The 287,058-nt window shown below is 40.1% G+C and overlaps 7 protein-coding genes across 16 annotated transcripts; 2 read left to right on the top strand and 5 right to left on the bottom strand.

The window, feature by feature from the left end:
* Window positions 1-14,572: 14,572 nt before the first annotated feature.
* MCIDAS (multiciliate differentiation and DNA synthesis associated cell cycle protein) lies at window positions 14,573-15,890 on the bottom strand. The gene is made up of 3 exons (XM_054811007.1): window positions 15,690-15,890; window positions 15,445-15,555; window positions 14,573-15,046 (listed from the first exon to the last, which is right to left on the bottom strand). Exons 1-3 carry the CDS (start codon window positions 15,888-15,890, stop codon window positions 14,573-14,575), a joined length of 786 nt encoding a protein of 261 aa, XP_054666982.1.
* Window positions 15,891-18,542: 2,652 nt separating this feature from the next.
* CCNO (cyclin O) lies at window positions 18,543-20,860 on the bottom strand. Its single transcript, XM_054808807.1, has 3 exons — window positions 19,773-20,860; window positions 19,504-19,689; window positions 18,543-19,330 (listed from the first exon to the last, which is right to left on the bottom strand). Exons 1-3 carry the CDS (start codon window positions 20,025-20,027, stop codon window positions 18,845-18,847), a joined length of 927 nt encoding a protein of 308 aa, XP_054664782.1. The 5' UTR covers window positions 20,028-20,860; the 3' UTR covers window positions 18,543-18,844.
* Window positions 20,861-21,050: 190 nt separating this feature from the next.
* Window positions 21,051-48,476, bottom strand: DHX29 (DExH-box helicase 29). Of its 3 annotated transcripts, none has more exons than XM_054808802.1 (27): window positions 48,267-48,476; window positions 46,258-46,331; window positions 45,384-45,497; window positions 44,690-44,783; window positions 44,139-44,281; window positions 43,392-43,517; window positions 42,812-42,938; window positions 42,370-42,531; window positions 41,601-41,766; window positions 40,391-40,514; window positions 39,369-39,965; window positions 38,503-38,646; window positions 38,236-38,412; window positions 37,485-37,625; window positions 34,541-34,685; window positions 34,206-34,326; window positions 33,166-33,250; window positions 32,452-32,540; window positions 31,733-31,861; window positions 30,972-31,047; window positions 30,140-30,364; window positions 29,018-29,154; window positions 28,274-28,367; window positions 27,247-27,549; window positions 25,690-25,821; window positions 24,071-24,167; window positions 21,051-23,306 (listed from the first exon to the last, which is right to left on the bottom strand). In XM_054808802.1, the coding sequence occupies exons 1-27, from the start codon at window positions 48,445-48,447 to the stop codon at window positions 23,251-23,253; spliced, it is 4,059 nt and encodes a 1,352-aa protein (XP_054664777.1). In that variant the 5' UTR covers window positions 48,448-48,476; the 3' UTR covers window positions 21,051-23,250. The 3 variants fall into 3 exon arrangements, with proteins under 3 accessions (XP_054664777.1, XP_054664776.1, XP_054664778.1); XM_054808801.1 differs by having other exon boundaries at window positions 44,690-44,819; XM_054808803.1 differs by lacking the exons at window positions 42,370-42,531; window positions 42,812-42,938; window positions 43,392-43,517; ... (3 more) ...; window positions 46,258-46,331; window positions 48,267-48,476 and having other exon boundaries at window positions 41,605-41,739.
* Window positions 48,477-48,643: 167 nt separating this feature from the next.
* On the top strand, window positions 48,644-98,968 carry MTREX (Mtr4 exosome RNA helicase). 2 transcript variants are annotated; one of them, XM_054808805.1, is made up of 27 exons: window positions 48,644-48,999; window positions 49,365-49,496; window positions 51,123-51,189; window positions 53,365-53,427; window positions 53,970-54,082; window positions 54,919-55,093; window positions 56,291-56,381; window positions 59,438-59,562; window positions 60,694-60,792; window positions 61,579-61,681; window positions 61,817-61,948; window positions 63,158-63,237; window positions 65,359-65,469; window positions 66,560-66,661; window positions 68,113-68,238; window positions 80,703-80,853; window positions 82,673-82,845; window positions 83,139-83,207; window positions 87,500-87,628; window positions 88,662-88,772; window positions 89,085-89,273; window positions 90,378-90,541; window positions 91,925-92,030; window positions 93,433-93,489; window positions 93,893-94,055; window positions 98,271-98,375; window positions 98,725-98,968. In XM_054808805.1, the coding sequence occupies exons 1-27, from the start codon at window positions 48,905-48,907 to the stop codon at window positions 98,775-98,777; spliced, it is 3,084 nt and encodes a 1,027-aa protein (XP_054664780.1). In that variant the 5' UTR covers window positions 48,644-48,904; the 3' UTR covers window positions 98,778-98,968. The 2 variants fall into 2 exon arrangements, with proteins under 2 accessions (XP_054664780.1, XP_054664779.1); XM_054808804.1 differs by lacking the exon at window positions 48,644-48,999 and having other exon boundaries at window positions 49,234-49,496.
* Window positions 98,851-166,199, bottom strand: PLPP1 (phospholipid phosphatase 1). Of its 2 annotated transcripts, none has more exons than XM_054808809.1 (6): window positions 165,789-166,199; window positions 135,748-135,899; window positions 132,148-132,428; window positions 114,599-114,656; window positions 101,531-101,707; window positions 98,851-99,315 (listed from the first exon to the last, which is right to left on the bottom strand). In XM_054808809.1, exons 1-6 carry the CDS (start codon window positions 165,844-165,846, stop codon window positions 99,190-99,192), a joined length of 852 nt encoding a protein of 283 aa, XP_054664784.1. In that variant the 5' UTR covers window positions 165,847-166,199; the 3' UTR covers window positions 98,851-99,189. The 2 variants fall into 2 exon arrangements, with proteins under 2 accessions (XP_054664784.1, XP_054664783.1); XM_054808808.1 differs by lacking the exon at window positions 135,748-135,899 and adding an exon at window positions 148,441-148,595.
* Window positions 166,200-188,077: 21,878 nt separating this feature from the next.
* Window positions 188,078-238,185, bottom strand: SLC38A9 (solute carrier family 38 member 9). Of its 6 annotated transcripts, none has more exons than XM_054810370.1 (15): window positions 238,101-238,185; window positions 229,367-229,518; window positions 221,283-221,415; window positions 220,587-220,708; window positions 220,375-220,438; window positions 220,170-220,263; window positions 219,036-219,206; window positions 216,392-216,451; window positions 213,995-214,192; window positions 211,271-211,378; window positions 207,241-207,347; window positions 199,595-199,708; window positions 198,127-198,275; window positions 190,551-190,640; window positions 188,078-188,858 (listed from the first exon to the last, which is right to left on the bottom strand). In XM_054810370.1, exons 2-15 carry the CDS (start codon window positions 229,468-229,470, stop codon window positions 188,693-188,695), a joined length of 1,680 nt encoding a protein of 559 aa, XP_054666345.1. In that variant the 5' UTR covers window positions 229,471-229,518; window positions 238,101-238,185; the 3' UTR covers window positions 188,078-188,692. The 6 variants fall into 6 exon arrangements, with proteins under 6 accessions (XP_054666345.1, XP_054666346.1, XP_054666347.1 ...); XM_054810371.1 differs by lacking the exon at window positions 238,101-238,185 and adding an exon at window positions 222,875-222,957 and having other exon boundaries at window positions 229,367-229,506; XM_054810372.1 differs by lacking the exons at window positions 220,587-220,708; window positions 221,283-221,415.
* Window positions 238,186-243,408: 5,223 nt separating this feature from the next.
* DDX4 (DEAD-box helicase 4) lies at window positions 243,409-273,712 on the top strand. The gene is made up of 18 exons (XM_054809648.1): window positions 243,409-243,559; window positions 244,091-244,176; window positions 247,962-248,025; window positions 251,349-251,417; window positions 251,860-251,934; window positions 253,751-253,837; window positions 254,166-254,249; window positions 257,124-257,165; window positions 258,417-258,559; window positions 259,806-259,958; window positions 261,482-261,636; window positions 263,222-263,351; window positions 264,394-264,560; window positions 267,688-267,833; window positions 268,576-268,675; window positions 270,486-270,756; window positions 271,181-271,267; window positions 273,357-273,712. The coding sequence occupies exons 1-18, from the start codon at window positions 243,409-243,411 to the stop codon at window positions 273,435-273,437; spliced, it is 2,091 nt and encodes a 696-aa protein (XP_054665623.1). The 3' UTR covers window positions 273,438-273,712.
* Window positions 273,713-287,058: the final 13,346 nt, after the last annotated feature.

The raw sequence follows: 287,058 nt of genomic DNA on the forward strand, positions 1-287,058 counted from the left end.
TGCAGTTGTTTTAATATATAACTGTTCACAAATTAATTTATTCTGAAAAGCAAAGGGAGAAGAAAAACTCTAAAGTTGACTTCTCTTTTTTTTTATAGAATGGAAAGGCAATTATTTTTCAGATATAGAAATCAGGCAGTTAGTGAAAGTGATTTTAACCTTTCTAGCATGTAATTAACCCATTAAAAAACCCAACTCCCCCCCTCCAAAAAAAAGACAGCTAACTTGCACTTGCCAGATATCATTGTAAAAAAATTTAAAATCAAACTTTAAAACTCATGTGAAGTTTTTAACTGTGCTTCTTTCACTTTAAGAAAACTCCCAGAGCTTAAAATTGTTTGAAATGTTTGAATTATTTACCTGTTTCAAGTATTTATAAACTTCCTGTCACCTTGGTATCTAAAGGCAGATGAAAACCACAGTCTAAATCAACCAAAAATTCTCACAACTCTTTGGATAATGGTGGATAATGGAAATACAAGATACTGCTATAATACCAAAAATGAGCCTGACAGTCAAAAAAGCAATAATCAGGTGGACCTAAAAGATTTGTCATACAAAAGTAGCAGCTCTCAATTTTGATGATCAAGGTATGTGGGAAAAGATAGCAACTGCATGTTAGCTGATGTCAGAATTTCAACCAGCTAACATACACTGCCATCCCATCACACACAGATGCACCACCTGCATTCCTGGAAATTAGAACCCTAGCACTTTGCAAAGGAACGGCCTTGACACAGTGATGAGCTGGCCCTGCAGCAGGTGACAGTGCAGTAGTGACTGCTACATTCAGATACAGCAGGCAGCTAGCAGTACACTGCCTACCAGACACAGCGTCCATGCAGAGTGAAACGTCTCATGAAATAACATGCCTGGAAACATCTTCTATTTTCTACCTAAATTCAGTATTGCTCACCTGTTTTGAGGTTCATGTTTCATATATGTATATATACAAGTTCAAGCAGAAAATACTGTCATGAAATAAATGGCAGATAAGTTTCTGATTCAGCAAGATCTGAATTAAAGTAATAGTGTAAAACCCATGTGGAGTATGACTAGAATCAGATCCCAGACCATCCAAAAGGAACTTATTAGTGCTGCAAACAGTTTCTTGCTTTAGCTATATGAGCACCAGTATAGTATGTTATCTCCACAATTAGTATCATACTCAATTCAGTCCTTTCCTCCCTTGGGCATCCATTTACAGTCACTGTTGGAACCTGGTCCTCAGTCTAGATGCGCCCTGAGTCCCACTCTATGTAGTCAATTTTAGGTTATTTTGAAATTAGAGTTGTCACTGGTTACTCCATAGTGCAACTTAACTTCAGGTGATGAGCCACACTGTACCTCCATTTACAGCCACGTAATGGAGGATGCATAAAGATCCCAAGATTCAAGCTTACAGATTTAGGCTGGATGGAGGTAAAATTTTACCTACAACATCCACTTTGATGGAAAGCCCTTTGAAGTCACTCTAGAAAGGGGCCACTGAGTTAGACACTTCATATAAACACCAGTGAAGACCAAGTTTGAAGCCCTCCTTTTGCTTCTTAAAAACTCGTCTTAAATCGCTCAAAATAAACATACACTCAATACAAAACAAAACAAAACACTAACACATTTACTTGCCTGAGTGCTGCTGTTAGTGGCCATAGAAAAGCATTGGGTGATTGACTTCTGCTTATTTCACAGCAAGAGGAAGCCACCTCTGAGTTTTCCACGATGCTTTTGAATGAAACAATATGGAGTGCAGCTAGCAGCTGTTGACACATCAGAGACAACAGCCAGCTAACACACACTGCCAGACTGTTAACATTCTGTTGAGTTTGGGCCAGTAGCTCCCCCTCACCCCCAACCAAATTTTCTTCTCCCAGAGCCCACCATTACTCATTTTAACAACATGGCTTTTCCCATGGGGTAACTTACATAAAATATTTATGTTGGAGGGACATTCTCAGCATGCCAGTGGCTACATTTCTGTACTGTCATTGTGTGTAAGGGCACACTGCTCATCTCCTGCTTCAGTATTTTCAGTATGGTCCATTCCTTTTACGCCTCCACCTCCCGCTCCACCAGTTTACATATGGCAGTCTCACAAGGTTTTGTGATCTCTGTCAACTCCTTAAGTCACAAGCTGCCTGTATTTTGCCTCTTGCTTACTGTCAAGCATATTGTTGGTGATTAATAGGTTTTCCACCTACGTTCCTACTGTATATGTGAGTTCTTTGTTGTCCCTTTTATCTTCAGCACCCTCTAAATGTGGAAAAGTCAGCCTGCAGTGCAATAAAAAGACAGCTCTGTAAATCCATACAACTCCTTCAATCAGGTCAAGTAGCTTTTGCTTTTAAACAGCAAGCAGTCCTAGTGCCAGGTGTTTTGGATTCCTCCTCTCAACAGATGTCACTACCACAGCTTGTGTTTTTCTGACATTTCAGATGTTACAGTTAAGAAAGTGTGATAAGGATTAATAGGAAAGGGGGGAAATAATGTAATTTGTTTTTTCAAAACCACTTCAACAGTTTCTGCCTCTCCCGCCCCCAGAAATGTAAAGATGGGAACTCTTTAGTGCAGTGCATACAGAGGAGCATGAATGTCTGTGCCTGGCTTACCTTGGCTGCTTTCTGTAGGCTTTGGTCTCTGCTCCGCTTCAAGTCTTTTCCAAGTGTTCTCATCACTTTCTCCTTGAAAACAAACACAGAGGCACAACACTTAAGAAACATGGGGCTCACCGTTTCTTCACCCTAAATCACCATCTGCCCAGCCTTGCTGCCTGCAAGGCTTTGCTGGCAGCCAAGGCGCTCGGACGGGACAAGCAGGTGTCTGCCTGCCCATCGGCTGCAATACCCCCTACAAAGCAGCGACACCGCCCCATCCCCTCAGGGCACTGTTACCCATAGCAAATCCTCATCCCTCCTGCTCATCCTCCGGGAATTTTTTTCCAATTTCTACTCCATCTCCGCCGGGGCAGACCGAACCCGCAGCCGCCTCAGCCGAGGTGACCTGACCTCGAGGTGAGTCCCTGCGGGAGAGGTGACCGAAAACGGATGGGCAGGGCAGGTGCGTGGAAGGCAGCCAGTACGCACAGCAACCTATAGGGACAGCAACTTATAGCCCAGCCAGCCTTCGGGGCTCCGGTTCCTGCCGCAAGGGAGGCGGTACCAGCGCCTCCGCCGCACACGCTGCACCGCTTCCCGGCGGCCGCCGCCTCCCTTTAAGCAACTTGCAGGCGCGGCCGGCGAGGCGGGAACCCGCGGGCGGAGACGCGGCTCGCCCCGGCCTGGCCCGCCGGCGGGACACAGCGCGCCTGGGCTGCGCGGCGGCGCCAAGGAGTAGCGGCGGGCCGCGACTGGCGGCAAAGGAGCGCGGCGCGGCGGGCCCCGCAGCCCCTGCGGGGAGGGGGAGACGGGGAGAAGCGGCAGAGGGCTGCGGCGGCCGGTGCCAAACGGCCCTGGCTGGTCGCCGGGGTCGGGCAGGCCGCGAGGCCGTCACCCTGGGCAGCCACTGTCTCACGCAGGTGGGTCACCTCCACAGGGCCGTGGCTTGTGGGGCTGCCACGCTCTCGGGGTGCCACCGCCTCAGCCCCTGCCCGGGGAACAGATCGAGGGCAGCTTCAGCACGCTCCACACGCAAAAACCCTCACGTCGGTTTGTTTCTCACTGTGGGGTGGGGCACAACCATGCAGGAGCAGCCTCGGACTGAGGCCTGGGGGGCAACACCTCGCTGAGATGTGCGGGTCTGGCTGTCCAAAACTGGGCACTGAGGCAGAGACCTAACATATGGCACTGCATCTCTCTGCACCCTGGGGTGGCCTGTCCTCCAGCTAATGTCCTCAGACCCAAAAGTGAGCAAAACCTCACCACAACCATGAACAAATAGACTCATAGAATCATAGAATGGTTTGGGTTGGAAGGGACCTTAAAGATCATCTAGTTCCACCCCCCCTGCCATGGGCAGGGACACCCTCCACTTGACCACATTGCCCAAAGCCTCATCCAGCCTGGTCTTGAACATTTCCAGGGATGGGGCATCCACAACCTCTCTGGGCAACCTGTTCCAGTGCCTCACCACCCTCACAGTAAAGAATTTCTTTCTAACATCTAATCTAAATCTACTGTCTTTTAGTTTAAACCCATTACCCCTTGTCCTGTCACTACACTCCCTGATAAACAGCCCCTCACCAGCTTTCCTGTGGGCCCCTTCAGGTACTGGAAGGCTGCAATTAGATCTCCCTGGAGCCTTCTTTTCTCCAGGCTGAACAAGCCCAACTCTCTCAGCCTGTCCTCACAGGAGAGGTGCTCCAGCCCTCCAGTCAGCTTCGTGGCCTCCTCTGGACTCACTCCAACAGCTCCATGTCTCTCCTGTACTGGGGCCCCCAGAGCTGGACGCGGTACTCCAGGTGGGGTCTCACCAGAGCGGAGTAGAGGGGCAGGATCACCTCCCTCGACCTGCTGGTCACGCTGCTTTTGATGCAGCCCAGGACACGGTTGGCTTTCGGGGCTGCAAGCGCACACTGCCAGCTCATGTTGAGCTTCTCATCAATCAACACCCCCAAGTCCTTCTCCTCAGGGCTGCTTTCAATCCATTCCTCGCCCAGCCTATAGTAGTGCTTGGGATTGCAAGAAACACCTGCAATCATTTGCTTTAATGTGACAGGCAGAGGCAGAAGTTGTAGGAGAAAGCGTGAAGAATAGTTTTATCCTAGCAGATGAGTTGCTTATGCAGGCGTTTCATGGAGTGCAGGTGACAGGGGTATTGAACGTGCCCTCAGGCACTCACTTCACTTGAGAAAATTTTAGTGCAGATTTGGTAAGGAAGAAGTCAAACTTCTTTGTTGGAAAATAAGTTTTAGTTAAATCCAAAGAGATAGGAATGGAAAAGAAGTGCTACCACTACATATGCCTTATGTATTTTTTTCAAAATTAGTTCAGAACAGTCCTTTTTCAGCCCTTGTTTAAAAATTTGGAGTGACGCCACTTGGGTTTTCAAGCAACAAAAGCTGAGAGACACATAGCATGTAAAAGAGCATTTTTGTAGCTTTTGACTCTAAGAATCAACATTAAAGTGTCATTTTCTAAGAGTAAGAAACAGAGTGGCACTTTTAAAAATGTGCTAAAAGTTTTCTTCACTTTCTTGTGGTTTCACTTTCTCCCCCCAGGAAAACAGGAGAGATTTTTCTAAATCTTCAGTTGGAAAACTGCATTTTTTGGGACCAAAAAAAATTCTCTTGCAAAAATCTTCTCATGTAAAGTCCCATTTCCTGCTTAGTTCTATTTCTGTAGCTGCACGTCACATCTGCAAAAGGACATCATGTAAGCAAGATGATGGAGAATATTTTTATTGATGCCTGAGTTGTAGGTAATACTTAAATATCAGGTGATAGAGCTGTTTTGCCAAATCAAAATAAAACTATTTCAAAAGTGCCATTTTATTATCTTACTTTTTTATTGGTAAAGACAAGCCTGGGATACAAAGTGGTTGAGTCACTGTCAACGCCTTCTGTAAAACAAACAACACACAAGGCATTGCTAGAGTAGCATCACAAAGGATTGTTTGCAACACTTCAGTTGTTCATTTAACTGAATATGAGCTCTTCCTACAAGACTAACATTCAGCAAGCATGGCCAGCTAATGTTACCCTGCCTAACAGCAGCTGCTGGCATGCACCATAAAGCCAACTCACTTTAATACTCAATGAATCAGCAACACTGAACTGTATTGAACTGTTACCTATCGGACCAGTATTTGGGCCTCTAATGAAGCTTTTGCTTGCACAGTAAAGTTTCAGATGAGCAAACCTGTAACCATGCAGTTTGTTTGATAGTGGGAGGAAAGAGGTCACAGTGTGAGAGTTGTATGGTTGAAACTGGAATAAAAGCCAGAAGTCTTTCAAAATCAAGAAGGTTTTGTTTGAGTGAATTAGAATTAGGATTAATTAATGCAGAGCAAGGCATCAAAGAATAAATAATATGTCCCACTGCAGTTGGTGTTACAAGCAGTGATTCCTGCCCGTGAACCTTCAACTCTTGCTTGCACGCACCACAAACTAGTTATGAGAAAAGATTTGGAGGTTTTTCTGTAAAAGTTCCTTTCAAACATTGATTAGCAAGTGGAAAACATGCCAAGATACTATGTTTGCTAGTAGCCTTAAAATAAGTAGATCCTGAAATGAAGTCAGTGGTAAATAAAATCTAAAAATAAGCAGAAGTGCCATGGGGAAGTGTGAATTGCTTTGTGTGTGTAAAGAAGGATGCATAGGAGTGTTAGGCAGGTATTATCAAGGATATCCTTAAAACTCACTTCTTCACTTGAAGCACCTGGTATTTTGGAAATGATATGGTAGGTAAAAGTTCTGTTGTCACTTAGAAATTGTAACTGAATTTTAAACAAAAGTGTTTTGTTTTAGAAAAGCTGTCCACAGCTAAGCATATCACTTCTGAAATGCTTCCAGCATCTCACTGACATGTCTTCAAAGTGAAATGAAAAGGTCATCTCGGTTGTCTTCATTTCTTTCTCACTCTGGACTCATTTTAGGCTCCTCGTTATGGAACCTATGCAGCCAATTGCTCTATTATTTCACTTACGTACTAGAAACATGCGTGAATTTTTGTAGCTCATTGTAAAAATATTCCCAGGCCACTATGTAGAAACCATGTAGTTTGTCCCTGCTGGCAGCAGATGGTGCTGATATGTTGTTGCTTAGTACATTCTTGAAAGCTGCTATGCAGGTACTCAATCCCCTAGTAACATTTTTTCTTTCTCATCCATTATTCTTAAAGTCTTTTCATTCTAATTTGTCATCAGCAGCAGCTTTGGAATTTATCGAGATAAAATATGAGTTTGTAGTTTGACAGTGAGATTTGGACATCAATAGCAAGCCTCACAACGTTATCAGAAAATTAAGCACTCACTGAAATAACAAATTTAAGGAAAAGTTGGATTCATCACATCCAGGCTGCTGAACATGAGCCACTAATACTTCTAGGGCCCAGGTACCTCAGGACATGATAATGAGAGTGCTCTTTGCCAAATGATTGCTGACAAGAGATGATGCTAGCTTACACCAAATTCTGGCAAGCAGAAAGATCACAAGAACTGGTCATAGAAAATTGTCTTAAAAGCAATAGATCACAGGTTGTCTCCATTTCAGCAAAAGAGAGAGGTAAGAAAAACTGCTCTTTATATAAAATTTCTAGATTGCCAACAAGAAACTCTTGCTTAAACCGAAGGCCTAGTTAGAGAAACCTTCCTGGCTAAGGAGCACAGGACCCTAACATCGAGGGCATACTGGACTGACTAGTTTTCCAGAAAGGATGTAGTCACTGTCTGTGATACCCAGTTGGATAAACTAAGAAAGGTGTAATAAATTATGTTAATTTAAAAAAATGACCCTTTTGGAAGTGTGAGGGATCTGAATAAGATTTACCGCAGTTTTGAGCTGCTATTTGAAACAGATGGGGAAAAAATTGTTGAACAAATGTTTACAAAAATTTGTTTCCTTTTTGCAGTTGCAAAGTGATGAGAGGTTTCTGGGAATTGGGGCCTCTAACCTCCAGCCAGAGAGAAAATGATGTCCCAGCTTTGTTAGGTGAGATCTTGAGGTACGGAAACATCTTAATTTTTCTTCCTGCACTTCTTCACTGTTCTCTCTAGCTTTTCAGCCAGTATCCTAGAAAGATCCCAATCTTGTTGGCTGCTCAGTCGTATCAGTACTCAGGTCCTTGTGGATGGATTAGAGGAACGGTTCTCACAGTGGTACAGGACAAACCATGGGGCCCCTCTAAGTGACCAACAATAGTAGTAGATAGCGGTTCCCATTTGTAAAAGGGATCTTTGACCCTCAAGTGTTTCTAACTACAATGGAAAGCAGAGAACGATGGGGAAGGAAGGCATCAGGAAAGCGGAGGGACTCAGTTTACGTGGCTGTTCTCTTCACATCATTTCACACTGCAGCGAGCAACCGTTGTTTAGATTCCAGTATGAAATACTGTTGACCAGGCAACTGGAATATTCTGGCAGTGAACCCACAGCTTCATTTTAGCTGTACAAAGCACAGTTTATTAAGATGTAATTCAGAGGACAAGGGAGGAAAAAAGTTCCTGCTTCTTTGCTGGGGTGTATCTTAAGCCATGCACTTAACATCTCAGTCCAGTTATCTGCTCATCAGACATCTCCCATTTCATTTATCTTTGCCAACACAATAAAAGTAGTTGTGAACATGTTGGGAGCGAGCTCTGGAAATGGCTGTCCACCATTCCTGCTCAGATGAACCTCAACACCTCAGACATTAAGGAAAGTTACATCTCCTATGCAAACAAGCAAGAAAATAAAAAGCCATATGAACCTGTTCCTTATGTTGCCATGTTCTGTTGCCGCAAGTATGCTGCATTATGAGGACAGACTGACACATGAAAGATGGAGTACCATCTTTATCTTTTTTCTGGTTTTTGTCCATTTTTACCACACCTTCCGCAGTAATTACATTTATTTTATTTCCAATGTTAAACTTAGCAATAATGACAAGCCTGGTTGGCAACTGTGCATAAGTAGACTAAGGATCTCTAGCTCGGGGAGGAATTAGTGTCAGCTGGCAGTTTCTGGCTTGTAAAAGATTTTTATTGGTTTAAAAACAGGACAAAACCCAAGAAAACAAATGCATCAAGAGGTTAGTGCATTTTAATAAATTATATGACTTTTCATGTAACATATTGTTGACTCCCAGGATTGTTAGCTTTAATGTGAGCTTTAGATTTCATAAAACAATACAATTCACAATCGATTTCTTCAGCAGCACACTAATTGCCTGGTTTTGCTGTTCAATGGGCAGATCAAGAGCTGTCCTGTGAGGTCACCCATCCTGGCCCTTTCTGCTAAGTTTCTCTTCAGTATGTGCTCCCTTTTTCTGTGCACATTAAGAATCCTTTATGGCACGCCACTGCTACAAAGACTGTCTCAGTTAAGGCTTCCAACAGACTGGAATCCCGTGCTGGCTGTGGGGACTGCAGACAACATACAGCTACATTTTGTTTACATTGGCTGAACTTCAACTCAACAACAGAACCTCTGGGTTCATTGCCAGCTACCAACTGTGTGCCTAAATAATATTTCATCCTAGAATCCTGCGAGTCAGGATTAACAAACTGCCAAAATGCCACTCAGATATGGTTCTTTCCAAAGCTTGTCTAGCAACTTCTATTGTTAGCATGGTGCTTATTACTGCATTACTAGTACCAAACTGCTATATCTTACTGTAAAATTAAGTTATGCAAAAAGTAATTATGGCTTTGATTAATTATGAATTGTAACTATATCCACGGCTTTAGGCACATCATAGATGATTCCTCTCAGGTGGTATCAGAGACAGGGCAAGGTTTCTAACATTCTTTCCTGGATAAGGGCAATTAAATATTCAGCTTAAAAAGCACCTGTCATCTCTGTTTGCAAACAAGTTTCAGTCAAGTAATTGTTGACAGGTTCAGCTCCATCAGCTGTGAGTTCCTGAAATTCTGTTGCATCTCCATACCATTTCCCATGGAAACAAGTCGCTGGCTTTACTTCAAAAAATAATATTCAGGGAATCAGGTTAGACTGTATCTTCAATATAGTTGAACCTGTAAGTTAAGTTTTCAATTAAAATGTATTTTTGGTTTGTTGGGTTTTTTCTGTTGGGTAGTACACTCTTTGATAACAGGTTGGTAGTTACAATCCGATAATACCACTCACTATTGAGATACCAACTTCAGCAAAGCAGTGGTTTAGTTATGCAGTTTCTGGATGACATAGGTTAATTCATATCCTAAGACTGTGTTCTTACAGCTAAGCACTTTAAATAATTAATGTGTTGAAGATATGCAGTTTGTACCTAACTCCATAGTAGATGTTCATCTATTTCAACTCTTCCACCTTTTCAAGCTTCTAAACCCCTTTCTTGATATTCAGGGTATAGGTATAGGTCAAATCATCTCTATCCACCCACAATATGTGAAATTCTCTGCCTCACAGCAGATACAAGTCCATACCAGGTCTTCTCAGAGGCAGTGTGAGTCTCCAGTCCTGCAAAGATCTTGGAACCACTGGATTCCTGAGTTCAGTCAAAGGCCCACTGAGACAAAGGGGACTCTGAAATTTCACCAGGAGATACAAACTTGATAATGAAAGAAAAGAGAGAAACGCAATACGAACATACGTACAAATGAAGCTATGTTGGGGACCATCAGACAAAGCAAGAATAAAATGATAGAAAACACTTATCCGTAAATATATCTGTAGCTGTTTTATTAGTAACACTTTTCATACAAAGAACACAGTGTAGGAGATTCACCTTTTATTTTTAGCCTGATCCCTTCCTTTCCTCTTCATTTTGTTGAAATGCACTTGCTCTGCATTGCAGACCCCAGAACATCCTGGAGTACGTTGCCCATTGCTATGATAATATGATTGCATATTTGATAGGTATAATTAGATTTCTGAAGAATACAGAGATGCTGAGTACCGTACCTCTTATCACCTATGCAGTCATCTCAAAAAAACCAACTAATTGTGAGGGAAATAACAGGTAGGAGTTTCCTAAGAGAGAAAAGAACTTAATCAGTGCTTTTAGAAAGATGAGCAGTGATGCCTCACAAGTTACATAGTGACTTTGTAGCACTCTTTACCTCTCACCACAAAAAATGGTGCAAGATGTCCCAAGGATGCAAACAACTGTAGGAATCCAAATTGAAATGTGTTAGGAAACCTCCTTCATCTCTTTATTTCCACCTGAGATCCAGCTGAGTTAGGGAATTACAAAGCAGCTACTTTGTTGATGGACAGTGAAGGTCCATTAGAGCATAACAATACAGACTGCCTTCAAAAGAAAACTCTTTGCAGTCATGTAAACTTTTCAGATGTGTTGACCTTGGCTGGAGGCCAGGTGCTCACCAAGTCGCTTTATCACTCCCCTCTTCAGCAGGACAGGGAGGGGAGAAAAATAAGATGGAGAAAAAGTCATGGGTCAAGGTAAAGGCAGTTTAATAAAGCAAAAGCAAAGGTCATACATGGAAGCAAAGGAAAAACAAAATATTTATCCTCTACTTCCCATCAGCAGGCTATGTCCAGCCACTTCCTGGGAAGCAGGGCTTTAGTATGCGTAGTGATTGCTCCAGAAGACAAATGTCATAAATAACAAATGCCCTGCCCCCTTCCTCCCCCTTTCTCTTAGCTTTTATTCCTGAGCAGAGGTCATACAGCATGGAATATCCCTTTGGTCAGTTGGGGTCAGCTGTCCTGGCTGTGTCCCCTCCCACGATCTTGCCCACCCCCAGCCTAGTGGTGAGGTGAGGGGGATGCTGGAGAGACAGCCTTGGTGCAGTGCCAGCACTGCTCTGCAGGAGCCAAAACCCTGGTGTGTTACCAGCACCTTGCTGGCTACCGGTGCACAGCACTATGGGGGCTGCTGTGGGGAAATTAACTCCGTCTCAGCCAAACCCAATACAGCAGGCATTCAGCATCAGAGAAAAGAATCTGAAGCCTGGAGAGAAGAGGTGCCTCCATACACGGGCAGTGATGTGCTGTTCTACCTACACCTGGAGCACGAACTCTTTCACCACCTGACCCACGATGCTGTCGGGAGGACATGCCAGTACTGAACAGCTGTACACCAACACATCTCAACAGCTACAGACCACTCCTGCCAGCCCCGAGCACAGGTAGAGCCAGTGCTTGACTTTCTGCCCCTTTCCGAGTACATGCAGCGTTATACATTTAGATTGCCTATATAGCGCCAGAGCAGGGAGAAAGAAGGGCATCTCAGAGTAGATACAATGCCAAGAAAACCTCCACACTAAGCTGCCAGAGGGGTGCATTAAGCACGGGGGGCTGCCCCAGCACCACAGCTCCCAGCTTGAAGTGGCCACCCCTAAATACACGGGACAAAGGATCAAGACCTTTCCCTGACATCTCTTGCAGCTGTTCCTCACAAAAGCTGAGAAAGACTTATTATGTCCTGTTTTAGCAAAGCCAAAGCTGGTGCTGCTTTCCGCTACCTGCCTTTTAGGCAGGGGCCTCATGGTTAAAGCACCTCCCCGCAAAGTGGTAGGTCCAGCAGTCCTGCATCTCAAACTGAGGTACTGCAGTGCCTCGGCCCCCACTGGGCTGTTACCTCCCCATGTAATGCTGACACTTGAGCACTGTCAGGTGTGCGGTCATGTTTTGAAGCATGGACTGCTATGGTCAGATCTCTTTCCCAGTGGATTTGTGAAAGCAGTTGTGAGCAGTTACTGCCTCTATTATTTACAAAGAAATGCAATCTTGTGTGCTACTGATTGCCTTCTCATTTGCCTGTAACTTCTGCCTTCACCTTTTTTGCCTACTGTAAATACTACTGCTATATTTCTTGCTTGTGTGTCATCTTTTTTTGCTATTTTTTTTGTTCCAGAATTTTAATATTATTGAAAAATCTTGAATATGAGCATTAAAGGCCAGTGCTAATCCCTCAGTATCTTTCTCCACATCCTAGTTTGTTTCACTCCTGATTCTCACGAAAGAACTTTTCCTTGCTGTCAATATCACTTCTAAATCTACCCTTTGTGTATTTACTGAAATATATGTTGCATACCAAATACCTTTTCCTTTTACCAGTTATGTCTCTATGTGTCTGATGATGCTCCTGTGATTCTCAGTGAGAAGCATCTTGGTCTGATTAGCCAATTTTAAGTCTTTCCAATTGACAGGGATTAAAATTAAATAAATTTTAAAAATACATCTATTATCAATTTCTATTACTTTTAGATCACAACTCAAAATTAATGAAGGAGACTTTTAACATAGAAATACTATGAGTAAAAGTAGTCAGTGGAAACTCTATAGCAGATTAACTGCAAAATTAAGTCAATAATTTGTAATTCTGAAAAGTGGATTATTTGTAATTCTCAAAAGACTTGAAGTAGCAGCAAGAACAACACTAGTGACAACCCAACAGGGTGATTATGTTATTGTTGCATCCTGCAAGAAGTCTGCAGTTTTCATGTGTCTCCTTATTTCCGAGGAATATGCTTATGAGTATTACAAAGTTGTATATACTATACATCTTGTGTTTAACTTCATAAAACAGGTGGAGAGGAACTGTAGATATCTGTACAAGCTGCCGTATGTTATCAGTTTGTTCCCTGCTGAATTCAGTGCAGCCAGGCAGGTTTTGTCTCTCCTGGCCACTGCAGAACCAGAACTTTCACACAGCATTTTGGGCAAGGTGGCAGTGGTCTTCTCCTGAAATATGAACTGCTCTGGAGTCATCCCAGTGCTGAGCCCTCAGCATCCCAGGCAGAGATTCAGCACCTCCCTTGCCAGAAAGTGTCAGTGCCACAGACACAAAGGACCACAGATATTGAAGGACCACCTTTGCAGTCTCCTAGGAGCCACATAACTACACGTCATGCTGGTGACAAGAACCACTCTCCTTCCTAATACAGTCTCGGCTTGCAAAAGGACAACACTATGTGCAGGGTTGCAGCTCCTCTAAGAAACCTGCCACTGAGATTATGATGATGATAGTGTGCTGTCACCTTAACCATCACACGAGGCTCTTACAGTTGGATTGCTTTTAATGTGCATGGACCCATGCAGGAATACTGGAAAATCTGAGTATTGAAAAGCAGAAAAACTGATAACTTCACAGGCAGAAAACCTCTATCCTGAGTGGGGAACAGTGCCTTCATTCACTTATGTGCCACAGAAAAAGAAACTTCAGTTACCATTTCATGTGTGCTCTGAGTGTTTCAGCTTTCAAACCAGTGGGTGTAAGGGAAATATATCCATTCAGAACAATTTAATGTTTTTCATGCTTCTCTCTATTTGAGATAACATCACTCAATGTTAATAGCAGCATGTTTTATTCTAAAATTTTCTGCTTGAGCACATCAAGCAAAGTAAACTTTGTGTCGATGCTCAGTTTTCTGTCATCTTTGCTCCAATGAAAGCAAATACGCGTACCTGATGCAAAACGCTGAGTTTACATTAAATCAGTACAAGTAAATGGTATTTTTAAGCACTATTTAATCATCACACCGAGTGTGAATATACATCTACACCTGCACACATGAACAACACAAGACCAATTTGTAAGCATTGTGGATGTAAAATTCTGTGAAGGTGAAGGTGTGTCGTGTTCAAACCACTTGGGATGGTCTGTCCATTTTCACATAGGCCAACTGCAGCCACTATCCTCTAAGTTACATTTTTCTGCTCAAATGAGTAACAATTCCGGATAAAACCGGCAGATCTTCATTTAATCTCTACATTCATTAGCGAACTACTGAGGGTGAGTGGCCGACTCGAAAACCCCAGCTCTGTAAAGCCCGGCCACCGCTGCCGCGGCAGTGCCCGGGGCTCGCTGCTCTCGTTGCGGTGCGGTCGCCTCCGCCGCGCTTGTCCCTTCTCTTCTCCAGCTTCCAGGGGAAAAAGCGCAAATACCCGTTTTCAAACAGAAGAGGGGGAGCGTGCTGCCGGGCAGGGGTACCCTGCCAGCCTTAGGCTGCGGCAGGCCCCCTCCGCTTTGCCCGGGACACGCGTGGCCGGGGTCGCGGCGATCCGTGGAGCCTCAGCGCGGCACCCAGCGGAAGCGGTACCCGCCGGCGGCGGTGCGGAGGGTGAAGGCGTTGCCCTGCGGGAAGGCCAGGGTGCGGATGCCGCCCGCCTCCCCCAGGGCCGCCCGCAGGCTGCCGCCCCCCTCCAGCCCCCCGTCGCCCGGGTGCGGGGCGGCGCGGCCGGTGCGCAGCCCGCGGAAGGCGCCGTGCAGGCGCGGGACCGGGCGCGGGCGCTTGGCGGTGGGGCTGCCCCCCGGGCTGCCCCCCAGGCTCCGCAGGGCGGCACGGCACTTCTCTGACACCTCCCGCAGCATGGTGTCCACGCCCGCCGCTTCCTCCCACGGCCCCGGCCGCCCGCGCCCGCTCCAGATCCCGGACGGGGCAGCGGCGGGAGGAGGAGGTGGAGGATGAAGAAGAGGAGGAGGAGGAGGAAGAGCAGGAGGAGGAGGAAGGGCCGCCCCGTCGGCGCACTGCGGGAGCATCAGCGTCTGCCGGGGGGAGAGAGTGGACTTCCACAGGCTGCGCTGCACCGCACATCCCCGCACCGCTCTGCCCTGCACCACCCCATCCCGCACCACCCTGCCCTGAACTGCATTACGCTGTCCCCCACTGCCCTGCTCCATCCCGCCCTGCTCCACCTCACCTCCGCCCACCACACACTGCCCTGCCCCACACCACCCCATCCTGCACCATCCGGACCCACATTACACCACCCCATCCTTCCCCACATCCCCTCACTCCCCCCACCCCCTCATGGCCCTGTCCCATCCCTGCACTGTTCAACCTCACCCCGCACCCTGTCTCCCACTGCACCCCCCACCACACAGCCCCCCAGGGACCAGCTGGGCTGTGGGGCAGCCAGGCCTGGTGGGGCAGCAGCACTCACATCAAGGATGGTGGCCAGCTGCCTGGCCTGGCTCGCCAGCTCCTTGAGCTGCACGTTGTTCTCCTGCAGCGTCGCCAGCTCTTCCTGCCTCTGCGTGAGAGTCTCCTGCAGCTGCGAACGACAAGTGGGGACAGGGCAGTCAGGACAGCCCCACTGCCCAGGAGGATGCTGCACACCAAGGCCATGCAGGATGTGAGGGAGAGAAACCCAGTACAGGCCCTTGGGGAGGCCTTGGGTGTCCCTACCTGGCTGTTTGCCTCCAGCGCATCTCCCAACGCTTTCTGGTGCTGGTCCGCCAGGTCCCTCCAGCACGGCTCGGGGGAAGGCAGGGGCTGCGGGGGCATCTGTGCCAGCACACTGCTGTCCAGCTGTGGGGTGCAGGGGCCAAAGGCCACCTCTTCACCAAGTGAGAAATCAAAGCTGGTGCAGTCTAGTGGCGGTGGCATTGAGGCAGATGCGTCTGGAGGGAACAGCTACATTCAGAGAAGGTTTTCACATCCCCTCTCCCCCCCCGACCCCTGCACACCATGCAGGTTCTGAGCATCCCTCCAGTATTTCCTGACATACTTTTACTCTACTGCAGCAGCTGTGCACCCTAAGCCTGTTTGGATTTAATTTCTGTCTCCCTTGGGGGAAAGCTCAGTGCCAGGCCCAGGTCCCTCTAATGGGGTGTAGAGTGATGCACTGCCTTATAGACTGTCTTGGGATGGGACAAGCGTGCAGTGAGTGGGCATCCAAAAACCCAGAAACAAAACAAAAAAAGAGGATACCAAACACAGTGTGACTGCTGATGTATATATGCAGGCATGTTTGGCTCAGGTAAGGAAAAATATCTACTTGCCAGATATAAAATCATCGACCGCATCTCTGAACTCCTGAAAGTCAAACTCTGGTCCATCCTGGAAGCAGGGACCCTGGGAGGAGTGAAGGAAACGTGCCAGTGAGCAGGACCCAAAGGTCAGACCTGCCCGTGCTGCCCACTGCTGCCCACACTGTTCTGACACCGACTACTGCCTGCGCTCAGCACCTTCCCACAGCCCCAGCACCCCCAGACACCTGTCCCTTGCCCTTGCCACTAGCCTGCCTAATGCGTGGGACAAGAGGCTGTCTTCCACTACGCCCATTTCACAGGTGGGAAGCCCAAGGCTGGGGAGCTGCAACACCCATAGGTGCCCTGTACCGAGGGCAGCCAAGCTTGCCCCAGCCAGGGCGTTACCTGCTGCAGGGTCACAGGGCCGGCCGGGATGGTGGGAAGGATGGGGGCACAGGCTGCCAGTTCCTGCCAGTCAGTGGTGGTGAGGGCTGAGGACAGTGAGAGACAGCAGTGAGGAGCCCCGGCAGGGCTGGGCACGTCCGGGGGAGTGTGGTGGCAAAGCGGAAAGCATGGCTGGTGGGTATCATCGAGGGGCATGGCCAGGGGATGCAGGTCTGGGGAGCGTGGTGAGGGGCACGGCAGGGGCGGGGGGGAGAGGGCACAGTGAGGGGCATGGAGAGGGGGACATGGCCGAGGGGGACACAGTGGGGGGCATGGTGGGGGTGTCACGGCCGGGAGATGCAAGGCTGAGGAGCACGGTGGGGGGCACCAGGGGGGCCCAGTGGGAGGGGGAAACGGCCTGGGGGGTCAGGGCTCTCCGCCGCGGACAGACTCACCGAGAGCGGGTACGGCGGGGGATGGCGGGGCGCCGCTGCGGCGCGGACGGGGCGGGGGCGCTCGGGGGCTCCGTGCGGCCGGGGGGATCCCCGCCGCCCCCCCGCTGGGCCGGGCCGGCTTCTTGGCGAGGCGGGCGGGCGGACCCTGGACCCTGTTGGGGCAGATGCTGTCGAAAGCCCGGCGGCGACCGCCCTGCTCCATGCTGCCGCCGCGGCACCGGCACCTGCCCCGGCTCCGGCCGGCGCCCGCCGCCCCGCGCCCCGCTCGGCACCGCCCCGCGGGCAGGAGTGCGGGCAGGGCCGCGGGCAGGGCCGCGGGGGGCCGGGGCCATGCCGGGCACTGCCCGCCCGCCTTCCCTCCGCCGGGGCGCGGAAACCTCCCGCCGCCTTCCCGGGCCGCGCCGGCGGCTCCCGCGCCCGCGGAGCCCTTCCCCGCGCCCGCGGAGCCGGGGCGGGCCGAGGGGGCTGTCCCGGAGGGAAACCCGAGGAGAGGCGCTGCCGGCCGCGCTGCCGAGGCCCCTCCGCCCCGGCCGCGCCCCCCGCCAGCACCTCGGTCCCCCGGCCGCCCCCCCCAGGTCCCTGCCGGGCCGCGTGTGGGGGTCAGCTTGCGGGCTGGGCTGGTTTTTGTAAGGATGTTTATTAAATGCTAGGGGGCCGCCGGTGTTGAAAGCGTAAGGTGCGAGCAGGCAAAAAAAAAGAAACCAGCCCACGGCGTCTTGACTTTACTGAGCCTCGCACCGGGAGAGGGTCCCCCCCGGGAAAGGGTCCCCCACCGCTGCCGCGCTGAGCCCAGCTGAAATCACCGGCGGGGCTGGGGGAAGATAACTGACCCTTAGCCTCTTGTGATGGGCTCGCAGATATTTTCTGCCCCAGCAGTTTGGACAAGCGTTGCTCGTCCTGCCTGAAAACCTGAGGCCGGGCGGGGCTCGCAGCACAGCCCAGCGTGCGGTTCACCCGTTCCCTGCTGCCCCGAAGGGCGAGCACCTCCGAGGGCAACTTTAGATGCGCATATATGCTCTTTTAACATCGTTTCTGGGCACAGATACAAAGGCAATAAAATTAAGAAAATAAAATACTTTACAACGTAATGACTGTTTTCTTCCCTTGAGTGTTTCCCATGCTACAGTGACAACTTGGTTAGGAGTACACACCTGGATTACAGACCTGCTGGAAAAATAATAACCAGCTGGTTTGTTATTTAAGATTCTGTTTTCCTACACTTAGGCCAGTGCATCTAATCGTTTTCCCCCCGAGCCATGACCATGCCAGCGTGTGGAATGACACCATCGGGCATAATTATTTTGGGGGGGCTGGAAACTGTTGGGGTGAGCTCGTTCTGTGCCAATGCATTTCCTCTCCCAGCTATGGACACACACCGCCAGCAAATAAACGAGTACAGGTGACAAGTAGAAAAGGGTTTATTCAACGTTCACTTGGTCCTTCCACCGTTATCTTTACAGACCAACCTCCAAATAAATAATACAGTACTTGAGATTCTGTATATTATTTACATGCTGGATTTAAAAAAACAGCAAAGGGACAGTGCAACTGACATACAGTAACATCGTGTGCAAAACGTAATCTAATTTTTTAAAACTCCAATAACACTAACGCTTATTTGATTAGACTCTGCATCGACTGCACGGAGCACAAACGACAAGCCGGCACGGAGCCGGCTCAGCTCAAATACTGCGGTCGCAGGAGGCGCAAGTGATGGGTGATGGGTGGCCTCGCCGTTAGCACCCCGCGGTCAGCGGCCGCCCCGCAGCCAGGGGCACTTCTGGACCAGCTCCGGGGGCAGGAGGAGCGGCAGGGACTGCCCGTTCAGAGACACCAGGAGTTGCAGCTGGTCCATGCAGTCCCGCAGGAGCCCCTCCGGGTAGCCGCTGACCCGCAGGTCCAGGGGGCTGCGGTGGCGCAGCAGCCGGTCCGCCAGCCCCAGGCTGCCGGCGGCCAGCAGGGAGGGGGCGTATTTGGTGAAAGCGTAGTCGGCCAGGCTGAGCTCCGCTACGCCCCCCGCCAGGCTCCGGGCGTCCGCCACCTCCCCCGCGTCGGCCCCCTGCGCCTCCAGCCGCACCTGGCTGAAGTGCTCCAGGAAGAAGCTGACGGTGGGCGCCGCCAGGTCGAAGCCCAGGCGGTGCAGGACGATGCACTCCAGGTTGCGGAGCTGCTGGCGGGTGAAGGCGTCGCAGCAGAGGGCGAGGAGCTCCTTCACGCTGGGGGGGTGCACCTCCACCTGCGAGGGGGGGACAGGAGGTGGAGATGCTGCAGCCGATGGAGCAGCGCGGGGGGAAAGGGTGCGGAGCCCGGCCCGGCTGCGGCTGGGTTGCCGCCGGAACCGCTCGGGGTGGCCGAGGAGGTCTGCAGAGACCCCGGCGGCGGGGCAGCCGGGCTCCGGGGCCGCCCTACCTGCTTGCAGGCGATAAGCAGCGCCGTCACGCCCAGGAGCTGGAAGCAGTCGGCGGCTACAGGGGTGGTGGCGAGGAAGCGGTCGAGGATGTTGACGGCCAGGCAAAGTGCCTCGAAGGAGAGGCCGAAGTGCCGGTGCACGGGGATAAGCCAGCTGACCAGCTTGCAGCGCGCCTCCGCCGTCACCTGCGGCACCGGGAACGGGGGTCAGGCGGGGCCGGCCACGGGGCTTCCCCCGCCGCCGTCGCTGACGTCCGCGCTGTCCCCACCTGCGGCTGCCGGGCGAGCGGCTCCCGCGGCTGGAAGCGGCTCTCCAGCCCCTTGCGGGAGCGGTACCAGCTCTCCCCGTAGTCGCGGAAAGCCTGCAGCTCCTGCGGGCTCTCCCCCGCCGCCGCCGCTGTCCCCGGCCGCCGCCGCCGCCGCTCCGGGCGCCGCGGGCAGCGGCCGGGGAATCGGCCGGGGAATCCGCCGGGGCTCCGCCGCTGCGGGGTGCCGCTGCGCCGCCCGCTCGCCGCAGTCACCATGGGGGAGGACGGCTGCGTCGGCTCCGCTGCCAGGCGCGGCGGCGGCGACGGCTATTTGAGCGGCGGGACAGCCCCGAGCACCCCCCCGCCCCGCCCGCCGCGGGAAGGCCGGCTGGGCGCTGCCGGCGGCGTCGTCTCCAAAACAAAATCCGCAGCAGGGCCAAAAAGGAACCGAGCGGCCAAAACGTCTGGCTCTTCTTTAACGCTTTCCACCGGTGGGACTGCCGTAGGACAGCGACCTCCAGAGAACGGGGCCGACCACGGCCCCTGCTCTCTGGAAGGGCGTGGAGAGCACACTCGGCAGAAGTGCCGTTAAAACCATGGCAGAGCCTGAACCAAACCAGCTGAAGATGTCTTCCATTTTGCCACCACTAAAAGAAATGTATCTCCAGCTCCTAGCATTTTAACTCGGAACCCAGGAGCTTTAACAGCTACAGATTGCTCCACATAAGTAATACTTTCATTTGAGGTCACCGGGAAATATAGCACAAATAAACCAGGGGAGATGCTGGGAACACTGGCGTTCTCTTAGCAGTTTGGGTCTCGGTTCCATCCATGGACTATTTACACAACAGAAGACCATTTTAAACAGCCGAATGGAGGGAAATCAAAGTGCTCCTGCAGCACAACAACTGGTTTACAGAGGCACAATTAAGGCCAGATACGACTATTTTATCAGGTATGATTTGGTTATATGATCTGTTGATCAAGTCTGCTATATGTGATGAAAGACTTGTAGAAGGAAAAAGAAAACCTCTCCTGGGTTGAGTGATGGGGAAGATGTCAATGGGAAAAGGCAAAGGGAGGTTCAGGCAGTCTGTGACCCCAGCAGTAAAAGAGAGGAGGAGGTGGGAATGCTGCAACTTGAATGAGAGGAGCAGGAAATCCTCTCCAAGGAGGGGACATGCTGCCTTTAAAAAGCACACCCCAAAGAGTCCTGTTGTGACTATGGTGAGAAAGATCTGTTGATACTGGTCTTGTGTCTGACAAACGCTTTGAGAAAAGTAACACAAAGGTGTTAACAGAAGTATTTATTAAATAAATGGAACAGAAAATTCATCCACCCAAAGAGCACAGGCACAAAAGTACACTGCAGAAGCAGAAAGCCACTGTAGTCTTTTTTGTTTGTTTTTACTTTTAAGGTAACTGTGCTGATCTGTACACCACAGTGTGACCTATTTCATCTGTTTTGCAGAAGACTTGCTCACTCAGGAGAGTGCAATTTCCTAGTTATTACAATATATCCCCTTAATAACAACTGAAAGAAGATATTTCTTTAAAAGATTACAAAGCATGGCATGCTAGAGGAACATAAGGAATGCCTCTGACTTTCAACATTACCATACATAAACAGAACAAAACCTCTCTATTCATCACAGTTAAGTAAGGGAGAAGAACTCAAGGACAATTAACACTTTCACTAGGATTTAGCAATTTAAATTTAATATGCAAAATTTAAATGCAAAAGAAACAAGACCTTATTAGTTGTTGAATTACTGAAATATATTTCTAATTCCTGTTTCCAAAGGATACAAGTAAGAAACCTCAACTAGAACAAAATCTAGAAAATTGTTCAGCGTGCAGTTTAATTTTTATCTTCAAGGAATGTAGTTTGCAGGTTTTTATTTCTATGCCTCTGACATGAAAGAATAACACATCTGAGAATACAGAGTGCAAAACTGACATCTTAAGATCAAAATTTAACTGCTTAAATGCTTCCTTTTGTAAATGTTGTATACTTTGGAATTTAAAAAAAAAAAAAAAGCACTTCCTGGATCTTCTAGGAAACCAAGACTACCACTGGTTTATCACAATTCCTAGAAGGATAACAGATGTGATCACTTTTCCCTTGGAGTTATTAGCAAACTACTATTAGAAAAACACCTCTTCCAGAATTGAGTCTACTGTAACATGCACAAGCTCGTTTACTTTCAGCTTATGTTTCTCTCTCAATGCAGCAGTACGAGTTCTACTACGATAATCTAACTGGATAGCTCCATGTATTTTGCATTTTTGTGCATTTTCCTCAGTGCCCTTTCTGTACACTATTATCTGCTGTATGAAATCTCTATTTTTCAGATTAAAAAAGAATTTCTGCACTATCCTCTGCCTGTACAGAGTTCCTACTTGACTGCAATCGTTTAATGGCAATCCCCTCACCCCCTCAATATTCCTCATTCTTGAAAGCTTGGTGATCTAAAATTTTACCTCATAATTGTAAATACTATGGATAGGAGGAATGTAAAAATATCTGGTTCATTAAGTTATCTGGTTAAGGAATATTCAGTATAAGAGAAACAAGAAACAAAGGAACACACAGACACACAAACATTGTGAGCAAGTGGTAAGAGAGAATAATGAAGACTAGAAGGCTTCAGCCACTGATGGATGAGCCATTAAAGGAACCCCCCTGGAGAGGGTCAACCTGAACTTTGATCAATAAAGGGGGAAAAACATGATCATCATTTGATGGGGCTTGCAGTACTGTGCAAAATTTAACATATGAAAGGCACAGCAAAAGTTACTACAGTAGCAGGGAGAGACAAGGATCGGGGTTAATGGGGAAGAGTAAGTGTGAGAAGAGGATGAGGAGGGGCTGCTGCTCAATACACTTGTCTAGCTGAGCACCTGTTCACAGCAGTCCATACTATCTTCTTATAAAGCATCTTCTTAATGTAAACCATACAGAAAAATGAAGACATCTATAAGATGTATTGCTTTAATACTATAAATTCATAGATCAAAAAAAAATTACCACTTAGGAAAGCCACATAAGAACCACTTGTCTTCGGTTTGCACGCATCTAATGGAATTTTACTCAACTGAGATTCAGGACCCAGTCTAATCATTACTACAGTCTGCACCAGCAGTGTGATGGTATGGTTAGGACATGAAACAAAAAAAACAAAACAAAAAGAAAACCAAACAAAACAAAGAAAAACAAAACAAAAAAGAATTGGCCATTTTGATATTGAAAAGAAACTGCTTCCCTCCATCATTCATGCAGTCAGACAAATGGCACCAAATGTAAAGGCTAAAAACATATTCAATGTTCATCTCTAAGAATGATATACAGAAAGGTAAATTCTATGCAAAAATCATGCAGGCTTTCCACATCATGGCTGGTATCAGTCACACAAACATTTAAATACTTTCAATTAATGCTGGAGTGCATATTTCCCCTGCCATTACTGAAGCTCTGGTTTGTTACCGATTTCTGGTTTCAGTTACCATTCTCTGTTTTTATCAGTTCTTTGATAATGTGTAAGACCTTGTCATCTAGGAAAGAAAACAAAGAGTGAGTGGAAAAGAGCCAGCTTAAAAATTGATTCCCAAAATCCAAGAAAAATCAGAAGACAAGTCTAGCTCTCAGCAATTTAAAATCTTCATGTTTTACACTATGCCATACTCTAAAGCAAGACAAGCAATACCCATTTGTGAAGCAAAAAGGGGAAACAGTATGTCCATAACACATCATTAGAAAGTTTATAGAATTACTCAATGAGCTGGTTGTGGCCATTTCAGTATGTCACAAAACAGACTACAAAAGTGATGTACAGATACATTAGTATACAGGAATCCCTCTCTTCCTCCCCACCTACAATATTCTTCTGAACGTCCAGTGTTCAAATCTTAAATTGTGCTTCTCTGTCCCTTACTTTGGGGGCCAAAATGCAGTTCCCCATCATTAACCTAAATTGCAAGACAACTTGCATAACACTTAAGATTCATCCATGCCTGAGGTTCATCACACACAATCTTACTTCTGTTTTGAGATGCATACCTCACCATTACTACCTACCACTACCCTGAATGTTTTTATCAGGGATATCTTTAGAACAGAAGTTGTGCAGATCTTCATACCTTTAGAGTGAGCCACATAATATATATAGGATTAGTAATGACTTTTTGGATGTCTCTCAAGATAATGGAATCATATTCAAGTCATACTCACCCTACGGGTGAGGATGCAGTGTATTAATGCTTCCTTAGATTTGCCACAAGGTCCATTCAATAAATAGCAATGTCAGCAATATAGTTACCTTCTAGTGACATTTTGGGATTCTCAAGCTTCTTCTTCAAAACAGACTCAATGAGAACTCTCAGTTGTTTGAAAATTACCGCTATCTTTACAGGAGCCTAAAAACAGAGAAGAAAACATTTGCATTACTCAGACTTTTTACAGAACAATATAGATTAAAAGATTATCTTACATATAAACAGAAATTTGTAACAAGATCTCTGCAAAGATGATGCATATACGTAATTTTAAGTATATGGATAGTGTACTCATTAAATGACTGGGCTTACAGTATGCCCTCTTATCTTTAAAGATCCTGTTGTTTGTAGCTTCACAGACTAAAGACCAGCAGCTCTGGAGGGTAACTCAGTATGTTCCCACACATATCATGAACAACCAGCATATGGTGAAATTATTATTTTACCAATATCCTACTTACTCTAATTGCTTTTTTCCCCAAGGTATAAAAGTACAAATTAATTTACACTTGAATTAAAATATCCACACATTTCCATCTCAGGAGGTCTCTGGAGAAAGCAATTACAAACCTCTCCTAAATCTTGCTAGGAATTTGGATATCGAAAGCTGAAGCCTTTTCCAGCAATCTTTCGTTTAATCCCTCCCTATTCCAGTCTTTCTTTCATTTATATACCACCTGTGGTACAACAAGTAGCTATTATGGAAAAAGTACAAAATGCAACATATTCTGCTTAGCATCTCAGTATAAAAATAGAAAATCTGAAATGCACTACAAGATGTAATTGGCCTAGCGATCACACAACCTGTAGCCATCCAGAGACAAAAAAAAAGATCTCAAAAAAGCCCACAAAGGAGCTGCTTTTTAAAATTCCATATTCATGATAACCAGTGAACTCAATCAGATGGTTGCTTGCTTGCATAAGCAGATTGCAAAAAACCTAAAATATTTGGTAGCTTATAGTCTTCCTTGAGTGTAACACAAGGCCCACAGGAGCACAGAAAATGGTAGCCAAGTAGTTGGCAGGCTAGCAAAAGCCAATGTTTGCCATTTAAGAGAATTTACAGACGATTCTGGCATGTTACTTGTTTTAATTTTGTCTGCAAAAATATGCTAAGAAAATGCACTCAGTTTTCTCATTCCCAAATGTAACTTTTTCACCTGGAAAGAAAAAAAGCCAAACAAAAACCCCCAAACATCCCAAGCAAACAAGTAATTTTCCATTTGTATTTTTTCCTTTCCCAAATAATTCTGTTTGGGCTATAAAGCAAAATAAATGGTATTTTAAAGATATATGTGTACTGCCATGATTATAAGATTGTAGGAAAGGTTAATATAAAATAGCACACTCATCTGCTTTCAGTACCAGCTCTATAAAACAAGGTTTAGTTTATATCCAATACTTTTTCTGAAAGAACAGCAACTTTCTTCATGAAGAGAGAAGGAACTGATTTGTTACAAGCTGCATATTAGAAGCCTATTCTTTTAAGTGCAATTTACTAAGATTTTATTACATGTATATAAATTTACCCATCTCTCCTTTAATTTGCTCCTTCCTTCTTCCCTCTTGTCTTCATCCCACACATTCTGAATTAAGCTTGTATATCAACTGTGTAATACAAGAGCCCATGGAACCACAAAAGGTAGTTATCACTCCAACACACCTGAAAATGGATCCAGCTATCAACTGTCAGGAGACGCTCCCGATGCTGGACTTCTATATCCCCACCAAAAAGCAAAATGGGAAAGGGGGATATTAAAGTAGTCTCTCTCAAATACACCTTAGTGTACCTCACCTGCACATAAACAAACACAATCATTTAAAACACTAACAAAAAAACCCAAACCACAAAAAATTTGTAACACCAAATTTGATTGCTACTTTTAAAAGCAAAAAAATACTTTTTTCCTTTTAAGATCCAATCAACACAAGTCATTGTACACAGAACAACCAATGGCAATTTGTCTGCCCTAGACCACATAAAATACATCACCTCTAAGTAACAGGTTTATACGCTACCAGGAAGTTAGCTAAAGCCACAATTTTCTTGTTAAAATTCAAACAGAAAGATGTTAGCCTAGTGCTGTTCAGAGAAGAGACATCAAAATTAATAATCTACTGAAATAAAAGGCAAATAAAACTCTTCCGTTACACATTCTTCTTAAGAGCATGTGGTTTGTCAATCTATCTATATCCACATATGCACATGCATACATGTGGGCACATGTGTAGACACATCCACAGAGTAAACTAAGGGACTCAGCATGTATTACTTCTGGCTTTGGAGCCTCACAAATATAGAATGAGATGGGAAGCAGTTGTCATGGGAGGAAAGGAAACAAAAAGAGTGCCTCTCCACACAGCAGTGCAGGCTTTGTTTGTTCCACTGTTCACAGAATCACTTACATACCTTAGCTGCTGTCTTGCCCTTCAGCTACAAGGTAGGAAATACTTTAAGCTCAAAAAAACCCTATCACTTCATAGGCATTAAGAAGTCTAATGTAATTTCCTCCTTGTCTACAGTAAAGTTGGCCATTAAGCAACTACTGTCAAGGTTTTTTTGTACCAGAAGTGTAACTAAATACAAACACTTGAATTTAGCAAACAGCTGGCAAAATTTTCAGTTGTGAGGGGGAAGAAAGAGACAGGTCAAAAAAGAAAAAAAAAAGCAATTCACTTAGGAAGTTCAGTAGTCAATTATAGAACTAGCTATTTCATTTTAAGTTATTACTGGGAATAGGCAAGGCCTGTATGAAGTTTCAAAACCTTACAGTCTGCTTAGAATAGTAAAAAAGAAAAGCATACTTTGAAGTGTTACTAGCACATATTACTGCTTGAAGTGATCACATTAAAATCAACAGCACTGTATTAAAAAAGTCAATAATACTATTAAGTTAAATGACAGTACTTTCATTTATAGCTACTTTTTATAGTAGTAAAATACAGTATAGTACATTTATAGTACTTTCATTTAAGGTACTTTCATTTATAGCTACCAGTTTCACCACGTACAGATTTGTTCATGATGTTCAGCCTTAACTTCTTTATCTTCAGCACTCAATTGACTCATTTTTATGGACTTTAGGATCACTAGATACTAAAGACTCTTAAGATGAACACGACATTCAGATACACTTTACTCTGGTCTATGTTATTTAGTATTAGAGGCATAACCCCACCTTTACACAAACTATCAGCTACATTCACTATTTTCACTTACCTTCTCCTGGTAAAGGAGCCAGCCATATGTCTGTAAGTCTCTATTTACCGAAGAGGGATGCACTTGCGCTTTACCCTGGGCAGTTTCTACCACACAAGCCAGTTTCTCTGTAATATCGACAGACTTTGTATATATTATTTTTCCTACGTTGTCATACAGCCCTGCAGTCAACACAGCTTTAAGAAGAGCTATTTCATGGAGAGAAAGGGATTGTATGGCTCCATTTCCATCCCATCCACATTGCATTGCAGGTGCTGTGAACCCTGCTGCTCTGACCACCCTTATGAGTTCCTGCTTCACATCCTGAAATTGGCAAGATAATAGTAAAACTGAATTAAAAGAGGTACATACTCCACCACATCAGCAAGCAATGACACTCCATGCCAAATATTCATGCTCTCCAGAGGAAGATCTTTTACTAGAAAAACACTTGTATTTTCTGCAACCACTTTTGAATACTGGCTGTTTCTATGAGAAAAACATTATCTGGAATATAGGATTAGATATATGGTGCACTACATACAGTGCAAACACAAAATCTCTCACCTAAATAAAAAGATACATTTGCATCAAAGATCCACTTCTGCTTAGGAGAGCTCAGTCACCCAATCTTAAATAGGAAAGACCAATTAAAACATTTTTTCACTGAGAAAAAAAAGCCATTTATGTAAGTTTGTGGCTCATCTCTCAAACTAACTAGTAACAGACCTGTTCTTCAATATCAAGAATAACACAATCTTAGTATTTTGATTCATATGTTTTGATTCTCTGTTGGAAGTAAGGACTAGCTTCTCCAGTGGCAGTGACTGCAAAGATGTATACCAGCAAAGTGTGCATATCAAAACTCGAATGCAGACACAGTTACCCTGACTGAGGGTGTGCGTTTCATCAGTTCTTAGCATTCCACTTGTTTTTGTCTGGTCTAAATAGTAACTGTGATATATCACCTCTTTAAAAGCACATGACATTTTGAGAGGGAAATTTTAACAAAACACTTTTGAGTGCAGAACATAATTATTTGGCTTACCTCTAGAGTTAACAGTGAAGTTCTGTTAAGGAAATTTCTTCTGCAGTAAGTCATTTCAGCACGATACCCCCCTTCTTGTCGAGCCCTTTTCCACCTAAGGAAAAAATCCTGTCTTACTACAGCAAAAAGAATCACATCAAGAATATAACAATACAAAAGTGGTAAGTTAAAAGGCAATACTGTGTTTTGGTCAGCATTCTCCACTTGAAACTAAAAATAAGTGGCATTAATAATGATGAATGCTGCTGGTCTAAGAGCACTCCAGAGAACATGCCTGTAACATAAATTTAACAGATATTAACAAAAATATAAGCTAATTTTCTCTCAAAAATTACACATTTCTGTCTGTCTTGACAATTGAACCAAGATTCAGGTGTGTTTTTTGAGACTTAGTGATAATATCCTATAAAGAAAAAAATTATGTATGTAATTTTATAATATATACATTTGTACTTCTTCACATACAAAATATTCAGGTCAGCATACCACAAACAGCAAACAAAATACTTTAAATACTAGGATAAACAGACACAGTACATCTCTGTTTGTGTGTGCGCATAGTGAAAAGGAGTACTAAGCAAGCTATCCTTTTGTGTTACAGCGTTTGGCAATCTATTGTTATTATGAAGAGAAAAACTTCAGATGCAAGCAAATCACAAGAAGATGCTTACTAAGGATTCTTTACAGAACTACATTACTTAAGTTTTATCTGCATCTAGCTGTAAGCATAGGAGAATTATTTACCCCAGATAAGCATTGTAGATTGTCATATGGTCTGAAACTGCCATTGCTAGAGATGATTTTGCAAGATCTGCTTCATCTTTTCGACCAATTGGTGTAGTAAATGGGGATTTTTCTGTCATAACAGCAGCCAGAGTTGCCTGCAATTAGTGAAGTACACACCATTTAGGAGTATTTTATTATAAGTTTACAGGTTTATCATACAAGTAGATTTAAATTTTCTTTTACAGTAATATTTAATGATACTTTATCTTCCACTAAATCTCAAGGAAAACTTACCACCATAAGAATTTCCTGCATAAAATTCAGAACTCACTTATATTAAAGACATTGCTTACATAGTGCCTTATATAGACTGATTAAAAAAAATTAACCTCACATGAAATGGTTTGTCAAATGACAGACTAATACCCGATACAACACAGTGAACGTCAGATTAAACAACTCCTTTAGATTATACCACATTAACAGGAGATACTGAGAGAACAAAGAATTTTAACTTTCCATTTTCAGCAACTAACATACCCATGCTTCATCCTAATTTGAAGTAAATTAAATGGATTACGTGAAAGTGTAAACTACGCCGCACTCTTCATATAGTAAGTTACCACATCAATTAATTTGCAATAATTTTATAACAGCATGTTCTTAGCCCACAGACTGTGGGGTACTCCAGAATGGTCTAACCCACATGTAAGAGGGTTTTTTCTGTAAGTGTCATACTCCCTGGGATCGTGACAGAACTGAGGACCAAGTCTGATTATCCCCTTGTGAACAGTACCTAGAAGTTTAGAATCATAGTATCATTAAGGTTGGAAAAGACCTTTAAGATCATGGAGTCCAACTGTAAAGAACACTTACATTGTTCCCCTCCCTGATGTCCAGATGCCCTCACCTTAAAATAACATTTCAATTTCTTGCATCATCCTTTCAAAATACCATGTTGCAAGAAATTAGATAGACATGGGCTCTATTGGACATAGGGGAAGCTTATAGCAGTTCTTCACAGAAGCCACTTCTGTAGCCCCCCTGCTACCAAAATCTTGCCATGCAAACCCAACACAATTGTAAAGAGTTGACCATTTCTATACTTTTGTTTTTTAACTTAATTTTTTTTTAACTCACCACGGAATCCAAGCAGCCAAATATAGCACCAAATATAAGCATTTTGCCAATCTTTACATTGACAGGAAGGGCTGCAAGGTGCTGGCCCAATGGAGTCAGCTTGGGCTCATTTAACAGACAAGCCCCAATCTTCCTCAAGAGGTTCATTGCATTACCAATTACTTGCTGCTGTGGCGGGTCTAATGCTCTGGAAAGGAAATCTTCAGGAGAGCCAAGACTGCATTTCTGTGGAGTAAATGTGCATATATTTCAATATAAAAAAATTTTATAACAACCTTTTATAGTAGTTACAAAGGAAACTGAAAAGCTGTTCTTGCAATCAAAAGCCCACATTCCCTGCCCTCTAAACCCGCCTCTTGGTTCCCAGAATACAGATGTGTCCCACATTAGGTTAATGAAACTTTACTGTTTAGAAGCACCACGTATGGAAAAACCACTGATGAGAGAAGCTTGTTAACAATAGCGACAGATGAGCAGCAGACTCTCAGACCTGATAAGATACAGTTCAACCTGGCACTAATTTGCCAGGTTGCTAGTTTTCCCGTGCATATCCTACTCACTTAGGATGGGGAGAAAGGGAATGGAATTGCTTCCTTAAGCAGAAATCAGTTTGAAGGCTATTTGACTAAGTTTGAATTGTCACTCTGAGGTAGACTGGAATAGTATAGTACACTATTCTCACTCAGCAGCATGCTCTGGATTTTCCAACACACAGGTACTGGGTTCCCCCCTGCCCTGGTGGGAGAAGCCCCACTAACTACGCTGGATTAGGGCTGTCCTAACAAACCTTTTTAAGCTAACAAGGTCAGTAATTCTAAACCCAAAACCATACCATAATATGAAGGCATAATTCCTCCAAAGGCACACGCAATATTTCTGGAACAGAATATTCCATGAAACTTTCAAACCTGCAACACCATAAAAACATAGAATCACAGATATTCAATTTGATCTTTGAATTCAACTTATAAACTCACATTTCACACGCTCATTCTTTGCAGATGTTCTTTAGAGGGACAAGGAGCGGGGAGTGGCATGTGCTTTAATGCATGGGTAAACTGTTCATCCTTTGAATTAAGGCGTGTGGGGTAGCTTGGAAAGCAAGAGTTTTAGTGAAACAGAGGGAAAGGCAGTAAGACTCCAATTTTCAAAACAAATTCTTAAAATACATAGCTCTCAAACTGAAAGTCTTGCACGTGGTTAAAATGCACACTTCTTTGGTTATTTCAAAATACTTTTACCATAACTGTTTCTCAGCTGAAAGTTGCTTCAGACTTTCAGACAAACAGGAAAAAGGTTATTCCACTGCAGTAACAGAAATTAATTCTGCAGTGCTGTAGAATTTTTATTTTCCCCATCTCTTATCCATAAAGATACCACTTCAGAAACCTACAGATTTGTCTGACAAAAAAATTCAGAGTTCAGGAGGTAAGGTTTGTGTATATTTGATGCGGGGCAGTAGACGTTGTTAAAAACTGATCCATAATTCCTTGGTGCTGTACTTTTCCTTTAATTATGAATCTTTTTCAAAACATATTTATTTCAAAGACATTTATGCAATTCACAAAATCTCGTTAACGAAGTTTACAGTACCTGTCTCTTGTGTACATTCGGAAGCAGAATCCATCCCTAACACGCCCAGCTCTTCCTTGTCGCTGCAGAGCACTAGCTTTACTAACAAAGGTCTCCTCCAGCGAGCTCATCTGACTACTTTCGTGATACCTTAAAAATTGTAAAGCAAGTGCCCATTCAGATTTCAGAATTAAAATTTTGGTGTATACTTAAATACCAGCATATTGGTAACATATCTCAATAGTATTTCTTTGAAAATGTTATATTTAGTTTGGAAAATTAAGCATACCTGGGGGAAATTGTTTATCCTAGAACCTTGGACACAAGTCACTAATGAAAGTGTAAAAATTGGAAAATGAAGGAGCTATTGTATTTATTTAATCTCCCTGGCAATTCAGAATTGTTCTTTCCAACATGTTCTGTAGCGCTCCTCACATTTACAACAGACAAACTAACTTCTAAAAACTGAGATAGTATAAAAAGGATCTACTTCATTTTTAAACCAGTACTTAATCATGATTCTCCATATCTATGAACAACTCCCTTTGTTATGCTTCACACCATTTGAAAATCCAAAGATTCATCCCAAACTTGTACCTAAACTGCAAGCTGTTCAATAACCTCAGCATTTTTTTTTGTCCAGAACTGTAGTGTAATAAGGATACCACAAAATTCTTGCAGTAGTAACCTCCAAATATTTACAGTGATCACAGTATGATCAATCAAAATGGAGCTCTCACCTATTTTCTTTTGTTCTCCCAGTATCAATTACAAAGACAACATCTGGTATTGTAATACCCGTCTCTGCTATATTGGTTGCCAAAACAATCTGAAAAGAAGGAACATAACAAAAATAAAAGAGTTATGGAATGCCTGTTTAACAGTTTTCATCTTTTTAATCCATGTTATAGAATAAGTTTGGTTAAAGTTTTTCATCCAGAAAGGTCTCCTTAAATAATCTGACAAAACATTAAAAGCTACATGACTTGGAAAATGGTTTAGTCTTCCCCAATTACCAAGGAATCAAAAGTTAAGTGAGAATTTTGTATTCACTTTTTGTTTTATAATCTATCAAAATTACTAGCTAATACCTACCAAAATTGGTCAATTTTTAATTACTTGCTGCCCAACTATTTAAAATACTATTTTCCTAGATAAAAGCTATAGTTACTGGTTAACAATAGTCAAAATACAGGAAAGTAACAATTAAAGAAGCTCTCGGAAAAATACTAGATATAAAAATTTGTCTGATTACTGGCACGGTTTTCACAGCATGCTAGCTTCTATCTGTTAGAGGTCACCAAATTAGAATTGTTTGTTTGCAGTGAGAAAATGCCAGAAACAACTGGTTTTTGTATAATTCTGTATGATTTGATTTTAAAACAATTCAGAGTTCAACCCACAGAAAGTTTCTCCTTTCAGTGGTGAACTTTGCCTTTCTAAATATATCATACCTTTCTAATACCAAGTGGAGGTATTGTAAATGCAGCTGCTTGATCTTGCGTTGAAAGAACAGAATGCAAAGCTATCAACCTGTGCCTAGAACAAGAAATTACACTAATTAATGTACACATCAAATTAACATACAGTAAAAAAAATGAGACCAGAACAATGACAACAGTTTGGAGAATGCAGGTAGAATGGACACTTGAAAGAGTAAAACTTTGTATGATTAGATATGAAAGTCTGCTTCAGTGTTTTATTACAAGACCAAGAAAGGATAACACCACTTAGTTCATAGGGCTGTTCTCCTATTTGATAATAATGCAGGGAAAATACTACTAATGTAGAACTCTAGGTTAACTTACATCAATACCCTAGCAAAAACGGGAACTAGGTGTCCGTGAACCCGAGTTCTTTACGTCGTGCTTCCAAGACAAGGACCGTTATTGAAAATTTGCACAGAACTATAATCACATGCAACTTTCAGCCTGAGTGATAAAGGCCTTCAGAGATGAGACAGCCACAGAGATTTGTACTTTCCTTCTCTTCTAGACTTTGACATCTCAGTCCATCTATAAATCTTTAGAATTTTACTACAAATACTCTTTTTATGCCCTCCTGTTGCTAACTTTTAGTCATCCACAAAATAAATTTCAAAACTATCTGGCACTACAACACTATGCCATTTCTCTTGGTAGATTACTGTCTCTGGATATCTTCTCAGGAAGTAGTCACTTCCATGCAAACAGTAAGCCACAGAAAGCTATATCCCAGACATGGCAACTACCACACCCCAAAAAGTGGAAAAGTAGTAGTCAAGTGCTTTGTGAATTTGTTGAAAAATAAAATCAAAAGTAAAAGAGTTATGACTGTACCATTCCTAAGCACCTATCATTTTTGCTTGTATCATTTTCACACAGAAGTACATCGTAGCACAAACAGTTCAGAGGTGTAACTCTGAATCTCCCTTTTCAAGAACAGGAGACCTTAAAACCCACCAAACATATTCACTCAGTTCAACTACTAACTTTATAGAAAATATCTGCGTTACCTGTCACGCAAGTTAAATCTTCTGTCAGTTGAAATGAGATCATACAGCTGTTGGATATGGGCGAGCCCCGGTAGAAAGATCAGCACAGCACCCTCAATGTTCTTGAACTGGGGACTTCTGTCTGGAAAGTTACAGTACAGGCACATCGTTAAAACAAACATGCATTTGCAAACAGTTTCACTTGAGAACAGAAACTAATTCTGGGCCCTGCAGCAAATGCTTTTTAGGATGTTTCATATAAGAATGAAGTCAAGTACTTCATTATCAGTAGAAAGCACTGGAAAATAAGTCCAAAGGACAGCCCCAAGTACATAAATTTCTTAAGTAGACCGTACCTAAGTATGCAAGCAACTCCAAAATAAGTTCAAGGTTGATCTTGTAAGGGTTCATATAGAAGATAGCCTGCTGTGTACGACTGCTATACTTCGCATAGTAAGGAGCCAAATCAATACCAGATCCAGACTGGACTGGGACATACTCCTAAAACAGAACAGGAGAAAAAATCATATTCTCAGTGTTTCAGAAGAAGGTAAGAAAGCAGAAGGTCAATTTGTCATCCACTTAATTTAGGTTTACCTGTCCTAGTTTCAGCTGAGATAGCACTAATTTTCTTCATAGTAGCTGGTATGGGGCTACGTTTTGGATTTGTGCTGAAAACAGTGTTGATAACACAGAGGTGTTTTCATTACTGCTAAGCAGTGCTTACACAGAGCCAAGGCCTCTTCTGCCTCTCACTACCCCACCAGCAAGTGGGCTGGGGGTGCACAAGGAGTTGGAAGGGGACACAGCCGGGACAGCTGACCCCAACTGACCAAAGGGATATTCCATACCATGACATCATGCTCAGCTTATAAGGGGCTTGGGGAAGAGGAAGGAAGAGAGGGCATTCGGAGCGATGGTGTTTGTCTTCCCAAGTCACCATTACACGTGATGGAGCCCTGCTTTCCTGGAGATGCCCAAACACCTGCCTGCCCACGCGAAGTGGTGAATGAATTCCTTGTTTTGGTTAGCTTGCACATGCAGCTGTTGCTTTACCTATTAAACTGTCTTTATCTCTTTTCTCACTTTCACTCTTCTGATTCTCTCCCCCATCCCATCATGGGGGGAAATGAGTGAGCGGCTGTGTAGGGCTCAGCTGCCAGCTGGGGCAAAACCATGACAGCCTTTTTTAGCACCCAGTGTGGGGCACAAAGTATTCGAGGTAATGACAGATTTGATTGGAATGTGCTAGATTGAATTTATAGCTGTTATTGCTGTCTAGCCATTAATTGGCAGGCTCCTGTGCTTGCCAAGGGGCTTGCTTGCCTTACTGTATAGTAGAGTCTAGTGCTCACTAGTGGCCACTTTTTGCTTCTGCTGCTCACTGTACCACTGATCATCTTACTGTGCTGTGCTTGGGAACATTTTGGTAACAGCAATGGCAATGTGCCTGGGCTGGCAGATGGCCAGGGCACTGCTGCTGTTTCTGTGCTGCTGTACTGGATGGGTTGGAACTCCTGTGTGCACTTGAGTCGAAGGGACTGTGACCTGTGGATGAGCCCACGCAGGAGCGAGACATCCCGAAACATCTGTGGCCAGGAATAAGTCCATATCAGAGCAGCTATATTTCAGAGTGTCTGTGGTCATGGTTATGTCTGTGCAGCAGCAGGTATACCTCTGGAGGGATTCTGAGCCAAAGATAAGTCCACGCTGGAGAAGGTACACCTCGAAGCATCTGTAGCTGTGGATAAGTCCATGCTGCAGCAGGTACACCCTGAAGCATCAGTGGCTGTGCACGGGGTCATGCTGGAGCACCTCAAAGTGTGTGGCCATGGATGAGCCCACAACAGGGCAGGTTTATTTCTGAAGTGAGTGTGGGTGAGGACACACTGGAGCAGGTATATCTCTGAAGGCACTGTGGCCCATGGAGAAGGCCACGCTGGAACAGGTGCACCTCAAAGTGACTGTGGCTGTGGATAAGTCTATGCCGCAGCAGGTATACCCCTGGAGACACTGTGGCTCATAGATAAGGCTCCACTGGAAGCAGGTACACCCCTATGGGACTGCAGTCTGTGGATAAGTCCAAGCCGGAGCAGGGGCAAGGGGAAGAGCTCATTGCAATGTTAAACCTGAAGGTCTGGCCCAAAGGGACCAGGAATGGAGATTGCAATGGATATACCTTTAAGTTGTTGTAACCCATGATTTGAGTTGCATGTTACTGGAATGAAAGTTAAGAGTGAATTAGGTTGCAACTCCTGTAGTGTTTTAGAGCATGAGGAAAGGGGAAGGAAGGGAGAATTATCAGAACATAGACATCTAAATGGTTTTTAAGCATTGGACAGATAAATACTTGGCATAAGGCTTCTATGTTAAGTGGCACTACTGTAAATTATTTCATCATTAATCAATGCACTTAAAGAAGCTTGCCACCACATATCTTTCCACACTGAAAGCTCAACAGAAATAAACCACAGCGATGGAGGAACACTTGGGAAAGCACTCAAGATTCAACTAATAGATGCTGTTGTGATATACGGTGTAACTACCACTCTATTAAAAAAACCAAACCAACAAACAATCAGCAGAGCACATTTTTAACATATGCATCGGTGTTTGATCACACCAAGCTAAATGGTCCTGCAGACATTTTGAGAGAGCAAGTCAGAGCAGACAGGTATCTGCCTAAAATATATACAGTCTAGATGAACAGCCTAATTTGCCTAAAGTCAGATGGCATTCACATATTCTTCCCTTCAAGAATTTTTATCCAAAAGACATCTGCAGATGTCTTTTGTAATCCTGTCACTGCAGAGTACCGACAGGATTAACCACAGCCTGTTAAATCTAAAAGTTCTATACAATAATCTCATGCAAATCATCTCATTAGGCAAGCCAAGTTGCAGGATCTTGGGAGTTTTTCAGCTAAGAAGGATATGGCCTTGCCTCTTCTGTTCTTAGGTTAACTACTGAGAAGAATTCTTTGGGAGAAAAAAAAAAAACTTAAATGCTTTCCTCTGCTGCTGCTTACAGATCTAGAGCTAGAAATCTGTACAAGATACCTCACTGTCAAATACAGCAAAATCAGACAAGCTATAAAGGAGTAGCAGAGAGAAACATAAGTGTGTGGCATTAATAAATATCTGGTTTCCACTGTAAGAGTGCCATTGTGTCTATCTTTTATGAACTGAAAGAATATTTGATATTATATAATCCAATCACATATAAGAAAAACTAGAATGACAAAATAAAAAAAAGAAGAAATCAAAATTTCCAAGTCAAAACTAGAAATGCCTATTTTACCTGATACTTTGTAATGCCTCCTCCTTTGCTAGTAACATTTATTGTTACTTCCTCCTCCTCCTCCAAGAACTTCTGACAATATTCTGAGTCTTTCTCCAGAACATAGCCAGTTGCTTCAATTACATCTTCAACATGGAAAATCTTTAGTGGAAATTCACAGAAGAAATACAAGGTATGTCAAAAACTAATCAGCACCTTTTTTGGTTTTTAAAGCTTAAATACAAAGCTGAGCAGGGCACGCCCTTCTCTTTTAATGCTGCAATAGATCTTGCAAATTTCAACATAACCTTTCTCATGATTTTTGAAAACCTAAACTTAGAGCTGCTGTGAGATTGTTAATGGGCCTCTCCACATGACGTCAAACATTACTTTTACCACAACCCATACAACATGCATGAGAAATGTACATAAGAGTGTAATGACAAATTTGCATGGGATGGGGGAATTCTTCAATGCTTTCCTTTCTACCTAGGTTGAATAGAGAAAAAAAAAATTGAAATGTCACTGATGGACTGATTTTAATCAATAATAAATCCATCAGAAAAAAAATAGTACAACCCTGTACTTGAAAGCACTGAAGCTATTTTGTATTTTCAAATGGAAAAGGGTTACAAGTCCTTGAAACACATATTTAAGATGTGTATTTTTGTACAAAAAGTGATATAAGTGTTTTTCCTATAGATACTAACCAGGCAAACACTGTATACGTGCATACAAAGTGTCTTGCATAATAAAACAAACATTTACCTACCTCAACAGGGTAACTCCTCCCTGAGATCCTTAAAATGGGACAGTGTGAAAAATAGCTGGAAAACTTCTCACTGTCCACAGTAGCACTCATTAAAATCAGATGCAGATCTGAACGCTTATGCAAGATCTCCTTCAGAATAACTAGCAAGAAGTCAGACTGGACACTTCTTTCATGTACCTAGAATTAGAAAAACATCTGTAGTAAGGCTTTAGTACAAGTCAAGGCCAGAATAACTATAGTTTCTGCAGAATAGTAAGAGCTGATAACCTCATCTACAATAACATGAGATATACTTGAAAGAAGACCATCTTCTTGAAGTTTCCGAAGCAGGACACCTGTTGTACAGTACAGTAGCCTGGTGGCTTCTCCTGTTCTTGATTCCATACGAATCTGATATCCACACAGGGAATTCTTTAAAAAAGATATTAAAAATGTAGGAATAAGTTAAAATAGTACACAAGCTATAGATATTCAAAATGAAGTGAGATTTAAGTACTGTTAGATTCAGACACTGCACAAGTTGCTAATTAAATAGTAAGGTGAATGACTACCACACTATTTTTTCATACACACACTTTCTTTTGTAAAAAAAGGGAAAATACACTGAAATCTACAACTAAGTTTCTACAGAGGAGCAAAGAGCTGGTAAACTCAGGTGTTCTTTTCAGGGTTCTTCACAGTCCTCATAAAAAATATTTTTGCACAAATAGATTATGATAAAACATACATAACTCTGGTTTTCTTCAAATAACAAAACTTATGTTGGAAGGGGCTTCTCTCAAAGCATGGCCTCACTCAAGGCCAGATTGGATTCCCCAGAGGAGTTTTCTCCATTCCTAATGACAGAGATGCCACAGTCTCTGGGCAATCTTCTCCAATGTTTGACCATCCCCATTATGAGACATTCTTGCTCTTAATCACCCACTTAAGATCTTTAGAAATTGTATATGGATACCCAGAGGTTCACAGGTGATGATTTGGAAAGAAACAGCTGACATAGCAAGAATCCCTTTTTAAGAGAAAATGACATCCAATTATTTGGTTGTGTAATAAATAATATTTTCACTTTGTACCAACAATCCAGCCCGCTGTATTTGATCAAGACTAGAAAAATGAATTGAGACACATCTTACCTTTCCTCCTGGTCCTGATTCGCAGCCTAGCTCTTCACAAACCCTGGTTGCTAGACTCACTGCTGAGATTCTTCGGGGTTGCGTGCAAACAATATTACATTTATTTGATCCTTCATCTAGCAACAGGTCTTCTAACAAGAAATGGGGCACCTGGGTACTTTTCCCACTGCCTGTTTCACCAGCCACAACAACTACTCGATGTTTTTTAAGAGTTTCCACAATTGAGTATCTATGCTTAAACACAGGTAACTCCTGTCTCTCTTTTAGAAGCCTCTGGTATCTGGAGGAGCTTTGCAGCTTTTTGAACAAAAGCCTTGATGGTTCCAAATTATCTGTGTCTGAGGTCTCAAGGGAGAGACTGCTGAAGTCATCATCAGAAACTAAGTTTTCCCAGGAATCTTCAGGACCCTCAGATGCTTTTGGTTGGTTTTCTGATTGTAGCTGTTGTTGTTGTTTGAGTTTGTTTAATAATCTAGCAATAAAGTTATCACGAGGTTTGTTGGTTTCTATCTTGTTTTCTTCTTCCTTTTTCTTTTCAATATCCCTCCACTCTAGCCAGACATCTCGGTAAGTAGGAGGCAGTAACTGATGAACTGACTTCAGGTGGAAAAAGCAGAAAAAAAAAATTATTTTAGATACTCCTTAGTAGTACCTCTAACATTTTATGTGTAAGTGAACTTGAGTGGCAAGAAATATGACAAAACATGAAGTAGGGAGCTATTTCTAAATATAGAAACTATGAAAACAGTAATATAAATGTCAACAATACACTTTTTATTTTCAACTGGCTCATATTCTTCACAACACTGAAAGAACAGTTTTACTACAAAAAATTTCCTCCCTGTATGCTGCAACACATATGCATGACTGCAGATAAAAGCAAATGAAAATATAATACATGCAAAGAATTTAATGGGAAACACTTCATTAAACTGTATTTAGAATTTAACTACAGATATTATAACAAACCAGTGCAGAGGCAGATTCCAGGTTAAGAACAGTAATAATGTTGAAAATCTTACTTGTCCTTTGGTTAAATGATAGAGTGCCAAAGTAGCAGCTAGATGTTGTGCTTGCATACTATCTTCTGTTACGATTGTAGGACACATTGCCATTACATCATCTGACGATTTGGTAATCCTGACCCTTAAAGACAAATTCATACAAGCATTTCTCTTAATTTTTGTTACCTATATAAATAGCATACCTGTTAATATTTTTGTTTAAAATAGAAGAGTGAAATTCAAATAGAGAAACTAAGCTAAATAAACTTAATGTTACTCAATAATATTTTGTGAACAGAAACAGTCAATAAAGTTTGATTAAATAGCAGAAAGATTCTAGGAGTGAATTTGTGATAATTTTTCATGTTAACAAATGTCTTAATTTTCTTCAAAGCAGAAGTATTTACATACATACAGATTACCATTAAAGTTAGTTGCTTTGCAGAAGGACTAAATATTTGTTTGTGTGCTTGTAAGTACTTAGCATAGATTGAGACAACAGTTAATGACCTGTTGAGATGCAAACATCTCTAACAATATATGTCAGTCAGATCAGCAAATTTCTCATATTCTTACGGAGACAGTAACTTAGTAGCTTTTAACTTGAACAAGAAGATAGGTTCTATTACTTGGTTCCTTCAAGAAGCACTACCCATTTGTAATGCCATGTCTACTTTACTTGTATGGGGTAATATTCTACTTTATATCCCTATGTTATAGATTCATTTTCTAAAAGAAATTTTAAAATCACTGTTTTGGTTCCAAACTTATTGTAGCTTTCATGCAAATTTCTAACCTCTGCTTTATTTTAAATAATCCCCATAGGTTTTTTGGTATTCATATGCTTAAAACCCATGTTTTAATATATTACTTTGAATGAGTACACCAGAAGTTAATTGTACAAACTTCTCACAGGTTTGCTTCAGAATCTTTCATTCAGCAGTACAGAATTAAAAACTAATCCCTCCTTTATGGGATCATTCACTAGAATCTTATTTTTGCAATAGTGTCCAGTCTAAGCATTACTTTTGCAGAGCTATCCAGAGTGAAATACCTCCCTGGTGGCCAAAAAAAACCAAACAAAAAAATCCCCACCAAAAAAACAGGGAGTCTGGGGAAAATGCACTATATTCATATAAATATGGATCAACAGGACAAGACAGAAGTAGCCAGCATTTTTATTTTTAAATGAACCAAAAGGAAAACATAGTTTATATTAAATACATACCTACATTTCCAATATTTTCCAACTGGAACCTTTTCAAAAGCAGGATTTGGGCTCTTGGGAAAATTCTTCCTGCACCAGTCAATCAAAAATTGTTTTGGAGATTTACCAGTCCAGCTTCGAGCACTATAATCAAAGTTTCTTACATCTAGTGGTTCTTTCTTTTTCGCTACAAGAGCAGAAAGACACATTTTAAGTCTCCTAAAATTTATTTTACATTCCTTTGATAGCCAAGAATGTTTTAACCTTTCCTTCAAATGTATTGTTACTAGAAAGCAGTATTTTCTCAAATATTTTTCAGAAATTCTGGTACTGATACCTGACAGAAATTCCTGCTTTTCCTGTTAGATGCTCTTGTGGGAAATTAATTACAGAATTGTTTGCCATCTTTAATCACCCAATAATTTAAGAACTTTCACTAAATTTTGGTTATTAGAAAAGAACATAACAGTTTGAAGGTTTACAATGAAACTAGTTTAAAAAGAGGAGAGAGTGACAATGGAAGTAGTAAGTAGCCCTACAATTAAAAAAAAATTTAAAAAAATCAAAGTTTTAGACACAACAGCATGGCAAAAATAGCTTTCAATGTAATCCCTTAAAACAAATACAGATCCTTTTAAGTCAGCTTGGTCAGTGAGGTAGTCCACCTGCCTTTCCCACAATCACAGCTTAATGACTCAGCACTGCAATGCAATATAGCCTAGAAAAACAAGAACTAATATTGGAAATTTGTGATACACTTCAAGCTTGTGCTGAACCATTTCCAACACACCTTTGTCTTCCTTTGCAGCACCATCGGGTTTTTCCAGCAAGCTCAAATTCAAAGTGGTTTCTTGAGGTTGAGGTGAGGGAGTTTTTTTCTTTTCATTTTGTTGTTGGTTTGAAATCTTTACAGTCGGATTAAATACTGGATGTTCTTCAAGTATTGCCATTTCTGTCACAGAGAGAATATAACTTACACCCACCAACTGCTGAGCATTTATTCTTTAAAAAGAAAAGATCAATTCATATTGAGCACCCAAAACCAGAAGCAGTGAAGTGTTACTGACTTTCTAGAATTTGACCCACATGGAATGGACAGATTCAGGAAAGCCTGCAATTCACACAGTGGCATAAAAAAAACGATGAAATCAATTCACTCTGACTCAGAGACTTACTTGCCTAACAAATACGTAGGCCATATAATAAAATACAGGTAATTTGCATAGTTCTACCTTGCTGAATTCTTCTTATTTTCTCCTGTGCTACCTTCTGGCCTTGCTTGTCTTTGTCCTGCTTGGAGATGCTTGCTTGCTCTTTTGCTTCTGAAAGCTTGGCAGCCAGATGTACATACCTCTCATTCTATTTCAAACAGAATTATTAGTTATAAGTTGAATATTGTATGCTTGTCACTTTTAATGAACTTCATAATAAAAAAGCGGGGTTTTTTTGTCTTTTATATCAATCTTACACAAAGGAGGAAAAAGTTCTTTTTACGTAACTAACAGTCAAAACCTCTCAGAATTTGATAGTCATTTTCCTAATCTCATTGAAACGCGTTTCAAGAATTTTTCCCTTCCACCACAATGGATTCAGTATTCTGAGCCCAGTAGAAAAAGAAGAACAAGAAAGCAAAAACAACTTAGGAAAAAAGAAGTTTCAACACATTCCCCCACCAGTAGCCTGCAAATGTAAAAATAGATCATGTAAAAAAAGTATTCAATCGCCAGTTTTCAACAAATAGATCAACGACCGGCAAATATACTAGACATATCAGTTTTTGAAAGACTTCCATGAAGTGTTATTTTATCTTACTGGGTCAAACTTTTCTTCATCTGTCTCTTTCACGGACTCATTCTTCTCTTCATCACTCTGTTGCTCAGCGTATCGCAAAATCCATTCTTTCATACTCACTTCTTTCTCTCTCCCCACATTTGTCTCCTAGGAAGGGCGACGAAAATTAGAAGTCATGATAACAGTGACTAAAAATACCAATGCTTTTCTCTGTCAGTATTTAGGAACTATTGGTTAAGATTATATATATAAACTAAGTTATATAACATAAATAACATGAAAAACCACAGAGCAAACTTCTCCAACCAGGGTAAACATCTTACGATATACTTACATAGATCTTAACACTTGAATGATTTTAACTGCTGTAAGACAGAAAACACTTTTGCAAGAAATCTTTTAAATTTCTAAGTTTAAGATTCAATAGCCACAGAAATCAGAACATTGCAAATACACAGGCAAACATAATCCCACACAAGTACGTAAAGAGTGACATCAGTAAATAATCAGAATGAACCAATTGCAGGAGAAAATTAAGCTATGCTATACCACAAAAGTGAACTGTGAAAAGCCTTCTAGACCTCACATGAAAAAAATACCTTCAAACGACCATTCCACTGAAGTTAAAATAATGTGGGTGACAATTATTAAGCATACCACATTTTCAGAGGTTTTTCACATTAGTGTTAGAAGTCAATGCAAATTTTGTATTTTAGAAAACTTCATCCTCTCTTCTCCCCACTAAATACAAATTAATTTCTCGATTACCTTAGTTTCAGGGCCATTTTCTTTCTTTTTGTTATCTACTAAGCGAGGTGCAGGTTCACGTTGTGACACAGGAGAACAGAATTTTGCTCTAGGCTTCTGTTGCTGTTCTTCAAACTGCTGGCTAAAACCTTCAGGCAAGGCATCTTCAAAATGAAAAAAAAAAACAAAACACCAAACCCACAAACGTGTCACAGAATATGTTAATAACAATTACTGAAAATCTTTTAAAGTGTGTTAGAAGCCAACTAGAAAAACATAAAACAAAACCAGCGTGCCTGAAATAAAATTAGGCTTTAGTGTTTAGACAAGGCAGCATTCATTTGCTGCACTTCCATAAACTCTGAGTAGGGACAAAAGGTCTACAAGACTTTCTACACTAAAAAACTACCACAGAACCAGTGAGCAGCGCATCTAGGAAAGAAACACTGTGATGACTGCTGGTCTTAGTGAAACAATATATTTAACTACTGCTATGAAGCATTCCCATACCAAAGCAGGTCCTACTACTCTTCTGTTAAAAACTGTAGTCAATTCTCTGTCACCATACTCACCATCAGGAAGGTTTAAACAAAGCCAATCAAGAGCAGAGTGAAGATCACCACCATATAAAAGTGTATTCTTCATTGCTTCTTCAATGTGCTCAGTCTTAAAAGAGAATCTTTGTAAAGCCATGTACACATCCTACAAATAAGTCAGACAATATTAGGATTTGATCTAGCAATCTAATATAGGCTTGTAAACTCCTATTTCCCACATAGCAGATAACTGGCATTAAATGGAGGTAAACAGCATAAACTTTAATATCAGAAGGCTGAGTAGAAAATCCTGGTTTGCATACAGAGCTTATAATATTGTTATTGTAAATATGCATGCATATGTATAAATAATTCTGCATTCCAGCCTTTGTACAGAACGTATTTTCTAGTTAGAAAGATAAACCTACAGTTTTCCAGCTATATGGAATGAGAAAAAATGTACAAAACATAAAACATCCCAATTAAGTTCTATTCCTCTATCCTGTCTGAAGACTCCAATTTTAGTTACTGAAAGCATGAAGATGTATCTTTCCTATCAAGCATACTTGTGGATTCCACTGACTGATCTTTAATGTAACTCCTGCAAAGTACACTACGCTCGCTTGTACTGCATGTGGAAGTACATAGTATGACACGTGACACGAATGACAAAAAAGAAACTGTTTATTCTAAACAGCCAATGGTTGGAGAATAACAATTTAAACTCTACCTGTAGTTTCTTAGCAGTAAGTCTTCTTGAAATCATTCCTTTGTCATCATTTTGTTTTTTATGGTCATTGATTACATCAATAATCCTTTTCTCCAAATTACCATTTATCATTACCTGCACAGAGAAAATTAGTTGATACAAAGCATAACATTACAAATTTTTTTAACATATCAATACTTTTCATGGCTAAGCAAATAAGGATGCAGAACTGCGATTCAAATCCCAACTTCTTCAGCTTTCCAGAACCACAGTAAACATTTCTTATGAAAGGGATACTTTTTTTTTATTTTTGCAAGCTGTATGCTTTTACTTGAAATATAAGAGTTAATTCCTTATTACAAATAAGGCCCATTTCCTCTTCGAGGAAATTTAGTATGTCAAGGGAAATACTGTAAGGAAATAAAAAAACTTCTATGTGAAAGAAGAAGGACTTTCTCCTCTGTTTATGAGAACTGGTATAATATCATTTGATCATCAAGATACAATCTGTGACACTCCCCTTCCTATCTGGCTTTAAATAATAATTCCAGCAAAATAATAATTTCAAAACATGAACCACAGTCTGGTTGCTACTGAGGTTCTTATACAAAAATCTGTATTCTTCCTCTGACAGGAAGAAGCTCTTAGCAGTCCTGCATGCAATGTATCATTTGTTACTTAAAAAATATAAACATTCTCCTGCCCTATCAGTTTACCCTTATTTCTTAAAGCACACTCAAAATCCCAAACATATCAAGCTCAAGACAATCAATGTCCAATACATGAGTGTAGTTCATCTGCATAACATAATACTGAAAAAGAGCTTAAGAAAGATTTACTCATGTAAAAGAATACTATGAAAACCAAAGTTGTTTTACCTGAAGAAAATACTCACCTTAAGAATAGATTTATCTAGATTTGCAGCAGCACTGGAATCTGGTGTTGAACTAAAACTGTAAGTTTTTGGACCTGCAAATTGCAAATAACCATCAATTACATAAACAGAACATAGAAAACATTGTTTACAGTAGCTAAAGCAGACCCAACATAACACAGGTTAGTGCAAGCAAATACTACACTAATTTGCTAGAAACATGCAGATACATAACAATAATAATCAACAGTACAGAAAGACCCTTGAATAAGGAATAGTGAAGGGTATGACTCTTAGCAGGCAAAATATAAAATCCCAAACGGCACAGTGAGAGGAAATGGAATTGACTGCTCTCTCTTGACACTGGAACAAGGAGTGCCAAGTAGGGAAGCTAACGGCAGGTTCAAAACAAGCAAAACTGTTGAGGGGTTTTTTTTATTACAAAGTGCGTAGCGGTGCAACCCAACTCTTTGCCACTAAAGCTGAGGATGCTGGATGTTAACTCAAGTCCAAGGGCAGATAGGATAGCTTTGTAGTAAGGAAATCAATCAGTTTAGGAGGGCATTGAAAAACCATTGCACTCCGAAGACCCTAAGTCACAACTGGTGGATGATGTAAGAGTGAGTACCCTACAGCAGTATCACTGCATGTCCCACCAATTCCTACCTAGGTACCTGCTTTTGGCCTCTATCTAGGAGAGGGTAGTGGGTCACAAAGGCCTTTGGTCTGATCTGCTATGGTCATTCTTAAATACTTCTAATTTAGCAGCTGTTAGAAAAATACTAATTCACACAGCTATTTATTGCCATTAGAATGACAACACACAGCTTGCTGTTGTATTCCACTGCTTTCAGAACACACATACTGTTTTTGGTACTGCACACATATAAAGAAACTGAGCAATCTCACAGCTTTCAGCACCCCAGAGGGAGCAGCACTGTGCTCCAGGCAGCACAGCTGCCTCCCAGCTCTGCGGACTGCCATAGGGCAGCTCAGACAGTTCATTGGTGCTGGGCTGCATGCAGAAACGCTCTCGGAGAGCCCATTTTTTAATCAGTACTGGGTGTAGGTAGCTGCATTTCAGAAAAAAAAAGATCACCTCTGGTCAGGAGTGACAAAGAGCAGTTTGCACTCATGAGCTAATCACTGGCACTTACTGGTAGGCTGTGCAACTACACAGCATTTAGACTACACTAACTTACTTTTCACTTACACTGACTTATTTTTCACCCCAACAGAAAATCTAGGAGAGAAGCAGCATAGTTTCTGAAGAGGACTGAGCACCATGGCATTGGAGGAGTGGGAGACACAAGAAATACGCTTAGCAGAGCCCAAATTTGTAAAAGCAGAGTACACAAAAAGGTTCAGGAAGTTTAAGTTAATGGATGGCAAGCCTTTGCATCAATAAGTTGGAATCTCAAATGGCCTGGCTATTGCATGATTTGCTTATAGTCTGAAACACAAGCTGTCACTGATGTTATGAGGTATCTAAACAACTTCTAGCAAAGCTAGTTTATTGAAAACACATCTCACAGTGCTGCAGAATACTAGTTTTTTATCCCAAATCCACATTGCATTGGTTTTGAGCACATATAGAAGAAACCTCTAGAAAAGAGGCTCATTACTGGGAAAGTGCCACGCCAACGCTTGCTCCACAAGAACTGCCAATTACCTAATGACAGAGTTTTTGTAACTAACTCAACACATCAACGCCAACACAGCTTATCTGCTCAGGGACATCCCGGAGAGTGAGAGGGGCTAAAGCCAGGCCTAACCAATCCTTTGTCGGACGAATTTAAGGTGCCTTTTTCAGCGTTCAATAACGTCAAGCCCTTTTCCCGTAAGGCCGAGGCCCCCGGGCACAGGCAGGCCGCGCCCGCGAGGGGTCCCTGACAAAGCTGTCCCTCACGTACGCTCCCGGACAGCCGCGACATCCCTCAGCCAGCTGGACCTCGCACCCCTCCTCCCCACGGCACAGCCGCCCTCGGGGCTCCCTGGCCGGAGCCGCCTCACGCCGCGGGGCCCGGTACCTTGCTTGACACGCGGCTCCTTGGAGGCGGGCGACGGCCGCGGTACCGCTCGGCTGCCTGCCTCCGCAACAGCGGCGGCAGCGCCAGCCTCAGCAGCAGCTCGAGCCCGGGCAGCAGCGGTGGCAGCAGAAGCGGTATGAGCCGCGCTGCCCGCCCGCTGCTTCTTGTTGCGGCCACCCATAACAGCCCCTGCCCGCACCGAAACCGGCCCGCCCCTTCATCCGGGCACAGCGCTCGGCACCGCCCGCCGCTTCCCATTGGCCGGGGCCGCCCACTTAGCACCGCCCTCTGCCTGCCATTAGCTAGCCTTTGAGGGAATGCACCTCGTGGCCGCCAGGCCTCGTGGAAATCAGGTTCCGGGGCAAGGGTCACTGCCGGCCGCGGGGGGTTGTGGGAAGGGCTTGCGCGGGGCGATTGCTGGCTGAGGGGAGGCTTACGGTGTCGCACGGTGCCCTAATGGGGTGGAGTGGGATCAGGACCAGGGCCGGGACCGGGATCAGGCCGTGAATGGGGCTCCCGGTGCCCAGGGGCGGTGGGGGACTCTGTTTCTCGTCAGGGTGCAGCGCCGGGATAGGGGCGGAAAGGATTCGGGGGGGGGAGACCGTCCCACGCGAGGCATTGTGGGACTCGTGAGGAAGATGGCGGACGCGTTTGGGGACGAGCTCTTCAGCGTGTTTGAGGAGAACTCGTCATCCGGCGCTAAGAAGAGCAAAGTGGGCGTCACCGACGAGGGGTGAGGGCGCGGTGGGGGGCCGGCGGTGCTGTGGCGGCTGAGGCTCGGACCGCACTGCTAGCTTGTTTGAGCTACTGAAGCCACTGAGGACCGGGTGGGTCTAAAGGGACACGCTTTCCTGGGATTCCTGAACCCAAAGCTGTAGCCGGCCCGGGCGCAGTGGGCGATTAGGGAGCGCGGGGACCTGGGGGCATGCTCATCCGGGAAGTGATTTGAAAACCCACGGTGGTTTTCATGGGTGGAGTTCCTGGGTTGTGCCCTGAATGCAGTGTGACCAGTGCTGCCCATAGGAGACGTGATTTCTTTTCTGAAAATGCATACATAAAAGGGACAAACTTTAAATTAGTTGTCTGTTTATGTTGCAGAAAACGATTGGAGGAAAAATCTTCGGTAACTGTGACAGGGAAGCCTAAAAGGGAAGTTGAGGTCAATAGTACTGAAGGTGCAGTTTTGGGAAAGAAGCCAAAATTGGAAGATGTTTTATCAGAAGATGTTAAGTAAGTGCACAGCTTAATGTGTAAGGAAATCGTAGCAAGACATACTGGTTAGCTATATGCCAGTTGTGAATAGTCAATGTAAGTAGCTTTGCAGTGTTTCCAGATAAAGATGAATTTGCGTAAGTGGATTTTCCATTATCTATATTGGTGAGGATGTGCTGGTAGTACAGTTTCAGCAGTGATGAGCACTACGTATGTTTAAAATAATACTGTGGACAGATAGGCAACTGCAGTATGAAATGTTCATGTATTTGTGGTTACTGCATAGGGGTTGGTGGTTCTTGGACAAAGCCATCGTGTTGATTTCAGGCATATAGCAAGAGATAAGCAATGAGGCACATGGGAGGAGGCAGGCTTGCTATGTACCATGCCACTGAAAGACATACTGGCTTGGAATACAGGAAGGTGAATTTGACCAAGCAGACAGAAACAAGGCTTTTGAGACATGTAAGATTATAATTGCAGCAAATGCTTGGACTCTTTAAGTACAAACATGTTTTTAAATTTGAGCACAAATGGCAGTATTTGATGTAGAGAGGCAGATATACTTGGATGTGTCGACAGCTGGGGAGGTAAGGCAGCTGAAGGGAAGCCAGAATATCATTTCTGTGCTTTAGGATCTGTGTGTCTCTCCCTCTTTCCAGAACTTCATGACAGGTATTATGAGGGATTTTGGAAAAAAGATTGAAAGGATAGTGTGGAGACTCTTTCAGCTAAGTAGTCTTAAGAGCTTCTTGGGAATTTGGAATTTTATGTTGATTCAGTAAATTATTAGGAGTAAAAACTCATACAGAGCTGCCATGTGCAGGTGTGTATCTCCTAGCTCAAGATACAGAAAACTCTACTATAGGAGTAAGAATCATATGCTTGCTATATTGTTAAACTTTTCTCTGCGTGATGTATTATTGACCTCTGTCAGACAGAATTCTGGTCTGGATTGTCATTTTGTCTTACGTGGTAATTTTTCTTTAGTTTAAGGTAAGTTTTTCTGTCAGAAAGTCATGAGAAGATTTCTCAGACAAGAAAGGGTACCTGTAAAGAAGCAAAACAGTCAACATTTTAAGTCTGTGTCTGTCCGTAGAACATACACTTGCCCACAGTAGCTTACTAAGTATGTTAAAACTATTGGAAAAAACCACTGTTTTATGTAATGAGACACAAGCCCCTTCTTGTGGCCGTGAGAGAAGGGAGTGGTAAGGAAAAGAGGGGTCTCATCTTCAGGCAGCTGCTTTGGAATGTTTCAGGCTGCAGTTATTCAGTGTCATGATTAGTAGCAGGAATACAGGTCTTGAATTTTGCTTTGCTGTATGTTGAAAAAAAGTCCCCATTTAATCAGAAAACTTCATGTGAACAAATGTGAGCCAAGCACTGTTTTGTGGTGCAAGTTTTTAAGGTGTTAAAAATTCCAAAGCAGTAGCTAAAGTAGATTTATATAGTAGCAAAATTTTCATACTTGCAGATATTCTTAGTTGTGGTAGTAGTGTCTCCCAACTATTCGTTTCAAGTTTTTGTGTCCTTTTTTTAATGTTGCAGTTAAAGTAGAAATGAAATTCAACATTTTTGCATTTATAAAGGAAACAGGATTTCTGAATACCTTTTAGGCAATTCTAACTCATATGTTTTTAGTCTGACAGACCTGATGCCTCAAGTAAAGGTGCAAACTGTGGAAACTGTTGAAGGTTGTACACATGAGGTGAGTGCAGTGAAAATGCACGTGAAAAGTATAGGCTTGTTTCATCAAATTATATATATTACTGCCAGTATAATAATATTATTGTGCTTGTACTTATTATATCATAGAATCATACAGTCATGGAATCATTTAGGTTGGAAAAGACCTTTAAGATCATCGAGTCTAACCATTAACCTAACACTTCCAAGTCCACCACTAAACCACGTCCTGAAGTGCCACATTTAAATACCTCCAGGGATGGTGACTCTACCACTTCTCTGGGCAGCCTGTTCCAATGCTTTGACAATCCTTCTGGTGAAGAAATTTTTCATGATATCCAACCTAAACCTCCCCTGGCGCAACTTGAGGCCATTTCCTCTTGTCTTATCACTTGTTACTTGGGAGAAGAGACTGACACCCACCTGGCTACAACCTCCTTTCAGAGAGAGAGATGAGGTCTCCTTTCAGTCTCCTTTTCTCCAGGCTAAACAACCCCAGTTCCCTCAGCCATTCCTCATAAGACTTGTGCTCTAGACCCTTCACCAGCTTCGTTGCCCTTCTCTGGACACGCTCCAGCACCCCAATGTCTTTCTTGTAGCGAGGGGCCCAACACTGAACACAGGACTCGAGATGCGGCCTCACCAGTGCCAAGTACAGGGGGATGATCACTTCCCTGGTCCTGCTGGCCACGCTAGTGCTGACACAAGCCAGGATGCTGTTGGCCTTCTTGGCCACCTGGGCACACTGCTGGCTCATATTCAGCCAGTTGTCAACCAGCACCCCCCAGGTCCTTTTCCGCCAGGCAGCTTTCCAGCCGCTCTTCCCCAAGCCTGTAGCGTTGCCTGGGGTTGTCATGACCCAAGTGCAGGACCTGGCACTCAGCCTTGTTGAACCTCATACAGCTGACCTTGGCCCATTGATCCAGCTTATCCAGATCCCTCTGTAGAGCCTTCCTACCCTCAAGAAGACAGAGTATATTAGATACAGCAGGCTTGTAAAGCGTTTGAGGTCTGTATCTGCCATTGAGCATGCACAGAATGCACTTGAAAAATTAATAGGATGTTTTAAGAAGTAGTTGAATGATCCTTGTAATAAAATGAGTGATTGTGAAAGACTAGATGATAATGTTGGTAAGTTTCCATATTTGAAAGGTACTAAGCACATTTTAGATACCGTTGTTGAGGAGGAGAACCTGCTGGTTCTTAAAATAGATCTGTGTTCATCATGTGATGTAAGTGTGCAGTAGTGCATTGAAATATTTTGGTATTCTGGTTCAGGAAGGAAAGGCTTTCTTGTAAGACTGATTACTGTTGAAAATTACATTTTGGTAAAAAGGGAAAAATTTTTTTCAATGTAAAACCAAAATAATGAAAACTTTCCACTTTCAAATTGTGTTAATAAACATAAATACAACTTAAAATAATAAAAAATCAGAAGTATTAATGCTGATTTATTTTTTAATGATCCTTCACTCAAAGATGATTGTCCGAAACAGTTTGCAAATTAAATACATCAATTTTAACTTCCTTGTACTTTTATGCTCATTTTCTTTTCTGTGCTGTCTTCTAGAACTAGCTCAAGTGAATTAGGGTCACATTCATGGACTGTGTATGATTAGACCTTTGTCATGAAGGAACTGTATATGCAATTAATGATACAGGTTTTAAAGTCAATGCTTCTGTACAGTCTTTGTTATCTTGAGATGTCTGGTAGAGATTTGCCACCACTTAGTAACTGAAAGGAGCTTAAATATTTAGTATGAACGATTGTTAGATACTGACCAGGACCAGGAACTCAACCTTTACAAAACCATTGTCCTTGCAAGAGAAGTGTTATCAGTTGGAGACGAGTAATTGTTTGTAATGTCCGTTGATCAGAAGCCGTGACTATCTTAGCCTGAAGAGCTAATATTCCAAGGTGGGTGAAGCAGAACTATTTCACACAAGACGGTAGGGAGTATTGAAGTGAGAGAAGGACTGTTGTTGGGGCAGGAGCATAGAGATATTGGTTGAAAAACTCTGAGTGGAAAGAAGGAAGCCAGCCTTGACATGTGAGCTCATGAAAACAGGATAGTAGAAATTCAAATTAGTGTTCATGCAGTTTACATCTCCTGCCCCAGCTCTTCATAGCTTGCCATGTCACTGGAGTGGACACCAAGAATTCTGCAACTGTTTTTATTTAAAATGTATTTTATAGGTTGCGCTTCCAGCAGATGAAGACTTTACAGACCTAAAGCCAAGAACTGGAAAAGCTGCAAAAGTAAGTGATTGCATTTATTTTTCTTTTTGCATATGCTTTAGGCAGTAGATGAGATTAGAGGGGAAAATCATGTACTTTGTCAGTAAAGCTTGGAATAGAGTATCTTGAAAAGATGACCTGTCTTAAGTGAGATTGGTGTTTCTATATTTTAAGTTTGGTACAGTAAAATGATGTGGTTGAATGGGATGGATAGCCTGTTGTGATTTCAATTCTATTCTTCAGCATCAGGTGGTGGCTTCACTTGTACACTGTAGTTTCTCTTCCTAAGTTAGTAAGTTACAGAAAATTCAGTCATTGGGCAAGATTTTCATTTGATACAAGAAGAAGACATAAGCAAAGATCCTAGGTGTGGTATTAGATAAAATTATTTAAATGTACAAAGTAATTGTGAAATACTGGATTAAGATCAGTTGATGTTACAAATACCTACAGGATTTCATTTTTGCTTGTAATTTGCACACTAGATCAGTCACAAAAATAATTAGATGTAAGTAACGGTCTGTGTTAAAAATATGTAATGTTTTTGCTTGCTTTCTTTTTAGGAATATCCATTTATTCTTGATGCATTTCAGAGAGAAGCTATTCTTTGTGTAGATAATAACCAGTCTGTGTTAGTGTCGGCTCATACATCAGCTGGTAAAACTGTTTGTGCAGAGTAAGTAATTTTCTGACAGGCTCTAAAAAGAGAATGGTCTGATGTTTGTCATGTCATTTTGTTGAACCATCAGTACCTGTTGTGTCTCAGTTTATTGATATAAAATGTGGACCATCAGTGTTAGAATTGAATTGATGGCTGGCTCTTGAATATAAAAATGACTTCTTTCATCCTGTTTAGTGGGTAGTGAAAAGCTTAATTTGTGTTGAAGCTTACCTTTTGTTTATAAACAATCTGGTTTAGTTGAGATGTTACTGTATAGAGGGAAAGGAAAGTTTCTGCAATACAGATTTGCATGAATTTAGAAAAAATACCTTGGTTTTTTCTAGACCCTACCTATAACGAGTAAGAAGTTTCTTGTGTGTTTTCTTTGCTTTGTCAGAAGCATTGGTTTGATTTAACTTGCAGCTTGGTGTTTATCTGCAAGAAATGTTTAAAAGAGATAGTGTATGTTTTTTGTTAGGGATTTGATCTGACAGTGGAGTGGCTTTGCTGACCTGAGATGAGAAGTGAGATGTATATGTAGATAGAGCATAGGTTCAAATAATAATAGTTTGTCATCAGATGGTGACAACGGATTTTTAGATTAAACTAGATGTGCTCTGCTGTCCATAAAAATCAGTTAGCTTTGTTGTCAATGATTTGTCACTCTCCAAAGAGGCATACATAGTTGAATTAAGATTGCACTGAACTTAATCTAGATGTGAAACGCTTCCTTATCATTCTACTCTTGTTCTGAATTGCAAATTTTATTTTTTTAAACAGAAGATTAGAGGAAAGTAATATGCTCTGAATGTCTTCCTGACAACGTTAATATGTACAATGTTTGAATACAGGTATGCAATTGCCCTGGCTTTGAGGGAGAAACAGCGTGTGATATTTACAAGTCCAATTAAAGCTTTGAGTAATCAGAAATACCGTGAGATGTATGAAGAATTTCAGGATGTTGGCTTGATGACTGGGGATGTCACCATTAATCCTACAGCTTCTTGTCTCGTAATGACAACAGAGGTAAGATCAAACATTAATTCCCTATCTGTCTGTGTTTTCTTCTGCCCTTTTTTTTGACTGAGAAGGTCTGATATTAAAAGATTAAAGTTACCATAATAAGCTCAATTAGAGTAGAAAATGTTATAATGTTCATTATATTTCATTATAATAGTTCATTTCCCAGAGAAACTGTGGCTGTCCCCTCCCTGGAAGTGTTGAAGGCCGGGTTGGATGGGGCTTTGGGCAACGTGGTCTCGTGGAGGGTGTCCCTGCCCACAGCAGGGGGGTTAGAACTAGATGATCTTTGAGGTACCTTCCAACCCAAACCATTCTATGATTTTATGGTTATGCTTCCTTTTAATGTTTTAATTTTGGTTATTGAATAAGTTAGATAAATATCTGTAAATTCATACTTTTGGACTATCAGTCAGGAACTTCCATTTTCACATGGAGAAAGGTAGAACTTAATTTCCTGAATGCTCAATACACTGAGTTTTCATTGGACAGATGTGAAGTACTGTAAGTCAGTCAGACTTACTGAATCCTGTAGGGTCAGTATTTTGTTCTAGGGAAATAAAATGGGAGAGGAAAATCATTGGGTGGTAGCTGAGTGGTTCACGCTGAATGCTAGTACTCTAGGAATATACAGCTTTTCACCTTTGGTAACAAAGTACTGTTGGCACAGTTTTGTTATATTTCTGTCATAGAAATCTGTCCAGCCATGATTTGGAATTTTCCTCTTTCTGTCTTCACCTTAAAGGAGTGAAGAGCATTACAGAGAAAACTTTGTTAGCAAAAAATTGGGGTGGGGAGAGAGGATGACTTGATTTCTGGCAAAAGATTTCCTCTTAATCCCAGAAAGGTCATCTGTTAGGATGAGGGAAGAAGGAGGCTTGGCAGAAATAGATCAGCAGACCTGTAACATATGCTGCCACATAGAGGCTGGGGGAAAAATAATGTTTTTTCTTTCATGTGCCTTCACTGTTCTTGCGAAGAAACCACTTCATCTTGTGTCAGGAGGTTTGTTAGAATGGAATCAATTTGGAAAGCATCCTACAGCCAATCTTTAAATGCTCTTAAGTTTTGTGCAAAATAAGATTTCATATTGCCATGTAAATGTGAACCAAAAATTCCAGTAGCTTCTTAATGACATCTCTGTAACATGTGACACACATTATTTCACGTGATTGATCTCTTTTTTTTTTTTCCCTTTTCTAGATTTTGAGAAGTATGCTCTACAGAGGTTCTGAGGTTATGCGAGAAGTTGCATGGGTTATTTTTGATGAAATCCACTACATGAGAGATTCAGGTAACCTATATGTACAATTTTTCTTTAAATGGTTTTTTTTTCCCCAGAATTTTTTTCTTTTGAAGAATTAGATCTTTATTCTCTCTCTTAAAATCAGTCATCTTTGTACATAAATCATTCAGAATTTGTTTGCTATTGAATCATAGAATAATAGAATTGTTTAGGTTGGAAGGGACCTCAAAGACCATCTAGTTCCAACCCCCATGCCATGGGCATGGACACTCTCCACTAGACCAGGGCCTTGAACACTTCCCGGGAGGGGGCATCCACAACCTCTCTGGGCAACCTGTTCCACTACCTCACCACTGTAAGAGTAAAGAATTTCTTCCTAACATCTAATTAAATCTACACTCTTGTAGTATAAACCCTTCCCCCTTGTCCTATCACTACAATCCTTTATAAACAGTCACTCTCCAGCTTTCCTGTAGGCCCCTTTAGGTACTGGAAGGCCACGAGTAGGTCTCCCCAGAGCATTCTCTTCTCCAGGCTGAACAACCCCAACTCTCTCAGCCTGTCCTCATAGGAGAGGTGCTCCAGCCCTCTCATCATCTTTGTGGCTCTCTTCTGGACTCACTCCAGCTGCTCCACGTCTTCCTTACGTTGGAGGCCCCAGAGCTGGACGCAGTACTCCAGGTGGGGTCTCGCAAGAGCAGAGTAGAGGGGCAGAATCACCTCCCTTGACCTGCTGGTCATGCTTCTTTCATGCACCATAGGACAGGGTTGGCCTTCTGGGCTGCTGCGCACTGCTGGCTCATGTTGAGCTTCTCATCAACCAACGTTCTCAAGTCTTCCTCCTCAGGGCTGCTCTCAATCCATTCTCTGCCCAGCCTATAGCTGTGCTTGGGATTGCCCTGACCCACATGCAGGACCTTTCACTTGGCCTTGCTGAACTTCATGCATTTCACACAGGCTCACCTGTCAAGCCTGTGGAGGTCCCTCTGGGTGGCATCCCTTCCCTCCGGTGTGTTGACCGCACCTCACAGCTTGGTATTGTTGACAAACTTGCTGAGGGTGCACTCAATCCCATTGTCCGTGTCGCCAGCAAAGATGTCAAACAGTGCTGGTCCCAATACTGACCTGAGGAACACCACTCATCACTGGTCTCCACTTTGGACATTGAGTCATTGACCACAACTTGTTGAGTGTGACTGTCCAGCCAATTCCTTATCCACCGTGTGGTCCATCCATCGAATCCATGTCTCTCCAATTTAGAGACAAGGATGCCATGTGGGACAGTGTCAAATGCTTTGCAGAAGTCCAGGTAGGTGACATCTGTCGCTGTTCCGTTATCCACCAACGCTGTAACCCCATCATAGAAGGCCACCAAGTTTGTCAGGCATGATTTGCCCTTAGTGAAGCCATGTTGGCTGTCACCAGTCATCTCCTTATTTTCCATGTGCCTGAGCATAGTCTCCAGGAGGGTCTGCTCAGAGGTGAGCCTGACTGACCTGTAGTTCCCTCGGTCTTCCTTTTTTCCCTTCTTAAAAATGGGGGTTATGTTTCCCCTTTTCCAGTCAGTGAGAACTTCCCTGGACTGCCAGGACTTCTCAAATATGTTGGAGAGTGGCCTGGCCACTTCATCCGCCAGTTCCCTCAAGACCCGTGGATGCATCTCCTCAGGTCCCATGGACTTGTGCACCTTCAGGTTCCTTAGATATTCTCGAACCTGATCTTCTCCTACAGTGGGCGGTTCTTCTTTCTGCCAGTCCCTGCCTTTGCCTTCTATGACCTGGGTCATGTGGCTCAAGCCCTTGCTGGTGAAGACAAAGGCAAAGAAGTCCTTGAGTACCTCAGCCTTCTCCATATCCTGGGTAACGAGGTCATCTGTTTCATTCTGGAGGGGGCCCACATTTTCCCTCATCTTCCTTTTATTGCTGACATACCTATAGAAACTTTTCTTGTTCTTAACATCCCTGGCCAGACTAATTTCTATCAGGGCTTTGGCTTTCCTAACCTGATCCCTGGCTGCTTGGACAGTTTCTCTGTATTCCTCCCAGGCTACCTGCCCTTGCTTCCACCCTCTGTAGGCTTCCTTTTTTTGTTTGAGTTTTCCCAGGAGCTCCTTGTTCATCCATGGGGGCCTCTTGGCGTTTCTGCCTGACTTCCTCTTTGTTGGGATGCATCACTCCTGAGCTTGGAAGAGGTGACCCTTGAATGCTGACCAGCTGGCTTGGGCCCCTCTTCCCTCCAGGGCTTTGTCCCATGGCATTCTACCAAGCAGATCCCTGAAGAGGCCAAAGTCTGCTCTCCTTCAGTCCAGGGTAGTGAGCTTGCTGTGCACCCTCCTTGCTGTCCTGAGGATTTTGAACTCCACCATTTGGTGGTCACTGCAGCCAAGGCTGCCCTTGAGCTTCACCTTCCCCTCCAGCCCCTCCTTGTTGGTGAGAACAAGGTCCAGCAAGGCACCTCTCCTCACTGGCTCCCCTGGAGGAGGAAGTTATCATCAACACATTCCAGGAACCTCCTGGATTTCTTGTGCCCTGCCGTGTTGTCCCTTCAACAGATACGGGGGTGGTTGAAGTTCCCCATGAGGACCAGGGCTTGTGAACATGAGGCTGCTCCTATCTGCCTATAGAGGGCCTCATCCACTCAGTCTCCCTGGTCAGGTGGCCTGTAGCAGACCCCTGCTGTGATGTCCCCTGTCCCTGTGCTCCCTTTAATCCTGAGCCATAGGCTCTTGGTCGGTTCCTCATCCATCCCCAGGTGGAGCTCCATGCACTCCAGCTGGTCATTGACATAGAGGGCAACACTCCCTCCTCGTCTGCCCTGCCTGTCCTTCCTAAACAGTTTGTATCCTTCCATCCCAACACTCCAGTCATAGGAGCTGTCCCACTACATCTCCATAATGTATGTGAGATAGTTATTGCATGTCACAGTTTGCATTTTCTTTGCCAGGGCAAAAGCCAATTTGAGGGCATTCGATATACCCCATTTGTGTAGGTGAGGCTCTTCTTAGTTTTTATCTTATTTTGTCCTTGTCATGCTCTTCTTTGGCTTCAGAGCTGAAAAATAGACTTTAATCACATAAATTGCCCATGTGACTTTTTCATTTTCAGAACGTGGTGTGGTTTGGGAAGAGACAATTATTTTGCTTCCTGACAATGTTCACTATGTCTTCCTTTCTGCAACTATTCCAAATGCCCGTCAGTTTGCTGAATGGATCTGCCACCTTCACAAACAGGTAATGTTTCTAATCTGCTATACCTCCATCCTTGTTGTCTTGGGGCATAATACTGTCTCTTTGATTGATGAGAACTGAGCCTTTGAGCATCTTTTTAGTCATCTTCTTACTGCTTGTAAGTGATGGTATAGATCACTCCTGGCTTCTCTGGTTGTACTAGCTTTTGCAGCTATACTGGATGTTGGTTCTACATAGTAACATTGAAGCTGTTTCTTTAAAGTTTGTTTTCCATACTTACTTAGACACAAACATTCTGAGTTATGAAACATGATGAATGTACTCTGATTTTCAGAGGGCTGGTAGACAGGAGATTATTTGGAGAATTTGTTTGAAAAGCTCTGTAAAAATGCCATGCACAAGTTAAAACTAAATCATAAATCCATAGAAAATACTATATGTGTGTGCAAACAAAGTGAGAAGGAGGAATGTAAGAAATCTATCCTGTCATGTAACCATTAGGTTTAATTTATTTTGGTTTTTGGAGCAAAGAATATAGGAATTAGGGAAGTTAATATCCACAGGAGGTTTAAAAATACCCCAAAGACTGATTCTTATGTTGTTTGTGATGAAAGGAATGTAGTATAACAGATGTCTGTTTAAGATTGGCACAAAACCTTTGCTTTGTTTTGCAGAACTGTGGGGTGTTTTTTTTAAAGCAGATTTGCTTTGTTTATTTTTTCTAAACATACTTTCTCCATATATTAAAACCTTAAATGTTTTTAAAATTCTACCGTTTGCCTTTTTTAGGTGATGTAAGAAATGCTGCAGGCTTTTTTACAAAGCGGAAATCAACAGTTTTTCCTTTGGTTTTAAAAGCTGTTAGGATTTTGAGCCTGTGTAATAATACAGAAGGAAATATTACCTGTCCTTACATGTTGTGTTCATGAGAAAACATTTTTGTAGTCAATTTGTGTTCATCTAAAGGATTTGAAAACACTCATTTTCTAAAGCAATGTCATTAGTAAAAAATCCATATTCAGGAAAGGCAATTTGTTATCTTAGTTTCTGTGAGTTGTGCTTTCTGGCTTTTAGGGACATGCATTTTAATAGTAATTGGATTTTCCATCAAGCGTTTTTATAATGTAATTAGAAACATTAAATATTTATATGTATGCTGTTTTTTCTTTATAGCCTTGCCATGTGATTTACACAGACTATCGACCCACTCCACTGCAGCATTATATATTCCCAGCAGGAGGAGATGGGCTCCATCTGGTTGTTGATGAAAATGTAAGGAATATTCAGTTTGTTTGAAATACCTTTTTCCTCCCATATCAGTCACAAGCTTGATCTCTTGCAAACTTTGGATTACCCGTACAAAGGATGTTTGTGTTTAAGATGAAGTACAAATGGGTAACAGTGATCTCTGAATTGCTGTTTAGATTTTTGGAGTCTTATAGAAGAGATTTGTTTTATTATCTGATGTCATATAGTCAGCTGAGTAATAATTTGCTAAAATGTCTGAAGTGCCCTCATCCTTGCTTTGTTCTGTAAAGTGCATGCTGCTTTCTCTAAATCTGAGAAGTAGCTGATGTTTCTTGTACTGTTTCTCACTCAAAAGAAAATGTAGTAGCATTTAAATTTTACTTTGGTTGAGGGGGCAAAATATTTTTGCGTCTTTAGGTGATTTTGAAGTAACAACTTGTTAAAAATTCATTATTGGCTTGCACAGCAGTAGGTAATTCCATAAATAATAGTAATGCACTTGAAGCTAGGTCTTCATTGGGCAGTGCAGTTTCATGTAGACATTCCTAAAAGTCAGTTTTGGTATTGTGTCATTCAGCAGGTCTAGCATGGTTGATGATTTGGTGGGTAGAACAATGAGCAATAATTTCAGAGACACCAGTGTAATTCTGAACTGTGCCACTGACCTAGTAAACTCACTTGCTAGCTTATGCATTGTTTTTGTCCTTCTGCCTGTAAATATGGTGTAATGGTACTGGCTATGCACTAAGTATTTTTAAGTGGGCTATATGTAAGAAGTAATTGCTTACAATGGTTGTGTTTTATATCTAGGGAGATTTCAGAGATGATAATTTTAATACAGCCATGCAAGTGCTTAGAGATGCAGGAGACTTAGCAAAAGGGGACCAGAAAGGCAGGAAAGGAGGAACGAAAGGTGAGTTTGAATCCCATTCTAAAGTAACTTTTTGTATAATACAACAAAGTTGCATGCAAGTTGTGCTTGTGTCTCAATTATTCCAGAAGATACTTCTGCTAAAACTACATTTAAATTAATGTAATCTCTCTGCAGGTCCCTCAAATGTTTTTAAGATTGTGAAGATGATCATGGAAAGGAATTTCCAACCTGTGATTATTTTCAGCTTCAGTAAGAAAGACTGTGAAGCCTATGCACTTCAAATGACAAAGTTAGATTTCAATACAGGTACAGATAAATAAAATACAGTTATATTCACAATTGTAGTTTGATGTAAAATGTTACTCTGGTTAGATATTTCTATTTCCTTTGGAACTTTCTGTGTAAAAGCAAATTAAAAATGTGTATTTCTTTTTCACTCGCTATGCCAGTACCTCATGCTGTTTTCAGTAGGAAACTGTTCATGCACAAAGAGTATTTGTTCATCACAATGTTGAATTGTTCCTCTATTTTAAACTTTGTTTCTTTCTGCAAAATCCAATTCACTGTAATGATAGCATAAGAGTTCCTAGAAACTTCTATCTGTAATGGGAGAAGACTGATCATAAACAAATGTATTTCCCAAAATTTTCATGTTATATCCATTAGAAAAGAGTATTCTTTCAAAGTCAGAAGAACCGTAACAAACCACTAGACTCTTCTTTCTCAACTATGCAGTCCAGTTTTCTTTTCTTCCTACCCTTCTCAAAGAAAAACCGAAAAGGTAAACAAAGAAGATTTTTTCATTTTGGATTAAGACCAAGCTGGGAAAACAAGTTTAAGTTCATCACTTCTCGGAAATGTTAAGAGTTGTAACAAAAATAAGGAATTTGTTGTAAATCGGTGTATCATTTCATGTTTGTGAACTGTTCAGAGTTCTTGCCTGCTTACTTGCTCCAATCTTTGCATGTTCTTCTGGTTCAGCGTTGCAAACTAATGCAACGCAATTTCTGTCAGAAAATGTAAAGATATGCACAAGTGCCGAGATGCATTTTTGTATGTTTTCTTCAGCCATGCCTTTTAATATATGTTCTTGATATTTGTACTATGTAAGTAAAAAGGGTGTATGCTTTGAGAATTAATGGGGAGAAGGAAGAGCCTCTGTGTCGATGCAGACAGGGACCAGTAAGTAGCAGAGAAATGGGGAGTTTTATGACATAGACAGAAAGTACATAAAACTGAGAAATCCCAAGCTTGGAAATAGCTGAAATTTGCATTATTCTGCCAGGTTTGTTCTGTTTTGCTTTTCCCTGAGCATCGACTTCTGGTTACTGTTATGCCTCTTCAGGCTCACATTGAAGTGCTGACGGTCTGACCCAATGTGGGTGGTTTTGTTTTTCACAGTCTTCTTATTTTTATTGTAAATTTTTGTAAATATTACAATGTGGTAATGCTTTATTTACGTATGGTATTATTAGCCTTCTAGATTTTGTAATAACTTAAAAATTCTCTCCTTAGATGAAGAAAAAAAGATGGTTGAAGAAGTGTTCAATAATGCCATTGATTGTCTGTCAGATGAAGACAAAAAGCTTCCTCAGGTGAGTGGAGACTGAGCAGGGGTAGCTGCTAGTCTCCTGTTTTCTGCGACTTTTGAGGCTGTGTGTCTTTTGTAGCGGGTACAGAAATCATAAACTGGATATTCTCATTCATCTCCCTGGGTTTTAATATCTCTTGCATTGTTCCTTGGCATTGTGAAACAGGACTCGGTGATTAGGATTCCTTCCAGTTATGATTCCAGCAAATGATATATGCCAAAATGTTATATGCCTGTGTTTTGGTTTTTCTTAATTAGGTTTCTAAGTAAACCTAAGGGCTTATAAAGAGAGATCTAGGTTAAAATTGTCTGGAAATAGCTCAAATGAGAGTGCAGTATGCATGTTATCAGGTATTTGCTGCTTTTCAAAAAGTTGAATTGATGCATCTGCATTCTCGTTTATTGTATAATGACTAAGCATAGTGATTATCTTTACTGAATCCTGTAATATTCTAGCTATTTAGAAGCTTGTATTTTTCCACTGTACTTTTGTAACAAATACTAAAACTATAATTTCTTTCTACCCCCTCTTTCCTTTATTTATATGTGTCCATAATTTCCTTAATGTAGTGATCTTTATTGTGAGCATGGCAATTTCTCCTTGAAAAAAACAACCATTTAGTTTTTGGCCATGCCCACATGCTTCAGATTCAACATACCTGTTTTTCCTAGAATCATAGAATGGTTTGGATTGAAACGGACCTCAAAGATCATCTAGTTCCAAGCCCCCTGCCATGGACAGGGACACCCTCCACTAGACCACATTGCCCAAAGCCCCATCCAACCTGGCCTTCAACATATCCTGGGATAGGGCATGCACAACTTCTCTGGGCAACCTGTTCCAGTGCCTCACAACCCTCACAGTAAAAAATTTCTTCCTAATATCTAATCTAAATCGACCCTCCTTCAGCTTAAACCCATGACCCCTTGTCCTATCACTACACTCCCTGATAAACAGTCCCTCACCATCTTTCCTGTAGGCCCCTTCAGGTACTGGAAGGCCACAATTAGATCTCCCCGGAGCCTTCTCTTCTCCAGGCTGAACCACCCCAACTCTCTTAGCCTGTCCTCATAGGAGAGGTGTTCCAGCCCTCCCATCATCTTTGTGGCTCTCCTCTGGACTCACTCCAGCTGCTCCACATCTTTCTTACGTTGGAGGCCCCAGAGCTGGACGCAGTACTCCAGGTGGGGTCTCACAAGAGCAGAGTAGAGGGGCAGAATCACCTCCCTTGACCTGCTGGTCGTACTTCTTTTGATACAGCCCAGGACAGGGCTGGCTTTCTGGGCTGCAAGCGCACATTGCTGGGTCGTGTTGAGCTTTTTATCAAACAGCACCCCCAAGTTCTTCTCCTCAGGGCTGCTCTCAATCCATTATTTTGTTTGTGAACTCGACAAAAATAGAAAATGGGAATCCAGTATATAAGGTGGTGTGTGCTGGGGTTTTTTTGGTAAGCTTCTAGCAGTGGCATTATATCCAAATAATCTCTTTTGGTCACTACAGACAATGATATCACGAAAGCATAGTCTCAGAATTAGATTTGTGGTGGTTAATAGATTGTTAATAAGAATCTGTTTTCAAAGAAAAAACGGAGGCAAAGCTAAGTTTATGTACATATTTGTTTCAAGTTTAATGTTTTTAGTGTTTAAGAGATTAATTCAGTCATTTACAGCCTGAATTTCTTTGTATGGCTCTCATAGGTGCTGACTTCACTGTTTTACAGGGTGTATCAATGAGTGAAATTACTGCAACTAAAATTGAAACAAAATATCTTATATGTAACAGGATCACCATTTCTAAAAATTATTTTAAATGAGGCATTATTATTTTTTTATAGAGGCAAATTCAAATACTAACTGCATGTGTAAATCAGGGCATAACTTCGCAGTTGGCCTAACCCAATTTAAGACTAGTCTGCTACTGAAGAGATTGGCCTCTGGCTTTACCCTTCATATCATTCCCAGTTCTAACTGGAAAACAGTATTGAAGAGGTATTTATTGTGTTTAAAATCAGAAAATAGTCAGTTACTTGAACACTAAGGGCGTTGTTGATGTTTTCAAGAAGTCTTTATTTTTTAGTAATGAATATTAAAATTTGTTTACTGGTGTTTATATGTTTCTTCCCAGGTTGAACATGTACTTCCTCTTCTGAAGCGAGGAATTGGTATCCATCATGGCGGTCTGCTTCCTATCTTAAAAGAAACCATAGAAATTCTTTTCTCTGAGGGCCTAATAAAGGTATATATTTCACGTCCGTATTTAGGTTTTTCTCTTTTTTGTTTATACACAGTTGGTAAACGTGAAAAACAGAAGTATGGCTTAGCTCAGAATGTACTCTAGTATTACAGTGGAGATCTGCTCCTTGACTGGCAAAGGTGAAAGACTCATTGCACATGCCAAACGGAAAAATGCTTTGTGTTTTGAATGTACTTCTATGCAGAAAGCATAGGCCTTGGTACTTACCAGAAACCTTTTTTGAAGATTGTGTGGACCAGTAAGTACATAATTTTAAAAAGAGCTACATGCATATGAAAGGAAAGGCTTTGTTCTATGGATCTACATACTGGGTTCTCCAAGTATACACAGCACCTCTGGAAGCCTATAGCTGTTCCAGTGGCACAGGTTAATTCCTGTAGTTGGTTGCAGCTCCCTTCCCTTGAGAAATGCAAATATTTGCATAAGCGCCTCCATCTTTATCTGAAATAAACGATTCTTGAAGCTGGTTTTCTTTTTTTCCTCTATAAGGAAAAGTTTGTAGTCTTTAATACTTTGCCTTATGTGTCTAATATTAGTGCACAATTACAGCTCTAGTTTTAAGTGTTCCAGATTTTATTCTGAAGTATTTAAAATTACAATGTCTAACATTTTCTTCAACTGTTTTATGATGATTTTATTCCTATAAATAACTGTGGACATTTACCAAGCTGTTTGTTGGTTGCCCTAAGGGACATATATTCAGAAAAATCTAACTTTAGATGAAAGTTGTGGGGGTTTTTTGCGTAGCTAAATACTATTTCCTTTTTGCAAACTTTGAATGTGGAAATTAACCATTATTTTTCATTACTGTAATTTGCACCCCCTCGTGTTTTCTTTTGGCATCTTTCACATGGTCCCATCTCCTAGTTCTCATGTTTTCCCAGAAGAAATAAGGGAAGGGGGAAAGAATGTTTTTGGTCCGGTTTTTAACTATTGAATGCACCAATGTTCTTATATTGACTGTACATAAATAGTAAAATCTGGAGACATTTTGTGTAGCAATCTCTGACTATTTACACATTTGTTTAAGAGCCTTACTTTTCACTTGCTCAACTTTAGTCTGTTTATTTAGGCTTTATTCGCAACAGAGACTTTTGCAATGGGAATTAATATGCCAGCCAGGACTGTGTTATTTACAAGTGCAAGCAAATTTGATGGAAAAGATTTCCGATGGGTAAGTGAAAAACAGGTTCTGTAGAATGACTGAATTGCATTATTTAAACCTCATTAGGATTACATTTATGCTTGACATATCCACTTCAAGGTAGTACAAATTTTTTTCTTTCAAAAAATCTATCTTTCTTCACTAATCTATTTATAGTGAGTGTACATATTCCTGAAGACAAGATTCCTCAGCTTATGCATGAGATTATTTATTTTAATAGATACAGCAAAAGGGCATCAAACATAGGTTAGCAATGGACATTGGATTAGATTAAGACTTCTTCACAACTTCTCCAAAACTGTGAGACCTAAATATTTTTTCTGTGTCAGAGGAATGTGGAGGATAAGTGGGCTCAGTATCATATCATAATGATCACTAAAGTTAGGTCTTTACAGACCAAAGAAAAGAGAGTATTCACCTCAGGAGAGTATTGAGTTCTGTTATAGCAGAATATTTTGGGTAGCCCATAGAAAGACAGAAAAGTGGAGAGGGATGGACGCATTCTTAAACAGCTGGAAAACAAATAATTTAGGTTTTAAACATTAAAACCAGGTTTGTGATTCACATGTAAATAATAAGGGTGTACGAGTCATCACAGCAAAGCTTTATAAATGTCATCTTCCATAGATGGGAAAATTGCAGCAAACAGGATAAGTCACTTCTTTGTGTGTGCATTATGAAGTAAACATCTCTTCAGTCTTAGTTTGGGCTGTTCAGTTTCACGATTCATTCAGTCTGAGTGCATGTCCTTAAGATATATGCGAGAATTAGCTACCTTTGAGGTATCAGCTATGTGGAACTCCTGCTCTTAAAATGATTTTGCACAGTTTCCTGAAGTAGTTTTTGAGATCTGACTTAAAGTGAAACTCAGGAAGTTGTTCGGAATAAAAGTTCCACAGATGACAAAAAAAATGTTTTATAACTTACTGAGACTTAAGGAACCACTTATAGCTGGCTCTTGTCCATGTCCCAGTTCTTTACAACCTCTTCAGTTTCACAGTTAGTAGGCATAGAAATACTGCTCTTGCTAGGTATCAGTATTTTAACGTTACATTTGAATGAAGCAATACTTTATTTGAAGATGGTGAAGATGCATTATTAGTATGTTGAAAATGTATTACATTTTAATAACCTCCAGTATGCCCAGCAACTTTCCGTCACATAAGACCTTAGAATGTTTTTTGTGCTTATTAAAATGATGCAGTGTTATGGAAATCACTGTAGCATTAGTTAATTCATGTTGCTGACATACATTATTCATAGTCATGGATTTATATCTTAGTAGCTTAGTGATCAATTATAAGTAATGAATTCAATCTGTGAAAAGTTTGTGTCTTAGATAACTCTGCTATTTTTATACATGATGGTCATTTCCTGTATAATTATAAATAGCACTTTATGTGTTCTTGCTATTTTTCTAATGCTTGTTAATTTTTTTTCTTTTTCTCATTTTATCCTAGATCTCCTCAGGTGAATACATTCAAATGTCAGGTCGTGCAGGACGCCGAGGTATGGATGACAGAGGAATAGTAATTCTTATGGTGGATGAAAAAATGAGTCCAACAATTGGCAAGCAGCTTTTGAAGGTAGGAGAGAAATTAGCTCTTTTTCTATTTTTTTTTTTCCTCCCCACTAAGATTATTGTCATTTAAGTAATGTTTAAAATCATACACATACAACAAAAAGTATATAGGTCATTCAGGTAGGAGATTACAACTCTTAAAAGAAGTATGGGCTTTCACTGAATTCTCACTAGAGCAAGAGTTTCTGTCGTGAAACAAAATTAGACGACTAGTATCATCCTTCTCTGTATAAAAGAGATCTCAGGCAGAAGAGGTAGAATTATACCATGTTTTCTAGTGATATCACTGCTACTGTAGCATTCTGTTAATTTCTTGCTGACCATAGTCAGTTTAAGGATATTGCTGAACAGCATAACAGACAAACTGGACAAAGTCATGCAAAACATTAGGTACATAAGATAAATAAGAGTGAGATAGCTATAAGTTAGCTAAAATTAACTATGGAGAAATTGATAGTGCTTGTAGGAAACTTTGAGGTTTGGAAAGCAACAGATTGTAAAAAACACTCTTGTGGTTGAGAGGGGCATTAGATTACAGGGCTTCCCCAAACTGTAATGTTAAGTTGTTACAGGTTATTGCAATTTGCCCTCTTGCTTTATAATTTGAATGTGAAACATTGCACTCATTACGCTTCTATTTAAATCCCATGGCAAAAATCACCATAACGAAGCATAATATTCCGTTGTGTGTGTTGCCTGTCTTAGACCGCTTATGTTAATTGTGCGCGCATGTTAAAATTGAAAACTTGGGGAGTTACTCTGCACGCTGTTCAGGAGCTTGTAGCCTTGGTACAAATAGCAGGTCATTTGTGTTAAAACAGCACTTAAAGTATTATTAAAGTTTGTATAAATTGCGGGAATCATCTTAAGTCCACCTGTTAATAAAAAGCATGTATTTGTTGCTCCCAAAAAATCAGTTGCCAATTTTTTCCTATTTTGTTCAGACAAATGAAGAACAAAGGGAAAAAGTGTGTACATGGCTGCTGTTAGTTATGCAGATGTGGATTCTTTGTTGTATATCTTGCTCTGTCAGGGCTACCTGTTGATTCGTAATAAATGTGTATATTAGATCAGTGTTATACACAGGCAGTGTTTACCTTCTTAAAATCGGAATTTGTGTGAGTACCACATTATAGCTAACTAACCAGAAATTAGTAAATTTCAAAAATATTGGAACCCATTAATGTATGGTAGCATTAGGTTTTGAATTTATTTCTTAGTCTTGATTTGATTTGTGTCTTCTTAGTGGAGTGTACATACATTAAGTGTGCCTGTAAACAAATAATTATATGTGTACATCTCTAAGATGTATGAAGACTATTTTAACTGTCTTTATATGAGTTTTTTAAACTGTTTTAAAAATAGATGGAATTTTGTGGCATACTTATTTAAGTAAAGGCTTTATACCTTTGTACTTCCACAGCTGAAAAACTAAACAGCAGGAGATGCAAAATGAGAGAAGAAAAAAATCACTCCTTATAAATAGCATTAATTTTGTATACATGTCACTTTATAAAGAATATCCCCCAAAAGTTAATTTATATGAAATGGTTGTAAATAGCTTAAGAAAAATTGATATTACAATTATTTATCTTCAGACTTTATGCGGTTACTCTACAAGCTCGACCATTCAGAAGATTGTTTTTCAAGTTTCTAAGTTCAGTAGTTTGAGAAAGATAGAACTCAATCTGCATGAATTAAGACAAAAAAAGGAAATAGTAGATCACTTACATTTTTTGATACTACTTCTACTTTTTGTCTAGATTTTAACAAAATGATAAAAAGTGTTTCCTTCACTGAAATTATAAGCCCTTTGATTTTTTTTTCCTTTTGAATTATAAGAAAAAAAAAGGGAAAAATAATGGCAACTTTGCTTTCTATATTATCTCTTGGTTCTTCTCCACTGATCTAAATGAATTAATGTATTTCATTCATTTTTCACACTACTTCACTTGTGAGAAAGCTCTGAATTTAAGATTTCTTTGAAAAAAGATTGGAAGGGGCTGTAATGAAGGTATTGATGCTTCTGTGGCTTCTGTAACTATGCAGCCAATTGCTGACAAGGCAGTAAAAGTAATCTTTTATGAGATGAAGAGTACAACACAAAAAATACTTATTTTCCTTTTTAAATGCAAAACACTTGGAAGAAATTTCATGTGAAAACATGCCAAGAATGTATACGGACCAACATTTCTTCAGTATTCACATTTTGTATTCACCGTTAGGTGTGTCTGAATTAAGTTTTACTTACTGTCTGTCTGTAGTAAGATCATGATCATGTCTTGTGGTAGTATTTTGCTGCCACATCAAGTATTGTGGCTTTGCTCCAGGATAAGCTAAAGATTTATAGGGAAAACCACTGACATATTGAGAATAAGACATTTACATAGGACATTTTAATCATAGCTCTTCAACCGTAATGCATGTCTGATCCAAACCATTTCCTGACTACTGGGGCAAAATGTCTGGGAGTAATGTTATCACGGAATGGTGGAGGTTGGAAGGGACCTCTGGAGATCATCTAGTTCAACCCCCCTGCTAGAGCAGGATCACCTGGAGCAGGTTGCACAGGATCGCATCCAGGTGGGTTTTGAATATCTCCAGAGAAGGAGACTCCACAACCTCTCTGGGCAGCCTGTTCCAGTGCTCAGTCACCCTCAGAGTGAAGTTTTTCCTCATGTTCAGATGGAACTTCCTGTGTTCCAGTTTGTGCCTGCTGCCCCTTGTCCTGTCGCTGGGCACCACTGAAAAGAGTCTGGCCCCATCTTCTAGACATCCACCCTTTAGATATTTATAAACATTGATAAGGTCCCCTCTCAGTCTTCTCCAGACTAAACAGACCCAGCTCTCTCAGCCTTTCCTCATATGAGAGATGCTCCAGTCCCCTCATCATCTTTGTAAATTGTTATCAGCTGCCTAACACTGGGGGTCAGTGAAGTCAGAGCTTTGAGTATATTTCAGTACCAGCAGTGTTGCTGCAGCTGTGCTGTTGACTGTGGCCCTGTTACTTCAAACTTAAATTCAAAGTTCAAATCTTAGATGCAGTTCTTAAGAGGGATATTTATAAATATTTCTTAAACTCAATAACATACATTTGTCTTCCGTGGTGTAACTAGGTTTTTTTGTTTATCCTTTGCATTTGTTTGACCACTGAATATTTAGTAAACCAGTGACTTGCACAAATTTATAAAACTAAATGCTTACCATTCTGTTGGATAGCTTTCCAAAGACAGTAAATTATAGTTTTACATTAGCATAATACTAAAATATTTTACATGAAATTTTTTTGCTTCCTTAATTAAAATCTTTAGCTACATTGTATTAGTTGAGGTAGGGAGTAGAAAGCTTCTCTTTGGCGCTAGATGGCCTTTGAAACCAGAGAAGAATATCTCTAGTTGGAATCAAGCCATGTTACAAACGTGTATTCTTTCAGAGACAATTGAGTTACTGAACAGTGGTAATCTGTTATGTCTCTAAAACACAAAAATCTTAAGCGAATTACGTTATGCAAAGGAATGATTGTATAATGAAAGAAAATTTGCTAATATAAGTAGGTTTTTGAGCCTTGAATTTGAGTGTATCAGTTCTTTGCATTTACTTATTCCTTCACAGGAGAAGTTAGATGGACTGAAAAATCGAAAGAAAACACTCATCTAGCCAGATAAAATATAGAGTATTATGTTTTCCTTGTTATTTGCGTATGGAACATAAAGTGCCCCAATGCCAAGCTGTAGGAGAGATTCCACTAGCTACATCTGGCTCCTTGGCAGTGCCTTCATTTATAGAGTTGGCAGTACTGTGCTTATTTGGCCTGTATGCTGCTATTAGAAATCCATCTGGTCTTCTGTATTTTATTTTGACTCTTAGGTTGTTCTATTGTATTAGGCAAATGAACAGGATGGCAATTTAATTGCAGCACGAGATTCTTTGGCAAGAGGATATCTTGATAGAATGTCTATGAATAATGTTTTCTTGCACAAAATGTGGTGGTCTGTATTGAAATTGGTGTGGAATGGTACAACTTACCGCTTCACTTGTATGATAAAGACTCTGCAGAATCTTTAGTACTGCTGGTTGTCCACACCTTTTAAAACTGTACTGTGTGTAGATTTTCCATTTACTTTTTCCCCAAATGCTTTAAAGATGTTTCTAGAGAAGAAAACTGGTGTTTCAGTTCATTTCCCATAACTTCTGAGAAGTAACAGCTTTCCAGTTAATGTTGTTGTTTGGGACTATGTACAAGACAGCAGATGAAGCCTTCTAGTGAGACTGTCTTCCATCAGCATTCAGTTCCTCTGCAAACATCAGCTTAACAAGCTAGCTTAATCATACTATTGTCCTTTGGTTTGACTTAAAGCTTACTCACATGGAGAAAACCCCAAATGTCTCAGGATTTGAGAAATTTACCAAAGCCTAGTTTGAGAGAGAAATAGGTTTCTGCTGGGGGTTGTCACTAACACTTGTTGCAAAAGCCATTGCAAAATATAAAGAAATAAATTGTCACTAGGGTTATGAGGACGGTATAATGTTCTTCCTAATCTAAAGCTGTGACATAGATGAGAATCTCAATGAAACAAACATTTTGGATACTTTATCGAAGTTCAGAAAAAAATAGTTTTAATGTGAAATTTTTATTTTTACTTTTATTGTAAACTGCCAAACTTTCCTTGTTCTTGTGAAGCTTGCACTGCAGAAATTTTCCAGGCTTCAATTTGGGAATGTACTTAATTTTTAACCTTAATTTAAAATCTGCTTAAAGTCAACAAGATTTTAGCGTGAAATCATGGAGAGAATTCAGCTGTTTTAAGGGAGACAGATACTCAGATACCATCATGAACAGGGTCATAGTTTTGTAGATAATTATGCAAGCCAGCAGGTAGGAGAGAACAGCAAATATTTCTTCTTCCTGACGTTTGCAACCAAAATGTGGGAAGGTGGGGCGCATCAGATAGCGTGTAAAAATGATTAGTCAGTCTTGAACTTCACCTCAGGCTTTTCCAGAGCCAATAGGACTAAGCTAGCTAGTATTATTTATTAATTGTGGTTTCTGCTTGTTAATACCACAAGTTACTTGAAGTTTTATTAGGTCAGTCTGTGGAAAGCAGTTTCCCCCAGCTGACAGATTTTTGGGAAATTTTCTTTTATTCTGGTAAACTCATCACTGCGAATGTAAACGGGTTTTTTTTCTTTGACTTTTTATGCTTAAAAGAAGAAAGGTAAGTGTGAGATGAACAGAAGGTAAAGTTCCTTTTTAAAATTTATTTTTACATTAACTTTTTGTAGAAGTATATAGTCTTTGCTAGGGCACACATTTTCTTTGAGTTAAAACATACTGCATATTTACTGAAATAGTAAATTGTCACATCACAGGTAGCAAATCTGAAACCAATGTGTGTTGAGGATCTCAGCTAGCTTCTGAGTGCAGATATGGATACCATTGGGGTCTTTTTCCTTTTCAGCTTTCTTTGAATTCATCTGATTTAGGAGGAGAAAAAGTACTCTCTCAAATGTATTATACAAATACAGTTATAGTGTTACCAGAGCAGCTCAGATCCAAAAGAATTGCTTTTGGTGGGCAATTACATTCCCGGTCCCCGTCCCCCCCATCCATTTGTGCAGAGAAATTCACGTAGCAATGCTATGATCCTGGTTTAGAGCAGGCTAATTTTTAAATTTTTAAGTATGATATTTGTGTTACTTAAAACTACAAGTATTTTATACATTTGCTTGAGAGTTTAAATATTGCTCTGTTAAATTGGGATGCCTTGGTACAAGTGTGTAGGGGTTTTTATAGATTTTTCTGTGTTCAGTTCAGAAAGAAGACGAAAGGCTTAGGGGAAGAACAGAATTTGGAGTTACCAGCCTGAAGTAAAACTAAGGATAGTTACGATGGTAGGAGCTACTGTATTAGACAGGGTAAATGACTGAAAAGTTCAGTTGTTCAGAACTAACTTCAGATGATGGTAGTTGCACGCAAGAGAAACTAAGATACATTTTTTTTCCTTTTAAGTCTCTTATTACATCTGGAGCATTTGTGGAACCCAAGCCTGAGGTATTTTCATCAGCAAAGCCTGCTAAAGCAGTATTTTGCCACCCACAGTGGCTTCTGTTTGTGTTGGTGCAACTGTTTTTGGGGCAAAGCAGTGAGCCAGATTGGTAATAATTTGTGCTAAAAATAACACCATTGTCGGTTATAAATAACCTTGCAGAAGGGGGTCTTACTGGTTTTGCAGTCATGCTAATATAGCTCAGGATAATCCTGTTATCAGTGTAACTATACAGGGTTTTTTTAATATTTCTGAGAGAGATCTGATTATTGATGTGGTAACTATATCGTTGATATGTGGAAAAAATGTGTGCTGTTAATATTTCTCTAAAGGTATTTCTGTGTCGTACAGATGTATCAAGCAGTCACTTGCCTTTTTATTTAATGATTTTTTTCATAGACATTCCTAATGACAACTGTCACAGACAGCTAAGTGTACTTATTTCCCCCTTATGAGGAAAAAAGTGAGAGACCTTTTAATCATCAATCTGTTCTGTTCTTTGCTCTTTTTGTAAAGCAGTTCTTTGTTTTCTTTTTGGAAACTCATTCAGCTTATTTCTGGAAACACTGATAAGCAAGTGAAACTGTCAGTGGACCAAATGATGGAAAATATATCCTGTAGTGTATCTGATTTGTGTCACTATGAAAGATACTTTATTGCTGCTTCGTAAGTTGCCTCTTTCATCTTTGTTAGCTCATAAGGTACCTGTGAGTTAGTTTCAGACAGTATTTGCTATCTTATGTTCCCTGTGAAAGCTTTATACGCGTTTTCTGTGAGCAGCTGGAGAACAGGATACTTATGTGCAAAATTTGTTCCTCTCTCCGCATGGGAACAGTTCTGAAAATGTAAATATTTTTCTCCCACTATAAGAAGACAGAGAGAGTAACCCTTACCAAATGTACATCTTACTCAACACTATGTGTCATAATGCAGCAATGACAGGTCTTACATCTCTGGTTAGACAAGGCTTCCAAGTCTTAACAGTAATTAAAAAAAAGTGAAAAAACCCTGTGAATATCAATTCCAGACACTAATCTTCCCCCTCCCTTAGTCTTTATATCTTTCTAGTTATGTGGGCAAGAAATGGTAGGAATAGTAAATGCCAAATGCCCTGTTGGATGATTTGATTGTGTTGAGAAGAGACTCTGTTCTGAAACTGTTGGCAGTTAAACAGGGCACAGTGTATAGCAGCTATAAGTTTCAGATAGTTCTTGACTATATTATTTCTGTAGTGAATTGTTTATGGTCATGTTCTTGATTTTTAACATTATCAGCTTAAACCAGTCATTCTTTTGCAACCCAAATCTTGGAAAACTTGAGAAGGTGCTACTGGTAAGTTGGCTTAAAATTTCTCAAGAAGTGAAGTGGTTGCAAGCGTATGAAGTAGGTCATTAATTTGAGAACTTTAGTTGATATATCTGGGCTGTTCTCATGTATCCAGGCAGCTCTCATTCAGAGGGATACAAAAGATTGCAAAATCATTCTGTTTGTGGTTTGTTTGGTTTTTTTAATATTCAGAAATAAATCTATTGCTACTGTCTGTTGAAGATTTGGGATGAGGGAGACTGCCCTCTTTGAAGAGGTGAGGAGGAGGGTTACTTGCAGAAGGGAGATTGGAGAACTGGGATGGTAGTTCTCCATCAGCAATAAAGTCATGGACATAGCGTGTGTTTGAGAGTGACTTCTTGGAATGCCTTGAACAGGCATCTTCTCATCAACTTCTCTTCCAGTTCTATCAGTTACGCTTTTGCCTGATCTTCTGCATGAATGGTTGGTGGTTCTTCCTTTCTATAATACTGAACTTTTTTCTCTGGAGACAAGGGAGAGGCTGCCTCAGAGACTGAGAGAACTTGAGGCAGATTACTGCATACCCTAGCTTGTCAAAGAGAAGGTTGATGAATTGTGACAGGAGGATCTATGGTAGAGGGTGAGCTAAATGTCATGCACATGCTTCATAATATTTTTAAGAAAGTAAGAAAGAAAAGTAATCAAGATGGGAGCTGGTGGTACAGAGCTTGAGCAGAGAAAGGGATTACAAGAGGAGCAAACCATCATTTAGAAAGTGTAAGTTAAACTGATTTGCCTCTTATTATATCTTAGCAGCAAGCAAAATCCAGAATAGTTGAACACTTTATACTGTGTAGGCTCTTTGAGAGCAAGTTAGGAGAGGAAGGCCCACCTTTTCCATTTTCCTGTCAGTAGTATACCCCATCTTCCCTCCCCTCCTGTTCTTCCCTTCCCTCCACCGTATGTATCGGACAGGTGTATTTACATAACCCCTAACTGCCTTTTCAATAATCCTGCCGGTTTTCATAATTTGCTAGAAGAGGCTGATTGTCTACGCATGTTTTGTGTGTACTTAGTATAGAAGAACAACTGTATTTTACTATAGTATTTCCTAATGTAGCTGCACAATCCATATGTTGTTACTGGGTAAATGAAGCAAGGGCATCCAGGTGATTTGCTGTCTGTTAGATGCAAGTCTGTTGATAGCCCAGGGTAGTCAGCAGAGACTAGTGCACACTGCAGAATTCACTGGCTGTGCTGAAGGTGTAATACAGTAAAGCTACTATAGTTATATTTAATTTGGAGAACTAACAGTTCCAGTTTTCAGAACAAGTAAGCTTCTCAGAGCTCTTGATTGTGAATGTAGTATTGCTGAGAGAACAACACGGAGAAAACAGGAATTTCTGAAACTTGGGTAAAGACGTGTTTATGAGATGAAGGAACAGGAACAATTCAAAATTTTTGCCAAAACAGGATTCGTATTTTTACTGCTTTCTCTTAATAGAATGATCTTATTTTCAAATTGTAAAACGCTGATCATGTGTTTAAAATAAAAATTGCCACATCAGCAATTGGCTCAAATAAGTCTGCTTTATATAATCTTTGAAATAGCTGGGGTTTTTAGCTTGTTTTTAAATCACTCCTTCACAGTTGAATTGTGCTGATTTTAAAAAAGCATTTAAAGTGGATCTGCAGGAATTGTTTGGTCTTTCTTGGCAAGTTCTGTGCATATATTATAGTTGTATAAAGTTCATTGTTTTCTCACTTCATGATAGCATTCAAGTGAAAGTGTGACACAGGATTTTTTTTTTTTTTTTTCAAATAGTTGGTAATCTTGCAAGCGTACAGCTAAATTGTGCCTTAAAGCTATGTAACATTGTCAGGAATGGAAAGAAGGGTTCATAGCGTGGTTGGAGCAGTCACAGCAGCATTTTGCCACATCTCTGCTGGTCTGTAGATATGCTGGTGGCTGTAGCCAGCTGGTGGGTGTATTACATCTGCTTTAGTTAATGCCTGGCTATAGCTCTGGATGTTGCTGTAGGAAAGAATCCGACCCACTGTTAGCTGACACTGGCATAATTGCTGTGCCATGCTTTAGTAAATGCTATTCTTTAAATGGTATTCCCTGTTGTAAAGAAGCAAGCTTTTTAGGGAGTGGTAATTTCTCTTTCCTAGAATAACAGATATATTTAGCAAAATAGAGAAGAGCTTGGGTACATAATCCTATTACCAGGTCTAAGGAGAAAAAGCTGTGTTATATGTTGGTTAGCATCAGCAAGAGAAGTTCTCTCGTCTTTCTTTGGTGTATCAGACCAGAGACAGCTGTAGAAACTTCAGCTTTCCTCCACACACCACACCTCAACTGTTGATGTACTTATTGACACATTTCTATTAGTAGAAGCTCATTTGTGGTAATTTCAGAACTGATGGTGTTATTTTAAATGCACAGTTTGTGATCTAATTTAAGAGGTATTTCTGTTCTACGGTGCATCACTTGAGGTGAAAGTGTATTTATGATCTGCTCACAGATGTAAGCTAGAATGACTGAATGAGTCACTGGCTGTGGAAAGCAAAACATCAGGCTATATGATTTATCTTAAACTTGTTTTACATGTATTTGTGTTGGTACTTTCTTATTATAAACATATGCTGAAGGCTTCTCTGTGACAACTGAGGTTTTTTCTGAGATTAAATAATCATGCAGTGAGTAAGATTCTGGTGTTTGTAAGGTAATCTCATAAGGCTCCGTATCTCACATAAAGCAAATTAGACTACAGTATTCTTAAATCTCCTACATGTGAAGAAGTCTTAGATTCAAAGTATCTCATAAATCTGACATCAATGCCTCAATGGATGTAGTATCAGAATTCCCAACTGTACATTTAAAATTGAAAGAAAAATGTCTATATTGTGGTAATGTCACTTAAAATCCATTAGACTTAGCTTGATTTAGGAGAATTTCAGCATTTGCATATATAAACTGATCATTAGTTGTTTTTTTTTTTTAATAGCCTGTGGTTTTTATTATGTATGATGAGGGAATATCTCTGCTAGATACCTTACTGCATAGGAAAAGGCGAAGAAATGAGTTGCAAGAGAAAAGAGTACAGTTGGGTTTAGGTAAAGCAAATCTTGAGCTTAAAAGAAGTTGCAGAGTAGCCTGTTTCCCAGTGTCAGCCATCTCTGAACTTCTGAAATGGCTGATAGGATGTGTTGAACTTTCAGCAAGCGTGAAAAAATACGTCTTGAAATATCCTCATTTTCTTGTGATCAGTTTTAGTTGTTGTTCACTTAAAATGTTTGAACATAACTGAATTTACTCACAGACTTTGTTGAAATGACAACACTTATTTACTGAATGTATTTTATTTCATGTATAGGCCACTCTTTCATGAGCAGTACATACTAAATCGATACAAACTGTTCATCTTCTTATACTTTCAGATTAGATTTCACTTGCCATTTTATTCCTCATCATGCAACTCTGGGTATTGCTGGTGTCTTAAGTGTTCTAGTAGCATTTTTAGCAGACTTTGCTATTTTTCTGTCTATGCCCTTTATAGATTTCTTATAAATCCAGAACTCTTTGAGTCTCCACTGGGAAATTTTGTTTTGAAAAAATACTAAATTATGCTGGTTTACTGTTTAGTAAATTCACAAGAGTTTGGTTTTTTTTAAAATCCCGTAAAGACTTAATTATATTAGTTTGGTGGCGGTAGGGAGTGTGTTGTCATAAGCTTTTCAGGAATCGAGATATGATCATCCACATACTTGTTAACACCTTCAAAGAATGATAAAAGATTTGTGAGATCTAAATTGGTTTTCTAAAAAGTCTATTTATGCTGCCATTCTGCTATATTCTATCCAGCTGTCTGTTGCTTCTGGTTTCCAATTCTTTTGTTGCACAGAAAATGTAATTTTCTGCTTCATAACACCTGGATTTCCCTTGGATCCTTTCTGAACAACTGTCAGGCACCTGTTCCTTTGATACCAGTGCTACTTCAGACGAAAGATTATGCATCGCAGTTCAGCAATTTTATACTTAAGAAATTTTGAGTCCCTGTCATCTGGTTGCAGCGACTTCTCATCTGGTTTATCAGGATGGCCATCTGTGCTGACAAATTAGAGACAATTTCTCAAGTTTGCCCTTTGCATGGAGAGGCTGTAGCGTTGAGGTCTTCTAGATCTCCCTTGGACATGGTTTAACTGTTCCTTGTGTTCTTTGGATAGCTGGTTGTTTTAATGTCTATAAATTAAATGTTTGCTCTTCTTACGATAATGAGGTCTTCCTCTTGGGTAAGAACATAACAACAACCATGGTGAATCAGGCCAAACATGCATCTACTTAGTCCAGTACCCCTTTTTGACAGAGGACAGTAGTAGATATTCTTAGAAAATGAGAATGGGGAAAGAATGTAGTGATGGCATATTTCTCCACAATACTTTCTCAGCATCCTTTCTTCTTAGATTATGCAAAATACCTGTAAATATCACCCTGTAAAAAAATCAAACTTTACAGAATCCCAGAATGGTTGAGGTTGTAAGGGACATCTGGAGGTCATCTTGTCTAAGCCCCCTGCTTAAGCAGGGTCATTCAGAGTAGGCTGCCCAGGACCATGTCCAGATGGCTTTTATGTATCCCCACAAGCTGAGAGTCCACAACCTCTCTCCAGCAACCTGCAAAGTAAATTAATTTTATAATGAGACATTGCTCAAATTAAAGAAGTTGTAGAATACCTGTTTTTGAACAGACTACCCCAAACACCAATGTGATCAGTAAGTCTTAAGAGAAAAAGTTGTGCAAATAAGTTTTTCCAGAGTGTTAAAATAATCGATTGCTTTAAATAGTTAAATAACTATTATTTTAAAGTTAAAATAATGTAATCCAAATAATAAACTATAAGAAACATCTAAGGTTTTCATCAGAACTTTTCATTTAGATCTGATTTATAATACTGTTTAGCATAATAAAATTGCTTAGAATTTGATGAGACGTAATTTAAATTCAAGACAAGTTGTACTACCCAGCAAAGCAGCTCCTCATATAAAACTGCACCATGATTTATTTGATATGCTCTTATATGCTGCCTTTAATATTTTTTTTAACTGGACAATGTTCTTGGATCTTTTTCAGGGTTCAGCTGATCCTTTAAACAGTGCATTCCACCTGACGTACAACATGGTATTGAACTTGCTTCGAGTAGAGGAAATTAACCCTGAATACATGTTAGAAAAATCCTTCTATCAGTTTCAACATTACAGAGCTATTCCAGAATTAGTAGAAAGTAAGTATTAATGTATGTTGTACTTACGAGAGTCAGTATAAAAGATGCTGCACTGTGAGATTGGGTAGTTATACTTCATTACGTGTATGAGTTTATACCTGTGCAGTTCTTGTCTTCCCTGCCAACAATTGCCACTGCACCGTTTGCTCTTATGTTATAGTTTCAGGAAGAGTAATTTCCTCTTGTTCTTAGTACCTATATCAATATGTCAATCTATGAAGAAAACTTTCCTGTCTGAGTCAGACAAGAATGGTTGTCACATTGCTAAACTGTAGGACAGGAAGAAGAAAAAACAATTTAAAAATTCTTGCAGCTTGTTAAAGATGCACAGAAGAAAAGTCTTATTCCTTTTTGATATGCAGAACTTAGCTAAAAGTAACATAATTTTAATATCTCATTACAGTCTCTAAAAAGAACTCGGGCACACTGCATTAAGTGTAGTATAGGAAAAAATGTTTGATTAAAATATGAAGCAAAATTCAGAGAGGACTAAGACATTATTTGCACTCCACTGAGTAACTAAATTTTGAGCCATGATCTTTAAATAGTGTGTTTTCATGAGCCAAAGTCAGTTTCCAAAGATCACAGTCAGTGTTTGAGTGAGGCCTCTTGCAAAACTTAACCCATAAGAATCTTAAGAACACTCCCACTGATGAATGAGCAGTTCATCTGTTCATTCCTTAATTTAATATTAAGAGAGACAGTGTGTGTGTGTGTGCGTACGTAGCTTTGATAGACATGGGGGAGTGTTCAATTCTCTCTGCAGAGTTTCTGTTAAGTTGCAGGTGCAGTATTTAAGACAGTAGTAGCCAACTATAACGTATATTTCCTGATAACCTCCTTGTTCCAATTGCCATGCCTAGATCTTCATTCTGGCATTCCAGCATTGCTATTTAAACAGAGAAATGGAGCTGGAGAACATTTTTTCATATTTCTTGGATATTTTTTTGTTTAGGCACCATACTGGGCGTTAGGACTTTATAATCGCTTTGTCTGCAATTAAAAACAGAAAGGAGAGAAACGGTTGTTTAGATCAAGGAAGAATTAATGCCATGAGTATGGATTGCGAAGTTTTACTTTAAAAAGTTGGCAGCTAAATCTACGGAGCACTTCCCTGAGCTCTCTCTCAAGTCCCATTGAAGTGGGATTTCTGAGTCACCCATATGCATTCAAATAGCATGCAAGAGGATGAGTTGGTACAGAGGAAAAACAGATCTTCATAATGTGTCCTTTGCTTATGTTTACTAGTGGTATTACCAGTTTGAGAGAATGAAACATGTTGCTTATTTAGGCAAATCAGTTTTGTTATAAGGTATAAAAATGTTGAAGGAAGAAAATATTGATTTTTCAACTGATGAAATCAGAGCCTAAAACAGATTGGGAAGAATATCTTCTAACAACTTCCTCCTGTTGGAAGACAGCTTGTTAGAAGATGTCTTTGAGCAATGTTATTTTCATAGAAGGAGGTAGAAGAGCGCTTGTAGGGAGTGAATACCTTCCTACAAATCATTGCAAGTTTTTGTGGGACTTCAGTGCAACCCTAAATCAGTGATTCCTGGGCAATTAGGGTCTAGCCTTCTAATAGTTTTCTCACACTTTTTTATTTAAAAAAAATTAGTATTAATATTTAATTTCCTATAAATAAAATTTAATGGACCCATTTACAGATTTCCAGCTTTCCAGAGACTGGATTATTGTAAATAGAAAATGAATGCCAAAAGCGGTGGCAAAATACTAGTTACGTAGATCCGAAAGTGAAACATTGGTTTCTAAATCTGTGAAGTTACTGATTTCCATGAGATTTTACTTTTTATTATAGGAGTGAATAATTTGGAAGGACAATACAACAAAATAGCAATTCCCAATGAAGAAAATGTGGTGATATACTACAAAATCCGACAGCAGCTTGCAAAACTGGCTAAAGAGATTGAAGAATATATTCACAAACCAAAATATTGCTTGCCCTTTCTACAGCCAGGAAGACTGGTAAAGGTAATTTGATTTTTCGTTTGTTTTGTTTTTATTTCAAATCTCTACCAATCTGTGAAATTTCAGGGCTCATTTGTGTCTGCCAGTTTACCATCTTGAAAAATTACATGCCTTGCACTAAGCAACAATTTTTGACTTATGTTTCTTTGTTAAACATTCAACAATGAATTAAATACTGTTTTCATGATGAGTAATAGTCCATGTCTGCTGTTGTAAATGTCAGAAATACAAGGAGATATGATTGCTATGATGTGATTATACATGGGTTATGTTATAATATCTTGTAATATTTTCAGGTGAAGAACGAAGGTGATGACTTTGGATGGGGAGTGGTTATTAATTTCTGTAAGAAATCGAATGTTAAGGTAAAAGTATACATTGTCTCCATTTGGAAAATACATACTTTACTACTTTTTCTGAAAATGAGATAAAACTCCCGATTTTCTTTGTAGTTTACAAAGGAAAAAAAATTTCCCTTCGCCCCAAATTTACAAAAAGCTCAGGCTTGCCTGAAGTGAAAGTATAAAGAAAAAAACTATGGAAGGTGGGACAAACCCGAAGTCCTGCGTTCATTTTTTAGCTTTTGGCATGTTTATGGAGGAAATGCTTGCTTGTGTCTGGAATAAGTAGATCAAAAGTTTACTTGACACTACAAACATTTCAAACTATTTAGTGTGTTTCTGAGATATTCCCAACAGCGCTACGTTCATGGGAAAGATACTATGTTATCTACTGTCAGAAAATCTATAGAAGCTGGTGAGGGTTGACAGAGTGTAGGGAGACTGACATTTGACTCTGCGTAGGTTATCTTGAACTGGGGAATTGTGCCTTAAGTCCTAAGCTAGTGCATGAGACATGGGATTGCTTGTCCTCTGAGATGTTGCTGTAGAGTTGGGAAGTTAAAATACAAAGAGAGCAAAACAATAGAAATGGATTCAGGGAAATGTGGAAGAAAATACAGAGGGCAGTGATGCAATTGAAGCCAGATTTGTTTTTCCTTCCAAAAATCCATTTTTATAGTTGATCTCCACATAACCCCAGAGATGATGTTTTAGTCTCCCTTTCAGAAATGTTTTGACAGGCTGCTCTGCTGGCTAAATTAAAACCTAAGTTTAAAGTGTTTTTTGGTTTTGTGGGGTTTTTTTGGTTTGTTTTTGTTTGTTTGGGGTTTTTTTGTGGCAGCATTTTTTCTGTAATTTTGGCAGGAGAACATTGGCATTAATTACTAGGTCTAAATGAGAAGTTGTCTTTGTCAAATTCTGGTGGCGCCTGTACATTGTGGCACCTTTTGGTGCTTCTTTAATGCATAATCATTAAAGAGGAAATGAGAAAAATGTGTGCATACAGAACTTATTAAAAGAGATTTTGGTTTTCCATCTTCCTTTTGAAAGTCATATTTCTTTCAAGTTGGAAAACTGGACTGACTGTTACTGCTATTGCTTCTAGACTGTTTTTTTTAATGGAGCCACATGAGCAGTAAAACACGATTCCCTCTCACCTCAGCCTTCTATGTAAAATTGCGAACTTCTGTGTCAAGGGAGGCATTTCTAATATCTCTGTCATATTTTATCCACAAATATATTTGCCTTCCCTATCTGACCTGTCTCACTGTTGTATAAAACCTTTAGGTTTGAATGTTAGCTTTGAAATTACAGTCTGTTCTGCAGGACATGGCTCTGGCTCCAGCAGCATTTTTTCATTGAGTACTTCTAGCAGCTGGGTTGAATTTTTCCTTCTGAGTTCCATGGAAAGAATGACAATAGGTGCTGAAAATTATGGAACAGACTTAAAGCTATGTAACTCTTTAAAATCAGTATAGAAAGACTAGTTTTTATGAGCAGAGGCAAAACAAATGACTTGAACAAGCTGTTATTTACCCATTTTAATGTGTCTGTTCAATGCATTTTTGTCCTGGGATACAGATGCATTTCCCCATTACTCTTTAATGTAGTAGGATACTTACTTAGTATTGGAAATATATCACTAGTATGCTATGTCTTTAAACCTTCATCCACTTCTAAGCTGTGACAGTTCTTTGGATTTGCTTTTAGAAATTATGTTGAATACAATCTATATTACTAGTTTTACTTTAGTTGTAAATTCTACATGACTATCATAGTTTCTAATTAAGTCCTTTTTCTAAGGAATATATGTAATTGTGATTGATATATAGGGTACAGTACCTCTGTATTTCACTGAGTAATTCTCTTTGCTTGTTGCAATGTGGCAGCAAAAACATGAGTCATTGTCAGTTATGTTCATTGTTAATTACGGTTCCATGTTTTTCCAGCATAATTTCATGATGTAGTGTTCCACAAAATTGTGAATGCAAATAGCACTTTATCCTGAATTACAGTAGACAGAAGAATTTATTTCAAGCAGTGGTGCTTGCTATATATTGTACAGTATAGCAGGCAGCAAAGTAACTATTTGCTTTGGAATTCATAAAAAAAAAAAATATTTTTGAGTAAGAAATTTTCTTTCTACTAGATTGTGCCAGCAGTATGCTAGTTTTATTGTTGTACTGTTTATAGTCCAATAGCAGATGTTGTGGTCTGATCCCTGATTCTAGACATCAGATTTTTGTCCGTTAAGAGGTATTGATATTAAAATTTGAGATGCTGCAATTTGGTCTTCCTTATTTAGATTAAGTTTAATAGACAAGGGTTATTATAAATTTATGTACTTATCTGTCATGTTTGTTTATAATGTTTACTCCATAAACATTTTCAGTGCTGCGTCATGGTCATTGAATTTTCAGTGAGTTTGGTGTTACTAATCTGGGAATCTGAATTTGTTATCTGTGCCATATTTCTTGATTTGCAGATATGATCAGCTGTCTTACCTTGTTTTTTTCCAGGCACATGAAGTAATAGATGTTTCAGGGCAAATCTAAAATCCTTGGAATACACCTAATCATGTAATATTATGCCAAAGAGGGCAGAATTTTATCCTTGAAACATGTAAAATGATGCAGCATGAATCAAAGGATCATTCAAACTTGATACAACAGAGATGTCTGTGACTAACAATTTTTTACAGACTGTTCTAGTCTCCTTTTACTCTTGCATATAAAAACATGGCTGTTCCTGTTCAACAGTTTAGTACCTAAAATGTTGTAGGAAACCTATTGAAGGAAACAGTACACATTCAAGAACCAGTTCTAGATTAAGTCACCTCTGGTCAGCATTGTCTAAAAGCTATTGGTATATGTAAACTTACAGACAGTAATATTAACAGCACATGTTAATGACTTTTGTACTCTTGCTTTATTAATAGGTTTACAATACAGTTACTGATAGAAATATTTTTTCCTCTTATAATTTTCTAGACATTTCCAGTTCTAGCATTTTCTGTAGCATATATGTGCAGCTATGAGTTTAATCTCTTCTTCATTCACGTCATCATTGTGCATTCCATGGCTTTGGCTGGATACTGATTTGGCATATATGGATATTATTTTAAAATTCTAATTCAGAGAACAGCAGTGGTATGGATCTTACACATTGCTGTGAGTCCTTTCTGCAAATGTAGGGTAGAATTCAGAGGAACAGTTTCTTCCCAGCAAGTAGTTGCATTTCTTGAAGAAATTATGTATCTTGTAGAACAGGATAACTCTGTTTTTCTGTTTAGTTTACTATGGCAGTTTCTCGTAGTACTTGCAAGAATCTCATAGAAATGCTAGCTGGCTCCACCCTGCTTTGCATGCAGTCAAAAAAAATTGCATGTTGTGGATGTGTAATGAAAAATATTGCCCAGTAAAACCGAACTGAGTTAACACTCAGATTTTAAAAAGACTGTTCTCTCTTTCTCTCTCTCTTCTATTTGGAAGCAGAGAAGCTTGCACATAGTGTTTTAAAAGATGATGTCTGCCTTCAGCATTAGGCCTATAACATAGTTCTATTCAAAGTCATAAAAATATTTGCTTATAGTAGGAGTGTATTTAAGCAACCTTAGTGTGTATTGATCCAGTCAAATAGCTAACATCAGGGGTTTTTTAAATCAGTGTGTAATAAAGGTTATGGCTTTGTGAACAATAGTCTTTAACCACCATATCTGCAAGTTTGTGTTCTTTAAAAGAATGTCAGATGTTACATGTGCAGTTTGGGGTGTATAAAGATGTGGCCCACAAGATGCAGCTTCCTGTTTGTTGCAGATAAAAGCTGTTATAACTGAAAGATTTTTCTGTGGTCTTTATTGTGGGGGAAAGACTTGGACTTGCAAACCTGCAAATGAAAGAGATCCCCCTAATTTTTTCTCTTTTTTTTTTTTTTTTTTTAAAGGCAGAGTTCAGTACTGCTAGCATGATGCAAATATTTTCGCATTACAGTTACAAAAGATGTTGGCTTGTTTTGAAAGAGCTATGTCTAGAAGAAAAGGCAGAAGCACCTAAGATGCAAGTAGACTTTAGGCTACACTGGCAAGGGATGATGGGGAAGGGGTAGTCTTTTCAAGTGTGTTTTTCTGTGTGAGAGATCTTTCAGTCAATACTGATTCAATAGTTTTTATAATATGCTGTATCACTGAGCTGATAAGCTGTGAAGACCACTAGCTCATTTCATACCTTTAATATTGAATAAAATCATGCTTTTTCCTTCTTCTCTTGCTGCTATTTTAAAATAACTGTTATGGTCTTTTTTTCCTGTGCCCTCAACAGCCAAATTCTGGTGACTTGGACCCATTATATATAGCTGAAGTGCTACTGCACTGCAGCAGAGAGAGTTTGAAAAATTCTGCTACGGAGTCTGCAAAGCCAGCCAGACCTAATGAGAAAGGAGAGATGCAGGTTTGTTACATATGATTATTGTCAATAATTTCTTATAAATGTTCTCAAAGATTCTGTTTACAAAGCATTTGCAAACTGTGGTAAAAGAGGCTTGATACAATAAAGACGAGAAAGGAGCTGTGCACCTAACTCTGCTTTCTTAAAGAGTTGCTGATTTCACTGTAGAGGAAACTTTCAAGTGTGAACAAAATACTTGAGTGAATTTGACACATATAAGAAGTGCTTTGAAACTTAGTAACTATTGTGTTATATATTTCAAATCAGTTGATGAAAGACAATAGCAGTAATGTAAATGATGTTATGAAAATTACCTATATCTTTGATAAAATCTGCAGATAAACAAGTGTCTATAAGCTGGGGTTTTTTCCTTGGATACTAGTGCAGGATTTTTTGGGTAATGTGCATTTGTTCTACTAGATTTGAGAGTTTAGTTAGACTTTTTGTAATACATTCTATAAATTATAGCAATGTTGTTTGACAGATACTTTTCTTAGCAGTATCTTCTGTCTTTGGGAACAGAATTTGGTTTTTTTATTTCTTTTTCAGACCCCTTCAGCTTTGCGAGGCTATCTCATTCTAAAATTATATTGAAATTTTTAGTGAAAGCATTTGCATTATTTAAAATTTTCAGATTGAAACCCTATATCAAGACAATTATAACTTTCAAATCAGAGACAGTTGTTTAATTTGTCTGCATGTGGTGGTTTTTTTGTTTTGGCTTTGTTGAGTTTTTTCCCACAAAGTCCATTTAAAGCTTGAGATACAGTATTGATTCTTCATAGTGTCTTCATGGTTTTGATACTTGTGAATATATATTTGTTGATTTGTTCTCTGTTGGTAACATTCCTAGTTAAGTATATGACAATAATTTGTCTGGTTTGGATCATAAGAGGTATTCTAGCAAATAAGAAGCAAGGTAGCTTGTAGCTCCCACTTGTAGCCTCTTTCCAGATTTAACTGAATACAGAATTTTCCCATTTAGACAAAATTTATTTATTTACTGATTTATCAGTTGCTGCACTCTCTTTGATAGGTTGTTCCTGTTTTGGTACATCTTATCTCAGCTATCAGCAGTGTCCGACTTTACATACCAAAAGACCTGAGGCCTATTGACAACAGGCAAAGTGTGTTAAAATCTATACAGGTAAGTTTCATTAGGCTGTGTAAGGTCTCTGCTCTGAATAGTGAGGTACTCTTGAACTCAAGACAACTTGTTCTAAAGAAATTTGTCTAAAGCTTGTGTCACATCTTCAGCCTTACCCATAAAAGGGGTTGGAAGCCACGATGTATGTCAATTGTTTCTCCTTTAAACCGATTTTGAAAACTGCTGAAACATCACTTAACAAACTTACAGTACTGCCTTCTGTGTCCTTATAATTGTGCCAGCTGATTTGTAAAAGTATAGTTTATTTTACTGTTACTAATCTTAAAAAAAATTTTTTTTTTTTCCTTTTAGGAAGTACAGAAGCGATTTCCTGATGGAGTACCGTTACTAGATCCTATTGATGACATGGGCATCAAAGATCAAGGACTGAAAAAAGTAATCCAAAAAGTGGAGGCATTTGAGCATAGGATGTATTCACATCCTCTTCACAATGATCCCAACTTGGAAACCGTATATAAACTTTGTGAAAAAAAAGCACAGGTAAAAATACAAAACAAAACCCTATAGTTAGGGGAAGAGAGAGACAGTAAAAGTTCCCTTCTTATTTGCTTTTCTTTTCATTTGCAAAGCCCAAATAATACTTTTTAAATACAGTAAAATTACTGACTCTCACTAACAAACTGGCTGAGTTTGTGGTATGCCCTGGATTGATACAGATGGGAAGTACATGTGAAAAGAAAACTCTTTGGAAAAAGCCATCAGGGATTAGAAGATTACAGAGGTGACACTAGAGTCTCTTTCACTGAATAAGCATAGCACAATACAGTGTAGCTACAGTCTTCACAGATAATTGAAACTGGTCATTTTTAATATGCTTGTGCAGAGCTAAGTTGAATTGATGGGGCTTTTAGCTTGGGAAGTGTATCATACAAATCATTGTGCCTCCTGCTTCCTGAGCTGACTCCCAGCCTGGAAGCAATACACTTATTTTCTTTGTATGTATGCATGTATTGTACCCTGCTAGACTGAAACTGGTTGTGCACAAAACCAGCTCTTGTGTTTCTATGCTGCTCCAGAAAACAGGTTCTCCAGGAGTCGCTTCACAGAAGTGAGGTAGTTCTGGTATGGGCAGCACAAAGTTGCATGTGGTAAGACCTGATGCAGCAAGCAGACTTCTGTGAGGGTGTCTGCACTGTACACCCCACTGTCAGGATGTTGACAGTAACTGTGATAAACCACAAGACAATGGAGAAGCTCTAAGAGCAGGAAGTAATGCCTTTGGGTTACATTTGATTGAATAGTTGGGTACCTGAGGCTTAGTACAGGTCTCTGAGTGCTCATTTCTCAACCAAAGATTTCTTCTGTGTTTTTTGGTGTGGGCTGGTTGGAATTTTTCCCTGCTCTGGGGTAAATAGCTTAACTTCCCAAACTTGCCAGTTTCCTATGGGTAAATGGTGCTGAGGGTTTTTTTTTCTTTTTTAATTTGTTTTAAACCTTCCTCGTAGTAGAATTAGATGAGTCAGTGACAACTAGTATGTCCGTATACCATTATTCTGAGGCCTTTATGTAAATTAAACAATGTCTTTAAAACAGTTGCATCTATTAAACGAGCAACATGTAATATCTCTCCTTCTGACACCTCAGATTGCTATAGATATTAAAGCAGCAAAGCGAGAACTGAAAAAAGCCAGAACTGTCTTACAAATGGATGAACTCAAATGCCGCAAGCGTGTTTTGAGAAGACTGGGGTTTGCCACGTCTTCAGATGTTATTGAGATGAAAGGACGGGTCGCTTGTGAAATCAGCAGGTAATTGGTTTCTGTGCAAAGTGATTATTGCCATGAATACTAATTTCAGCGAGGACAGTAAAGTGTGTATGTCATGTTTATATTTTAAAGATCTGAGACCATTAGAGTAAAGATTCTTCAGAGACTACATGATCTATGTCACAAAGGGAATATACTGCTTGAAGCAATAAAGATAGCAACTTAAGGACAACATACAATAGATTTTAAAACTAAAAACATGGACATGAAAATGCCAAAACAATGGCTTTTCTAAGACAGCGTAGGCAATAGTGTGTGTTTTCATTTAATATTGTACATTATGTGAGAGGATGGTCTCAGTTTCTATGGTTCCACTTTCCAGGACTCTTAGTAGAGAGTTGCTTGCAAACAAGGGTGTAACGGTGATTGTCAGCAATTACCAAGCCACTGACAAGTTTGGAATACAGCTTAATTGCTTACATAGGGCTGTAAGAACAAATCTATGGAAGTGATGCATTGTACTGTAATACATTTAGCAGGTACATAGATACTGAAACATATTGTAAAGATTCCATGGAAACTCATGAATCAGACTTTAATACTTCAGAGTGTGACTCAGATTTTTGGTAGAATTGTGTATTTTTAAAAGTTACAGTGACCGCTGTACTTCTTGCCTTATAGGTTGAAAGATGCTACCTCTATTTGTTTGATATCTAATAACCATTTTTCCCTGCAAAATTTGATAGCAAATGGGGAAGCTGAATCAGAATTTTATCAACTTCCTGACTTTCAGGAGTTGTTTGCTGAGAAGTTACACTTCTCTCTGAAAAAAAACCCTACTTTTTTCCGCTATCCTATGCATTTATCTGAAACTCCAAAAATAAAGGTGTAGTCTTGTAAAAAATTTGATGTTTTATCCAAATAGTGTGTTTGGATTTTGTATCCACATCATGCACTTCCTTTTATAATTCTTGATTAAGTCTTTATTCTACAAGCAAATTGAAGCAAGTTTGTTCCTCTTTTCAGTATCTTGGAAATATCCAGTTGAATCTTCTTTGAGCAACAGCAGTACCCAATTTTAGTCCTTTTCATAAGTTGCCTAATTCTCTGTTTGTTTTCAATTTGTTGATGTCGTGTGTGATTTAAAAACTAAAACACCTGTTAATTCTAGCTTTTATGGTCTATCAGGAGAGATTATTTGTAGTTCAGGAAGAGCTTTTATTTTCTTTAAAATACTGTCTCACTCTCTTATTAGTTAGCATCCCCCTTAAAAAGCTAATATATTAGTATTTGGTGTTCCTGTAAGAAAAGTTAAGGTGTTGTTTCTTATCTATCCAGTTGCTTCACAAAACAGGTTAATAGGACTTCATTTAAAAATTATATTTCAGTAACACTTTTCCCTAAGCTTCCTTCTCTTTCTTTTAGTGCTGATGAACTACTCCTGACAGAAATGATGTTCAATGGTCTCTTCAATGACTTATCCGCAGAACAGGCAACTGCACTTCTAAGCTGTTTTGTATTTCAAGAGAACGTGAGTTACTTCAATTCATGAATTTTAGACCTACCAGCAGTATTGTTTATAATTCAGTTCCAGAAATTGGTCATAACAGTATGACCCATTGCATAGTTTTTAACCTTTCCTAAGGTGTTTGACATGAACTCCCATTGAACTTACCAAAAGCATTGCAGCTTCAGTGCTAAAATATCTTTCATCATGAGTGACATGCTGAAGGCTGTGTAAAATTGCAGTCCTTGTAATGAATCTACAACTGTTTCCTCCTCATGCAATGAAGCAACGTTAATAAATTCTCGGCATACATGCTTCTATTTATGCACATATACACACACACATCCTTATAACTTGAAATGTAGAGTGATGCCTATGTTATGTTATTTGAACAGTATCCTTGACCTGTTGATGGAAATGGCAGTACCACATGGAATTGATACCAAAAGAGATGTTAAAAACAGACCATATGTCATTAAAAGCAAAACCATGGGCATTTAATACCAGATGCTGTTGTTTTCCCGCCTACAAGCTGTATAGAAGTTTAGCATCATCAGGAAAATATAGTAAAAATAAACTTCCACATGAAATATTACTGCAGATAGCTAGCAAGATGTATCACTCAGGTTGATTCTAAATGTGGAAAGCACATAAGCAGCAGATGGTGATTAATTACTTTTGTTACTAGAAGGGATGCCAAGGTAACTTATTGTTTGTTAGAATATTGTGGTTCGCTCAACAATAGTATGTGGGTCTAAACACGTAAGACATAAAAATGTTGCTGTATTTGAATAGCCATATTTTCATATATAACCACTGATGTTTAAGTTATTAAAAGCATTTGCTTTTTATATTTGTAAAGACAAGTCTCTAAGAGTTAAAGTAGTAAATGATCAGCATTTTGGCAGTTCAAAACTATGGAACAGCTAAATGGAATGTTGGAAGTATTCAGAAAGCAGGTGCTTTTTTTTTTTCATACTGTTGGCATACTGTACAGAAAGATTTTGTTTTCTGATTTAGTTTGAGGAACAAGTACTTGGGGAATTCAGTAAATTTTCATTTGATAACAGGTTTAAGTCGTCATCGGAATAATTTAGAATGGATAATTTTGGAACACAGGAAGTTCCATCTGAACATGAGGAAAAAATTCTTCACTGTGAGGGTGACTGAGCACTGGAACAGGCTGCCCAGAGAGGTTGTGGAGTCTCCTTCTCTGGAGATATTCAGAACCTGCCTGGATGTGATCCTGTGCCACCTGCTCCAGGTGATCCTGCTCTAGCAGGGGGGTTGGACTAGATGATCTCCAGAGGTGCCTTCCAACACCTACTGTTCTGTGATGGCACTAGCACACACTGAACTTCTATTTTTGCATTTAATTTGGTGTAGAGCAAAAGCACATGAGATTATTTCACCTCTTCTTTTTCAGTCCAGTGAAATGCCAAAATTGACAGAGCAGTTGGCTGGACCGCTTCGGCAAATGCAGGTAATCTGTCTGAGCTCAGGGTTAACGTTAACATGAGTAAAGTGCATGAGTAAAGCATAATAAGCACAAAGTGAAGACTCGGGTTTGGATCATTAGTGAATTTGACTGGCACTGCATCTGTTTTTGCAGTGTGTAATAATGGGTTATCTTGTTTGCAAGAAATCTTTATGCTAATTTAGAACATGCCTTGAAAAACTTTTATAAGTTTGTTTACTACACTGTAAGTTGTTATTGCAGGCAGACTTAATGTAAGGAGTGGTTTACTTTCTGATTCTGAGTAATTTCACACTAAAAAAGGGAACCTCATCCTGTATGCAGTACCTAATAATATGCAAGCCTTTCTGTTGGTTAAACACTTAATCTGTTTAAGCATATTATAAATTTAAAATATCTTATTTTAAAGGAGTGTGCAAAAAGAATCGCGAAGGTGTCAGCAGAAGCAAAACTGGAAATGGATGAAGAAAATTACCTAAATTCTTTCAGACCCAACCTAATGGATGTTGTGTATACATGGGCAAATGGAGCTAACTTTGCTCACATCTGCAAAATGACTGATGTCTTTGAAGGTATGTTAATCAGCTCTTCTTTAGGAGGTGTGAGATGGTAATTCCATAATATGAAATGGTAATTCTGAATAACCTTATAATAGATCACAAAATTTATTAACTCAGATGCATTCAAGTATCTGCATGGCTGAAGCTAAGTGGAGAAAAAATTTATTGTTAAATAAAATTTATTTTTATATGTTAATTTATAGTTACACTGTTGATAACTTAGAATCTACAGAAGACATTTTAAAATATAGAGATATCCCTTATAAAAACTTTCTGTAAAGCTCAGAAATCCTAAGTATTGCAACAAAAAGTAACGCTTATCTTTGTTAGTTAAAGGGAAAAAAACCATGTTCCAAATGCTTGCCATTAAGTAGTACAGTTCTTGTGCTTGTCCTCTTTACAGGTAAGTGTTTTATTGACTTGGTAAATTGAAGGTTCCTCCTCCTGTCTTAATGATGGCAGAAGTGAGAGGTGGTAACCAAGTCTGGTTTGCATAATTCATCACAGCAGTGCAATGCAGATATTTGAAAAGCCTAGATGTAACCTACCACCTGGGTTAATTTGGTAGCTAAAGCTAGAGTGCTAGAAACTGCCCCTTGAGGAAGGATACTTAGTTTTCATTATTTTAAAAGTAGGATGACTTAAAGCCCAGACACATTGTAAAAAGACAAACCATCCACCTGAAGGTCAAACCAGAATGAAAAACCTAAATTCATCTTTTACCAGCTATGTTGAAAGTTGTGAAGAACAGTAGGATGGGTGCACCAGTCTTACAAGTCTGTGTGTAATGGCTGATATTTGAAAATCCTTTTTGAAGTTGTAACTGTCACCATTGTCTTGCCTCTCTCAAATGCTGTTTTCTTGTTTGTACGTACACAGATGCAAATGGGAGCCCTTAAAACAAAGGAATTCGTGCACTTCTGTAATCCAGTGCATAGACCCAGGAACTCTCTGAAGCAGGTTGCCTGCGAGCAACGGGAATCCTGGCAGTCTTTGATTGTGCCTTCAGCAGATTCCCCCTATTGCAATGAATGCCTGAGCCTCGCATCTGCTGTAGAGGCACCCTGCGTAAGGGGAACACAGGAGGAGAAGCAGTAGCTGGCTTGTGTTCTTATGTTGGCACTTGACTGTTCAGAATACACAGGGCAGTAACGTTTTCCATTTACCATATTTGGGCTAAGGCTAGTTGGTCAGCTTCGTCCCAGTCAACAGTGCTAGCTCCCTCAAAATTAGCTCTTACAGGCCTATTTTAAGAAGTTCAGATCTTGTGGCAGGGGTTGACGCATGATTCTTCCCTTAACTTTTAATAAGCTGGTTTTCTGTGCATTGTCCAAAAGGAAGGAAAGCACTTCAGACATCCACTGTCAGTTATGCTTACCTTAAATGCAGTGTAGTGTTGCTAAATCCCGGGGGAGTTTGCCCTGGTTAGCCAAGTTGCTGTAGTGATTTCAAAGAAATTAAAAACAAGAATACAAAAAAACCCAAACAACAAAACACAAACCAAACTCCAGTGTCCTTATTTTGATCTGAAGTACAAATATGTATTTTAAGTATTAGTGCTTCCTGTCTTAATTTCAATAGAGGTTGTTACCATGAGGTACAGCATGATGGCTTACTAAAACTCTAAAAGGAGGTGTATTTTCCTCCAATTAGAAATAATGAGTTGCTGCTACTACAGGGAGTCAAACTTCACTGTCATGCACCAGTTTTAGTAAGGAGGCAGAAATCTGTCCAGCAATTAGAGAGTGCATTGGAAGCCACCACTGCTTGTAAACTGTTTTTTCATGACACACACCACCACCCCCCAACTTCTTAAAAGCGCTTTCTGAACGATTGTGCTCTACATGAGTGAGAGACTGATGTTCAGCTTTGTGCTGCCATCCAGGCTAACAGGCACTAGCAGAATTTTTCTAGACAGAAATCTTGAGTCGATGGCATGCTTCCACTCTCACAAGCCTAAAGATATTCTGCTATTTTATTAGTATTGATGGTCAAGTGTCTGAAAGCCCTTTTGGGTGCAGTTATGAGTAGTGTGAAAGTTTGTAGTTGTGGTAAGTAAGTGGCTGCCTTTTCAGGTTGCAGCATAAGCCTGACTGCTCCAGGGGCAAGCGTGCTTGCCACGGATTAGAGCAGTGTTGATTGCCTAATGAAAATGAGTTGTCGTTAAGCTGAAATGTGTGTTGGGAAGAAATAGAAATTAGAGAAGCTTTTTAAAGCTGTAAGGAAGAATGCTAAACTGAGCTAAGTAGCCTATATTAATCAATTGCAGATTGACTGTTTTGTTTTGTGGAAGTATAGACAATAGTCATTTATTCCAAAAATGCTGTTTTTCATGCACAAAACAAGTACATCTGCAACAACCCCAGGTATGCTACCTGTAAATGAGTACACCTTGGAATGGTTGTCAGGGTTGGTCTTGTAAATGGGGAGGAGCAGGATCTTTGAGACCTGAGCGAGGGCCCGCCACAGTGCAGCGTGGCCATGCTCAGGGGAGCTGCCTATAGTTCACTTGGTTTGGCTCTGGGCTGTGTCCAATAGACTACATACGGGTTTTTTACCTTGTCATTGCAATAGTTTTTACAGTCTGCTGCCCTCACATTCTTAATGTAGAAAATGACATTGCCTACTGGCATCATGGTTTTTAGAAGAGAAGTGTTATTTTACTGAACTTCTCACTTTCCTAACAGCTTTGTAGAATGTTCTTTTAATATTGACAGTTTTTCTCCAGATACTGTGCCTTGTCAAGAGCTAGTATTTCATTGAACCATAAAAAGGCCCAACCCTTCCCTGCAATGGGCAGGGACATCTTCAACTAGATCAGGTTGCTCAGAGCCCCATCCAGCCTGACCTTGAATGTTTCTACAGATGGGCCTTCTACAGCCTCTCTAGACAACCTGTTCCAGTGCCTCACCACCCTCACAGTAAAAAATTTCTTCCTAATATCTAATCTAAATCAACCCTCCTTCAGCTTAAACCCATTACCCCTTGTCCTGTCACTACACTCCCTGATAAACAGTCCCTCTCCAGCTTTCCTGTAGGCCCCTTCAGGTACTGGTAAGCTGCAATTAGATCTCCCCGGAGCCTTCTCTTCTCCAGGCTGAACAATCCCAACTCTCTCAGCCTGTCCTCACAGGAGAGGTGCTCCAGCCCTCCCATCAGCTTCGCAGCCCTCCTCTGGACTCGCTCCAACAGCTCCATGTCTTTCTTGTACTGGGGCCCCCAGAGCTGGACGCGGTACTCCAGGTGGGGTCTCACAAGAGTGGAGTAGAGGGGCAGGATCACCTCCCTCGACCTGCTGGTCACGCTGCTTTTGATGCAGCCCAGGATATGGTTGGCTTTCTGGGCTGCAAGCGCACACTGCTGGCTCATGTTGAGCTTTTCATAAATCAACACCCCCAAGTCCTTCTCCTCAGGGCTGTTCTCAATCCCTTCCTCCCCTATTTACCCTATGACAGTTATTTTGTATACAGTAATTTTGACTGTAGGTGTGAGATGGTGCTGGAAGAAATGACCAAACAGCATGCTGTTTGCATAAGCATTAGGGTCATTTTGTGAAACTTGTTACAGTGACTTGGGTCAAGCAGAGAAGCAAGTTAAAAGAGCAGACAAACATCTAACAAACTACAGTGGGTATTATGTTGCAGTGTAGGAGCCATGTCAAGACTGAGCTTGTATGCATTACTGTAAGCATGCATTTGAGAGGTAGAGTGGCCCATAGACTCTTGAGTATCACAAAGTAATAAGGTAGACCATGTACTGGCTCTGCCAACTGAAGAACTAAGGGCTATCTAACAATAAAAAAAAAAAAACCCCCCACACCCCAAAACCTGTGTGTGGTGGTTCCTGAAGCAGCAAACTTGTAAATCCCCCAAACCTGCATGTTTTTGAAATAAGTCTTAACAAGTACTTGAAAGAAAAATCCCCTAGGAATTACTAAACTTCCCAGAAATATGAGATACTAGTTAGAGGCTGTGAAGATCAGATGAAAACAGTAACAGGACAAGCATTTGAAGATAGCTTCAAGGAAATGCCTGATGGAGAAATTTACTGTTAAATAGAAACCAAGCCCAAGACATATAGCTGTTCTAACCCTTGGCTTCTAGATAAATTGAACAGGGTTGGAGAAGGAACTATTGCTATGGTGCACAGTAGGCTCAAGCAGCTGAATTATTCAGTGACATGATGTGGCAGGGGATAGAAAGTTTTCCCTTACTCTTTTTAATACAGGTAGTATAATCCGTTGCATGAGAAGGCTAGAAGAATTGCTTCGGCAGATGTGCCAGGCTGCAAAAGCCATTGGAAACACAGAGTTGGAAAATAAGTTTGCGGAGGGTATGTATTTCACTTCCACCATGGAAGTAATTCTAGAAAGAAATGAAAGTTGGGGGGTGAGTGATTTGGTAATATAAGCTTCTGGTATTGACTTCATGGTAAACAGCATCATTGCTGTCTTTCTAGATAACATCTGTGTTTTAAAGTTTGGCTTAGAGGTAGTGTTTTGATGTATACTGACAGTTTAACCAAGTTTGTGACTGAAAATGGATGTACAGATACTTCTATTTAACACTTATAACACTATCTTTCTCTACTGCAAAGTATTACATGCCTGGAAATGTACTTAAAATAGTGATTGTGTCAAGTTATGACTGAGGGATATTAATATGATTTTCCTTTTTAATAGGGATTACAAAAATCAAGAGAGATATTGTGTTTGCTGCAAGCCTTTACCTGTAACAGAAGATATCTTCCAAAACTAGTATTAGAGCCACGTTATGGAACAAGTTTATCAGCATCACACAGTACTTCCAGCTCATCATTATTTCTTTTAATGGTGTGTATTTAAACCACAGTTGTTTCAACAAGGCAGGTACAAACAGCAGTAGGTAATATAACTGTTACCATGTTTTCAATAAAAATTTACAATTTGAATAGCTTTTTTCTTTTAAGCAAAAGCTTGAACCAACAGAAGTTTAAAGTTTAGATATACAGTAACTGTGGCAGATGTTTCTATATACAGGTAAAGTGAGTATCCAAGAGCAGCAGCAGTCCCTTAAAGGCTTACTTATAGGCTTTACTTATATTACATAGTTAGAGTTGGGAAAGTGTTTTCCTTTCAGCGAGCAGGACAGGTGAGGTGGGTCATTCTTCATGGTTGATGATTGCTGCCAAAGTGATTTCCATTTGTTGGAGTCTCATGTAGGGTTGTATGAGAATCTTCTTTTGGTTGAAATGTACATCCTCTCACTTTGAAGAAGTCAGACACATACACAACCTAAGTGAACAAATTAGTGTTAAGGTCCTGCACTTGTACCTCTTTGAAACAATGAGTAAATGCTTTTGCAGAAGGTAAACTCCATGATCAAAACTAATAAAAAGTTTTAAGAGATTAAAACATTTCTAGGAAGTCTCATATAAAATTCTTTCAATAGTTTTTTTTCCCAGCTGTTACCCCCCTTCCCCTTGACCCCCTTGAGCCATGGATGATTTAAGCCAAATTCAAGGCTTGTGTGCTAACTGCTTGTTCTAGCTTCCTTACCAGGCACTGCTTCATTACAGTAGCCATAGTTTGAACAGCTCTGTCTGAAGGAGCCAGATATGCTTGATGAGGGCCCTCATCACATGTATGGTTAAATTTATTCTCTAATATAGTTAGAACAGGACAGGAGAGCTTGTGCTTTACCTGAGGACAAGGTTTCAACAGTTAGTAGCTGTTATTCTCTGGAGTGTCACTTGCTTGCATTTCTTTAAAAGCTGGTTAAACCAAACTTGAATTCCTCTCCTTGGCAAGGTTCACAGTGGTTCCCTCCTCAATACGTGTGTCTCACCCACAGCTCCAGCAGCTATAAGGCCAACTCTACCTACGTTAGCCTTTCCTGCATTCCTTTGAACATACCACCTCACTTCCTTCAAGACAGGTGCCTTGATTCAATTCTGCAGCTTGCTGTCTTCCTGCTGTCCACTTCCAAGTCATACTAGTAGACACACTGGGTACAGTGCTGTATGAAGTGCAGTAAGTGAGAAGCTGTCTCTCACCATCCCTTCCCTTCCTACATCACCTCTTCCCCTCCCACTGCAAACCTGAGAACTGCAGAACACAGTTTAGGGCAGAAGAAGAAACGGGCTGGCTGATGACCCAGCATGCTCCTTCAGCTGTATGCCAGATGAGTTTCAGTTTCCACTTAATGCTGAATTTGCCTGACTCAATTTAGTGCTATTTGCAGTTGCTGCTCCAGCATGCTCTTACCTCAGTCGTCTGTTTCTGGAGGTGAACTCTTCAGTTCTTTCAGATAAGGGTTTGGGGGTGGGGGGGGGTGTATTTTTAAAAGTAATTTCCTCACCTTTCAACTCTGTTCACTTAATGTCACCTTCTACTCATTCTTGTATTACTAAGCATCTCTAAGATGTTCAAGGATATCTTAAGATATCCTCTTTGGTCATCCAATACCCTTCACTAAACTTGTTTTCCTAATAAAAGTGCCCTCAGCTTTTAAATCCTTCATGTTTCTTATTCCCTGTCTTCCTTTTCTAAGAAAGTGAGATTGCACAAAACTGATTATGCTTTAGTCAATATGCAGCCATTTAATAACAGCTAATGCAATATGGAGGGTTTTCCAGAACTGCTCCAAGATTTGTTTTGATGATTGATTGCAACAAGTAAATGAATGTCTTGAAATGAACCATACCCTTCTGACTTTCAGCTGAGAAAGCTTTTGTCTTGGAGGTGGTTCTTCCAGGTAAGCCTCAGTTCTTGGTAACTGAGTTCTTCAGTATGACCTCAATTAGCTCACATCTCTGGACAAGCCTCTGATCTGTCCCTTCCCATGGATGAATCAACCATGGTGCTCTGGTGACAGCCAGCACAACTGCTGGCACTGAGTCAGCCAGGCCTGCAGCTCCAAGTGTAGCTGGTGGTCTGTTCCTTGGGACAGCTTTTCACTTATCAGCACAGCTAAGCGTCACACACTGGCTGTTGTGAACACCCTTTTAGCACTCAAAATGCACACAAGAAATGGTGAAGAGGTCTAGTTTCCCATCAGACTGAAAACACAGGTTGTATGTGCTGGCAGATGTGGACACTTTCATGCTGTCCTTAAAGGCCTTTTTTGCCCTGCTTACCTCATGCAGTTCTCTGCTATTGTACTTGAGGTTCAGAATTTGGCTAGAAACAAGATTTGGTTATATAGAGGTCCATTCATTTTGCAGTTGACGGTTTCCATCTTGGTTGTTTGAAAAGCTCTCGGGTAGGGACAATTTCATGTTGGCTAACAGCTAAAACAGCCACTTATGTCATCGTTGGCCCAGAGTCCACCTCACTCCCCAAGGTATTATTGTTACACCCAGTTCAAGGAGTTGTTTCCCCTCTCCAGCAATTTTCAGAGCACTAGGAAGACAGGTCTGCTTTCTTCTGAACACAGCCTGCCGTTCTAAGGTGCCATTTATAAAAGCAGCATTTGCACACCCACCCCTTTACCCCCAGAATTACTTACAATGAGCACAGCTACCACTGCTCCCTGAATGAGTCCTGTTAAAACATCGCTCCAATGATGCTTGTAATCAGAAACACGTGAGAGACCCACATAGATAGATGTAGCAATAAGACCAAATTGTAGAGTAGGACGTACAAGTCTTGCCCAGTCTCCTTTCATTCTGGCTTGAAGGTAAAGCTAAAAGGAAAAGAAAAATCATTACAAAACACAGTAAGTACAGAAGCAGTAATCACATAAAATTCTTTTGGGTCTGTTCAAAGAGTTTAGTTGAATTTTGTGTTTAGAGACATGATAATGTCCACAGATGTTCCAAGTGCTGTACTCCCACAAGTATGCCAAGGTAGATTTTGATAGTCAGTGTTGGCCTTTATGTTTTATATAAAGCTACGTAACACCATCATATAGGTACTTGCTGTATTCATACCAATGTGACAGGATAAAGGTGCTGGTAATACCAGAGCCACTTAAGGCTTAGAGAGAATCCAATGGAAGTCAAACCAGTATTTTACTCCTGCCGTTAACTACAGGTAAGTCTGATACAAAAGAAATAGCTGGCAACCATCTATGTTTACAGTCCTTCAAATATAGGGAGCCCCATCTTGCTCTGAGCAGAAAGACCATTAACATCTTTAGTAAAGATTACATGTACTATACATAGAGCTGACAAGTTTTTAACTTTATTTTCAATTCCAGTCGCTTTTAGTATTATTAACTTTTAGCATAATACTCCAGCTGTAATTAAGGGTCAGAACTAACTTGACAGAATGATTGATAGCATCTAGGATCACATTCCTCGGTTGTCACTGGTGTAGTTCACTGAGCTCTGTCTGTTCTTAGTCCTTTGCAGCTGTGTATTAACCATGGTACCACTCTGGTAAACTAGTGGGTATGTGCAGTTCCCATGCTTTTTCTTTCCTCGCAGCTCTATTTATGTTGTGTATATCTATGCTTTTGATGTGTTACCTCAAATTCACAGTATTTAACTTTTACTTTCCTGTCTAATCTAAGACCCTGCTTTTTTCTCCTCTGGTCTGTCTAGGACAGAGACCTCTTATTTCAGCTATAAGAGGAACTTCTCCAAATCCACTCTGCAAACATCACTGAATTTATTCTGGAACTTGATGCCGTCATCAAAAAAAGGCACCATAGTTACCATATTTATGGAGAAGAACAATACTGTTGGAAGTTATATTTAACATTTCAAGTATATCTTTTTAGTACCACCTAGGAACTTCAGGTCAAGTACAAAACCTTAACTGACAGTCCTGTGAAGTCATAGAAGCTAACACACACAGGCTTCAGGTAAATCTCTGGTAAATCTCTCCATTGCCAACTTTGAAAGCCATGGATACCTTTTAGAAGCATTACATTGTAAATGTAAATACAGGCATAGAGCATGCACTGTAGAAGCAAAGGTGCTACTTTCCGAAGTTAATGTCATTTGGGGAATGTTTGATTGGTTTCTCTGAATAACTTATATCATAGTTTTAGCACGCTGACTTTTTCAGCTGTAAATGGACCATCAAAAAGATCAACCCTATCCATAGCTGGTTTTCTTTAATAGCAAGGTCAGGGTGAAAGCGGACTCTGAAGTAGCTACAGCTAAGCCTGAACTGGAAAATACTTTTTTTGCCCTCAGGTGGTGGACACTGCATATTTCTGGGGCCTTAATTTCACCACTAGGGAAAATACTGCTTAGCCACTTCAAAAATTAGCTGTTGCACAATTCGTTAAAAGGTTTTTTAATGTTCTTATATTAATGCTACTTCTGCATTTACCAACAGTAGACCAGAACACTACGTGAGTGCCAAATGGAGCAGAGATGGGTCCAAGGAGCACATATTGGTAGCCTAAAGAGAGCTGGCTGATGATTTGATACTGGCTGTTCTTTCCTCTTTCCCACTAAATTCTGCTTAAAACAGCTAAAAATACCTTACTGTAATAAGTTTTTTCCATGTAAGCATTTCTGGTAGTTAGCAAAGATCTATAGTCGTATTAGAAAGAAAGAGTTATGTGACTGCAGATAGGTGGGAAATCAGGTTTACTTCTGAACAGGAAAAAAATGAGGCAAGCCACACAAAAAGCAAACTTGGAAAGACGCTAGCCCACAACACCGAATGACCAGTAAAATAATCTGAACCTCCCTTACACAGCACGTATTCAGATTTTCTTTCTGGTTGACAAAGCATCAAACAAGAAACTTGAATTTAACATCTATGTGAAGACTTAATTTCTGTAATCTCAGTCATAGAGAAGATCTGGAGCTGATTTATCACCTGCAGAAGACATGGAGTTGGCTACAGGCTTCATCAGTTCTAGGTGCTTCTTCACACCGCCAGCTCCAGTAGCTGTACAGGAAACACCCAGAGCCCTTCTTGCACCTTCTACCAGCAGATGGATTTATACTGTGCTAAAACTAAGTGTGAGAAGGGTGAGAAACCATACCACAGATAAGTGTCAGTGTGACTGATCACTGCTGTGTTTTATTTCAGAAGTAGCAGCTGTTCTTCTGGTGCCAGTTGTTATTTTTGTTGAGAGTAATTGCTTATTAACCAGCTGCTGCAATGGCAAATTCCATGTTATTTTTAAGCAGGTAGCTTCAAACTGACACTGCTTTTAATAGGCTCAGGCAGTCACGTTCCCCCTGCAAAGATTCTTCCTGCTACCACTGCTCCCTCTCAGAAAGACAACAGCAACAGATTTGGGCTGCAACAGGCCAGCAGGGCTGCACAGGAAAATAAAGCAGCCAAAGAGAGGAAGGAGCTTTTGCCTTAGAATTCCATAAAATACAAACCAAGGTTTGGGTTGATACCCAAGCATACCCAAGAGTCATTTATGTAGTATTAGTCCTTATATAGCATTATATGCACAATATAGAGCTGTCCTAGTTTTAATACTGCATTAACACTTGCTACAATTTTGACCCTGTTGACTAACAGAGAGCAATGACTTCAGCTGTTTACAGAACCGCTCCCAATAGACACAGCATGCCTCAGGTTCTTTTGCTCCTCTGAAGTCATTTACAGCACAGGCTTAATGAAGGGAAATAGAAGCAAATCCTTGCCTGTCTCCCCACCCAAGTCTCTTTGCTAGAAAGGAATAAGCTTTGCAAGTAAAACTTGTCATCTACAGAAGCACCAGGAACTTTGTCATCTGGTTAATACTACTATAATGCCCCTTACCAGCATTTCACTTACTGCTGAAAAATTTATGAGCCTATGAACACAGTAGGAGCATCCAGAGCTATTCTGGGAGCAACATGCTCTTATCGGTGACAGCTATTTGACTACACGAGCTTCCCTGCTGTCCTGTTTCTGAGCATCCATCTGATTGTTCAGTAATACCATTCAGTTATGATCTATTTCTCTTCACTCCTCCATCCTGCTGTTTCTCATGTTTGCTTTGTTCCTTCTTTTTAAAGTCCACAAATAGATTTTGTAGAAACTTTCTTGTAATGGGATTAAATAATCTTAAGCTTTTTTCCCCTACTAGCTAAGGCTTACTCTATAATAAAAATATGTTCTCTACACCACACACATCCTGAACACAAGTTTCTTCTTAATCTATGGTCTAGTACTTCATTTCTAAAAATACACACAGGAATGAAGAGAAACTTAGAGCCACTTTGTGGCTTCTTGCAAGAAGCCACAGACATGAATGGAAGAGTCTCTGCAACTGCAGAATTACTTGCTACTCTTAATGTTTCTAGCATAGCTTTCAAGTATTTGCCTTTCCACCAAAGCAGTATTAATATACACATGCCTGTGTACCTAATTTTAAAGTACAGTGACTTTTATTCCATAGATGCGGCTTTTGGAGGTGTAACCATGCGGCTTCACAAGAAAATTTCCTAAAACTTAGTATCTATGATTCTGTGACCTCACATCCCCACCTTAAGGGCACAAAATTCTTTTAAACCTACCGAAACCTACACACGCAATTAACCAAGGTCATATTTCAGATGTTTAGTTTCTATACTTAAAATTCCTCAGTCACTTTTCATTCAATACTTTCTCAGCTTTTTTCCAAAAATCCTATTACACAAAAATTCTGTGCTGCAAAATGTTTTGCCTATTAAGGTATGGGAAATCAGCTTGCATTTTGATCCCTCCTTCAAGAACGGAAGTCGAAATTTTTGCGGGTTTTTTTTCTCTCCCACCCAGGATTTGTACCAATTGATCTGTTCTGTCACTTTTCAAAACTGGATTTTCTTCAATAGGATTTTATATTTCCTGATACCAAAAGGCCATGCTAATCTCATTTCCTACAGGTGTCCTGTTCTGTCTTAAGGAATAAAAGCAAACTTTCCCTTTAGAGCTGTACCTATCCTCCCCTCTTATTTTTGTCTTCTCAATCCTAATATGCTCACAGCATCATGAACTTAATAGCAAAACAGAGAGAGAATACAGTTTTCCTAGAGAGAAAATTCCCTTGTGATACAGGGAAATGAGAACACTCACACTCCTCAATTTGAGTACAAATAGTAAGAGTCTGGAGGAGAAACAAAGGTGCAGAAAGTCAGCTTCCTTATGAAATAAGCTCTACTTTGAGAGACCATAGTAGTTGATGCGTATTTGGGGAGAGAGCAAGTAAATCACATTTACTTAGCTTAGTGTTTTTATCATTAGTCTTGTCTAACTTTGGTTTCATGGTATCTGCCTGAGCATTAAGAAAAGAGCAAAGCAGTACTGCCACAGGGCTTTAACAGGCACAAGGTCCTACTGCAGTTATAATTAGTATTTGGATCCATTATTGACTACAGTTAGAAAAGCTCATACTTCAAAACAACTCCCCTGACACAAAAAGTCCCAAGAGCCACAAACAGTAATCGGTGCTGTGGAAATCCACCATAAGGATTCTTCCCAAATCGAGCAGCTCTGAAGCAGTAATGCATAAGCCACCTCAAGTGTGTGTCTATACATGTACGTGGTTGGCTTTGGGATTTCTGGGGTGGAGGCAGGGGTATGAAGGTACTATGTTTTGGTGGTTTTGTTAAAGAGGCAGGGGGTAGAAGGAAGATGGAGGCACCAGTGTTTGAAAGTCTTCAGAAAAAAAACAGCTTCAGAGTAATAGGATAAAAGCTGAGGCAAAATACTCCAGGAGACCTGAGGTTAGGAATAAAGGCTGAGAATCCAGACACAGTTGTAGGCTAGGAAAATTCCATTTCTATGGATATCCCAAGGACATCTTTACAGGACACAACCTCCCCCACTCCTAGGGTTGTGAAGTCTTCCATTTTGAAGTTGAGTAGATGCACAAAGTGCCAAAGTAACTGTCCACCCTCCATCAGTAAATAAGCATCACTGCCTTCCTGTGAGGAGAGGGGACTCCAGTAACCACAGTACTACGCACTTCTGCAAGACACAGTTTACACCTGAGTATGTTTGATACAACCAGTTAATTAAACAGGATCTTCCAAGAGAATCAAAGAGCTGAGACGTTTGCCCTGGACTCTTGCACAATGCTATAAAGCAACAGGAAACGAACATTTAGATGGATTTACCGCCATCTCCCTGTTCCGGTCCTGCTCAATAATCCAGCAGTACAGGCCAAGACACCTCTGCCCTGCTCAAACTAGGCAACGGGAGAAAAAAGTCCCCTTCAAAGATCTTCCAAGCTGTCTACTTCTGTGAAGGTGCGGAAAATAGCTTTTGCCTTTCTGCATGTTAGAGGAAACTTCAGAGACTTGTTTGTATAAAAGCTGTTATTCAGATAACTTTGTATAAAAGCTATTCATCATATTTCAGCTAGCACAAATTCTGGAATTCACAAAGTGTAAGAAATCCAGGAAATGGTTTTAAAATTGCAGTTCTGAGCACAAAACAATGGCCATGAGCCACAAGCTGTGCTGAGAAATACTCTGTCATATAGAATCTTGTATTTATGGAAATATTACATATAAATGCCATCAGCTTGTTTTATACCTGTAAGTACTGTATCCATGAATAAACACAGAGCTCTAGGCAGCAACCAACAAGACACTGCCTGCAAACCAGAAATCAATGTGCAGTTTGTTTCATGTGAAGCTTGATGTTAATCTGCATAATGCCTAGTCCATGTAATTTTAAACACAACAGGCTCACATCCAAAAAGAAAACTGTATTATAAAAGCACTACAGAGATGTAGCAGAATTCGTGAGTTAGTTACTCATGAGCTGGGGTTCTTAAACAAAAAAAAAAAAGCAACTCAAGACTTCGAAGTTTATTTTGTCTTTTTAATGAGATCTCTGCTTTTTCTTAATAAATACATATTTATGATCCCTGGTATATCTGCAATTATTATCTGTTCTTAAATTTTATTTTGATTGGGTAGAAAACAAAGGAAAAAGAAACAACATTTCAGAATTAATTTTTCCTCTTCCAGTGAAGGAAAAGGATACAGGTTTGCCATTACTTCAAGGTGGAGGTGTATCTGGGCTGCTGTTCAGAGGGATGGTCTGTCCCTTTTACTCTAACCATGTATTCCTGCTGACTCCCCTGTGCCAGCTCTGATGTCTGAATAACCCTACAGTGATCTGGTACACAGAACTGATCCATTGGACACCTGAATTAACAGGAAAAAATGACCAGACTAGTGAGAAAAGGCAGAATATATACTACTCTGGCCTCTAAGATATCTGCATGCTGCTGTCAAAAGGCAATTGATGTGCAAGAGCTGTCCCCGATGCAATGGGAAAAAATCCTGTCTGCCACTAGTAATATCCCAACTCTTAATTCAATATCAGAAGTACAATCATTCTATTCTGTACAGACATTTCCCACTGGACAAGTAATGGGGTTTGGGGTTTTAATCCTACAGCCTCAACTTGGCTGTACATTGCAGAAATAATTATTTATTGACATCATTTTACCATAAAGCAGGATAAACAATAACATTTTATTCCATTGCAAATGCTAACACTTGGCTCTTTTCTGATGAGAAAAAAACCCTAAATGTGTTCCTTCTACTTGGAGAAAGTATTATTCTGTTGTGGCTATCTAGTTACAGAAACCTTCACTAAAAAATCTAAGGACTGCGAGGTGTTGCTTTCAGGTCAGTTCTACAGGAGCCAGTTCACAATAATCTCATCACTACTGACAGCTGTAACTCCCAGGCAAACTATGGAAAAGTTGTTTTGCTTTGTTTGCTTAGTGTTAAAAATTCTAAATCCCAATATTAAAAGAATACTAGGAACACATACAAGTAGAAGCACAAGCGCCTCCATACTTGAGCCTCACAGCATGACCAGTTACCCTTTATTTTTCATCTCTGCTATAAGTAAGGTGCTTGGGTACTACCGACATCTACAGCCAAACAAAACATTTTCAGTGACAAATGTCTTTTCATTAGTTTTTGAAGACTAGTTAGTCCTCAACATAAAATAACTAAGAGATTTCAGGAACAAAGGTTAATCGGCACATTTAGGCCGACGAGAACAAAAACTGGCCTAAACCTCGCTTTCAGTTGTGTTTAGCCTCCAATCTCTCTGCAAAAGAAGGATGTGAGCCCAAGTCACTGAAACACCAGTCGCCTTCCCATTCTCATCTGTAATTCCCTGCGTCCTTGGACACACAAGATGTTCTTTCCTGATGAACTGTGGGAGAGCTTGAGAGCCACTTATGTTGTGCAAAGATTCATCATCCCCTTTCATACCAAGCCTGAGCAACACAAACACGTTGCCATCCCCAGAATAGCAGGGCAGCCTGGCTGAGTTTCTGCAGCCCTGTTCCTCATCCTGGGTTAGGCGCAGGCAAGGAAGTGCCCAGGCCAGCTACAGCCAAGACCGACTCCATTACAGCAACCTGATCCTCAGGGCCCCACTCATTTCTGCCAACTGCAACAGTTGCAGTGGGATCATTCTCACTCCTGAAGACAGCATGCATTTAGTATTTTAATTTAGAATAGCTTTCAGCCATAAGTTTAAAAAAAAAAAAGTTGAAGCAAAAACTTATGATTAACTGCAGCACCTCCCCCTCTATGGGAGGGGTGCTATTTGGTCACGCTGACATTACTAGAAGAGGTGTTCAACTACACTTGCCCTCCCATTCTCCAATCCAAGATGAAATAGTTTTGTTAATACAGGAGACATCGTGCCATCTGTTTAACTGTGAAAAGGAAGGAGCAGCAGGGGGAAGGGATGACGGAGACAATTTGGGATCCAGCATCTGTTATTAGGTCACTGGGTTCCCACATACTGTTGCAGCTCAAACTCCCTCTGGTTTCCACGAAGCTGCTGTTGGCAAAAGCATCCCAGAGATAACGGCCCCATCTGGACCCAAACTGACCCACCTAGCTCTGCCAAATGAATCTCAAAGTACATTCACCACAACTTCCTGGCATGTCAGTCTGCAAGCAGATTTTTTTCTGCTGTTTCACTCATTCCATATATCAATGAGTTGGAAACTAGAAGAAACTGTAAATCTAACCTGGAAGTAAGCTGAAAACCCAGGCCTTAAACAGGTCTAGCTAGACACACCACCTTTTTTTTACAGGTTCATGGCAACATAACATCCAGTTAAAAATGTAGCAGTGATCTCTATGCTGTAAGAATAAGTGATATACATTACTGCTTATTTAAATAGGTAGATTATATAAACTATTTAACATTCCCTAAAGTTACTCAACACCCACACACTTCTATCTTATCGTTCTTTTAGAACTTGTTAGATAAGTGTTTCATGAAACAGAATTAATACATTCTTCTCCTTACTCTGCAGATGAGCAAACCTCCTTTCTCAAAGGCAGGTGCCACGGGGATTTGCAGTAGGCACTGCCCTTGCTTCTGTTCTGATGCCAGATAGTCACGTACAACAAGCTACATGAGACCAGTTCAAGTACAGATTTTGCACATGAGCACACTGACAATTCAAACATGGCGAAAAAATAAAAAAGTAGATTAATTATTGTTTGCCATAAAAGGCTTTAAACTGGGGCTACCTTAATGAAGCAGCTATCAATTATGGATATAAGTTGATATGGTATCACAAACTCATTCCTTTTATTTAGATAACCTTTAAAAACTTGACTGCCACGTGCATGGAAGGTGAATGCTGCTCCTGCAAGGAACTTAAGACAATATTATGTAACTGTAAATGTTGGGGAACAAAGGTTATTTGTGTCCTCCCAGAAAGACATGAGTACAAATTACATACCAAGTATTTCCATTCCTTGAGTTAAAAGTCAAGTTCTGCTCTCCAGTGCTGTTCCACAAACCAAAAGACAAACTAAGGAGAAATGCTTCAAATTCCCAGATATGTGCTTGCATAGACTATTCATTTTTAACAGTTCATGGGGCATGATATTCTTTCATGAATTTAAAAAGAGGTAAAGAAACAAGTTATGTACTTTCAAATTTGTAATTTTAAGCTTTTCAGCTTCTATCCTTCCTTCTGAACCAAATCACACATTTTCTTCTATATGGTCCTGAAGCAAGAAAATGAGAGACCACCTAGATAAAATCTCTGCTTCCAGGGTAATGAGGCCCCCAGAATATGAAGACACTAAAGTGACAACATCCCTAAAAAACACCCACCCAGCAGCACCTACAGATTACAGGTTTTGTCAACAACAACATTGTTCACATTAAATATAAAGCCTGAGCTGTCAGGTGTTTCCATGTACTGTCCTTATATGAAGTGGCACATGCAGTACAGGATTATGTTCAAAATTGCAGGGGTTTTTTTCTCCCAATACCAGTGAAGCCATGCAGTCAGAAGTCAGGTACCACAGTTCCCCCTGAGACCTGTGGAATTTCTCCTGTCACCAAAGGTTTAACACATCTAAAGCATTTGAAAATGCTGCTGAACTACCTTGCATTCATTTTTAATACATCATGTGCAAGCACACAGAACAGAAAAAAGCTACAGTTCACCTTGTTTCTATTTTGCAATTCTGCTTTAAGTAACTGAAGCCGCAGAAATTTTTTCACTGTTTCACCTAGTATTTTGCAGGGTGGCTTTAATAAAGCCACACACTTCAAGCATCTCATTTCACGGTTGCAGTGTTGGTGCTGCTTGTGGCAGAGATCATTTCCTCTTTGATTCCCCTAAAATGTTCCCTCATTTTTGAGATGCATAACCTGACACAGAACACGTGTTCAGCAAGTAACACTTAAGAGTGTGCCATCTGTGCATACTGCAGAAAGCAGACTCCTCCAGTCTCTCCAGAAACCAGCATGCTAGTGTCTGGTTATGATTAATACTGCCTATGAGTAATGCCACATGCTAACAATTCTGTCCTGCTCATGACTCAGTCTGCAGCTGGAGTAAGTGTGCAAAGAGCAGATAAAGCCAGCATCAGAGTTCAGCTAATGAACAGGTTATCAAGTGCCTTGGGTTTGGTTTCGAGCCAGTTGGCAGCACTGTGCCTTGCCACATGGGCAAGGGGGAGGGTTAGAAAGGTGTTTTCCTCACCTTCCTGCAGTAGCTGTCTGCTTGAAGACATCTGTATTTTTTCTTAAATTTGTTTTTTTTTTAATAAAAAGACCTCATTCAATGCAAAGGTTGGTATGCAGTAATGCTGTGTTAGCAAGGTAAAAACATCCTGCACAGGAGTCATTAGCCTTCTTCAGATGTCCTTACGAAGGGCTCCCAACAGTTTCTGGGTGAATAATCTTATTACAGGACAGAAGAAAGTAGAAGTCTAATCTCCACAAAGCCTCTTATTTGTACTGGGCAACAGCTCAGACAGAGACAAGAAACTGGGGTGCAGGAATGGATGAAGAATGCCTTCTCCAGCCAGGGCTCTGGCTACATATTGACAAGTTTACTGAATGACAAACTCATCTCCAATACAACACCTACTGTTTAACTCTTTTAACATAACATTTGTTAAAGACATTCCTGCCTTTCTAGTTTAAGGGAGCTAAGTAAAGCCATGTCATCTTGCAGTTACTACAGATCCGAATGAACACAAAGACAGTTTCTGTAGCAGCATGCCGAGCCACAGCAAGTTTTATCTCATTGCTGAATCAGAACTGACACAAGCTCTGGCTTTACAGCATTTCAATGTGGCATTCAGAGGATGGATCTGACTTCCACTTCTCCCCCATGCAGAGGGCTGCTAAGAGTGAAGCTCACACAGAAAGCCCTGAGACAGATAAGGTTCACAGTTGCCTGTTCAGGAACTCTCCGCACAAGCTCCTTTGAATAGTTGCAAAAAACCATGCCACAGGCAACTACAGAAAGCATTATTCAACCCACATGATGTTAGTATCTTCAAAATAAAGAATTCTTGACTTTCTTGCCAAATGCTGCATTTTTTCAAATCCTAGTAGGTTAAACAAACAAGGTCTGCTGTCCAAGCTGTTCAGCACATCTTCTATTATATTGTATTCAATTACAGATGGCCTCAGTATTATGGGGGGTGGGGGAGTGGTGCAGCAGGGGTAGGAGGGGTGGTTGGGGGACAGGTAGCTGGGGCACACACAGGTTTTAATTAACAGATGCAAGGTTTGAAACTAGCAACTCCTTCCTCTCAGTCTGTACCAGCTGAGAAGTCTTCCTGACCACCACCATCGCCCCAGGCTGCAGCAAGCAGAACTTTCCTAACACATACATGTGACAGAGGTAAAAGTTCAGACAGATTCAGATCCCTGCCAAATGACTGTAATCTAGTCAGTATAAATTATAAACCATACATATTGCCACACACCTAGCAAGTTTTTTCTTGTCTCTAAGTTTGTGCTTCTGAGAGGTTGCAGTATCACAGTCTCTCGTTGCTCAACAAAACCACGCATGGTGAAGTCGGATCCGAAGGGTACGGCTGAACCCAATGGAGCAAATCAGTATTAGGTTGCTACATAGCAGTAATTGCTCCACTGTACTATGGAAATAGTGGTTTTGTTTTTGGACTCGTATCACAAGTGCACGTATATCGTTTTGCAGACTGTTTTTAAAGAAAACCTGACAGACAGGAAGTTGCACTATATTCTAGTCAAACCCAGGACAGAATACTCTTATGAACTCTTTGTATTTACATTACATAAAGACAGATAAGAGAGGGGAGAGGAATTGAACAGGTTTAGCCATAAACAAACTGCAATGATAGATCCAAACTGAACACTGGACTTCCAAAAAAGCTTTATTTGAAAATAAAGTTTGAAAATACTTATGTCATACTGAAGATCCACCCCTTTCTGTATGTGGTTGTAGAGTTTTTTGTTCAGTTTGAATAATTTGTCCAGTCCTGTGAATGTTATACTATTACCAAGAGACAGTGAAAAAATTAAAAATGCAATCAAGATGAGAAGGCAAATTGAATTTGAGCTCTGTGAAGATCCTGGCATGTATGTATTATGTTAGCAATATTACATCCAAGACTAGAGCTTAATTTTACAACTACATTATAACAAAAAATTGTACAAAGTTGGTTAATATCTTCTGTGTTACAAATTAGCCGGGAGAGAACAACTGAATCAATCTTTCAGTATTACAAAGCTTATCCTAGGAGTGAAGATAATTTGCCCTAGCTCGCTTGGAACAATTTGAACTGAAATATATTAGGCTCCAATTAAATCATTAGTGAATTGATCTTATTAGTATTTACTTCCACAGACAGATCTGTCTCCTTGCTTCCCTCATTCTCCCTCCCCGTCCCTAAAAGATAGGAGAAAATTACAAGTAATTTAAAAAAATCAATTTTATCTGCTGTTTTGTGCTTATGGGCCCAGCCATGTTTCATCAGGACTTAAGTTTAGGTTTTTTGGTTTTTAAACAGGCTTTACATATTTCATTAAGTCAGCCTTATCTTATGATATATTTTTATATGGCTTGCAATACTTCCAATATAACTAAATTTAAGTAGAGGCATATTTTCCAAACCCACTTGTCACCAGGTTCATTTCAGACAAGACACACAAGCCAACCATCATATTATTTTTATGCATATTAAACATAATTCTATTTCTTGTCCCAGTATCAGTGGTGTTCTCTTACAACTTCTTCTGAGAAATCTTCACTTATTTCAGACAAGCATCCTACAAAAGCAATGATGTTCCTTGCGCAAAGCCACCGAGTAAGTTATTAAATTTTTGTACCAGGTAACTAACATACTTTTTGTTGCCATTTAGATGAAAAGAGCATACTTACTGCTAGGAAGAGCATGCAGTACATTGAGAATGAAGAATGGCCAGAGTAAAATGATAGTCTGGAAGAGAAAAGAGCAGACATCTCATTATTTTTCTTTTGCAACACTCAGTCTACAGTGATACTAATTTATCTTATACAAGTGAACGGTAAAATGCAAACATCTCCATGCTTTTTCTTTTGACAAACAGCAGGCTTCACTACTCAGCAGCTATCTTATTCCAGCATCAAGTGATCTCCACATCAGGTAGTAACTACAAACCCTTTGACTGTGAAGTTTGAACAGCAAGTGAACGTATGCTCAAAGCTAGAAATCAAGTGTCCTGTAAAGCATTGTATTTGTTTCATCTTCTTGATAAATATCATAATCCTGTAAATATTATAAGAACAAATGACACATTAATCACCCCAAAACAACTAGTTGCATTTGGTCACATCAACAGGCAGCAGTTAACAACTCACATCTAGATGTTTATACCACGTATACATATGTATACCTTTGTTAAAGGTACTGATTCATACAGTGATCATCTGTCATTGAAGGGCAGGGGGAAAGGCAGGAGGGCAGTTCATTAGCCAGCCAACAGCAAGAGATGACATGTCCTCTAATATTTGTAGAAATAGCTTCATACTTGGCTCTCTCAAAGAGTGACAGCACTGCCTACAACTCATAAAGGCTTCTAGCTGGTGCAGAGTGAAGGGACTCAACAATTGATGCCGAGCCCAGGGTGCCTTTCAGCAGGGTGCTCCCCTGCATGGGTGGGTTCTGCGAGGAGCGGAGTATCACAGCTGTAAAACAAATCCCACCCACCTCTTTGTCAAGAGAGGCAAAATGGAAAGATATTTCTAACTTAGTCGTAAGCAGAGGGATGAAAGAAACTGTACTTAAACTATTCTTTTCTACTTTACGTGCAGAACTTTGTAACAGTGCTGCTTCACAGGCTATCAGCCAGGTGTCAGGCAGGCTTCTGTGCTATTTAGCCACCTTAACACAGTGCTCCTCACTTAAGTTTGGCATATACAAACAAGGCCAACTTAAGAAAAAGTTTCATAGCTCTCCAGACTGCCCTCCACCATATCCAGCAGGTTCCTGTTTTGGTGCCTCAGCCAGGCAGACAGCCTCAGGGCAGGGAAATTCCTGGTCAAGGGAAACTTTGCTACTCTTGGGATCCAGAGTAATGAAGGCAGCTCTGATGTGCAGTAAGACAATTGGGTTAAACATTCACTACTCAAATACCACAAAGGCAGCAATAAAACAATATCTTGTGCACAAGTGAAACTGCAAAACTTCCTGCATTAATTTGCACGTATCCCATTACAAAACCGCATCAGATATCAGAAAAAAAGCCACGTAAGTTTCCTCTGTAGGTTTTAGTTCTAAGTTTATAGTTGATTCAAAACACTGCCAATAGCTTTCCATTTCAGAGGTACTAAATAAACAATCTTGAAAAGAATAAGATGGCTTTTGTGTATACCCCCACAGATGTATTGATTGTGTGTTATCTTCAGATGTTTAAAATTCAAAACCATTAAGATTACATTTTAGCTAGACATCCCTTATCTACTTCAGTACTCTAACTCTTCACCCGTTAAAAATCTCTAGGCAAGAGTCCACTATGAAAGCCAACAGAATAGGCATTTTGAAGAGCTCTATCTTTCAGACTAACATGTCATCTGAGCCACGAAAGCAAAGCATGCTGTTCTACAGAGCAGAAATACAGGATAAGGAATTCCTGGCTCCTATGCCAATATTTTATCCGCTGACTTTGGGGCTATTCCTGTTGTCCGTAAGATGACGTTTCCTACACTTCCTGAAGGCAACCTGTTGCCAACTGAAGGAATTCAGAAGGCTAATAAGTGAGAGAAGGAATAAGTACAATTCTTTATTTTTGAATTCCTATACCATTTTAAAGGTGGTGTTGACTACTGGCATTCTTTAAGGAATGTGTTCGTCCAATGTAACATTAAGAATGCTTTGTTCCAAGTTGAAGATTACAAAATTTGAATGCATTCTCATCAGATGTAGATAAGTGTGCTGTACATGATTGAAAATGTTGTGTTTAGCACATGAAGTATTGCCAGAAATACAACTGGGACAAAGTATTGATCCAACTTGTACATTGTGCAATCCCAGTCAAATTTCTTTGGCAATACTGCTGTCTCTAGACTTCTTTAAAAAACAGACATATTAAAAAAAAAAATCTTAAACTCCTTTGAAACACTAAGTTTGACAATGGAAAAGTTTCCCAACGATTCCTCAGCATGCAAACAATGTCTTCCCAAAGCCAGGAGAACATCCTGTCTATCAAACCAGCCAAGCGGCTGCATAGCCCAGGCTTCTTTGCAATCATACTGCAAGTGCTGGCTTGCCATGAGCCAGCATTTAAAAATTAAATGCATTTTGAATTTAAAAAATCAACCAGTATTTACTAGTCCCAAGAATACAGGGTATTAGAAGAAAATATATTTATCAATAAAATGGTAGACAACTCTCAAACTCCCTACCATTTGCTAATGAAAGAAAGGCTAAATTATCCCAGTAGGAGTTTAGACATTAGATTTCAGGACATCTTTTTCAAATGAATATTCAAACACTATCCAGTGAAATTGTAGTGTCATGAAATACAGTTGGTAAGTGCAAAGTCTTGTTTTGATTCTTTCCAAAATGGCAGAGTCTGACATCAAAAGAACAGCTTTGCAGAGATGGATGCCTTTTTCTCCATCAATACCTACCTCATGGATCACTTCTGATATGAGGAACAAGGCTTCATTTTAACAGAAAAAAGCACAAGCTTTAATTATTTCCATTTGAGCAATATATTACTACCAAGTTAGAAGAATGCCTTTAGTAATATGAAACCAGTTTCAGGTCTCCGTTGAGGTCTAAAGTATACTCTCAGTTTCCAAAGTATACAGTACAGCTTGCCATCTCAAAAAGGTCTTAAACCAAGGTAATTTAAGGGCTGTTTAGCTTTCTGAAAACTTAGTTTTGCGACAAATTTCACATGGTTTATGGTAAAGACACTATATTTTCTTAAAAAGGTTGCCGTAAGACTGATTACAATTAATCACTACAGTTTGTTATTGTAAGTCTGAATTTTTAAAGATTACCTGGAAAAATAATCAAAGTACAAACACTTCCTACAAGAAATAATTGAAGCACTCAGTACTTTTAGTCAGGATTTCTAATTCCAGATAAGCATGTCTAAGAGAGATTACCTAGCAGAACTTGACACTGACAACCATTTCATTCCATTCTATTCCCTTCCATGCACAAAGGCAACTTAGCACTGGGAGCAGAGCCTACCTGATAGAAGGTACCATTTCTTCAATTAGTAGAAAAACAGAACATAACACAGCAAATAGAAGGATCATGTGTCTTACACTGTCACTTGCAAGAAAGCATATTTTAAGGAGTAAGTTCTGCTTGGCAGTATTTTGTAAAGTGCATTATTTCATAAGTGAATAACTGAACACTTGGAGCTCAGTAAACAAGCTTGAATTCTTGTCTCCATATGATGTCTTTGTAAGGACACCTGAATGTACAGAAACATTTAAGCAATGTGCAGGAGTCTGACAGGGAAAATGAATAGCTGTGGTGAAACACAAGACTAGGAAATAGCTAAATACATATAGCACAGTGGGGCATTAAATGGTGAGAAATAGTGTTAGAATTGACAGTAGAAAGGGATAAACCAGAAGAAAGTGTATTTTGTGGTGCCACAATAAACCTGGCAGAGGCTGAATGATAAGGTAATCTTCCCAATATAACTACTGAATTATGGAGTGATCCCTTAGAGGAAAAACAGGAGGCCCAGCAAAACATTATGCACGCTGCCACATCAAATAAAACCACCCACTGGATTAGCCAGCAAGTCCTTTCTATCCTCAGTTCTCTGGATTCTCCAAGTCTGACTCAAAGCTTCCACTGACATTTTTGTTACCCGTTCCATTGATCTGGAGGGGAATAAGTGCCAGACAGAGCTGCAGCTCAGCACGTCTGTGTTGAGTAATCCAGAGAGCTGCACATGCTTGTCAGGGAAATATTCCTAGAATTTCAGTGCCATGAGGACGTGGTTTAAAGTGCTAGTCCTATGCTTAAGCTGAAGCATGTATTCTTTAATGTCAATTTTCTCTACATTCATCAATCAACATTTTTTCACAGGACCCACTCTTTTCTCAAGGGCTAGACTTGCATGAGCACAACTTTCAAGATCAATGGGAGTTGAAAGGTTTGAAGCGTTTCTGTGTTTATTGCAAAGAAATGTTTAAGTAAATGCGCAAGCAGTTCATCTATTTGACTATATCAGCAACTACTCAGAAACCCATTTTCAAAAGATAATATTCCCAATTTCTGCACCAGTAGTTAAACCCACATTTCAGTACAAAGCCTTACACTTATAGAAAGGAAAAAAGGTGCCAGTCTTTCCAATTCAGTAATCCTCACCTGGGCAACTGTATTGACAGAGGTGTTCTGACGTGAGACTTAACTAATAATAACTATCTGCACAATTCCCTAATCATATTTGGGGTGAAGGGTACATCCACTCATCCACATTTAAGTAGTGGTAGATAGTGAGAAAACTTTGCCAATGCTGACACAATATATGAGACTATGCCCATTTTTTTGCAGACAGTTACACATTTTTCCTTTACAGGCTTAATCTTACCTTACCTTACATTTATCTTACACAAATGAAAGTTCCCTGCTTATCCTATTGACATAAAACAGATCTAGCAGGTCCTAGGAAGGAACAGGCAATCTTTTTCTAATTATTTCTAACCACCCTTCTCCCTGCCATCTTCTGAAACAAGCCCTGCAGACAGTGTAAGAAACATGGGTATAAACTAACATTTTCCTAAGCTCAGGGATCAATATGAAGAGTTGTTACTCAGTTATGAGTGCTACAACGCTTGTCTTCACTGCTAGGTTGACCAGATTTGAAGTCTGAAAAATTCTGCTGGCATAGTTTGTTGTTGGTTTTTTCCTTCTTCTCTGGGAACTGAAGAAATATCTCACAATGCATCCAAATATGCAGATATCATGTAAATTTTTATTTAAACAGAAGTATTACACACTGATGGAACAATCTAATTGGGCAATGACTAATTAGCTAGCTATTCTGTATCTGTCAGCAGTGGTTTGTACCAGCAGCTACTAGAAGAATAAACTTCACTGTAAGATAAACGTACAGAAAAATCTCATGCCTCTACTATTTTTTCCCTTTCAAATGAGCAGCAGTCAACCTGCATCTTGAACTTCCAAATATTCCAAAGTTTCATCAAGGGACCAAGAACTTATCAACTCCTGGCATTTACATCATGCACAAACATGTATGTTCTGAGATCTCAATATTACAAAGTCCAATGAACTGGCACACTGCAATGACATTCCACATGCACATTGCAAAACTACTACAAAACAAGTTCTCTTCTGCCAGTTTTGACTTTGTCACTCAGTTTAACTCAGCACAGAAATGTTAAACGCTTTCCACTACATTTCTAGTTAGCCTCCTCCAACAGAAAAAAAAAAAAAAATCAGGACTTTTTGTTTTACTTCTCTTTCCTTGTAATCCTCTCTCAGGAAAGAGTAAAAGTGAAAATAGCAGCAAGAGGCACTCAAATCAGCATTTCTAAGGACTAATAGTTTGTTCTCACATGCATGAGATTACAGGCTTCTGTTCCATTAACCGCATCTGCACAAGTTATCCACATAATACTATTCAGACTCACAGAAGTGTTATTATCATTTTACATAAAGGGAATGAAATCAAACAAACAAAAAAAAGATAATGCCTGTTAAATCAGGGATTTGATTGTTATTCCCTCTTTAAGAAACCACTTCGGGCATGAAGCACTTGGGAAGTGTGCAGAACCCTCCCCCCAACAGGTTTTTGTAGTCTTCAAAGGGGGAAAAAGGGAAGGGAGGCAGCAGGAGAACAGTCAGCATTAAGGGGATTTCAGTTCCTATGATATTGTTTGAGCAATACACAGTTATACACGTGTGTAAAGTTTTATCTTAAGAGACTTCTCCCTTCTATTAACTTGACAATAAGCTTTGCACATCAGTGAAATTCTGCAAAGAATGAGAAGATGCATCTACCTGCTTGATTAGCCACAGCTAGCTTCCAAATAATTTTCAGGTTAGGCTGAACACGAGTTACAAATTTTGGTTTCTAATGAACTTAAGCATGATACACTACTGAAATAGCAGACAGACTGCAAGCACAATTTTTTCTGAAAGCCACTAAAGGCTGAATAGTTTTATTTTCAGTTACAAAAGTGAATGTTATCCATCACCACTGAGAAGGGCCAATTCACATTAGGGCAAAGGAGATGTAAGATCAGAAACGTCATCCAGATTGCAGAACTGCATCTCAATTGGTTACAGCATATTCACCTTTCAGATTTTATTCTTCCTACTGCCAGTTAATTTCTATTGCAAAGGCAGCTCTTTTTGCTTCTAGATCAAGTACAGCACCATTTCATCATCTACTGTAGCCCAGAAGCTTCCAAAGTTTAAATATTTAAAGACTCTCATTCACTACCATATTTCAGCTTTTTCCTTCCAAGTAAAATTAAGTGTAGGTCCCCTGACTAAGCTCCAGTTCTCAGAAGTGGTGAATAATTTCGTTAGGACTGGAAGTGTTCCCGAATCAGCCATGTTACATTTTGAATAACAGTAATGACAGAAGGATGAGAAGCAGTGTTTAAGGAAAAAGCTGCACCATCTGAATAATGGTACACAGATGTGACCTTCCATTCATCCCTTTCACTTGCTTTGGTATTCAAGCTCCTTGAGATTTTTTGCATATATCTTTTCAAAAGTGAAAACCACTAAATTAGCCAGTGATGAAAACTCCTGAACATATAAATTGCAATACTATATAGCACTTCACAGGTTAAAAGCTCCGTAACAGAAATAATCAGAATGCTATATACAACATACCAGTATGCCCCTAGCAAACAGTTAATAAATCTGTAGCAGCTTTAAAGAAATTTCTGATTCATGATGCTGTTAAAAACTGCCAGATTAGATAAGTAATTCATTTAGTTATGCTTGAATGACTAAGTGCAGTTTAATTTTTGACAAAGTTTTAAGAAGTTTCAAAACAAAATATTGGAACATTTCATACAAGCTAAGTTATTTTAATGCAAAATAATGCTTCATCATAGAAACAGTCCCAGTACTGAGAAACAAGCAGAGGGGTGGTGAGAGGAGGAAGGAGAGGGAGAGACAGGAATTATTTTTTAATAGAAGTGGATTAACTTGAAGCAAATGTCCAGTCTTTTGGCTTAGGTTTAAAATTTCCAAAGCAAACCAAATGCAAAGGCTATCTAATGAAATAGGGTAAAACACAAGTATTCATTGAAATGGAAGTAATGTATGAAGTTTGGTGGCTTTTTTTGCTTTGGCTGTTTTTTTTCCAACACAGTTACAGTTTTGAAGGTGTACATAGGACAGACAACATTAGAGTTTCAAAAGTCTGGTTGAACTTCAAACCAAATTTATGCAGGTCAGCCCCAAACCAGCCACCTGGAATGGGTGCCTCACTACTGGGAACTGCTCCAACTGATTTAACTGCACTCACCAGCATGCAGGAGTACAACCTGCAAAAGAGCTCTAAACAAAGCTGAAATAAAATTGTGGCAAATGATTGGCAAAGGGCACCACCTTGGCAATTGTGCTGAAATACATTATCAAGTTCAAAACAGTCAGCTGTAATTTCCTAAAGACTTCTTTGAAGATTACACTTTCAGTTTGCAGTGGCAGACTACACACAGCTTGTTTTGAGTGCAGCCAGCATGGGAGCAACTGAAGTAGGGAACTGTTTTTTCCTTTCGACATCTGAGTTGTATTATGAATCTGTACATTAGTAATACAATTTTAATTATGAACCTTAACAGTTGTGTTACATGTTACCACAAACAGAACAAAGTGACAGACCGAAATGAGAGAACTTCAACTATCCAGAGTTAAACTCGACTTCAGAGAAAGTGTTTCACACATGCATACACATCCCCGGCTTTGGAGCCTAACGGAGTTCAGACTGCACAGAGTACCTCTGACGTAGCTAGACTTGTACAACACGGCTTAATATTTACCACGTCAGGTTCAAAGGTTTCACTTTTGTTTATGATGTGCTCAGTGAGCTGATGAATAAATCAGGAAGGACAGCTTCTTGGATCTCCCTGGTCACCAGGTTTTCAGCGTTACTCCAAACCCAGAACTCTGAACTTTCAGGTCTCACCCCAACATCCATACTCAGTAAACAAAGTTAAAAAGTAGTGTCTAACAAAAACATTTAGAGTCAGTGACTGCATTATTGTGACAAACTTGCACTGCTCAGCTGAAAAGCAATAAATACTGCATCCAAGGAAAAACAAAATTTAGTAAACTCAGGAAGCCTGAGCAGGTAGATTAAGAGTCCTTTAGCACATACCCAAGACTATTACACATGGAAAAAAAATAGCATTTCACACTGTACAAGAAAGTGTGCTGATGGGAATTAGTTTAACCAGTGTTAAAGCAATAGGATAAATCAGGAAACTGTACCACACATTGCAACCAAATTTAGCATGACTACAAGAGGAGGACATTAGCAGCCTAAATGAACATGCTGGTATCCAGTTCATGTTCTGAATACCTATACCACTGTTCTGTTCCTCCTCCTTTATATTCAACCATCATGTTAAGGGAGAACATGGATTTTGGGAACAATTAATAAAAAAATTATTTTGTTCTAATTTGATTCTAAAGCTCTGAAAAATTAAAGCATGTCCTCAGAACCGATTTACAATGTGACTCAAGCTTCAGCTACAAAAAGTTTTAACAGCAAATGCCTTTTAATATAGACTATAGAAGAGAATTAAGGCAATGACTTTAAGTACATCCACTGTTAGTACTCATTTGCAGATCACCTGCACCACCTTCTATTGGCTCAGAAGCAGAGGTTATGCAAGACATGGTAAGTATGCACATGCATAATACATACAATCTTACTTGGTTAGTTAGAAACCTGCTATCATAATTAAAATTGTTTGCTTAAAGGGCTAATCTGTCAAAAGACTGTTTAGACTTATATTCTCACATTCTTCTCTGGAAAAGATGTGAACTTCTAACTTTCTACTCCCAAAGTTGCACTGTGTTAATCAAGGAAGAACATGTTATGCTTATGCCTTCCATCTGCAACTGTTCCATGTCTCAACAGCATAGAAATTAAACACTTTACATCCCTGGAATGAAAAAAGCTGCTTGGTTTACCTGAAAATTATAGAATGTTGCTACATGCATGTTAATACCTCTACTTTCTTCATTTTAGAGAACGTGAAAAAAGTGGGGGGTGAGATGTTTGCTATATGCTTTTTTTTTTTTCTAATGAACACTGCCCCCTCTACTTTCAGGAGTAGAAACCTGAGCTGTCTCCTTGTACAACACCGAAACCCCTTTGTTACGGAACTAGTGGCAGTATATCAGTTTCAAAATGTGAAAGAAAGTTTTGAACTGCGTTCATGAAGACTTGTAAAGCAAGACCCAGAAATTATACAGATTTAAAATTCAATCCAGATTTTTTCAGTTGCAGTCGAAAAGGACAATAAAATTCCATCACAAAGGGACACATCTGGCATTTATGAAATCCAGTTTGGAACAGATATTATATAAGAACAAGACAAAAAGCCCTCATGTCTATATCTCAACAGAAGAACAGAAACAAGCCAACAATACTTCAATGGAGGATGGTTTAAGAGACAGGAAGATTGGAACACCTCCAGATCTGCACCTTAAATGAAAGCTCGACAAATAAGCTTGAGAGTAAAAGTCAGTGAATTGAAGGGTTCAAGAAATTAAACCATATGTTGACCCTTCTCCTTTTAACTTATCATAAGGTACAGCTGGAGATGCATAAAAAGGAAATGCAAAGTCATTAGCAAAGCTCAGCAAGGAAGAAGCTCGCTTAGATGTTAGGAAGCCAAGGTTCAAGTCTTGCCCAAGGCTGAAGAATATGAAGAATTGCTAAGTCTTCCTTTCAGGCTTAGTAAGTAATTGTTGTACAGAAAAGGGGGACAGACAGGATGAGAGGATGACAACCCCAAGATATGTTATAATCCAGTAGTTAGATTGCGCATCTCCAATACTGACGTACAGATGACAATTTCTAGAGACTGGAGGCATAGAAACTCAGGCATCTCCTATCCAGAAAGGACTCTCCCAGGGAAATTCAGCAGCCTCAAAATCTGCTGGAAGGGCAACGTGACAGGGTGCGAACAATTAAACAGCTTTTTGACACTGCTGTTGGACAGGCCTAACAGGAAAAGTGCTCTCTGCTAATCTGTTGCTCAGGAGCAAAGATGAACTAGTTGGACATGTCAGCAACAGCCCTGGTTGCAGTAACCATTAGATGGTAGGATTTCAGGGACAACCTCCTCAGAGCACAAAGACATTCCATCCCCTCCTGGAAGAAAACAAGCAGGAATAACCAGAGGCCATCTTGATTCAGTGAGCAATACCTGACTGAGTTTATACACAAAAAATCATGAGAGGTAGAAATAGACTGCCTACCGAGGACAAGTACTGAAGCATCACACAAGCATGCACAGAAGGAATTAGAAAGGCCAAGGCTGGAGCTAGTGAGGGATACAAATGGCAATGTGAAGGTGTTCAACTGGTATGTCAGCAGCAAAACAAAGGATAATGCGTGCCCACCACTGAACAGGGTGAGCTATGCCATGCCAAAGGGAACAGAAAAGGCAAAGGTACTTGATACCTCCTTCTTTGCCTCAAGTTTTTAAGTCTTTTCCAACAAGATCTTTTCAGCCTCTCAGGTCTTCATGCCTAGTAGTGAAGTTTAGAGGAGAGACGTACTATCTAGTCAAGGAAGATCTAACCAGGATTACTTGCATCCAGTGGTGCTGAAGAAGGTAGATGATGCCATGATGAGGCTGTTTAGATATCTTCAAGAAGCCATGCTAAGGAAGCAGGAGATCCCTCTGATGATTAGAAAAAGGGCAAGAAGGACTGAAAGAACAGACTTTCCCAACAGGCTGCGGAATTTCCATCTCCAGAGCTCTTGAACAAAGTCAGGATGCACAGGGCTTTGTCAAAACTCTACAGTACCTCTGCTTTAAAGTGGAGGTCCAACTAGATGACCTCCAGAGGTTCCTTCCTGTATATACACAAAGGCTTCCTAAGCATCCAGCCACATATAAGCCATTCTTGGTAGACTTTATAAACAAGGTCTCCACAGTCTTCAAGATGATGTGGCCATTAACAATACGGGGGGGGGGGGGGGGGCAGCGGGGGGAAGAAATCTATCCCGCAGTAAGAAAAGGTTCAATTAAAATTTCAGAGACAAAGATTCAAAGTTTTATAAGATATAAGGTATACTCAAAAGGGCAGAAAACATTAGCTTTTGAGAACCCAGCAATTTTCTGAAAAGTTCTAATATTTGTTTAAAAAAAAAAAAAATGTTCTACAACATCACCAGAAAAGTGTTCACCATGATCTGCAGGTAACACTCATCCTGAAATACAGTATTAAAAATACAGATTTACGTTAATCCAAAACTATGAAGAATAACTTCATAAGCCAATTGCCAGGTATCTGAAACTGATTCTTAAACTTTTATCCACTAAATTGACTGGTCCCACTTAGTTTCTGTTTCAGAGATTTTTGTGACCACTGTGGCACAACGAGCAAATTAAGTATGCTGAACATGTGATAAAAGGAACAAACTAATTAAAAGCCTTTTGCTTTCAAAGGTTATAAGTTCAACACGGCGTTACCAACAGTTGCGTTTCACATTCCTTATTGAGTACTGATATTACAAACCTACTTTTTTCCTACATTATTACCACAGGAAGTGTTCTAAAACCAGAAAATGTAAGGAAGTACGCTTTATAGAGTTTTGAGGGAGGCATCACTTGCACCAGCGGCAACTAGAACTTACTTATTTCCACCCTAGTATATTATTGTCCCTGTGAAACTATTCAACGGACACTGAGTAACAGTACTGCATACTTCATGCTACAACATTCATTCTTAACAATTTGTTGGTAAAAATGTAAGTTTAAGTAGTATCAGATTCTATATACCTGACCTTTACACAAGGCTTTAATGTGCTGTTTGTGTTGCCAAGTTTGTAACATGATATATATATGAAAGTGACAGCACAATCCTAAATTAAGTTCTAAAAATACTTTAAGCTGTATATAGCACCTGCTACAATGTTTGAGAATTAAAAAAGCCCTCTCATTCAAATGTTCTTTCAATTACACACAACTCTTCAATACCAGAAGCTTGGTTTCTGGGAGTTCTTTATTGTTGTTTTGGGGGTGTTTTTGTTCAGTTGGAGGGGTGGGAGCTTGGGGTTTTTTGTTTGTTTTTTAGTTTTTACCTACTTGTAGAAAGAATTTTATAAAACTGGAGAGAAAAGCGTATTGCCATTCCTAAGTTCCCATCTTTCTCAGAAAAATATCAACTGAACCTTTATTTAAGCCACGGTTATGGTCCTTTGAGAGTGGATTTTATAAGCAATAAGAAATACTTATTCTTTCCTTAAGATGACACTCCAAGTTTACAGACACACTTAAGACTGACCTTTCCCAGGTTCAGGATGGTCTGGTCAAGCATGTTTCCTGGATTCCAGATCCTGCTACCTAGGGATTACCAATCCTTATCTGCACAGAGGTGATCAAGGTAGAATTAGCAACTCCTGACTGCCAAAATGAGTTGGGAGCAACCAGTTAACATTGCCACACAATATATCAGTACAGTCTAACAATACCGTTAGAAGGCACCCCCATCACCATGTTGAAGTAGTGAAGTACAATACATTTAAGTGTAACTAAACAAATAGCTTTTAAATTTGCCTTTTTTCCCCACTACCAGAAGACTAAAAATTTTTTCCAGACCAATCAGGTTTTAAGATACACTAACAACAAAGGCTTTTTTGAGAGTGTCAAACACTTATCCCACAATTCATATACTAGAGGAAAACAGAAGCTCTTTATGTTCCACTGTGTTACTCTACCAGACATTCAAGCTTCACTGTTTACAAACTCATTTCAGACAACCAGCAACCACAGCAAAGTATACTCACCACAGGAAGAGTGAAATATTAATTCACAGCTCCTGCTGCTGAACATCTGTGGTTTCTATTAACTCTTTTGGATGCAAGAAAGCTAACAAACAGGATGCACAAGCAATCTGCCATGGACTGGCTAGAGCAGATAGGTTTGGGAAGTACGCCTTAGCTACCAATAAGGAATGGAGAAGTCATCATCTGTCTTTTCAGTGTCCTCTCTGCCTACTCCTCTAAGAAATTTGGGTATCTTGCCAACCAGCTCAAATCCAGGCAAAGGTAAGCAGTAGCAAGCCAAAAGAGAAGGAAAAAATTGAACAAGAATGGGTGCTGCAAAAGCTGAAGAGATCAGAGATTAGTAGAGACTGCTCACTCAACACCCCTGCTTGATCAGGGTTATAGCCTAGCACACCTACCTATTTTACTGAGCCCTACTTTGCTGATTTGAAAAGGATACAGCCATTTGGCAAGTCATTATCTTTATAGGTACTAAAGAAAAGTACTTTAAAGGCAATCCAGTAGCATTAAAGTATACACTGCTATATTAAGAGTGACATGCTAATTGCTAGCACTGGTGACAGGAGGATCCCTTGGATTTGGTCTCCATTCATAGATACTAAAACTTGTGCTTGTATACAAAACTTACTTTTCTAAAACACTAAAACAAGCTACTGTCTCCCAGTAACAAAACTACATGATATGAAGTTCTGTACCTTTCTGCCCAGTGCAACTACACTTTAAAAATATGCATCTTACTCAACTGTGCTTTAAGGAGAAATTTGCTATTTTGATACTCAAAAGAAAAATCACCTTCACAGGCCAAGCACCTTTGAATTACTACTCTTAATATTTATTTTAATGTAATATTACAAAGGTCTACACACAACTAGCTGGCATCAAATCTAGCTACACCTTCATAAAAGCTTGAGAATGCAGTTCTGTGAAAGTCATTCACCCACAGAAAACTGCTGTGAAGTAGCTCATACCAAGCTGCTGTGTCTAGCTTAAATTAAATGACAAAGACTGCCTGAAGAAAGGGTTGTCTTACAAAGACACAGAAGCACACAGTTCCTAATGCTAATACTTCAATTTACTAGCAGTTTTTAATATATCTAGTGATTTCCATGCATATTTCAGAGATCTGCAAGTGCTACATACTTTCTAGTAATATTTGCCAAATCTTACATACATCTTTCAACAAATATGAAAGAGATTTACTAAGCACACAACTGTGATTGCAATCCTCAGCTTAGTTTAAACACCAGTAGTACTGAAACTGCAAACACACTATAAAAGTTGTCCAGGAGAACCTAAGCTACTGAAAATTGAAGAGGACTGTTTTCAACATGATGCAGAGCAAACAAGACACTTAAGTCAGCAACAATTAGCTTATCAAGCTCAGGTTAGAAAGTAAAACCTTACTGAAACAACTCAAAAGCCACAGACATTTTATTAATTTAGACAACCAAGCATAAGTCTTACTCTATTCCAGACTAAGATCTGCTCAGGGATGCTGCATACCAAAGCTATTTATACTTTTGATAAGTATAAAGTGATGAGAAGGGAGAAGAGAACAAGACAGAAGAGTACAAAATGCATAGTGGAAGTACACAATGGATTTTTACACTGGAAGCATTGTTTTCTTGCTATGAATTAAGAAATAGTATACAAAGATTAGATTTGTCTTTTTAACTGTATAACTGAGCATGAATCTCTAGAAATATTCAAAACCAACCTCAAGTTCTACTACTACACAGAAATAATAGGTTCAATTCAGAACACACTATTTTGTATGCAACACTATGATTGTCTTGTTTTCATTCTTTCTTGTTATTTCTATCTGCATATTTATTTTATGGAAATAAGGGTAGATGGTAATAAGTTGGCCACTAATAATTTTGTCCAATTGATCCAAAAATTCATCTCTGGGTTACAGTTTGAGAGCCCACTGGCCTCCTCCAACTTGCTGCAGAACTCACTGCAATCAAACTCCCTCCTCTTAGTAGCTTATTAACTGTAAGGTATGTAGGCATATGACCTAAGATCATTGATACCACCCCTTCAGAGGTAGGGCCCAATTTCCATAAGAAACCTAGAATGATTTACTGGGTCATTGTATCCATGATGTCCACCTGTACAGGACAACGTCCCACTTTAATCTACTCATCTATGACCACTCATTAACTTTGTTTACAGTTTCCTGTGCATGGAAAAGCTTCAGTTGAGAGACAAAACAACACTGGTGATCTCACACTGAAGTCATCACTTCAAGGCAACCTTTGACCAAAAAGGAGAGCCCTCTTACATCATTTTCTAGGGAGCAACAGGGACAACGGAAAAAGGGGAACAAAACAGTAGCTGGGAATACAGCCTAACAGCTCATCAGTTAAGAGATGACAGACAAATCTTGCTTCCAGTATGGAAGTCTGAGATTTCAAAGCACTAGTTGCACAGGGAAGAACAAAAGCTAAGTCATCACTATGCCATTGTTCCCCCATGTTATTCTCATACAACAGGAATCTGTTTCCTTGTGTGAGGATAAGCTAACTCTGTTTTTCAGCATCCCCCAAAACCATATCATGACCATTTTAGTCATGACAACTCAAAATTTTCTCTTTCCCTCTTTACATTTGAGAAGCATTTTTAGATTCATGCAGCAAGTTCAGCTGAAGACTCAGAGCTATGCCAAAGCTGAATTTTGACGCCACAGTTTCACAAAGCAACTGAGGACGGGCAATAAAGACTCATTCAATTTGCAACTTTGACAAGTATATTTTCACATAGTAGCAGAATAATAAAAAATGCCGCTTCAAGTGTGCAGAAGCAAAAAAAGTAAAAACATTTTACTCCTGCCACAATGTAATATACAATAAAAATCTGTATTTCCCTTGTCTTGTGTTAGAAGTTACCATTTTATCTTCTTAGAAACTAACTCTTCAGAGTTTAAGTCAATTACTTCTGCTAACTCACCACACAAAAATTTGCAAAGCTGACAAGATAGCAAGACAATTTGTTATCTTGGAGGAGGTATCATTTCCTTTATTTCATTTATTTTATTAATGTTGCTCTACTGCAAGTCAGATCTTTGACAAGTCAGTAACATTTAAAAGTCTGACAGACGTGCTATTTAGAAATGCTTTGTTTTCTACATTTCATGAAAATCCTCCCTTGTTTACTCTGCCTTTTTCCCAACTGAAGTTGACAGTCATATAGAAAGTGACCATTACAAGTCTTCAGAAGTACATCACAATTTTCCCGGAACAGAGATAAAAATTATACTTTACTAGTGGATATTCTGACTCTACAGGGCTACTCACAGGCAAGGAAAGTCTATCCAATAATCAGTGTCCAGAATAGTTTAAGTAAATAAAAGATTCTAAGCACAATTATGGGCATTATTAATACAAAAAAAGCTGCACATGAAGCACACTCTACTTAAATAATCTCTCAAAGAACAAACTCCAATTTGTCTCTTTACAACCAGCATGAAGTTCTGCTCATTTTAGGAGTATCTGCTACACAGCAGATCATCATGTACTTGCTCCTCTACTAGCAATGGCCATTAAAAATACAAACTGCTCCTGGCACCTTTGAACAGCTTCTGGGCATAACTTGGAGCTGGACCTGGTCCCCCACCAAATCAATATGCAGTATTCTCCTGTGGCTGCTGAGGAATACCATTGATGCTACTGGAAGATCCACAGGGGACACATGCTATAAGAGCAAATGAGCAGAGGACAGTGAGCAAAACCTACACACATGTATTTAAAAACCACACAGAGAGAGAAAAGTTCTAACTAAGAGGGTATATAGGTCTTTTGAAAAAAGAATGGCAAGGAGCTTCTCTAAAGCTAAGCTTCCAAGCAACTCTAATATTAGAAATTATTCTGAACATACTTTAACATTTCCAACAGCATTCAATGTTGTTTATAACAAAACTCCAATATGTCAGATGCTTCATTTTTGTTTCCTTGTTATCTTGCTGCAACTGAACTGGCAGGTAAGCATGCCTAATACTGAGAAAACTGACTAGAGTTATTCTCTTAACAGTCCTCCATAATTTTTATATGGATACACACAGGTTTTATTTGCTTTCATTCTAAATCTGAAGTGTTTTCCTTGCTCTTCCACATCCAATTTTGAAGTCAGATTTCAAATTCTTTTCTTCATTGGGATGTGCAGACATTTTAGAAACAGAAGTAGAAGTGAATCAAAACTGAACATCACCCACATTTTGTAAAAACGTAGAAATGAATAGACAATTTATGCATTCTTCTGTATATTAATAAAACAAGCTTCCACAAATTAGAAAAAAATCCCAGTGTCTAGACAGGGCTCAAAGTTTAAAACCCATTACAAGGAATTTATTCTAGGAGAAAGCACAAAAAATGCAGTAGCAATACCGAACTCATTGTCCAAAGTTAGAAAACAGGTCTTAACAACCAAGTATACAAGGTTAGTCAGACTCACCTTCCCTCGTCGATTTTTGCTTTGTCTCCTTGACAAGAGAAGTTCTCAATGTAACCTAGACTGCAGTTGATTCGTGCCCAGTCAGGCTGGCACACAGCGAGGAAGTGAGGACGCAGTCTACCTATGGAGTACTTGGCAATGTCTGTCAACGACTGGCTAGCAGCTGCTCCAAAAATGAAGGTCCCAATGGCTTTGTAAATAGTGGCTATGTAGTTATTTCTGACAAATGAATTTGAGTGCAAATGATTATAAAAGACCGAGAGAGTCTCTCCTAGGATTATCTGAAAGAGAAATAAGGACAACAGTTAAAGATAGATCATCACTTAAAAAAAAAGAAAGATATTACTCTATTGTTGTTAATACTCAGACATGTAGTTTCAGAAATTAATTATTTTATAAACATTAAGCGGCAAATTTAAGTTTTCCAAGAGTCAGCAGTAACCATGCCTAAACTTTAAACACTTATGTAGAAGAAAAAACTTTTACCTTATCCTGCTTCACGTTGAACTTAATATTATTCATTTTCAGAATATTTATTAAAAACGAAGCCTTCTCGGAGTTAACATTTATCTGTATTACTTGAAATGGCCCTTTTTGTGAAGCCTGAGACTATTCTGAAGGGTCTAGACTTTATTTCTGGATGTGAAAGGCCATTTATTTAAACACAGAAATTTTCTATTCCTCAGGAAAATTAAATCTTTAGAGGAGAGAAGAAAACAAATGAGTGGGGAAAGACAGGCATTACTGAGGTCTTTCCAAGGACTTTTCACCCTGCATGTCCCAGGTACATGCATCAAATGTGTATCAAGTGTTGATAGGGAAGCAGGTTTAATTTTGTTTTCCTGCAACTTTATCTTTTCCAGAAAGTGTTGCGTTAAATCAAGTACAAAAATTCACCTAGACAAGTTGGATATTGAACCAGATGGTCCCATTTTGTACAGAAAGGCTCAACTGATACAAATGATCAGATGGGTGGGGGACTGTATGCATATATGTGAAGTGATATTTAAAAATCCTGTAGAGATTAAGTGACTGCTCCATCTGTCACTTGAGAGTGACAAGTCCAGGATCCCAGCATTTGGTGAATGAAGCTGTTATTAGATACTCCGACACCTGGGCAGACAAAGTAGCTGTCAGCAGCTTTGTACATTAAGGCAAACAGACAATCCCATCAGATGTGTGACACTGAAGTTTTACACTCTGCACCATACCGAAACATGGACTGAAGCAGAGAAACACCGGAACATGGACTAAAGCTGAGAAAGTTTTCAGTAAAGTAGATGTTGGTAAGCTCTTATACAGAATCCACCTGCCCCAGAAAGTAACCTCTTAATAAAGATAGTTGAGCAGAAATCTCACAGCCATGACTGGTAAATACTGAATCCCTTTTAAAGAACGCTGCTCCAAAACCTGCAAGAAGGTCACTTATCTCAGTTGAGGGTGACAAAAAGTTAGGTGATGCCAATGCAGCTACTTCACTGAATGCAGACATCAAAGAGTATTCATCTTCAGTAATCTGATTGAGCATTGAGTAAAGGACACCAACATTTGCTTTTACCATCTGACTTCAAAGCAATCTTGACAGAAAATTTCACAACTAAAAGATAGTCCCTGATGTTACAAAGGTAATATTGTTAGTTAGATGTTAATACTGGCTCATATGGAGATTGTATAAATTCAAAGTAAATACAGCCATTAAAAATTACTACATTCACTGAAGCCTTTTCTGACTCAGGAGGCCCCTGAGCTGCAAATGGCTGGTAGCAAAGTACTGAGGACAAAACATCAATCTTTGCTTGCTCTATTCTTTCTGTTCTTCCTCACTCATCTGTTTTAACCACTGCTAGAAGTGAGGTAACAAGCTATTTGGACCTCAGTTGTGATCAAGTATTGCTGCTCTTAGGTAATATTGACTACCAATGGTAGTAACAGGGTGAAAAAAATAGTTGTCTTAAGAGGCAGGATCTTTTAGCATAAAACACTTGCCAGTTAATAGAATAGACAAAAAGCAAAAAAGCTTTATCTGCCTCTGAAGAACTTGTGTAAGTTTTTGAAGCAGTTTTTCCAAGAAAAGGAAAACTAGGTAAGTTACAGTTTTGATTCCCAGCCCCACGTTTAAAAAAAAAATTCCACCCAAGACCAAACATAAGCTACAAGCTGACATTTATGTTGGAATCTAGATAAAAATCCATGCAGTCCTTACACAATGAAGAGTTAGGCTGCCATAATATCCCTCCTGATTTTAACTCATCAGCCCAGAGAAACAGCTGGCCAATACTGAGGTTTACATTTAGCTGCTCCTTTCCAGCTTTGATTCCTAAAATATACTTGGATAAATATTTATACACCTAAAAATCTTATTTGGCATAAAAGAGTTTTAACTCTGCTCAAAGTGTAGCCCTGATGAGCTTGGATGTCACCCAACACAGAGCCATGAGTGGAGTCTGAAGCTTTTTAGCACATCTGGACAGGGATCTTGAAGCCCCTGTTGAAGGGCCATTGTTAGAACTAATGTGCAGTCCCAAGTGACTTAGGACACAAAATGGTCCATCTCTTCCCTCTGCCCATTCCCAAGGACATGCCCCTACCACTTTTTGCCCCATCACACTGACACTGTATTCTTCCAGGAGCCATTTCACTCAACCTAGCTCAAAAAAAGCTGCTGTTTTCTGCCTGTTTAAGGAATTTCACTAGCTTATCCCTGTTCAGACAAGCCACCACAGGTGGCAAAAGACAGTGTTAACAGCAGGACCTCAGCTTTTGTCCATAGTAAGCTATCAGGTTAGCTCAGCTGATAGTATGTAACCAAAACTTATGGATACAGAGTCACTATATGCTTAAGCCAGTTCATCTGAGCCAGGAGCTGCGGTCAGAGGGAGATCCCAAACTGGCAGTTGCAGAGGCAATCTCTCCAGCTCACTGACATGGTGTGAAGAGGAGGCAAGGACAACAGTAGACCATTTTCAACCAAGTTAGGTGCAGCATGGAAGTGAGCCCTAGCATCAACTCAGACACAAATAAGCCCAGTGTTTTATCCTGATCTTTGGGGAAATACCCAGGGAAAAACTCCCCGGCTACTTATTCTTTTTATTCTAGTTATGCTTTTGGTATGTTCTGATTGGAAGCCATAATATTTGTCTATTAAAGAACTTAGTATCTGCTATCGCACTTCCACACACAGAAGTATTTCCAATGACTCTGTGGCAGATAAAAATGATGACTTAATAGGTCATGCAAATTCATATTCCAAAAGTAGTAGCTCCCAAAATAGCAAAGCTTGAGACAGGCATTTAAAATACATTAGTGTTATTCTTAACTGATATGGTAAGGGAGAAACTTTTTATCTCTCAGACTATAGAATTAAGCCACCATAGTTCTAAGGTATTCTTTTTCTGTTCTATAATTCTAGTTGTTTTAACTCAAAGAAAACCTTTTAGTTCTTCTTGCCAGAACACCATTTCTACTGCTTTAGCACCTGGTCTATGGCCATTAAAGTCGAGAAATCTTTACAGTTTTAGAAGTCTGTATTAACAGATTGCCCCTCCTCCCTCTTCCCCATCCCCATTGAAATCAAATGCAATTAAGAAAAGTTTAACTTACAACAATTATACTGAAAGGAATAATTATTCCTGCTAACAACTTATAAGAAATGGTGTCCTCTTTGTATGGATACCGGATGGATTCATCACTACAGAAAACTCCTCTCTGGAAGGGGATACGTCTTGAATTGAGAATTGCAAAAGGCAAGCCAGCTAGCAAAAAGGAATAAAAAATACATTACAAAAGCAACACAAACTCTGGCGATGATTATACCCCCGCATTTCCACGGAGAAGTGCATAAAGAGGAACGGGCATGCAGGAAGTTAGAAGGCTATGCACTTCCTTTGGCCAATGACTACAGGCCCTGTCTTTGCAGCTCCCAGGAAGGACTGTTGAACGTTGGAGAGCAGGAGGGTATTCCTCTCACCTTTGTATTTGTGGCACATCAAGTATGGAAGCATGCCAAAACCATGACTGAGTAAACAGTTCAGTGACAACCACTGAGTTACTCAATCTGCTGCTACTGCCACAATTATTGACTATTCCTTTATATTCCAGTGAGCAACAGTTGCCCCTTTATACCTTCTCTGGACAGCTTTACAAGTCAGAAAAGCATAAATTGCATTTCATGAAAGCAGAAAAGGGGTGTTTCTCAGGGAGTGCAAGTGCAGAGGCAGTTTTCAGGAAGAGATATGGAAAAAAGGAAAAATTACAAATGCATGCGATCCCCTCGCTTCCACACACAGTGGACAGTTCCCTGGAACAATGTGGTCACTGCACAAGCCCTATAACCTCAGGGCATGGAGATTTTATTCCCCCCTCTTCCACAAAAGAGGAAGTCTTTGGGACATCCTAAACTCAACGGAATACAAGATTAAGGCACACAATGCTTTGTGCTATTGCACCTCAAGAGACCTGCAACACTAACCAAAACTAGCCATTTGAACAGCAAGGTTTTTAGAAAAAGCTCAGAATAGGACACAAGTTACTACAAACTAATAGAATCACATTTTTAAACCCTGATCCTCCATCCTTGACACACATACAGCGTCGCAAAATCTGTTCGTGCACAGGGATGAATACCCTCAAAAAGAAATGGCTGTATGGAAAGAAGCGGGGGACTACCAAAAGGTTCAACAAAACAATAAATAATAATCTTCAACTTAGGGATGTACAGCCTGGTGGCATTAAAGTGCTTTTAAAGCCCTTAATTTTGTGCTCAAAATTCAGTAGTATTGCACATAAAAGGCATACCAATTTAGAACTGGACAACAAAAATAATCTGGGGGGAGACACTCCTGATCTGCCAGTAAAGGATCAGAAGGATCAAAAACAACCTCCTTCCTTCCTGCCAGAGAAGGATGTTGCTGTAGTTTCAGTTCTCTCCCCAGGACCTCTGTGTCAAGGCATAGCCCACCTCTTCCTTTCCACATACACAGCTACCCCTAAATAAGTGTGTACAAATAAAAGTAAACATGGAAAGAACAGGAGAAAAAAAAAAGGATATAAAAGATACCCAAGCAGTAAGAGAACTGTTAGGGAATAGAAGAGAAAAACTAAGTTACACATTCAGGATTTAAAAGAAGAAGAAAAAAGAAAGAAAAAGACCAAAAAGACCTGGGATCCTTTTCAATCCTCCTCCCCCTTTAACCTCTACCCATGAAGTCCTCCAAACTTAAGCCTGACTCCGGGGCTTATCACAAATAAGACATTCTGTGGTTTCACCAATGATTTGCTATGGATTTTGTTCTTCACACCATAAAGCAACTGGTTAAAAGAATGCTTCAGTCTGAAAACAGACACAGATAACAAATAATCTAATGGCTCATAAGGTGAAAATTTCCTTGAAGTGACCTCTGATGAATGACACAGCTTTGTTCCATGACCAAGCAGTTACAGGCTTATCATAGAGCCCATGTATTCCAGCTAAGCCCATCACAAAGAATCAAGTATCTTCTGCACTGTTAGTCATAAAATCAATAGCATGCAAAACGTCCCCTCTGAAAGGAGCAGAAAAAGCCACTGTCATTGTGAAGAGGGGTTGTTTCCACTTCCATGCCAGCAGGACTACAACTGACCCAGCTCTGGAAGCTGTCCAAACACACCAACAAAGCAGAGAAGGACAGCAGGACGGGCTAAGAGCCAAGCCAGAGCCTCACCAAAACACTAAACCATTCAGACACCAGCCAGCACAGAGCCCTGGAGTTGGACAGTGCAAAAACATAGCCTTTCCTATCAGGAAGAAATCCCTCTCCCTTTCTCCTGATAGTAGGAATAGCAGTGTTTTGCAAGATGCTACAGTCCAGGCCTCAATTCTGCCCTCCCGTTGTGTTGGTACTGTGACAGCATGTCACAATATGTCATCAGTTGATTAGTATTTATCTAACTTGTGCAGAAAGCAGTGTGCAGTCATGGTGAGGGATGGAGACTTGTTAACATAATGCCACGGTGTGATACCAACACCATTTATTCTATAAAGTATGTATGGAATGAAAACATCATCCCTTGCCCTGCACACATATTAACACCAAGATTCAAGACTGTGTATTTGAGAAAAGTGTATTTTTTAGATCTCCAGAATTGGAGAATGAGGCACACACAAATAAGAGTGCCTTGATTATTTACAGGTTTACTTCTTTAGAGTAGAGAGTTTTAATCATCATGGTAAAGCAGTTGATCACAAAATTAAGTTCAGCCTAGCAAACCTTATCACAGCTTCAGCACACCACCACAAATACTTGTGATCTTAGTTAGGTGGTGTTACTGACATCACATTACCAGCTCTGCATCATCCTTTTTAAAGACCTGCTCTATGAATAATGGTGTCATGGTGGCTTACTCCTCTTTTCCTCCTACCCACACCTGAATGTTTCAGCTTCAAGGTGAGAGACTGGAAGTTTTCAGACTGATGGGGTTATTCAAGTCTTTTGGGGTGCTTTTTTTATATGTAATTACCTCCTGCTAAATCAGAAATGGAAAGCAATGGTATATGGATCATGGGAATCAAATCCCTCATGTAGTGACATGTGCTTTTCCATGCAAAGAGAAACTGCCTGAAATGTGTGCTCACTCTTCAGCAATATTGGTATTATCATGCAATTAGTCTAATTGCTTGCAGCACCTTCCTATACCAAGATCATGCAAACAAAATACTAAACAACTCAAAGTTTGGTTTTGTTTTGCTTTTCAAGCAAGTAAGAACCAGCTAAAGTAAGTTAAAATGCATTCTCTTTCATAAGTTCATCTCTATCTGAAACCAATGCCACTTTGCTAATTTAAGCAAGAAAATTTTATAAACAGTTTCCTGAAGTCATAACCAACAAAATTTAGGTAAGATAGTATAAGTCTTAAAGTTCTAGGCATCTGTCTGGTTTGAAGTAACAACTAATTGGAAGAGCCATACATTGAAATACAATACTGCTAAAAAAGCTTATATAGTAAACTTCACTACATGTTTCTGCAGTTTCCCCCAACTATGTAATAGATTTAAAAAGTAATTTCACCAATCATTTGTCTTATTGCTGTTCACAGCACATTTCAGAGCTGAAAGGAGATGTGTTCCATGAAAGCTTGAGATAGAAGCTTTAATTTCTAAAAACCAGATTAGTTTTCAGTTTAACAGTGTTAAGCTAAAGTCACAAAATTACCACATTTGTTATTTATCTTTTGCTTAATCCAAGGCAATTATTAGCCTGAAAAACCATGCCAGTACTGGCTTTTCATTATTTTGTTTGGTGGTGTTTTTGTTGTTTTTTTTCGTTAAAGTACTCTCTGATGTTAATACCTACTCCCTTAGAACACATTCCATACAGCAGGTTTAATTTACTTCTTTTAAACACGCATGGATTGATTGGCTTTATTAGCTGGTGGGAAGGAACAGGAAAGTAGAAGTCAAACCTGAAGAGCAAGTGAAGCTATTAAAAGAAAAACTTCTCACAATACTTAAGGGATTTGTTCTGTTTTAAATGAGTTGGCAAAGTCTGGTTTTGTGTGATTTTAAGGTGGGTTTTTAAAAAAAAAAACCAACCCAACAAACAAACAACAAAAAACCCAATCCAAACTTAATTTCTAAAAATCAAATCAAAGTTATTTCAAGTATATAGTTTAAGTACTTTCTGTAGTGCAAGTCTCTCTCCCTCAAAGACAATGCAAAGACAGGGAAAAAGTGTGGCTTTTTCATGAATATAAGTAGGACAAACAACCAGAAGAACTGGCAGAAGTGATGGAAGAGGCAAAGCTTCTTACTATGGCAAGCACAACAGCAGGGTTTCCCTATAGTTGTGATAGGGATGTTACTCTTTCACCCTGAGAGATACCATAATTTCAGAAGACAGGAATAAGTTTTTGCATCACAGTAGCAATTCTCTAAGTATTGGCACAGGAGGACTGGATATGACTAAAGATAACAAATTATATTTGTCTTCATAATGGTACAGCTAAGATTAGTGTCAAGGTCTTTAACTTCCCAGATACAAATGAAGAACAAATTTAAATAGTAGCATAGAAGATACTGTACTTCCTTGCCAGAAGATTTATCCACATAAAAGTCTAAAGTAGTTTCTCAAGGAAAAGTAGAAAAGATTCAACAGCAGATCACTGGGAAAAGAAATCCTGCTTATCTGCCATAGTAAGTTAAAAGAAAGGCCCTGCTTTTTCTACAAATATCTATTTTCCCTCCTAAACAAGCTACAACTTCTCAGGGCAGAGTTTGGCACATTAGAAAGGAGAATTAATAAAAATTAGTAGGGCTCAGTTTTACACGAAAGTAGAAGAAATTGGGGAGTTTAAGTACTCCTTTTAAGTAAGGAGTGGAGATGACAGAGGGTCATTAAAAGGCTCTCTACTAATACTTCCCATATGACAATACCAAAAAACATCCCTGATGCATACTTCATTTTCCAAGTTAATTGTAACACAGCGAAGAAATTGCCTAAAGGGAAGATGACAACAGCTATGTTAAGAGGCATTATAAAGTTGGGAAGCAGTTACCAGTAGGGTAATCTCAAGGATAAAGCCAACAAGCTAGTGTTATGCAGTGCATATGCCAGCATCATTAATGAATAACTAGTAGATGTACTGCTGACAGAGCTGGCAATTCTTTTGATACAGTAGAAAATCAAGGTCAGCCAGTTCTGCCTGCAAAACAACTTTTAAAGACTGAAGCAAGAGAACAGATGGAGATTTGTGCAGCAATGAGTTCAGTCATGCACTTGGAGGTTAAACAACTCTGATGAGCTAGGAAGTTTCAGTTCAAAATATGAGGGGAAAATAGTGTCTGTTGTACATCAATGTAATAGTGTGACCATTAAGCAAGTCTTTCTAAAGGCATTAACACTTTTAGCCACCCAACAAAAATTTCTTCTGAAACAGTTTTCAGTCAGAATATTCAGACAGAGGAGGACTGCTAAGGTACGTTCCTCATGTCAAAAGCTAGAAAAGCTGGGTTTTACACAGTTGAGCAGAACATCAGTACATCAGCTAATTGCACAGGCAGTAGATACCAGAAAAAAGAGCAATACTTATCCAACAATAACCAAGAATTGGAGAGCTACAAATACAGTTGGCAATAAAGATATTCATAGTGAAGGAGCTATATAGGCCTCTGAAACAGCCTTTCAGTCAGAATACAAGAGGTAGAAACACAAGTAGCTCAAGTGATAAGACTAAGTATTTTAAACAATTATAGTACACTTGTCCAATAGTCTGACTCATACAGTATAATGGATTATATTTCCTCACAAGCTGAAGTGATTCCTGACTGATTACGTTGAGTTCTTTTCCCATAAATATTCTGTATAACACAGGTCTATTTATTTCCAAGTTTCTCATCTTGATTGGCTTTCTTCACTGTTACTGGGCATGAAGTTGATCTCTCCACGGAACAAAAAGCTGATCATTACCACTCTAGTAGAGAGAGAGAACATCACATTATACACTGCCCTCAAGTTCTCCTTTCCACTCTCCTCAGGAAGGACATCACTTGACATTTATCCTTCCACTCTTCTCACGAAGGACATCACTTGACATTTATCCACATTGTATTTCACCAGCCATGTTATTGCCTTCTTTTGTACTTACTGCTCTGAGTACCCTACTTTGCTGCCTCACTACACACAACCTTGTCCAGGGCATTTATGACTGTACTGAACAGGGCAGACTCCTGGAGAGCTCTACTTGGTATCTTCCTCCCTTGTGAAAGCCAGTGAGGACTTACTCCTACTGTTCAATTCTCACATTTCAATGCATTATTTTTCGGACATTTAAGGATTCTTCATCTAATCCCATGACTATTTAGTTTCTTAAGATTTTGGTGAAGTAATCATTTGAATGTACAGACCTAAATAATGAGGGGGGGGGGGTTGTTGGGGTTTTTTTGGGGGGGTTGTTTTTTTAAATGCTGCCTTTAGCTTGATTAGTCCATCTTCCTGGTGTATTAAAGGGATTAGGAAGAGAATAGATGTGACTGACACCAGGAAACAGTGGTTATGTTTCAGACAAAATAGCTTTAAACATCCATGCTTAAGCAGTGGGTAGCAATAGTCTTTCTCCAGAGTCTAGAAACAAAACAATTTAAAAAGATTTTGCTGTCTTTTCTCCCAGCACTTCAAGAAAAGCCACCACCACTCTTGTGCTATTATCTAATGCCAACTTCATTAGTATAGCTTTAAACTAGAAGTTACATCTAGATTACTTAAAAAAATCATATGTAGTATTTTGAGGTTTAAGTCTCCTTACACTAGAAATTAAGATAGAAAGCACAAATTAGTGTTTTTCCTAAATATGCTGTAGAGTTTTAATTATTAATTGCATCAGCAAAAACATCCATAATATTCAGGCAGGATTGTGTGTTGTAGAAATGAAAACACATGCGTTTTGTGAAAGCTTGGTTAAAACTTTTGAGTTGAGTATTACTCTGAAAAACTGCTCACATTCTGTGAGGTTGGTTATAGTATCATACAGATGTTTGCAGAGTAAGTTAACAGTTTGGCTTCTCCTCAGTACCAGAACAATGCTACTTTCCATTTCTTAAAAGGAACTTTAATGTTCAGGAGGGCACCTAGCAAGAAATATGCTTGTACCATCTCTCCACAGTTTCACCAGCTGCTGCATTTTGTCATTCAGCTTTCTCCAGAAGAGATGGGTAAAAATCACCTCTCTGAAAGAGCATTTTAATGTTCAAGGCAGAACAGAAAGGTACAATGGGATGAGCCAGAGGAAGGGAAATAGAAGAAGAGGCAGCACAAAAAGGAACTTTCCCCCTCTTTCACTTACTTTCCCTGTTGCTCATCTCTGGTTTCTGGTGCAGTTCCTTCCCTTTTTCACCACCCCCTTGAGTCTCTGGCCTAAGTCCTGGCTGTCAACAGCAAGTTATTAGTAACTAGGTAAGATACTTGAGACAACAACAAAAAAATATCTATGCCACAGGGGTTTTTTGCTTAAGTGACAAGACTTTAAATATTTAAATTGCAACTCCCTCTTCCTATAGTTCTCCCTATTCCATTTTACCATTTTGTACACTCTACTACATAATACCTTTAAAAACAACTCCAAACTACTGTGACTGCTTGACTTTCTCATGGTTATGACCAAGCTTCACTCAGCATTTTAAAAGCCCTTGTCTGGAGCTCCTTTCACTGTCAGGCTGTCAACTATTTTACTCAAGTTTCATATGCTGCATGAGTTTTTCATCACTGTATTAAAAATGTGCCTGAAGGATTGAGAAAAGTACATTATCAAGTCCACAGCCTTAACAAGCAAGTCACTGCAATTTACGTATTTAAAATTAACTGCATCTGGTAAGACTGATTTGTACAAGTACCAAACTGGAAATGGTGCTCCTCAGATCTTTCCTCACCTGATTTCAAACTAAGCCTACCAGAACCACCTTGCCATGGACAAGGCAGAAGTGGGGCCAAAGCTGGATGCAGCAGCTGCCATTTCTCAGCCTCTGTCCCCCACAGCACTGATCTCACCTAGGGATTATTCATCAATTCAACCAAAGTGCATCACCCTGCACATTAACCTTTCACAGAGCATAAACATAGGCTGTCATTATGTTGGCTTTAAACAGAATTTGAACAAACATCAATTAGAAGTTTATCCCTGAGAATAAGCTTTGGTTCAGAGATAATACTCATCTGTAGTAGTACAAAATGAACAGCTAGTATCAAGTAGAACTCATGCCAGATTATGAAGTTTCAACAGTGTTGCCCAAAAAGGTTTCCAGTGCCATGAATATACCAAAAAACCACAAAGATAAAACATTACTCTCCTTTTCAAAAAGTTTACCAGGTAAGAGGCAAAGTCTTGTTCAGAGCATAATAAAATTAATATGTAATCTGAAACCTGAAAGTTAAGTTAAAGGATACAAAAGTCTACTCTAGTGTCAAATAGCACGTTTAATTTCAATTAGTTGCAAAAGTATCAGTGGGCCATAAAGCTTTGACACTGCTGTAAAAAAATGAAGTACACATCCACCAATCTAACAGTCTTCAATAGGTTTCATTACAATCCCCTGCTTTATCAGTCTTTACCACAGCAGTAGCTACTTTTGTCCCTCAGGAAACATACAAATTAGCCCAGTGCTTATGTCGTTAGTCAAATAGGTGTTTCAATAAAAGTTTCCCTGAAAAACGTATCCATTTCACAGACCATAAAAGAAAATCAGTTGCTTTTGCCAGAAATCAGTACATTGCCTCCAAACTATGATTGTGCTAATCTACAGAAAGGAAAAGTTAGAGTCAGAAAATTGATACATATGGTAGGAGACATTTCTGAAAACATTAAGCATAATGCCTAACAGGTTAAAGCTGGCACAGAAGCAAAGCTACATAGGTACCTTTCAGGAAGGCGTCATGGTACTGAAGACATTAGCCTTTGCCAAACCAAACTAAGAATGTCTTGGTTTTGTTTTTTTGAAGTAGAAGACAACATGGCCTGACCACCTAAATATCTTTTGGATGTCTTCAGGATAGAGGAATTAAGTCCTACAGCCCCTTAACATTCCTTTCTCTCAAAGAAGTCCCAAATAGCAGAGCTCATCCCAGCGAAGTAACTTATTCTAAACTCTTATTTATTACTGAATACTTCCTCTGTCAGGAATATCAGTATTTGCATTAGCTGATTTAGGAGCAACAGTTGTGGCAAACTACTTTGTTTCCCAGAAACTCAGTGCAGCACTTTGGCTGAGCTAGAAGAACTGAACTCTTGTCCTCTCACGAATCAGCCCATCATACAGAAACTCACCAGCAGGTTGTGTCCCTTCAGCTCCTGAACACAGCAGTAAAGCTTTGGCAGGGAACTACAGAAACCCTGCTCAGAACCTAGCACAGGGAGCAGATGAAACTCAGCAACTCTTGAGATGCTCTGTTCTTCTGCTTCTTTGGTGAGAAGGATGATTCAGAGATTCCTTTGCTCTGTGCTTCTTTCCCCAGTCGCACCTATCACTAGATCTAAGGGTCTAGAGAGTCTAGAGACTAGAACGTCACCGAAGGCAGTGGTTGTAAGAGGCAAGATGACTGGAGGAAGAGAAAATGGAAGGTGAAGTCATCAGAAAAGACCATCTGAATAGGACACATGCAAATAGGCATGGTTAGACCTCACTGCAAGAGAAAGACACTAACATTAATTTGTCATTTATACTTGGAAGAACTGATTTCATGCAGACAGCTAAAAATCAAAAATGCCAGACCAGGTACATCATCTTAGAGATTAATTTCAGAATACTCCCAGAGTTACAGTTTATAGACACTACCCCCTAACTAGCCATTGCCTTTAGACTATCCAGAATTACTTTCTAAACATCTCTAAAAAGACTTGGGAAGGTAGAAGCATCAGAAAAATCTTCTGGGGTTCTTGAAATGTCAGTCATCATGGATGTCTGCTGCTCTGGACACCGGCCTAGACACCTAAAGAGATTAATTTTTTCCAAAGCACTACACCAAGGCTTGTTTGACCCCAACTCTCCAAAAATTCTAATACAAAAATCGTGCTTCCCATCGAGACACAGAAAACTATTTGGAAAATAGAGAAGTATCATACTATGAAGTGGTACTTGGAAGAGAATAAAAATTAGTTTCTTTCCCAGAGATTTTATTTCCTGATAAAAGGTGGCAATGGAAACAGAAAGAGGTCATAGCTATAAATGGAATTGGGAATTCTAAGACCATTCTTTTAATTTATGGTTTTTTTAAAGGAGATACCTCAGAGTTTCTAACATGCCTTGTAAATCTTCATAAAATGTTCTGAAGACAAATCAATGTTCAGGCAGCCTAGTTTCTTTTATGCACAAAGTGACTTCTTAACAATGAAATACCTATGCCTTACTCATTACTGCAGGTTTGGGGTTTTTTCTTTTTCTCTGAAGTTGTTTTATATTCCACTATGGGCTTACCCCAAGAACTGAACCAGCCAAGACCTTTTATTACCATACAGCGAGATGTTCAGGCCATTTCTTACTGCACTCTGAAGACAGGCAAGCTGTTAGTGAAGTAAGGGGTATATGCATAATAATATTTTGAGCATTTCTGCTTAGATTTCATGAGACTTTAGGGACTAAGGACTAAACTGGATCAGCAATAGCTGTACATTGTTGAATGCTAAAGGGAAGGGCTATAACCATTCTACTAAACTTTTTTTTTCCCCTGTGCTGCAGAAATGATTCCTTTTGCTTCCCATAACTTCCTACCACAAGTTCTCCTTTCTATTTTGCGACGTGACAAAGCTGAGGTCTAAGACCTACTTAGGAACAAGTATCCTGTTCAAGGTAGTCTTTGATTAGGGAAGAAAATTTACACAAAAGTGCAATTTATCGGCTCTTATTTGCTTAGTATTAGACCAAATTTTTACCATAAATTCCTTCATTGAGAAGCCTGTTCCTTTCAGTAAAGTCTCATGCCAGGATAACATTTTTGACTAGATGTGGAATAATCAGCATTACTGCCCAATAAGTTTTCATGAGCCACTTGTGTCCCTTCTGAGGACATTGACTCTGGAACATACTACTTCCATAAAATTCAGCTTGCCTTGGAAAATGTCTCAAACCTCCATTAAGTCGGTCCAAAATAAAAGCCAGTCTGAATGTCCGATTCTCCTATTCCCAGACTGATCAACTTTCCCCATCCCTTTGCATAAAAGAAAGCTCGAAGCTAGAAAGTGTTCAACTGGAACCCACTTTCAACTCAGTAAGTGGTAATAACCCAGATCTCATACTCCCTAGCTTCACAGCTCACCCTGGCTCTGAGTCTCTATACTCCAATCCCCTGCACAAAGGCAATAAAAATTCACTGTGTGAATCCTACAAAAGTATCATAGAAGAAAAATATGAGAATAAACTGGAATCACTGACAAGACTAATTCCAAGTTATAATTTTAGATACCTTGGCAGTTAAAGTTACAATAGCTGTCCATACCACTCCTTAGATATTTATACTTTTAAGTAAATTAGTTGCAAGACAGGTGTTTTTAGAGCCAGAAAAAAAATGCAGTCTCAATTGGCTTTCTATTACAGGAACAACTTCTTCAAATCTAAAAATGGAAAGATAAAAAAAATATCAAGCAATTCAATAGACTGACTAACTGTAACTGAAATACCTCTTTAGAAGTCCAAAACTGCACAGAGCTGCAATTGCTAGCTTACCTGTGCACATATCAATTAAGGTACACATGAACCGTACTGGAAGAGAAATTTTCCTGAAATTGTGCTGAAGATACACGTCAGTACATGTCAAAATGACAAACTTCAGACTACTTTCCTCAGAAGTGAAACTGTTGTGTCTACCTTCTATTTACTGCATAGGACAAATGCAAGCTTTAATGAAAAAGCATTTAAGGGAAGACTAGAGTAATGCATGTAGAGGTTCTGCAGATTTCTGTTTAATTGTTTTAAATGACTGCTTCCATCCTTAAACCAGTTTAATATATACTTCTTACTGATTAATTTAGCATACATGTTTATCAGAAGACCAAGGATTATGACCATCTCTAATATGGTTTGGTCAACCACTGCAGGCAGAAACAGTAAGATACAGTTTCAGGTTCAAGACTATTCTGAAGAGTTAAATTTTGGGTCTCTAAACCAGCTCAAACCTTACTAAAAACTTGGATACAATCAGGCTTAAAATATTGTCAGAAAAACCTACTGAAGAGTTAAATTGTTCTTTGTAAAAATCATGTGATCTTGGAAACACTGAGGCTCTTTTCTACAAGCAACTAGATTTTCAGCCTCTGTATCCCATTTTGAAGGGTTTAAAGAGTCATCACATTTCTTTTAAAACCTAAAACCCAAAGTCCAAATCAGACTTATTTCTGTAAAAAGTATATGGAAGCAACAGTCACTAGTTACAGGTTTGTGCACTCTACTGCAGTGCAAGTTTTAACACCACAAATGTTTATGTTATAAGACTAACCCATTCTGACCAAGACATGCATTTATTCCATAGCATTTTGGAAGCCTGTAGTATTTTTCTCCCCAATTATAAAAGCTTAGACTAACTAATACAGTTTAAATCCTCATCTCCATTTTTTTTTCTGTTCCTAAAACAAATGAGATTAGCAATACTAGCAGTTAGAGATTAGTTCCAGATTTTCTGTGCCAACAGAAAGTAGCAATGGCACCTTTCACATGCATATGACTATACGTATATGGGATTTTGCCTATATAGACTGTCTTTGACTCACAGTCACAGTGCTGAACTCTTGGAAGGCATACATTTTACTCCCATCACCAAAGCTCCCTATATATTAGCTACTTACAGAGAAAATGGGCAGGGTGAACCCCACTGTGTAGAGGACAGTGGATGTGATGGTACTGTCATGGAACGGATACTTGATGCTGTCATCATTACAGAAAAAGCCTCTCTGATACGGTTTTATTTTGGCCAAGTTTAGAACACCAAGGGGTAAGCCAGCTGTTGGGGGAAGGAAAACAAAAAAACAAAAACAAGAAATACATGTGGTTAAATCAAAAAAAAAAAATCATTTTTAAACATGCATGGAGGAAGCTACCAAACATGCAAAACTCAAATTTCTTAAGTAGCATGCAATGCACACACTTACCAAATCCTGTTTATACAAAATTATCTCTTCTAGAAGTCTACTTAAGAAGGACTCCTGAGATTGCCCACCAGATAGAGACATTAAGAAAGTATAGAGTTCAAAGTCCTTTCATCAGTAAGGTGAGTTGCCACACACCAAACCAAGATTACGCTTAAGAAAAGCATTCGCCGCTCACATGACTGAATAGTTATTGAGGGCAGGCTGCCTTTTGTGCCCCCTCCTTCGCCACCACCTCACGACATTGGCTCATATCTGAATTACCAGCCTTGTTCCATACACTACAATCTGGTCAGTGTTTACAGAGAACTAGTCAAAAAAAAAACTTACATACACAGAGAGTTAAAAATTTCATGCAAGTAGTTTTCATGCAGGTAAGGGTCACAAGAGAACTGCAGACACACCAATAGGAAATACAGACACTCTGAATGGACTGCATCTCAGGGTAACGAGATTCATACTTTAAGAGTTGCATTCACACAGCTTTTGTACATTGGAAGATTTCTGCATGAAAATAACTAAGTTATCATGGAAACTGAGACTTGGGTACAAATGAAAGCTCTCTGAATTTACACTTTGTGACATATTACCTATTCCCTCTCTCTCAAGTTCTCTTCCACTATACTGGCAATCATGCCAAAGAAGCCATCAAGACCTCTGACAGTCACTTTCAGGTCTAACTTATTTCTGATAAGAAGAGTCAGCTAGGGAATACACATTTGCAGGAACAATGACCTCAGGAAACCCAAGTTTGTCATTTTGCTCTATTTTCTCATCCCCTCCTTTCCTTTGGTCCCCTGAGCAGGTAATCAATCAACACTGGATAAAATAAGCGATACTATAAGAACTCCAGAATCCTCCCTGCACCCCTCCCCCAAAAAACTGGTTTAAAACAAGGTAGAAGAGGGCAAACTAAATTTAAAGCCTCCTATGGAGGAGAGAGTAATTTTTTTCCACAAAACATCTGAAATACTAAAGACTGTCCACACCTGGCCTGAACAACCAGGGATGCTGATGCAGCAAAGCACTTCAGCAGATGCTTAACAACCCATATAGCAAAGCTGAACAAAACTGCAAATGGCACTACACTTGTTCAACTTTACGCACAAAGTTTTTCATGAAGTAGGATGATACCTTCAAGTCTACTGCATCTCAAAGGTCTCTCTCCTTCCTCTGCTTTGACAATTGAGAAAAGAGCTAGACCTTGACAGAATGCAGATGGCAGAAGTAGCCAAAACAGAACTGCAGCCCTTCAAACATGAAGGGAGTCACTCCGAAAAATTCAGAAAGTTCACTCGGATCAAAGGACATTGCTGCATGTTCCTATGTCTGGAGCCAATTTTCAGCTCCACTCAAGGCCATGGCAAGATTCCACTAACATAAGTCAGAGCCCATGTTTCCTGTCTTTATCTTTGCTATTGCATACCCTGCATCAGGATGATGGAGTGGCAAAGCCATTACCTATTTGATACAATCCTATCTTCTCAAACCAGTCACCAGATTTTCACATGTGGAAATATCACATACTCATGGTTAATTCAAGTTGCAGCTTGTGTTTTGCAAAGTTAACTACTTAACAGACATAAATACATCTGTTTTCCAAGAAAAGGTACTACAACTCAACACCAAGAATGTTTCTGTTTCGTTCAATTACATTTTCAGCCTTCCAGCTCAACCATTTTTAGCCAATATTGCTCAGTTCTTACAATAAGATTTTGAGGTGTTTTGCTTTGGTTTTGTTTCTGGGTTTAACTTCATTAGGATGGGCTACTTCATTTTTACCAGCTGCTGAAATATGTTCTTTAAGTGCTCCAGTTCAGAAACTAGAAGACATTCCAGCAATTCACTTGCAAACACAGCAGAGTTCTTAGCTCAAAAATTCCAAGTTTCTTGCCACCAAAGTACTGAGGTTTACAGTCAGGGTTTTTTTTTTTTTTTTCCAAGGAAGATTTCTTTAGGAACTGGAAGAGTGCTACTACATGACTGTGCATGGAGAAGAGAAAGTTTGCCAAGTTTGACAAGCAGTGTTTTAAAACAAACAATCAGTTTGAATATGAAGGAATTTTTTTGTTGTGTAACTGCAGCAGGAGAGAATTACTCACTCTGTAACCTAGTTAAGACAGAAGCTTGAGGGCTTGTTTTTTTAATTAGGGAAAATTCCTGACAGTAAGTGTTATGCACTCAGTTTTCATTAAACAAAGAGGAAAGGACTTAAATTAAGCTGTCTTTTCTTCCCATTAAATAGTCTTCTTTATGTGAAATTTGTTTATAAAAACTAAGTTGTGAGAACTTTTACATAACCAGCAGTTACCCAAATTTCTCTGATACCTATACATTTAAATATTTCTTCGTACATTTTTGTTCCTTTCCACATCTGTTTCTTTGAAAGAAAAAGATGCACCTCTTTGTTAAGTCAGAATGATTTGACTACATTATGTAGTACTTAGTACTTTAAAAGAGTGTGTAATCTGGAATTGAAATTAAGAAACATGTTTTTACTTTCAACCATGAGACTCTGGGAAGGGGAAAAGAGGAAAAGCAGCAAATTAAAGGGGTCATATGAGGACAGTCTCACCGAAGTGACTGCAAAATTCATTTGGATAGTCCATAGTAAAAGAATAGGAGAAATTGGAAATTGGTAACATATCTTACACTAACTGCTCGTTTCCATTTTTTAAATTTCTGTTAGAATTGCTACTGCAATCTAAATGATGCACTGCTTTCCAGCACTGGAGTAGGAAACTTTGTGAAATGGTGTTTAGTTGTACATTAACCTATGCCAAACAAGTAGTAGCATTTTTACTATTGCTCATTTCACAGGGAGAGAAGACAACACTTAGTACATGTAAGCAAATGGTTCTGAAGTTTTTTGTATGAGAAAAAAACCCCACAGTAATGTACATAACAGGCCAGTATTGCCATAACAGGTGCCAAGCATCACCGTGACCTTTAAGCAGGCTGACTGTACACTGAACTTTGAGGAATGCATGCATGTTCAGTTTCATTAGCTTCTACAAACTGGAGGAAAGGGTGACCAAGCTCTAGTGAAAGATTACAAGGCTAAAAGGCAATCTTGTGAAGAGGATGAGGCATGAGAGTTGATCTACAGTGAACGTCCTCTTCCTTTTTACCTAGCCCATACCAGCAGTAACCTCTGAGGGCACTCTTCTGATCTAGGTAACTTTATACCTTAAGGGATCATAATGGTTCAGTTGTTATTTACATCCTCCAAAGCATGACCTTCAGCTGTAAAAAAAAGAAGAAAGTTCCCTGAAGTTCCCTATGCTTCAAACTCAGAATTGGAGTTTCTCTATTTTCTGTTAAAATTTGTCTAGTTGCTCTTGTCAAGGACTACTGACTAACAGGTTCTGGGCTGCTTTGCTAGGTAGTAGCAAGAAACAGACAGCAGTCTTCTGATCTGGTTTCTCTCCCTTCTAATCACACAGAGAAAACAATTTGATCACTCAGGTGATCTGGAACTGGCCCATTCAAGACTTTGTAAGAGACTGAGGGGTGCTTCTCTAATGCTTACAAAAACAGACTGGCTAATTGCACTGGTTTCAGCTGAGATAGTGAGATAGAGTTAATTTTCTTCAGAGTAGCTGGTATGGAGCTGGTTTGGATTCATGCTGGAAACAGTGTTGATCACACAGGGATGTTTTAGTTACTGCTGAGCAGTGCTTGCACAGAGCCAAGGCCTTTTCTGCTTCTCACACCACCCCACCAGAAAGTGGGCTGGAGGTGCACAAGGAGTTGGGAGGGGACACAGCTGGAATGGCTGACCCCAATTGACCAAAGGGATATTCCATACCATATGATGCATGCATACAAAGCTGGGGGAAGAAGGAAGCAGGAGGTGTGTGGGTTGGGGGGGTGTGTGACTTCAGAGCGATGGCATTTGTCTTCCCAAGTCACCATTACGTGTGACGGAGTGTAATGAAAGAAAGGTTAAAAAGCTTCATACACACTGACAAAAATACAAGTGCGCAGGATGGAGAGGGCAAGGAGCGAGGCAAGACTCATATTTGAATTACTGAGCAGGGGATGAAGGGAGGAAAGAGGAATAAGTTTTTGGCTAGAACTGTAAGAACAGGGCAACACACATTTGAACAGACTGAAGCTAAGCTAGCCAAAATAGCTACATGGGGCTATGCTGAGTTCACAGGGAGTTTCTAAGGCTAATTTTTAGGTTCGAGCCAGATGTGGTTTCCATTGAAAACCTACGGATAATTCACAGTAATATCAATAGCCTTCAGTGAAACCGTATTTAATCACATCTGGCTGGGCAACACAGCACAACACAAAAGCCTGTAAGGAAGGAAGGGAAGTCCAGGGTGGGAGACTAGGGAGGAAGTCACTGAGAATGGTTCTCCATGCACAGAAAGGGAATGTCAAGAAAAAACAATACCCAAGGGAAGGAGAAGGCTAAGTCCTCATTTGGCAAAAAAACCCCAAATTGTTTAATGAAAAAAATGTTAATTTGTTATATTTTAAATATTTTTTAAGATGAAAACAAGAGCCGTTTAAGTTCCACAATTTATCCTGCAAATGGAACTGCTAGATACCTAACTATGATAATTTTTACAATGTGTGTAACACTACACTATTATTCTGATTTGTGGCATTTATCACACTTGTAACTTTAGAGTTAGGTGCTTAAATTTAGAGCCATAAGGAGTTGGGATTCTGATACTCAGGTGTCCATTTGGCTTTGCCAGCAAGCTGCATGGAATATTTTTCCCTAAACAGGGAAAAAAAAAAATAGCATTTACAGCTGAATTAGCTTCTTTTACAGCCAGCAGTTGCCATAAATATTTAAGACCAGCAGAGAGAATATTCTTCAAGAGCAGGCAGCTTCAGGGTCTGAAAAAACTGTCTGTGTTCTACTTAAAATTTAGGAACATTTTTCTGATTATGTCTATGGACACAGTTTTATATCTGAAAGGAAAGAGACAAAGCTTCTAACCAGTTCACTTACAATGTACTCTCTAGACTACCCTAGACCGTCCTACCCTTCTCTCACCTCTGGCCATCCACGGCATTAGCTTTCCACAACCTGTCCAAAAAAAAAAAAAAAAAAAAAAGCAAGCCCATGCCCACACAACAGGGGCTTTTCAGGAGCACTTGCTCATCTGGTCAAGTGCGTGACTGTAAAGGACAGAATAGGAACATGTAGCCAAGGGTGTGAAAGAAGGGACAACAAGGACAGACTGGCCACCGTAGTCTCACACTAGCTTAAATCCCTCATGAAATTGTTTCCCGGTCAGCCTCATGTTCTCCATACTCCAAAGGCATGCACTGTATTTTTTGTAAACATCCTTAAATTAACCGAACTGCGCTCCTTATCTGTGAAAGCAACCGAATCTTCACTTAAGGCTCTGTACCATCTTAAAAACTTGTGCTTGATTTGCATCACAAGTTCTCCAAGACACACAAGACTCCTACCTGGTCCTCAATAAGGAACTTCTTCTCATTTATACAAATTAATATCTAGAAACTGGGAGACAGGCAGTTATCCTTAAGGGAGATTATGGCAAATGAGAATATACTAGCTTGATTATTAACCAAAGTTTATTCCTCATGCTGTACTGAACTCACAAGTACAGTTTAAGAGAAACTGTACTAGGCTAACATGATGCTGAGAATAATTTTTCTGTTTCTCTACACTTATCTTGAAAAATAGGATCAATGCATTTTGCACTTGACGTGCTGACAGGAAGCCAGCTTCAGCTTTTGTAAAGAAATCCACAATTTACAGTTAAATTGGGGTGTGTCAAACAGGAATTCTGGCTGTAGCAGATAAATAATCTCCATAAAACACAGCAAATGACAGCCTCAAAACAGATCAGTTATTGAGCTAAAAGCTGATCATTTAAGAAAAAGGTACTTTTCATAGCTTACATTCTTATTACAGATGATGCTGTTAAATAACCCCACAGAGATAAACACCATTCTGAGCTGAAGCTATACAGCTGGTAATTACTACTGAGGGCAAGGGAGAATTTAAGTTCTCCCACTCTTACATATGTATTTTTGCTTTTATTTTCAGCCAGGACAACCATGTTTGCTTTGCTGCTCATTTTGCGTTGTACAGTCTGGGGTAAGGAAGTATGCAAGAGATTTAAAGAAGCTGAGACAGGTCAACCTCATGCTGCTGGAGAGTCTGGGAACATCTGTAAAAAGAGACTGTTCTTTGCATAAAAGTGGATGTGTTGAAAATTCTTTTCCAGGTGCAGCCAAGGGGAAGAATCAACACCTCTTGGAAAGGTGGTTTTGGAAATACAGAAAACTAAGAGGGAGAAGAGACTAAAAAAAACAGAAAGCATTTAGACTTTTGACACCTAGAGGTGAGGTATGTACAACAGAAAAATGAATACATTATTTTCAGTAGCTGAGATGAGTGGGTAGCCTACAACTCACCTCCTAGTCTCTTTAAAGGACTTTATCTTATTTTTCCACCCCAAGGAATGCAAAATATTTCTAATACCAGCACACTGATTGTTCTGATAACGCCAGAAGCTACGCTAGGCTGCAGTAAACAGGATATGTGTATTTAAAACCATGAACTACATTCTACTCCCTGCTACTAGTCCACTTGCAACTATACACTACTTACACTTTTATTTGTTTTCTGATCTATGATTTGGCTAGCAGAGAAGCCAGATCAGCAACCTGAGCCAACTGACGACAGTTTCACTGAATGACTGACTCCCTTACCATGCCTTACACTTTTGGTTGAGCCAAGGCAAGGGTGGTAGACACAGGAAGCGAAGGAAACCTTCCTCTGAGCTGGACCAGCCTTTCTAGTCCAGTCATTTACTAACCAAGAACTACATCATATTCTAGTTTCTCTGCATCCAACAGTTTAGTACTACATGGGAGCACTGGTTCAGTTATCTACATTACCAATCCATTAGAACAAGTCACAACACAAGTATTCACATAGACAAGTGTATTTTCCCTTATATCTACACTTCAATCAAAAAACTGGGCTTTTAGAAGCACTAAGTACCTATTAGTCTAAAAACCACAGTTGTCTCTTCTGTGAGCATTTACAGAAGTACAAATACAAAATAAAAACTGCAGAGAGGCAAGACAGTAATACATCCTAGCCTGTTCTATTACTTACACAGAGAAAAACCATGCAGCTCAAGTGAGCCAGTTACAGGACACAAGCAAAGGCTATGCCCTGAGCTCTGCTCTGTTCAGGGGGCAGAGAAGGTTGAAGTTAGAGGAGGCAATCAACAACCACCTGGAACTCATTAGCAGTTCACCCAGTGGGGCAGAGGCCAATTGGCCTGATTACTGACAGGCATGACAGATAGATTTAAGACCCTCAGACTTAACAGCAAGAAGTAAAAGACACTAGAGGTTGGAGGAGGATGGAAAGGGAGAGGTCAGCAGCTCCTTGTGTTGCAATGCTGCTCGTGGGGTTGGGAAGAATCCAACTGGCTGCAGCCAGAGCAAGCAAGAGTGCCTTCTCCCACTATAACCCTTCCTGTTTAGGGGAAATTAAATATTTTAATCACTGCTTGCATTATATGCTCAGTATTACATTCACTGTTAAAGGCTTTAGCTGTATTGTCTAGAGAATTAAAAAGCTCACAGATACAAAACCATGTATACACCCCCAAAGATCAAGATCTTCTACAAATAATCTACATAAAGCTCTGGGCTTACAGACAGGGAAGACAATACAGCAGAATAAACTGAACTATCAAGGTCAGCTGTTGGCAAGGTAGGGAGGGATTTTTTTTTTTTTAATTGTGGGTGACATCAACTCTGAATGTCATTTAAGACCAGTGCTCTTTTAAACTCCAGAAGTTGTAACTATTTTTCCATGTAAATCTTTTACTGTGGAAGCACACAAGAAGAGGCTTTCAGAGTATTTCACTTACAGCTACATATCCTAACCTGAAACATCATCTAATCTCTAGGAGTATAATAGGCAATTAGTTGTTAGGAGTATAAATGCTCTTTTTACAATGAGTCTTACAAGCTTAACAATATTTTATTTAAGCAGTCTTTAATAAAGTCAGGTCTTACAATGGCAGTGCTAGAGGGACTCAATTTCCATAAGAGTGTCTACCTTGTCATCCACTAGAACTTCATTTTAAACTGTACACAGTGCTGCATGCCACCACGTTTAAGAGAAGTATTTTTAGTTATCAGAACCACATTTTTTCAAGGTACACTGAAGTTTGTCATATCTAACAGCACATTTTGAGGACATAAGTATTCTTATGTTCTGTATTAAACTAGATCTAAGTACAATTTTTAAAAGAAAAATGAGAATACCCTATATATTTTAGGGCTATCGGTGCAACTGTTTTGTATTGATTCAGAAGACTCCCTGCGAAGTTCATTTAACCAGAATTTGTAACATAATTATACAACATTGCTCTAGATACTCAAGTATAATGAAAATGCCACGGCATTCCCATACTCATACAATACAGCAGGAGTTGCTTTCCAGTTTCAGTAGAAATTATCAGCATTAATATATAGAAACTAAGATCACAAATCTAATGATTAGAGATTTCATTTTCTAGCATTGATGACTGGAGTTATAGATTCAAGAGATGGGAAGAATGAGAAGAGACTTGAGTCTGCAAGCAGGAATAGTGACCTTACTTCCAGTGCCAGGATCTCCATTAGCATTAGACCCAGCCACCATACTGGCATGGAGTATTTTAACTGAATACTAGTACTGTGGTATAGGCTCACCTAATGAAACAAAACTGAAGCCTTAATTTCTCAGAGTCAACAAAAAGCTACAACTCACCCAAGAAACACCAAGAAAAAGAGACACTGACTAAAGAAGATGATTTTGGGAATTCAATGGGTAACAGTTCCTGACTGGAGCTCTTTGCAGGGCTCAATCTCACTGCCTCCCTTCTATATCTCAGCATTAAATGCCCTCTTGACCCCCTAAGGGCCGTACCTGCTCCCCATTAGCTTGCTGAACATCAGAAGGTTACCTGATTAGAATTAGAAGTTTATTCTCTCAGGTCTCTCCGCCATTAGCTTCCAAATCAGCCCCTTCAGCTTAAGGTAAGCTTAGTCCATTGCCCTTTGGATACCTTAAAATAAGGTAGGTAAGCTTAGATATATGTGTTCCTTACCATTCCAGCACTCCATTTTCAGAAAATATTGCACCTACTGTTAAGTTTCAGTGCCTCAGCCATCTAAGACTCAGTCAGAATAGGCTTACAGTAATCTGCAGTAAGAGAACAAAGTTAAAGGCACAAAAATGCCCTAAGATTGAGGGAAAAATTCCACCTTATTCTAAGAGAGGCAGAAACTACCCAAGATGCTGACATTTGATACATAATCCCTTCTACACTTAAGGCAAAAACTGAGCAAAACTCCTGTTTGGTACAGTTTCAGGAATCACGTAACAAAAACTTATGACTCCTCTTCTATACCAAGGATGACTAGCTAACATTTCAAAGCTACCTTATGAGATCAAGCAATCCCCATGTGGTCCCTCTGAAAGCTGCATGATTAGCAATGGCAGCCGAGGGGGAGGAGGCACTAAAATCTAGGCCAAGTCTAGCAAGATCCGTTGTTGCATCAGCAGCATCACAGAAATAAGGCCCTATTGATATGGCTCCTGTGTACCTTTGGTTCCATTTAGTACAATCAGGGTTCATAGCCATTACAAGATGGGTGCCCTGACCTGGCATACTTGTCTCTTCAATTTAAATTAAAAAAAGCTTTATTTTCCTGTTGCCAGATATCAAGATGCCACATGAACAGAAGATGCCAAAACTGTGTTGAAGTACAATACAAATAAAACTAAAGCACCTTAACACACTTCAGAGTCAGGCTGCTTCTTGGTTACAGCTTTTCAAAGATGAATCAGCAGAGTCGATAACAGAGCAAATATAGACCATTAATGCTTCTTGTACTGGTGTTTCAAATCCTATATTCAATGTGATAACAGAAAGAGTGTCTGATAAGTGCACCAGACAGTTCCAACATTGTTTTTCTGTATCATATTCTTCTAAAGAAGCTTAGTTGGGTCTATTTTTGGCTTCTATATGAAGAAGCAGCCTTAATTTTAAAAGCTGGACCTGACTGTGCTAGAAGGATTTCTGTACCAGAGAATCTGGCAAGAGTAGTTTGAAAGACACAATGCAAGTTTATCAACAGACAGTTTTTAGTTCTGTGCCTCCAAGATCAGTCTCATAACCTGGAAAAGAAAATTCCTCCCACAAAGTGGGTCAACTCATTGATTGTTAAACAAGAAGAGATGAGCAGAAGATCCTTAATATAAGTGCCATGGTTTTCTTCCAGTTTTTAAACTGCAGGACTACACCACTGGCTGGAAAATTGGCTGCAGGTCTACTCACAGGTGGGACTGAGAGGTCTATTGCTACAGCTGAACTGCAAATTATTTCCTGATGTAGTAGCAACTACATTGTTCCAAACAAACAGTCTAAGAAAGTATCTTAAGGAAAACTTGCTTCTTCAGGACAGCTTTCAGTGGTTTTAATTTTTGTCATAAAACTAGGTTAAAACTAGTCACTTGTAGTCATCCATTATCTGAATTTCTAGTGTTTGTGGATTTTTCAGTTGTCTTCAGTCAACTATTTTACCTGATTAAACCCCAAGAAGGAAGACCTTCCTTTGTGAGACAGGGAAAAGAACCAATCCCTGACACCCCCACCCCTCCAAGTAGATACAGCAATAATCAAGGCCATACCAATGAATTAAAACTTTTTTAAAGCCACATTTCTGTGAGTGGTATATCTTGCCAATAAGGTTCTATGTAATTCTGTCTGGCACTTTTTCTTCCCCATTGCCAAGGAGAGTTTGTTTTAATTCTCCTGAACTAATTCTGGAAAGAGCATTATCAGTTGTCAGGGATAAATCTAAGTCACTTGGAAGGCTACAAAAATAGAGTTATGTCTCATTATCAGGTACCTTCCAAAGTTAGGTCACCTCTTCATACTACCTGCTTCTGTGACTCTGACATAGTCACAGACAGAGGGCTATCCCAGCTTTATCTTGTCATCAGGATCAGGTCAGTGCAACAGTGCTCCCGCATAAAACTATGCAGAAGCAGGCAACCAGTAGTCAACTCTACTTCCTCTCCCACCAGGGCTGGGACTGTGCAGGTTGCAAACCAAGCTGCTTTTAGTCAGTATGTGTTCATGCTATCCAACTCTTTAAAACCAGGTCAGTGTATTGAATCAGCTTAGCACAGGCTCAACAAGCACCCAAGCAGCTATAAAGGCGAGGTAGGACCTCTTCAGCCGTTAAGTGATGAGCTATTTTACCATTTAGCTGTAGTGTGGTGCTTCATTTTCTCCAGAAAATGTCAGAAGCCCCTTCCCTCCCATTCCCTTAAGCAAAGGTCACCACCTTCACATCAGCATGCTGCAAGAGTCCTTCTGTCTGTTTAAGATTAAAAAGTCACCAGGACTCAAGCAGCTGGTAAGGAACCTCACTGCTGGCAAGTATCTTCCTCTACTATGCCATGAGAAAAGCATATAGTGCTCAGTTCAAGATTTGGCTCTTGAGAAGGAACTGGAAGGTCAATTAGGATTTACCCATCGCTGTAAAAAAACAACTGCAAGATATTCTTTGGGCCAGGGGTTAGCCAGAGTATAAGATACACTTTAACAGCGACACCTGGCAGAGCAAGAACCCAATTGCTGACTTTGAATAGTGTTCATCAACTAGTTGAGTTCTAACCTGAAGCTTTTTCTGTAGGCTTCCTAGCAAGACAGAGAAAGTCTCTGGGTAGAGCATCTTTCTTTATGTGGGGGAAAATAAAAGGTGACTGTTGCCAGGAGCAGTAATTGACAAGGTACAATATCACAACCAGAGTATTCACTCTCATGTTTGAGAACACACATTAGGAGAGGAAAGTTTTTTCCCTGTTTTAGGCAACAGCCATGTTTCCAATGAACTGAGAGTCAACTTAACGAGTATCATCTCAAGGTACCTGGTAGACAGTGTCATTTGAAGACAAGCTGCTCTTTCACATGAATCTGTTACAGCTTAACAATGTATTCATGCCCTAGAAAAAAGACTTAGCATCCACATGATGTGGAAAATAAGGTTGGTGACACATATGTCAGTGAGTCACAAATAATAGGGGAGGAGGTTTTATTTCAACTAGGGCAATCAGGAAGTGCTACCCACATGGAAGGGGGACTTCCTTGACTGAACAGCAACACCTTAATCGTCACAGAGACGGCTGCCTTCAGTGATGGCAAAAGTAAACACTCCCAAAAGGGGAGAACAGCACCTGAAGCAAAAACACTGTACAGGGTGTGCAGAGTGCTCCTGCCATCTCACTCTCCCAAGTCACATGCTGCAAAAGCAAATTCCTATACACATGCATCTGCTGTTTAGCATATTGCCCTGTACCACACAACATTACAGCAGTTTTTAAATAGTAAGCTTAAAAAAAGTGATTTATGCATTTGTTATTTCTGGGTTTAGTTCACATGTTCTTCTCTTTGGAAGATTAGAACTTCTTCTTCCCTTACTCAGATGTAGTTTTATGGCAAAAAAAAGATAAGTTAAAGACTGCCACAGTCCCACCTTCCCCACTACCAGCCACCTACCAACCCTTCTCTTTTTTGCACAGGTACTGCTCACAGCTCAGGGTGGCTGAACACCCAAGTAGCAGGTAGTTCCACTGCTAGAGAACAGCTGGGCTTCAGGGAAATTTTCAGATGGCTTCCTGAACCAGCATGAGTTAGGATATGGAGAAGAGAAAAAAGAAATCCTTATACATACACTGAACATAACTAGATTCCACAGCGGTTTTAAATTTAACTAAGTAATTGTTTACTATTATTAGCATATTGCAGAAAAGTTGATCAGAACAGTGAAGTGCCAAATTCTTCAGAAGATATCAATTTTTCTAATCTTAGGTTGTATGTATTCTTGCATTGCACCAGCAATCACATATTGACAAGTACATTCCCTAAATAGTTACAATAGATTGCCAGTGATTTTATAGTCAGGCAAAGGACTAAAGAAACACAGTTCTGTTGTATTGCATCCCCGCACTGAAGTTAGGCATGAATTGCAACAAGCACAGACCAGATGCTTGTCTAGCACAGACTAGAACTAGATGCTGTCCTATAGTCCAGCATCACAGAGAATGTTTTCCTTACTGCTTCAGTCACCTCTGCACAACTTACATTTACCTTTAGACCAAACTCTCACTGAGAGCAAGTCAGACTGAAGTATTCAGTAGTTCTTCCACTCTTTACAGGATATATTACCATGGGTTTCCCAATTTTGTTCTTTAATTATTGTTTACATGCCTTAATGAAGGAGCCTGATTGCAGTCAAACAACAGACCTGTAAAAGCAGCACAGAGTATTATGTACGGTACCTAATGAAGACATCAGTCACAAGGTAACTAATTAAGTTATTCTAATAAGCTGCTATTTTTTGCATGACAAATTGAAAGTATAATAAGAATCAAGTCTCAGTATCAGTGACAAACCGCTTTACTATTATCTAGAACTGTCATTCCATTTACATGTCTGTGCCATGCTATAAAAAAATGTCTCTCCCATCAGAAAAATAAGGAGGGAAAGTAACAAAAGTATGCAGGAGAAGAAAACCCTGCAGCCCAGGCTTTTCAGCTTTCCAGAGAAGTTGACCACTGTCCACTGGACCGCAAAGCATAAGGGAGTTGTTGCCTGCAGCACTGCAGAGCTGCATAGACATGCAGCACGCACACACCCAGCACTGCAGATCAGCACACACTCAGAATGCAGATATAGCCTCATCGCGCTATTTAAGGACACATACTGCAGAAATCTGCAGCTTGTGTTTTGGTGGGAGGTTTTTTTGTTTGTTTGCTTTTTGTGGGTTTTTTTTTAGATTACAGAATATATAAATAGATTAATTCTGAAACACTAGTATCAGTTCAGATGGAAAGAGTTATCACCCTGATAAGAAAGATTTTATTTATTTGCTCAGGGTACTGAAGACTGCTTTCCCTGAATTCTCTCTCCCTTATTGGACAGAAGGGTGGATAGGAGAGGGAGTTTCCTTAAAGATCAGTTAAAAGCAACCTTAGACTTCACTTTCAGGCAACCAAACTGATCTAATAGCTTAATGTCACATAAAGGGGGAGATATTGCTTCCTCCTGTGCTGCCTGCTCTGTCTCGTCTCTTACCCCTGCTCTATCCTGGGTACTTGTCAGACCTTTCAATAAACCTGTTTAAATCTCTAAATTCATAGAACTGTTCTGGTTAGAAAAGACCTTTAAGATCATCAAGTCCAACTGTTCACAGTAAAGCTCTTTGTCCCCTCCTTCCCTTTTGGAAAACTTGTGTTGGGAGAGTTGAACCTGCATAAAGAATGTTTTGACTAAACCAGGAGGGAATAAGTCATAGACATACACAGTCAGAGTCATCCACTTCCATAGCTGGGAGGTCATGTATAAGTCAAGTCACTGTAACCTGAAGTGATATCCTCAGGTTTTTTTTCTGTCCTGTCATTGCTGAGACAATGAAATTTATTTTTCTTCCCCATCGTCACTTACTATGGGGAAGGTGGGAGCGGGAGAAGGAAAAGAAAAAAGGCAAGCTCTGTATCCACTGACAGTAAGAGCTACCTTGGGGATGGATCATGAGTATGCTACTGGTAGCCCTTTTTGTGGTAGAATGGGCTACCACACCAAAACTGAGAGTTTAGTTCTCAACTGAAGCCAGTCTATATAGTTTAAAACTTTCAGTATGACACAGTTAAGGAAGTTTTCTCTTTGAAGCTTCATTGTCTCTTTAGTGGAGATACTAGGTATCAGGTTATCAATAAATATCTAGGTATCAGGTTATCAATACCTCCAAGTCACTTTATCTTGGCAGTTACCTCAGTCATTTGAGCAGATATCAAAGTGCACATGGGGGGAAGGGCAGGGGAAAAAGTAAGAGTTAGAATACAAGTCCACAATCAACAGGACACTATTCTTCTTTCAGTAGAAAAATTAAAACAGATTTCCCCTTTAGACACACAGGCTTAAGACCCATGTTCTTCTAAGGGCCTATCTCAGTCACATGGGAGCCATGGAGAAAAGGAAGAGAATCTGGTCCTATATCCAGTATCTTTCCCATTCCTACACTTACATATTTTTGTCTTGGCTAGAGTTTCCCTGAAACCTGTAACTCAATGTGTTTAAAGTTGCAGGTGTCACGAGACTTCATGTTATGCACTGCCTGCATTCCCCCCCCACTAGTAGGACGTAAAAAAGCCCAAGGGAAAATAAAAAGCCTGTCAACCCTCCAGCACACTGACTTATCAGATTAGGGCGTCTGTGATTCAAATGCTATATGGGGGCAGGGGGAGGTGTGTAAATTGATATTACACTGCAGGGCAACGTCAAGAACCTACCCTCCAAGCAGTAACCTGGGACAGAGGAAAACCCTCATTCTTTTAGCTGGATAACCCTCAAGTTATATGCCTCCTATAGTCGTAATTTTAATATATTCTGTTTTCCTTGATTACTCAGGATATGCATGTATGCTTCAAACAGACAAAAGTATATGCATAGTGCAAACTTTTGCCTGATTATAAAGATTTTGTAACGACAACTATCAGGACAGACAAAACTGCTTTACCATCCATAAAGACGGCAAGGCTTAAACTCCCATGCTACAGCATAGCTGATCTGAATAAAGATTGCTCCTACTGGACTACACGGATCTACTATCATTCTCCAAAAACTCTCTCTCGTACAACGTTTACTCAGAGCAAGGCATCATTCACCATAATTTTGTTCTTTAATGCTACTTCCTACAGGTACCCGTTGCTATCTGAAGCATCTAGCAAGATAAAATGTTGCTCATTGTGTTCGTACTGATGCTACAGACATCTTCAGCCAAGAAGGACCCATTTGACTGATGACCACCCACTGAACAGGACAAGAAAGTGCTTAGATTTATTACTGAAGTACCGCTCTTGTTTGATTAAGAAGCAAACATCAAAACCTAACACTTCCTAAGACTGACCAAAAAGTACATTTTCAGATACTGAAGATACTTTGCAGAATCTCAACACCCAGAGGTGTCACAGCTCTTTACAAAGCAGAACTTCCCCTTCACTGATCAGTAACTGACATCATTAGTCTTTATACTATGTCATTACAGAAAAGGAGAAAGCTGATGCAGATTGACAGGCCACGACGTAGTTTCAACAGAACGGGAGACTGAAACAGAAGAAGGAGACATCAGGAAGGTACTATGACCTGAGCTAGCCAAGAGCAGCATTTGCAGTGCTGTGGCAGTGTGCTGCGGCTGTTACTGTTTAACACACGGCCACCACTGCACCGAGGCATCGCTCCTGCCCCTACCCGCTGCACAGACAGGAGGACGCAAACACCGCGTTCTAATAAATACCCCGTTTCACCTTCAGCCTCAACTTAGAGCAGTAGTTCAGCTCCCGTGAGACTGCATACAACTCAAACCCTAAAGTGAATCTCTCCTCCACTGCACACCACCTACGTGCTACCTCTGCTGGACACTGGGATGAAGTTCGTTTCCCGTGATGCCGGCCCCTTTCCGGGCAGCTTTCCGACCCACCAAGGGTAACAAACACATCCCAGCACAGCCTTTTACCACAAACGGTTTACAGCCGACAGAAGAGGTTAGGGAAGAGTAAGGACACCAGAGAGAAGAGGGAGTTCCAAATGTCAGTGGATAAGCGGCAGCAGCTCCCTCCCACCAGGACTCCCCGGCGGGCGGGAGGGGGGGCGGCAGTGACCAGATTCCTCCGGGTGAGGGGCGGGGGAGCGCGGCGCCACCGTCTCCCCGGGACGACAGCGAAGGTCAGGGGAAGGCGAGAGGGAGGGAAGGACGGAGTGAAGGCACGGCAGGCAGCAGTGGAAGCGGCAGACAGGCACAGCGAAGGCGCAGGCTGAGGAAGACCCGCTCCGGGGTGGTGCCTGGCGCCGAGGGGGAGGAGGAGGCGAGCATGCGATTAGCCCGGTGCCGTGCGGAGAGGGAGCGGAGCGCAGCGCCCCTGGGACGGCTCCCCTCGCCCTCTCCGCGGCCCGCCGACCTACCCAGCACCACGCAGACCACATCCAGCGCCACGAAGGGCAGCCGCGTCCTGTCAAACATCCTGGCAGCGCCGGGCGCCCGGCGTCAGGCGCGGCGGCGGCGCCTCCTCGCGCGGCGGGGTGACAGCCTCGGCCCGGGGGCGGGAGCGAGGCGGAGGCGGCAGGGAGGGGCTAAGCCGCGGCGAGGCGCTGCGCTCCGAGCCAATGGCGCCCGCCCCTTCCCCGCGATCCCGGCGCTACCGCAGCCGCCGCCCGCACTGCGATACTGCCACCACTGCGGCGGCCACCGGGACTTTAAGGCAGGCGGGCGTGAAGAGCCGACCGCGGCAACTTCGCCCGCCCCGACCCGCCGCCTTGACGCCCCACCCGGTGGCCGCTCTTCAACGGCAGGCCGGGGCCGACGAATCGTGCCCCGCCCCCAGGGCGGCCCGCCTCCCGCCCCGCCCCCGCGGCACGAGTGCCCGCCGTGTCAGGGGACCCCCTGGCCTCAGAGGGCGCGCCCCGCCCTTCGCCCGCTCATCCCCGCCTGCCTGAGGAGACGGCGGCCCCGCAGCCCGGGTGCCCCTGGCCCCAGCCGAGGTGGGGCTGCCGCAGCCAGCGCCGCCTGAGGGGATGCTCGGCGGTCGCCCGTGCGCTGCCTTCACCTGCCAGCCCGCCCCTGTCCTGAGGCGATGCGGGCCGCGGCAGCGGAGCGTGACCTGCCCGGCCCCGCGACGGGCTGCCGGGGTGCTGCACACCCGAGAGGGGTGACACCCGACGCCGGGGGGACGCGGGGACTCCAGCCGCCGCAGCGCGACAGAGCTGGGGAGCGGTCCTCTGCTGCAAAGACGGGGGCTTGCTTTTTAATTTATTTTTTTTTTAACAAGGACAAAGCTGTTTCCACCTCTGGAAGACTGTTGGAAAATTGCAAAAGAGCTGAGAAGTTGAGTTTCAGCACAACCCAAAACAATCTTCTCCCCTGTTAAAAGCTTTTATTTGGAAAGAAAATAGTGACCAAGACGAAAAAAATGTTTTCTGTATAACCACATTTTTATTTTCACAGCATTTACCACAAAACAGACAACTTTATTCACCAGTGGCGTTAGTGCTCTTGGGCACAAAGTTATCACTCGGTCACTGAGCACATACCTTCTTTTGTTGTCGGTAATTGCAGGTGGGATGAGCGGCACTTCCCACACTCAAAGCATCAGGCGTAAACTTTTCTGCGATTTCTCGTGTATTCCACCCTCTAATTCTGTAAAAAGCTTCACGTTGTATTATATCCTAAAGGCTGAATAACAGGTTTGGCAGATCAACAAGGGAAACAAGTTCTTGAGGTGGAAATGCCTTGCTAAATGTGCTGTATCTTCAACCGTGCTGCCTAAAAAGGCATAAAGCAGTTCCATATACAATATATAAAGAAACCCCACATAGCAGCCTATACAGGAGTTCCCGATTTCACCTCAACACCTAAGAAGCATCCCAGCTACAAATCAAAATGGTCAGCTCTAGAGACTAAAACTACCCTTGATCTCTGTAAATGTAGTGTAATTTACAGAGTGCATTTTCCTGTACAAGTATTCTGGGATGGTCTCGTGGAGGTAGAAACTCCAGTGTTGCCTTAAAAAGCAGAAAGTAATGGAACAAATTGGAGCACAGCCTGGCAACGAGGAAAACAGGGCTTATCTTTGTGAGATCTGCTGCTGAAAGAAGAGTGTGCAATCTGCTCTGCTCCTCACAAAGCGTGGGATTGTTCACAAGGTCTTAAATCAGGAGTAGATAACATCCCCAAAACTGCAAGATGGTTAGAAAAACCAGAAGACAAGCAATGCAAACATTCCACGCACAATTGCTGTAATTGCTTTCTTCAACCCAAAAGCATCAGTTAATCTTGTTCTGGCTAAGCAGCGAACAGCTCTCTTGACCCACACCCCTATGCAGTAAATTAGAGACCAAAGAGATTGTGCTAATTTAAATGGATCTCTTCCCAGAAGAATGTAAGCAAGATAGCGCTTACACTTAAAAACACCTGGAAATTGGGCAGCAGCAGCGCACCGTTCACCAACAAGAGAAATTAATCATGCTTTATTGTCTTGCAGTTTCTACATCTCTGTTTCACCCTTGAGATGTCGCTTGCCTGAAGGAAGAGACATCTCTGCAATCTTCTGCCAGAATTCGGGAAAGAAAGCAGTCACCCGGTTCCTCTCCAAACTTTCCATTGCACAAGGGATATGAGCCTTGCTGTTGCAACCTTATTCCCACCACTACTAGGCTTGCTATGTCTTGGAAACCCCCAGCTAAGCACAGAACAGTTTGGGGGATTAGGTTAACACTGCACTGCTCTAGCCTCTCAGGCGGCTTTTCTGGGCTCTCATACGCAGATGAGTATTAACCATGGAAGCACAGCAACCCAAGCACTTTCAGCCTAATTACTACTCAGATTAGCAAAACCCCGCGTTACTCCAGGGCTGTGTTAGTACAAGTACTGCATCTTCAGATATGTTGTTATTTCACACAAAAAGGACGTTTTGGTGTAAAACTGAAGAGTAAAAAAAAAAACCCCAACCCTGAATGTTTAAGCACTTTTAACAAATAATACAGTATCTGTGGCAGCAACAATGCCCAGGGTAGCAGAAATAGCAACCTGATGGTGCTCGATCAGAGACATCTGGAGCAGTCCATTCCCGAGGGGATGGAGGAGGTTTATAAACACAAATATAAATCACGCTCAGCATCAGTTGGAGTTTTGTTATTTTTAAGAGTACAACACAAATATCAGAGCTCCTAAATTTCATTTTCTCCCCATACTGTGAGAGTTTTTTAGTATCTTCTGACTTTGTGGATTTTTCCTGTCTAGGCTTTGCTTGGTATCTGTCCCTCGCCGCAAGGCACTTTAGATGTCCACCATTCTTTACCACCATAGTGACCCAGTAATGTCAAGACAGATCCACTCATATGCTTAGCAGGGTCTACGCTAAAGAACATTTTTGAACTGGGACTCAAGTAAAATGAAGGAGGCAGACAAAGCTCCTAAGTTATATTTTATCCCTTCATTAAATTTACATTTTAAAATAGTCTAATAGTCTGTAATTTAGACTCTCCTAAATATCTTCCCCTGTCACCTATTTTTTTGTTTGTTATGGTTGTGGGTTGCAAAATTAAAAAGGAGCCAAAAGACACTGGGTAAATTCGTAGATAATAGGTCCATTGTTAAACACTGGATCCTGGTAGTTTAAGAAATATCAAACCTGCTGATTTCCCACATTTAGAAAGGTCTGCTGGGGAACAGTCATTCTGCAGGGGCTTTCTTAAACTCCCCCTGGACATCTGCTGCAGGTCACTGTTGCACGGTGTTGGGCTGGAGGGACTTGATCTGAATCGGGCCTTTGCATGTTCAAAACCAGTCAATGGCTATAGTCTTAACACTGCAAAATACATTAGAAATAGCAATGATGAAATAGTTAGGTTTGTTTGTAATGTTCTGTCAGATCCAGACTCTGCAATACTTCTGTGTGGTTACCTGGAATTTATCTGCCAAAACCCCTCTCATGCAGTAAGACCTACAGAAGAGGACAAGGAGGAAAGTCTACCAAGATGGCCCTCCTGAATCTCTCTAACATCATTTGTCCGGGATTTGCCCCTTACAAAATGACACATGCTCCTACCGGTAGTGTTGAGACCTGGACCTCCAAAGTCAGTTGACACCCCTCGCACAGAATGTTTATGGAAGCAGAATCTAGATTCCACCAAAATATCTTAGCCTCATATCTTGTCTTTTGTTTGGTCTGGCCATTTAGTTGTTTTCTTTCTTTTGCTCCTATGTTTCATGTTTGTTTGGTTTTAAATAAGGGAGCAGTGAGCAATAAAAACCATTTATATTTCTAATAAACAAGGCATGAGGAGTTTTCTGTCTTCTCTCCTTTAGTTCCTTTTCCTTTAAATACAATTGATACTTGTTTGGGTACTTCACCCCCACATCTATATTGAACTGTGTTGTCTATTCACCAGAAAGCTCCTGCTGTCAGGCTGACTTGAGATTGTCACCTGTGGCACTCCACTCCTTCACTCCTGGGCAAGTTCATATCTGTGAAGGGTTCTGTTCCCCCAGTTTTAGGTCAAGAGCATTTCTGCAAGAGCGATGAGACCTAAGATGAGCTCTAGCAGAAAAGACAGGTTATTTCTAAAGGTTAGCCACAGAAACAAAGAAACAAGCAGACATCCACAGACAGTATAATAACATAAATTTAATATTAATGTCCATGTAATTAATGAAAATGCATTAAAACACAAGTATATAGCTCTGTTTATATATATTTAATAGTATGTATCATACAGCCTCCAAAGATCATATAGTATATTCTAGAAAAAACACTCCAGGCTGTGTCTACACAAGTTAATTAAGTGGGGCCAGCACACACGAAACAGGTACTGGCACATGACTGTCCATACTATTTATTTGTTAGCTCACAAATGGCGGTGCTCAGCACTAACTGGCACAGGCCAGAGAGCATTCCCCATGGCAATTTTGCATGCAGCCATTCTGTTTTTGACAGGAAGTAAATGCAGCTGTGTGGGCATCAGCTATGCTCTACCAGTTGGCCTTAAGGCTAAGAAACTGTCCTTGTTTGCTCTTTATTGGATTTTATTATTTGTTTCAATTACACATACTGCTCTGAAGCAATAACAGATTCTGAAAGAAAGAATGTCTCAAGGGCGCTCACAAAATGTTCGTGGCTGAGTGAACGTTTTATTAAAAAAGTCTTACAATTATTGCAAGTTGGAGTGATTTAGGGGCTGCAGTACTTGTGTCATCTGGCTTCTTATTTCCCCTCTCTTTTCTTTCCTCCTTGGTGATGCTTTCCAGTCAAACTAGCTAGCAAAACAGAGGTAACTCTGGCAGCCATAGGAATCTCAAGAGATGAACTTCAACAGGGTAAACCTGTTGCACAGTGAAGAATTTGCCAATGATGGATGTATCAAAGGTACTTAGTTTTGACCCATCACACACCTAAAGCAGTGCCTGGTTCCATATATATTTGGATATCCACGTATCCGCTTCAACAGATAGCAGAAGATACGCTTGAAGGAAAACATGTCACTGCACCTCTTCCAGGTACATCTCCATGTGTGCTTCACTGGCGGATCAAAGCTGTGCATTCAGAGTGCAGCAGCTAAGGTGTCCACTTCTGCTGCTTGTCCCTGCTTGGCAGCAACAGTCCCACACCTGACACACTGTGCTTTAAACAGGCAGCCATCTACACCGAAACCACTGCGGCAGCAGCTCCCAGTCCTGTACGGTTCAAGGTTGCTTGGGTGCCAGTAGAAGCACAGCATGGGAGCAGACAGAAGCAGAGAGACCCGGTGAGAAATAGATATGAGGTGTTTTTCCTGGCCCAATTCTTATGCTCCTGCTAGGTGGATGAGCCGCCTGATTGCTGCCCATTCAGTCCCACACATCCGGCTCATTTATGTTGAAAAGTCTTCAGAACAGCAGCGGTCACTTACCATGTACATTTCCTAACGTGGTGAGTTGAGCCGCCAGACATAGCTGTGATACTCATAAATCATACTCATCCAAAACTACACTCCGAAGCTAAGGCAAAGCTAATATAACCAGAATGGCTATGGAAATATGTCTGTAGGGGGCCTTTTGCAACATTTTTAGTAATGGTATTATGCTGTTACAGTTGTCAATGTTCCTTTTGTTTGAGCTCAACAAATCTGTGATTATTTTTTTTCCAGTGAAACTGATCCAAAGGAATTTATTCACAAGTACATAGCATTTTGTTGTTTTCTTAAGACATTATAAATATATTGGATAAAATTCAACCTTGGACACATCTCCCTGTACTGATATAATGCAGTTACAATAGCCTAGCACATAAATAATTGCAACTACAAAAATAAATTATGAGGGAGCTTTGAAAGTGAAATAACAATAGGCAAAATGTCACCAAAACCCTCAAGCTGGCAGAATCAAATAAGGCAAAAAAGAAACTCACTTCAGTATTGAATGTGAAGAACATTTATTTCTTGCATCTCTGAATTATTCTTCATAGAGCATGATCGGGGTCAGTTCCTGCTCAAAACAAAATTAAGGGTGGAGGAGAATCAACCAACAGATAATTGCAACATAAATTATTTAGAATTCCTCTTCAAAGAATTATATGATTTGTGTCCTAATACAATTGTTATCTAATGAAAGCTTTTGCCTCTCCATCTTCTGTAAAATACTACTTGACTCCTTGTGTTCAGAGTTGAACACAAAAAGCTACAGCTGGAGCTGCTCCAACATACAGAGCGTCCAGTTTATAAAATCACTTCCTCTTAGTTTGTGTCCTACATGCTGAGCAGGAAACGTGGTATTTCACTTTGCTGTCTTGTCCCTTTACATGGATTCACCCTTGTGCCAACAGTAGATTAAGTGCCCTAAGGTACAAGTCAATCACTCCTGTAATCTATTGCCAGAGCACAGAATGTCCAGATTATAATTAAGCCCTGACCACTTGGTATTTACTTTTATTACACTAACACACTGAGAGGCTCCAGTAAGATTTGAGCCAGTTGTGCTATGTGCTGTACACCCTAAAGCCATTGCCTCAAAGACCTCACAAAGCAGGGTGAAAAAAAGAATTATTTTCCACAGCAGCAAAAAGAGCCTTAATTTTGCTTCTGTTCTCCCTGAGGCATTAATCCTGAGAGAGACGAGGAATAAACCTGTCCCATATGAGTCATCTGTGCAGATGAAAGCATTAACATATCCTCTTATCTCCTGTTTTATCTTTCCCTTCCACATTGCTGCTTCTTTCCTAACTAGAATAATAACAATAAGAGTGAAGTCAGCACTGGGCAGGGATCTGGTAGTGTCTGGAGCACCAGAAGCAGTGGAAGCAGGCAGAAGTCTCGATTGATGTGCTCTGGCTCCTGTAGTCAGAGCGAGCACTTGGCAAAGGAGAGGAGAAGGATTATATGTGTCAGAATAATTTTTATGGGACCCAACTCTTCCAGGGATTGTTTCAAATCCGCATAATGCTCTTGAGTGTTAATGCTTGCATTGGAACGTTTGCATTAGCAGATAAATGTGCAAGAACACGTTTCCAGACATCTGCCTAGTGACTGTACATGGGAGCAGTTCGCTGAAACTTGGTCCAAGGTCCATGAGGTCCTTGGGCTCCTGAAATGACTTCCAAGGTTTGTAATAAATTGTGCTGCTGAAGTGTACCGCAGTTAAGCAATTCTCACATGATAGAAACAATGTGTGGTGCACTGCACTAAAACCACTCTATGTTATTTTAACTTTTCAGCCTTTGAAACCATTCAGAAGAGAACACAAACATACTGAAAAAATTTATACCTACAGATGTTGTGAAAAAAAGAAGAAAACTTGAGCTGATGCCCCCAAATTATCTCCCTCCCAATTAAAGATTTGTTAAGGTATGAGCACTCCCCCAGATTTCCAGGGAGCCCTGGTTGAATTGCTTACATCCCTCCAGCAAGGTCCATATTTTTTTAGCCATGTCGGAGGAGCGAGAACTTGAATGTGCAATGCCATAGGGTTAAGTGGTGGTGTCTGGGAGGGAGGGGTTCGTTTTCAGGCACAAAAGGCATTGCAGTGTTGTTGAGTTTCCCTTCCTGGTGCGCACACAGGGCTTGCGTCAGTGTGACTCAACAAACAGGTCGTGTGGGCTTTCAAGGAACTGGGGCTTGAGAAGCAATGCAAGCCATGAGCTAATGTATGCCATGTGCCCTGTTTGTTCCCTTCTGCCAGGTGGGGAAGATAGAGCTGCTGTACTGCAGGTAGATATTGTGAAGATAAACGTCACAGAAGTGACGAGACTCAGACAGTACTGTCATGGGTATAGATTCAGGGCACAGATTTAGCATGTTCCTTTCTCTAATGCTATTATTATTGTTGTTGTTGTTATCATTATTATTATTATTATTAATTTCACAAATAATAATCTATTATCAGGCTTAGATAGGTGTTTTTGTTTAGCTATACTTAGGATGAGCACAGCTGTTAGCTTCCAGACACAAACCCAAATTATTTGATATGATCCATTAAGGTACCAGTGCATTAACATCAGCATTTAACAGCTAGGATGATTACTCCTATAAACAGCATCTTACAGAACGCACACAAATGATGCATCCCTGTGCAAGCACCAAAAACCAGTGTGACAGCTATTTTGTGCAGTATTGGTTTTCAGGAAACAAATACAAGAGCAGAGCAGCCTCATCATAGAATCCTTGCACAAATCAATAGGGCAAAATCTGCTCACTGCATACGTACCTTGTATGACTAAAGCAATTAAGAGGCATAAAAAGGCCATGCAGTTGCTAATAATAGGCAAATGGGGAGTATCCCATCCCAGACTCAGCAGTTGGCAGAGGGTATGTGCTGCAGTCATTTATCATGAACCTGATCTTTGTTTTGCTTAAGAGCCCATGAAGCGTGTGATAAATCAACTCATAGTGGAGCAGCCATGGCAGGTTGGCAGAGGTACCTAGGACTGAATATGCTTTTTATTGCCCAGTTACCTGCAGTCTTAAAAAGATCTTGTAACAGTGAATCAATATAGGTGACATAAATTCTGAGTGGCATTTCAACACTGTGTTTCTCTGCTTCTAGCATAAAAGCTAAGAGGAAAGCTATAAGCAGAAGTGGGAAAGGGCATGGTACAGGCAGATAAAGGCAGGTCTATAAAACATATTAGACCCTGTTAACAAGTGACATGTGTGATGCAATGCAATTTTAATATTACATCTGCCAACTATGTCCACAGTATGTTTTTTTTTCCTATCAAGTTGTTTGTACTAGCTTGTTTTAAAAAAAATTAAATAGTTTTATAAAATGAAAAAACCCCAGACCTGTTTAAAAATCAGATATCAACTCTATATGGTAAAGAATCTGCATGACTTTATCACATTTAAAGACAACTGAAATGGTTCTGTAAGGCTGGTGATTAGGAAGATCTCTGAGAGATTGTAGCTTTTGCTGTAAGTTTGCTCCACATGTGTCATGAAGAAGAAGGGGGAACACAGGTTCCCAGATCTCCCATCTCCCAGCTGAGGGCTTTTACTGCCGGACATGGGCAAGACATAACCTGGCTGCTTCTTGGCTGTGTTTCTAGGGACACAGGTGTGCTCTGGCTATTCCTGCTCGACCAGGATCAGCAGGTGACAAAGCCTGGAGAACCCCAGTTTTTTGCATCTCCCTTGCTCTCACCTGTGAGGTAGGCTCTGAGCACTCTTGTCACTCCAGGGATGACTGTAGATGTCTGCAGTGTTGGGTCACAGACATTGTGAATATGCCTAAGTGCCGATATCTAAAAAGCCTGTTAGGCATCAAAGACTTTGTGAATCAGACTCAGAATGGACACTGTCACAGAGCCATCACTCTTCAGCCCTGACCCTTCCTAAGTCCATTTCTTTAATCTTACTCATCTTTGCTGAGACTTGTTTGCTCAAGTGCTCAATCCAACACATGTAATCGTTCGCAAGACGGGAAGTTTCCCTTTCCTCTGCAGCCTGCTTCTAGCACAACCATATTGTTGATTTTTCTTGCACTTTGAAGATGTGGAATACACCTGTATTTAAATGGCTCCTAAAAAAGTGCGTGTGTGTGTATGTGTGTGTGCATACCTATATTTATCAGATTAAATAAAACTATTTTAATTGTAATTCAGTTCAGCACTAGATTTTAGTGTAAGAAGTAGGAAAAAAAGCCAAGGTGATATAGACAAATTATGACATTTGTTAGAGGAAGGGACCTTCTGCCACCAGTGCAGTTCAGAGTGGTACCTGGATCCTAAGCCTGCAGAAAGAGGGGTGCAGCTCTGGAGAAAGAGACAACTGTCAGCAGGAGAGGAGGAGAAAGGAAGCAAAGGAAATGCAGAGGCCTCCCCAGTTTGTCTAGTTAATGCAGAGCACATATGTGATTTTATCAGTGTTAAGAAACTTTGAAACAGAGAGGCGAAGGAGTACTGTATGCACGGTGATGTGAAGGAGTAAGAAGTGGGGGAGCCTCATCTGAAAACATCAGAGAGGTCAGTGAGTGCAACAGCTGAGGTGAAAGGCTCAATGGGTTGCTCCAATAAAGGAGGAGATTAGTGTCAGTTACAGAAGTGTTTTAAATAATATTTCACAATGGAAGAAAATAGTGGACTGCATTCTGTTGTTTGTTTGTTTGTTTGTTTGTTTTTTTAACAGGAAGAAAGATGAAAGAGATGGATTAGAGTATGCCAATATGAAGATCCTGGGTAAACTAACTCAGCATTGGTCCTTCAGGCTTTCTCAAATGACATGGCAGGGTATCTAGCACAAAAACATGCTGAGAAAGGTTCAGATTCCAGAAACTGAAATACAGTGACTCATGCATTTCCAAAACAGTGTTATAACAAGTTGCTGTCCAAATTTCCTGCTGTATTATATGTAATGCACGTTCAGTGGTGCTACTGGCATGCTTCCCTCTGAGTCAGTAGTATTGAACCACTGCCCCAATTCAGAGTTAGGCGACCACTGTGCTGCTGGAGCTTCTGTCCTTACAAACAGATGTAAAACAAATGTCCCAATTCCTTGCAGTCATCAATATCCTTTTACAGGATAGAGTCTAATTCATTTCTGACCTGATGACCATGTACAAAGACGAGCACTTACCTTTTGCATTTCTGTGCTCTCCCAGTTGGTTACAACAATCTTGCAGTTGGATTAACATTTATCTCTGGGGAGCTGGACTCTTAAGGAAAGAGAACAGGAAGCTGGAAGGGAGAATTACTCTATACACGTTGTCTCTTTCTTTCAGTACCTAATGCAATGATATTATATCTTAATGCTACGTGACCTTTCATGTGGATTCTCCTTGCACTATGTGTTCGACAAGCTCTTAAAGGCACGGGAAACCATGGGGAGGGGTTAAGAAGGTAAACTGGAGAGAATTACAAGTACCAGCCTTACCCATCCAGACACGCAGGGATTCACTGATGCCAGGGAGCAAGATAACTTGCTTACTCCGCAAGTCCTGGAGTAATACTCCATGGGGATTTCTCTCAGTTCCTCTCTTTTTTTCTATCCTGGGTCTTACTGTTAAAAAGAGGCATTTTAGCCTTTGGGAAATCATGACCTGTCTACGAGACGTTCACTGCAGCTTGTAAATGAACTAGAGGAAAGTGCAATAATAAATAATTAGCAGCATTGAGCTTGGACTGAAATGATCATACACAAATCTGTAGAAATTGCAAAAAGTAAGAAACCAGACTGCTATCAAAAATTTGCAGATTTCTCTAATCATTACATGCCATCACAAATATGAAGAAATAATAGCAAAAGCCTCTTTGTTTGTTTGTTTGGGTTGTTTTTTTCTTTCCTTTTAATATACTGGTGCTTTCCTTGAACAAAAGACATCACGAGGCTCTATGTGCCTCCCTAATAAAACTTTTGTCCTCTGTAAATATGACTGTTTCATACCATGTGGAAATCTGGAAATAAGGCAATTTAATTGAATCGATAGTCTGGCTTGAAGGAATCAAGTTTGAATTGTTCCCAGAGCACATTATTTGTCTGCTGAAATAGAGTGAATTTTTCAAAGGTGAGGTGTTGCCTAATGTATGCTGGAAAACCACCTTTGTAGATTTGCACTGAGGCAAGATGGTATTTGAATCTGCTGGAATGCTTTACATATTCATATCGCCTGAAGGCTGGAAACTTTTTATCACCAGCAGAGTAGCAAAGATGACAGTAAAGATACAATTCAGGCAATGGAAAATGAGATTAGAACAGTTGTTTTAAACAGTTTTTTAAGCAGTTGACTCAAATTTTCTTCAAAACACTTTTTTTGAATGCAGAAGTCCAGATGTCTTTTGTGGAGATGTACTGATTTGCAGAGTACATTGTACTGGATCCCAGAGACAGCTCAGATAAGTACAGCTTGATCCCTGAATGGACTTTAGATGTAAATACGGAAAACGCAACAGCTTTTCTTAGCTATAATGAGAAGAGTGACATGCCATGTTCCTGCAGCTCAGACTGAGGTGAATAACTCCCTGCAGCATTTCCTACAGCATTTCCTTCTCTACAGCATTCTTGCTGGCTAGATCACAATTCATTTTTTAGCAATAATGGTTTCCACAAATCTTACTCTTCGGGATATAACTCTTCCTCCAAGAACCTATCCTGAATGGCAGGGCAGTAAAAATTAGATGCAGTAATGAAGCAACCTAAATCTGGTATCTTTTTTAACCTAGTGCTAAGAAGTCCAGGAGAATCAGATTATAATCTGGTTTAGTCCTGTCTGAAATATTCCACATAGACTTCTTGCAATTGTCTAATTTTTTTGCAATGAACTGTCTACAACACCACTCTTAAAAATTTAGTTGCAAAATCAGACAAGGCTAAGTCAAGAACAGAGCTACTGAAAGAGGGAAGGACATGGGTGGCTTTTATACTAACGCTTAGTTTCTGCAGCTGACAGGATCCATAGGCTTTACTGATGTCTGGAGATCTCTGGGTGTGTGCAGCCACATTCCTGTGCACACAATAGCTGGAAAAATTGCCATCACAGCCTTGGAAAACATGGCTTTTCTTCACAATGACGATTCATTTATATAACCGCAAGTTGCAAACCTAAGACTGCAGTTGGCAACACAGCAAATAATAAGGGATGCTCTACCTTGTGGGATATATTAATGAGTCGTATTAAATATAGAGTTATGCACTCACGTTAAATAAGAATATTCATGTACTCCATTACATGACATAGTAAAAAAAACAAACAAAAAAGAAAACAGAGAACAATGCAACATGCACACACCCGGGAAAGGAAAAGAAAGGAAACCTGTTGAATAAGTAGTGCTATAAAAAGCAGTAAAACTTTTGCCAGAGACCTTGTAGTCTCCTGCACAGATTTACAATTGTGTTTGATCCTCCTCCTTCAGATTCTCATGGGACCCTTGTGTAGCTTTGTCATTCTTTATTATGAGACTGACATCAGTCAGCTGGTTTGTAGCCAGTTGCACTAATAATAAACTGGCAGGGAGATCAGAAATTACTGGAACTATTTGGTCACCTTGAAACTGAAAAAGGAGGACTACTCCAAAACTCTTGAAGGCAAAAAAAGACACACTCTTAAATGCTGTTTCTATAATAGTTGTTTCACAGCAGAAAAAGTCTACAAAGTTCAAATTGTTTCAGTTTATTTAATGCTATGTTGGCCTTAAGAGTTGTGATGAGGGCCAGGCAACAGACTCTATCACTTCCAAGTGGGATTCATTTAATATTAGCAAACAAAAATATATATTGTTGAGGACCAAACCTTTAAAAGCATAGAAACATAGACATAATTTATTAAGGAGAATGACTTTTCATATCATATAGCCTACAGCTTTACAAGTAATGTACTCCATTTGTCTCATCAGGTTTATAGTCTAATATGGAACATTCAGAGACTGCATAAGCTTTTGCATCAGCTACCCAAGCACAGTCTGTGATGGATTTGCATATTTGACTGCTCCACTTGCACAGTTCTTTTGAAGAAATTCGTCTCTCCCGTGCTGAGGTCATTCACTTACAGCTTTATAGTTCTAATCTGGCTCCACAGGAGTATGTAGTGCTTTGGGCTATCTGGCTGACTGCTTTTGAGTATTTGGCTGAAGTTAGAGTTTGGTGAAGCTTGGGAGTATCTTACTAATACTCTTGTGAGTGGTAAGAAGATGGAAACAATGACACAATGCTTTCCTCTGTCTCTGCACCTCTAGGTTTCTGGGTGGAACTGCACATGTCCTGAGGTAGCTTTTGCCATTGCATGCCATTTTTCTATTAATTTCATATTATTTTTTTCCTACAGCTTTGGTGTGCTCAGTAAGGCATCATTTTATCCCCTCTGAAAGTTCCTGAAGTAAGAACAGAAAAGCAGTCTGCAGAGTTATACCAAGTTTAGCAGCGATGATGTATGTGCCAGCTTAGGTGTGAATGGCTGGAAACTGAATATAGCCTGGAGTAGCTGCGACTGCGTGTACCTGTATTGTACCAGCCCATCCATGATTGCTCCCTCCCCTTTACTGCCAGTGGGGAACATACCTCTTGAACTCACTCCATCATGGCTAATACATAACATGAGATCAACAGCCTTAGACCTAGAACCATGATGTTTTATGGTTTCTGAGAGCCAGCCCGTCAGAGTGACACTTGGTGGACTGGGTATGAAGGTGGCTGCATGACGCAACTGATCACAGCCCAGCATGGACAAACTTCATGACAAAAAGGTGCAATGTGTACTTTGGGCGTTCAAGCAACAGCAGATAGATGCACGTTATTTGTGTGTCAGGCATATCCAGCAGTGCCCTCTCTAACCAAGTCAGCACTGAAATGTGAGTGCTTAGGTCTTTAGATCTCCAAAAGAGATTCCTTCTACTTGAGTTGCTTGGGTCAGTGGTTCCTCTGCAGACTGGTCACAAGAGAAGAACTTGACACAGATACCTGATAGACTATGCAACTATTTATTCATCTGCTGAAGAAGAAATGTTATCGGGAGTGCCAGAACAGGGACAGCTGGTAGTTAGGTTAAGCAAAACTGCATTAGTTGCTCTAAAAAGCAGTGTGATACAATGGACAAGCGGTGGGGCTGATAGAGAAGCACATGCCAGAAAACTGAGTTCTGAGTCTTCCGTGACTTTATATATACTTTGGCTTAACATTTTAAAATAAACGTGGTCAGAAAAGTTCACAGCTCCTCTCCAGCTGTCTGCTGGCTTGAGGTTTGTGGGTCTAGTCAGTAATGAAGGTAGTGAACTTCATGGAAATTCACACAGCACTTAGAAAAGGGAGTATCTTTTAAAGACCTGGGACCATTCCTTACAAGTGTTTTTGAAGAGGACAGAGTGCCCTTAGTGTTTTTTTCTTCCCCAGAAATACATGACAGCATCTACACATAACGGATTATTCACCAAATTTAGCGAGTTCAGCTTGGTGCATACTTTCCGTGTGGTTCAAGTGCTATAAAATACTCCACAGAGAAACACTGTTGACAAATAACTAACAGGCAAAGTACATAGGGGAGCAACAATGCAACTACACACAAATCCCAGAGTGCTTGTAAATTTTTGCTCAAGGAGTCAAAGAAAAGCAAGATCCACCCTGGGATTAAATAGCCAGCTGAGGGTACTTCAAAGGTATTCTGTTTTTTCCTGTATGAGTTATCATTGCACAAAAAAACCATTAAAAAAATCAGACTCTGCTTCCCACTTATATTTTCTGGGGTTTTTTTGCACTTACCTTTTCAGTGAGTTTTTTTAAAAGGTAAATCTCTTATATCACACTCAACAATATAGCATGTAAACTGTGAGGCAGGTCCGACTGCACCTGAATAACAGCTGCTGAAATATACCCAGCTTTTTGCGTGAAAAGCTGAGTCCTGCTGTTTCTGATGGAATCCTCCCCCAACTGCCAAAATCTTTTCAAGAGCAATTTCTCCAAGTTCTGAATCAGTGCCCATTGAAAGCAAAGGGAAAGATTCCTATTGATGGCAGCTGGCCCAAGTAAGCCAGAGGTCTAGGCTGCCCTTGCCAGAAAATTTTGTTTATGTGCATTTTGATGACTTTTAAAGCTTCTCTTTTTGTAGTTGTCTTTCTTATGGATCTTATTTTTCAGTGAATTTTTTCCAGACACTTCACATACTGGATAAAGCGGGGCTGATAATGTTTCTATCCCTGATTCAACACAGAAGATCATTTTATCAGATTAATTTTTGAGACCTGCTTTATTCAGGGGCAACTGGGAAGCATACGCAATGTTAAAACATTCTGCCGTCCAATGGCCTGATTTTCCCTGTATAAACACATGGGATGAAGGTAAAAGACTCAGTCATTTGCTAAAGAAAACGGTGCGGTGCCCTCACAATAAAACCATAGAAGCCAGGTTTTTAACAAGTTTACCCAATGGTTGAAGTTTACTCACAGTTTGGTCTCGGAGGTAAGTATAGACATTCCAGTGTGGAAGGGGACTGGGGGCAGATTTCACTGTGGAAAGAACTGGGACAGTCTCAGTCTCGTAAGCTCCCAGGGAAGGTGTGGGAGCCTGTGGTCACGTACATACTCCTTTGATGCCACTAAATGGCAATTTATTACCAAGGTGCAAATCAGGTGAACAAACCTGTCTGAAAGGGGCTCATTGGAGCATCTGAGTTATCTACAAAAACAGACAGGAAAGGAATGAAAAACCGTGCACCTTTAGGTAAGAGTTTATTTCTGGAGGAGCTCTAGCCCATCATTTAATGCAATTGCAATGATGGGGTAGTTGGCTGCCTGCAGAAAATAAATGATGTCTGTGGTATAAACAAGTGCACTCAGAGTGCAAAGACTCATCTTCTGGCTTTAACTAAACTTGTTTTCTTCTGGAGTAGGAGCAGGAACAGTATATGCAGTCACGACTCACTGTTTTCACAGACCAATATTGGTTTAGGCCAGATTTCTGGTAGTTTAAAAAAATCCACACACATCCCCCCCGGATTAAGACTAGCAAATTTTGTTACACCTTCGATATACCAACTAATTATTCAGAGAAGAAATCACAGTTAGCTGGAGTTTGGCTATCAGAGGTTACCCCTAACTTCTCACTCCTTTGGTGTATGACATATCAAGAGGAGAGACAAGATAACACTTAGACCTGAACCACCACTAAACTAAAAATAGCTAGGGAGTTTGTGGCACTGTAAAGAAATGTGAAGTGATTTCAAGTGCTGAATAAATCTAGTCTCAGGAAGAAGACAGCAGTTTCCCCGGGGAAGAGTAAACTGCTCATGGTAACTTTCACAGAGGCAGGATGTGATCTTTTGCCCATTGTTGTCAATCTGGCTGCATCCTAAACAGCAGCTCTATTTCCATAACACAGGACTTCAGTTATGCAAATCCCCTCTCTCAAGCCAAAAGACTGCAGACAAGATAGGTGAGATTCAGCCTTCCCTTAGGAAAGAGTATTACACTTCTATAGGAGAAGAGATGCCAAATTAACATGAACTCTCCCAAATCCCAAACCCACAAAGTCAGCACAAAACATCAGCAGGAATCATCGTCACTGCCTCTGCCACCCTGTACCAGCCCAGGCCCCTTGAACTCTTACGCTGGAAGGTGAAGGGATGTCCCCAAGTTTGCTTATACTAACTTAGTATCCTGACCTGGGCTGTTACTACACATCTGTATGCAAAAACGTAGATACTCACTGAGGAGATAAATTAAAAAAAACCAGCTTCAATACAAAATGGCCTCCCCTCTCCTCCCACAACCAGCCTTTAATTTGAATGCCCTGTGGTAATTTCATAATACAATCTCCTTTTGCTCCAAGAGATGAAGCCAGCTGGGCAGTGGGGACAATGTCTCTGTTTGGTGTGGCATTTAGTATCTAGCCTGGAACTCAATGTGAAGGCATTTCTCCTCCCCTCAAATTGCAGCTGAATGACTTTGCTGTGTTGATTTGAAATGACCTAACTAATCTCAACTTCCTCTAACAGTTTAATGAAATGTCAGAAGTGAACAAGGTCCACGGAATTGAAAAAAGAGCATTCAAACAACAATGAAAAGAAACACATGGACAGCAGTTTTTAAACAGTCTTTGGGCTATTGGAAATAATTCAATGAGCTTTAGCCAAGCTGCAATATAAACATACTAAGAAGGGACCAAAAAATGTTTATATAAAGACATATTTTTCATCTGGACTGTTTAATCTACTTCAGGATTACAAAAAGGAGGTATATGGCAAAAGCCACAAGTAGGTAAATTTGAAAAAAGAGAAATCCTTCCTGCTCCACTCAGATCAGTTAGTGTTTGGAAATACAAACCACAGAGCAACAGTTATGTAGCACTGGTTCCACCATCTGAAATTACAGGAGTGAGAGGTAGAGAGGATCTGGCAAGTTGAGTCCTGTTCCTTTCCAAGAAAAGTTTAATGGTGTTCTCAACTGCAGAAGAAATTACATACGCTGATCATGGCTCCAACCTCACAGAATACCAACTCAGAGGGAAAAGCTTACACTGCACTCCCCCATCAAGCACAGTACAATAAGCTAAAACAGACGTATCAGCGCTTTGCCTACCATTAGTATTTTACTTCCCATTAGGAAGTTACCGAGAGCTCTGCTAAAATAACATTTTCATGACTGCAGAGCCCCAGATTTCATGAACTGCCCATAGAAATGAATTTCTGCTTCCAACTGAAGGTGAGAGGGACACTGTTTTGCCGGTACGAGCTATTACCAAGCCCTAATCCTTTTCCCATTATTATTTTTCCTCAGGTGCCTTCATCTCCATTATAGTCATGACAGATGTTTACTGCAGTTGTCCTCTGGAGCAAAACATCCTGAAAGGCAAAAATATGTTTTCCAGAGGCTGCCATATCTCTCACTTCCCTCACTGCCACTTCACTGCAGAACACAGCCATCACAGCGTCAGTCTGGCTGTACGTACACAGTATGGAGTCTCTGGGACTTCCCAGAATGCAGACTGTCTATCAGAGATTCAACCATTTCAGTTACCCCAGGAAGTCTCTCCTCTTTCCTGTGGTAGCTCCAGCATTCAGTTATACTGTTGCTGCCTCTCTGCTTTCTGCTATTATGCCATGCTGGACAGACGTTCATGGACATGGGCCACAAAGGAGTTTTAAGCAACCTTAGGGCTGACTGCACATTCTTGTTTATTAATTAACATTTGCCCAAAGTCCAGCACTCAAAGTTAGGAGGTGCCAGGTCTGCACAATGATAGGGAACAATTACTGTTACAACCTTTGCACTCTCAAGCTGACACTCTATGGAAAAAAAAGTTAAGTGACCACGTAATCAAAAACCAACTGCTGTGTGCAAACCTGGTGGAGGAGAGGGCAGTCTAGAGGCTGAGTGGACAAACTGTCAATCCAACAAAGCGTTCAGCATTGCAACCAAATGTCATTATCTTTACATGGTTTTGTATGTGGAGTTCAAAAGGCTGAACTTTTAAGAAAAAAGGAAATGGTACATAAAATGTCCTCTCTGAGCCTGTCCATTTAAATGATGCAACATTTGAATCCTGAATGCTCATTTTTACTGTGAAGATCATTTGAACTACAGGATTTAATAGATTAACATCATATTATTAATCCAGACAGAACAGGAAAAATTGATTTGTAGGAACAGATATAGCTGTGAGTGACTGGAAGAACAGGGGGAAACTGAAAGCTAATAAGCACAGAAGAGATTCTGATGACTGCTAGAAGCTGACAGGAAGAATCTGGGCCACGATAACATTAAGAAACTGGAACAGCTGATGCTAGGCAGTTACAGAGGAGGCGATGAGGTTAGTACAAGCATGGTTATGGAGAAGGTAATTCTTTCTCTTGCCATGGCAGAAGGCAGACATAAAAGTCCCATCATCTGTCCTTGTCCTTAGAAAGTACAACAACTTTTGTTCATCACAAAGCTCCCACTGAAAAACTAATCCCTTGTTTTTGGTGTTCAGACTGTGTGTAATCACCCACAGGCATGTCCACAACTGCTCTTGGAGCTTCCTGGGAATTTCCCTGGCTACTGATGCTTTGGCAATGTCTAAAGGTCATGCTGGGTTAATGCCATCCATATCTTGAGATCTAGATTTTAGCTTGATGGTATCAGCACAGATGACTACAGCTGCTTGAGCCTCATGCAACGAAAACTTCAGTTTGCATCACAGAGTTACCACATAATATGGAGGGCTGGATTTTCAGAGTGCCGTGAGGTAGGGCTGGTGCCAACAAAGAGCCTGGTACGGTTGTGAAGAAAACCTTAAGACTCTTACCCAATGCCCAGAGCTGACAGTATTTCACCTCACAACTTACTGCAGCAAAGCTCAAATGTAAAGACAGAATTCAACATTTCCAGTAGAAATTATTTTTCTTCTATGAGAAGGTAATAAATAACATTTCACAATACACCATCAGGCCCAGGTATTACTTTTTCTGCTCCACTAAATCACCTGATAATTTGCTGGAACAGAGAACACAAGGAATTGGGAGTTAGCTGGCCATCACTGCAGGTCACATGAGCAAGCAAGATGAAGTGTGCATTTGTGGAGAACTACATTTTGTACTTGCATGAAAAGAGATACTGCAATCTACTTCTGGTCTTTTAGACCATTTAAGTTGCCATTTAATTTTAAAATATTACTTAACTTAGGATGTGAACTGTTGACAAAGAAAAAAACCCTGAAAATGCCACTCAACACACTCCTAACTTAGTTCTGACACTTGTGAATATCTCAACTGCATGTAGTAAAATAAAAAAAATACTTATAAGAAAATGTACTTCGGGTGATGACAGTGTAATGAAATATTTGTTATCACTTTAATACTTACCAATTTATAATTCAAAGCTATTAAAGACCTGTATAAATAAACAGTGCAGCAAGAACCTATCTCTGTAACCCAGAGCTAAAACAGGCTTTTAGAAAGATACAGTATAATTTCCTTCTAAATATTAACTCAGATCATTGTACATTGCACAACTGGAAAAGAGACAAATAGATATAAAATGTAGTTAAGACATTTCACTGTGAACTCTGTCTCACTTGAGAATTTTTGTTGAGCTACTAGATTCTAACAGAATTTAACTCTGCTAAAATCAATGGGCATTTTACTATCTGCTTCAATGGCAAGGGTTTAACTTATGGAATCATATCCAGATGGAACATGGAGGCCATAATCAAATTGAAGTACCTGCACTCAACAGGATTTGTACCTAAATTAAGCACTGAATCTATAATAAATAAGTACAAGAGCTTAATGTGAATGAGCCAATGATGCTTGATATCCTGCATCTTTTGTCCTTTCCTTTTGGTGTTCAAGTACTTCTGTATCAAATAACTATGGAGCATTTAGCAACACACTACAGTTGGGGAACTGTAAATTTGTAAAATTTGTTGGGAAGAAGAGGAAGTTTGTTGGAAAGTAAAAAAAACAAAACAAACAAACCACAAAAAACCTCAAACAAACCAAAACCAGGTTTAATTGGTGAAATACGCTGCTGAGAACGTTGAGGGAATGTAGCCATCAAGTTACATACAGTGATGACTACCGAGACATTCAGGGAAGTATTTTATGGGAGAGGTCAGACTCAGTTCCTAAAAAGCAGATGTGTTGGCCAGTGCTAATGGTGTCAGCACTGCAAGATATGCTGTCAGGCAGTGAAAAGGGTGCAGATATACCCTAGAGAATTAGGAAACTAAGCTGTGGAAGATAAGAGTATACACAGGGAAAACAACGAGGATGGGGCAAATACGTCTCTCTAATGCAGAACAGATGATGGATGTATTCTACAACTCTGATTTAAAGGCACAAAAAATTTCACAAGAAAAAAAGAGAGGCTCTGAAATGATAATTATATTCTTCAGATAATATTCCAAACCTGTATGATCTTGTATTTCATACAAAACAAAGGACATTTATACAAGTCAGTGTGCTTTACACAGTTTGAAGAGCCTAATTCAAACAATGGATTTACGTCATTACTACAAAAATTCACATAATTTCCCAGAGAAGCATGGTAGATTATCTAGGTTACGCTTTTCATTGTCTTTCTGATGAAAATACGAACTCTTACCCTGCAATGTAATTATCTTTACCAACTCAACTCCTAACTTCAGAAATATTGCATCACTCCAACTTTTTTCCTCTTTTACTTACTTTGGAATTTAGCATTCCTCAGAGTCCTCTTTCAATTTTTCTACATTTGTTGATTATTTTAATACACTGAAATGCTGTACAAAGAGGAGTTTTTACTCTCTCTTCAACCACAAAAGATGACATTCCACTAGCATCTGGCAACTTAATTATTGCATGTTTTGGGTTAAGACTCAGTCTCACAGACGGTAGGTGAAGGAAGGTTTCTGTATGCTTATGCATGTACACCCTCTTAGTGAACAAGAAGTTAAAAAGAACCCCCTACAACAAAACCCTTCCCAGATTCTTCCAGCTTCTGTTAGGAAGTATCTAAAACTTAAATTATTTTAGTCCACAATATCGAAGAGTGGTACCTTGGTCTCTGCTCACATCCAAAATGTCTAGAGTAATGTAGTGGAAGAGCACAGTGAGAGAACACTAAAGTAAGACCCTGCAAGGGAGTCTTGAACATTGTGTCCAACATGCATCGATAAAACCACATGCAACTCCTGACAAGACAACTTCACAGCACACAATAGCCCAGTTAACAGAGTTGAAGTGAGGTCAAGCCTGGAATTCTAATTTTAATTGTCTTATTCTATTTTTTTTTCCCTTTTGACTTTTTTCATTGTAAGATCACAAATAACTTGTGTACATATTGGTTCTGAATAAAACACTGAGACATGAGTTTATTGTTTCTCTTAGTTGGAATTTCCTAGAGGAAAAATATTGCCAAAACAATTTAATAGCATATTCAAAATTAAGCATGCATTTTGACCCAAATTACTATAAATTAACCTAAAAAAAGGGAAAGACAATAATTTCTCCCTTTTCCAGGGAAATAACTGCAACAAACAAGTATTTCAAAAAGTCACTGAACAATACTGTGAAAGCATGTTTGTTAATAAAGGTAAGGACAGTTCCTCTGGAAGAAAGAGGAGCTCTAAGGCCTGAGTCTAAAAGCTGTGTGTTTTGAGAAGTGTGCTGTAAAAAGTTAAAACATTTGAGCTTCATTAATCTTTGATGTACGTTCAACAAAACCAGAACTACGTCACTCAAATCTGAACCATTTCATTTCTCATAAAATTGTGTTTTTAGAGGAGCAAGACAGGTTTCCTGTCAAGCGCTTAAAAGATGTGTTTTGAATTTGTTTCAAAGGTGCAGCTTTTCTCAAAAAGATCATATTGAAGACTGTTCGTTCTCATGCATGACAGTGTTGCTCAAGGCTGTTGCCAAATGTCACAGTACCACTTGTGACAGCCACAGGGAGAAGGGGGAGTTTTCACAATAGGAATTGTGCAATCAGATTAGCCAGTCCAAGGAGGATTATAAAGATGTGAATGATCAATGCTGGCCACGTCAGCTGCCCAGCACGATGCAGGGAGATCACGTAGATGAGGGACGGATACACAAACACAAAGGCCAGACCACATGTTGCTCCAGAGTATCTGAAGAAAGGGAGGGAGAGGGGAAGAAGAAAAGAAAAGGAAAAAAAAAAAAAAGAAAAAAAGAATGCTTTGTGTTAACTCTTATTTCTTCTTGTCATTTTTCCCCCTCAAACCAATGAGCAGTCTGGCTGAACAATGACTATCTGCAGTCACCGTTCATCAATTTCTGTTCCTTGCTGTCCTTTACCTCCTTCACTGGCATTTAATTATCCCCCTCTGCATTGCTCAGCCCCCTGCCTCCCTGTACCTGAACTCTGACATGCCTTTGATGTTTCAGTCACATCCCCAAATGCTTCTGGGGACCGACTCCCGTGCAACAGAAAAAGACTGGACAGTGCATCCTTTGTTAGGCAGCCTTTACTGTCAGAACTGCAAATCTCATTGCACCCCAGCCATCTGAGGACAGATGTTAAAGCATGTTAAGCATAGAAATGATCCTGAATCTGCAACTTTTATTTTAATTTATTTAAGGAGCTCCTAGCAAATCATTCCCCAGACCTGAAAAGATCAACATGCCCTCCTGGTAACATGATCAACCGCAGCAAGTGAAACATTTAACTGCTCTTTTTCTAAACACTCCCTGCTTACCAAAACCTTCTCATTATTTTCCCCTACTGTGAGTTTCCACCTACTAAGCTATACTGCAGCCAAATGTGCATTATTAACTAACAGCATATTTTATTTCAAATATTTGAACATTCCTTTTAGACAGAGAAAACATCATAATACATGAAACCAGCAAATACTTAATTTAGACTATATATAGACAATTTATCAGCTGGAAATTCACTGTTCAAAATGTTTGGTTACTATGCACAGTATGAACACATTAGCAGAGTTCAGGATCAGTTTGCAAACAGAGAAATGTATGGCAAGATATTTATTTGGAATTAATAACTACATCACCTCTATTACTGGAATACAAAAATTTTCACTAAAAGGAGAGGTAATAAAAAAAGGAAATGGAAAAAACCTCAAAGATCAGCCACTGAACACAAGTAAGTTATTCTGCTACTCCAGTCAGACCCAAGCCTGTCATTCTGGTTTTATAATTGCAGATTTCTGTATTTTTAAACACTTCCCTCTCCTGGTTGCTGTAGGAAAGATGCAAACTATGAATAAATGACAATGATTACAAATATGGTGTTGTAAAATGTAGAAAATAAAACTCATGAGATTATTTCCTCTACTCTTTCTCAATTAGAGAAATTCTAGGTGTTTGTTAACATGGTAAATTTAAGATATAATTTAGAAGGACAACTTTTATGTCACTTTTCCCTTTGAAGTTACTTCCTTTCTTTTATTTTCATCATGGACTTTCAAAATGGCTTCAAATGGTCTTAACACAAAACAAAAACTTGAGAGAAGCCACACAATAACCAAGCAACTTTTTTACTGCCACCATATGCTTTCATGTGTATAGTTAGAAGGTCCTCAGATACAGCTCCAATGAATCTTGGGGAATCATCCCAATCACCTTGGATACAGAGGCACAATTACAGATAGTGGCTTGTCAGAACTTTAAAAGAGCTGGTTGTTTATACCTCTAAATCATTATTTACAACTTAAAAAGGTATAAGCCTCACAAAATATAAAGATACAATTACCTGCACTCATACCGTTCCTTTTTAATATCAAGAGGTAAACATGCAGCAACATCACAGGCAAGTTCACTGTGCAAGTAACACTCACCTTATGATACCTCCTATATTTGGATAAAATCTTGCCATTGCTACTCCAGCTCCTACAATTGCTATGTTCAAGATGAGCACGTGGAAAACACTACAGGGAAGTGAGGAAAGAGTGTTAAAATCTATGCTGTATTTATTACAAAATACCACCATTATTCGTCATTTACATTAACATTTAACTGGTACATGGATGGTGTTTCCATTTGCACAACTCAGTCTATTCAAGCTAATTATTTCACAGCAAAAGTAACATCTACTGAATATTCAGAGTGCCAAACTCTAAATACCTAGTGTTTTGACTCAAAATATTCTTAAGGAGTAAGTATGTGTAACTTGGCAGTTGTTCTGAAAAACACCACACGTGGTACTCAGCACTCAAGTATTTCAGATGGGTATTCAAATACCAAAGAAACAATACTGTATAACTTAATTCCCATAAGAAAGAATTAGCTTGTTCAGAGAATGATCTGAATTGCTCAAAGTGAACTAATGGAAACCAGAAGAAAGGAAAAGACACATCGAGTGGAAAACATTACATAGAATAGTAGGGGGGGGAATTACACCTTAGAACTAATGCATTTTGATAGAGGACAAACAAGTAGAATGTTGGACATCATTTAATATATAACCTGTGTACTGTTTATGCTGGAATTTTTTTTTTTAATTTGTTTTTACAAATAATTTCCTGTTGCTTTCCTCTCTGCATAGAGGATGAAAAAAATGGAGATTTTCTGTTCTGCAAAAGCAACTTTTACTGCATCAGACAAACTCAGTTTAGTTATCCACAGAGCTGAGAGTCAGGGAGAGTATCACTTTTCTTTAGAGAATATGAAATGTTGGCATATTTTAACATAAGGTAAAGTCAGGAAATATAATAAAAAACTGCGATATTTTGGTCATGCAGCTGTTTCTATGAAAGGAAAAAAGAATTCACACACAGGAGACATACATACACTTACAGGTTTTGTTTATCTTCTGGAGGATTTGATTCCTTAAAATAAACAAAATCTGAAAGCCAATGCTATTTTTTTCTGTACTGTAGAAAGTATCTGTATTATGGAAGATGTCACTAACTAACAAGCTTTTTAAAGGGGACTACTTCCATGGCTGAAAGGCTGGCTGACAGTTTCCAAGTTAGGAAGAAAGATTAGACCTGTAGAGTAGTCTCATTACAGTTTAGGGGAACGGAGGTACTTTAAACACAAAGGACTAATTTAAGATATGGATTATTTCTAATGTTCACTCTTAAAAATTAATTTCAAAAAGACAGGAATAATATCTTTAATTTTGTACATGGCATTTTAACAGTGGTACAAGAGGTGCACCTCAGAGACTGAAGATAGCAGAGGAAATACAGCAGCTGAAACATTAACAAAAACATAATTGGATATAAACCTGGTAAAATTCCAAGAATAAAAATAAAATCCCAAGAATCAGACTTATTAGGGACAGAAGTATCAAACACTTACTGCTTCTCTAACCTGTTAAGGAAAGCCAATTAACTAAACTGTTCACAAAAAAAGCGTTTGTCATTAAAAATTATTTCCTCTCTCCTCACACATACGGCAGATTGCAAATCTTACTGTCAGATAGCACAACTGAAGCCAAAAGCTTATGAATACAGAAAACGATGGCACTTCTTCCATTCTTTTTTTGCTGAGATTAATTTTTTAGCAGGAGGGATTCAAAAGAGTGCAGGTTTTGCAAATCTGGGTCAGTTCAAAATATTTTAGTAGAAAACCTGAAAAAATCTTAAGTATTTCATTCTGACAGCCTTTAAAACAGAAGTGATTTTGTAGTTCAAAGTTGTTGATTTTTAAAAAATTAATTCTAGCTTCTTATAACTTCAAAGCAGTGCATATGTGTGTTTGGTGTGAAGTGAAACATTTTTCAACTTCTTGGTCTGGGAAAAAATGATTGGGTTGGGGGGGTGGGAATATGTTTTGGCTCAATTGAAAACAATGGTCTCAAAATGCTGAAGCCTCCAAAACAATTCAGTACTTGCAGAGTAGTGCTCTGCAGTTTTAATTGTTACAATTAAGCAGGATTGTCAAGAACAATACCAAAATCAAAAAGTCTGAAATTGATTTAAGTCCTTCTGTTTTAATTTCTCCCTTGAACATCGTTGTTCCTTTTTCTAGGTTTTTGAAACAGCCCAAGTTGTAACCATATTACTGGACAACAGATGTTTAACCTGCAAACCCTTTCTTTTACCTACGCAGATAATGATAGTTCATCTCAGCTCCAAGATAGGAAAAAGCCTCATTCTTAATGAAGAGAAAGGCATTATCATTTAGAAATCAACTATCATTGTCAGTAAAGAAGAATCTGATATCTAGGGCTACTAGTAGCTGTATAATTTGAGATAGTACTTTTCATAAGCCTCTAAGCTTCATGGCTAAGCACCTGCCTGCCGATGGAAAGTGGTGAATGAATTCCTTCTTTTGCTTTGCTTGCATGCATGGCTTTTGCTTTACCTATTAAACTGTCTTTATCTCAACCCACCAGTTTTGTCACTTTCACTCTTTTGATTCTCTCCCCCATCCCACGGAGGGGAGTGAGCAAGCGGCTGCGTGGGGCTGAGCTGCCGGCTGGGGTAAGACCTCGACGCCCATGCCAGGGCTGGACTGTCCAGTCAGGCTGCCTGATTAGGGTTGCTGCTCTGAGGCACTGGTCTGATTGCCTCAAGGAGGCTGTAATTCACAAAAGAGGCACACCCACAGCAATCCAAGTGTGGCACATGGAGCTCCGTCTTTTCTGTCCTCAGTCTCAATGTTCTCAGTGGAGCAGATGAAGACTCTAGCTCTTTTCTATGAAAGGAATCACTGCTCACCTGCAAAATCCCACAATTGCACAAAAACGATAGTAGAGAGGAGGGAAACAAAAAAAAAAAAAAATCAAGCTTTTCCCTAAGTCTTCCTGCCGCCCCCCCTCCATAGCAAGGTTTACCTTTCAGATTGACAGAGTTGAGAAACAACCTGGTATACCAGAAGATCATTAGAGGGCTTGCTCTGTCAAGCCCTGTGAAAGTGGTAGTCACAGTTAAGCCACTGAACAACAGTGACCACATATATCTAACGAATTTCAGCATCCTCCAAGTAAGAATCATATTGAAAACTGTGAAACCAAACCCTAGGGCAGAGGACTGAAACTGATCTTAAATCCCCTCAGTTCAGACGCAAGGAAATTAGAAGTGCTGGACTCAGCATGGAGTCACAGGGTGAACACACACAATAAGGGAAACAGGAAAGCAAGGAAAAAAGCAAAACAGGATCATTTAAATAAGTTTTGAAAGGTGACTGTATCTAAAAATGCATCTTCTTCCTGGAAATCTCACTCAAGTGACATCGGTCAAAAGACTATGAATCATAGCAGTTAAGAAGCAAGACAGAAGTTAGGTAAAGAGCAGATAACTAACTACACATGCAAACAGCAGAAACGTATTTCATTGCATCAGAAGACACACATCTGTGGGAGAACTGGCAGGTCTGCTGGGCTACCATGGAGTAAAGGGAGGACAATCTTTAAGGAAAGCCAAGTGGTTTCTGTCCATCAGCTTATTTAACCTCTCAGAACAGAAAAGATGTTAAAGTTTTAAAAACTGATCAGATGACTGTACAAAGCATTTTATGCACAGCATAGAATTAATCAAGGGAATCCTCTGTTCACAAATATCACTGTAGCCAAAAGCCAGTAACAATAATTAAAAAATTAACTTTCTGTACAGTTAAGAAGATCCAGTCACATAAGAAACACCACATAAACCACATGCCTCTGGCCCTAAGTCACCTGTTAGAGGACACCATTGCAAACTTACTTAAAAGAAAGTAATTTCCCAACACACGACATTTTAGCCTGCCCTTACAACAACACAGAGAGATGAGAATGAACAGTTCCTTGGGTTTTGTCCCAGTACATCACCTTCTATGTTGTAGTATGCACACTAGCATACATTTTGCAAAATGAAAGAAGGAATTAGGATACCTTCTCTTGTCTCTAAATCTTTAGTAGGAAGCACAGAAAGGCTGAAGGCTTTGTCATGACACATGTCAGATGACTACTGTGCCCAGCATGTCTACACATGTATCTGTTTTTAAGATGGACAGAGACACAGGTGACTGATACTGGTACATAAGAGGAAGAAAAATCTCCCTTCTTACAAGCAGAGGGGCTTTTGCTCTCCTCCTGACTGGAGGAGGACATAGGATGCTACTCGTTTCCTCTATGCTTCAGACAAGCAAGATGCCACTGTTCAGTTGACCCCTGACGTGAAACCCGGGAGAAGAAAAAGTTATGTATCATCTGTTTAACCTTTTAAGTTTGGAGAAGGTGAGCTGCTTCATCATGCAGGACTGCTGGTCAGTAGGATACACTATGGCTAAGCACAGTAAAGCATTCTTAAGAAAAATAGCACTGCAAAGTATCTAGAAAGTGTAGGACAAAAGACATGAGGATCAGTCTTCAGACAAGAAAAGCTCCCCTGAAGTTGAGTAGATGGTTCCTCATTATAATCCAGTTATAATCCATGGCCTACAAGCAAAAGCCAGGATACGAAACAGGATGTTGCTTTTGGTAGAAACTGCCTTGGATTAGACTAATTGTCAAGACTAAGAACTACAAACCAGCAAACTAATACCTTGGTGTTTCATCATATCCAGTGACAGATAAATAGTAGGGGGAAAAAAAAAAAAGGAGTTAAAGCAAAGAATCAAATTGACCTGAGCAACAGTCACTGCTAGGAAATAAAAATTACCTGCCAGCCCTGTAAGCATGTATGTGATCAAGTTATTCAATCAACAGGCAGCTTTAAGATGCATCCATCTGAAATTCTAAGTGCTCCAGCTAATAACTTAATGGCTATCTGTTAACTCTATCCACAGCAGCAGCAGGTATCGACATCTACAAACAATTGCTCATATGAAGAAGCCTGGCTTTTACTGTCAGAGAGCTTCCAGTTCATGTGAAACTTGCAGCACATCCATCCATATGGAACAACCCAGGGCTTAAAAATGAAGACAGGAAAATTTACAATGGGGACTTGGATCAAAAGAGGAGGTGTTGGGGTTTTTTTGGAGGTTGGTTTGTTTGTTTTTGTAAAAAAAGAAATAACTGGACAATTATAGCTAGAAGGTAAATTTATAACATTCTTTCAGCTTCAAAGTAAACTTAATATAGGAAGGATGCACCTATGGAAATACATGTGATTTAGCACATTGAATCACAGGGTTAAATGAGGCTAGGTTGCCAAAAGAGATCCTCACATGCACAATCAATACAAATTCAGCACACTAGCCAATGTGCTGTATAAAGAGATGGATGGATATACCATCAGTGCACACTCCTAAACCCCACTTGCACAGCCTGAAAATAAAAATAGGAAAAGGCAGAACATTCATGAAAACATACAGAATCAGTCCTAAAACCCCAAAGTCTTAAACTGTGAAGTTTGGGGTTTTTTATATTCTTCTTAAAGAACATCACAGAACCCCAATTTCTGTTCTGCTCTTTCTCTCCTACTTCATCCTTTTCATTCATTATTTACACAGAAATTTTCTGCAGTCAAGTGACCAAGAACATTTTCCTCCACATATACACCTTATGCACATATCTAAGAGCTAAAGCTTGAGTCTCTGGCAGGTCAGTCCTCTTACTGCCTGAGAACCATTGGCCCTGGACATTGAAGATTTCGCTAAAAGAAGCCAAGTATATACACTACTAGTAGAGTGCTCATTTTCCTACGCAAAAGCCATGGAACATGTTTCTAGCTAGGTTCAGGGTGGATCAACAGGCTCCCCAGTGAGACATCATCAGTTTGTCAATAAGAGCTACTTCTTTGTATTTGCAAAATGTTTCCCCATAAAAGCAGCTCTGGGAAAAACCCAGAATACTGAAATTCCTCCTAGAAAGATGATATAGGCACAGTGTTAATAAAGGACCTTCATCCCCTTTAGCTACTGGTGAGAACCAGTCATCAAAAGACATATTTCACAACTGGGCTTCTTATTATCCTCCCAGACATAGGTTCTGTGCTTGCTACCAGTTTTCAGTTAGTCCCCATTGTACAGAAAAACTAAAGGCTGACCTTGCCAGTTGTAAATGCACAGAAGCCAGAGCTTAGAGGTTAGTTGAGTGATCTTTGTGCTGTATTTGAGATACCTGGGATACTAGAGAGGCAGACACAGCCAGTCAGCCAGAATGTACTATCTTGTAAGTGGGATTGATCTAAGTGGCTTCCTAGAAGCGACTTTTGACTTCTCAGAAACTTTAAATACCTCCCTATAAGGAGTCTTAAAACAAAAAAAAAAAAAGTGAGTGAAGCTACCCACAGGACATCCTGGAGACAAGAACCAAGCAAGTATTTGCATCATCACATCGTCATATCATGAAGGCTTAAAACAGCAAGCTGAAATTAACTTGAGAAGAGACTGGTATGAAGCTGTAGGTTCTAGGAGAGGGCATGAGGGAAATAAAAACCATTCTGGTCAGGGAGTAACTGGAGGGAGGAGATAAGAAGAGTCACATCCACATAATATAAAGGACATGACTATTTCCCAGTGGCCGTGAAATCCATGTTTAGCACTTAAATCAATGGCCTTGTTTCCAACAGTAACTTGCAGCAGTTCCTAAAAATCTCCTCTACGTTGAATTGCGTACAATTTAGCATCAAAAAAAGTAGGCGCTTATTTCACTGGCTAATTTTAGGCATCCAATTTCTAGACCTTCTCATACCTATTTTAGTACCCAGAAGAAACCTGACACTTGGAACGTCTTCCCAGACCTGTATGCTACTGCTGATGCCAGGGAGAAAACACACATTTCTTCTTGGGACATTTTTTTCCTTTCCTGCATCTACAGTAATTCACAATATAAAATAAGAAACTTGGATATAAATGTCAAATTCTCAGCTGTGACAAATTCAGACAATACTCCAAATATAAATGTCCTAGGTTTTATTTAAAAAAAAAAACAAAACTAAAATTGAAATTTGGATCAGCTCTTCCCTGGAGTTCAGACAGTGTAGAAGTGCAGGGGTGTGGCTCATCTCTGAAATTAGCAAGTGAAAAGCTATTTATATAAGCACAGCAGCAGCCTCCATAACACAGCTAACAGCTCTGTTTAAAAACAGATGGATGATTACTAATTACACCCAATAAAACACATATGGCACCCTGAAAGGTTAATATTCAGAGTGTATGTCCTTCACAGCTTAAAGACTACTTGATGAAATGTTTCTGGACTCAACAAATTATTTTCTCTGTACAAATTTTCTTTTGTCATATAAAGGCGTAACACAAAGGAACTGTGTTGACAAAATTCCTCTGTTTATTGACAAAATGAAGAGCTAAAACAAAAGAACCGCCCCATTCTGCTCTGCCAAGCTGTAGCAGTCCTGATCTGCAGGCAAGAGTTTATTTTGCATGCCTATTTACCCCTGACTCTACAAACACTGTGATATTAGCTTTTGAAATGTACCTAATGCAGCAAAGGAAATCCCTGAAAGCTCAGCCAAATTTCTGACAACAGAAGGCCAGTTAAGCAAAGTGTGCCAAGATCTTGTCAAGGAGTAGACTTCCTACCTTGGATAAGCATTTCCAAAAAACTGTCTTAACAGCTGAACTCGTGCCAGATAGCCCAACAGTGGGTATACAGTCATCATCTGGAACAGCAGGAATATTCTTGCAACAAAAGACATGATGTCATCACTGGGAAAGTTATCTAGAAAATTCTAAACATAGGAATAATGTTACACTTATCAATGGCAGCTCGATTACATGTATCTCCTGATTTTTAATAGCTGTGTACATGAAAGAAAGGGATAAAAGTCAAGCAACTACAATTGCTAAATGAACTCCATAACATGAAATACCCTCTCCCTCTTCTACAATTGCCTTGCCACCAAATACTAACTAATTTTTGAATATTACAGAACTGATGTCAGCTTTCATGTTAGCATTAAAGATGGAATTATTTTCTAATCTTCTGAACATCCTCAAATAATCAAGGCTGTGGAAGGGCCACCTGATTTTTAGGCAGATGGATTCATATGCTCCTATTACCTATCATATCATATCTACATGTTAAAATCAGTTATTTAATCAGCAAAACTGGATCATATACAAATGATGAAGGGATCATATACTACAAGTGGGAACATCTGAAAAAGTAGTATAAGACTTAAGTATCACAGAAATATGCAAACAGCTTTGTAAGTACTTACGATAACTACAGGAAATAAATGTGAAGAAAGCCACTTATCTATTATTTAACTGTGGATTTCACCCCAGGAAGTTACTTCAAATGGTTCAAAAATCATTTCATGGTTAACAATGGTACCAGTTCTAACTAACCGACAGTCAGAGCAAGCCTTTAAATGCTGCTTTATTGCTAAATATTATGCAAGAGACATAGAACACCTGGCGTAAAATGGATCACCAATTGATAACTCCTATCTTTGAAGTAATTTAGGGTGTGGAAATCAGCTTTGCTTATAAGCAGGTAAGAGTTTAATAGCCTTCACAGGGTGTTTCATGTGGTGCTATTATCTGAAGAACTCTGCTGGCAAGGCTCACCATAGCGTTGGACTCCAAACGTACCCATAGTGAGGACTCCTATCTAAATGAGTTTGCATTCTTGTTAGATTTCTTTCTTGGAGTACCTGAAACCAGTCCCAATGAGTGGGATTGGTCACTGCACACACAACTAAACATAAATATAATACTTTTCAGGATTAAAGAAGCTACAGAAATTAAAGCCTCAACTGTTCACATGTTCATTTTGGTTTTCTTGCTCACTTTCACAGACTATTTATTAAATGTTCATTTTTTATAGAACTACTGGCAACCAGGCATGAATATGAATGAGATAACACAAGCATGACTCATCTGCTTGTGGTAGTGCCCATGAGGTATTAGCCAACTGACCAGAGTCAAGGACAGATGCGTCTACCAGAATGAGTCATGAAGCAAGAAGCACCAGCATTTCTTTTTTTAATACATATTTATTAAAAGATCAAGGACGAATATATACTGCAGTAAAATATCTCACCTGTTCAATACATTCTTTGGATAGTGGTGGAGAAGGAAAAGATGCAAAAATTATCACTCCAACATATAGATATGTTAATCCCACCAGGAAGTATGCAATAGAGAGGTCTCTCACCTGAGGAAAAATAAAATTTTATTTTGGTCAGCACTGACACACTAAAACAGGCAAAATAAAAACCTCATGAGGTTTCTATTGCATTTATTACTGTTATTTTTTGTATTTATTACTGGTTTATATTTATTACTATTACTTTTACATTTTTGCTTTTACTTTCTATTACTTTAACGGGGACTTCAAATCTGGTCCTGGATCAGATCAGAAAGCCACAAGAAGATACGCCAAAGCGGAGCTAGACAAGTATTATTTATCCATCTACATATAGAAAAGGCACCAAGAAACAGATATGCCAATAGATGTAGCATGTTATTGCTGGATGCATAGACATACAGTAGTTATCCAAATAAACAAGAAATCCCCCTCTACTTTCTTACATTCACCTACATTCTACTAAGAGCCTTGGGACACAGAGACAGCTGTTGAAAACAAAGAGCCCATCAATGCCATATGTTAAATCTCTTGTGAGGACTAAAATCTTGCAATTAAAGATATCAGCCTACCCAACTGCAGATATAATGTGAAGGACATTTATTAAGTAGCTGCTCTGAAATCTAAGAGGATGATACACACTGGCTCCAAACCAGAAACTAATACATCAGATTTCTGTATGAATGGTGTGATAATGGAAGACATAGCTAATACACCATTAAATAAAAAATACAAATAAACCACAAACAAAACAGAAAGGCATAGGTAGGTACAGAGGTATATATGTCCTTTAGCTTTAGCATTGTATTTTATAATGACTCTTTCATTTTAAATTGTCTATCCACTTTATTACTGGATTTCTGTAAACACCCCAGGTAAGTGAACTAAGTAACAATCAAAGATTTTTAGGAGAGCACGCTAGTTTATGGTCATAAATCCATATTTAACTATATTACATATACCTGAGCATGGATTTAAACCTTGACTTCAATGTTTACTTCTGACAAGTTCGACTATATTTATAAAGTATCTAATATATAAAAAGATTGTCAACTACACAAAAATAACTGAAAGTTTTTTTACCATTTAATATTGGAAAATAAGCAGCAAATCTGTTCAAGCACTTTATGAAATTGCAGAATCCACATATGCATCAGAGTGACCTCACAGCAACGTACTTAGTGGATTATTCTTCTACATCAACTGTTTTTTTGGGGGGAATAAATTGGGAAACCATTTATTTCTAGTTGTATTGGGTTTGCGTGGCAAGATTTTGGTAGCAGGGGGCTACAGGGGTGGCTTCTGTGAGAAGTTGCTAGAAGCTTCCCCTGTGTCTGACAGAGCCAATGCCAGCCGGCTCCAAGATGGACCCGCCGCTGGCCAAGGCTGAGCCCATCAGTGACGGTGGTCATGCCTCTGGGGTAACACAGTTGAGAAAGAAAAAATACCTAGTGGGACCTTTTGCAGCCAGAGTCAGAAGATGTAAGAAACTCTGCAGACACCAAGGTCAGTGCAGAAGGAGGGGGAGGAGGTGCTCCAGGCACCGGAGCAGAGATTCCCCTGCAGCCCGTGGAGAAGACCATGGTGAGGCAGCATGTCCCCCTGCAGCCCATGGAGGGTGATGCTGGAGCAGATATCCACCTGTTATCAGATATCAGAAAACAGATGTCAGTCTGTTTCTGAAGGTCTGCACCCCATGGAAGGGACCCACACTGGAGCAGGTCATGAAGAATTGCAGCCCATGGGAAGGGCTCACGTCAAAGAAGTTGGTGAAGGACTGTCTCCTGTGGGAGAGACCCTACGCTGGAGCAGGGGCAGAGTGTGAGGAGTCCTCCCCCTGAGGAGGAAGGAGCGGCAGAGACAATGTGTGATGAACTGACCACAACCCCCATTCCCCATCCCCTTGTGCTGCTGAGGGAAGGAGGTATAAAATGGGGAGTAAGGTTAAGCCCAGGAAGAAGGGAGGGGTGGGGGGAGGTGTTTTAAGATTTGCTTTTATTTCTCATTGCTCTACTCTGTTTTCCTTGGTAAGAAATTGGATTAATTTTTTCTAAGTTGAGTCTGTTTTGCCCCTGACAGTAACTGGTGAGTGATCTCTTCCTGTCCTTATCTCAATCCACGAGCCTTTTGTTGTATTTTCTCTCCTCTCTCCAGTTGAGAAGGAGTGATAGAGTGGCTTTGGTGGGCACCTGGCCTCCAGGCCAGGGTCAACCCACCACACTAGTTATTAACTAATTATATACTGTATAAGCTTATACTACATATTACAAAACACTCATTACCTTATAGCAAACCATTTGTCCAGCTGCTGCTAATAATCACCTTCTTAAAGGATTACTAGTAGTGCTTCAATATATGACCCTATTTTGCTGTGACGAAGAAGCAAGTCTTATTAGCTCAGGCAAAGCACCAAATTATCAGGACTATATGGCTTCCAGACCAGGATCATAATCATGGCCGCCAGCCAGCTCACTGAGGGTGGGCAAGGCTTGCTCACATCTGTGCATGGAAATGTTTCCTTAAGTGTTTCTTCAAACTGTCTCGGTGACAAAAGAAGTATATCCTGTACCTTTCTGAGGTCTTCCAAGGGCAAGGTGGTTCCTGAGAAAAGTATAAAATGGTAGATTACGAGTTTCAAGAAGGAAGCCAGTTTTTAGTGAGGGAACTGGAATCTCCTGCTCATTTTGCCAGTGCTTTTGGGGTAGAAGATTGATGCCTTTTTCCCATCAGCCTGCCAATGACATTTCTCATCAGACAACAATATGCCGTTAACATATACCCCAGGGTGGCCCTCATGCCCCTGTCAACTGCATACTTCCAGCTGCAACCTCTTCCTCCTGTTGATCAGTTACATGCAGCTGGAAGATGCTTCTCCAGTCTTCACTCTCCTCGTACTGGTCACTGAGTAAGGACTATCAACCTCCATCAGAGGCTGAGCAAGAGCATTTTCTTTAAATTACTCCCAGAATTTCTCCTCAGTGAGATGAGAAGCTGTGCAGATTTTTATATAACAGCTGCATCTTCAAAAGCACCAGTACCCATCCTAAAAGGTGATTTTAGGAATACTAAATCTGAGCATCCAGATTTCTTATGGATATTTATGAGTAACTTCCATTAACTGCAGGAGCCAGAGACTAACCAGGGTAAGGTAGTTTTGCAGAGAGACATGGACTCTCATCTCTTGAAGACAGGACTTGGACAATTTTTCAAAATGCACCCAAGACCTTCTTAAGGCACATCATCTGACAAAGCCTGCTTTCACTTGCTTTAAATGTGGTATTTTAGGTGTATTCCTAATGCATAAAGACAACATAGTAACTCACAGTTGCCTAATATAAGCTCTAGAACCAACTGTAAAACTATTTTTATTGTGACAAGTACTTGCAGTTGCAGGCAATCTGAAATGAAATTCTTACTGCTTCATTTGGACTACACTTGATTAAGGGTAGATAGCTGGTGTGCTATTACCTCTGATTATACTAACCAGTTCACGTTTCTACAGTTCTTAAAGCTGTATGCTTTAATGTGTACTGAAACTAAGTGCTGAGATAATTTTGATAATGTATTTTTACAGCATGTAACACAATAGACTTGTCTTCAGGTGCTGTCACCATACAAAGAATACCCAGATTTTGATTTCCATAAGCAACAAGAAAAAAAATAAAGACAACTCGAAAACCTGAATTTATTTCTCAGACATCTGTCAGCTCCCTTGCAAATATCTGCGTCTGCATATAAGATCTTTGTTCAAGAGTGTGTGTTTGTATATATAACAGGAACATCTTTTGATTACTGTTCATTACTCTTCAGGAGACCTGGGTTCACTCCCCAAAGACCTTGACTACATATACTGTTTAGACAGCATAATTCCAGATAAAACCACAGGACACATGGAGAGAGATAAAAGGATTAATTTTAACTAACAGAGCAATAATCACATTTATCTATTTCAAATTTTATATTAAGACATTTATATTCAGAATGGACATCATTGTGGTGGAAGTTGCCTAAACAAAAGAATACAGTAATCCCCGCACCTAGAGTTTATAATCTAAAATTCAAATGTAGAAAAAATGGTTGAAAGGAGGAAGTATTTGGGGGATCAGAATGGAAGGGAAGTATCAAAGATAACATGCAGGTCACAGTCTAAGGATCACAGCTTGCCACCTGCCAAACCCTTGTCAAGTACACCTGAACTAACAGGCAGATTTTGAGGTGGAACTTGGAGAACATATGGTAGTTGCAGTTACTGATGACCAGCTTTTCTGGTCAGATGCACAGAACAAAGTGTTAAAAGTGCCCCTGGAAGAAGAGAAAATTGGGTGATTGTGGCTGGCAGCAGCAGCAGAATGAAGACAGAAATCAGCCTCCTAACAAGAAGATGAGTCTGATAAATTGGGTGGAGCTAACAAAGAAAACTCTGAAAGGACAAGACTTTCTATCACACTCATAACTAGCACCCAGGTGCAGGCTGGACCTGTGGCACAGGACTGGATGCAGCACATTGAAGGTTCTGTGGCTCTACAGATGTTTCCTATGTGATGCTGAAAAGAACAGGCAACTTTAAGGCCTTGTTTTCCCTATTGCATTCCATGGAGAAAATAGTTAATTTTTTCTTTAATACCACAGTGAAAGCTAGTTTGTAGAGTTGTTTCTTGGATGGAGAAGCCTATATCAGTGTTTAGTAATTATTATCACATTACATGAAGTACCTTTTGATTGTCTAATTTCAGATCGGTCACTTCTCAAGAGAGATGCTGCCTCTGTAATATCTCAATAGGACTCTGATCTGTATCATAAAAACAGACTTCACCTGTTCAAGCATCAAGGGCAAGTAATAACATTTAACAGGATGACAAAAAAGTGTTTCACCACGATGCATTATGCTGTGCATAATTTTGCCTGGAAAGAGAAACCAATGGTAGGGCAGCATCAATGGAAGCTCACTCTATTTACAGGGGATAAACAGCGTTTCAATATTGCAGAAAATAAGAACCATCCACAGCTCCATGCCTTCTGCAGTTGCCACCTAGACAAAACGCAGCTCCCAGCCTTTCTCCCAGGTAGGTACACAAACAATTGTTAGCAGACAGCACTAGTATATTCATGCCTGTAGATCATGCTCTGGGCTTGTGCAGTGTCTGTACAGTTCCTCAGGGACCCCATCACGGATGTGAATCAGAAAAAAAAGCCGAAACAAATCACCTTTTTGTGGCTGGGTTAGTTTTCTACACAATCAGTTTCCAAAACAGTTGATTGTACAGTTGATTTATCACTTACGCTGATAAATGCAAGAGGGCAGCAGTGGGAGGTGGGAACAGGGAGCTCAGCTTTGAAGTGCAGACTAAGAACCCTGCTCACAGGCTTCTCCAGGCTGTGCTGCTGACATTTGGCTTACTCCAGTGCATCGCTTTTCTCACACCCACACCACTGTACTGGAATAGCAGCCAGAGGAATCCTCCCTTCATGTGTGTTTTAGCTTTGGGCAGTGATACACACCTGTGACCAGAATGGAAACTGCTATTTTTTGGATTTTTGACTCCATAAAAGGAATGTTATTGTTTCTCTTACTTTTTTTCCACCTCCCTGAAGAATTGTTCTTATGACCAGTAATTTCAGAAAGTTTGGTTCAAAACTAAAACAGTACTTTTCTAGCTTGCCAAGTTCTGTGCCTTTTCACAGAACTCTGAAGGAAATGACATGTTAACAGGTCGAGCCATAAAACAGTGAAGTCTCCATTAGACTCCTCATGAGATACTGACAGAAGAAAGCATCTTGTGGCTGTAAATACATAGGAAAAAATACCCTCAACACCTTGACTTATGACAGAAGTTGAGACCCCTATACATATGTAAACCTCCGACTTAGTCCTGCAGCTTAGTGAAATAATCACAAACCAGCTAGCTCTTCAAGAGCACCAATGCTTCATTAACATTTGCAAAGCACCTGGAGTCCTAGGTGAAAGGCTCTTGTACAGCTACAAACAGGGAAGGAACTCTCTAGCCAAATAAAACTAGAAGAACTATGCACGGATTCAGTTTCCCATTACAAACCTTTCCTGCCATATTTAAAGGTGCTCCTCCCTAGAATGTGAGTCCAGTCAAGGGCTTGCTAGGGCTGACTTGGAAATTCAACTTAAGCTCCAGGGAGGACATTCAGAAAAGCTGGTTCAAATGTAGACAGCAGTTTCTTTCTCCTTAACATAGGAAAAGCAAGCTGCAGAAGATTCCTGGTGCTGCTCCTTGCAGCTGATTGCTTGCTCGGATGTAAACGGAGGGGGGAAAACCACAGGAAAATTCTTGAAGGTGGCAGGAGGCATCAGGTCGCCTCGGCATACAGAACTGATTGCTTGAGGGACCCTGTGTTTAGAATTTGAAAGCCACAGCTAAAGAGAAATCTTGATTTTTCCACATTGTAAGATTTTCTTAAGAAAACTGAGAAGAAACTTTCTTAATTTTCTTTCTCCAGAGCTCTATTAACCCTTCTTTAGTTTTTAAACTATTGTCAGAAATGCCCATAAACCCCAGCAAGCTTTCCTGGAGGAGAATTCCTGACTCCTTTGCAGAGGTGGCCTTGGTTCACAGGGACAAAAAAGTAACTACACAGATTACTAAAGCAAAAGGTCATCTCACTGCACTGGCACATAATCTGCACTTCACCTCTCAATAACTGAATCAGATATATTTTATCTGATGTGTTGTGTAGGTAACTGGCTCTAGGTGGCCTTGCTTGAGCAGGGGAGTTTGACAAGATGACATCCAGAAGTCCCTTCGAACCTCAACCATTCTGGGATTCTGGGATTCTGTACCAGTGTTTCATATTTTAAAATCTTTGTATGTTGTAGTTACTTTTACAGCTAAGATTTTAATGAAGCTGGACAAGAATCCTGGAAAGTAGGAAGAAAAAATTAAATAATCAGGTTACAGTAAAACTGTACTCTAGGACTCTAACACTGTATCACGTGTACTCCATTTGTATTTTATAATGGGAAGAAATAAAGAAAGAATGCAGTTCCATCTGGATGAGCAGTACATAACTTTTTCAAGGGCAAAGGACCGGTTCAAGGGCTATATATCACAGAAGTTCCCAATCCGGGCTTCAACTTTGAGGATTTCCTAAACAGCGTCAGGTTTCCCTATGAACCTTGACTTGGATTGTGACCCAAAACTACTGAAGCAACTTTGAGAAAAGGTATTATCTAGACGCAGTGTTATCGTTCAGGACTCTGCTAAAATCAGTCCTGTGCCCAAAATTCTCCAGCATTTTTCATTCTAAAATTGGTCGGTTTTTCTATAGTCTTCCAACACTGTTAAGCCTTCTGCCTCTTGTGTGTAATTTGGCCATTTGATACCAGCCTGCTCACAAATAAATCTGGGATGCTTCTCAAGGTTTTAATTTGAATAAATTTGTAATGCATCTGTTATTCATTGGTAGCCAGTGAAAACTATGTATAACTGGTTTGTTATCAGATCACAAGAGCAAGTTACATTTCCTGAAGGTATTACAGTCCCTGGATCGATTTTAAGAGGAGCAGACAGGAAAATAATAGTGTCACCCGGCAATCTAGATAAAAATCAGCACAATCTTGTGAAATTACTTACGTTTTTTTCTTGGTTCCTATTGTTTTGAAGAAGTGTGATGACACAATTGTGGATGAAGAAGGCAAGTGTCAGAACCCCTGTGAGCTGAGGGAACAGAATTCTAAACTCTAAGGGAGGAAAAAAAGTGTTAATAACTTACTTCTTTGAAACAAACAGTGCCAAAATGCAGAGGACATACAATGCTGTGGAGTCTACTGGCAGAAGCATGAACCTCCATGTTGAAATGGGACAAAGCATCTTATCTTTGACCATAGCCAATGCAGGTATTTAATCAGGAAATACAAAGTGCATGAAGATGGTTACTATATAACACACTCTGAAGCAAAGTTTCTTGAAACACCCCACCTATCAAAGATTATTAGGTTAATCTAGGATTTACACATACAAGCTTTTCTGCTTCTCAACAGTTAAACTGGAAAACATTTTTGAGGCAGGAATTTATTGCCACGAGGCTGTATATCTATTGGTCCCTGAACAGGGAGATGGGGGGAAGGAATCCATTTGCTCTGTGAGCTTTGTTTGTTGTTAAGAAGTCACTTATGCTACCAGAGGAAAAATGACATCTGTAGATGTTTAAGAGCTTCTTCCAAACCAAGACATAGAGAAAGACAGAGCAACTTCCTGTCTTAGAATACACCTTTACAGCATCTATGAAAAATTTATTTATGTTTTTGTCTCCATGGGAACAGCATTGCTCTGCTTCTTTTAATACTTGAAGGATTACGTTCACAAGGTTGTATTTCGGGAAGCGCTGCGACTGGTCTAGGAATTCATCAATGTGTAACATCATTAAAGCACCATCTTTGTTTGTATTATATAAGGATATATGTACTCTTCAGAGCGTTAACAGCAATTAGAGAACCGTGAGCTAGCTCACCTTCTGGAAAGCATCCAGCAATATAGCAAAACACTCATCAGATCAAACCACAGAGAGCTCCACGCAAACATGTTTAAACCAGATTTCTCTGAAGTGCTGTGAAGTCAGCGAGGTAAACATACCCCAGGCAATTAATGAAGGCTCATCCAGGTTGAGAGAATATGCCTTCCCTAGGGCTGGATTCTCTGTATCTTCAGCACCTAACCTACAGCTTGAGAGTGCAAGCGACTTTTGGGCTTGTTTTCCCTCCACTACTTTAATCTCAATAATAAAAATCAAACTGACAGATTCAGAATCTCTTTCAGCACTGCATTTCTCTTATCGCTACAATCAGTTGTAGCTGGATTTATATGCATTAGCTCCATGCTTTGTCTATCTCCTAGGAGTACTAGCTGCATTGCCAAAATAATTGAACTACTGGATGCTCCACTTCTTAGTGACCTGCAGCACACATCTCGTACTATAACTCATTTTACACTAGGACTGCTTAATAGATCTTGGACTTGAAGTTCAAGATGCTTAAAACCTGATTTCTTAGACTTAGGCTGGTTTCCAGTTTACATGGGTTTGTTGGTCAACCATAGTTTGGGTGAATTTTCTCCTGCACCCTCAGGAGTCTGTAGATATGAGGCCATGTGAGCATTTGAAGACTGTCTGCTGGGGCAGTTCAGCTTAAAACCATGTTTCCATGCACGCAATGGAGCAAGACCAAACATTGTGGTCTATCTACTGACTGAGCAGCGCATGCTTGAGTATCATTTCTACTTACAGATAGCATTAAGAATAACGCCATAAAACAGGTCATATCCTGGTTTCAGCTGGGACAGAGTCCATTTTCTTCCTAGTAGCTGGTATAGCACTGTGTTTTGGATTTAGTATGAAAATAATGTTGATAACGCACTGATGTTTAGTTGTTGCTAAGCAGTGTTTACAATTAAGTGAAGGGCTTCTCAGCGTCCCAGGTCGTGCCAGCGAGCAGACATGAGCCTTCCGCAGGAGGGGTGCAAGAGTCTGGGAGGGGGCACAGCCAGGACAGCTGACCCAAACTGGCCAAAGGGATATTCCATTCCATATGACATCATGCTCAGTATAGAAGCTGGGGGGAGTTGGCCAGGGAGTGCCATGGCCCGGGTGAGCAATTGTGCTGTGCATCACTTGTTTTGTATATTTTTTTTTTATATTTTTATATTATTATTTTCCTTTTCTGTCCTATAATCTGTTTTTCTCTCAACCGATGAATTTTACTATGTTTTCTGATTCTCTCCCCTATCCCACAGGGCAGGGGAGGGGAATGAGTGAACTGCTGTGTGGTTGTTTTAGCTGCCAGCCAGGTTACATCACAACAGGTCATTAATGCAGATGCTAATCATCCAATGCTTTCAAATCCAAATTTTTTACACTGGACACAAAAGTAGTTTGTTAGTCCAAAAATTCTGCCTAAAAGTAAATGCAGTGATGGAGGAAAAGAGATAGCATAGATAGCACTATTTCAGAACTACCTACATCCATCTATAAGTTTGTACTTATGCTGCAGTAGTCAGGAGGATTCTTAAGGAATTACAATGATAATCCAGCTTGTCCTCAAAGCATCTGCTTTGGTCTTGCACAGTCTCACACTCAGCAAAAATCACCTGGCTAGACTCAGCCAGAAAGGATAATACTTTTTTTTTTCTTGGTGACATGGCCAAGCTGAAGAAACAGTTTTACACAGCCTTTCACTTGTTTCTTGTCATTCAGATCTTGAAATAGGGTTCTGAATGCCTGGCTGAGATGAGGAAGGAATGACTTCAGCAGTTATAGAAAAATGAACAAACAGATTTGATGATAGCTAGGGGCTGGTATGCAGAGAAGGGGAATACTGGGTTTTCAGCAGACCTCTTTGCCAAACATACATGGAATACCCTAGCTAAGATGTTTATTCTGCTTATTATTGTGCCAGATCAATTTCAGTTCAACTAGAGCTGAATCAACCCAAAGGGAGTGATAGAAGAACACAAAGAATAAGTAGCTGCAAGATCAGCACAACTGTGATGTAAACACACTTAAATCAGTGGAATTTCCTATCAGTAGCTTTACTCAAGTAACTACTATCTGTAGTTTACTCATTGAGTTGTTACTCTTGTTGCCACAATGTGTTACCACAATTCCACAAACTGGACCAGATTCTACCAGAAACATGCAACAACTCCGGTGTTTCTTTTTTTTTTTCATTTCTATCTTCCTACAGTAATTCAAAACCCACGCCAATGTTTTAAGGTATCCTTGTTTTGTTCTCCAGTTCTACATAATTGGACCTAACAATAGTTTGCAACCCATGTGTAAAACTACTAGTACAGTGCTTATTGTGACCAGGAAACTAAAAATGCACAAACCCACAAAAGAAACCCTAAGGAGGTGCATCTCTGAATTTTGCCTTAAGTGAATGAGTAACTTCTAAAGAAGGACAAAATACTCTTGTTTCTGAGAACAGGAGTAGTAATAAAATTCAATAGCACAGGACATAGCTCCTTGGAGCTAAGTGGTCATACAACTTTGCCTGTTGTAAAGGATGAGGAAAAAAACAGCTAAGACCTAACCCCAGATCTCTCATTCCAAGTCTCCTAAAACAAGAAACTGATCTCTTTAGACTATCTGTTCATGCAGAAAAATTTTCCTGTTCAGTACAGGAAAATCACACTTGTAAATTATGGTGAATGAGCTATTTCATTTAAGCAAGACAGTGTGTGGAGAATTTACAGCCCCTTTACCATTCAGTCTGTCTACAGTTTGTCATTTGTAACTGCTACTGAAATAGGCATATTCTGAAAATGGTGCAGCTAGAACTTCTTATAATATAGGTGAAACAGGACTATGACAAGCTCCCTGCCACATGATATATGTTGGTGATACCTCTGATCGGCACTCCTCCTCTTCTTCACAGTGTTGATACTGTCTGCTAATTAAGGAACATCACTGGAAAAAGGATTCCTTGTCATTTTGTCACAAGGGATCCTTCCTGAGCCTCTACATGCAACCTCAGACAGCATTTCCTCACTTTACTTACCTCACACAGATGTTACAAGGTAAATGAGAAAGTCATTCATGAATTGCTTTAAAAAAAAAATCTTAAACCCATCATATATACGCTTCATTACTGCATTTTAACTATCTTACCTGGTACAAAAAAATCATTCTCTGTAAACCAGTTGTATTCTAAGTGGATTCCCAGATGAGCAGCCTTTACGGTAACCAGAAAAACTAAGTAGACAACTGAAACTGTACCTAGAAAAGACAAGAGCCAGACAAACACCATGAGGCAGTAGAAGTATTTGTGCTGTGTTTTATTCTTGCTCCATCCAACTAGTTACGAGTAGCCCAAACACTTAGGGTTGGTATTCATTCTTAGGAATACAAGCTAGGTCTAAATTTTCTTTTTCTTTATTTCTTTCATAGGTCAGAGAGAAGGAATAACGCACCTGCACCCAATGCAAGCTTTCAGTATATTTAATATTCTCCAGATGCTGCACTAATGACAGTGGAAGAAGCACCCTGCAACCCTGGTGCTCAGCAGGTGGGGAGGTCTCAAGGCAGTAACAGATGGGTTCCAACTCAAGCTGTCAGGATTTTAATCTAACATGAGACAAAGTCGGCCACAGTACTGCAGCTATTACAATGTCCATTCAGTCATTGACCTTTTGAAGCACATGGCCCAATAAGATATGCATGTTTACTGCAGTTGTGAACTTTAAACTAGGAGCTAGAAGCTGATAATGACATTTGATCACTAGTGATTTAAATCTTGTCTTGATCATAATACTGGATTTACATTCCATCTCATTGGTTCAGAGGCATCCAGCTATATTCTATACAGCTAGAGGACTACGGATAAGATCACAGATGGGTATAAATGCCTTGCTGCGTCTGCACGTGGGATGAAGAGCATATGATCTTGGCTCCTGCCATTTGAAAGAGATAAGGGCAGAATAATAACTAAGAAAATTGTGCAACAGTAATTAAGGCTACCGCGATGCAACCTCCTGGCCAATAATACTGCTAGTCACCAGAGAATAGACTCTAAGACAAAGAAAGAGCACTTTTACAGTTTAGAATACAGATTCAGATAAGACATCATTTCATTCTAGCAATAGCTCCAAGGTTAAAAAAATAAATTGAAGAAATTATCGTTTCATTACCCAGAGCATAATCGAGGAATTAGAAAGATGAAAGGCTCTGTACTTAAGGATCAGCTTAACAACTAAAATATTCTGTAGTTGCCCAATGATTTAGGTTTCTGTATGTGTAAAGATAATTAAAAGCACTCTATTAAGATTCATTTCAGCATCTCAAAATCTCCCATTTTTTTTGTCCTATCAACTTCAAGGTTTACAAAATTTAAGGCAACTTTGAACAGCTTCTGAATTACATAATAATCTACTGCAGTTACAAGAAATTTAATATTTTAATATTCAGGTTCTCAAAAAAATAGTTGCCACAATAATGCGCTTATTTTAAAAACAAATACAATTCTGACTAAATCTCACTTGATAAAATATTTTCTGATCCCTAATGTTATATCTAGTCTATGTAAAAACCTTACTTTTCACACAGAAGCACTATCACTTAGCCAAGTTCCTGTGTTGTATTTTCATTTAGTGGTTCCAGCAACAGCAGATCCAAGCTCTAATTAAGTGTCACACTGGAACAGAGGACAAACTAGCCCCTCAGTTCCGGGTCCTCTACCTCCTTTATAATACATCTCCATCTTTTTCAATTGGTTCTGTGATCCCCATCTCCTTTTCACTTTCTCTTCATCATGGGCTTCAATGCTATGCCCTCAGACCTCTCCTACTCCATAAGGACCAAACTCCATGTGCTTTATGAACTTTACCAGTCCCACTTGCCTTGGTCTTCTATCTCAAGACATGGAAGCAAGGAGAAGTCACAATTTTTGTCCTTGTAGTACAGAATAGGCCAGGGTATCGGGAGCTGGGGCAAAGCACAGCAGCAGGTTACACTGATTGACTGATGTCATCATTAACTAATCAACTGATTGGTAGCAAATGACTGCAGGTCAGAAGCAATCAATCTTTGGAGGTAACTCCCTGTGTTGAAATGTTTACCAGATGAGGAAGGGTATGCTTGACTGTGCCAAGGCAGTATGCATATATCAAGGGAGCAAAGGAAAAAAATTAACTCCCTATTAACTATAAGACTTAAGCAAAGCAGGGCAGAGAGCCTGTGAGTGATTAACAAACCAACTAATGAACCACTCTGAGGCACAGTATTTGCTGCCAGCAAACTACTGGAAGAGTGGCTGGAAAGCTGCCCAGCAGAAAAGGACCTGGGGGTGTTGGTCGACAGCTGGCTGAAGATGGGCCAGCAGTGTGCCCAGGGGACCAAGGCGGCCAACAGCATCCTGGCTTGTATCAGAAATCACGTGGCCAGCAGGACCAGGGAATTGATGGTCCCCCTGTACTCGGCACTGGTGAAGCTGCACCTCGAGTCCTGTGTTCAGTGTTGGGCCCCTCACTACAAGAAAGACATTGGGGTGCTGGAGCGTGTCCAGAGAAGGGCAACGAAGCTGGTGAAGAGCACAAGTCTGATGAGGAGTAACTGAGGGAACTGGGGTTGTTTAGCCTGGAGAAAAGGAGGCTGAGGGGAGACCTTATTGCTCTCTACAACTATTTAAAAGGTATTTAAAAGACATGTAGATGTGATGCTTAGGGACATGGTTTAGTGGCGGACTTGGCAGTGCTAGGTTAACAGTTGGACTTGATGATCTTAAAGGGCTTTTCCAACCTAAATGGTTCTATGATTTTACTCACTGGATTAGCTTTCATTGTTTTCTATACATTTTAGCTACAGTGAATCAATGCTTTACTAGTATTTGTTACCTACCTAGGACATTGAACTTTGCAAAGAAGGATGGAGACTTCAGGTTTAGCAGGGGTAGAAGAACAGCAATCAGGTAAAATGGTACTGTTTGTGATTTGTTCCACCACTCCTCGAAGAGTTCAAAACCTGTATTGTTGCCAGAAGAGAACAGCACACTCCTGTTCTGTGGTGGGTGACTGCTAGCAGCACCTGGACAAATGACTGGAAGAAAGGAAAAGAAAAATATCCCCAGATGAAAAGGCGTTTAGTTGCACAGAACTTCACAGCCAAGATTCTGTAATTTCTGGAGAGTGTTCTACTTATGGCGAATAGGACCACTCAAAAGCAATGTCTGACAACTCAGTTCCTAACTTCTATTTGTTTTTTTTTATCAGGAGTTCAGCACTAAGATTTTACTGCTAGGCACCTTGCACTCTAAGCTGACGTGTGCTATGATTCTTTCAGCTGAGCACAACAAAGATGCTACTTTGAAGCCTGAGCTGTGGCATAGGATGAGCCTTCCAGGTCACACACTTATAATGAGGTGTGTTCAGTGCCTACATGCATCTCCTGGAATCAAGTCATAGCAACACACCTCTGCATCTAGCTGCATATTTAGCATTGTAATCTGTCCCTGCATACTTCGGTAAGATCATGTGAACCAAGATGCAAATGCGTCTGTGTACAGAAGAGCCTGTATTACAGTACGTTGCTCTGGGAACACACAAACTAAAGATGACAAGAAAGCTACTATAACAATTGGCAGGTCTAAAACTCATGCACCAAACCAAAGTACTCTGTCATCTTGGTGCCATGCCAGGTGCAAGTACATCACTGGTAGACAATGCAACAGAAGCAATTTAAGGTATGCACCCATAACGCTGCCAAAAGGGAACATCACATTCCTGTTACATGATGGCTGATCAATGGCAGCACCTGAACAAGTGACTGGAACAAAACCAACCAAAGAGATTCCTTGACAAAAATACGTTTATTTGATTTTTGTTAATATCAGTATTTCTTTCTAACACATGCCTATAAAGTTATGTGTTGAAATATGAACCTGTCCTATTGTTCTCATTAGGTCTTATTTTGGCATCTCACAATACTTGATAGCCTCCCTCCCACATTGGCTGCATGCCTGTCCTGTTACAAAGGCAAAGGTGTAAAAAGTGTTCTGGCAAATTTCTTGAGAGACCATCACATTATGTTACTTCCAGTTTTCTCGTTTGCTTTCTCTCCGTTGCTTAGAAGAGGATTGTTTCACAGACCTTGAAAAATGCCTTCTTACTGATCTCCTTGGTAGCTCTGAATGCCCTGCCAAGAGTCATTTGAGCATCTGGCAGCCCTTCATTTTGTGAAGCAGCTGCTTTAAATCTTGCAGTTGCTGGAAGATACTGTGAAATATTGTTGTCTACAAGTTACACCCACTGCTGCATAAGAATGGGACAAAACAGCAGAAGCAGGAGAAAGCACAAGAGAAAGATCACTGCAGCAGCTATTGGTGCCTTGCTGGTAAGGACTGTAGGATAAACAGGATTCAACACTAGTTCAAATGCAAATCAACTGGTTTTCAGAATTATTTCTCAACTCCTTTGCCTGACTCCAAACAGCTGCTCTCCAGAAACTCAGCTGCAGCTAGTGTGACACACAGCTGTCCAGATGGTCCTGAAAAGTTTCCCCATTCCCATAAGCACCCACGACAGAGAAAATGTTCTGCCTCATAACAAAGAACTACATGTTCAGTTACTATATATACAGGCAGGAAGATCAGAGGCTGACAATGCGTAGCTCCTGCCTTCATTCTACATTGTTCTGTCTATTTAAGAACTCCCAACAGACCTATCTTCACACTTGACTGCAGTTTCTTCCCTTAGTTGTGCAAATGTCAGACTCTCCACAAAGTGCACACGGATGTTCATGTAGCCTGGTACTTGTTTTTTTTTTTGTGGTCAGAATTGTTAAAGCTGTTCTTACAGCACTTTTTAAAACAAAAATGTTGCTCCAGAGGTGGTGAGGAGCAACGATGCCCCAGTCAAAGACTTTAAACAGTAAACAGATCTGATGTGCCTCAATTTTAGGGTGCGAAAGTTAAAATTCCTTAAGGCAATTCCTCATTGTGCAACTACTGTTAAGAGGTCTAACATTCATAGTTTTAAGGAGAATCTATCTGGGTATACACAAACTTGCAATTTGCCTTTTTAATCCATATACTCACCCTCACTTTTTTTCTTTTCAGTTATTAAGCTTTCCAAGTATATAGTTATTTGTAGAAGTACAAATCTCACATAGAAAATTACAGTTTTTTTTAAAAACAGGTAGTTAGAACTTACAATATACACTCTATAACTGCAATGTGGTTACTTTGCCTTTGAACCCTCCCCCAAACCAGGAAACAGAATACTAGTAAGTGCTTCTTACCTTTGTTACTTCCATTTGTGCCAGGAACAATATCTGTTACATTAATGTCATGAACAAAGTCTGAAGAGAAGAAGAAAATCCTACTATCAATGTCCCAAACCTGCTATTAGGCTTTTATCTGTCGACTTGATAAAAATTAAATAAGGAAATATTTTTGAAAATTACATCAAAGGCGCAATACAGCAGCTTGCACTCTCCCAACCCCAAGCAGGTATTTTAAAACTTTCTTTTAGAAATGCTTAAAGTAGCCCCCCACTGCACTAATTTCTTCTCAGCAGCCCTGTCCATTTATGAAGTTCCCAAGCCTCTCCTCCCAACTGATCATTCCTGTTTCCCCAGCACACCTCTGCTTGTCCCAGCTCCTGTCTGCAGTGTTATACAGTAGGTTAGTCAGGAGCTGCATCTTAAAACCAGCCTCTTTTGGGACAGAAAAAACATGCACACAACCATTCCCTTAGACCAGATGGTATTATATGGAAAAAGCTTCCTCTACTCATTTTTTAGAAGACGGTCTGTGGGATGCTTTTTCCATGTTGTATTTTCAAGAAGAGAATCTCTGGAAAAAGGTTTAAGTCTTACTGTCTACAGTCATCTCTAGTAGCATTTTGTTTCCAGTACACTTATGTGCCACTTTACTGCTCTGCCACACCAGATATTTTCGAGTTTCTGCAGCTTCACCAGAATGAGTATCTTGGATAGCACTTTCCTTATATTTATGTATATACGCACACAGAAAGTGCCCATCAGCTTGAAAATTTAATTAGCATGTCTCTGGTAAAAATTTGCTTCTGATGCACGTGGGAGTATTATGCACACATAAAATCAAGTGGGGCAGTAAGCCTCAGATCTTTTAAATGCAATTAACAGGAGCTTGTTTTTCACAAAGAGAGCAAAAAGTCTTGTGGGAAGAAAACTATTTTTTGTTTCTTCATTTTGATTTATGACACCCTGAATCACAACTGAGTTTCTCATACTTACCGATATCACTTCAGTGTACAAAACAATCAGAAGATTTAATTAAAATCATCCATCACCTCCTCACTTCACCACTGCTTTGTGCTGCTACTTAAAAAAGTACCTACTGTAAAGCCATCAAAAGAATTGATAGCTCTTACAGAATTAGAGTATTTTAAAATTAGTTATAGACAGATAGCCAAGTTATGTTTCCTCTGTTTTTAAACAGTGGTTTAGGACTAGCAATTGCATTTGTGGATTTATTTCTCTTTCATAAAACAAAAACAGAACAAAAGCATGGGACACTGTTTTAAACAAACAAACAAGACATGATATCATACTTAGTAGTACGCAAAGAATGCAAGAACTGTACGCCAGTTTCTAGACCATCCTCCCTTAGGAAATCAATTTGTTCCCACCTAAATTGTGCGTGCAGTTTATTAAAAAAGTCACCTCAATGTACTAGAATTAAATACAGTAGCCTACTTAGAATAACTTAGAAATGCATGGCTGGAAGATGCCATTGTGTCAAACCTACATCCTATTACCCATTTTATAGCCTAGTAATTAAGTAGCCACAATGAAAGTTAGGACAAGAATCCAATGATTAAAGTTATCACAGAGCAAATCACTAAACCAAACAAATACAGGTTAGTGATAAAATAACATGCCAATCTCAGAGAAAAGCAGGACTTTTTTTTCCTAGAAAAGGAACTGTTTTGATCATTCTAAAGTTTGCTTATTAGAATTGGAGTTATTTGGTTTAGAATAATTTAGGATTAAAGGGCTAACCATATTAAAAAAAAACACCTCAAAGTCTAAAATGAAATGGCCTTAACAACATATGAATTAGATCAGCTGTAAAATACATCAGTCATTAACCAATAAAGTATGTCTGTCCTTCAGGGATGGTGGAAACTCTAATTAAACATTGTTTAAGAGGTATAAGTGTCTGTGCTGTTATTTGCCTCAGAGATTTGTTAATTACCTTCAAAACAGAAACTCTTAAATCAACACTATGAGTCAGATTTTCAAAGCTCTCAATTCCATCATTTATTCCCACAACTCTACATACCTAATTGATTGTATCCACAAAAGCCTACGTGTCTGTGCACGTACAAAGGTGTAAATACCCCTATGTTTTCTTCTGTAGCAATGTAGTCTAAGAATCATTCTTTCACTGTGCTACAGTTCATCGTTCCTTCAGGGACGCTTGCAAAAACTTTCTATGTGGCAGAACTCTAAGTATGTTTGCTGAAATCTAGAATGAAATTAGGTTTTTTTTTTTCATTACCTTGGATCATTTCAACAGCCTAGCCTGTTATAAGGCTATTCAAATAGTTACACCCATGCAAACAAGGGGGGGAGTGAAAATACTAAGTGGAAACAAGCAGCCAGGTTTGGGTTGTTTAGATTACACCTAGAAGCCTCATTATGGACATGCAAATCAGATAATTGGTACTTTGTCTTTCATTAAAACCACACTTTGAAAGACTGAGAAACTGGCTTTGAAAATATACATGAATGTGCCCATAACTCCATGCATAGTTAATTACTCTCACTTGACTTTTCACACAAAGTAACAGAAAAATCAAGATTAAGTAAAATGGACAATCTTTTTTCAGTATAAAGCAAAGTCTTGATCTTTCTACAAGATAACTGTAAAAGTTAACCAAAAATGTATACTTACTGTATATAAACTTTCCTGTGTTGAACAGAAAGTTGGACATAAGCACCCAATAAACAACCATGGCTCCAACAAGCGATACCATAGAAAATAAGAGGCTTGACCATTGACCAAAGGATCCAAAGTAATACTTGCAAACATCTGGGAATTCCCAGTTTGAGGTATCTATTAAAGCTGAAGAAGATACAAAAACCAGAAACATATCTAAACAAAATGTATTAGAATCAGTAGAACTCTTCCTGACAGGATGTGTTCTTGTTTCAGAATATTCTGACAAAAGTTCACAGTGCTTCCAAGGGCTAAGAAGACTGCTGTTAACTTGAAAGTATAACAGTCATTAAGTGACTGAAGGAGCCTGAAGAAGTAGATTTTATTGTGGCCATACTACTACTTTGAGTACTTCCAGGAGCACTAGAATAAGACACGGTGGCAAAAATGGAGCCATGCATTTGCAGCTAAAGCCTTTTGCAGGACTTATAGCAAAGTAGGCCAGACCATGAACTAGTCCTCAACAATGGTCTGAAATGAGTTGTCACAAACTGGAGTTCTTAACTGCTTTTATTTGAGGAAGTGAGGGGTTAGTCTGTGCATAAAAGCACCAACTACAAGAGCTGCAAGATTAGTTTTGAACATTAAAATACTAAGTAGAACCACTGTCAGTGAGGTAATTGTGCAGAAATTGCTTTTAACACAGAATATATGCAAATATTACAGAAGTACAGACATACAACACAAATGGATGCAGCTACAGCCCACATTGTTCCACTGCAGAACATGATCTGAAATACATGTAGAGCACTGGACAGTGCTTATGGAGAAGAAGGGAAGCCTCTAGCTCTGTAAGTCCCCAAACGCTTAGTAAGCAAACATCTGAAACCTTGCTTGCTAAGAATCTCGGTTTGGCTATAATACTTAGGTCCCACGGAACTGAAGGATAATCTAATAAGGGAAGATTGACATTTCGCTTACAGAGCTTAGATCCAGACTACAAAAGTAGGAAGACATTCAAAGAAACAGCTTTTATTTGGAGGTCAGGTCTAACATATACCAAAGATACAGACAAACTAAGAATCTATTAGATCTTGGTATTTCACGCTTAACGAAAATATTTGCCTTATTAAGCTTTGTATTTCTTACGTATCATTTTCCGTGATTTCACAACTCTGTAGCAGCAGTAAAGAGTCAAAATGCCCATCAGTAAGATGAGAATGATTCCAGAAGTAAAGCCTGCCTATTAAAAGTGAGAAATACAGTTTAGTTTATCAATCACACTGCAGAAAAATGAAGAGCAAGCCATGTTTCTGAAAACATTTTCATACACATACATTTTTCATCATTTTACCTGTTTTATCCCCCAGGGGATACTTAATATAGATGTACCCATCATTGTATTCCATATCATAAATCTAGGAAGAAAGGAAAAAAGCCAGTGAATAATTTAAGAAGCAGTCTTCCTTCATACTATCCTCTTAGCTACAGTAGTTATGCGTAAAATATAGAACATTCAATGGTAATGCATTTTCTGGCTAATATGTGGGAAGGTGCTTAACATACATTGTCACTATACTGGAGTTTTTACCATAGCCATCTGTGCAACTGTCAACTTTAAAAGCAGTTCCTAATGGACTGTACACGTAGATTTCATCGGGAGCTGGAAGTACATGATCAGGAGCAATCTAATAAATGGATAAAAAAACCAAGACTTATTAGTAACACTAAAGTAAGTATTGTCCCAAATACAGCAAGGCAACTTTTGTAAATCACAAAATCTTTCCATGAAAAAGCATTTAGAAAAAAAAAAAAAGTTGGACTACATCAATTTTCTCCCCATGAGAAAAAACAGTTGATTGGATTTTTAGCTAGATAGCAGAAAAATAGATTTTTCTTCTGCAAAATGCCTGTAACACACTATGCACAGATCATGCTAGTTCAATCACTGCAGCTGATGACTGCTTAAATCCTCTTATAGATGGGAGAAATGAGTACACACATCTGGGCAGCCTGGACCACTGTTAGAAAATTCAAGCTGTTTGATTTCTTTGGATGGTGAAGGCATTGCACAAGAAGTCAATCACAGCTTGTGATAACGCATGACCTTATTAAGGCACTCAGCTACTAGCTATTTATTTACTTCAAAGCAAGCTGCAGACCGATTCTCCCCCTACCTTTATTTGTGCTTCTTTTACAAACCTAGGCTGTGGAAGACCCAACAGAGCCCACTCTGTTAATCTGGCCCTGTCTTTGCCTTACCAATGCCCTGTCTGCAGGAGACGTGAGCCTGCTATAGTAATGAATCCGCTTATTCATTGCTGAAGCTTCATCAGTGACTCTTTGCATGTCATCGTTCACACTGACTATATTTGTAGGCTCCACATGAAATGGTCTAAAGGAGGGGAAAAAAAAAGAAAAGGAAAACCCTTAAAACTCTAGAATACGAGAACTAACATAAAACTCAGAGAACAGTTCAGCATCACTCAGGATGAGTCTGTCATTCATTGACACAAAGCAAATGCAAAAATATCACTGCCATGAGGGAAGCTGCCATCCATGAAAGAACCATGTGTTCATATCATCCATATTAAAATGGCCTTTTGCCCAAATTCTGCAGGGCAACCTAACATCAAAATTCAGACCTAATATCCAGTCTATTCGTTCTCAACAATGAATCACACCAGAACTACATGTTAGTAAGCCTTATTAGTGCTCATAATCGGTGTTGCTAGAACTAGTGATGAGGAACAGAGGTAGAAACAGAAAGCATGAGAATGCAGAAGCAGAAAGACAACAGAGAACAGAGGAATGAGCAGTGGTAATGAAGACCACCTATGAAAAGGCTAGGAACTACTAATCTAGCCAAAAACACTGTATGAAACTGTGTTCAATGGGGAATGAACCAAGCCCAAGTAAGTCCATGTGCTCACACTATTTTTAAGCCACTGCAACTGGGAATGGAATTTGTCACAGAACATGGACCAACAGATGTCCATTTGCAGTTCTGAATTACTTCACAACTTCCCTTCAGATTTCATTAGGGTAACTGCAGAGAACAGGACTGTCAGCAACAGAAGTCCTACATTGCTCAGACAGGGATGTACAGAATACAGGTGTTCTCTTTTCCCACTTCCTCAGCTGAGTTAGACTGCAGGCATGGTGACAGTCATTAAAGGAGAAAGCAACCACACCACACACCCCTTGTTTTCTGTGCACACATGTAGGTACAGAGCAATGAGAGCACAAGCTGCTCCTAAAGTTACAACACAACATAAATCTAGCTTCATGCAAGGGGTGCTACCAGAGATACGCAAACTAAGCAAGATATGGCAGAGATTTTTTATCATGAAGTATAATTTACTTCCATATAGGCATACTATACTATTGCCTAAATGTGACATTCACTTTAGCACTGACAGGGTAATTTCTCAAACAAGACAGGGGATACTGGTGACCTGTAAGCCTTGATGCAAGGTTTTGGCTTTTCTTCCCTTTCACCAGTGCTTTTAATTCCTAAAGCAATCTCAACAGCTTTCTGATCATCTTCTTCCAGGTTGATGTTTAAATTACTCAGACACATGAACCACCCCAAACCCAGAACCCACAAAAGTACGTATCACAAGTTTGAGGCTACCAAGAGCAGAAACTAGGTCAGCTATAAATCCATGACATTTTTCCTGTAATATGAGCAAAGCCCATTTGAATTGACTGTTTTTCAATACACAGTTCTGGTTCAGACTACAAAGGAAATTGATCAACCTCTCCTGCCCCAGCTCTCAATACTGTGACAAAGATCCCATTCTCTTTCCCAGTGAATCATTAAGCATTTGCACCATGGCACCACCTTTTACCTGGAAGGAAGAAAAAGAATACAGCTCTGAAGCTGGTTCTTGTATCTTTGGAAGAGATGAAGGTAGGTCCTTATTCCTGTGTGCTTAAGGGGACACAGCAGGTAAAAGTATTTATGGGACTAATAAAAACTGACTGACAAAAGTGGAAAACAAAGAAAAATAACTTCCTTCTCCACTAATTCATTCTTTCCTTCATCTTAGACTTCATTAATTCTTACATCTTCCTTCATCACGGAAAAAATGGCTTAGTTTGCTAAGCCACTTCCCACTTATTGAAATGAAAGTGAACATGCTTTCAATTTTTAAAACATTCTCAATTGACTCTTTTTTTCCATGTCTATGACATGAAGGGGGAAATCCCCATTTTGTGTGTGAACTTCTGTGGTGTTCTTATAAACAATTGAGAGAGATACTGCAATTAAACAGGAATAAATTTTAAGCAATAGCTTTATTACTCAAGTCAGAGGTACACAGGGCTAACTAATTCCGTAGGTACTTAACATACAAAAATACTCATGGACTGTCAGCTCTAAAGGACTTCATTTGTTGTAGCTTAAAATTTATTAGGCTGATCCAATCATTGGACACTGCTTAAAAATATTTCATTAGAAGACCTGTAAAATAAAGACTGTAGTTATGAAAACAGGAAATTTAATATGTTTAAATGCCTCCCCCCTCCCAGTCAGCTCTCTGCTGTTCATTCAGAACATTAAAAGTATGTGTTTTGCTAATTGTATGGCAGCTGCATAGTGTGAAGAGCTTCATGAGGTCTACCTCTTTCCCCATCTCCAGTTAATAACATTAGTACATCCCCATAATCTTCCATTGCTACTGTGGAAAAATTACACTGAGACAAAGTCTACATTTTGTTTCAAAGCAAGCAGATCTGTGGCAAAGATTTCCTTCAAAATGGTGTTCAACAACTGCTGACACAGATGTCAAAGAAAATTCTTTCAGACTGGAAGACAGTGGGAGATAATTTTTTAAAACAATTCAAGTTAAAGTCATGGATTATTTTAAAATTAAAATAACAGAAAACATGAATATAACATCCTATTTTATAGGGAAAGCAGTGTTGTTAGTTAACAACCAAACAAACATCAAGAAAAAATGTCATGTGTAGCAAAACCACATCTGTCTAAAGGTAAGAAATTCTTTAGAGAAAGATATTTCATTTTCTTCAGTATTATGAACAGAGTCTGGATTGAACAAGGAATTTATGGTTCAACACAAAACAGAATGGTACGATCCAGAATCTAATCTATGGGTGAGGAAAAAAAAAATTAAACAACCCCAAAGCAATTCTATTTATCTGTTGCTGCTGCTTCCTGCCCGGAGGAATGCACATGTTTAATGCTGCCAATACATGGGTTGCTTCCCCTCTTGATGTCTTCTGGTGTGCATCTGATGAGAATGAAAATGATCTGAAGAAGCAACTAATTTTCTTTTTTCTCTGTGTACCACTGCACCTCTAGTCTTACTGAGCAAGTTTTATGGTTGTTAGACATCTCCTTGAAAACATCAATCTGACTTGGAAGCTATGCAGGCAGGCTGGGATGCAACCTTCCTCCCTCATCTCCACTAGGAGAAGGTAGCAATCTGTCTAGGATTGAGGCCATTTCCCAGCCCCCAGCTACACCCAGATCAAAGACTGGTTGTGAGGCACACTCAGACAGAAGTCTGAGAAGCTCTCAGAGACTCAAAGAAGTTCTCAAAGACTGAGATTTTCAAAGCCTGAAGTAGGCAGGATATAATCTGGGATGTATTTTGGAAAACCCTCTTTAGGGACCTTAAGTCTAGCAGACAAGCATTCTGTACATGCAAGCGTCAGCAGCTGCAACAGATTCCTAGAAAACTTTCTGATTTATACAGGCAATCACATTATATCTCTCACGTGGCAAAATGATTATGAAAAGGATGTGGAACAATGTGATCTGGGGGAAGCAGAGAGGTTACATGACTGGAGGGTGGACTATTAATGCAAAACAGTGCTGAAAATTGAGATATAGTGTTCAATGAATTTACTATATCCATACTAAAAACCACATTTACAATTTATATTTCAATAGCTAGCCTGAAAAACAATGCTCTTTTTACCAGGGTAAACACACCAGTAAAACACAGCTGTTTTCCACAGCACAATGAGTATAGACAAGATGCAGGATTTCATGCAGGAGGTCCACACCTCCCATACACTACACCCCGCACACGTACTTCAGAAACCAGTCCCAGAAAAACTGCAGCTACGCTCATCTGCTAGTTATTTCTCACACAAAGGGAGAGTTAATAAGAATTCTAGTGCTGGTCCAGGAAAAGAGAGAAGACAGCTTCTGTCCAAACTTCCTCACATTATGAACTTTGGTAGCAATTTTTGCAAGCAAAAAAACCAAAAAGAGATGCTCATGATTAAAGTTGTTTCCACATATTGTGCTAGGTAAAGTTCAAGTGTTGGATTTGGAGGGTTAGGGGGGACAGCACAATAGGAAAATTTGTTCGGTAAACTACATACTGGCAACTGTTAGCATCCACAAGGGTGCTACACCTTTTTTCTGGATATTTTCAGCAATGTATTGCATCTTGGAGAGCAATGAAGCAGTATGACAAATACCTATCACAAGAAGTTTTAAACTAAATAATAGTGTTTTCCAAGTACCTTTGCTGAAGTGTTTTTAAACAGCAAACAACTGGATCTGGACATCTGATCAAAAGTAGTGTTCCGAGTATTGAGCTGTTACTATATAATATAATTCAGTGGGTCTTTTGGCTCTACATGATGGTATTAATGACTTCACATTAGATGAACTTTTCATATTTAAATAAATACAAAAAAATCCCCTTCTTTACAGGATGCTTAACAATTTCTTGCCTCACCTCCAAAAAGACTATGAGGTCTTCTGCTTATTGCATACCCCAAAATCAATCAGTTAATTTTCAGGGACGTGATAGCATTATTACACAGAAATAAAGTTACTAAATTCCTATGGCTTTATTGTTTTACTGAGTCATCAAATTATTATAGGAATGCTGTATATAGCACAGGAGAAACTAAAGAGTAAAATTGATTCACTACCATGGAAATTAAAGTAAGGAGAAAAAAAAATGATAAGAAGACTATACTCATAGGTCGCTATTTCTTAATCGGGAATGGCCTGTCTGGATAGGAACATTACAGAAGTCAGTGTGCTTCTCTTAAGGAGACCTGTCCCAAAGATTTCCACGACTGACTTTATTTTTACTTTCTAAGCTGTCTGAATTTACATAAGCATTGTAAACAGTATGCTTACAGTTCATCCTATAAGATCTTTATTCTCTTGGCAATAGATTTCACTTACATTTTTCCACATTCATATTAACCTTGTCATTGTAACGATTACAGCATGACCACACAAGTATCTTAAAATGCTGGATATAGAACCAAAATAACCTTTCAGAGCAGAATAGTAAACTACCTCTGTTGCTCACACGATACACATTTCGACAATTAAAGAATCACAAGCTCTAGCACACCACATTTCCAGCACTACTTCCTCTTCTGTGTCAAAGGGAAAAACTATTCCACTCTTCTCTTACAAAGTACGAAAGTCCTTAACTAAGTAGATTCTATTTCTTCCCAGTTAGGAAGCAGTAATATTAGGAATTAGTAAAAATGTTAGCAACACAGAAAAATGAAAAACAAGCAATGGAGTAAAAAGACCACATGAATGCGGAGAGGTAAAAGCATAATGAATGAGGAAACGGTAGTTTTGCACAGGTTAGTCTCGACCATTTTCTACCTTTTTGTAAGTTAAAGGAACTTGGACAATAAAAGGGAGCCAATCACTTTTGCATGAAAAAGGCTTCTCTGACCGCCATCAACAGACACTGTTTAATTTATAACTGTTTAATTTCACCTACTGATGTCTCTTACATTGTGTGAGAACACTACAGGACCTCAAAAAGAATAAAAAGAGGAAGAAGGCTTGATCTCCCTTTAGCAGGGGGCATGTCAAAGTTTTTTCATGTGCAAAACAAACAACACAAAACATCATTTGTTCCTTTGAAGGTTCAAGTATTCCTGAAGACAACTGCAGTATCTGTTGACAATAAACAGATTTGAAGAGCAGTCAGAAGAAAAAAAGGAAACTCCCTCTCTTGCATACAGTAATCATCAATAAGGCACTGCAGCAATGACATTCTAGTTTTTAAAGGCACCTACAAAATGGGTAAAACACACCTAATACGGTGTGAGTAATTCAGGTCACTGTGAAGAACAATAACATCCTCTTTAAAAGGATTAGAAGTGGCTTAATATTTCCCCCAAATTAGCAAAAGAATACTAGCAAATATAATTTACAACTCTAAAACCCACATAACTTATTGTTCTTATGTAAACACTGAAAAGCATGCCTTTCAAAAAATCCCAAATCCTCCAAGCTGTTAAGAAAACCCAATAACTATCTAAATGCCATCAAATATCAAACAACCCGAACAAAAGAACAGAACAGCACTAAGATGGACAAACAGTGATTATAAGCAAATCACAAAACACTTCAAGAGTTATCTCAATCAAAGCAAAATTACCACCCACCCACATCTGATCAGGTATCTGAATAGGGAGTTAAAAAAAGGAGCAAACTAAGCCAAGCAAATCACATACTATTGCACTTGCACTGTTTGATACTTTTATGCAAGATAAACCTCTTCCCTGGAGCTGCTACTCCCTAAAGCTCTTAGGAAGAAGCCCTTCAACCACCCACTGTCTCATTCCTTCTTCTAACGACTGTGGCTGCCTCTTCCAATACGCAGAGATGGAGTTCAACCTTGTTTGGCCTCACTATGATTTCCAGGCCTTTCTGATATCGCAGGGCTCACTCCCTTCATCTTTGTTTCTCTGCATGCTTGGAAGATAAAAACCTAGGGTGTATAAAATGGGAGAATGAACTCAAGGGAGGAGCAATAAGGACAAAGTGGACAAACGTGCAAGCTGGAGGTTGTGAAGGTGGGAATACAATCCACGTACACGCTTCTGCTTTTGGGGAGGGACCCAAATGCCACGTGCTATGACCTTTTATGAAGCTGAGTCTCCAAACTCTGCTTCACAAGGAAAAAAACCAGACAATGAGGAAACAATACCTAACCTCACTTTTGAAAAGTGGATCTTGGTATTTCAGTATATCACAAAGGTGTAAACTTCTCTCATTACTACTGTATCACCACACCACCTGAAACCCTTTGCTCCTCAAACACAACATATACCGCCTTGAAACAAGGAGCTTCCAAAAGCCATATAAATTAGCAGTTGTCTTATGCCAGGAGGGTCTCAGACACTGCTCAGAAAGAAGATAAAGCAAGAATTCATTTTGCACATTTCCTTTTCCCACCTGAAAGTACTCTGCAGTTTCCTAATCTTTATACACACAATTCTGTATGCTTCTACATCTGTGCTCCATTTGTTCCCCTGGGCTGACTCAGACCCTTATCCTCCTTCCTTTGCTCGCAGAGAAAAAAGAGATTGTTTAGCTCCGTGTAAGCAGGCTCTCATGGCTTTCCAAAACTGCAGCCTGGGACAGCAGCAAAACACAGTCACCAAGAACACGTTTTTGGCTGAAGTGGGCCCCAACAAGAGGATTTTGTATACAACAGTGCCATCTTCAGTTACTTCAGGAAAACTGCTCTACTGAAATACGATGCTGGATGCAAGGGGAAAAAAAACCAACGCCATAAACAGGGTCCAATCGTTCGTCTGAAAAAGCAGAGCAGGTGCCTCCAGCTAGCATAAGAAGGTTAATTCCCACTCCAATCTCAGTTTTGGTTCCCGGACCAGCTCATGTAAGTCTTTAATAGCAGAGGAAGTCTCCCACTTGTACCTCCTTTGGGGAACGGAGCTGTTAAGCTCTAACTAAACATGCAAAATAACCACATAGCTAGATATGTATTATTTTTGGAGGCATGGCAAAAAGGCTGGGCTCTCGAATTTTTCATATATGCTCAGTCTAAAAAAATACTACGGTTTGTTTCTTAAAGGCAGTAAAGGTTGCTCAATTCCTTCAGTACTAGCAAATAATGTATTTTTCCAGCATAGACCTGCAGAATGCATACAGAGCTATTTACACATACTGACAGCCATTTATCTACACCATCTGGCAAGCTTTCTTGCATAGCCTCAACATTTCAGTTTCTTGTGCTAAATAAAAAACATCATGCTTCAGTACACACACATGATATTCAGTGTTTGAAGAGCACTTTAAAAGCCACACGTCTACTTCTTATTGCAGCACTGTCTGAAGTGATGTCAATAGAAAAGTCTTATCCTTATAAACAAAACACAGTATGAACATCTGTTCACCTGGTGCTTGGAAATAATATCATATAGAGACAAAGTAGGAACTGTTTGTACTCAGATCCTGGTTTCCAAATGTTAGTCTTCTGTCTTTGTAGGATTCTGTCGCTAAAAGCAATGATTAAACAACACATTGTTATGTAATCATTCTGTAGGTTCAGCCTTCCTCATACCTTTTGCACTTAAAATCCTCTGGATTAAACTGTATATTCATGATTCCATAATTGCTTTCATCACCTCCAACAGGAACCAAGAGAGGTTTGGTATCCTCTTCCATATTTGGTGAACGTGCCTCCTTCTTCTAGATTCTGTCAGTTATTCTGACCTAAGAAAAAAAGGAAATGAGACAACTGCAGTTAAGTAAAACTGCATCCCTGCTATGCATTTAACACTAGCAGAGTCCCATAGCTTCAGAAGCTCCTGGGGAGAAAACCACCAGAAAATCCCTTCAACTTGCCACTTGAGAATTCTCATTCCACAATGCAAACATCATGTGCCAAGCACAGCAGGGACAGTATTTTTTTACAACACCCATTTAAGTAAAGTGGTCAATGTACTGTGCTCTGAATATCTTTTAACACCACAAAGTAAAATAAAGGAATATGATAGATACTGTTGCTTATATTGGGACTGAAATAGGTTTGTAAAAGTGAGGCTCAGAATGTGAATTTCCTTTGAGCTACCACAGCTAAGAATCAAGTCCACCATGTGCAAATTAACATTAAGTATATTTGCATGTAGGTCTTACCTTCCTGCTTTCAAAGCACAGGACTCCTTTTCTTACTGCTCCACTGTAAGACCAGTGTGATTTTTAAAGGAGCTGTATTTGCAATTTGTAACAGTACAGCTGAGAACAATTTATCAGTTACTAGAGATTATTGTTTCACTAAATTACTTCAAACTTTGCAGCAGACACATAAGCAGTTTTCCAGTGTATTTCCCAGAATAAAGATCAGATTATTGCAGTCCACCATGTCCAGGCTTTCTGAATCAATGGCAATGAATAGTTTAATAATGCATTAATAATAGCATATTATATTCCTTCAGAGCACTCCTGGCCAAACAACGGGGAGCAGATTGCTTTTACGCTAATGGGATTCTACTTAGACTGAATTACAGTCCTCACATGGGACTTGCTGCAGTCTCATGTGCAGCTGAACAAATGTAATGGCTTTAACAGCTTTCATCCCCACCACATTCTGAAGAATTCCTCAGCCAGGACTCCTCCTTCAGACAAAAATGGTAGAAGTATCTGCTCTTTCAGGGAAACTGTTTCCTGATGCTTTATAATGTTAGACAGGAAAGACAGATGAAAACCAGAGCTGGCCCAAGATAAGGAAGGATGGCACTGGATGTTTGAAACCTGGAGTGGTGATGGAGGAAGTTAAAAAGAATGAGGTGTGTATCATCCTTCTGCATCCTTATGGAAATACACTGTAAAGGCCCAACCCCAGAAATTACATCAACTGTAGGTAAGCACTGAAATGGCACTATCCCTTCCTAGCTGCATGTGCCAATCCTCTTGCATTAGCTCATCCTGCTAATGCCTATGGCAAAAATCCAAAGAATCTAAAGGAGAGGATGAAAAAGGAAGGAAAGTTAGCATTTTTCAACCACGTTTACTCTCTGGGGTTCAAACAATTGCTAAAAGTGGAGTGGGAAAACACTCAAGGACCACATGACCACATGGGCAAGCACAACTGCAGTACTAAGACTGGCTCAATATGCTGAGGAGGTGTATTGTAGAGGACAGGCACTTGCTCCCCCTCTTGCTCCCTGCTCCCAGTGTGCTCAGCACAGGTAATGGCTCTCTGCTTTCAAGGGGAGGTGACCACTGGAGACTCCAGTTGATGGAAAGAAATGCTACTGGAAGCGCTAGTCCTGCCCTCGACAGCTCAAGGGCATTTGTGTGACCCTGCTCTTCCTCTCTTCTGCCACTCTAGCCCTTCTATAAACCATCAGTTCAGATTCTTTACCCTAAAGTCCTTCCCTTCCACATCATTGCTGCTGGTTCTTTGGCCTCAGCAGAACGTCTTACATTCTCTTATCCTCCTCAGCTCCTCTGGTGATGCTCAGCTTTTGAATTCCTGCTCCTCATTTCCTCTCTATTTTCTGTCTCTCCTACACACTGTCAAAACTACTTTCCAAACTTACCTTTACTAAGCTCTGTTTACAAAGAGATTTCTAAGTTCACAGCAATATTTTTATTTCCTTTCATGTGGCACTCTGTTCCTTTCCAAATCCCATTTATAGCTCTCCTCTTATTCGTTTTTTTCCTATTGATTTCTCTTATTTTTCTATAGCTCTAGGTCACCTCCTTCCTCCCTACTGATTCCACAGTACGTTCCATTCCTTTCAGGCCCTGCACCCTCCCACTGTTAAATTCACCCCAGTGCACATCAACTTGTGAAACAAAATCACAGGCCCCAGAGATTTCAGACACAGCTACAGATATCCACCTCCTACTCTGCCATTCCCATTACAAAATGGTTTTTGCATCCTTCTGACCATACCTGAAGACAGCAACCTTCATGGCCTTTTTTTTTTTTTTTTTTTTAATTGTCACCTTTAGAGTCTACAGCCTTTTTCTAATATGTCACCAGTGATCTCAGGTAGAAGACTGGTACTGTGGTATTACCTTCTTTTATTCCATTCTTTCATCTTTTTCAACTTAACATCCTGCATGCTTTTTCTGGACAGATACACCTAGGTCTCAAAAACAGATCCCTCATTTGTTCTGTATTTTGCAACACTCTCAGAGTTTAAATCAAACTTTGGATTTAGCCATAAAAATGCAGATGAAAATTTAAATTCTTAATGGCTGAAATGAAATTCGAAATAAATTAAACCCCAAAATACTCATCAGTGTTTTTAGCCAGAATTTTCCAGAAGACTGCAGTAGTGAGATCCCTTCCTTCCTCAAGCCCTGGTTTATGGTGCACATGAAGCAGACATTAAATCCTCATTTAAGATACTGCTTTGAACGCATCTCTTCCTTAAAACCTGTTGTAAATAACGTATTTGTGTTTTACACGTCAATCTGACAAATGCAGACAACATTGATCAACAGTTTGATTTTCTCTGCACGATGACTATAAAGAACCCAGAACATTTTATAGTATTCCATAAAGAAAAATAATCCTTCCAAAACACAGCATACACTGGATTGAAAACATGACTTGGGGCTTATGGAGCTGTTGCTTACTGACTCTTTAGGGTCTATGTAAAAGCTAGATTGGCAAAAACTGGCAAAGACAGTTTATTTTTAAGTGCTTATTATTGAAAACAGATAGGTGAAGCTTATGATGAGCAAACTGATTACTTTATAAATAGATGCAGTTATCATATATGTGAAGGCTGCAGCTGGAGCCAGTACAGCTTAAAAGAAAATTGTAAGCAGAAGAGCAAAATGAAGAAGAATGAACCTGATTAACCTCTCTTTTATCTAATTTCTGTCCCTTTTGGCTGGACTGTATTCTCAATAAACATTTTTAATCCATGGGGATGGAGCCAGTTGTGCTATCTGAACTTACTGCCTGACATTTTCCATTACAATAACCTCTTCTCGACTGCTTACTTTCCTTGTGTCCTAGTTATCTAAAGAGTTTTTTTATACCAGGTATCTGATCTATGTTCACCTCATTCCAAAGGTTTCCTTTAAAAACCTGTGCTATGACATGCAGTATTCTCTATATGGTCTTAGAAGCCTATAATCAGGACTGGGATGTCAAACTGAAAGAATTCATGTCAAAAATCAAAGTTGCTTGACAAACCTTATTCTGTTTGTATATCCTATGATACATTGTGGTTACAGTTTCCATGAGCCCACTGTTGCATTCAGAGAACTACTATGGATCTCTGGGAATTAACATATGGCTGCTTGGAAATGGAGAAGGCTGAGAGCTGCCTTGTTCAAACTGGATTTTCCTGCAAGTGGGAAAGAGGTTCCTGGTAGCTGTAGTGTACCTGGAGTTGGTGATATGAATTCATGGCACTTTGCCTTCAGCAGTACTATGAGTTAAAAGCATCGCTCTTTCCTGCTGCTGAGTCTCAGTGTCTTTCCTCTCCCTATTTGTGGTGGCACACCTATTTGTCTTCTTTCTTATCTTGGTGGAATGAACAGGACTAAAAAAATAAATCTAAAGAGGAAGAGAATTGTTTTGGGTCTGGTTTGGGGTTGTCTGGGTTGTAGTTCTGCAGAACCAGCAGTTTCACTGTCCATTTGAAGAGACACGGGTATAGTTTGTGGAAGAAAGAAGGCAACGCTGCTGGAAGCATAACTAAAACCACAGCCTGAGGAACCATCTACCTCTGACAGTATGTTCCCCATTTTTTTCCTTCTGTTTATGACCTACTTTGTGTAATGCTACAAAACAAAAGAGTATTTGTGCGGTGCACCACTGAATGATATTAAATATTTTGAAAGCAACCATGTAACTCTCAAACTGAGCATTCAAAATCAGTGGAATTTTTTTTTTCTTGTGCTTTATTCCCTATCCTTAGAATAAGGATAATGTCAATATTGGCCATAACTCACAGACATGTTGTGAAATTTATTTTTACATAAAACTTCGCTGTGATTCATACTAAGCACTGCCAAAAATGTCCTAGAAGAACAGTTATGGTTTATTGAGCAGCAAATAAGGTAGATCACTCTCATGCAAAAAAGAACTGAAGACTACCACTTTCCTGCTCTAACAAAACATTCCCTATTCTGAGAACTGTCCAGCTTAAGAAAAATAATGATCTGGTAACTAAGTATTTCTAATTGATATCATAATTCATATGTACCAAGATGGCTAAAACTGCCTAGGCAATTTTAATTTTCATTAAACTTAGCTAAGTTTAATACTCCAACCTTTGAATAATTCAACTTTGCAACCTCTGTCATTTTAAACACAGGTTTGTGTGTTAAATACCTGTGCGCAGACACGAGGTTCACTTTCATAGAATTGTAGAATCATAGAATGGTTTGGGTTGGGAAGGACCTTAAAGATCACCAAGTTCCAACCCCCCTGCTGCGGGCAGGGACACCCTCCACTAGACCACGTTGCCCAAAGCCCCATCCAACCTGGTCTTAAACACTTCCAGGGATGGGGCATCCACAACCTCTCTGCAGAACCTGTTCCAGTGCCTCACCACCCTCACAGTAAAGAATTTCTTCCTAATATCTAATCTAAATCTAGTCTCCTTCAGCTTAAACCCATTACCCCTTGTCCTGTCACTACACTCCCTGATAAACAGTCCCTCTCCAGCTTTCCTGTAGGCCCCTTCAGGTACTGGTAAGCCACAATTAGATCTCCCCGGGGCCGCCTTTTCTCCAGGCTGAACAACCCCAACTCTCTCAGCCTGTCCTCATAGGAGAGGTGCTCCATCCCTCTGATCAGCTTCGTGGCCCTCCTCTGGCCACGTTACTTTGTAATGTATGAGAAATAGGGCTTTTCTCATCACCATATTGCACCCTATATTCTTCTCTAAAAATCCTTCTTGTCTCTCCAGGTCCTCTGCCATTTGCTTGTCACCATTCTACTCTTCTGCAAGTTCTCTTCTTTCACCTGCAGGGACCTGCTTTCTGTCCTCCTCTGCTACAAACATCCATGTGTCTCCTCTTAACTTCTACTAGTGACAGCAAAGATGAAGATTCCAGAGTGCTAACTGCATGCTCCCTGCTAACTGCATGCTCCCACAACTAAAATCTTATCAATAAGGCAGGAACAAATGAAGAAATTTTGTTTGCCGCTGCAGCATGCTGCATTGCCGCTGAGGGGAAAGGGCTGTAAGCATGTTTTCTCTGCACCCCTATTTCTTTTCCTTTCCAACTCAGCTTTGGTGAGGAAAGTGGTTTTGCTTGTGAAACTTCTAACCTACCACATAACCGATATCTGCTACTTAGTCCTCCAAGCATTTGACTCCAGCAGGAAATATTCTGGCTTTGCTACCCCCATGAAAGGCAGCATTAAGTTCTGTTGATAATGCCTTCCTAAACTTTCATGGCTGTATCTAGCATAGTTATTAAGATATAAAGGTAGATCTTCCACGATAGCTATGATAAAGGACATATATTCTTGACATACCTTTTTAGTACCAAAAACCCCACAAATGTTGACACTAGTATCTTTTAAGAACTGGTGTGCACTGCCTTAAAGCACGCTTGGTTGTCCTCCTTTCACTTACGAATGAATGGCTACATCTAGAAGGAAAATTTGAAATACTCTTCCAGATATAAAAAACCTGTCCAAACTGTGTTAGCATGATACCATAAGTTTGCAATTCTCTTCTGGGTAAGGGCGTAAAACAGTAATTACTTTTTCCCAATCGTGCTATCAATACAGTCCTAACCATCCATTAATATCTAATCACCTAGATGTTCAAACACCATTAATGACAAGGTACCTTTCAATGGTCAAAAGTCTGCAAAGACTTTGAATCCTGTTGTCCCTTTTCTTTTCAGCATATAATTTCACTGGTTGCCTGCAATGAAGCTGTCTTAGTATACTCTCTTGCCCTACTTACAATTCTCCTACAAACAGCTTAAGCACTACATCAGAAAAGTAGCAAAAGGGAACAAGTGGATGAGAATTTAATAATCCAGGTTTTCTGCTGCTGGTCATAAATTGTGAAGCAATACCTAAGGGTACACAAGGTACTTTCCCAGTCCCACTCTGGGCTGCACTCCACATGACTTTCAGATGGTACTCTAAACAGGGCTAGACTTTCATTAGTCCTCACTGGCTTGCCCCCATGAGTTTCTGCTTTCACTGCCTTCAGGTTCTCTCTCTCTCTCTCTCCTGGTTGCAAAGTCTGAAAAGCTTCAAGGAGTGAAGACAAGGACCCAGCAGATTTAGAAACCTCACTCTAACCTGGTGGCCATGCTGTGATCTGGTCTCCTCCATACTGGATGACAAAACCACATTACAGTTCGCTTGCACTGTCAATCTAACAATGGTAGTTTATAGCTCGGCTACAGAGGTGTGTGTCAGTGCTTTAAGATGAGACTCCCATCTGGACAGATCATTCAGAGTTACAGCCCAGGCCATGTAAAAGGCTTACCAAACAGGCCACAGCAGGAACAAAACTGTGATCGGTTAGTCAGCCGTTCTAGTCATCCCACAAGCACAGACTGTGCTTAGCTGCTTTGTAGGACTGCTGTTTATCAGAGAACCTTCCACAGAGGGCAGGGGGAAGAAGGTACGGAGGGGCACTACCACCACAGCCTCTACTGTGCTATCATGGCTACCAGTGCAGTTGGACATGGTGCTGGAAAAACAGCAGCTGGAGCTCAGAGCTGTTTATGCTCCGTGTTACCAAAGCTGAAGTTGCTGCACCGACGTTAGCAGTGAATCTGTAACAACTTCCCACTGTAGGAGAAGACTCAGTGGACCAGCCATCAGGGACAAAGCCAGAACTCTTAATTTGGAAGTCATGCACCTTAAAATAAATGATCACAGAACTCAGTCACCAAGAACCTGTTACTTTTCAATCTGTTTAATTACAACTACAGTCCTAAATTATTTTGGTAGGAATTTTGCCACCAAAAGCTGTTCTTGTGCTTATGTTCTTTTGAGATTTCTGGTGGTTCTTAAAAGGATAGCTGCCAATTAGATTACACAAATAAAACCATGACAATTTAAACTGTGGACACATTTTGTTTCATTTCTTATTTAAAGTCACTACTCCTAAAACCCCACCTCATACTCATGGTTTAAATGCAAGAATCCACTAATAAAAGTACTTAGTCCAAATATGGAAAATTATTTTTAAAAGTGCTACCTGGTGTGACCTGGTCATTTCTTAAATTCTGAGCAGATGAATGGATGAATAAAGGTCAAAGCATAGTTCTCAAATAAAATGCAGTTTATATGTGCACATATAAATTGTGAGAAATAAGCACGGTCTACACTCAAAGACCTTCAAAGCAGGATATAAGAGTTCCTCAGTTCCTCTGTTGGGGCACTGAGTCCTCCATCAGAAGGGACTGAAGAATGCTATACTGGTCCTAAGAGTGGTAGCATACATTCAGAGCTCCTCAAAACCGGGATAGCTTGCCACCAGTTAGCTTGTCTACACTGTCCTACAACAGTATTGGTTGAAGATGATTAAAACTGTATAAGCAATGTAAGTTAATAACTTTTTGGGAAAAAAAAAAGACTCTTGAATATACAAGCTGAAGCACTGTTGAGCTTCTATGTACCTCAGACCGAACCAATGAGTATGCAGTCACTGCCAGATGATAAATTTAAGTAAAATTAAGAAGAAATGAAACATTAATTTGATTTGTCTTCAACAGATAAAGCATCTATTATTTGTATATAGATTTTTTTATGTGGAGACTATAAAGAAATACTTCAAGAACATAAAAATTATCACCTTAGGTATTCACTTAAATTTTTACACCTTTTTTTTCTTTTAGGTTAATGGGTCCACATTAAGAAAGCTGAAAGCTTTCATGCCGTTTCTGTACATCTGACAACGCTCCGATGTTTTGTTCGTTTTCCCACGTAATCCGTCGCCCTCGAACCAGACACGGTGCCGCCTGTCAGTTTCTGCCGCCCGCGCCGCCCCCACCCCGGCCCCCTCCTGCCGGCAGACCCAGCGCCCTCGGCGGCAGGCAGGGCGCCTCGGAGCCCGCCCGGCGCGGTGGAGCGGAGCGGAGCGGCCCGCCCCGAAGGGAGGCAGCGCGGGAGCTCGGCCGGCCCGCCGCTCCCCTCAGGCGGCTCAGTAAAGCCGAACTGGAGGCGGCCCTCCGGCCAGAGCGGATGAGGCAGCGATACCCGCCGCACCGTGTTCGTGAAGCGCCCCCGTGCCCCGAGACCCGAGGGTCCCGCGGCGCGACCCCGCTGAGCCGCCCTCCCCGCCCCAGCCGGGCCCGAGGGCGCTACCGCCTGGCGCCACACAAACAGACTCTACCTGCGGCGCAGCACCGCCTCGCTACGCTCCAGCAGCCCCACACTCCCGCGGCGGCAACAGGAAGCAGCCCAGGGGCCGGGGCCGGGGCGGTGGCAGGAGGCTCGCGGCCGCCCCCAGCGGCGGGCGTGGCGGGCCGCGTAGTTCCCGAGGGCGGCTCTGCTGAGGAAGCCTCCCGGGCGCTGCCGAGCGCAGGACTACGCTTCCCGGGGAGCTGTGCGCGGCGCGAGGCTGGCGGGGCGGGGCTCACCGCGCCGGGGCGTCTTCCGCCGTTCGCCTGCGCTCGGCTCGGTGCAGGGGGTGCGGGGAGGCTCCGGCAGGTCAATACCGGCGGCAAGCCTAAACCCGGACCGGCGGGGGCAGCTCTCAGCAGCCTGCTGATGCTGTTTCGGACAGCCCGTGCCATGGCTGTTCTTTGGGCCGCCCTCACCTCCCGCCTCTGTTTCTTCGTTAACAAAGTCTCTAGTTGGGTAGGCAAGTGCACCGTTCTTCGGGCTCTGGGCGTCACTGCCGTGAGGTACGTGTGCTACAACGAAACACGCTCTGTGCCTGACCGAGTTCTCAAGTGAGGGCGTTACGGTATGCACCAGCGTTTACCAAATAGCCATGAAGAAAATACTTGCATTTGCTGGTGATGGTTGATGAGGTGCCAATCAAAACAAAACCAAACCCAGTCTAAACTCACCCATGTCCTTCCATGCTTTTGCAGTCAGTATGGTGACAAAGTGTAGGCATAATCCATGCCAAAACAAACCACTCTGGTCTTAGCAAAGCACCTTCTGTGGAGAATGAGGTATTATGAGCCTCCTGACCTGCTGAGGGAGGTATGCAGGACTTGCTGAGCAAAGGACAGGTAAGCTCACCGGACAATGGGGACAATCAGCCAGCCAATGCATTTTAGAAATTCAAATTTAGAAATACAATGCATTTTTAATCCTGGGGTGGGAGGGGTTGGTCCTAGTTCAATAAAGTTGGGAACGTGTTCTTTTTGTAGTTGAAACCCTGGTTAAAATAAAATTCCAGGGGTATTTATAGCTCATGCTTGGGAAAACTGCTGAATTGCACACAAGGAAGACAACAGACATAGCTTCCCCATGTGAGAGCAACATTACAAAACAAGCTAGACACAAATCCCAATCTGTACTTTCTGCTCAAGCGCAGCCTGAACCAGATTGTGTGGCTAGCAGTGTGACTGTTCTGCAAGAAAACTGCTGCGTAATTGAATTTCAGGCTGTGGGAGGAAATGAGGCAGCAGAGACCAACACCACCCATCATCCTGAAATTCAGCTGCACGTGAGCTCAGTCAGACCAAAACTCTTGCTTCTGTGTCGCCCAGCAAATCTTTTGCCTCTGAGCCACTTTTAGAATCCAAGTGTATGTTGTGGCTCTTGGGCATTTGAAGATTTTGGTTGATGAGTCAGGAAGTCTGTCCACCTGCTATCACATGAATTTGAAAAGCAATGCTAACACCACATGCTGGTGCAATGAGACTAAATTAAACCAAAACCTGCAAAAGTAGAGATGTGTGAAGGACTGACTCTTTTCAGCATCCAAGCATCTAGTCTTACTCTTGCAATCCTGTCCTCTGTCCTATGCTATGAAAGACTGACATAGTTACTATGATAGCAGATAGATGACCTGTATTTCATTGCATTCCTGGTCACCAACTACAGTCCTCGAGTTATGCTTAGGAAAAATATTTGATTGTAAGAACTGCAGGTAGGCCAAACAGAAGTGTAGAGATTCCTCCTGCTCCCTCATGAAAGCTGCTGCCAACAGCTGACTTCACAAAAGGGTATTGTCCTGCAGTATTTGTGTTGTGGCTTTCTATTCTGATGACGCATTACTTTCTGGGCAAAGAGTGTCTCTTCCTACGTGCCTGAACAGTGTCTAGAAAAATGGCAGCCTAAATTCATTTAGGACCTCTTGGTAAATCTGTAAGACAAAGAGGGTACTAAATCCAGCTATTTAAAAAATTTCCACCTCACACTATGTTGAATCTCCTTTTGATTTAGCCTTCAGGCATACTTTGCTCTGTACTTGCAGGTGTAAGATAATTGTAATATGCACAAATTCATAAAATGGAGGCATTATGTAACATTGTAGTGGATGAACGAGTAACTTCTCCCATCATTGCAAACAGGGGCATGGTCACATGGCTAACAAACTTAGTGGGCTTTGCATTTTGTTAGGGATTACTCCAGATTTCTTTCTAAAAAACCTGATAATACATCAGGATAACATTTAAGATGTAGAAACTGCATTACACTCAAATCTTGTTTGTAGGCAAAGAGAAAGCACACCTTATATATAAGTAAAGCCAAGAATTTTTTTGTTAGTGTAACTGAAATCCTAAGAGTATGATTATTATTAGTCCAGCTCTAATTGTTACACAAAAAGAAAGAAGACAATTTTTTAAGCACACGCTTACTTTCTACCCTTTTCCTGGTGTTAGGCTCACCCTTCTACTGCTGCTCCGAGTGGTGGTTTTGTTCTTGGGTGGTGGTGAGAGGCGGGGATGTTACAGCAAGTTGTCAGCATCTGGAGTCCTTCTCTGGGAGGAATATGTTGTTTACCTTGCTAGTTTCTTCTGTCTTGCTGTAGGGGGTTACACTCACACTTGGGGTTATTTTTGCAAGTTGTCATAATATACTTTTATATGTTTTTCTGGTGATCTGCAGCTCCATGTTACATTTGAATGTACTATATAAGATACCATTTATGTATGTTGGATATTACTTTGTTCTCTTTTGGCTTTTGGTGACTCTGCTTGAATGGGGCTGGTTGGACAAAATGACCTCATGGGGCTGGTTGGACCAAATGACCTCAAGGATAGTCAGCAAACATCTTGTGCAACTTGTTCCCTGCCACCATGGTTTACATCGAATTGTTAGCAGCCTTGGGGGGGGGGGAAGTTGTAGCTCCCCGAAGAATTTCCTGAGTTGAACGAATTAGTTACATATTCCATGTAATTTCTTGGCATTGACAAAATTTCATAGTTTGGCTTCTCCTGAAGTAGTGGGAAGTAATTTGGAGGCAGTTAGATCTAGTGTCCTACATGTAGGAAGCAGCATCAAGTATGTTCTGTTTCAGCCCATGTAACTGATCCCTGCTAGGGCAGGACTGGGCTGTGCCCTTCCAGCACTTAGGAAGGTGGAGTTCAATACTCATATGTTGAGAAAATTCCTTGATTCTCAGAGTCAGTAGCAAAACTCCTGTTGAATTCCTCAAGACTGAAGTTTGGCCTAAATAGTACTGCTTTCCCCGTAACTTGTCGTTTTTCTACTAGGTTTCTCAAGCGCCATTGGGTATGTGTAATGACACAGTACAGCTTGAATATACCTTATGTTGCTTCCATAGTCAAGTGATTTGTATTTTAATGTCCCAAGAAGGAAGATTTTGTATAAAAGTATCACAGTGGGTGAGGGCTTGGATGAGACAAGCCTGACAAAGCACAAGCACTGGGCAGTTGATGCTAACACACGGCACGGTGGAAACAGCAAGATGCTGACCCAGGGCTGCTGTATTTTGTGTATCCTGAGCTGTCTGCTAGTGAAAGAGCTGTGGAGATATTAACCTTTTAAAAAGCCCGGACAGTTCTGTGCTCTCACCTTATTGGCAACCTCTTTGGAAGAGAAATCCTCCAGGTTCCTGTCAGCCACTGGAGATCCTACAATGTGTACTTAGTGTCCTACAATGAGCAGAATCAAAGGAGTAGAGGAAGAAAATAAGAACTCTCCAAGTCCATCTACTAGTTAGTAGCTGTGACATCTGATTGTATCTAAAATGAACTAAGAGGTCACCTGCCAGTGATTACAGATCTGCCACCATGACTGCATTCATAGTTGCTCCCTATGTCTACCATTAGAAGTATTGACATAAACTGTGTCTCCTTCAGTTAAGGAGTGCTGAACTTGAAGTTATGCTGGCAAAGCGGAGGGAACGGTAACCTGATGATGGAAAGGAGAATGAACAATTTGAAAGCTCTCAGTTTGGCTTAGATGTACCTGAGCAGCACATCTGCCATTAACCATAAATTTCTCAGGGGAACAAACACACTGCTCTCTTTATGGACATCCAAAATAGAGTTTCAGTGCAATGAAAACAGAAGCCGTTTTGGCTCATGAAGCAGCCTACTCTGTTTTCTTGTTTAGGCAAAATGCAAAAAGGTGTGTTACAGAGTTAGCACAGTGGGTAAAATCTAGGTCACAAGCCTCCCTACTAGTTCCAGATTCTGCTTTAGGAACTTGTAAATAGCTTTATACACTTCCCACAGCCATGCTCCCACTGCGAGTTCTTCATCCTTGGACATTGTGTATCTTACTGATCACTTATTGAAAGCTAGTAACTCCAAGCACTAAGCACAGCCTCATATGTATCACCTAGTGGAGCAGTTTTAGGCTCACTGAGATAGAGAAGCTGGTTCTGACGTTTCTTAGCTGCTTTACATTCTAAATTGAGCACAATCTGTGTCCCGTCCTGATGTTCCTGAAAAATGAGCAGCTATAAAGGCTAGGGCTCAAGTGACCATGAGTAAGGTGAAAATAACCAGAGTGTTCGGTCAGAGGCCGCTCTCCAGTAACTTCCATCTGCTCCAGGATCTGCCTTATTGTTGCCCAAAGCCCATACTAGACATTCAGACGGTCACTGCAAAACTACAGATCTGGGGTCGCTTCTCTGCGACAGAACACATTAAAGTTCTCAAACAGGCACATAGTTTTTCAGACAGTTTTTCTGATGAGGAAAATTGTTGCATATGCTAGAGCAGGTTAACAAGTATTTATCACGCTTATGGAACAATATATACTTGTTTTACAATTTTCAGAATAAGCATTGCTGTATTATTTCACAGCATGAAACAGGTACAAAGAAGACACACACTGCAGCAGCAGCTCAGAAACACAAGCAGAAGTGTCAGAGTACTTGTCACAGTCTGTAGTAGATGCATTGAACTGATACAAGTCCTGTCTATGTTCTCCTGCACTTCAACATAAATAAAACTCCCGAGCCAGGAATTTAGCAGTCTTTCTTTTTTCTACCCAGTCTGGTATAACAAAAAAACCATGGGAAGGGGGTGTTGCTCTTAAGTTTGTTGTTTTTTTTTTTTTTTAAATATCGCCTGTTTAACCTCATTAAACATTTTTTTATTATACTAGCAGAGGTATGTTCTCTTAACTGTTATGCTAATACATGAAAATTTTGTTTGCAGTAAAATGATTAGTATCTCAGTTGCAGTTCTGCCAAAGAGTGGATTTCAGTTTTATTAGATGTTCGTAAAATAAAACACAGTTTAACAGTCATACATGAAGAAATGAAGGAATATTCAGATGCTCAGAGAGCCAAGCAGGATCATCACCAAACTACAGAAGCGCCCAGATATTGTGAACCAGCATTTTCCTGTGCTCCCTTTTCCTTCCACATGCACCTTGACGACCCCGACGCCACCACTGCTCCGCACAGCGGTACGCGCCACCTTTTTCCACCCGCGGAGCACGTCACCACAGCCACGCCAAGGCCCCAGCCGTCCCCTACTCCACAAGCGCCCGTGATGGCCTCGATCACCCTCCCCCACCCCTAACAGCTCCAGCGGCCGGAGCGCGCGGTACCTCACCCCAGCTACAGGCACCAGCGCACGCCTTCTGCTGACGACCCCCGCTCCTATTGGCTGGCGGGCGAAGCACGTGACAGGTCCGCAACTGCACGTGGCGGTGGCGTTATTAGGGGCCTCGGTGAGGGGCGCCATTTCCTTTTTACGTAGAGCTTCGGTGGCTGTAGGAGAGAGGTAGGAGCGAGGCTGGGCACTTCTCTCATGGAAGCGGGAGGCTCATTCCCCCCGCCCGGGGGTTCCCTCTTAACCGAAGGGGTGGGGGTGGCCATGGGGACAGCAAATGCTGGCACAGGCAGGCTCAATAGTGTCCCCTGCCTGGGCACCGTGGGAACCGCTGGGGGCAGGCAGGGAGTTGCTGCTAATGTGTTTTGACTCCTGCAAGCAGATCTGACAGGGCACAACATGAACCAAGAGGACTGGAATGCAGAGATGGGAGATGAGGCATCACCAATCCTCCCACCCCTTGAGCAGGTATGGGGTGGCAACCGTTGGGCTGTAGCATGTTTGCTTCTCTTCCCCTTCCTCCCACCCCCAGCCTGCTGGCCTAGGTGGCTGGTGGGCTGCAGTCCCCTGTTAATTGGATTCCTGAAGCACCTGGAGGAACTTGCCCTTAACTTGTGTGTTAAAAATGCAGTGGTTTTTTAAATAGTAGCAACTTCAGTCTTTCAAAATGTTGAGCTGCTTTGCCTCCCTGGAAGCACCTGGGATATAGTCAGTGTAGTCAATTAGTGTTACTCTTAGAGCTGTGTAAAGCTACCTCCTTATATTGGCTGTGAGAGGATGTGTACTTTTTGGCAATGTGGCATAAAAGTGGCATGTATTGGTAACTCATTAATTATGATAAATGGACTAGGAATTGAGTACCGATGTGGATAGGCTAGTGGACCAACAGAGGCTGGAAGGGAAGCAGCAAAAAGTTAATTAGGGTAGAAACTTAAAATTGCAGATCAGTTGTGGTATGGGATATTCAGGTAAAGTTTTGTAACTACTGAAAGGGGTGGTTCCTGTTGCCTGTCCTTTTTCCCTTCTAATGCAGTCCTGTTCCCTTATGTATGTCAGACCTAGTGTTTCTGAAGTTTTAAGATAAACTGAGAAGAGATTGCTGGGTTTTGGGTGTTAGTAGGCTCCAGTTTATTGCACAAATCAGATTGGTTTGATGGTCCTTATTACTGTCTATTGGACAGTGAAATAAATGGTAGTGCTGGAACTGCATTATTGGGGACTAGCAGAACTCTGTATTTTGGTGGTAGTTCTTGGCTGTGGGTTAGATGTGAACTGTAACTTCTCTGTGCCATTGATGTCCTTTTAGCTATTTTATTTGCTCTCTTTTTCTGCTGGCAGTCACTGAATTGCTGTTTCTTTTTACCACAGGAAGAAATAGAACATGAATGACTCTCTGAGATGATCTCCATTGTTCATTTAACATTGCATTTCATGTTGTTTCTGAACTGTATGGTCTTAAATGCATAGGTACTGCAGGAAGGGCGAGGAGTGCACCTGTTTGAGAATTGTAGATAGGACTTTGAAGATAATTTACAGTATGTTTTTGCAAATATGATAGTCTGCTATAGGACTTCACTGTTGCTGTTGCTGAAGAGCAGAGGTTTCCTCCCCACCAGCAGTTTAGTTGCTGTTGTTTTGTTCAGGTACCAGTGCTTGTTGTATACTTTCGTGAGTTCTTTTAATTTTCTAACCTTAAGACTACAGGTTTGATTGGCATCTCATCATCTCCAGTGATGGATAAATGGCTTAGATGGCCTTGACCACCTGTATTGGGTCTGGCTGAGACGGAGTTAATTTCCCCACAGCAGCCCCCATAGTGCTGTGCACCGGTAGCCAGCAAGGTGCTGGTAACACACCAGGGTTTTGGCTCCTGCAGAGCAGTGCTGGCACTGCACCAAGGCTGTCTCTCCAGCATCCCCCTCACCTCACCACTAGGCTGGGGGTGGGCAAGATCGTGGGAGGGGACACAGCCAGGACAGCTGACCCCAACTGACCAAAGGGATATTCCATGCTGTATGACCTCTGCTCAGGAATAAAAGCTAAGAGAAAGGGGGAGGAAGGGGGGCAGGGCATTTGTTATTTATGGCATTTGTCTTCTGGAGCAACCGCTACACATGCTGAAGCCCTGCTTCCTGGCAAGTGGCCAGACATCACTTGCTGATGGGAAGTAGAGGATAAATATTTTGTTTTTCCTTTGCTTCCATGTGTGACCTTTGCTTTTGCTTTATTAAACTGCCTTTACCTTGACCCACGAGTTTTTTTTCCATCTTATTTTCTCCCTGCCCCCCATCCTGCTGAGGAGAGGAGTGATGAAGTGGCTTGGTGGGCACCTGGTGTCCAGTTGAGATCAACCCACTGCACCACCATAAAGGGAAAATAAATGGAACGTCATCTCTTCTTGATAGCATCTAGTTGTCACATGGACTTGTGCTTGGAAAACTGCAGTCTTAGAAAATGGGTATCTGGCTTTTCAGGCAGGCTTAAATGCATCTGTAGCTCCATATGTGTAAGTGGGTCTCATCATTCTAAAAGGAGTTAACATGGTTGCTGTATTCTGTAAAAGGATTCAATCTTTTTGCTGTGTATTTTGAAAGTGTTTTTAATACCCAGCTTTTTAGGGAAGTAAACCAGAGCGACTCGTGGATGCTGCTGGGATTATGTAGCAGCTGTGTTTCCAGTTCTGGATAGTTCCCAGTCTTCCTTTCCAAGCTCTCAGGAAGCTATCATATATCCAGAAATAGATGGAACTGTTGCTTCCTCTCAGATCTGCTGTTTAAGTTGATTCTGTAAATTGCCTCTAATCTGGCTTCCACCCCACCCCTGCCTCAAGTGACCTGGGCTACTACAGCATTTGCAAACCCAGCTCACTGAAACTGGAAAAGGGTGCTTGTAGAAGTTACTGTTGGATTAAATTACTGGCAGGACAAGCGCTACAGTTAGATCAGGATGTAGTACATTTAGGTTGTTAAACCATGTGCAGCTTAATAGCCTCAAGAGCTTGGCAGCAGGTAGGAAGAATTCTTAAAATACAGTTCTGGAGTTAATAGCAGAACTACGGTGATGTCAGGTACCTACTGTTGGCCCTAGTTCTGAGCTAAATCTTGTGTAGAAATTTTTCCTATTCAATTTTGCTATTTTTTACATAGCAGCAAAATGATTTGGTGTGAAATGAAGGATAAGATACAGGAGTGTAATGAGAGCTGAAGAATAGTATTTTGCTACTTTGGATGTTGTTGAGTGAATATTGGTATCAGAAGAAACTGCAGTAAGTTTTAGGAGAATCTAATGAATTTTTGATTGTTGGTATTGGTCTTAATGGGTGCTGAAATTCAGCCTTGAAGAACAGAGAGGAAGAGGAGAGGTTAATGGCTTATCCTGATGGATGTATAAGGCTAAAAGTAAGGTTACCAAAAGAAGAAACTACAGCATATGCTTTCAGAAGAGAGGAGTCCTCCCCCTGAGGATGAAGAAGCAGCAGAGACAATGTGTGATGAACTGACCGTAACCCCCATTCCCTGTCCCCCTGTGCCGCCCGCTGAGGGGGGAGGAGGTTTGAAGCTGGGAGGGAAGTCGAGCCCGGGAAGGTGGGAGGGGTGGGGGGAGGTGTTTTAAGAGTTGATTTTATTTCTCATTCCTCTACTCTGTTTTGCCTAGTAATAAATTAGATGAATTCCCTCTCTAAGTTCGGTCTGTTTTGCTCATGACGATAATTAGTGAGTGATCTCTCCCTGTCCTTATCTCCACCCACAAGCTTTTGGTTATACTTTTTTTCTCCCCTGTTTGGTGAATGAGGGGAGTGATAGAGTGGCTCTGGTGGGCACCTGGCCTCCAGCCAGGGTCAGCCCACCACAACAATACAAACAATCTGAAAGACTGGAAAAGAAAAATACTTCAAAAGATTATGGTATTGTTTTGAACAATAAATGTTTCTTATTCAAGGCTTAAAATGTTTGTTGGCAAGGTGACAAAGATGATGCATCCATAAATCAGTTACAGAGGGCAAGATAAACTTACTTTAACTCCATGTCAGCTAGGTATAATGTGATTTTGATGCCATTCAGATGCAAACAGTATGCCATTTAGTATAGTGAAGTGTAATAAACTGGAATGAACAGAAAAATCTGAGAGACTGCATTTCAGAAGGTGCAGAAGGCAACTTCTTTCAAGTGCAAGACTTGGCAACTGCATTTGTATTTATGTACTTTACTTGGCCTGGGATTAACGTGATGTTGTGCCTTTTTTTCTTTTTGTAGGCTAGCTTCCCTGAAAGACCAAATGGCCCCTCATCTGACTTCAGTCCAAGCATGGGCTTATTCGGTATGTGAAAGGCACTTTTGATTTTACTGACATTTGGGGGAATTGATCCCTTGAACAGGTTAGGAGATTAAAGAAACCCACAATATTATCATTGTGATATTTTCATGTGTCCCTCGTGGAGTAAGCAGCATCAAATTATACGGCTAACATAATGAGTAGACTTTCCTTTTGACCCTCAACACCTCTTTATTTACTGCAGTTACATCTTGAATATAGCACATAACTTCTAATTAGAGTTAATAGGTGTTACAAGCATTTCTAAAACAGGCTGTGCTAAACATGATCAGTATTGAAAATTAATGTGATGTTGGCTAGTTCTAGCGAGGTCCTGTCTAACAGTTGTATTGAAAATAAGAAAAGGTCCGATGAAGTTGTTGAACAGAAACTTAGATAACGTTTTAAAAAAAGATCAAAAACCACAAGACAAAATATTGATGTTTGGTATCAAGTTTCTGTAAAGCACTCTTGATTTAGTGAAGATGATGCCTTTATAAACTTGAACAGAAATTTTGGATGTAGAAGTTGGAAGACGTTGAGATACAGAAGACAAGTTTTAAATATACCAAGTCAGGGTTGCTGCTGAATGTTGTTTGCCCTAGGGTTTACTTTGTGTGACTCTACAATAGTCAGATCAGGAAACAGGTTTTGCTTAGAGCTGACAGTCTGTAGGGTAAGGCAATCGGAATGTTCTCACTGTAGTCTCTGAACTTAGGAATGGTCTTTAAGACTTCTTGAGGATATTTTAACTTCAGTAAAATTCAGTCTGAGGTAAAAATTTTGAGCTCGTATAATTTAATCAATCCAACTATGGAAGAACAACCTAAACTTTATTTTAACACGTTGTGGTTAGCACAAATTATGCTGATATCATAAAACAGCCCAGGTTGGAAGGGACCTTGAAAGATCATCTGGTCCAACCTTTTGTGGTAAAGGAAGCCTAGATGAGATTATCTAGCACCCTGTCCAATACCATCTTGAAAATCTCCAGTGATGGGGACTCCACCATGTACCTAGGGAGGTTGTTCCAGTGAATGATTGTTCTCACTGTAAAAAATTACTTTCTTCTATCAAGCTGAAGCCTTTCCCAGTGGAACTTGTACCTGTTGCCCTTTGCCTTCTCCATGTGGCTCTTTGTGAAGAGATCCTCTTTCCTCTTTGTAGGCGCCCTTCAAGTACTGGGATACTGTGATGAGATCTTCCCTGAGCCTTTTGTTCTTCAGGGAGAAAATATCTAACTCCCTCAGTCTTTCCTCATAGAGCAGGTTCTCCATGTGTTTGTAACTGCTCTTGTGTTTTTGAGCAGTTAGAACATGGCAGCATGTTTATTGATGTACCTCTCCCTTGCCTTTTAGTGTACAGTTGAAAGGCAGACTTACTTTCTCCAATTCCTTGTCCCAAGACATTGGGAAATTAGGAAGGGCAGGAACAAGATACCACTTGTGCTACTTGCATGCCTCTCAATTTGGACAGTTACAGGAGGTAGAAAATTTGGAGGACAGCGTTTGCATTCATCCTAGAACAGCATGAGGTCTCCAGGTTGCTAACTTTGGTAATGGTTTGATACAGAACAAATAGGAAAGGCAGTGCTTGTGAGGAGCACTTGAATTGCAATTCAGGTGGAAGTGAATCTTGGAGCTTCCTGTTTTGTCTGTTCCAACTCTTTCTGACTAGCTGTCAGAAGCAGGTGAATGGTAATTGTGAAAGTTGCTATACTTTTACCAATCTTAATTGATTGGTTAGCAAGTAACAGTGCAGTGTACGTTTGATTTGTTGTAAGTGCTAAGCATAGCATACTTGACTAAAGAATGATTATTGGTTCTATCCTGTTCACTGTCTATAAATCTGTGGGTTTGTCCAGCATCTTTCATTAGTAGAGGTAGTAAACACTGAGGGCAGCATGGTGAATGAACTCATTAAAGCAGATGCTTTACTGATCAAGTATTTTGTTGGGATATGATGTGCTTTCCAAAAATTTTGAATATTGAATTAACTTAGTGTGCTTAAGTTGTGGAAATATCAGTGGAAGAGGAGTGATAGAATAAGAATAGATTAGGATGGCAAGTAAAGGGAAGAGTCCTCATCGCTTTAAAAACAAATAGACTTGGTCAATGGAAGCCAATCAATTGTGGTAAACCCTAAAAATATAAATTTAAATAATTAAGGTGTTTGTATTTGCTGCTTGTTACATATAAACATGAATATCAGAATATCCTATACTGGCTTTGGCACAAACTACTCAAATCTTCCAAGTGAGCAGGAACTCTGAACACTGTTCAGGAAGCAGCAGTCTAACGCTTTGAGTAATGTTGTATGAGCAAAGTTTCGTTATCGAGTGACTTGATAATGTACCAAACGTCATTCATCTTTTTTTTTCCTTTATGACAAGCTCTTGTATACAGGTGATTTGTTCTTTAACTAATATGTTTTGTTGCGGAATGTACTAGTGCCTAGTTTTTTTCAGAGATAGCTATGTTGTTATGTTAAGCAGTTTTAACTTGGAAGGAAAACAGTAACAATCAGTTTCTGTGATGTGCCATATATTTGCATATCATGGAATTTTGTAGACTTTATGTTTTGATTTCAGATCTCTATGTTGGTGGTGTAACATCATCTTGACTTTGTTGCAGAATAGGGGATTTTGGTTTTATACAGTCACTCAGGTTGGAAGGCAACGGTGGTCCAAATCCTTGTGTAGAATGGGGTTAACTGAGCAGGTTGCTTAGGACCTTGTCCAGCTGAGTTTTGAATTTCTCCAGGGATGAAGATTATACAAGTTAGCTCTCTGGGCAATTGGGCTAGTGTTTAACCGCCCTCAGAGTAAAATGATTTTCCTTATATTAAAATGGAATTTACTGTATTTCAGTTTGTGCCCACTGCTTCTCATCCTCTGTCTTCGTTTAGCCCCAGCCAGCACCTAAGCAGCATGTGGCTGCTTGCTCACTCCTCGCACTCCCTCCCACTGCCCTGCAGTGGGATGGGGAGGAGAATTGGAAGAAAAAGGTAAAACTTGTGGGTTGGGATAAGGACAGTTTTCTAGGACAGCAAAGGAAGAGGAAAATAACAATGACAATACTTAGAAAAGAATATACAGAGCAGGTGATACACAATGCAATTTGCTCACTGCCTGGAGCTGGTGCCCAGCCAGTCCCTGAGGAACGACCCTTCCTGCCTGGCCAGCCCCCTTTATATATTGAGCATGACATCATATGGTATGGAATACCCCTTTGGCTAGTTTGGGTCAGTTGGATGTACTTCATTGGTTTGTACATGAGGATGAGAGACAGTGTCAAAAGTCTTACTTTCTTGGTTTTTTCCTTTTCCAGGTGCTGCTGAAAGACCTAACACAAGTCAGCATATGCAGAATCATTTTGGGGGGTTTTCTAGGAGTAGAGGTAGGATACATGGTTAAAATTTGTAGTTTTGGGGGTGATTAAGCTTTCCTTTTGGACAAAATTTAGAATGGAGGACCTTGCAGCTGGTGTCAGAGCAGATTCTGGAAACTCAGATATTACTGTGTTGGTAGCAGTACTGTTGCTGAGTGGTCCTATTCCTTATGGGCTACAGTAGTTACACCTGTCCTAAGCTTTGTAATTTTAATTAATTTTCTTTGTCTTATAAAAGGACGCCTTTGTCACATGGTCTTTTTTTGTTGAGTGGGAGGAGGCTGCAGACCTGAGATCCCTTTCAGCCTGAATGATTCTGTAATTTTACTGTTGAGTTTTAAAAAACCCAAACTGAAACAACAAACCCACCCCCTCACCCCACCCCCAAACCAAAAGCCTACCCTGAAAGTAGCTTTGAAAGTTAAGTTGATTCTTTTTTTTCTAATTGTAGATACTGATGAATGTCTGAACAGACAGTGTCAACCAGTGGGTAGATTTGGTAGTGGAAGGAATTTTGCAAACAGAGGTAACTTTCTGGAGTGTCTGTAATTCTAGTGATTAGTTGTATTTGATACATTAAATTTTCCCTATTCAGGTGCTTAGTTTTGTTGTGTCAGAGCCAAATGAGTGCTTATTACTTGGAGGATAATACCAATCCTGATTTCTGCATAATGTAGGCAGTCAGTGTCATCCCTTAGTTTTGACTGCACAACATAAAATATCCCATCGTATTTGCCAGAAGGCAGAACTTTACATTTAAAATAAATTTTTTTTGTTCACCTCTTGCTTTGATTCCATTCTCCCTGGAGAGGGGTATTTTTCTGATAATTTTGTTGAGTCATAATATAGTATAAAAGGCAGCTGAATGTATTCACATATATGCCATGTGAGGGAGTATACCAGTGGTCTTCTGTGGAAGACCTGAAAACTTTTAGTACTGTAAAACAGTATTGAATTGCAGTCCTCTTCCTGCTTATAATGGTGAGTGCCACTCTTGTATGCAGTGCACATTGGAGAGGTTAGTAATTGGCAGTACTGCTGCATATACTTCCACCAGGTGCTGTCAGAAGCACATTGGGCAGTGGAAGCTACTATCACATACTATCTGTCTAGATAGTTCTATGGCTGTAATTGGGACTGGTTATGAAAAGGAAAGATGGAAACTGTAGTCCTGGTTTGGGCATGGTAAAAGTTCTGACCTGCAGAACAGCTGTGGAGCCACTTGATGTTTATTCTTTAAAAAAAATTTACACCATTTCTGTATCTCTTGGATTGATGCTTATTGATGCCATGGTAGGGGAATGCTAGACCTGTTTGATTAAGCAGGCAGCAACACTTGTGGTGCTGTGGAATGATGACGGACAGTTCTCCTGTAGTCTCTGGCAATTGCAAAGTAACTCACAAGGTGTATTGAAGGTCTGTACTATTTATGGATGTTTATCTAGACTGTTTTTTGCATGTAAGCCTTTAAGATGTGATTTTTTTCTTATTTTTTAATTTGAAAAAACTCAAATTACATGTAAATTGCTATGCACCAAGTGTTGGTGGAGAAGGAGCTACAGATGCTGTGGTAGGAGAACTTCTAGGTTACATTTAGAAGATGATGCTCTTTGTCATTACAGGATGATAGAACAGGTGTTCAGTTGAAGAATAAAGACTAAGGAGTAAATGTCAATATAAGTTGACTGCTGGAATCTTAGACAACACCTAAAACTGCCCAATCTAAAATGGGAAATACCTTGTTTATGCATGTGGCTGTTTACTTCCCCTCCCTCCCCATCAGGAGGGTGAATAGGGAAAGGGGTTAGAAATAAATACACTAAATATTTGGCACTGCCTGTCCCAAGCAACTGAATAAGCAATTCTGAGTAATAAAAAAAAAATAGAAACTGATAGATCTGAAAGGCAGGTTTTCAAATCCTCGCTCCATAGGACAGAGCAATTGCAATACTATCTCACTGTACTGGTTATGAAAACTGAGAAGGTACAAATGCTGCCAGTTGTCCTGTGACTGAACCAGGGGACTGAATTGATCCGCATCATAACCGAAGAGTTGAAAGTTAGAAGCTTATCTAAGTGTAATGTCAAATACTTCAAGACTTAATATTTGACTTAGTTCTTGCAGGAAGCAGTAATACAGGAGAGATTCTTGTCATACCTTTTGGCAAAAAATATTTCTTTTCTTCATTATTTCATATGTTTAGGCCAATTACTTAGTTTTATTGTACTTTTTATCTGAATTCATAAAATAAGGACTGCGAAGAGTAATTGCCAAATACAAGGCACTTGATCTACATGTTGAAAATTGGGCAAACTAAGCTCTGTGCTATGCTGTACTGCAGGTTTTCAAGAAAGGAAAGTTGTAGAAGATTCTAGTACACAAAATAGAGGTTTTAAAGAATTTCCTGGTGGCTTTGGACGAAGTGAGAGTAAGTTTGTTTTTTTTTATATTGACTGGTTTCTGTGGGAACAACATATATTTGATCATTCTTTCTGGGTTTGCTTGCTCCTGGAGAACTACAAGGACAAAGGTGAAAGTTCTGAAATAGCTTCTGTTATTCAGCTATGTTGTGGAAGATGAATGGTGCCTTTGAGAAATAGTATCACTGGGAATACTACAACATAGGCTGGAGTTACAAAGAATCTTTTGGGGCTGTTGCAGTGGAAAGATTTTAGAGTAAATAGTATTAGCTTTAAGCATAGTATTTCATTATACCAATTTTACACACAATATCCACTACACTGTATTACTTACAGGTATTAAAGATGAGCAAAGAGACAGACCTCAGCCTGGCATTTTTCTTGGCTCTAGAGGAAGAGGAGCATTTGGAGGTCGTGCAGGTGAGACTTTTTAGTAGGGTGGTGAACCTTTCAGATTTCCTCATTGCTGATTTGTGACAATGCAATACCTTCTTAGCTTTGCTAAATGTTGTCACTGTGATTGTTTTCCCTGTCTGAATTAAGAACCTACTGCAAATGTTAGATAGCTTGCACGCCCAGAGAAGACATGTTTGTAACTTTGATAAATTTTAGTAATTGGATTTTCAAAGCTGTTGTCTTCTGTAATTTTTTTTTCTTGGTCCTGCTGCTGCTAGGTCAGTTAATGCACAGTGAAGCAGAGGTGCTAACCCCAAAATTCAAAGCAAGCCTTTGAGAACTTGCTCAGTTTTTGAAATAGTCACTCTAGACTTTTTCACCACCCCACCCCCAATAAAGGGAAATACTGTTTTAGGTTGTCCAGGCTGACAAGGTTTGTAGCTCTGAGAGGCCAGTTCTTCCTAATGACTTAACTCTAATGTTGTTTTGGGGTTGTTTTTTGCTGTCTACAAAGGATCTTTCCCTCATGGTCCTATCTTCTTTTGCACTAATTCTACTGTAACTTGTAACCTATGTTTTGTGCTACCTAGAGCATAGTAATCTATGACTCACAAAAGTCTCATAATTCAAATTAGAAATACCATTAAACTAGTGTAATGGGTAGTGGATGACTGATATTATCAGTTTTGTATGATACTGGGAAAAGACTTTTTCACTGTAGAAAATATACAAGGATTCGTATGCGTTTTCAGAAGTGCTTCTTAATATCCAAAGAACAATTAATTTGCCTCTATCTGACGTAGTTTAAGATTTTCAGATTTTTCGTTCAAATAATGACTTCTAGAAGCTTAAGTGTTTATAGAGGCAACATGCTAATACTCATAGGGTACGTAACTGTATTCTTAACACAGAATAGTCATTCATTTTTTCATGACCATTGTACAAAACATTAGTAAGTAAAGACTGTTATGGATATTGGTAGGCAACAGTTGCGCTAGTCTGTATAGAGCTTCATGTGGAGAGATAATTCTTCATAAAGAGTGGTTTGTTGCATGGGAAGTATGTCCTTTTATAGTAAGAGAATGTGTCTGAGTCTAGTGAAGGAGCAGAGTAAACCCTGCTAGGCTGTTTTGCTGCTTCCATCGCTAAATAGCGGTCACATCACTCTGTTAGAGTTTGTAGAGGTAATGAAGGTTGAGCTGTGCTAGCTTTTCTTAAAATGGCTGTGCTTTTTGCAATTAGAGATATTGCGTAAGCATATTATATCTTCTGATGGAAAAATAAGTGTTTAAAAGTAAATACACACTGTATGTTGCTTCTTTGCTTGGATTCTCTGTCACCATCTCGATGAAGCTATGGTTTTGTGGAGTTGCTTAAGACTATTGCTACTGAACAGAGCATTCCTGATCCAAGTCACAGTACTGGCTGCCTCTTGAGAACTGGTATTTATGTTTTGAGTTAATAATATGGTCTTGTTGAGAATGAGCAATCAGATTAACATGTTGCCCCAATGCTAGTATTTTGTGCTTGCACTGCTGCAGTGAGGAAGAATGCAGATGAGGGAGAGTGAAGGAGACATTGCAGGGTCACTATACTTCTGTGGTACCAGTCTTAAAATTGTCAGTCTCACAGTATGATTTTTATGAATGGTCTGAGCATTTGAGTAGAGAACCTACTAACAGATTTTGTCATCTTTCCTCTTCACTCAGTCTTATATCCTTTATCTACATTTCTAGCCTCCTTTCTTTTCCAGAGAGACCTTATATTCAAGGACTTTTTTTACCCTTCTTTGAAATCAGCAACACAACATCCTGCACAGAGTAGTTAGAGGCTACCAGTTAGGTTTAAGACTTCTTCTATTTTGTGTATAGTAAGAGTAAGGACTTAAAATGGATTCTGGAAACGCTGCTGTTAATAGCTTAGTTTTAATACAGTTTTTATGTATGTAAAACATGTGGTACTTTCTCACTCAAGAAAAAATGGTGTCTTTCAAGTGATAATGAGAGCTATACACACAGTACATGGATGTTAAGATCAGAACTTTCATGGAGTGGATGTTATAAATGTATGGCTGTTGAAATAACAGGATAGTTTTCTGATTAAAATTATCTTCTAACTCTTGAAAAATCACTGGGATGACACAAGTTTATGGTAATGGCTCTTTAGTTATTTAGTAGTTGGTTATATAGCATAGAACAGGTATCTGGATTTTGTGGAAAGGTTGAATGATTCTTAAAACCAAGATGCTGTAACCATAAACAGTATGAATTTCTCGTTAGTCACAATATTTTGTTCATGTGTTTTTAGGGGAAAAACCTCACTTAAGAGGTAACAAAATGAAGTTATAAACCTGACATTTCTTTAGCATTTTAATTTCTTGTTATAGGTGCTTTTTTTGCTCATTATTCACTTGAGATGAATCTGGACAACAGTATCTGCCCTTGCAAAGCATATGCTGGATTTAGGAGGGATCATTCCATCTTTAAAGATACAATTTGCTTTATCTAGACATCTTGTGATGGTCATTTCATGATCTGGGATGATTGCAATTGATTTGATGATAGGGGACTTACGACAAGGCAAGTGAGGACCAGATCTGGTCCCTCAGCAAGATGCTGGGTTTAATTCCTTCATGTTGTTACTGCAAGGTTGTGCTAAGCTCAGTGTTCTGACATCCTCTTTTTTTTTGCCCTTTAAAAGGCAAATACGGAGCCTTTGTCTTGTGGCTTTCTGTAACTAAGCTTTCATTGCTTACCTAAATATTTCCACTCATTCTACCAACCATATCAAGATCCACTGCTGAATTTCCTAAGTGCCTCTAGGAATTTTTCATTGAGGTTCTTGTTTAGATTTTCTCTCATTTGAGCCTTTTTAACTTTGGAATGCTTTCTTTAACAGCAGTTTACAAAGAATGCAATGAAGAAATAGGTTCTGAAAGAGGTAAGTAGGTTCCTTGCAATTAACACGCCAGTTTTAATTGGCTTTTAACTCAAGGACTATTCTGTTTTTTAAAGTTACTGGAAGTAATTGGGTAAAAAACAGAGTAATTGCATAACCATCTCAAAACTGTTCATATAACAGAGGTGGCCAAGCAAATACTGTTAAACTCGGTATGTTTCAAAGTTGTTCATCTTTAAATTACTGGGCAACACTGTGATTGTTCTCGCCTAAATAAAGGCTAACTTTTTGGAATGGACTACTGTAGAATTCCTCTGTTGCTGGCTGTTTCTTCTTAATGGTAAAGCTTATCTACTTGAGACAGAAGTTAGAGAACTTTATTAGCAATAGTGTAGGCATCTAAGTGAATTATATTCATTAAAACAAGCCATGAAGGAACAGTAGATTCTCATTTCAGATGCTACAGCATCTGGCATGCTATTTCTGGAAAATGGGCTTGATGTGTTCTACTGAGTGCAAGTCAGTAAATAGAATTTCATGATTTGTATGTGCAGGAGATGAGGTTGAAATGTATGATGAACAATGACTTTCTGACATATATTGGAAGTGTCAGTTAGGACAGTCTTTTAGAGTGTTTACTTACCTGCAGTGTTTTTTACTTTAGCCTTATTTTGACTTTCTTTTATTCTTGAAATACAAAAAGACAAATAATGAACTCTGACTTTGGTATGAATAATTTTGGTTCCTGATCCTTCCTCATGTGAGGTCCCTGTGAAATGGCTTCTGCTGCTAACATTTTGCTGAGCACCAAATAATTAATTTTATATCTCTGAGTTTTATGAGTGTGAAAAATACCTTAAGGAATACAGAACTATAAATGTACTGCCATAAACAGATCAATTTTATCCTTGTGTTTTGATAAGAGCATTGTTGTTGAATAGGATAATTTATAGTGTAAAGAGTTTTTGTGGTAGAATTGGTTTTTGCATGGTGGTAAAGTTAGAGCCTAATTTAATTTTTGTGAGGAGCTCTTCAAAGTAAGGTCCTTGAGCAAATGTGAGACCAGAATGCTTTACAAAAGTCTGACTTTGTTTGTAAGTGAGTTCTAGGTCTAGTAGTATAAAACTAAGTTCTAACAGAATTCACTTAGGAAATGTCTTGCCTTCCTGGAAAGTCAAGAGAATTCTAAAAGATGTCCCACTGAACTTTAGGTTAAATAGCTCCATAATTAAAATAGTTTTATTTTAAGTTTGCTTTATATTGTTCATGAACTTGAGTGGTTGTATTCTGAAGGTCCGAAGGTGACTTACGTGCCCCCTCCTCCACCTGATGATGAACAAGCCATCTTCGCACGTTATCAGACAGGAATTAATTTTGACAAGTATGATGAAAATGTTGTCGAAGTGTCAGGACTTGACCCTCCTGCACCATTACTGGTTAGTGAACTCATTAATCTCAGGGTTTATGTTGAGTGTGATTCTGCAAGGATGTATTCTGAGTCTAGTATTGACTGCTAATGAAAATATTAATCATAGAATGGTTTGGATTGGAAGGGACCTCAAAGATCATCTAGTTCCAACCCCCCTGCCGTGGGCTGGGGCACCCTCACTAGATCATATTGCCCAAAGCCTCATCCAACCTGGCCTTGAACACTTCCAGGGAGGGGGCCTCCACAACCTCTCTGGGCAACCCGTTCCAGTGCCTCACAATAAATAAAGCTTTTGAATCTTGCAGACAATACTACATTGGAAGGAGATGCTGCCCACTTGAAAGATAGAAATTGAATTCAAAATTACATTGGCAAACTACAGAAAGGGCCCAGAGAAAGTGATACTGGATGGACAGGAAGTATAGTCCTTAAATTGCAGAAAAATACCAGTTTAGATCTTGAAAGAAAGGTCTTTGGCAGCAGTTGCTGGGAAGGCTGGTAGAGTCATCTTGTTGAAGCTTGTTACTGGGAGATCTTTAACAGTGTAAATGAACACCTGTTTTTGTTTGGCCAGAGAGGTGTGTTTGAAATAATTTCTAGCCCTGTTTTCTGTGGCTGCAGTTTATTGTTTAAAAGTAATATATAACTTTGCTTCTATTCCATTCCAGGTGGCTAGTATTTTTTTTTTAAAAGCGTTTTTTAGGGAGAAGAATGGGGAAGAAGGGTGGAGGGTGTAGTAGCAGCCATGTTGAAGTGAAGATGCAGAGGTTTTTTTCCCCCCATCCATCTTCTGAAAGGTTTTCTCACTGAAGTTAAATTGATTTTGTTATCTGTGATGCTTTTTGGTCCTGAATAGGGATGTTGCTTTAGCTCTTCTTACTAGTTTTAGCACAGAGACTCTGTATTTCATATGTGAAATGAAACTGAAGAGTTTTAAGTTTCTTTTCATAGCATGTCATGATGTGAGTTTACCTCCTCGAATCCAGATATATGGCTTCTGAGCAGTTTTCTCTCAAAGCTAGTAAGAGCAGCTGAAGGCTTTCACTGTCCTACACACTACTTAAATGGCATGAGCAAGGAAGAAACTTTTGGGGCTTTTATCTATAGGAACCGTGGCAATCTAGATGACTGGTGAGACTCCCTCAAAAGTTAGTACTTTTTAGCATTTGGATGTCTGTATCCTATGGTAAGCATCTCAGTTCTTAAACTTTCAACTTCTGTGATTGTGTACTGTTGATCTTTTTCTCTTACAGGCTTTTGAAGAAGCTAACCTCTCTCAGACTTTAAACATGAATATTGCTAAAGCTGGATACTCAAAACTTACTCCAGTGCAGAAGTACAGCATTCCTATTATAATGGCAGGACGGGATTTAATGGCATGTGCCCAGACAGGATCAGGAAAAACTGTAAGTATTTTGTGTGGTATTCATACTGCTGGAAGCATGTGACCTTGAACTTTGAGGAAATTAACATTATACTAGATGCTTCACATCTTGTTGTCTAATGATTTGATATGCACTGCAGTGACAGGTGTAGTATTAAGCACAGATATGAATGATGGATAGGTTGTTGCATTTTGGGGCTAAATTTCTTTTTAATTTCAGTGAACTAGTGTCTTAAAACAGCAGGCCAGTCTTCAGGGCTGCAGATACAGATTCAGAAGTATAGGCAGTCATAGAAACTGCTAATGAGAGGAAAAAGCCTCAGCAGTTGAAAGTTGGGGTTTCTTTCTGTGTTGTGTGGGTGTTTGTGTTGGTGATTCTGCCCCTCTGCTCTCATGAGCCCCCACCTGGAGTACTGCATCCAGCTCTGGGGGCCCCAGCACAGGAAAGACATGGAGCTGTTGGAGCCACAAAGACAATGAGAGGGCTGGAGCACCTCTCCTATGAGGACAGGCTGAGGGAGTTGGGATTGTTCAGTCTGGAGAAAAGAAGACTCTGGGGAGATCTAATTGCAGCCTTCCAGTACCTAAAGGGGCCTGTAGGAAATCTGGAGAGGGACTGTTTACAAGGGCATGTAGTGATAGGACAAGGGGTAATGGCCTTAAGCTGAAGGAGGGCAAATTTAGATTAGATATTAGGAAGAAATTCTTTACTGTGAGGGTGGTGAGGCACTGGAACAGGTTGCCCAGAGAGGTTGTGGATGCCCCCTCCCTGGAAGTGTTCAAGACCAGGTTGGATGAGGCTTTGGGCAACCTGGTCTAGTGGAGGGTGTCCCTGCCCATGGAAGGGGGTTGGAACTAGATGATCTTTGAGGTCCCTTCCAACCCAAACCATTCTATGATTTGGATATTAAGTATAGCTTTTTGCTGTTAACCATAGTGTGGAATTCTGGCTCTGTTTTGTGGCTTATTAGTTACTTGTTTTGAGAAAACTCTTCTGTTTGCAGAGGGGGAAACGTCCAAAGCTTATGCTACAAATATTGGGAATGCTTTTGAGACTGCTGTACAGATTCTGTTTTGAGGGTAACTAGTCTTACATGGAAGTAAGGGTTCTGGTACGGCAGTGTTGCAAACTGATCTGTCGTGGTAGTTTGGAGGATGGTGATACGTGGTTACTGTACAAATCTACTGATGATAATGTAAAGCTTGTAAGTAAATGTTAAGGAGAGTTTTTGATCCTGGGGTACATAATTATCAATGTATGTCAGCATGATGTGTGGAACTGCCTGAAGAACCTGGAATTTAGCTAGTCCATGACTATGTTCCTGCATTATTAGACTCTTAAAGTCCAAGGAGATACTTTCATGCTTCTTAAACAAGGAGAAATAAGCTTAAATCTTATTCAAGGTAATCCTTTTGCAGTCTGATTTCCTTGAAGTTGATACTGTGCTGTATAATTCTAGCGTTAAGATTGATATGCAGCTTTTAGTGTGATTGATGAAAGCTTTAAGGATAAACAACATAAATACTGATGCTTTTTTTGTTTAGGCAGCCTTTCTTCTACCAATTGTGGCCCACATGATGAGAGATGGCGTAACTGCCAGTAGCTTTAAAGAGCAGCAGGAGCCAGAATGTATTATTGTCGCCCCAACTAGAGAACTGATAAATCAGATCTTCCTAGAAGCGAGGAAATTTGTGTATGGGTAAGCTTTTACACTGTTGCCTGGTATTGATTATTACTTTGTCTGAATCAGTAGTGCCTAATTTTTTTCATGAATACTTTAAAAAATTTTCTGTGCCAATCAAATGACTAAAACCACTTGAATTTAGATGGTAATACTAGCTAGCAGGTTTATAACTATATGACTAGGGATTTAAACTCCTCATCTTCCTGATGTAGGTGGGAGTGGAGGGAAGAAGCTTACTCTAGCTTGAAGAGAAGATAAGTACTAAACTTTTGTCACATCATATTTACTGATGAGAAAAATGGAATTTCTTAAATGAAGTAATTAAATTTAGCTTCTTTATGTGATTTATACTTGCTTTTATTTTCCTCTTGACAAAAATAGAAGTATATGTTAGGGGATTTTAGTTAACTTCCAGTGATAACTACTAATAACCTTGTACTTCCAAGTGTTTATGGTCTTGGACAGAAATTTCACAGCTCAAGCAAGCTCTCGTCACTGCTTCTTCAAAACAGAACAAAAGGTCTAAATTTGTCATTCAGCCCTTGGATGTTACAGGAGAGTACGTTTGTACTAGTTTGCCAGTGATCTTTCTGCTAAGTGATAGGTTTCATCAGTGCATAAGAAGAGAATTAAACCTGTTGTCTGTAATGGCTTGTTAGCATTAGGAGGTGGAGTGAAGAACATCATCAGTGCAAAATCTGGTGGGCTAAATTAGACTTGTCTTTGCTCATTGGAGCAAACTTACACTTGGAGGCTGTCTCTGCATTTGGGAAGTACCATCACATTTGCATCTCTGCTTACTAAGCATGTTACTAAGAGTAGCTTCTTAATCTCTAAAACTGTTCTAATTGTGTAGCTAGTTGATTAATTATACTTTTTTAAACTAGATACAGATAACTTAACAATAAAATATCTTTGGAATTTAAAAAGTCTTTGTTACAGCTACCCTGCAGTAAAAGCAAGATAACCTACATTTGCAGGGCAGTTAAGAATATCATGGTATGAATCTGTTGCATCTAAAGAATTGCATTCATATTGCTCAGTTCAGATTCATGATATTCTTAAGCTTGTTGCTTTAGTTCACAAACAGGAATATGAAATATGTGTATTAATTGATAGTGGATAAGTGTTGAAATGTAATAAGTCCTGCCTGTTTCTATTCTTGACTAAAGCTTTCTGAAAAGTTCCGGTTAAACCTGGTAAAAATTTACCAGGTTTCTCTGATTCATCGTTGTTGCATATGAAGCTGAATTAGTATCTTCAAGAATAGACAGTTTGAATTTGAGTATGAAGATATTGATTGCATGCATGTAAAAGCCTTAGCAGGAGGTTATAAAGATACGCTTGTAAACTTGCTCTTCAGCTGTGTAAGGTAGTTCTTGCTCGTAGAGGTGGTTTTCTACAGGAGATCTGACATAGCTCTACTTGGTAGATCTAACCAAAAACCTTAGTAGGAAGAACACTAAGTAGTTGGGTGTTTTAATGGGTTTGCAGTCTAATGCAGTCTAATGGTTTATGGTAGATCTGATGATTTTTTATGTATTTTCATGAAATAATACTGTTTGCTTACTTATATAATCAATTTTTTTCTAAATAATAGAACTTGTATAAGGCCTGTTGTGATTTATGGAGGTACACAAACAGGCCATTCAATTCGTCAGGTAATGCAAGGCTGTAACATACTCTGTGCCACTCCAGGAAGGCTTCTGGACATCATTGGAAGAGAGAAGGTAAGGTCTTAAAACTTAATCTGAATTCCCTAAACACCGTTAGCTTTACATGCTGGTTTTCATTCTTCAAATTTGATAGAAACAAAGATAAAGCCATGAAAACCAGTCAGTATGCCTTTGCACAGGTACTTAAACACAAATGAGGTTTCTAAATAACATGAGGTTTTTGAAAGAGTAGTGTGAGTCCAGATGTCTTCGGTCCCTTTCAGCGCCCATTGGAAAATATCAGTCTAAATCAAACTGGCTGCATTGTTCTTGGCAATTAAATTTTATAGTTTAAATATATGCAACACGCTCTCTTGGTTCTTGTGGAAAATTCCATACCAGATTTTCACTTGATGTCGTGTTTGTTTTGCTGTAATAGCTTTTATTTGTCTTGACCTTTGCTAATATTAATTCTTTGAATGTTTTAATACTGATTTAATTCAAAATATAAAAAACTCCAGATGTAATATTGTATTTGAATTTTTATTTTTCCAGCCATTATAAGTTCAAATTGAAATTGCTACATATTATAATGGTGCCTCAGTGGTGTTGCACTGGACAAATGGAGTTTGGAAAAACACTTCTTGGTAATAAACTGGAGATTAGTTTTCTGTGGTTGTCAAGCTTCTAGTCACAATGATAGTCTTGATCAGCAACGGTGAAGTTATAATGTCCTTAATAATGCTTTCTGACATAAATTTTTTCAGAGCAAGTTTTTTGAGAATGCATGGGGGTTATATGAGAGAACCTTTCTAAAACTCAGACATAATTTCAAAATAGTTATGCTGAATAATAGGTGATCTGTAGGCTCCATCTTGGTTTACATTACTGAACCAAGTTCTGAAGCACTTCAGTGTATGCATACTACTAGAATTAGTGCAGGTTAAAAAAAGGTCAAGATGCAAAGAAAACATGATGCACCTAGGCTTTTATTTGTGAATAATTAACTTCTACTAGAAATAAATAAATAAAAGGTACATTTTGACAGTTAGGACATTCTATAAGTATATACTGTCAGCGAACTAATACAGTTTTTCTTTCACTGAAATACTTGCAGATTGGTTTGCACAATGTGAAATATTTGGTGCTAGATGAAGCAGACCGCATGCTTGATATGGGTTTTGGGTTAGATATGAAGAAGCTGATTTCTTATCCAAGCATGCCACCAAAAGACAAACGTCAGACACTAATGTTTAGTGCTACTTTTCCTGAAGAAGTTCAGAGGTAGGTAAAAATGGATACGTGTGTGTATACATATGTATACATATATATATATGTGTGTGTGTGTGTATATATGTGAAGATGTACTTGTATAGAGCTAAATGGCTGAAGAGTTAAGAGCATTCCTTATGTTTAAAAGCTTATATTCTAGAAGATAGTGAAAAACTAGGATGTGAACGTTCCTCGCTGAAGACTTTCTTTTTTTTTTCAGCAACAAAACTCCTAGTAATTTGCATAGATTAACTGCTTAATTTAGGTCGGGACCCCAAAGCAACTTACGAACTTTGTCTGAAGACTTTTAATTTCCTCTTCTGCAGAAGTCCTCATACTGCCTGTGTTTATTTCTTGTCCCTCTTCCACCAGGTCTGTGCAAGCTCAAAAACAGTGATCTAGCTGTTTCACGAGCAGCACTGGTAGCGCTGTGTTTGGCACCAGGACATAATATAACCAGACATCCCAATTACTGCTCAAGTCACCAGCCTTTCTGATATACAATTCTTATTTGCATGCTATTTGTTTTTTGGTAGTTTTAAAGCTTCCACAAATGGATTTGCGGTGTATCTTACAGCTCTACTACTCACTACTCCTAAAGTTCCACTTTCCAGACTCTGAAAGAACAGTCTTCAACAGATAGTAGTGAGGTTGCTGAGCCTGGGAGTAACAGAACAAAACACCCCATTCCCTGTAGGTGGATGGAAATTCAGTATTTCCACTTTTGAAGAGACATGCATCTGAATACTCACTTGTAAATCAGAGGAGTTTCCATTTCAATTTGAGTAATTGACATAATTTTGGTGGCTTTTGTGGTAGGGATGCTGTTGTGACAGTATCACTAAAAAATACTACCATGTTATAGTTTGAGAGCATGTAAACGGATCATAGCTTTGTGATGAAATATGTTGGTTTAAGTGAGTCAAATCCTGACAACTGTCTTCTGGCCTTTCAGGCTTTCTGAAGATTGTCTTTCAGGTAGGGAGAAAACATCTTCAGTAGTTGACTGTCCTGAATGAAAGAGAGGAATGGGCTGCTTTCTCCCATTCTATCAGTTAATATTGACAGCTGTTGGGGAGATGAATTGCCTTTCTTCTAAGTAAAGTTAAATTCACTTTAAACTCAGTCTTAAGTTGCCTGTTGTGGCTTTGGTTCCTCAGTCAAGACTTTGTTCACAGAGTGTTTTGTATTCAAAGAAGGTCTTGTAGTGAACTAACAGCGGCTTGTTTCTGCAGCTGTGGATCGAGTATTTAAATGATACTGTACATAAGTGTGGTTCATGTTCATTCCATGTGTTTACTGTTTGTGCAAGAATGTGGTCTCGCTTTGCACTGCATCCTGGGAAAAGATCAGTTGTGTCTCCCCTTAAGATGCATGGTGTGCTCTGATTGGCTTAGGTTTTGAGGTTGAGAGGACTCTTGATCCCTTGATCTCTAGATCTGTTGTCTTTATTGTCTTCTGTTATTTTTTATTATCTATTGTCTTTTGGCTAATGCTCTTGCTATGTGTTTTTGCTTTGTACTGAGGGATGAGTAAAGAGTACTGTAACTACCAGCATCTGAAAGGACAAGATCTCTTCAACTGTGCATGATGTTTACTGTCTGCTTCTGTTTAATGAAAAAAAACCCCTAACACTCCAGACCTACCTTTCTAGTGTCAGTCTTGCAGGACTTCCAAGTGCTTGTAGAAGGATTCAGAAACCTGAGTGCTTGGATCGTGGTTTGGAAGTGAATAATAACATTCTTGTAACCTTTTGAAACTGGAATGCCTAAAGGTGATAATCTCATTTTAGAGAATGAAAACTCTTCTTGTCTGGAGTCAGTTTCTTCCTGGATTTACTGCCTTTCTGATTCTGGAGTCAGGAAAGCTAATGTTTTCCCATACTCTGCTGTCAAAATAACTTTGGACAGTATACTACTTTGGTAGTATAGGACAACGTGCTTTCTTTGGCCCTGCTGGGTTCAGACTCTCCTGCACTTGTATTCAGTGAGTGTTATCAGATTTAATTTTAACATACCGTTTGGTTGTGTACCTGAATTTGGATCTCTGCTGTTACATACACCTTTGGTCTGATCACCAGAGCTCTTCCTTTGTACATGAATTGAGAGAACCACGCACTTCCTTCCTGGCTTGTGAACTTCATTTGAGCATTTGGGGCATCATATTTTCCATTAAAAGGTCTTTTCTTTCTTCTCTCCCATCCTGTTTTTTGTTTCCTATTCTGTTTACAGAGAGTTTAAACTTGTCCTTTACTTCTAATTTAGAACTACGTTTCTCAGATCTTAAACCAGTCAGATCTTAAGACCAAACACATGTAAGTCACTAGTAACTTGTTTATTTGCTATGAAAAACACCTTTTCAGTGGCAACTACACCTATAAATCAGGTAGGAGATTCAAGTCCTTAAGGCAGTCCTTTAACATTTTAAAGACTTTCCTCTTTGTCAGAAATTTGTTCTAAAACTTGAGATTGTCTGTTTTCAGTTAACTTGTTGACCATCTGAATTTTACTGCAGTGGAAGCTGCGTTGTGTCACTGGGCATGAAGCACACTTCTGTATTGAGAAATGAGTACAGTTTAGTAAAACTCTTAAGTGTTACAGGGCGTTCCAAGTAATTGCCTATTTTGGCAAGTTTGACTTCTCAGATGAGATTACCTATGTAAGGCATGACTGAAGAGGAACACTGTCTGTGCAACACTTGACTTTTGCCTATGACAACTGATAAATAAACGCCATGGAATGGCATGTGTGTTTTTAAGCTGTGCTTTTGTTGAACAGTCAAAAAGGATGATAGTGGCTCTTGGAATCCTGTTTTGAATTCTGCCCTGTGTGGGATTCTTCCCTGTTCCTCCAGCTCATGATGAAATAGCACCCCATGAACAGTTCTGTGAGCGTACGTGTCAGTAACCCATTTTATTACAAGCATGTATGTGTAACTCTTTCTGAGTTGGCTAGATAATGCAGTGTTTGTACTATGAAAAGCTGCAGGGATGTAATCATTCTGTGCATCTTATTGATCAGGGGGTTTTGTACAGTATTTGTTGTGATGGTTGCTTACACATAAATGAAGTCACTTGATCTTAAAGCAAAAATAAGCTACCAAATAGACTTAATGTTACTCAATTTTGTTTGTTTTGAAGGCTGGCTGGCGAATTTTTGAAAACTCATTATTTATTTGTTGTTGTTGGACATGTGGGTGGAGCTTGCAGCGATGTTCAGCAAAATATTCTTCAAGTTCCTCAGTATTCCAAGAGGGATAAACTGATAGAAATTCTACAAAGCATAGGTAACTTTCCTTATTGCTAATTGTTTCCCAGGGAATACAAAATTTCTTGTGTTTAAACTTGTGCTCTTGCTATTGACCAGGTCATGATTCCATTCTATTTTGTGTGTTACATGCTTTACAAGACTATTGATTGAAACTTGACGCAGACCTTGGAGTTCTGTGTTTTCAGGCATATCTGTGTTAGGGGTATTTGTCAAGGTCTCATCTCTCTTGAGTACTAGCAGACAAGCTTCACAGATGTTGAGGTTTTTTTAATATAGTCAGTTACAATACCTTAGCATCTGGGGGTATTGTCTCCAGATTACAGGTGTCTTAAACTTCTTATGGGATCATTTGGGCCTGTATTTTGTTAAGGGCTGTGATTCTTCCATTTTTGTCTGAAAGGAGTTTGGAATTAAGAAATGGCCTGTGTACCTTGCTGTTCAGTGCTCAGAATGGTGTGCCACTTTTAGCCACATGCTGTAGAAAGGGAGTGAATACCTGTCAGAGAACAGCATTCGTTTCTTCCTTTTATTGAGAAGAAAAATACAGTGCATTTGTCTTCACCTGGGTTTCTGTGTTGATCTAGAAACTGATGGATTGAATTTAATTAGTTCAACACAGGCAAGAAATTACAATCATACCTTCAAGACTTTATTCCAAACCTGTTCTTATTTAGTTGTTTATATAAGTAACTGCAACTGTGAATAGTGAAAATGTATCGTTTCAAACTGCATAGGATCTGAACTCTTTTTTAACATAGGTCATGAACGAACCATGGTGTTTGTGGACAAAAAGAAAAAAGCAGACTACATTGCAGCCTTTCTTTGTCAAGAAAAAATATCAGCCACTAGCATCCATGGGTAAGTATCATTTTAAAGTGAAAGTCAGGTAATATTAAGTGGAAGTCACTTAATACTATATCTTATGAGAAGCTTTTATTGAGATTTCATGTTTGGCCATATCTTTTTGACTTAGCTTGCCTTGTTTCGGATGGCCCTGTAATCCTCAGCAGCTCCGCCCCATTGAGAATGTAGTGTTTCCAAAGGCCAGTTATCACAGCATTTGCTGAGTATACATCTCTCTGGTTGACCACACTTGAAACACTGTATATGAACTGGAGAATCTTATGTCTACTGCTTTAAAAAAAAAAAAAAAAGTAGTTCAGTAGAATCAGCTGTTGTTTATATGCAGTTTTTGTCATCATTTGTGTGATCAGAACCAGACCTTTTGGTGTTAATGGTGAGATAATGTTCTAAATTCAGGTGGCAGTTGTGGACCTTCTGCTTCGTCTTACAGGCTTCCTCAAAGTGACGAGCTAAATTGACTCATGTACCATACAGATTTGTGATGTCATTTCTGCTGCCTTGATGTGTTCAGGGACATAGCATTTACATGGAGAATTTGTGTTTGTAGTCTACTCATTACTGTTGCGTATTTGAAAAATTCTAGGAACAAGGTGAAAAAGTTGCTAATTCCAGGTTTAAAGCTATCTAAAAGATGGTCTGTCTTTCACATAACAAGCTGGAATGTAGTTCTGTGGTGTTTGTTAGAATGCCAAAATGTAGGACAACAAACTAAATCTTAAGATTCCCAGTGAACTGAAGCACAACAAAAATGTAATTTTGGAATATTTTTCATCTTGTAACAGGAGGAAGGGACTTGAATTCTTGCCTATTAAAGGGTCTTTTGGACAGTGTTCTGACAGATGTCAGAATATTAAGGTTGTACATGGGTTAAAATGATCTTAGTACACAGATAGAAGACACTGATGTGTATCCTGTGCCCTGTCAGTTTTACAGGTGTGTGAAGGGCCATTTTGAGAAGATCTGGCCTTCTCTTCTTGGCTAACCTGAATTGCTATCCCACATTGTCTTGCGTGGGAGGAGGTTCTTCACATATTTCTGGGAATTAAGATATACTTACAAAGAGAATAACTGGTTCCATGGAAGCTGCTGAACTATCATGAATGTTAGTGATTTCTGATTCACTTAAGTTTTTCAAGTTGAAGTTAGTTAGGATAGTTGCTCTTCTGTGGAATAGTGGTCATACCAGATTTCACTAAATGTCCCGTGTTAGATTCAAGAGAGCACAGTTCTGAGCTTTCTAATTGGTTCTCTAATTTGGGCAGCAAAGAACATGAGTTAAACTCTGATCTACTGGATAACCTGTAAATATTCTTTAAAAATGCAAACCCCAGAGCAAATCTACTTTTCTTCTCATGATGATTATAAAAAAAAGGCAAGTTCTGTACTGTTGGCTGTTTCTAGTATATCTGAAAAATGGCCTATGCAGGAGTCCACCTAGACTTCATCTTTACTATTCTGGCTCCTTGCTACAAAGCAGTAAGAAAAGCACTTCTAACTGTCATGAAGAAATAGTTAAACAAGTGGATCTTCTTAGGGAGACAGTGAGTTCAATACATGATTATCTCCGGTTCTTTAAAAAAACCCCCACCACTAATTTCTCTAGAGCCTTAGGTTAAAATAGTTGCTGTGTCTTAATCAGTTAAAAATTCATGAAACCTAAACTGATAGTGTGTGGGTTGTTGGTTTTGATTTGTTTTCCCCACCCCCCTCCCCGAGTACTACTTCTGTCCATGAATCATGACCTTTTAACTTGTATCTTAAATAATACTGCAGATACCCATTTTAACCATTACTTTCTTTGTAGAGATAGAGAACAGAGAGAGAGAGAAGTAGCTCTTCAGGATTTTCGTTCTGGAAAATGTCCGGTTCTTGTGGCAACTTCAGTGGCAGCACGAGGTCTGGATATTGAAAATGTTCAACATGTTATTAATTTTGATCTGCCTTCCACCATTGAAGAATATGTACACCGAATTGGACGAACTGGTCGTTGTGGAAATACAGGCAAAGCAGTTTGCTTCTTTGATAACAGTACAGATAGCCATCTTGCACAATCTCTAGTTAAAGTGCTTTCAGATGTAAGTTTCAAATCTTAGTGCTTAACTTTTTCTGTACTTTAGGATTTCATTTTACTGCACTGATATGCTGGTTTTGGCTGGGATAGAGTTAATTTTTTCATAGTAGCTAGTATGGGGCTGTGTTTTGGATTTTTGCTGGAAACAGTGTTCATAATGCAGAGATGTCTTTGTTACTGCTGAGCAGTGCTTACACAGAGTCAAGGCTTTTTCTGTTTCTCAAACCACCCCAACAGTGAATTGATTCTCTTTCCCGTCCCACTGGGGAGGCGGGGGAGTGAGTGAGCAGCTGCGTGGAGCTTAGTTGCCAGCGGGGGTTAAACCATGACAACTGAGCAACTATTATTTTTTTGATAGAGTTATGGAACTCTTAATATGAATTGATAAAGCAGTCAAAGTCTCTAAATTCATTTTTCTAATTATGTAGGCCCAGCAGGAAGTTCCTGTTTGGTTGGAGGAAATTGCTTTTGGTTTTCAAGGAGAAAGAGTCTTTACATCAGTTAATACCCAAAAGGTAAGTCTGGAAATGAACTGTAAGTCTTGGCCTTTAGAACTTTGTCACAGTATAAAAGTGTGTCTAGCAATATGCATCCAGAGTAATGCCACTGAAACTGTTGACTGTCACTGTGTCCTGTATCTTAGTTGTGCATCTTCAAAATGCTCAGTATTTCTGAAACTAATTTTGGACAGCGTGGTTGACTTGGACTCTTACAGTGTGGCCTTACTAGCTCCATTAGTCGATTAGCATCAAGAATTACTCTGTGGAAGAAAAGGCGTATGCAGACATACGCAAAGGATGTAGTTCCAGAAGTTTCTCTAGTGCATGTGCAGGGTAGGAGCAAATAGTTCCTAGTTACACAGTCACTGCTTGTTATGAATTGCTCAGTCAAGTAACTCATTTGACTAAACTTCAACTAATTACAGCTAGATAAATGCCCCAATCTGATTCATGTCAAAATCGTTCTTAATGTCTGTGATGAGGAGGAGCCTTCTGGTGTTGCTGATACCAGATGTTAAAGTAGAGCTTGAGTAAATGAAATGGCATAGGTGCTATAGCTCTCAAATCACTCTGCAGTCACTAGTTTAGGATTTAAATTCTATGCCTACTTCTGCTTTGAATGGTTTTGTTGTTTGGTTTTTTTTTTTTCAACCAATGTTTAATACTTCTTGCTTTTATTTACTTGGATTTTAATGGCCTTCGTCAAAAGCCTTTCTTTGATGTTTTGCTTGTGTAAGAACTTTATCACATCTCAGTTGCATTCCACATGTTAATGCTCTCTTAGACACCACAAGAGAAATAATTATTCTGACTCCTTACAAATGTCTGAAGCTCGATTTCAAGCTCCGGCCTTCCTTTAATTAATTATTTTTTTCCATATCATAATTAGTGAAAGTATTGTGTGTTTTGGGTGTATTTACCTGCCTGACCAGTTCCCTAATCAGATCTGAATCTTTTCTCTTTGGATCTTCATGGGATCTCAGTTACGTACTTAAACTTCTGCTTCCTTCTCATGCTTGTAGCCTCTTTATTCTGTATGCTTGTTCAAGGACACACTTTTAATTTGTATAGGTTGCTTTTAAAGGTGGATCTTGTGAACCGTCGAGTCTAGATTGCTTCCAAATACACATCTCCAGCCTTTGTGGAGTGTCTCCCAGCATTTAGTGATATCTGTCATTTCTAGGTCCCAATCTGTCTTTCATGTCCTTTATGACCTCTCAGTTACCAAATCTAACTCTGACTCTTTGTCCACATACTTGTGAATAGAGTAGTTTCAGGGAAAATTGTGTCTGTTTGCCTTGGGAGTGCTGCCCTATTAATCACATACATGCAGTGCACCAGCTCTCGAATTGGAGATCATCAGATTCTGATTCCTTTCTTATGAGATCTTCTGATGCCAGTGATTCTGATAGAAACTGAGCATTTGTAATCATCCCTCTTTTCTTCTTCGAAATTAACTATTAAAACTGTTTTTTGCTGTCTTACTACTACTGAAAGAGAGGCTCGTATCATCTAGTGTTCAATAAGGATTCTGATGACCTTTCTCCTGGGGAAGAAAGGTAACATCTTACTTGTGTTCTACAATATTTACTTTCCCTTTCAAAAGGAATATACGAAAGGGCCGCTTGATAATCAGATGCTGACTTTGAAAGAGGAATCTGTTGGAGGCTTTTATCTGATTATTTTGGGACAATCTTATAGGTAACTGGGTTTCATCCTTTTTCCAAAGGAAAAGGATTTTGCTGACAAAGTAATGCAGATAGTCATTCTTAAATAAACAGAGAAGGAAGTTTTTCCCCAAAGTTACGTGAACTGATTTCTGTTGAGTAAGAGAAGTTGTTGGGATTTGAACTTTGGGAAGGATTATTCCCACACCTGATAAAATCTGAGGTTGATTAGAGTGCATTAATTTCAGACTAGGGTCTAAAAACTGTATGTATAGAAGTCTAATGATGAAAGAGCTTCTGTATTTATTTAAAAACCATGATGTTCAAATTACATTGAGACATGCATGCTGAAAGTTAAAATTGTTTCGTAGTGACTTTTATTGTTAAATGATTGAAAGTGTTAATGATTCTAAGCTAGTACCTGTTCTGTTTCCTAGAACTATGGAGGCAGAGGCAACGTGAACCCAGGAGGAATGAAGATGTCATATTCTGCAAATGCATTTGAGTCATGGGATTAAAACTACTTTAGTACCAAACTAAATTTTATTCTGTTGTGCTTTAAGTGAACTGTTGCCTTTAATGTTCCTTACTGTTGAGCTTATGGAACACTTAATGTTTGAGTAGCTCGTATCATATCCTAAAGCTTGCAGCAATGTTTATGTACTCTGTTGTGATGAACACAGTGATAATTATCACTTAATGTAGGAAGACAAAAAATTTTTTAGGAAACACTTCGGGTATTAAGTGTTAAAACTTTTGGTGTTTGATGCTTGGTAACTAGTATGCTGCTGTAAAAAGGCGGGGGCTTTGCAGTTGGAAAATAGTAGATCCGTTGAGCTACTTTGTTACCAAAATTTTGCATGGGAACATAGTCTTACAAGGACCTAGTTTGGGAAAGAGCTTTATGTAAAGGGCTCATCTAAACTTGATGTTTGTTCCTTTCTGTAGCAGGTTAGTTATAAAATTTGAACCTAGTGATGAGATGACTTAATCTTAAGGATCTATTAAAACATCTTGTAAACAGTTATTTAATAAAAGCTTGAGGAGTGTATATTGATGGTTGCTTCTACATCAGATATATAAAAAAAACCAAGTCATTGCAGTTTCGTGAACTGATGTTATTTTGATATGCATGGAAAATATGCATCTCCATATGGAACTAAAGGTTAGTGACTACATCCACAACTTAGTTGAAATACATGTTTTTACAGAGCTGTCTTTAGAGAAGGATGGAGCCCTGTGTTGCTTCTAGTATAATGTTTTTGCCTTTGACAGACATAAGTACTCTTCTGTTACCTCTTGTGGAAAAATTCACTTTAGAACAAGCTTGGTGGCTCATGTACAAAAGCGTTTCCCAGATCTGTAGAAGCTATGGAGGGTAAGCAGCCATTAACAGTTCAAGGAGATTTCCTTAAAGTTGCCTCAAAGAAATTGGGGGGGGGGTGTTTATATTTATTTACCAGTGCAGTGTGCTACAAAGATGCATATTGTTGTGTTCTAAAAGAAAATGGCAAAGTACTTATAATCTTAATTTGTAATGTCTTGCACAGCTGAACAAGCTTACAAGCTTCTGTCATGTTCTTTGGTATTTACTGATAATATACTGAGCGCTATTTCTTGTACAGCCTTCCCACTTAAAACATGGAAATAATACTTTCAAGCTCTGCTTACGAGACTGAAGGTTTAATGCCCAAGTTTGTGAGAATCAGTACTGACTTGGGCAGTACTATTGGAATCTGTTATTGTGGAAAAGCAGGCTGTTGTTCTTTATATTTTGTATGAATATCTTTTCAAAAGTATCTGTTGAAATATCTATTTACAGAAATACTTTTATTTTTGTAGACTATACTTTGTATTTCTGTAGTTTTACTGCTACGTAATATGCAAAAAAGTAAGTCTTAATTGTGTACTTGGAAGTGTGTTGAGGGGATAGTATAGCTAAATTGCAACTCATAAGCCGTGGATGTATTTAAGCTTGAAATCTATAATTCAGAGTACAATACCCTGAGCAGCATGACTCCGTTTCGTGACAAGTCTTTTTAGGGATTTTTGCATCCATTATGAATTTCAGGTAAGAAATTAAGAGTGTTTTTGGTTGCTATCCATAACAAACGCAAGTGAACTGTAATTTTTGGAGGAGGCTGTATAGTTGATGAAACATTCCCTTTCTGTGAAAAGAAACCAAAGGAAATAGTCATGGGCCACTTGTAACCTAGAATAAACCTATGAAGGGAACTCAGCTTAGCCTTATTTAAAGGACCCCTTATGTCACTTAGATTTTTACTTTGCCTCCCATTTTATGCCTTTTGAGTGGGGGAGGGGGGAGGGCAGCAGAGGGAGTTCTTTAACTGTCAGAAGAGCTGTTCTGGTCCTGTTGTTCTTTATCACTTGCACTGAAAGCTAAGAAAAAAATGGTGCTGTTCTAGCTTAGAGCTACTGTTACTGTAGTACTATGTCACATTTTGCTGCTGGGAACTTAAGTGCTCAAATTACTCAGCATCTTCCTTTAGAAGTACTGCATGAAAAAACTAAGCATAGTGGAATTTAATCTTTAGAGGTGTTGAAGGTACAGCTTGTCATACCTGACTAAAGGTCATAACGTGGTGGGTGGACATTAAAGCTGCAGCAATCCCAGGCTTCCATTTTATTTGTAGCTTGGAAAGTAATGATTCGAATAGCTTTTTTAGTACCTACTACCTTATAAAATACAACATCTCAAATTACTCCTATAAGAATTAAGAGTGTGTGTATACAGGATGTTTATCAAACTTATGGGCTTTCCTTAAATATTTTGAGAAAAGAGTATTCACCTTTGTGTAATTTGGGGTGGGTGGAAAGAGGGTTGATAATCTGATTTTCTGAATAAACCTTTATCTAGTTAAAGGTAAAACTGAAAAGTGAGTATGTGCGCACACTTGCAGTATCTTTTCAACACACGTTTGATTTACTGTTTCACTACTCTGTTCCTTGTAGATACTTTTTGCATCTTGTCTCTGCATGCACGGGACTTGCTTGATTTATTTCCTCATGTTTTCAGGTAAAAAGAGTTTGCACAGAACTTCTGCTTGAACTTGTCTGCATGAGGTCCTGAAGTTATGGTGTATCTCTGTTTTGCAAGTTAGTGGCAGTACGCACTGAACCACATTCTTTATTTTTCTTCTACTTCAGCTAGGTCGGGTATTGAATTTGTCAAAAATATTAACTAAAATATTTAAGACAAAAAAGCAAGGACATGACCAATGTCACAATAGGCAGTGCATTAAATAGTGCATGCATAAATCTGGAACCCATGGTAAAATCTCTTTGGAATATTTGGTGGCACCATGTTTGCAAACAATTGGCTTGAAGTTCCCTTTTACAACAGTCCATAAATAACCTTAGAACATAGTACTCTTCAACACACACCATATTAGTCTGCGCAAGGTGGACTTTTTTATATTTCCTTTACATGGAAATGTTTATTTCTTACCTGTGCATTCTACAACTTCAGTCTGGTTTTTTTCTGCATGTTCAGAACTGCCCCTTTCCTAAGGGAATAAAACTGGCCATTTCTTTCATTTAAATGAAAAGGTGGTAGGAGTTCCCACAAGCAGATGTTTTAATACTGTTAACTGATTTCCTTCTACATCATGAAACTATAAAAACCAACCCAACAAAATACCCCACCACAAACTCACAAAAAACCCAAAAAACCCTGTCCCTAGAATGGGCATGAGATAATTTTAAGAGGAAAACAAGTCAGATTTACAGCATTTTCTGAGAGGGTGAGAAATTGAAGAAGTCTGATGTCAGATAATTTTGTCTGATCAGAAGTACAGAATGCTCATTAAAAAGGGAGTGAGGGGGAATTAGGATTAAGGAAAACGGAAAACTTCAAGAATATTCGCAGAAACTACAGTTCCTTCTTGAATATTCAGTTTTGGTTTAAGCCTCTTGTGACTGACTCTTCAAATGCGTATTTAATCTGCAGGAAAATAATTCAATCTTACTCTCAGCTGGAGGAAAACACTGGCAAACAAGGGAAGCTGGGGTGGGGAATGAACTGCACTGCCAGCTGCCTCTGTTACTTTTATTCCTGCACTCAGGTAATTTTATATTTATATGGAGAACATGTTGAAAGTCTTACTGGGAAATACTGTGTTCATACCTTCTTCACTCAAGAGTTCTGTTGTCCTCCAGGTGGCAGTCATGGTAAGTGTTCGTAAAAGATTTCACTGAACTGATTGAAACCTGAAATATACGTGCTTGTAATTCCTTTTAGATGCTTCTGCTGTCTACAGTCGTGCTAACCTCATGGGCTTGAATGTTTGTATTTACCTCCATGTTTATATTAAAAAGCACTGTATTGGTGCATAGTTCAAGATTAAGCTGGGGGTTCTTGACAAGCTAGTGTTGTAAAATGCCATCAAGCCTTTTTTCCTTCAACAATACTTTGAAAGCTGCATTTTCTTACTTCTGTCACATTGCAATAGTCACTTAATGCAGTGCCTGAAATGGTGCAACAGGAACACACGAGTTGTTTTTAATATCCTTTTTCTGTGACTTGGACCAAATGATAAAAATCTATGGTTTTGGGTTCCATCTTTTAGATTTCCACCTCAGCTATGTTAGAGTCCTGTACTGATTAAAAAAAAAACACCTTGATTTTTCTTTTCACAGTTACCTGGGCTGTACTGTGATACAACACTGGGGTAGCTACAAACCTCATTGGTGTACAGCTGTGGTTGCAGATAGTACCATCCTTGTGTTCGAATGTTGTCACTACCCTGTAATTAAACTACAGTCGCTCAAGTACTCTGTAATCTGGATACAGGTTTACAAACAATGTCAGTCAAGCATGGTGTCTTAAAATGAGGCAGGCACAATTTATTTATAAATAATGATCGTGACTCAAAATACTGTGAGGCAATTAAGCTCTTACGGATAAAATTTACTGGTTTAGTAGTACAGAGGATGGCTAAGAAATTGCACAAATGAATATTATTCATGAATAAAAATGAAAGGGAAATTGATAGATTGGTAGGGGTTGGAAGGGACCTCTGGAGATCTAGTCCAAGCCCTCCCACTAGAGCAGGATCGCCTAGAGCAGGTGGCACACAATCACGTCCAGGTGGGTTTTGAATATCTCCAGAGAAGGAGACTCCACACAATCTCTCTGGGCAGCCTGTCCCAGTGCTCTCTCACCCTTGAAGCAAAAAAGTTTTTTCTCATGTTCAGATGGAACTTCCTGTGTTCCAGTTTGTGCCTGTCACCACTTGTCCTGTCAGCAGGCACTACTGAGAAGAGTCTGGCCTCATCCTCTAGACGTCCACCCTTCAGATATTTATAAGCATTGATGAGATCCCTTCTCAGTCTTTCCTTCACAGTCTTCTCTTCTCCAGGCTAAGCAGACCCAGCTCTCTCAGCCTTGCCTCATATGAGAGAGGCTCCAGTCCCCTCATCATCTCTGTAGCCCTTCGCTGGACTCTCTCCAGTAGTTCCCTGTCTTTCTTGAACTGGGGAGCCCAGAACCGGACACAATATTCCAGATGTGGCCTCACTAGGGCAGAGTAGAGGGGGAGGATAACCTCCTTTGACCTGCTGGCCACGCTCTTCTGAATGCACCCCAAGATACCGTTGGCCTTCTTGGCCACAGGGGCACACTGCTGGCTCATGGAGAGCTGCTTGTCCGGCAGGACTCCCAGGTCTTTCGCCACAGAGCTGCTTCCCAGCAGGTCAACCCCTAACCTGTACTGGTGCCTGAGATTGTTCTTCCCTAGGTGCAGGACCCTACACTTTCCCTTGTTGAATTTCACGTGGTTCCTCTCTGCCCAACTCTCCAGTCTGTCCAGATGTTGCTGAATGGCAGCGCAGCCTTCTGGTGTGTCGGCCACTCCTCCCAGTTTTTTATCATCAGCAAACTTGCTGAGGGTACACTCTGTCCCTTCATCCAGGTCATTGATGAATATATTGAATAGGATGTGACCAAGCACTGACCCTTGGGGCACACCACTGGCTGCAGGCCTCCAACCAGACTCTGCGCTGCTTGTCACAACCCTCTGGGCTCTGCCTTTCAGCCAGTTCTCTACCCACCTCGCTGTCCACTCATCCAACCCGCACTTCCTAAGCTTGCCTACGAGGATGTGATGACAGATGGTGTCAGAAGCCTTGCTGAAGTCAAGGTATGTGACATCTGCTGCTCTCCCTTATCCACCCAGCTGGTCATGCCATCATCGAAGGCTATCAGATTGGTCAGGCATGATTTGCCCTTGGGGAATCCATGTTGACCACTCCTACTAACCTTCTCCTCCACATGCTTATTGATAACCCCCAGAATAAGTTGTTCCATTTTCTTTCTAGGGATGGAGGTGAGGCTGACTGGCTTGTAGTTTCCTGGCTCAAATGAAAAACATTTAAGTTTCAAACTTAGAGCAGTTGGGCAAGATGGCCTCCAGAATTCCCTTCCAGTCTCAACCATACTGTGATTGTGATTTTATGAGAACAGATCAAACCACAAGACAAAGTTGAGAAGAAGCTGGGGCTTCTGGCATATCACAGGATGACTCTGAACTGATAGTTTTAAGCAGCTAGGAAACAAATATTCTAGGATGCATGAAGATCAGGAAGAGGCACGGGAGCATGCACTTCTCAGGCTGGCAGGTAATAAATACCGTGCTGGGGGGGGGACCAGTAGACACATTCAAGAACAGGGCCACCATCCGGAGTGACCTGGGCAGGTAGTTCAGCTTGGACAAATGCTGAGTTCTGACAGCATTTAAAAGGATACCTTAGGGAGTCTGTTTCTTACTGGGATCATAGTAGATCAGTACCCTCTGGTGCAGGACACCCTCCCTGAAAGTTTTCCAGACCAGGCAGGATAAGGCCCTGAGCCACGTGCTCCAGTCTCTTCGCTGATGCTTTGAGTGAGAGGTTGGACTGGGGCCTTCCTATGATCCCTACTATTTCAGGTAGCAATAGGAGTAAAGAAGGCTGGGGAGAGTCTATTCTGAATTCAGGATATGATTGTAGTCGTCAGTCTTGAAGATGAAATGGTGGTGCATCCAGCAAACAATTTCTAGGGTAGTGGGAGGAACAGAGCAGACAACAGTAGTCCGGAGAAGGGTAGCTGGGAATTTTTTCCAAGTTAGTGAGATTTGATTTTTATGGGACATACGTAAAGCAACATTGACAGCAAGTGTTCTGCTTTTGATGTTAACGGGATGCCAGGTTAGTGACAAGAATTGGACATCCTTTGTGCTCAGAGGAAAATGTGAATTAGTGGTTTATGGCCTTTGATCTGCAATTACTCATGGGCTATGGACTAGTTCTAAGGGATCTGCAGGTAGTAGCTGAGAAAAGCAGTCATTCTGACAGTATGTTTAAATTTGCTGATTAAGGGCTGCATCTCCACTCAAGGGTGTAGGAGTTCAAAGACTGTAAACAAGAGTTCTGACCAACAGAAAGATACAATAATATGTCCTCAAAACTGTTTAATACCAGATTGATTTAAGTCTTTCACAATGTTTTGGCAGATAGGAAAGCAAACTATAGTGAACACTTTATAAATAGCCTGTTCTGAAAATGTCTTTTTAATCGTTGGTAATATTTGTTGGAATTTGTATTCTCCTGCAAATCAGTTAAAAAAAAAAATACCAGAGAGCAGACCTGTCTCATTGATCTCAGTCAGGGCAGGGAGCAGAAAGCAAGCTCGCTGGACATTAGTCAGTGTGTTAGCTGGCTTTATGCAAAATCTACATTTCTCTTTGATTTAAGACAAACTGTAAACCTTTAATGCTGGGTCATTAGAAATGGTTTTTTTCCTGTGTTAGCTGGTTCAGTGATTGAGCATGCTGTGTAGCACTTCCAGGGAATTCTCTGGTGACACAGGAGTGGGATATTGCGACATCTGTCACAACTTAATTCTCAGTAACACCATATATGGATGAGTCTTGGTCAGATGTGGATGTCTACGTGGTCCTGTACATTGGGAATTATCAAAGATGAACATACTGTTTAGTAATTGCAGATTTTACTTTCTGTGACTATTGCTGTGTGTGTTTAGTTTCAGTCTTTGGCAATGACATTTCTTATAAACCCTCTGTTATTTGAGATTTTTATGGTGTGATTGTTCCCATCTCTTAACTACAGCAGTCAATAAAGCAACAGCCTATGCCGATGCAATGTGGACTAAGGATGTGGGAGTCTCACATTTAAGTGCATTCTCCATATTTATCTGATCTTCATATGTTTTCTAATTAAGGAAAATGCTGGAATCAAGTGGAACAGTAATGCTAGGCTTTAGTTCAGTAGTGCTTGAAATATAAATAATTAATGTTTTTCATTTTATGCTGCTTATTTTCTTCACAGTAACTGTACAGTATGGTCTTTGGCACCTCTGAGTGTAATTAGTTTGGCTTTTATTTCTTTTTATTAAGCAGAAGTGAAAATAATATGGTGAACAAGGATACTTAGAGGAACTATTTTGTGTTCAAGACTAGGGAGTCAGCTCTTTGTTCAGAGTTGACAAATTATTTGGGAGCCAAACATTACTGAAAATAGCTGTCTTCCTCTTTATGCTTCAAAATAGTTGTACAAATCCAACTTGTCTGTCAGAGCCTGATTTCCGTATATAAATTAAGAATAATATTTTCTTTGGAACTCACTATAAATGTGCCTGTTGCCTGCTGGTATTGGCTGAGAAAAGTATAGACAGTGGCTGTAGTTAACTGCTTTTAGCATACTAGCTTGTTGTCACTACTGCAGTGTGTAATACTATCAAGCAGGATTTCCTTGCACTGTTGTCTTTCCCCTCCATTTTAACTGAGTTAGCTAAAATAGGTTTCAATATCTAATCCTTACTAAATAGCTCTGCCCTTTAAAGAACACTATGTTTTGCTCTTCCTCCGCTATTCAAAGTAAAATATGGACATAGTCACAGGAGATGGGATGGTTGCTTACAAAGGTTTTTCCACCCCCCTCCCCCCTGGAAAGATGAATGAGATTCGAACTGAAAGAAGTTGACTCAATTTTGGCCTTTTGGTGCACTTCCCTTTTACCACTAGTAGCAGGGAGGTGAAAACAGGCAGATGACTTACCAACAATTCTTTGTCTTGATAAATAAAAAAAATCCAAACAATCAACTCCTCCCTCTCCACTTCCCCCTGCCCCCCCCCCCGCCCAAATGCTGTTTTTCCTCCCTTTAGAACCATTATCATGTATCAGTTAAAACTGTGAAACTACCCCTGCAGCTCTGTTCTGTGGGCTTCTCAGTCTAAACATGCCAGTCATATAATAAACTAAACTATATTAAAGAAAAGATGTGTTTTTTCCTTAGGAGATTCTGAATTTTGAGGCCATGTGCAGCATACTCAAATGTACTAAGGAAAAGGTATCATTCTGCACCAGAATGAACAAATTGCTGAGCATGCACTATAAGCTTTTTTGTAGCAGTTGTTCTGCTCAAATTTCAGAGATCACTTCTAGAACTGAACACACTTGCTTTATTCACATCTACTGTCTAGACTGGTGAATATATAACCCACCCTGACTGAAACACTTTGGGAATTTTGCTTGTGCACAAAGACTGCAAGTACAATATATACAACTTAAGAATAGAAAGCAATGATTTATTGAAAGGTGTAGGTAACTGGTAGCATGTTAGTCCGAGCTAAATGTTAATATACCCTTTATAAGACATCTGATAAGTCATGAGGAAGAACCTGACCTCAGACCACAGCAACAAAAATGCCCAGTCTCACCAAGTAAATCCTTCTTGTCCTGACTCCTTGGGAGGTGCAATTATGGGTATGCAGATAGGGAGACAGGAGCTTAAATTGTTCTATTAATCCTTTATGAGAATTTCAGAGACTTGGCAATTGGTAATTTGTATCAGTGACATTTCCTACACTGTGTCCTGTTCCAGAAATGTAACTTAGCAAGTACCTGCACAGTCTCAAATTCAGATTGGTCATGCTTGCCTCCGCAACTCCATCTCTCTAAGCTAGGGATGTTTGTTTATTTTTATAAAGAGCAGTCGTACTTCCATATAGTAGTCTTCAGTCACCAGGATTTACCTCAGATTTGCAGGGTTAGAGAGTCATTAGTGGTTTACCTCTTGATGTTTTCCACTCTGAAAAGTTTCACAAAGCACCTCATACTAATGGCAGCATACTTCAGAAGAATGTTCAGAGCTGCTACAGTGGCTGGTTCAAAGCTGCCAGCTGGAGATGGACAGTCTACAATCCCTTTGGTGGTTCTAGATAGAACCTTCAGTGAACTAAAATGTCATCACCAGTGACTGGAGTTCATAGTGCTCACAATCAACTGTTAATGACAACAGATGCTAAATTCAGCATGTGTCTGGGGCTGCCAGGCAAAATGGCAGTATTTTGTTGCTGCTCTGGCTGAGATGCCAGAGGTCTTGCTGAAGTTCTTGGTGGGCTGCTGCTTGATTGTACCAGCTTACCCTTAGCTTGCTTTCTGGGTGCTCATCCCTCAGTATGAGGGGCACATAGCTGAACCTCCCATGAGTTTCTGTACAGACAAGGTGGTTACAGGATTGGCAGCACAGCTTTGTGTCTGAAGTGCCCTCACTTTTATTGGAATACATCATCCAGTTGATTTGAGAGGCAGCAGAACGTAGAATATATATGAATGTGGTGTGTTTGCCCAGGCTAACAGCTGTACTCCTGCCCACCTGCTCACTTACTCCCTGCTGCTCCACCTCAGTGGGTGAGAATGAGGAACAGGAACAAGAAGGCTCATCAAGATAGATTGCTTACTAGTTATAATTGCAGGCAAAATGGACTTGAGGAAAGTTAACTTTATTGCCAGTTAATAGATACATGGCTTTAATTACTGATTCAGATACCGGGAACCAAAAAGACAAATATTGAAATGGAGGGAAAACACCTCTTGTCCTCCTTTTCCAAGCTCAGCTTTACTCCAAGGACTTCTACCTGCCTTGTTACTGCCACAGGTTACACTCATTCCCTTTAGAGCAGCAGCAAGGAGTGTGGGGAGGAGGGGGTACTGTGGTCAGTACGTAGGGGTTTCGCTCTGCTCCTTCCTTCTCCTACCTTTCCTTTGCTGTGGCCCAGGTCCTCCACAGGCTGCAGAGGTGATCTACTCTGGTACAAGTGCTCCGTGGGCTGCAGGAAACGCCTGCTCTGCCATGGGGTTCCCCCTCCTGTGGCCTTGGTGTTCCCTCTGCTGCTTCTTACTCCTTTTTTGTTGCCACTTGGCTGCCTGCCTGGCGTTTTTGCCCTTTCTTGAATGCACTTTCCTTGAGGCACCACCAGCTGATGGGCTTAGCTGTGCCCTACGGTGGGCCTGCTGGGCTGGCTGGAACCAGCTGTGTTCCATGCATCTCCTCACCCCTGCAGCCCCCCAATACCTACACCTTGCCCCTGTAGAGTACACCTAGCCTGGGATGGCATATGGTGGGGCAGAGACCATGTCATTTTTAAGATAAGAAAGCTGAGAAGTAACAGCCCCTCTGTCTTCTGAGGGTCAGCTCAGCAAGGAGCTTTGCTTAGCAGAGATTCAAGAGTTCAAGTCTAGTAATTAACACAATTTGCCTTTGAAGAGGCTATTTTGGCTCTTAGAAGTTTTGTATATATCACCTGTGTAATGTTGTGCTTCCTGCCCTTTAATTTGGAGAAGTGTGGTGCTGTTGGGCATATCACCTTTGAAAGATGCTGGCTCCAGGAATGAGGTGACTCTTCAAAGCTGAACATGGTATGTGTGGGAAGAGAGGAATTATCTGTACAATAAGCTGTTCTCACCTATATAGCCTTTTTCTCTTTTTGGATCTTAGTTGCTCACAAACTTAAACTTAGCAAGCTTTCAGTGCAGGTGGTTGTTACTATAAACTACTGTGACTCTCCCTGCATAACGGCTCTCTGTCAGGAGTAGTGCGTGCTGGTTGTGGTCATCATCGGCAGTCTCTGCTTGCTGTGGTTTTGGGAGGGAAAACTAGAGGAAATGGCATCTTGTAGTCCTGATATTAGGGCCACATGGGATTTTCAGTAATTCCCTTAGTCCGTTTGTTCAAACGGGTTTAATTATGTGTCTCTGCCTTTGTAACTGTAGTGAAAGGTTTGGGAAGCTTGAATGACGATAGGATGAAAACATTTAAAAAATTTCTGTAGTAAACCTCCAAAGGCAGCACTGGAGATAAAGCGTCACTTCTTTGGCAGCGTTTTAACAGATTGCAATTACAGCTGATGTTACGGTGTTGCAATACTGTGAAGGAAGATGTGACGGGAAGGAAGTATTGCATAGTTCTCTATTCTGAAATGGATTAACGGCTTTGTGGCCTTCTTAGGAAAACACCTGATTCTTTTCTTGAGGAATAAATCCTGTCTAGAACAAAGATTAAGAAGATTCACAAGTAATTACACTTAGCCGTTAAAACCGTTCTGTGTATATTAAATGTGGGCAGTTGGTCTCTGCATAGCATAGCAATTAGCACATTTCTTACCCCTTCTGTTAGGTTTGGAGAGTTTGTAGGTCTGCTTCTGAAACTATGTAAAATAAAAATGGTAAGAGTTGTTGCACATTATTGTTGCTTATTCAGAGGTAAGGTAGTCATAAGCTTGGCTGATATATTGCATTGAAACTAAGGCTATTGTCATAAATCAGAGCATGGTTTTGAGGGTGCTGCTGTTGTGGAATTTTTATGTTAACCTAAAATGAAATTTGAGAAGGACGTAGTTAATTTTTCACCCCTTAAATGCAGCCTTACATGGAGGTTGATGCTATTAGATTTCTGATGGCAAGTTAGTTACTGAAAGAGTTGTGTATACTCAGAAACTGAAAACAGAATCTGACTATTTTCACTGGATTCCCTCCTCCCCCCCCACCAAGCTAGATCAGTAGGGAATAGAAGGACACTCATGGCTTTTATTTGTGTGTGGCTAATAAAATGGCTTGAGTCAATGAAAGTCAGTACCCAGCTCCTCCTCTTTATGTTTAGGGGAATGAGGTGGTTCAGGTCGTTGGCCCAGGAAAAAATCAACCTAACAAGTGATGTAGGACTGAGTTAGCTTGTACAGAGCCTGGTGAACACAAGTACTGGCATGAGAGACAGGACAGGAATGTTGATGAGGTAAAGGAGGAACTGGGACAGTGCCAGCTTTTGCATTGCATTGCTGTGGAATTGTACTTTTATAAATTGATAACAAAGTACCTTCATATGCAGAAGAAAGTTTTGTCCTGCTGCTGACGGGGGAAAAAAGTATTCTTAGAAGATAGCTTCCTTTATATGGTATAGCTACACAACTACGTGTATTTGGTGATCTTGTAAAGTAGTCAGAACGTGGGTCAGCTCGCAATGTAACTTTGAAACCATGCTACTCATTTCCTGTGACGTTAACCTGCCAGATCTGAAGTCATAGCAATATTAATGTTACTGTGCAAGGAAGATGTAGGTTCTGAAGCAGTTAGAATTTCCAAATGTTAATACAAACTATTAATTTTATTTGCTGTTGTGTAATCAGGAAAGCCTTTTCTCAAATATGTGCTGCTGTCCTTTCAGTAGTTAGAAATATAACATTTAAGAACTATGTTCCTATATAAATTATTAAAATAGTTAAATAAAAATGAAATATGAAGTTACAGATTGCTTTTATGTTAATCCTTTTTTAGCTACAAAACTTGTCCACAAAAAAAGTGGCACGGCTACCTTTAAACTTCTGTAAAAATAAATTCAAGTCTCAGTCAAGTGGTCTTTTGCAGGCTATATCAACACTAGCATTAAAGTTGACTTGAGAATGTAAACAAAAAAGACTCAGTATGAGTCTTTGGTTTAGAAACCAAAGATACAGTGTTTTTCTGCTTCTTTTTGCAATCACATTACAATTACAAGTTTACAGAAAAATAAAGTTATGGCTTTGATATTTGAATTAGTCAATACTTTGTGTCCTGTGGGGAAGGTGCCTGTTTTTCAAGGGAATGGCTCATCAAGATCTGAAGTCTTTGTAGCAGGACAGGAAAAAAAAAAATTGTTATAGGGATTGGGAAACCGGTGCGAGTTGGAGAGGCACAGGCAGAGTAGGAGTAGATGGAAAGGGCAGAGTTAAGAGGAGAGTTAGGTTTGATCTTGCTTTGGCTAGGCATTTGAGAGACAAGGTTATCAGATTTACCAGAGTAACTCAG

This window comes from Grus americana, chromosome Z (assembly GCF_028858705.1).
Source record: "Grus americana isolate bGruAme1 chromosome Z, bGruAme1.mat, whole genome shotgun sequence".
NCBI classification, from domain to species: domain Eukaryota; kingdom Metazoa; phylum Chordata; class Aves; order Gruiformes; family Gruidae; genus Grus; species Grus americana.

Excerpts from the sequence above, each read along its gene's own strand:
- MCIDAS (XM_054811007.1), bottom strand. The coding sequence starts at position 15,890 with ATGCCACCGCCACTAGACTGCACCAGCTTTGATTTCTCACTTGGTGAA. Across the intron at positions 15,556-15,689 it reads CGCTGGAGGCAAACAGCCAG|CTGCAGGAGACTCTCACGCA; the intron begins GTAGGGACACCC and ends TGTCGTTCGCAG. Across the intron at positions 15,047-15,444 it reads AGCTGGCCACCATCCTTGAT|ACGCTGATGCTCCCGCAGTG; the intron begins GTGAGTGCTGCT and ends TCCCCCCGGCAG.
- CCNO (XM_054808807.1), bottom strand. The coding sequence starts at position 20,027 with ATGGTGACTGCGGCGAGCGGGCGGCGCAGCGGCACCCCGCAGCGGCGG. Across the intron at positions 19,690-19,772 it reads CGCTCGCCCGGCAGCCGCAG|GTGACGGCGGAGGCGCGCTG; the intron begins GTGGGGACAGCG and ends CCGGTGCCGCAG. Across the intron at positions 19,331-19,503 it reads TGCTTATCGCCTGCAAGCAG|GTGGAGGTGCACCCCCCCAG; the intron begins GTAGGGCGGCCC and ends CCCCCCTCGCAG.
- DHX29 (XM_054808801.1), bottom strand. The coding sequence starts at position 48,447 with ATGGGTGGCCGCAACAAGAAGCAGCGGGCGGGCAGCGCGGCTCATACC. Across the intron at positions 40,515-41,600 it reads GGAAAATATTGGAAATGTAG|GGTCAGGATTACCAAATCGT; the intron begins GTATGTATTTAA and ends TTTGTCTTTAAG. Across the intron at positions 34,327-34,540 it reads GGAGTTGCTTGCATACTTAG|ACAGAAGTCCCCAGTTCAAG; the intron begins GTACGGTCTACT and ends GTAACTTTCCAG.
- MTREX (XM_054808804.1), top strand. The coding sequence starts at position 49,234 with ATGGGTGGAGTTCCTGGGTTGTGCCCTGAATGCAGTGTGACCAGTGCT. Across the intron at positions 80,854-82,672 it reads TATTCCAGAATTAGTAGAAA|GAGTGAATAATTTGGAAGGA; the intron begins GTAAGTATTAAT and ends TTTTTATTATAG. Across the intron at positions 83,208-87,499 it reads GTAAGAAATCGAATGTTAAG|CCAAATTCTGGTGACTTGGA; the intron begins GTAAAAGTATAC and ends TGCCCTCAACAG.
- PLPP1 (XM_054808808.1), bottom strand. The coding sequence starts at position 165,846 with ATGTTTGACAGGACGCGGCTGCCCTTCGTGGCGCTGGATGTGGTCTGC. Across the intron at positions 132,429-148,440 it reads TCACCCTGCCCATTTTCTCT|ATAATCCTAGGAGAGACTCT; the intron begins GTAAGTAGCTAA and ends TTTCTCTTTCAG. Across the intron at positions 114,657-132,147 it reads GCAAAAATCGACGAGGGAAG|ACTATCATTTTACTCTGGCC; the intron begins GTGAGTCTGACT and ends TTTCTCTTCCAG.
- SLC38A9 (XM_054810370.1), bottom strand. The coding sequence starts at position 229,470 with ATGGAAGAGGATACCAAACCTCTCTTGGTTCCTGTTGGAGGTGATGAA. Across the intron at positions 220,709-221,282 it reads CTCCTGCAGACAGGGCATTG|ATTGCTCCTGATCATGTACT; the intron begins GTAAGGCAAAGA and ends TCCATTTATTAG. Across the intron at positions 220,264-220,374 it reads TCCCCTGGGGGATAAAACAG|GCAGGCTTTACTTCTGGAAT; the intron begins GTAAAATGATGA and ends CACTTTTAATAG.
- DDX4 (XM_054809648.1), top strand. The coding sequence starts at position 243,409 with ATGAAGGAATATTCAGATGCTCAGAGAGCCAAGCAGGATCATCACCAA. Across the intron at positions 251,418-251,859 it reads GGGGTTTTCTAGGAGTAGAG|ATACTGATGAATGTCTGAAC; the intron begins GTAGGATACATG and ends TTCTAATTGTAG. Across the intron at positions 258,560-259,805 it reads ACCCTCCTGCACCATTACTG|GCTTTTGAAGAAGCTAACCT; the intron begins GTTAGTGAACTC and ends TTTCTCTTACAG.